The 205718-nt window shown below is 31.8% G+C and overlaps 3 protein-coding genes across 5 annotated transcripts; 1 reads left to right on the forward strand and 2 right to left on the reverse strand.

Annotated features, from left to right (window-relative positions):
* Window positions 1-13515: 13515 nt before the first annotated feature.
* LOC115874496 (piggyBac transposable element-derived protein 3-like) lies at window positions 13516-14121 on the reverse strand. Its single transcript, XM_030889645.1, has one exon. The coding sequence runs from the start codon at window positions 14119-14121 to the stop codon at window positions 13516-13518; it is 606 nt and encodes a 201-aa protein (XP_030745505.1).
* An 11319-nt stretch (window positions 14122-25440) lies between these two features.
* LOC115874830 (proton-coupled amino acid transporter-like protein CG1139) lies at window positions 25441-134528 on the forward strand. 3 transcript variants are annotated; one of them, XM_030890137.1, is made up of 7 exons: window positions 25441-25729; window positions 81946-82089; window positions 102393-102665; window positions 110891-111245; window positions 113361-113539; window positions 115043-115218; window positions 119298-119715. In XM_030890137.1, exons 1-7 carry the CDS (start codon window positions 25653-25655, stop codon window positions 119546-119548), a joined length of 1455 nt encoding a protein of 484 aa, XP_030745997.1. In that variant the 5' UTR covers window positions 25441-25652; the 3' UTR covers window positions 119549-119715. The 3 variants fall into 3 exon arrangements, with proteins under 3 accessions (XP_030745997.1, XP_030745995.1, XP_030745996.1); XM_030890135.1 differs by lacking the exons at window positions 110891-111245; window positions 113361-113539; window positions 115043-115218; window positions 119298-119715 and adding exons at window positions 127372-127732; window positions 130052-130230; window positions 130347-130522; window positions 133834-134528 and having other exon boundaries at window positions 25454-25729; XM_030890136.1 differs by lacking the exons at window positions 25441-25729; window positions 110891-111245; window positions 113361-113539; window positions 115043-115218; window positions 119298-119715 and adding exons at window positions 70729-71064; window positions 127372-127732; window positions 130052-130230; window positions 130347-130522; window positions 133834-134528.
* An 11430-nt stretch (window positions 134529-145958) lies between these two features.
* On the reverse strand, window positions 145959-198273 carry LOC115874832 (proton-coupled amino acid transporter-like protein CG1139). The gene is made up of 8 exons (XM_030890138.1): window positions 198154-198273; window positions 195610-195690; window positions 190315-190465; window positions 179835-179956; window positions 172063-172423; window positions 162444-162622; window positions 153837-154018; window positions 145959-147961 (listed from the first exon to the last, which is right to left on the reverse strand). The coding sequence occupies exons 1-8, from the start codon at window positions 198162-198164 to the stop codon at window positions 147708-147710; spliced, it is 1341 nt and encodes a 446-aa protein (XP_030745998.1). The 5' UTR covers window positions 198165-198273; the 3' UTR covers window positions 145959-147707.
* Window positions 198274-205718: the final 7445 nt, after the last annotated feature.

The raw sequence follows: 205718 nt of genomic DNA on the forward strand, positions 1-205718 counted from the left end.
AAACAGAAGCGAGCCCGAGGGCGATAAAAAACGGACTAGTCTCGAAGTAATGTGCTAAACGGTCCCGAACTAGAGTCCAAGACGTAAAAGGAGGTGTTTTAGTCGGTATTTATTAAAAGAGCCCGACACTTCGTGCGTAAATTGCATTTCATGCTGCCGATGAGTCTCAATAAACTATCTTTCTGGCGCTTATAGATACTCATAAGACTTTTTTGTCGCGCTCATTTAAAATCTGTATACGCGTCAGGCAAGTATTAAAACCCGTTGAATTCGACTGGCAATTAACACATAATTTTTAATATTATCTAATAAACACGCTGTAAAAAATTTAGAATGCCTGAAGTATACTTTCCAGGTATAATAAATTAAACATATTTGAGATGGTCGGGTTACACTTTAAAACCGAAAAAAAAGTCTGGCATACTTATTTCTAGGTTATATAGATGCTAAAATTTAAGAATAAATAAATTTCAAGTTGCCTAAAGTCCGGCTCTGTTTTTTTTTAATATTTAATATATTCATCGTTACAATATTGATAAGCTTTCAAACTTGACAGTGACGTGGACGTCCAATACGGAAAATCAAATGCAATAAAATAATAAAAAATAATATAAATAAAATGTAATATAAACAATCAAATCATTTTCCAAAATGGTAGAGCAGTATAATGACCAGCGAGGTACCTGGACCGTCTGATGACGTCAAGTAATTTGACAGGTCCAAATTTTAGAAAAAAGTGAAATTAACACATCTCGATAGTTACAATAAAGAGTACAAAATGCATTCGAAAATATAAGAAGATCTATTCAAAAGCTATAAATAAAATTGAACGAAAAATAAATTTGTGCAATAGGGAGGGTGGTTCTCTTTCGAACATGTGGACTATGTAAAACATTAGAAACTAGTTTGTAGAAGTTAATTTATTCATAATAACTACGATTAATATTATGCAAATTATTAGATCGTACACTGAGAATTTCAAATTCACAATCAGAAAAGTTAAAAAAAATATCTTTAAATAGTTGATCTGGATATTATTTATTTGAATCTTTCAATTGGCTCAATCTTCCTTATTCAATGTTAATTAGCACTGATCAATATTGTTGCGATGAATATAATCATATTAAATAATTTAAACAACAGAGTCGGACTTGCAATTTTTTTTAATAATAATTAAATAGTTTTGTTGCTGTTAAGGTACCCAAAACAAAAAAAAAGTATAAAGTGTGGCATATCATTGTACTCAGGAGACTGAGTTCTTTCAAAATTTGAAATGAAAAATGCAGGTCCGTATTTAAAAAAATTAAGATGGCCTCTGTATCTCACAAATTATCAGCTAATTTGAAAATCTAAAAATACTCTCAGATAGCCCTAATAAAGTGGCCATGAGAATGTGAAATTAGTCTTTTGATTTTCTAATAACTAACGACAGGAAAAAATAAAATTTGTTTTCAAAAAAATCTGTTTTTTTCCAAAAAACTCAGCAATCCTTGAAATTTATAAAACTTTTTTGATGGCATCTTAGTGAACAGCCCAAGGCGCAACTTTGTCCCAATTTAACCATCTTCGTATCTATTACGGTTTCCAAGATACCAATGCTTGTACCTCGAATTTGTAGCACCCTGTATAACACAGTATATTTGGTAATCCATTACATTTTAGTTAATAGTAACATGTGTAACAAAAACAAGGTCATGTTTTGAGAATTTGTATTTTTCGAAGGTGTTAAAAATGGAAGAAATATGAAAAGTGTATCGACCTTAAATGGAATTATCCAGAGAGATTAAAAATAAATATTGCGAAAGTCTAGCACCTTGATTTTGAACACAGACACTTACTGATTGGCCAACTGTAGTTCATAAACAAACAAAAAATGTTTTTGATGTAAATGATGCATTATATAATATAAACCATTACTAAAAAAAGCGGAGATTATAAAAATTATTTGATTTTCGGGAATGGAAGCAATCAAAGAATAACAATTCCGTTTTCTCTGTACAACTATTTTTTATTTTTTACAGATTTATGTTCTTTTAAGTTAATAATACCTTTTACCAATAATAATAAAATAATTTTTAATATACTTTTGTTTCACATTTATAAGTTAATTTAATTTATGTGTTTTAGCACATATTAACATAGGATGTTATCTGTGATGTTATGTTATAGTCACAAAAACATACTCAACTAAAGAGACAAAACTGTTCATCTTATTTAAGAACTTCTATTAACACTAACAAATTTAAGTTATTGTTTTAGAATTACCAAACTTTTAAATATATAGAGATTTTAGATTTATTGTTTAATTCCCACATTTTGTGTTTACATTAATAATTAAACAACAAATTATATATATATATATATATATATATATATATATATATATATATATATATATATATATATATATATATAATTAGCAGTTCAAGGCAAGAAACTCTTATATAATTTTATTATATATATATATATATATATATATATATATATAAACAAAGGAAGTGTTTTCTCTGGGCCAGGGTGATAGCGGCGAGGTGTGTTGGAACGCCTCCGCGGCGGTTTTGGTAGTAACGCTTCAAATTATATTGTAAGCTACTGCCGGACCAGCTGCAAATGGCGCCTTTGTGCCTCGTTTGCTTCTCCTTTTCTTTGATCGCTAGTTCATCGTTGCTGATTCCTCCCGTATTGATGAAGCCGGAAGGCAGAAACACTGAGTGTCTACGGATGTTTTAGTCATGTATCATGACTAATCTTTCTGTGGACTTGCCCAATAAATTTCTTTCTTCGTATATACATATATATATATATATATATATATATATATATATATATATATATATATATATATATATATATATATATATATATATATATATATATATATATATATATATATATATATATATATATATATATATATAAAACTGTTCATCTTATTTAAGAACTTCTATTAACACTAACAAATTTAAGTTATTGTTTTAGAATTACCAAACTTTTAAATATATAGAGATTTTAGATTTATTGTTTAATTCCCACATTTTGTGTTTACATTAATAATTAAACAATATATAATATATTTTTTTTTTTTTTTAATTAATTTTTAAATTGTTCGTTTGTCTTATTTTCGTATTAATTGTACTTTATTTTACAGTATATTAAATTAAACTTTAGTTTTTCGACTATCATGTAATTTTATATAACTATATATTCCCGTACCTTTTCTTTTATTTTTTTTTAACTTTTACTTCTGTTTTTCTAATTAATTTTTGTAGTGGATTAAAATCCGGGCTTCTCAATATTTTTATTATTTTCCTATTTTTTAAGAAATAAATTTCTATATACTTAGCCACATTTTCGACGACCTGCGATTAGGTCCCTATTGCAAAAACGAATTGAGTTCAAAAAATAATAGGTAACTAACTAATGCTGGAAGTACACACTCGCCGAGGCGACCCGAGGCGCGACAGAAAATTAACAGTTTGTGCATTTTTATCGGTTAGGAGCGTTATTTTTTGTCGTGCCTCGGGTCGCCTCGGCGAGTGTGTACTTCCAGCATAATACGAAAATATAAACAAAAACATCTTCACAATAATTATCACAGGTTTGTTAAAAAATGGTTGCAAAAATAATAAACCTATCTAATGTTTATCAAACAACTTTTTAAGTAATATTTTATTTGCTTTATTCATAACTAAACCTATCCTATAACATAATAGAGAAAAGTAAAAAGTTTTTAAAGATTTGCATGAACATACATTTTCATATAATAATAGAGTCACTGTACAGGGTGGGTCAAATTCGTCGCTTTTAAATGGAAACACCCTTTTCTATAGGATATAGACGAAAACTAATATCGGTGTCTGGAGCTCAATTTTCATCAAAAACATGATGGTGAAAACCACTCATCAATATCTGTTACCGTTTCGGAGTTATGGGATGTTTTTCAAAAATGTGCATTTTTAACAAATCGCTGTAACTTTTTTGATATGAAAAATTTTGTATTTCTATGAAAACATTTCCAAAGCACCTTTTTACGTAGAATTTAATGGTTTAAGTATATATTTTTTTAAATTAATAATTTAAGAGTTATCAACAGAAAAATTGATTTTTTTATTTCGGACACCCTCTATATTTTTAATTAACAGAAAAGAATTTAAAATTACCTTTCCAAAAATATAGCACACTTGATATTTTGTTATAATCCCCTTCGAAATATAGAATTTTTAAAAGTTCGCCACTTTTAACTAGTAGGCTTTGGACCCCTTATTGATATGCCCTTAATGGAACTCGAAAACATTTTTCCAGCAAGACGACGCACCGCCTCTGAACGCTGAAGTTTTCAGCAAATTTTTGGAGCCAATTTCAAGAATAATTGAATAGCTAACCAAAATCCCAGCCGTTGGCCGTCGAGGCTGCCTGACTTAGTGCCCATGGATCTAATCCTATGGATATATTTGCGGAAGAATAAAGGTTCCCTATTCTTCCGTATAATCTAGACAAGAATTAGAAATATTTAGCAGTTATGAGAGGGTATCTTTGACCCCTACTGAGTTAACGAATTCCGCGAGAAATTTTCAAAAACTGCCCCGTCTGTCCATAACAGAAGACGGTCGATATGTCACAACACTTGTAGCAAAATCTCATGTCTTGGTTTGCTATTTATTTTTATTGTTATTAGATATAGTTTAAATGTGTTGATGTTGGTTAAATATATTTTAAATTGTTATAAAATTCTGCATCTCTCATAGCAAATATTATTTTTGTTTTCATTGATGCTCACAGCTAGAATTTTTTTGCATTACAGCCGGTGCCGTTCAAAGCCTACTTATTTAAAGCGGGCGAATTATTATATACTCTATATCTCGAAGAGGAATCGAACAAAATATCAAATGTGTTATATTTTTGGAACGGTAATTTTAAATTCTCTTCAATAAATTAAAAATATACTGCCCATATAAAAAATCAAATTTTCTGTTAATAATTCTTAAATTATTAATTTTAAAAAAATTATACTTAAACCATTAAATTCTACGTAAAAAGGTGCTTTGGAAATGTTTTCATAAAAATACAAAATTTTCCATAGCAAAAAAGTTACAGCGATTTGTTAAAAATGCATATTTTTGAAAAACACCCCGTAACTCCGAAACGGTAACAGATATCGATATGTGGTTTTCACCATCATGTTTTTGACAAAAATTGAGCTCCAGACACCGATATTAGTTTTTGTCTATCTCCTATAGAAAAGGGTGTTTCCATTAAAAAGCGTCGAATTTGACCCACCCTGTACATATAATAACTTTATGGTGCCATCTATATTGTACTAACCGAAGTATATGCAACTCATTAAAGTTTATAGTTCCTGCAATAAGTATATTTTTTTATCTAATAAACGTAAAATAGTATATATTAACTAATTTACTAATCTCAGTAATTCTCTAAAATAAATTAATTGTTATAATACCAGTGGATTTATTGTAAACAATTACAAAATAAAAATTTCTGTAATGATACTTTGGTCAGCTTAGAGTTCGTATTGATAGATGTCGCCAGCCATCCATATTATTAAAACAATATAAAAATAATTAAATATAGTAAATTAAAACCAATTAAAACATAAATAGAATATATTATACAGGATGTACCAGTAACCCTTTCTTAAATTTTTAAAAGATACTCTGTATACAAGGTGACCATCAGTATTCCAAAAAACTCCAAAACATCTTTTTGAGATGTTAACTTCAATATTTAATAAAATATGTGTCTGCGCACATTTTAAAGATATTTTCATAGATATACAGGGTGATTAAAATATAGTTTACACTAAAGTGGCAGTTTTTAAAAATAATTAATTTTGTATTATTTTTTTTTTCCACTCATTGGATTTAACAGAATTTTTCCATTCCAAAAATGCCATTATGGGCATAATGTTTAATATTTTTTAAAATAGTTGAAGTTATAGTATAAAATATTGATAAACAATTTTAATATAAAAAGCTGAAGTCAAATATTTTGTGTCATTAGAAAATTGAAAGACTGCTGACACACCTCTATACATCCATTTAAACATGTTGTATGAAACGGAAATTTTACACAAATTCTTTTTACTAAAAATATGATTCAGACTGTCGTGAATATAATGATTAAACACAGATGGCATATGTTCAGTTTAAATAAACCAAAGACGCCATTACAAAGTAAAACAATATTTTTTACTCATACAGATTTTTGACCAATTTTCAACGCTAAATATTCAGAACTTTGGAAATACATTGTTTTCACATATAAAAGTTAATCTAATTATAGAAGTGTTATTTAGTGGGAAAAACATGCTAAACATCAATAGAAAACAATTCTGTTCGAGTTAGAAATCTATTAGCACCGACATGCTTAAATTAATGTTAGTGTTTTTTCGCTAATATAATTTTAAATATAGATTTATTATAATTTCGTAAGAAAAAAGTTCGGCAGCACCGATTTTGATGAAATTTTATATGTATATTCAGTAGTTCTGAGATTAGGTTGTTATCGATTTTTTTACCCCTAAGTTATGTTAAGGTTGGCTCACCCCAATTTTTTCATTTTTCGGACAAAATTTTTTACTTTTATTTTTTTATGATTTGCTATTAAAAATACATACAACCCTAAATTTTCACCCTTCTACCATCAACCCCTATTTTTTAATATGTGTTGCTTTTATATTTTTTGTTACCGTACCCCTCCGAAAAGGCTTAAGCGATTTTGATGAAATTTTATATGTATATACCCGAGACTAGGTTGTTATTGATTTTGTATACCCCTTAGTGATAAGGGTGGCCTACGCCAATTTTTTTTATTTTTTAAACAAAATTGTTTATTTTTATTTTTTTATGATTTGGCATTAAAAAATACATACAACCCTAAATTTTTACCCTTCTACCATCAACCCACAGTGTTTAATAAGGGTTGTTTTAAAAAAAAAAATTAGTACCTACCGTACTTCTCTGAAACGACTAGAGCGATTTTGATGAAATTTTATGTGTATGTTCAGTAGCCTGAGATTAGGTTTTTATCGATTTTTATTACCCCTAAGTGATAAGGGTAGCCCACCCCAATTTTTTTCCTTAGTTTTTAGAAAAAATTTTTGATTTTTATTTTTAATGATTTGGCATTAAAAATACATGCAACTCTAAATGTTTACCCTTCTACCATCAACCCCTATTTTTAATAGGATTTTTTTATATTTTTTTTTGTTACCGTACTCCTCCGAAACGACTTGAGCGATTTTGATAAAATTTTATTTGAATATTCAGTAGGTCTGAGACTAGGTTGTTATCTATTTTTTATACCCCTAAGAGACAAGGGTGGCCCACCCTAATTTTTTTTGTACAATATTTTTTATTTATTTTTTTATGATTTAGCATTAAAAAATACATACCTACAACCCTAAATTTTCACCCTTCTACCATTATTGTTTTTTTATCGGAATATAGGTACCATTTATTGACTCTTTGGGTGTCACCGGGTGCAAACTTGGGTACCGGTTCCCAAATTTCAATATACCGGGTACTTGCCCATCACTAACACAGCAACGCGTGGTTGGATCTGCTAGTTTAAATTTATTTTTTAAAAATTATATTACAGAGGGTAGGGTAGTCTACTTGTCTTAATGATATGCTAATATTTAAACCGATGATTCTTGAACCTATTCTAAGAAAAAAACTTCATATCAATGTATGTCCTAAACATCTAAACTTTTGAGATACAGGGTAAAAAATTTTCAATACAAAACGTTTTTTCATTATAACTCAAAATGCATTTTTTTCACTCAATGGTCACCGCGTCAGATTTTTAGAGATTTTATCCTGAAGTAAAATATTTTTTTAAGCAAAAACCATGCATCGTACGAAAAAAATGAAGAGATGAAAATTGTTTAAAAATAAATGAAAATTTTTAAAACAATGTTTATTTTAAGAGAAGTCAGTGGCGTACGATTTTTTTCTGGGATGGGACAACCTGTATACGCAGACTAATATTTCTTAAAATATAGATTTTAGAACTTAATCAGTTGCATAATATGTATATAATCTTTTATTTACTAACTTAACATTGGAGATGTTTATATCTAAGTATGTACTTACCAGTAAATGAAATACGCACAGAAACTAATACCGAAAATCTTGATAAAATAACACTATTTGTTCTTAAAAGTCTAACAGTTTATTCAACACTATTATTATAAGTTATAACTATGATCATACCACCCGAATTAACTAAAAAAACACTGTCATGTATACTCTAGAGATTTATAAGAATTTTGCTAAGTCTCGTGCATGCATGTGTCAGTCGAAGTGATTGAAAGGAAGTGGCAGTTTTCATGAGAAACAATTATTCTAATTTACATGGAAGACTTGCATATTCATTATAAATAAATTGACACAATATTTACCTTTTATCTTTAGATAATATATAATTTTACTTTATTGTTCGGCTTTTAGGATAATATCCTCTTAATTACTAATTTAGAAAAATTAAATATACCTAGTCGTTAAGTTTTATATGTACTATACAGTCAAAATATCTTAATAAATAACTAAGTAGTTGTTAAATATTTTCAACAGTTTCTAGGGCATAAAATTATGGAAACTTTAAATCTTTATGATATAATGACTAAATTATATATATTACCATAACAATTTTAAAATAATTTAGTTTTATGTTGCTAGTTGTGATTTTATAGGTATACGTATACAGGATGTTTCAAAAAACATGTGCCATCTCTTATAGGAAGATTCCTCACGTAAAAACAAGATTTATTTTTCATACAACATAGGTCCGATTCTGCTTTGTTTCGTAGCTACATGGTATTAAAGTCACTAAATTCACTTTTTGGATTTATTATAATTTTCTTCCAAGAGCTTTTAGCGAATCGTATGAAATGTTGAGGGTAAAAGTTACTATAAATGCGACATATTTTAATGCTAAAAAAACGTCCACATATTCACCAGGGTTATGCATATCGGTTATCACTGGGATATTTTTCTAAAAAAAGCATGTACGCCACTTTTTTTCTCTTGTTAGCGAAATAGTGTAAAGGTACATTCAGGCTGAGAGCGTCGAGCGTCGCGTCGAGTTTGCGACGCGTCCGCGTGTCGAAATGGAATCAATTCACTTAAATTAGACCGTTCAGGCAGACAGCGTCGCGTTTGGCGTTGCGCTAGCGTCCGCTGAGCGTCAGGGTTCGAGTTCAATAGGGCGGACGCGACGCAAACGCGACGCGATGCTCGACGCTCTCAGCCTGAATGTACCTTTAAGCCGTTTAATGCCATTCCAATAGCAACCTTTAAAAAAATTAATATCAATAACTTACGAAACTTTTAAATAAGTACACATTGATTTCTTATCGAAAAATACAAGAAAAGTTCTTACAAACATGGGTATGGAAATACCAATGGGTAGCTACGAATGAAAACAAAATCGGGCCTATGTTGATATGAAAAATATATCCTATTTTTACGTGAGGAAGGTCCCCATGAAAGATCGCACATGTTTTTTGAAACACCCTGTAGTTTATAACCTTAATACTGGTTGTACAAGAATAGCTTAAGCTCCAGTTCAAGTGAACTCTGAGAAACGCTGGACTCATCAATTTTATTTAGGTATATTTTTCTTGTAGTGCATGATAATAAGATAATTAACAGCCCAGTTTAATTTTTTTATCATCATTAACGTCAATTTTTCAATCACTGAGTTTTAAAATAAAACTGTCGTTTTGATTTAAATGATTTTAATGACTTAGTAAGTCATACATCGAAGTAGAAAAAGAGTTAAGTCGTTAAAAAGTTAAAAATCCTTTATATTCTAGTTTTTCTTTTTAATTGTTCCAACTATTAAATTTAATACCACTAGTGTTTTAAAAATACATGCATGAGTATATATTATTTGACCTTTTGAGAAAAATAGGAAATATACGGAGTATTATAAAATTAAATGAGTAAATACCGGATTTATACACTATCATAATGATAACTGGGCTATATCTTTTTGGAAATATTTCCAGCAAAACTTAATAATAATAACAATTAAAATATAATAATATTTATTAATTAATGTGAAACCCGTTGGAACAATGTGTTTAGGCATTTTCAGCATTTGCCATAAAATAGAGAGCAATTTGTTACAAAACCATATAAATTATACATATATCACTGTAACCATTAAACTTCAATCTATTTCCCTATTGTAACGGAATTTCAAATTATATCTTTATTTTCGAGAAAATTTAGTCCAAACATAAGAAATATTTTGTTCATGTTTGACCATCATAATCTTAAAAATAAAGAAGTTGTCTAAAAATGTGCTACATTACGGATGTAGTATAATCCTTTATCTTTAATTTCCTTCTTCATTTGTGTAAAAATACCTAGCCAGTTTTACATAAAACGTTAAATGCTGAACGCTTATTTTGCTATTTTTCGGACTAGTGAAATGAACTCTTAATCGACATTTTTTTAAATATTTTATGATATTTGTGATTACTCCCAAACGATACTAGTTTTCTTCAGTTTTACCTGACACGAACAACTGACAGCTAAAATATTCAGTGTGGTTATGAGCCTTAGGGGGTGTGTTTTTTAAAAGGAAAGAATTCAAAAAATCAAGTATATTTTATTTTATAGATATTGTGTACCTATCATATGATAAGCTGGCAATATCGGTCATGATCAATCAAACAAAACGATTTGTTTTTTCGAGTGCTCAATATATTCTTGACCCAATATTATAGCATCATCATATCCTTGAATAATCTATACTAATAATAAAATCCTTAAGTGACTGATATACTGATTAATCACGATCCTGCTCAAACCACTCAACGTAAGAAGCTCAATTTTGGCATACAGGTTGATTCTAGGGTGTAGAGGTTCGATAAGAAGGGATTTTTGGAAATTCCAGTTCCAAGGGGGTGAAACCACCTCTCAAATATTACAATATTTTTTATTTAAAAAAACGGTCAAGTTTCCGAAAAAATGCTTAAACACGTATATTTTATTTTGTTTTTTTACATATTTTATTTTTTTTTAAAAAATGTATACAGGGTGTTTCGAAAAGTCTGGTGATTGATTAATCAGGATCCTGCTTAAAGCGCTTGACGTAAAAAGCTGATTTTTGGAAAACGGATTGACTTTAGGGTGTAGAGGTTCGATAAGAAGGGATTTTTCGAAACTCGAATTCTCAGGGGGTGAAACCACCCCTCAAATATTAGAATATTTTTTATTTAAATACCGGTGAGTTTTTCGGAACAACTCTTAAACACGTATATTTTATTTTGTTGTTTTACATATTTTTTAAAAATTTACAGAGGGTGTTTCATAAAATATGACAATTGAGTAATCACGATTCTGCTTAAACTGCTTGACGTTTAAAGCTGATTTTTGTTAAACGGATTTACTGTGGGGTGTAGAGATTCGATAAGGAGGGGTTTCTCGAATTTCAAATTCTAAGAGGGTGAAAACGCAATCCCTCAAATATTACCATATTTGTTATTTAAAAAACGGTTAGTCTTTCGGGAAAACGCTTGAACACCCATAATTTATTTTGTTTTTTACATATTTTGAATTTTTTTAAAAAAATCATACAGGGTGTTTCGAAAAGTCTGGTCATTGATTAATCACGATTCTGCTTAAACTGCTTGAAGTAAAAAGCTTATTTTTGACAAACGGATTTTTCGAAAGTCAAATTCCAACGAGATGAAACTACCCCTCAAATATTACCAAGTTATATAATAATATCGCCATATTGTTTTTTTCTTATGCTGACATAAATGTGAGAAAATTTTATCCAGTTTGTATGTTAATGGAAATTCTTGCTTTGCTTTATCATCACCATTACAAATGATTAATTCGACGCTAATGAAGTCGCGGGTACACGCTAGTAGTATATAAGATGAAGTACTTATTTATTTGTGTACTTCTATACAAATAGCCTCAAAGTCAATTACATTGCATGTTGTCTGTAAAAAATCCAGTCTGTTAAAGCCCCATCTCCACATAACATTTTATCTATCAGTCTTACCGGTTCAGTCAAAACCTATCCAACCTAAGTCAAACCTGTGGTCAAACCTTGTGTGTAGACGAAAAACGGGCCATTTTACTTGAACTAAATTAAGACAAAAGAGCCTCTAGGGAACTGACAGGATCGTTAATTTTACATTAAAATTATCGTTTTGCCTACACTGAAAAAAATATTAGTATTATCAAGTACTTTTAAAAATCTAATATTTTTGCATATAGTTACACAAAATAATGTAATTCTATTCTACATAATTGTTTAGATATATTTAATGATTCATCATTATCATCATCATCATTTTCAATTTATTCAACCATTTCTAATTATGGTGTAGCCTCCCTCACATACTCACTTTGTAGTTAAGTTCATTTTTGTCTATTGTTGGCTATATGGGCCTAAGTTATCCCTATCTCAGGTTTGGTCTCTCTCTAGGTCTCTTAATTCTTCTGTACCATGCTGAAATTGTTGTGGTCCATCTGTTGTCCGTCCTTCTTGCCAGGTGTCCTGTCGATTGTCACTTGAGGAGTTTGACTCTGTGGATGACATCTGGGTTCTTTGTCGTATTCACTGTATTCTTTTACAATCTCCCTTGTTTATTCCCTATTTCGTTCCATTGAGCGTTGTGCGACCTGCAGTTTCCTTATGATGTCCGTTTTAACCCAGATAAGGCCAAAACTATTAATTTTCAAATTAGTTGATATTATGATTTTTTTAGTGCTAAATATAATATACCAACGATGTGGTAGGCGGTTTTTTCAAAAATATTTGCAGGTTTTTTCAAAAACAGGTGTTCTTTTAAAAGGACGATGGACAAATACACAACCTTCTTTAGAAAGCGTTTATTAGAAAAGCAAATGAATATAATAGAACAAAATGTTAAGCTGTATGATAACTCACAAAACAATTTTTAGGATGTAATGCAATTTCACATTTCTGACAGGTGAAATTAAATTTTTTATGACAAATACCACACCTTGTCTGTTTTTCTTGATAAGTAACTAAATGGTCTAGTGGGTCATATCTCGAATGCTGATGTAAATTAGCAGAATTGCGACTAGGGCCTCTTTTCGATGATTTTTTCAAAGTTTCTAAAATAGCGAGAGCAACTGACTGCCTGAAACGTAAATGGTTCTTTTTGCCATTACTTTCTCGATAAAGCTGCCACGCGTTATGTAAAGCCATATCTAGACAGTGGCAAATTAGGGGAAAATACCATTTTTCCCTCTTATTGACGTTCTATATAGACTAATGTTCTGGTCCGCTCTATCAACCTCTCCCATATTCTCGTTATATTTTTTTATAGCATGAGGTTGGGGAATATATACATTTTTCTTCTCTTTCTGAGAAAATCGTTTTACAGGTAAAGTTGGCATAATTTTGGTGGCATTTGAAGCAATCGTGACAATACTATTGTCATGTCATTTGCATAAGATTATTTTGTTATCTGAAGTACAAAATTCAAATAAACCTCTATCTTTTTTTTTTCAAAATGCTAGAATGAGTCAAAATGCACTCTTTGCCTAAACGATTTTCTCTGATAGTTCCAGTTCCCTTCAAACCCATATCTGTCAGTTTTTCCAACAAAGCAAGTGTAGTAAAAAAATTGTCAAAATATAAGTGGAACGGAGTATTGGGAAATCTTTCTTGAAGAACATGAGCAAACTGTAGAATTATACTAGCTCCAAGACCTAATTCTTTATATTCATCCGCAATAATTGTTGTCGAACCCTGGTAGGGCTCAAACCATTCAACATAACCAGTTTTCGTAGTACCGGCCCAAAACTTATAACCCCATCTGATGGACTTTCCTTTGATGAACTGCTTGGTTCCATGGCGTCCAAAATATGGAACCATACTTCCATCTACACTATGATTCTCCTGAAAGGGTGCAAAGTCGATAAATCTTTTATTTAGTGCGTCAATAAGAGGGCGAATCTTAGCAAATTTATCATTAGTATTCAACAAATTATTATTGTCGCAGCAATGTAAATTTTGTATAATATACTTGAACCTATTCCTAGATATGGCTTCACAAACAAGTTGGTTATTTGTATCTTTGGATTTCTTCCAATACATTTCACGCCTAGGATAACCAGAATACCCACTAAGCAAGAGTACCCCTAAAAAACAGCGCATTTCATTGCCAGAAATGTCTCCATTGCGGTTATGAGACGTAGCATATAGATTGCTAGAATGCACCAACATAGCGATGATTTCAGAGTCAAAAAATAAATGAAATGCCTCTAAAGGCATCCTACACGCCTTTTGGCCCATAAATATCATTCCACAAAGAAAAATCTGAATTTATGTCTGTTTGCAACCATTTGTAAGTGCGCTTCTTTTTTTTCGAGCCAGTTTCTTTAGTACGGAAAACGGACAAAGGTAAATCATCTTCACTATCCCAAAGATCGCTCTCTAGTTCCGGAGTTTGAGGTTCCGGAGTTTGAGTACGTTCCTCAAAACTTACTTCTACTTCGGCACGCAGCTGACTTCCAGGTAAGTTGTTCATATTCACGGTCTCTTCATCCCCGGAATCTTCATCTGTGATTTCTTCATTTGCATTCTCAGGAGGCAATATGTAAATATTATTCGGTATTTCTGCATCGAGATTTGCAATTTCCTCCAACAACTCATGGAATTTCAGTGGTCTTTTCCAATACCTAAAAATGTAGTTTTGTTATAGTAGATTTGGCCACTGTCCTTTTAAAAGAACATGCAGATATTTTCAGTTCCAACTGTCGGTACATATTTCACCATAACCAAGCTTTTACATGGGAACATTTTTTAGGTGTTTATTAACAAAAACCAACGTTCTAATTGATTACAAAAATACAGTAACATACATAGGACTTACCTCAAATCATCCATGTCACACACTGAAAAAAGTCGAACTCAATAAAGTGTAATTTTCACACACTAACAAGTGAAAATATAACATGTGGTGGTTAAATTAACGGAATAATATTATCTCTAAACAAATTCATAATGTGCCATCTGCATTCAAGGAGTTAAAGTTGAGTATTACAGAAATCTGTAACTTGGCTTTTAAAAGGACGGTGGCCGTATCTGTTAAATGTCCAGTTTTCGCACGCATAGGTTGCGACTGGTAGTACACATTGGTCGAATGTTTTCTTCTTTAGATAGAGTGGTACTCTATATATTTGAATATGATTGAGTTTCTTCCATAGGTACTCCATGCTAACTTAATTCTTCCGTTGGTTTCTGGTAGTAGAGATCCCGAGCTGTGTATTAGTTGTCCCAAATATATATATTCTTCTACTATTTCCAGTATTGGGTTATTTATTAGAATGTCTTTTCTTTCCACTAGTTCGTTGTACATTACCTACTTTAGTTTTTGCGAAATTCATTTTAAGAGCTACTTTATTGCTGCCTGTATTCAGTTCATTATTATAATTTTTGCTTGTAGTTCTACATGATTAGATATTGGCAGTTAGGACTATGTCATCAGTGAATCTTAAATGGTTAAGATATTCTCCATCTATTTTTAATCCTTTGTTGCTCCAGTCCAGTTGACGGAAGATTTCTTCTAACGTTGCTGTAAACAGCTTTGGGGATATCGCGTCTCCCTGTCGTACTCCTTTGCCAGTTGGGAACTCTGGGGTTGTTTTTTATATTATTACTTTTGCTTTGGCTTCTTTGTATATATTGGCGAGAGTTTCTATATAATACCTGTCAATACCTTGTTTCACTAGGGCGTCTATTATTGCCTTAGGATATATCGAATCAAATTTAGCAGATTGTGACCACTATAATGCAACTGAGTAAGTAGAAATATCAGCAAGCGTTCTTCGCTATGCTGTCAGATACAATAATTCATAAAATTAATAAATTAGCACTTCAAAGAAAGATATTTGAATTAATGTTGAAAGTGGGTAGGGTAGATTTATTTTACATGTGATTCGTGTAAATTTTAATGCTTGTGTAGTATGTAATGATTTTTTTTATATATTTAGGTACTTTATTCGTCAGTTATGATATTTTTGTGCTAAAATATTCTTGATCTTCAAATACAGTGAGTTTATTTTGGCTGTGAATGTTATTAATATATTCTAACCATCTTAGGTTTATTTTATTATTAAAGAATTTAAACAAACGCCTAACACGGCTCGGCATAGTACAGCACAGCACCGGTTAAATTCATAGAATACCCATTATCAAGGTCCGACACGGTTCGGCACTGAAATTACGACAAGAACGTAGGTTTTGGATGTATGATATATTTAAAAAAGGAGTTGATGGTTTTTCCTCCATTTATTAAAAAATGCTGTAATATTTTTTCAAAATTTTCAAATGCCCACTAAAAAAGGCCACCTCCCAGGAATCAGCTGCCGAAGTATGGTCAACTCGCGGGGTGCCTCACTTCGGTAAAAAGTATACAAGTACTGCCAAAATATAATTTTACTACCAAGCGACTGCCAGGACTTCGAAGAAAACTACCTATGACTGCCATGTAATTATTATAGGCGCCGGCCGTAAGACTGCCGATGACTGCCAGCGACGTAAGGAAAATGTACAATGTTCAAATAGTGAGACACCCCTCAACTGTTATATATCTCCCCTATACTGGTATTGTTAGGTTGTGTTAGGTTAGGTTAGGTTTAACATGATCTCCTTCAGTCAAAGATATCTTAGATTTTGTCTCTCAGTGTATATCCTGGCTAGTTAAAGCAATATAACATTAAGATTCTATTAAATGATGAGATTAATGTAAGTTATAATCAAATATTTGTTAAGTACATCATGCATAAAATTAATTAGCAGATAAACTACATTGTAGTAATAATGCATGTATCTCCTGTGAACAAGGATAATTAATTTATAGAAACTATATTAAGTTATCTGCGATAAAAGGTGCTTTTCTATTTTATTTCTTACAAATAGCCGGATTTGTGTCATGTTTTTAATGACTGAAAGTGTCTAAATCCTCCTACACATACCGTTTACCTGTCACTCTGACTTGTTCAGTCATAACGTATCTAGTAAAACCTTGTAGGTATACGAAAAAACGGTTTGTTTTACTTGGATGAAAGACCGTCTGGAGAACCGACGGGGTCATTCATTTTTAAAAAAACTGTCGATTTTCCTACATTGAAAAAAAAATATAATTAAATTTACAAGCAATATGGATATATTCCAATTTCTTTAATAAGTGTTTAATAGAAATCTAATATTTTTGGCCAACTTTACAAAATAAAATATAATGTTACAAAATTGTTTAGAAATATTTCATTTTGAGGATTATTATCAATCGATAAGAATTTCACAATTAGCTTTTTGTGTTTACAAATGCAATTTACTAATTTATTAATACAAAAGTCACTCGTCAGAAAATCAATTAATGGCCAACAGCTAAAATGCGTTGAAACTAAAACAAATTCACACAAACCATGAATTACAACGTACGAGAGAACATCACTCAAACATCTAATGTGTTAACCATAGAAGAACGATGAGACAACATAAAGAATGGCATCACTAATACAGCAACACAAACTCTAATTCATCACAACAAGAGAAAACATCAATGAATGGCGGATGAAATAATTGAGCTAATGAAGAGAAGAAAATTCAAAAACAAAAGTGAAACAGAATATAAAAGGAAACAAATAAAACGAAAAATCAAGGAAGCTAAAGAACTGTGAATGAGCTGCAACAAAAACATGACGAGTTCAACCTACACCGAAATTTGGAAGAAGTCACTGGATTGTACAGGCAAAATAAAATCAGCACTCTTATAAGCAACGAAGGACATATATTTAGTGGAAGAATGGGAGAGGTACATCAAAGACCTATTTATGATAGTAGAGAAGACATGTCAGACTTAAAGACAGAAACAGGTCCATCAATTTTAAAATCTGAAGTGGAAAAAACTATACAATAACATAATCAAGCCAAAAACAATAAAGCAAGTAGATCAGATCAAATATATTGTGAATGGCTAAAATGCTAAAATTGTTAAACAATGAAAACATAAATGAACTTACTGTGTTGTTCAATCAGGTATACGAAACTGATCATATATAGGTTAAGATAGGAAGCAATGCTTCAACTTCGCCTTTTGCAATACTTATGGATTACAATAAAGACTATTTATTATTATTATTATTATATTCGAGCAGACTGGCTAAAATCTGTCTTCATTCCTTTGCCTCAAAAACCAAATACCAAAAAAATGTTCAGACTGTAGACTTACACGTCTAATGAGTCATGTGCACAAGCTACTTCTACCACATTTTCCAAAAAAGAATTAGCAACAAATGCGGGGAAGCTCTGAGTTCAGAGCAATTTGATTTCAGACGATGCATGGGAACCAGGGAAGCACTATTTACGATGGAAACGCTTCTGCAGATGTGTTGGGAAATAACCAGACCTGTATACCTATGCTTTATTGATTTTGAAAAAGCCTTCGATCGTGTCCAGCACAATAAGCTAATATCAAGTCTGCAGAACATCTAGCTAGATGACAAAGATATTAGGCTAATTTCGCATTTGTATTGGAACGAAACAGCTATTACCGTGAATAACAGAGAATCTAGACCTATTAATATTAAACGGGGCGTGAGACAGTGGTGCATACTGTCTCCCACCCTCTTCAACGTTTTTTCATAAAACATATTTAGATAATCCCTAAGTGGCCCAAAAAGGAATTGTAATAGGAGGAGAAATAGTCAATAATATCAGATATGCCGACGATACCGTATATTATTATACGTAATATTATTATTAATATTAATATATAAAAATATTAAATATAATTCCAGCAGACTGGCTAAAATCTGTCTTCATTTCTTTGCATAAAAAACCAAATACCAAAAAAATGTTCAGACTGTAGACTTACCAGTCTAATGAGTCATGTGCACAAGCTACTTCTACCACATTTTCCAAAAAAAGAATTAGCAACAAGTGCGGGGAAGCTCTGAGTTCAGAGCAATTTGATTTCAGACGATGCATGGGAACCAGGGAAGCACTATTTACGATGGAAACGCTTCTGCAGATGTGTTGGGAAGTAACCAGACCTGTATACCTATGCTTTATTGATTTTGAAAAAGCCTTCGATCGTGTCCAGCACAATAAGCTAATATCAAGTCTGCAGAACATCTAGCTAGATGACAAAGATATTAGGCTAATTTCGCATTTGTATTGGAACGAAACAGCTATTACCGTGAATAACAGAGAATCTAGACCTATTAATATTAAACGGGGTGTGAGACAGGGGTGTATACTGTCTCCCACCCTCTTCAACGTTTTTTCATAAAACATATTTAAATAATCCCTAAGTGGCTAAAAAGGAATTGTAATAGGAGGAGAAATAGTCAATAATATCAGATATGCCGACGATACCGTAATTACAGCAAAAAATCTCGAAGATCTATAAGAATTAGTAAATAGAGTCAATAAAGCTTTTAAGAATTGGGGGCTATCTATTAATATAAATAAAACGAAATATATGGTTGTGAGTAAAGTAGATGTCGGCGAGACCTCATTATTGTTGAATGAAGAAACGTTGGAGAGAGTGGCGAAGTTTAAATACCTAGGCTGTTGGATTAATCAACATATCGATCCTTCATGCGAAATCAGATGTATAGAACAAGCAAGAAATGCATTTCAGAAGTTTAAGTCGCTGCTCTCAAATAGTTCACTAAACATCAAAATACGGGAGAAGTTTACAAAGTGTTATGTGTGGTCGATTCTTTTGTATGCATGTGAGACGTGGACACTTAATAAAGAAACGATAAATACAATCGAATCTTTTGAAATGTGGACATACAGAAGAATGCTTAGAATATCTTAGACCACTAGAACCATAAATGAAGAAGTTCTTCGAAGAATGGAGCACGACAACTACTTCTGAATATGATCAAGCGACGAAAACTTGAATACCTTGACCATTTAACCAGGAAACCTCGATATGTAATATAAAATCGAAGGAAAGAAGTGGATTGAGCGCAAGAGGCTTTAGTGGTTGAGGAACTTGCGGCAATGGACAGGCTTGAGCGCGGATGAATTACTCCATATAGCGCCAGAACAAGAGCGATACAGAGATATTGTTAACATGGCAGTCGTCAACGTTCACTAGGAACATGACACTTAAAGAAGAAGAAGAAGAAATACAATTTAAATAATAAATGCTGCAGATAAAACTTCTAGTGTATACGTAAGTTTTTAAACCGTTTTACATGAGGGGTAAAAGATAGATGTGTAACCGGGTATCAGAAGATTGGCGACTGTCTTGAGAACTGCCCGTCAGAGACGGAGCTAAATTTCAAACTCTTATTTTTTGTAAAAAATGTCACATTAAGTCATTAAAACAATAAATTCTCAGCCACAAAAGAGATCTGGAATAGAGCGAATATCCAAATATAATAGTAGAAGAAATGAAAAGAAAGAGTCAGAAGTTTATACCTGTATTTCACATATGAAACGATTCAGTGAATAAAATGAATGTTAGTCAACAATTAACATCTCAAAATTTTAGTACTTCAAATACAATTAATCAAAGTAGTAATGCGATTTTTAGTACACCATTATCACTTTTTCGTAAATAAAAACACCAATAAAGGTCTAATTACTGACGTAAACAAATAGCTAGAATCCCACGGATTAATATAATTATAACACACTTAATAGTATAATTGTTTCTTAGAATTTTTTTCTTAAAATCTTATCTCTAAATTGTATCAGAGATATTTCAGATAACATGATTCAAAGTAAAACCACAGGTAAAACTGTTATCTTGATTGATATATGGCATTTAATATTAGAATATTTGGAATATTTATAACGTATTGTTTATACTATTATATCATACACATTCTTGATAATATATGAATACCATAGTAGACAAAAGTAGTGGATATCTTGGAAAATTCGTGATACATATGCATCACGAATCTGATTTAATAATAATATAAAAATTTCTTTACAATTGCTAATTATTTACACTTCACTGTTTGTTTCTAAGTATTCACTGATTGATTAATTATACAGAATACGGAATTTTTAGATTATGCATACATTTAAATCGAGATGTTTTTTATTAAGTTATACTTATATATTAGGATATTGTTACGGATTCCCTAGGTGCCTAACTTAAAACACACGATAAAACACTTAAACTTTATTTTTTTATATTTATTCTAGAACTATAAACACAATAACTAATTAAAAACCACACCCTAATAACTAAAATAACCCCTTTTTACAATTTTCTAGTTCCTTCTCCAATTAGTCGACAATTCACTTATTTCATATCAAAACCTGTCCCTTTTTTAATTTTCTTCTTTGGTACCAGTAACTTACCTTCTTACAGTACCTTATTACTGTCCTGCCATCCATCTGTGTACCTTGTTACTTTGAATCTGCACATTCGAATTCCATTGAGCCCAGAGAACTTTGAAAATCAGCCCTTTGTCCGCCTGATCCTGCCTCTCACTGCTACTTTCCTTGAGCCTCCACTTGTCATATCCACTATATTTTTTACCGTCTCTCTTGGTTTGGTAATAGATGTCATCCACAGAGTCAAATCCCTCTAATGTCAATGGGCTGGACATCTGGCAAGAAGAATGGACAACAGATGGACCATAAAAATTACAGCATGGTATCCACGAGGAATTAAGAGACCTAGAAGAAGACCGAACCTGAGATGGGACCAATGTATTAGGAAATTAGCAGGGATAACTTGGGTCCGCATCGCCAATAATAGACCACCATATGGGCCCAACTACAAAGGGAGTATTTAAATATGTGAGGAAGGCTTCATCATAAATTGGAAATATGGCCGAATAAGCTGAAAATGATGATGATGATAATCACACTTTATCTTATAAATTACTTCCTGAGAGGGGTAATTGCCGCCATTATTTCTCCCATATATGCACCCCTGGCAAAATATCCAGATTTTTTTTAAGGAAATGAACCCTGCCACATAGTAATTAAAAAGTAGCACATTATCTTTAGTTAACAATCCAAAAACGGATAAATCTACCGTTTTAGTTTAACATAAAATTCGATCTATAATATTTTACCTTCCTGATTTTATTTGGACCAAAAACTGAATACTCAAAACTAATGGGTACCCTACCCCAGCATCCTTCAGGCAGAAATCTACGCTATCGAAAGATGCGTACAATTTATCTAAGATAGGAACTATCGGAAACAAGAAATACTTACCTTATCTATATTGAAGCAGTTTTAAAAGCGATCGACGCAGTATCCATCAATTCGAAGTTGGTCAAGGAATGCCTAGGAAAGCTGAACAAATTAGGCAAATATAATAAAGTACTCCTACTCTAGGTACCAGCCCACCAAGAGGTATAGAAAACAATGAAAAAGGAAACGATCTAGCTAGAAAAAGAGCAAACACTCCACTAACTGGACCAGAACCGTTGTGCTTCCCAAAGTGGAAACTAACTTAAAGCGGAACTCAAAACCCTGGAAGACTCCATCAGACTCCATCAGTAACCTGGAATGGGAATCCTCCAATGGTCTAAGTAAGATTTAAGTAAGATCAATCTTCGGATTGTGATTGTTATGGGGTTTTTAAGAGGACACTGTTTCTAGTAGATAAAATGAATCTTTCTCTAAATTTTATATTAAATATAGCAAATTTTTTGTTTCCAAAACATAGACCTGTGATATTTAACTGTGATAAAAACTCAAACTTTGTTGATTTTAGTCTAGAAGAATTAAAAATAGCGAGTAATGAATTAAAAAATAAAAAGGCCCCAAGACAAATACCGCCTGAAATAATAAAGGCGCTAGTCGAAAAAAAGTCCGCTTACGTACTGTGAATTTCTTCAAGCATATCAAAACGTTTAATAAGTTCATAGTCACTAGGTTCCTCAATATGTTTTTCTCTTGCATGCTTAACTTTTGCTATGACTTCATTATATTGCAAAAATGAAAAACAAGCACTATTACATTCTTGCAAGTGCCTAGTTTACCTTAATTTTTCACAGAAAATTTCTTCCAATAGGGAATATAGTTTTTACAACGATAACAAAACAATTATACATAACTACAAACAAAGCGAATTTACGCCAGATTTTACTATTTAATGTTATCCTTATATTGCCTATAATTGAGTCGCCTAGTTTCAAAACCCGACAAATCCATTTTTCGAGAAAAATGAGTTATATATGTTAATGGATTCGTCTTCTAGTTCTTTACAACCTAACATCATATATACTTTGCAAACTGCGACAAATCTTATCATTTCCTAGCAATAAAATATTGACTTTATATTTACTTTTTAACAACTCTAAAACAGTTTTTTCCAATTTCTCAACATTTGACTTTTGTGGATTTGTCGTGTTTTGAAACTAGGCGACTCAATTCAACTTATCTTTATTTATCCTTATATTTTAGTACATGGGGTAATCGCACGAACTGAATCTTTCAAACTCACTGCTATCGTCCAGGGAATGCTAGCATTCACTAGTAAAAGTTGGTCAAAAATAGCTGTTGAACTTTTACTGGCGTAGCCTTAGCAAATCAGTGAATGTGAGCTTTTACTAGTAATTGTCAACAATCACTGATTTCCAACTTTTACTGTAACATATTCAATTCAATTCAATTCAAAATGTCTTTATTAAGTATATAACCAATTGTATACAGATTAAAATAATAACGATGGCGACGTTCACATTTGTGCTCTTCCACGCAACCATCCAAAAAAAAGTAATAAGAAGGGGTAGTAAAATGAATAATCAACTTATTACAGAGATATGATTATAGACCTACATTATTCAATAATTAATTACAAAATATATATAAAAAAATAAGGTAATATGAAAGAAGTGAGAAAAAAATTGAACATAAGTTTAAATATTAGTCATTCAACATACGCTCTCTCAACACATAGCCCTTCACTATCTTTTTAAAAGACTGAATGCCAGAAGGGTGTCCGATATCGTTGGAAATATCATTGTAAACTCGGACCGCATCAGGGCTCAGTCACTCTTAAGGATATGGACTTAAGGAGCATTAAATTACAAATTGACGATTCGGCCCACTATAGATGGTGCTAATTTACGTCGTGTATATATGGTTGCAGAACAGTTCTTCGTGTATGTATGGTTGCTTCAAACGTTACGATTGGTTCGGTCTTTAAATTCATTTTATGAATTTTGCGATTGATTTCCCTTTTCCGTCCACACAGTACTTCAAATACTCCTTTATTTATGCTTCAAACTATATTTAAGCTGCCTTTATTTTGTTTTTAATACAAAATGTATTTCTCGTGCTTTTTATTGTATTCCGACTCCAACTTTTTCATATTATATTATTCAAAGGTAGTCATATTTCTTAGTGCTTCTTGAATTATACAACTGTGATGAACTGCAACGAGATGAATTTTCAAAGTATAAGCAGCCTCTAGGATAAATTTTACATATCCGTTGTAGCAGGCTGAATTCATAATTTATTACCATAAAGATATAATTCTCGTCAAGATATCTGGTGGTGTAGGGGATAAGGCTCTCGTCTAGCAACACGAAGGTAGCCGGTTCGAATCGTGCCGCCGACACGACTTTTTTATTTAATAAATAATTATTTTGACCTTGAAGCCCTGAGCCGCACTCGGCCCACTATAGATGGCAGCAAAAATTTTGTTCGCTTTTTTATTACATTGACTGATCGTTCTGTAGTTATTCTGTGGACCGCATTATAGGAAAATGAACGCTGGAACAAAGCTGAGACATGCCTTGGAACACTGTACAGCGCGCCTGATCTAGTAGGATAGTTATGCGTTTCGTTTCGCTTAGATAATTTCTCAAATAGATAAATTGGTGTTTAGGATTCATCAATTCTAAAAACCATACAGGCCATATGCACAATAAATATCTCGTCCAAATTAAGCCAGTGAGACTCCCTAAAGCAATTCGATATGTGATCAAATTTAAGTAAGGTATAAGAGTATCTTACACAAGCGTTCTGTAATTTTTGTAATGAATGTCAATCAACTAGACGCAGAGCATATACACCATAGTCGACAAAAAGTCGTGTAAATCTTGGAAAATACATGAAGGGAGTTCTTGTTAACACTTCATTATTCCCCCTATTTACTTTAGAATACATCTTGGGTTGCAGTTGCGAAATATTCTAAATTCGCGTAGGTCGAAGGATTTACACAGATTATAACAAAACCAATCGGAGGTACAAGATACAATTATAGATAATTTAATTTGGTTGATTAGCATCGATCAGCGGAATCGTTCTGTGGGCGCCGGCCAACCAAAGAACAGCAAAAAAAGTTCGTACTGGCAAAAGAGGCGAATTGGAGAGCGATTAGCTAGCAGATTGTAAATTTCCTCGCGGAAAAATACAAAACCATATAATAAAAACGTTATTGTTTATACTGTGTCAAAATAAATCATTCGCTCGTTTGGATTCGTCCAAGTACTGATGGTGGTAGAGTCAGGATAAGGTTTCGCAACGGTAACCGATTTGACTCATGATTTATGGCAGCACATTTAAAAAAGATTAGCATTCTTCTAAAAGTTTTAGTCAGATTAAAGCTTTCGGGTCGATAAGATTGAATTGTATACCGGGCGCGAGTGAAATTATTTCGTGAAACAGGAAACAATATGAAGTCGAAAACGAACAAATCTGGTGATTACGATTCGCTGCCGACATCCGAATCTCAGACGCAGATTGGAAAAAAGTAAGTTTGAAGTATTTTATACGTAATTAAATACTTTTTAAATTTTATAAGATAATCCAGTGTAATTACTTTTAACTATACCCCTATTTGTAGTGTATTATTGTTTTGTTGAATATGAACAAGAAATATCGGTAATCTAATCTACTTTAAATAAAATACCATTCTCATAATTTATTAATCATATAGTGTTCTGCAAAGAAGCTATGATTAATTATACAGGGTGAAATACTTAGAAATAATTGCCGTTTTTCAGTTGGATAAGACCAGATAAGTCCAATATATCCGAGTTATTTGAAAATTGAGAAAAAATTAAAAAAAAGTTTTCTTCAATTTTGAAAACCACTGAATTTTTTTCGTGTTTTTGTTTGGCTGAATTTAATCTACTACCTATGTTGTCAAAATACAATGTGCCATAAATAGAAATTAAAAAAAACTCAAAATAAAAATGAAAAATACCAAATTTACAATTATTTTTTCTCGACAAAAATTCAGAGATGTGTTGTGCAACTGAAATATACCCCTAATAATACATGCACTTACTTAGGACTCATCCTCAATACATTTGTATACTTACTTACTGTATACTAGCATTTTACTCTACTGTTACTCTTTATTATTAGACTACTACCCATTATTACTGTATTATATCGGGTGCGTTTCAAAAATGGCTCACCCCCTATAACTTTTTTATCTTTTCAGATAAAAAAAACGAGATTTGGTATGTTAGTATATGACATAAATTAGGATTGATTGACGTATTTAATTATTGATTTTGGTCACTTCCTATTTCACCGAAAACTTTTGATTTTTAAATGGCACTCTCGGTATTTTTTTTTACTTTATTCGATAGAAAATGTCACTCTGAATACAATGACATATCACATGTCAACTTTTGACATTTTTGCTTTAAAAAAAATCGTATTTTAAATTTCAATCCAGAGTGCCATGCCTGGTGCCATGGCTGTGTTAGAAACACAAATTTTTAATCAAGTAGCCTTGGAAAAATGGATTTGATCGTTTACTGTTTTTGGTGTCTGGTCCTGGCCGGTTAAAAGATGCCCAAATCGTATTTTTAATCATATCTCAATTTTTTCAAATAGAAAGACGGTGGCTTATTAGCATGTTTGGAAAAAGCATTTTTTATGAATAACTTGATACCACACACTTGGTATTTCGAGATGATCCGCATGTTACAAATTCAAATAAACCATATGAGAAGTTGTCAAAAGTTGACATATGATATGTCATTCTACCCAAAGTGTCATTTTTTGTTGAATTAAGTAAAAAAATACCCAAGGTGCGATTTAAAAATCAAAAGTTGTTGTCATTTCCGGTGAAACAGGAAGTAACCAAAAACAATTGAATACGTCAATCCTAATTTATGTTATATATCTACTAAACATATCAAATCTCGTTTTTTTTATCTGAAAAAATAAAAAAATTATAAGGGTGAGCCACTTTTGAGACGGACCCGGTATATTAGCATTTTGACAACCACTGGATTTTTTTGGTTTGTTCATACTATCTACGATGCCATATTATCAAGGTATTATGTTTTTTAACTGAAAATATAAAAACGAAATAAGTACATATAAAAAAATATTTTTTTTGCTAAACATAATCATAGAATCTGTGTTCTTGAAATCGAAAAATACCACCCCTTAAAAATTTGCGCTTATTTAAGATTCACCCTGTATAGCTCTTTTTTAAGCAAACATATTTTTTTAATTATTGTACTTTATTACAACATAAAAAAGAAATATATTTATAATACAAAAATATAGTTCTTGGTGCACAATTTTGACATTTTTAAACTACTTTGAAAAAAAAATTGCTATTAAAATAATTTATAAATTCATCTAGAGCTACTATGCTGGATTTTTAGTAATATTTTAGTAAGAAATAACGATAGTACAGCCATTTTATACATTTTTTCATACAGCCATTTGGATAGTACAAAGATTTTTAAGTTGTTGTATTTAATTTAGTTAAATTATTATTTTGGCACAATGCATTACAATTTGTAGAATGTTTTTTCAAAATTAAATTTTTACTACAATAAAAGAATGACAGATTTGGGGTTGGAATCGAGATTGGAACCTTTCATGTTACAACAGAAAATTATAACAGTAGCTCATCACACCAAAATGCAAACATTTATCATCTGCTGATAATGATAGTGAATCGCGTGTAGTGTGCAGTGTTAAAAATAAAGTGTTTTGTGTGCGTATTGTGGAGAGTTCTTGTTACTTATTTTGAAAAAAAAAACATCAGATATGTTTCTCTGTATGGGAACTATTGTGAATATCACCACTGTTATAAAACACTCAAAAAATATTTGTTTTATTAAACTTGGTTCAGAATTAAGAAGACACATTTGCTTCATGGTCATTTACCTAAACAAAAATGTGCCAAAACACCAAAAAGACCCTTATTGTTTGTTTTAATGGTTTAATTAAAAAAATGGCACAAATAAAATGTAATATCCATGTTATTTTAATTAACCAATAATGGTTTTACATTAAATTTAGGTCGAATGAGAATCAGTTGAAGGAAACTTACTTTATTTAAAGAAACATAGAATGTAGAATGAGTAAGAGGGGGGTTAATCACTACGACCTTAAAGATCTAGTGTGCCCCTCTTCCTTGAGTTATCACACAGTCATACCCCTGTTGTAGAGGGGACAGGGTATTTCCCATCCTGACAACAGTTCTTCCTCCGAGGGTACACACCCTTCCATGCATAGATTTAGGAAGAACAGATATCACATTGTGCATTTTAACCCGATCAAACAATTGGAGGTTGACTACGTACTGTAAAAACCAACTGAGATAGAGAAGGCGACATTGCCACATCTCAAATTTGCGCCTATCTACTTAGTTTGATTTGCAGAAAAGGTGACTTTAAAACCTTCACCGGATATCAATAAATCTCAATTTCTTAATTAAATTAATAGTTTATTTTTAAAGAAGCATGCGTAATAATATGTTATTAACCAGAAGATATATACATTACTATTAAAGGACATGTTTACTGTTTAACGTGCTGAAACATCTAGAACTATTGGCAACGTCGCTGCTAGTCTTCCAGAATGAAAGTGAGCCGTCCGTCCCACCACCCCTCGCGACGGCCCTTGGTCCGTTATAGCGTACTACGTTTAGCTTACGGTGTGTTTGAAGTCGGAATCAAGTCCGAAGTGAACTTTTCAGTGTTTTCAGTAGTTTTTGTTTTTGTTTTTGTTTAACGTACTTTTGAATCTGCGAATTTTCAATATGGTACGACAGTGTCAAGTGTGTGGAAAAATAAGCTCAAATTACCCGAATTTGTCTTTTCACAGGTAGGTACAAATTTCCGTCGTAATTGTACATAGGCGTCCCACAAGGGATATCCTTACAATTAAAATAATTTCTAATTATATTTGTTGAATTTTGATTTACTAAAACAAGAACGTAGTAGCCGGTAATTGAATTATAATTCGTCTCAATTACTACCTAACTGTTGTAGATCATAACAAATTTGAATATAAACGTTGCATTTAAAACTTTATTATAAGCCAGAAAGTGACATTTTTTTTTAAAATTGCGTCATATTTTGGTCATTATATACGATATTCTAAATATCGTAAATAAAGGAATTTTGCTCAACAAATAAACAAAGGTGTTTACCCGACCTTTTTACATTTTACTGCTTTATTATATCTGCCCCTTCGGCCTTGTTTAGACAATTTTACCACCGTACAAATACCTCTTCCTAGAGTTATTTGTACGGTGTGTTTACCTTTTTTTAGAATGGGACGAACTGTAAATAATTTTTTAGGCTACTAGTTTTATACATACCTATGTACAGAGTGACCCAGGCCTCCAAAAAAAAAGCTTTTACCTATGACGTTTTTGGTTTGTGATTTTATTTCAATTTTTTACATAAGATGGGGGCCATTGTAACGCACATTTTCAAAATATTTTTGTCAACATACAGGGTGATTCAAACCGCAAAACATATGCTTAATACAGTTCATAAAGATTGAGACATTTAACTAAAATTTGATTGTCTGATGAAGCTACCTTTAAAAGTAATGGGTTTGTAAATAAACGTAATATTCATTATTATGCGACAGAAATCCCATACTGTAGCACACAGATTTGATACTTTTAATGATAAATGCCTTCTATTGAGAGACTAAAAGGTAATTGCCTCGTATCAGAGCCATCATAATACAAGAAGAAGACCGAAAGTCAAATCAGTTATTAATAATACAAGATTAAATAACTGTTACATTTTACAAGATTTCTGTTATTACAAGTTCATCTTTTAAGTCAAAAAAGTCAAAAGGACAAGTTATTCCAAAAGGACTGTCCTTTTCAAAAAGGACAGGTGCCAACCCTAGGTATTTCTGGAATGGAAATTTAACGGCAAATCTACAACTTTAGTTTGAAAATATGTTCCGGCCACCTATGTTTACAAAAATGTCTAAAATGTGCTTTACCATTGCCTCCATATTCTGAAAAAAAATTGAAAGAAAAGTCACCAACCACAAACCTAATATAGAACTGTTTCGGAAGCCTGAGTCACCCTGTAAGTATTCAAAAGTAACTGAGTGTTTATATAGAAGTAACTGAAAGTTTAAATTGAAAATCGACGTTGGAGCGATTTTCGAAAACTACCTACTAACGTTTCAACATAAGTATATATGGGATATTAATTATATTATTATATTAGACCTTATAGCAAAACTCATCTGACGAAAAAGTGTTAACGTAGTATATTAATATGGAGTAAAAATTTTACTAATTACTTTACATTTACTTTACTAATTAAATTCCTTCCAAAAAACGATACGCCACTGGCCATTAGAACAATCCAAATGCGCCTAGTTGCCGGGGTCGGAAATTTTAGACTTCTCTGTCTCTTCCGTCCTTGTTTGACACATTGGAATGTTTGATACACTTCCAACGAGTATTTATGAATGACATGTTCGGTCTATCTTTATAATGTCTTTGCTTCCATGATTGGTGTTTGGCCCTCCGTGCCGCCTTTCACAGTCGAGGAACTTGCCGCCGGCTGAGGAACGCGTGAGGTGGAGGCTGGAGGATCTGTCTCCATTTTCTCCACCTCTTTAACTTGGTCTCTCCTTAGACCTGATACCGGTGTTGTCCCGTATCTATAATAGAGGATATGTCCCTCTTTCTCTATTGCCTCCTTGGATTTGAGATCAATTTCTATTGTGAGGACCTGACCATGACCCTACTCCCTCGAGTTAATTACTCAACATAACAATCGTTATCAAAATTTTCGTGTGTCTTATATATTATTTTCTACATAATCATGTTTCCGCCCAATAAATCATCAAAATTCATCACAAGTTCATTAAGATTTGGAAAATTAGGATAAAGTTTTGCAACGATATATGATTTACCTGACTTACAATTTATGGCTATGCATATGTTTAAAAGTGATAAGCATTTTCAAAATTTTTTAGTGAAATTACGGCTTTCGAGGGAATAAGATTGATTTTTTCGGGCGCGAGTGAAACAATTTCACGACAAAAGAATGGATCCGAAATCCAATAAAACTTGTGATTACAACTCTTGTGATTCGGATATTGGCAAATGCAAATTTCACACAGAAAAAAAGTAAGTCTCAAATATTTGATCAAGGAATTTTATTAATAAATTGGATTATTTAATTTTATTATTGATATTTGAGAAAAATTCTTCATAAAAATTTTTGCTTTTTTTTTCAAAAAATTAACAAAAGCATGAAAATATGGTTGATTTTTTCAAGTTCTAAAAATTAAAACGCGTTTCTGTGGTAATATAATTTTGAATTTATTCTTTGATAGATGATGGTTATTGTTAATTTTAATTAACGTCATATATTTTTGCTTTGTTAAGTATTTGTTAATGAACTATTTCTTAGTATTACATTTTCTAATAACTATTATCATCACACTTCTCACAACATTTAACTGAAAAAGTTTTGTGTTTCTTTAACATTTTAAAACAACAAAAAATATGACGTTAATTAAAATTCGATAATATCTATCAAAGAATGAAATCGAAACTATATTATCATAGAAACACGTTTTGATTTTTAGGACTTTTTTTAGGTTTTTTCAATTTTCTCCAAAATGGTATATTAATTTTGAAAAGTATAAACGGGATTAAAATTTTTTATAAAAAATGATTTTTTCCCAAAATATTAATAATAAGAAAGTAATAATCCGGGCACTAATATTAGCACTGAATCAAAAAAATATATTAAAACATCCTATTCTTTGTACCGGGTGTCCCACTAAGAATAGCTCTCGGCTGTATCTCGGAAAGTATTAGTCCTAGAGCTTGCGGAAAAAAATATTTATAACTAAAGAGGGCATGAGAAAATGCTGGAAATTATTTTCTGCAACTGCTATTAAAAATAAGAAAATGGAGTTTTACACAATTTTGCCTAAACAGCGGATACTATAAATAATAGATTCATAATCTTATAAATTTTGCATATTTTTTGTTAGAACCATTTCCCCTATCTGCCAAAATAAAGTGGTGGGGGATGGTTAGATCTGTTTTTATTTAAACATTAATAACTTCGGACTGGATTAAGGGTATCTAACAAACGGGGGCTCGTTTGAAAGAGCGTTTCCTACTCTATATTATAACGTATAAACAATAATAATAAGCTTTTAAATGTAGACGCTAGGGGGCGCTGTCTTACAATTTAACAAACATTGCGCGTTTGTTTCAAAAAAATTAAATGCGTTAGTATATATAATTTTAGCTGATAGTGAGGAGTAACAAAAACTTAAAAAGTCAGCGAAAACCGCATCTTGATATTCTCTTTCAAACCGAGGATATTAGCAAAATTATAATATATACGAAAAAATAAGCCCTTAATTACATTATTTTTTTTAACACGGTTACAGTAGCCCTCTTGATTATGACCATTCTAATAAAAAATAAGATAGAAATGATTAGTTTATCCTAAAATCGACAATATACCAATAATACCAGATGTATTAATATCTAATAATTAAGATATCAATGACAGTGAATAAGAAACAACGCCTCAGTGAAGTCATGGTAGGCTTTGGAAAGAAGATGCTTTTGACGTAATAGTATAAACATCAAAGAGTTATTAAATCAACATTTTGATAGTCTTAGCAGCGTTTTTTCTCTTTTGAAAAAAGGCATTTTTAGAAATGCAATCAAAAGATAAAAAACGCTGCTGAGACTATCAAATTGTTGATATAATAATATTTTGAGTTTAACTATCTCTTTAAAAGCAACTTTTTTCCAAAGCCTACCATGAATTCACTGAGGCGTCGTTTCTTAGTCACTTTCATTGATATCTTAATTGTTAGATATTCATACACCTAGTATTATGGTATTCTGGTACATGGTCGACTTTTTGAATGAAATAATCTTTTCTATCTTATTTTTTATTAATGGTCATAATCAAGAGGGCTAGGGATACCGTGTTAGAAAGATAATTTAATTAAAAGCTTATTTTTTCGTATTTATTATAATTTTGCTAATAACTTTGGTTTGAAAAAAGATATCAAGATGCGGTTCTCGCCGATTTTTTAAACTTTTATTACTCTTTAGTATCAGCTAAAATTACATATACTATCGCATTTAACTTTTTCGAAAAAACGCGTAATGTTTGTTAAATTGTAAGACAGTGCCCCCTAGCGCCTACGTTCAAAAGGTTATATTTATTATTAATATAGTATAATATAGAGTAAGAAACGCTCTCTTAAACGAGCCCTCACTTGTTCGATTCCGATTAACCAGTACGGAGTTATTAACATTTAAATAAAAACAGATCTAACCTTCCTCCACCACTTTATTTTAGCAGATAGGGGAAAATGGTTCTAGCAAAAAATATGCAAAAATTACTGAAGATTATGAATTTATTATTTATAGTATCCGTTATCTAGGCAAAATTGTGTAAAAACTCCTTTTTCTTATTTTTAATAGCACTTGCGCCCTCTAGCGGCCGCTCTACAAACTTGAAAATAATTTCCAGCAATTTCTCATACCCTCTTTAGTTATAAATATTTTTTTCCGCAAGCTCTACGACTAATACTTTCCGAGATACAGCCGAGAGCTATTCTTAGTGGGACACCCTGTACAAAACTTTCCTGGGTGTATTGAATTATTATTATTTCTTAATATTCCTGGGTGTATTGAAAACACACATATTCAGATGATTTGTTTTTATTTTTTTTCCAATTAATAATCAACTTTTAAATTTCTTTTTGTCGATAAAACTAAGTGATTACATTATAATTCAAAAAAACCCTTTTCAACAAGTTGGTATAACTTCATATCATAAGTTAGTAATCCAATGTTATTAAACGTTTTATTTATTCCAACTTCCTACAACATATTGTACAATAGAATCACTTTTACTGACAACTTTTTGCTTTTAGTAAGTTTTACTCTTACTAGTTTTACTAACTTACTAGCGACTGACAACTAACAATTACTAGTAAAAGTCCACAAATTTCTATAAAATACGACATTGTTAGGGTTTCCTTTTTAAGCTTCATACAGAACCTCGCAATTAGTGGAATAAATTAGTGGTTTCAATTGGTTAGGTGTAATTTGAATGTAAGCATTCAGAACGTCAAAATTAGTGGTAGAAATTTTCAATTAGGTAGTGGAAAAATTTAACAAACTTTTAACTTTTCCACTAATTATCAAGGGTGGATGGGGAAGTGGAAACCGGCCCGGGAAAAACAGGCAACCGGCCCAAATCCACAAAAACAAAATGACCATAACGAAGAAACATATTTTATTTATTAATATATAAGTAAGGGCGTTTTTCGCTCGTGCGAAAAAGCTCTTTTGTCTCCGGTTTTTTAAAAAAAATTAAATTGTCTTGATCAACATTTTCGTAAAGACCAATATTGGGTCGGACATCTGAATTTTTACTACAAAATGGCTCAGTTTTACAGGATTCTACTATTTTATTTTCATTATCGATAACGGTTTTTGAATAAGCTACGATTTTGAGTCACGATTTTGAAACACTATAAGACTTCCTGATTCATTCGGTTCAGCTGACCCAATCCTCTGTGAAATACATTTAGTTTTTCGGGTATATACTTCTTACACATTGTAGAAAGAAATTCTCTCTTTTCTGCTACAACCGCACCCTCCTCGTGTACACGTGTGAACCTTAACTGAATGAACCGCGGTCGGCATTAAAACTGCAGCATTTTTTAGGTTATTATATAGTACTTATCACGAAACTTTTCCTCTATACTTTTCTACATTTGGCATCTTGTGTGATAATGCCATGACTCAAACGAAAAAAACCTAGACTATACCTAGCCAGTTAAATGTGTTCTCATGTAAGGCCATGTTACAGTCCATAATAAGAATATTTGAGTTTTCGAGACATATTAATATTTTATTATCTAATCTAGTTTAAACCCTATTTAACTATTCTCTGCTGTCTCAGTAATTTTTTACAAATTCATTTTAGCAACATTTTAAACAACAATTTAGACTTGGCTTTTAGTTCTCAGACTTGGCTTTCCAGTCCGTCCCCAATTCAAACCAAGTATAAATATGTTTTCTCCGTCAACCGCAGAGTTCGCGTCAAATTCGTCTACTTTTTTACAAAGGGGAGCTCGAAAAATATTGCACCGAGGCCCCCAGTTGTCAATCTACGCTACCGTATTCTTAGTATACATTTAGACCGAGACTATTTAAATTTACCTAATGCTATTCATTCTTTTTTTGCTGCCAGTCTAGATATTAATAAAAGAATAGTTGGCAAAACTATACAGGGTGAGTCATATATGTAAGTGCAAATATTTTCAGGGGTGGTATATATTTCGACCCCAGGAACTCGTCTATGAGTTTTTTTTACAAAAAAAGATGTTAAAAATCGAGCATTTTTTTTAAATTTTCCTGTATATTTTAGAAAACTTTTTAGAACTTCCTGTTCACCGCAAATTTTCCCACGGTGTAGTTTCTTAATCTCTGATATTACGGCACTAAAAGAGATGCAAATACCGAAAAACTGAGGTGGCTCAAATTGTTTTAAAAATAAATCTATTTTTTTCAAGTTCCAAACTTTAATAACTCGATTAGACTTATTTGAAACTCGATAAAGAGAATATATTATGTTTATTTTTTTTTATTTTTATTTATTAAGATCTACCAGCCCTGAAAATATTTGCACTTATAGACTCACCTTGTATAATAAAAATTTTCAAACCGAACAAACAACAGATGATTATTAAAATTATAAGTGTCCCAGAGAAAGACATTTTACAATAGTTATTTTACAAATTGGTGTTTATATTTAACAGCAATTGCTAATACAATCTTTTTTGAGCTCTGATCGGGACCGGCCCACCGGCCCACCGGGAATTTTCCCGTTTTCCCATATGGCCCATCCACCCCTGCTAATTATACTTCAAAATTTGCGACGAATATTATTTTGGCCTTTGATTATCATCCGTCAAGACAAAATTTGGTTAGACATCAAAAGTTTATTGTTTTATAAGCTAAATAATTAGGCTTAAAGGCATAAATTAGTGGTTTCAATTATACTTTATACTTTTTAGTTTGCGAGCATGCACAATGTCTACTAAACACAATTAAAATTAATAGAATATCCTAGCAACAGCTTTCAGTAATCAGTCGTATCCATAGAGAACGCCTAATATTTAGCTTAAAAAAATTAAACTTTTGATTTCTATCCACATTTTCTCTTGACGGATGATAATCAAATGGCCAAAATGACATTCCTCACAAATTTTGAAGTAGAATTAGTGGAAAAGTTAAAAGTTTGTTACCTTTTTCCACTAATTGAAAATTTCTACCACTAATTTTGACGTTCTGAATGCTTACATTGAAATTACTGGAACATACTTCTACGCTAATTGAAACTACTAATTTATTCTACTAATTGCGAGCTTCTGAATGAAGCTTTAGTGATTGTTACAACTTTTACTGTAGCTTATACAAATTTTATATAATTTCAACTTCAACGTGTTTTAATTTAATGTATACCATTATTTATAACACGCAATTTTAACAAGTAATTAAACTAAAGTTGATAATAAATTTGTGATTAATGATATGTTTAAAATTTTATACCCTATTGATAAGGAAAAATACGAAATTAAAAAATAATATTTCAAGAATAACCGGTTTTTTCCTTGTAAATTATTATGATCAGCATAAAATCAACATCCAGAAATGAGTGAATATTTGAGGGCACATGGATTTACATTGATAATACATTGTTACTTAATTAATATGATTAAAGGTCATTCATATGTTATTAACATTTTTATCATTTATATATTTGGATTTTAAATTATCAAAAAATAGTTAATAATTAATATATAATTAATTTAGAAAATTTATTTACATCATATTATATGTATGAATATTATTTGTATATTATAACAATTACAATTTGTTTGAAGTTAATCTGTCACCTATCTTCATTTTATATATCATAATACATTTGAACATTAATGTAAAATGCAAGAAATTCAAAGATATCAGTTAAAGTATAGTTGTTTCTATATTATAATTTTTTATCATGTTAATATCACTAGATGATTGTTATATTTCAAATGATGGTGTGAACAGAAATACAGATGAAAACCTAGTAAATTAAAAATTAATATCATATTTAAATTTTTATCTATTTTGGTTTCATTTCTCAAACTGATAATTCTAATTAACAAATTTTCAATATTATTTCCATCGAGCTAGACGTTTTAATTGATATATGTATTAATTGCCGTTAAAATTTTCCACACTTCAACTCAATTTAATAACAACAACAGTCAAAATATTCTCTAATTGACAATAAATTGCCAAACAAAATAATTGCATTGATGAAATAAGATCCTTATCACTAACCCAGTATTGCTCAAAACCTGTATAAATTTTTAAAATAAAATTTTAGTTATTTTGAAATGATTTAATTGAATTGCATGAGAATAGGATCTTGATTTCACAGCCATCGCTGACGCCGTTTTTTTTCGATCATATTGTCCTTAACATTGAAAAGTAAAATTTTGATTTTTCAATCAGACTAATATTGTTTAATCCTTTAAAGTTTCATTTGCTTTAAATTAGTTAAAAAAACTTGCAAGTGTCTTGCAGCAAGACCAAAACAAAAAATAGACCCTACAAGATTAAGATTGGAACCTACAAGATATATTCTTTAAACTGTGCTACATCAAAACTGAGACTACTTATGAGACTGCAAAACCAAGATGAGACTGCAAAACCAGCAAAACCAAGCGGGACAAAATTTTACGACCTACATCGACAATGCTTTGAAATAAACTATATCAAGCGATCAAGCAAATCGATCACCGCTTGCTACTTGCCATTCATCACTGCGCATGCAACTTACTGCTTGGCGCTTGGCGTTAACGAGTACTTACAACAAGCGACGGGTGAAAAACCGTATTTTTAAATACGAGTGATATTTCGCTCGAGCGATCACTCGGTTATTGCAGTCGCTTGAAACTCGAGTACTTAATTATTGAAATTAATCGGTGTTTCCCATCACTATTTATTACTTTAGGACAAACAATTATTATTGACGATATGTTTATGTACAGTATTAAACAGTAGGGATATGTAGAATTGTCTATAAAATATATTTTTATATACCTATAAATTTTGTATGTAATTTAATTTATTTAATTATTTTTCCTACTATTTAATTTAAAAAAACAAACATCAGAATTAAAAAAGAAAATTAACAAAATTTAAACAGCTAATTATTACGTACCTGCGAAGTGAATTCTTATTAAATCATTTAGATAGTTTAAAAATAGATTTTTCACTTACCATACCCTATTGTACAGTGTTGTCGTAGTCAGATCCGCAGCTTATTCTCATAGACATTTGTAAATTATAAAAATATTTGCTTTATTCTAGTGTATGTTTCCAATAGAGTTAAGCTACAGTATGATTGAAAAAAAAACGGCGTCCAAGTGGCCAGTGGCGCAACTAGGCACAGACATTTAGGGGAGCTCAAGTCTTTTGGGGGGTCACTATCACCTGTTATCTGGGGGACTAATTGTAGTTGCTTTTGCAGCGCTGCAAAAGTGTGGCATATCATTGTACTCAGGAGACCGAGTTCTTTCAAAACCTGAAATAAAAAATGCAGGTCCGTGATTAAAAAAATTAAGTTGGCCTCTGTATCTGACAAATTATCAGTTAATTTGAAAATCTAAAAATACTATTAGATAGCCCTAATAAAGAGGACATGAGAATGTGCAATTAGTTTTTTGATTTTCTAAAAAGTAACGACAAGAAAAAATAAAATCGATTCAAAAAAAATCAGTTTTTTCAAAAAACTAAGCAATCTTTGAAAATTTTAAAACTTTCTTGATGGCATCTTGGTAAAGATCTCAAAGCGCAACTTTGCCCCAATTTAACCATGTTCGTATCTATTACGGTTACCGAGATACCAATGCTCGTACCTCGAATTTGTAGCACCCTGTATAATACAGATGTTTATAAAATATGAGCTATGATTGGCTCTTATCTGATACTCAAGCAGCCTTAAAAGGGCTCAACTCAGTAACCATCAATTCAAAGTCGGTGAAAGAATAACAAGAGAAGCTAAACCAATTAGGCAAAGAAAATGAAGCCTTTCTAATCTGGGTACCAGCCCACCAGGAGGTGGAAGGTAGTAAAAAAGCCAAACGATCTAGCTAGAAGAGGAACGAATATTCCACTCACCGAAACTGTTCTTGGACGTTCTGGACCAGAACCGTTCCGCTTCCACAATGGAAACTAACTCAAAGCGGAACTCAAGAACTTGGAAGTCTCCATCCGCAACATAGAATGGAAATCTTGCAACGGTCTAAGGCACTCGAAGATGTTTCTCAAGACTTACGACTGAGAAAAATTGAAGATTATTCTTGATTTAAGTAAGAACAATCTTTGGATTGTCACGGGCCTTTTAATAGGACAATGTCACTCCATTGAAGACTTCAATAGATTGAAGCTAAGAAACAAGGCGAATGCAGACTCTGGAGAGAAAATGGGGAAAACCAGAACTCACTGAATGCGCCGAGACGACAAAAATCTGTCAAAGCCCTGAGACTGTATTATGTGTTACAGCTCAAGAAAGGGGGGCACAATAGATCTGTAAGGTTACGGTGATTACCTTCCCCCTCCCCTAAAATCTACATCTACCATTGGTTCTTATGTATTTAAAATCGATAACTCTGATCTCCCTCCAATCATATTAGAAACATAGAAATGTAATATGAAATAATATGACACCCTGTATATGTTGTTAGCAATTACTAGTAAAAGCTCTCATTCACTGATTTGCTAAGACTACGCCAGTAAAAGTTCAACAGCTATTTTTGAAACCAACTTTTACTAGTGAATGCTAGCATTCCCTGGACGATAGCAGTGAGTTTGAAAGATTCAGTTAGCTGTTAGATTCAGTAGGCGCTTGCCACATGTTAAATATAATTAATTTATAAGTTATATAAGAATAAATAAGGATAAGTTGAATAAGAGGCAATAAAAGGATAACATTTAATTGGGCTAAACGTTGGCAACATTGACAGGCATCTGGCCTAAATTCGCTTTCTTTTTTGTGGTTATGTTATCGTTGTAAAAAGTGGTGTGTGGTACAAAAAAAACATTCCTTACGGAAGAAATAGTCTAAGAGCTAGCAACGTTTTCGAGAAAGTATTTTAAGACGTCTGGCTCTTTGATATATCTTTTACTATGCTCTATGGCATAACAGCATGCGGCCCGTTTGGCTGCCGATACCCGTTGCGTTTACTACTGCGCAGCGGAAGAAGATCCTATATTTTTTTATTAATATAGTCCTATAAATTCTAGTATTGAATATAAATCGAACATGTCTCCATAGCGCAGTGCGTAGAGTTTCCGACCACGAACCGAAGATTCATAGTTCAAATCCAGGTCAGGTCAAAGACTTTTTTATTTTATTTTCGTTTATATTCTGATAGTAAAGTATTAAATAATTCTGGTAATTAAAAAAAACAAATATCCGGATCTATGGAGACATGTTCGATTTATATTCAATACTAGAATTTAAAGGACTAATAAAAATATAGGATATTCTTTCAATGCGCAGTAGGGAACGCAACGTTTACCGGCAGCCAGACGTGCCGCATGCTGTTCTAGAGAGCATATAGTAAAAGATGTATCAAAGAGCCAGACGTCTTAAAATACTTGTTTCCCCGATGTTACTAGCTCTCGTACTAAAATGTTCTGTGAAAATTGAGGTAAACTAGGTACTCTCAGGGGGGATGTAATAGTTGTTTTTTTTTTTTGATATTAAGGAAGTATTAAGGACTCTGAATTTATTAAACGTTTTGATATGTTCGAAGTAGCAGGTTTGAAAAAAACAAATAACTCCCGCTGAAGAAAATTCGGGCATACTTTATTTTGTCCACGATGAAGAATTTTATTAAAAAAACCTTGTACCAATAAGTAATCTTATGTTCATGAATCTTTTTTAATTATTTTGTACGCTTTAAAATGTTCATTATGCCTATTTCTTTTTAATATTTAGAAGGTTGTGTCGTTATTTTCTATAATTTTTAATAAATATACTAAAGCAGTAATTTGTAATTTTAAGATATGTTGATGAGCTTGAATAATGAGGTGATCCAATATTCTTAAAAGTTTTATTTGTTCTAACTTCCACCAACATTCTTCCTCACCACACTCGCTCTGTACAATAGAATAACTTTTAATGGCAAACTTTAGTAAATGTTACTTTCACTAGTTAATGTTTGTTAAAGTTAATAATAAAATTACTAGGAAAAGTCAACAAATCTCTTTAGAATACCACGTTTACTGGTCCAGTGCGTAATTGCTAGCATTTCCTAGTGAATGTTAACAATCACTGAATTTCCGACTTTCACTGTAACATATATAATGTATAATAAAATTTATCTTTTCAGTACCTTATTAATTTAAATGCAATCCTTTTTAATAGATTCTCAGAAAAATTAGATAAACTTGACAGACAATAACACGCGTGTCTAGCCAATAAATGATCGAATTATAGGGCGTATATGAAGAGGCCTGACGTTGATTGCGGTTTAGAATAATAAAAGTATTTGCGATGATTTTTCTTCTAACTAATTTGTATTGACGTAGCCGAGAGTCGTACGATGTTTATAAATTTGTTTTACAACCGAGACACCAATTGGTATTTTTATTGTTTATTTCTCAATTCTTATCGGTCATGTTAAATGTGCAAGGAAGCAATGGCAGGATTATTGAAGTTAATCAATTTGACGAGAAGTAATAATAGAGGATCCAGTAGAGGAATAAGAGACTCAGAGACATTTATTGTACTTCATGGTGGTGTAAATATGAGACATTTTTCAAAACTGTTACTTTTTTCTAAGTTAAAAGTCATCATCATCATCATCATCATCATCATTTTCAGCTCATTCAACCATTTCCAATTATGGTGTAGCCTCCCTTACATACTTACTCTCTTTACTTTGTAGTTGGGCCCATTGTTGTGTATTGTAGGCTATGCGGGCCCAAGATAACACTGCTAATTTCTTAATATCATGGTCCCATCTCAGATTCGGTCTTCTTCTAGGTAATTCCTCGTGGGTACCATGCTGTAATTTTTGTGGTTCATCTGTTGTTTGTTCTTCTTTCCAGGTGTCCTGCCCATGGCCATTTGAGGGATTTAACTCTGTGGATGATATCTATTACCTGGGTCTTTTGTCGTATCTATTCTATTCTATTACTGCTTCTCTTGGTTATTCCCAGTATATTTCGTTCCATTGATCGTTGTGTGACCTGCAGTTTCTTTATGACTGGTAATACACATTGATCGAATGTTTTCTTCTTTAGATAGAGTGGCATTCTAGATTTAAATATGATTGAGTCTCTTCCATATGTAGGTACTCCATGCTAACTTAATGCTTCTGTTGATTTCTGGTGGGAGAGATCCCGAACTGTGTATCAGTTGTCCCAAATATATATATTATATATTCTTCAACGATTTCCAGTGTTGTGTCATTTATTAGAATGTCTTTACTTTCCACTAGTTCGTTGTACATTATTTTAGTTTTTGCTAAATTCATTTTGAGACCCACTTTATTGCTGGCTGTATTTAGTTCATTAATCTGTGCTTGTAGTTCTTCAGAACTATTAGCAATTAGGACTATGTCATAAGCGAATCTTAGATGGTTAAGATATTTTCCATTTATTTTTAGTCCTTTGTTGGTCCAGTCTAGTTGACGGAAGATTTCTTCTAATGTTACTGTTTGGGGATATCGCGTCTCCTTTTAGTTCAGTAATATTATGGCTCAAATTGCGATATATCCGACAAAATTCATAAAGTTTTCAAAATTGGTGGAAATAATCAGGACGTCATATGTATTAATAAACTGAAAAGTTCCCACCCGTAAATAGTGTGCGTCATCCTCCAGGACATTGTTTCTACCCCCGTTTTGAGTTTTTTTAGATAATCTCGGCAACGGTGCAATTATCGACAAATATACCTATATAGAAAATTGTTCTTCATAAAATTCTCTATCAAAAAGATAGTTACACTTTTTTTCTAAACTTAATAATAAAGTGGCAAATAGGGTGCAAATATAAAGGTTGGTTAAGACTAGCACTATCTGCAGTTCAATCTAATTTAAAGTTTAATGTTTAACGCTAACAAAAAGCAGTAACCACTAAATTATACTTAGAATTTTAATATTATATATATTCATTCATATATATTCATATTTATATACATTCTTCTCTCACACTCTTCTACCCCTATAAAAAGGGAGATTTGTACTTTTTTCCACTGTCTTTTATCACACTAGATTTAAAATATTTGATGCGTTTTTTTTAAGTGGTATCCCCTGTAGACCTAATCCACTAATTATCAAATGTTAAAGATTTTATTTAAAAGTTTAAAAGTGCGTCGTGCAAATCGTGTAAAGCCGATATCTAGTTTAAGCAATAAAATGAAAATTAATGGCAATGATGATCAATGATCTCAACATTACTATTTCAAAGAATTATTTGTACCGTTCATTCTAGCCTAGAGTTAAAAAAAGTGCTTTAGTTTCGAATTAGCTTCAGTACCTCTTTCTTTTTTCGATGCGAAAGGCCTAATGAGAAAAACTAATAAAGCAGCTTTAAACCAGATTGTCAATAAAGTTCCAGAACGAGACCATATTTTTGAAAACAGCGAGTATGTCATTGATAGAGGATATTTGCTTCGCGGCGTAATATATACAATATACACCTCTAGGGTGATGTGGAAATAATTACAAATCACCCTTTTTATAGGGGTAGAGGAGTGTGAGAGAAGAACGTATATTAAAATTCTAAGTCTAATTTAGTGGTTACTGCTTTCTGTTAGCGTTAAACATTAAACTTTAAATTAGATTGAACTGCAGATAGTGCTAGTCATAACCAACCCTTATATTTGCGCCCTATTTGATACTTTATTATTAACTTTAGAAAAAAAGTGTAATTATCTTTTTGATAGAGAATTTTATGAAGAACAATTTCCTATATAGGTATTTTTGTCGAGAATTGCACCGTTGCCGAGATTATCTAAAAAAACTCAAAATAGGTGTAGAAACGATGTCCTGGGGGATGACCCACACTATTTAGGGGTGGGAACTTTTCGGTTCAGTAATCCTCATGCTATCCCCAACATACCTACCAATTTTCAAAAGTTTCTGAATTTTGTCGGGTTGAAACCGTAATATTACTGGATTATTTGCCAGTTGAAATTTGCTAGATAAAAGTAAAATCATTTAAATATAAAAGTATTTCTTCTATGAAAGTCATTTGGTTGTAAAAACCTATTGCCAAAATAAAAATATACAAAAGTACCCCTCAAAAAAACAGTATGCAGATAAGACTGTCTCATATTTAATTCAGAAAAAGTCTAAAAATGGGACATACATACTAGGTTAAATTTGTATAAGACAGTCACAAAATGCACGTTTAAACTTCCTGCTATAATTTAAATTTAAAGAGGTACAGAATTTTTTTATTAGTCGAACTCTTCTTCTTCAAGTGTCATGTTCCTAGTGAACGTTGACGACTGCCATGTTCACGATATCTCTGTATCGCTCTCGATCTTGAGTTATATGGATTAACTCATCCGCGTTTAAGTTGGTTTGTTTCTGAGCCACGAGAGCCTCTTGCGTCCAATCAAATTTTTCCTTCGATTTTTCTTTTAAGGATCATTCGGAGAAATTCATATCAGGGTCCTCTGGTTATATAGCCAAGGTATTAAAGTTTTCGTCGCTTGATAATATTCAGAAGTAGTCTGTCGGGTTCCATTCTTCAAAGAACTTCTTCATTTCTGGTTCTGATGGTCCAATATATTTTAAGCATTCTTCTGTATGTCTTTCTCTCTCTCTCTCTCTGTGTCTTTTTTGTCTCTGATTCTATTTATAATATCTTGCACTTTGAGCTTCATTTGATAAGTCAAGTAGTTTTGATGCCATATCCGCGTGACTATGAGAAAGGAGACATATGTCATCTGCATAACTGAGATCTTCTAACATGCTAAAGGGACTCCCGATATTCCACGATAATTCTTGGAAATTGTTCTCTTGAGAGGATATTAATATAGTGTTTAATAATGTAGTGCCTCTCCATCTCTGAAATTTTAACATTCCGAGAGGCCACCTTTCTTTGGGATCTTAATTATTAGGCAGTTCTTCCAGTCGTTACTGATATTCTCAGAGGTCCATGAAGGCTATAGAAGAGGATGAAGTAAGTAAGTAAGTAGGCTGATATCAATTTGATACCAAAGTGATATTAACGGCATTGGAAACAGAGGAAAATGTTCCACAATTTTAGGGGTATTTCTTATATTATACCTACTTTATATTATATAGACCTATAGACCTAGAGGAAGACCAAACCTGAGATGAGACCATTATATTAGGAAATTAGCAGGGATAACTTGGAAATTGTTGAATGGTTGGAAATGGTTGAATAAGCGGAAAATTATGATAATGATGGTAGACCTACTTTAATTCCTATTAAAAATTCTATTAAACATTTATTATTTGTCTGTATGTGTCATAATGATATGGTTGAGTATCATTTTATATCAATTATGTTTTTCCATAACGGTTATGTCGCTTATAAATGAATGATATTCAATTATCATTTGTCTGACTGGAATTGTTTTATCAAATCGTTTGTAGGAAATTATCCGGTGCTTCTCTATACACAAGTGCATATTCATATCTATCTGTACGGGGTTTAAAGGTCAATTATGTTGTTTATTATGTAATAAACCTGATTTCCAACTGGTCTCATTGAATAATTTGATAAGCAAATCAGTCTCCGTTATATCTTGTTGTTCTTATCAAAATAAATAGAAAAATTAACCCTGTAAGATCTTCTCCTGCAGTAAAATGAACTTGACACATATTTCGGACTAAAATTATGTGGTATTGTGTATATCAAATGGATACAAGTATTTGTAATCATTATGCACCTTACTATAGAGTTAGGGATGAGCGATACTGTGATTTTTAAATCACGCTGTTAACTGATATCGCGATTTTTAATATCAGTTATTTAAAAGTCAATTTAAAAGTGTGACGTGATCACGACCTTCAATCTGTTAATGTACAGCTTGTTGTGACGTTAACATGATTATTCATTTATTTATTAGTGAGTATAGTATAAAATTATATAAGCTTTGGTATAGTCATTTCTAAAGTGTCAAGGTTTCAGTTGTTATAGGCTTGGTGCATTCTCCGCCGGTGCTGCCACCATCGGAAAATATCGTAAACAACTCATATACAGGGTGGTCCGAATTGTATTCCGGAAACTTCGGCAGCATATTCTGCAGATAAAAATATGTAAAAAAGTTCATATAAATGTATGTGGGTGTACTAAAATGCTTAGTTTCAAAGATACATGGTATAGAATTTTCATTTTTATTCCCATTTTTTCCAAATATTTTGTGAAGTAACATCAATATTTGGATGTAAATTGGTGTCTGAGTTTTTTGATATGAGAAATTTGATTTCGATGTCAATATGACTCCTATTTGAAGAGGGCGCCACCTACACGTATTTTAACTGTTTTGAAGAGTAATAACTTTTTGTCCGTACCTGTATAAAACTACTGAGTAAAAAAATATACTAATTTCCGCGAATTTTTACGTAAAAAATGTCTCTTGGTAAAAATCGCTACGAGCAACTGTTCTCAAGATATTTAGAACGGGAACAGTCAATACATGTCATTATTGACAAAAAATAAACATGATTTGACTAAAATGATAAATTTGGGAACTTTTTATTTTTTTAAGTTAATCATAATTTTTTCTTAAAAAAAAAGATGATAAAACAGTTTCTGTTGAACTTTTGGCACAAAAACATTTCAAATTTATGATTTCAGTCGAATAACTATTTAGTTAACATGTTTAATTTATGTCAATGATGACAGGTATTGATAAACTCGATTCCAAATATCTCGAAAACCATTACTCGTAGCGATTTTTACCAAGAGACTTTTTTTACGTAAAAAACGTTGTAAATGTATATTTTTTTACTCAGTAGTTTTGTACAGGTACGGACGAAAAGTTATTACTCTTCAAACCAGGAAAAAATATGTAGGTGGCGCCACCTACAAGTAGGAGTCCTACTAATATCAAAATCAAATTTCTCATATCAAAAAACTCCTAGACACCAATTTTCATCCAAGTATTGACGTTACTTCATAAATTATTTGGAACAAATCGAAATAAAAATGAAACTTCTACACCCTGTATTTCCGAACCTAAGCATTTTAGGACATACATTTATACGAACTTTTTTACTTATTTTTATCTGCAGAATATGCTGCCGAAGTTTCCGGAAATTCGGACCACGAGAGAAAAACAATATTATATAATTATTTTAAGTGTTAATTTAATTTTAAGGAAGTATAATTGAGAACATTCTAAAAATAAAAAAGTAAATATTTTGATATCTTCAGAAGGTCTAACTTGTGTTATAGGTAATTTATTATTCCACTATAAAAATTATTCCACTTTTTAGATCAGTTCAACTACGGTAGGTAGCATAGTTTTACGCACCGGTTTAACTAGTGGGGTCATAATTGGGGTTATTTCGGCTATAACGATTTTTTTAAAGGTTGTGATACATACATGTATATAATTATAATTTTAAAATATGTTTATAAAACATTTAATCACTAGTTGATTAAAAAAGTATACCATTAATATTGCAAATTATATTTTATCCTTTCATATTAATATCGTAATCGTTTCATATAATAAATATCGTATGCTCGAAAAAAAATGGAGTCCAGTTGGCCTGGAAATGACGATCGATGACATTCCCCATATAATTTTACATATAAAATGACAGCGTTGTTCATTTCATAGCCACCGCTGACGCCGTTTTTTTTTTTGATCGTACAGTATATGGCTATTTAATGTTTTGATTGTGTAACGAGAACTTTGTTTACTTACTTGTTTTGTCGAACTGCTTGAATCCATTTTTGCTTTTGATCATCAAATTTCTCATGTCAAAAAACACCCAGACCCTAATCTTGATCCATTTATCGACATTGGTTCAGAAATTATTTCAAAAAATTAAAATAATCTTCTAATAAAATCTTCGAAACGAAGCATTTTAGAACATACATTTATACAAACTTTTTTATCAATTTTTATCTGCTGAATATGCTGCCAAAGTTTCCCGAATACCGGCTTTTTCAACAGTTTCTCAAGAAACTCTTGAAAAAGGCATAACATGCCCGAAACATAATGTAGAAATAAAATTACTCTCATTAAACTTGAAACATCTAAAAGCTTGTTATGTTAAAATCCCTACTAATATTTCAACGATGTTTCACAAAAAATTAACCACAGATACTCTGTATAATTATGTTATCTTCAATAGTTGTTTTTCTTTTCACATAGCGAAATAAAATAATAAATCACCACACTACACCAAAACACTTTTACTTTTACACTGGACACCATGTTAGTTCAGACGGTGTACAGATGAAGATAAGGGGGATGTTTTATCTCAAGGGCAAGGGTAACCAACTGAAACTTTAACCATAAATTGCAAAAAAGAAATAAGAAACAGTGGCAAATCTTATAATATTAAATTTAAGTCTTCCTGGTTTTCTGATTTTAATTGGCTATGTAGTAGCATTGTTTTACAAAAATTATTTTGTTGGTCATGTTTACTACTTTCTAATAAACATGGCATTTGGAATAAAGAAGAGTTCACTGATTTCGTAAATATAACAAGATCTTTGTATAACACGGGGATTCTGCAGAACATTTAAAATGTCAGTTAATGCTAAGAAATTAAAAAAAAATCAAAATACAATAGCCGATGCTTTAGAAAAAAACGCTAGACTTTATAAGCTTAATTTTAATGAAAATGTTCGTTTAAATATACTTTAATGTGTGTGAATATAATTAATTAATTAAATGACGATATTACTGATAAGTTTGCATCAATAAAGAACAGAAAAATTGAGCTGATCTACAAAAATTAGTAAGGTTAGTAATATAAATAAGTCGAATTTATTTTGGTTAATATTGCTTAGTAAACATTAATATAATAATAATTAATGTAATAATTGAATGGCTCCTCGGTTGTAACCAACAATTTTTTCAATATTGAAATTTCAGTGAAAAAAACGAAGAAAAAACGTTATACCTATGAAAATTACAACCTTATTTCACTGAAATCTCTATTTTGAAAAAAAAAATGTCGGTTACAACGTTTTTCGGGGAAGCCATTCAATAATTACAGTGTTCGCCGTAAAGTTGGATCCATAGTTTTGGTATTAGAGTTTAAAAAAACTTTTTGTGGCAATCAATTCTGCTTTTAAAATCAACTTAAAATGCACCAAGTCAAAGTTGAAGCATAATATTGTTAGTCAACTTTTTTGAAATAATAATAATTTAACCAATTTTTAAAAATTTCTTTTAAATATTTTGTATTTGACAGCTCCCAGATGTTAGCTGTCAACCTTGACTTGGTGCATTTTAAGTTGTTTTCAAAGCAGAAGTGATTGCCACGAAAATATTTTTTAAAACTCTAATATAAAAAAAAACGTCCATATGGATCCAACTTTATGGTGGACACAATGTTTATTATATTTAATTTAAATTTAATTATACTTTCACTGAAATGCAAAACAATGTGTATATCGAAAACTGGCTGTATCTCTTTTTACTTAGTGTGTTTTAGCCCAAACTAAAACGAAACTATTATTTATACAGGGTGGCGCACCTCATTCGCCTCGGTTGATTATACGAAAACGGAAAGATGTAGAAACAAAATATTTTATGGGTATATGAGGGGAGGCAATGGGCACAATTTAAAATTATTTTGAAATATACAGGGTGTCTCAGAACTAAGGTCCATACCAAAGTTATATTTTTTCTTATTGAACACCCGGTATTTTATTTCATTTTTGGATTCTTGGGCCCAAAAAAAGGCATTTATTATAGGTGTTAAATATGTTTAAAATCTTTGGTTTTTGAGATATTTAAAGATATTTAAATATGCACCTAAATTAACACCCTGTACATTACTTTTCAGAATTAATTCTTGTGCTGAGTTTAAAGGTCAATAAATAACCTTTACTGAAAAATGTTATTGCTTGCCTAAATTTATACAGGCCTACCAAAAATTGGTGATCTATTTTAAGCATAGACTTAAAATAAAATATAGACTGAGCATCTCATTCATAAATAGCTGGAACATGCGGTCAGACACTGTCTTGTTATTGTTGTGTTATTGTTTTTGTTATTGTTTCAGGTTATAACGAGTGCGACACGAGCGATAGATAGGTTGTCTCTATCGTAACGGTCGTTCCCTGACGACTCTGCCGAGAAACACAACACTGTCTTTCGTTTCTCAAGTACACCTGAACTCTCCGTATCATAGCCGGGTAATTTTTTTATTTTAATGAAGCTATAATTAAATTAAAAATATATCGTATTTAAACTTTTTTATATTTTATTAAGATTTAGGACAGGTTTTTTAAATAAAACTTTAGAAAAACAATTTAGAGTCCAAAAAGGATAAAAATAATAAAATACACGTTATAGAAGAAATTTTATAATCGAAATTAGGTAATTTTTGAAATTAATAATAAATTATTAATTTTAGTCAAACATTTACAACCCCTAATATTAATCAAAACAGGATCTATTCCACAGATATAATAGAATCGGCGACAGGGAGAGAAAAAAATATGATTGTTGTAATTTTGTTCTGGTTAAGTGATGTCTTATTATGTAAATTAGAGAAAATATAAATCTGTTCCATTAAAGCAAGGAAGGTGATAGGAAGTGGATAAAATAAAAACTACATTTATTTAACTCGGTACTGTCTTTATTATACCGGGTGCGTCTCAAAAGTGGCTCATCTCCATAATTTTTTTATATTTTCAAATAAAAAACAAGATTTAGTATGTTAGTATATGAAATAAATTAGGATTGATTGACGCATTCAATTGTTTTTGGTCACTTCCTGTTTCACCGGAAATGACTATAACTTTTAATTTTTAAACGGCACCCTCGGTAAATTTCTAGTTTTCTAGTTTATTCGATAGAAAATGACACTCTGAATAGAATGACATATCATATGTCAACTTTTGACATTTTCGCATATGGTTTAATTGTAATTGTAACACGCGGTTCATAACGACAATTTGACTCGAAATACCAAGTGTGTGGTATCAATATATTCATAAAAAATGCTTTTTCCAAATATGCTAATGAGTCCCTTGTTCCATTTGAAAAATTGACATGTATGATTAAAAATACGATTTGTACATCTTTTAACCGGCCTAGACAAGACACGAAACCTATTAGACGATCAAAACTATTTTTCCAAGGCTCCTTGATTAAAACTTAGTGTTTTTAATAACACCATGGCACCCTGGATTGAAATTTAAAATAGGATATGTTTTTAAGCGACAATGTCAAAAGTTGACATATGATATGTCATTCTATTCAGAGTGTCATTTTTTATCGAATAAAGTGGCAATATACCGAGGGTGCCTTTAAAAATCAAAAGATGTAATCATTTCGGTGAAACAGGAAGAGACCAAAAACAATTGAATACGTCAATAAATCCTAATTTATGTCATATACCTACTAACATACAAATCTGTTTTTTTTTATCTGAAAAAATAAAAAAGTTATAGGGGGTGAGCCACTTTTGAGACGACCCGGTATATTAAAAAATATTGTTTCATAATGTAATATCATTTTAAATGATACCGGATTTAAATTTTTAAATGATAAACCGGAATATATTTTTAATAAAAACATTATTAATTATTAACAGGGTTATAATTATGATTTTGTTACAATGTAAGTAAGTAAATAATGTAATGTAAGAGAAAAAATTCAGATTTTACATTTTACTAAAATATTATCTAAATAAGCGCCTTTCTACAACAACGCCACTGACTCCCAATGGGTAAATTGAGAGTTGCCTACCGGTCAAAAGTCGTTTCAAGACTTAAAAGGATTATTTAAGTAAAATTTCTTGCAAATTTGGCACTGGCGAACCATATTTTATAGTTTTTGAACAGAAAAAGTCAATAAAATAAACACTTAAGGACTACAAGCTAAGAAAATGCGTTAATACAGCCGGGGAGATAGCGGCAACAAAGCTTTACCGCACACGTGCGACGCGTACTACAAGGTAATAAATGAATGAATAGGCTCCCCTCGCCTCTAATCGGTGTTGTCATATTGTAAAGAACTTATCCTTATTAAACAGTATCCCACTTATAATTTAGTAGTATAAGGACTATTTAATACATCTATGGAATATTAAAACCTACTTTATTAAACTGTAGTATTAATATCTCAATATATGGGTATAACAAGAAAAAAAATATTGATAATATTAAAGACGTGACAACATAGGCTGGATGAGGAAGGCTCGGTCGACTGTACCCAGAAGTAAACATGTGTACAAAAAAGGTTGTTTGTCCGCGTTGAGATGTAAATAGTGTAGTCTATATTTTATTTTAAGTCTATGATTTTAAGGATTTATTTTACATAAAAACTTTGTTATTTCAAATGCAACACCCTGTATTTTTTTAAATCAGTTGAACCAGACTCAAATGCTCTTTCAAATTATATTAGGGTTTCCTATACCTATCTATCTCAGATTTTGAATAAAAAGCGATTTTTAAATAAAATGACAATCAAGATGGCTGGTATCGCCATGGCAATTTTCTAGTGACAGTTAGTTACTATTTTCTAAATCGACATTAGTTTGTGTACATTATTATTTATACAGTATACTAAAATTTACCCACAATAGTTTAATAAGTAAGTATTCTTTATTCTATGAAGAAAAATAAAACAGTGTCTGCTGGCGGCTGGCGGAACGAATGTTACTATTGATTTTATTTTGTTAGGAAAATTATTTTTTGGCCTCAAGAGCTTATGCCAAAGATATCCAAATAGGACTCTTCCTGATAAGCGTTCCTTTGAAAAAAGACTTGTCCTATTTTCTATTTCTGTCGTTGGAAGTGAGGAAATTGAATTTGCCATAATTGGCTCTTTTATAGAAAATCCATATCTCTACAAGTTATCGTAAAATAAAACAAAGAACTACTTCTTCGTTTTTCTTGATAGAATAATAAATACGTATTAAAAAATATTATTTATTAAACTATTGTAGGTAAATTAAATAAAAGTAAAGTGGTATAAATTTAAATAAAGTCTATAAACTAATTTCGATTTTGAAAATAGCTACTAATTGTCACTAGAAACTTGCCCTGACGACACTAGCCCTCTTGGTTGTCATTTTATAGAAAAATCGCTCTTTTTTCAAAATCTGAGCTAGATAGGTATAGGAAACCCTAATATAGTTTGAAAGAGCATTTGAATCTGCTTCGATTTATTTAAAAAAATACAGGGTGTTGTATTTGAAATAACGACGTTTTTATGTAAAATAAATATTTAGAATAGACCAGCAATTTTTGGTACCCCTGTATAAATTTAAGTAAGCAATAACATATTTTAGTAAAGTTTATTTCTTTACCTCTAAACTCAGTACAAGAATTAATTCTGAAAAGTAATGTCACCAATCACCAATTTTTGGTAGGCCTGTATAAATTTAGGCAAGCAATAACATTTTTCAGTAAAGGTTATTTATTTACCTTTAAACTCAGCACAAGAATTAATTCTGAAAAGTAATGTACAGGGTGTTAATAATCAATTCTTTTGTAGCATGCATATTTAAATATCTCAAAAACCAAAGATTTTAAACATATTTAACACTTATAATAAATGTTTTTTTTTTGGGCCCAAGAATCCAAAAATAAAATAAAATACCGGGTGTTCCATAAGAAAAAATATAACTTTGGTATGGATCTTAGTTCTGAAACACCCTGTATATTTCAAAATAATTTTAAATTGTGCACATTGCCTCCCTACATACACCCATAAAATATTTTGTTTCTACATCTTTCCGTTTTCGTATAATCAACCGAGGCGAATGAGGTGCGTCACCCTGTATATATATATATATTATAGGTATTAGTGTATAAATAATAACAAAAAAATGTTGACAAAATGGTGAATGCAGCAAAAGTTTTTCAAATAATATTTTAAAAAATGTTGACAAAATGGTGAATGCGCCGAAAAAAATATCACCAAGGCGCAATTTAAGAGATTATCTCTTCACCTAATTTTATACCCACAAGCCGCCACTGCATGTTAGCATCATCAGCAGATGATTAAAACTAAACTCAGTGAGTTTATTGTGGTGATTTAGTGTTTTATTTTGCTGTTGTCACACCAAAGGTACCAATCCCCAACTGTTATTTTCATAGTATATCTTTGTCATCCCATCTTCTTACTAAGAATCAATTAAAACAGTTTGATACCAAGTAAAATCTATCAAAGTTTCACGAATTCATCATTGGCGTAGCACTCTGACTCCACAAACCAAAATAATTCGTAACACCGGAATTTTTTAAGCCACACTACGGTTTCCACTTTATCGTTACCAAAAATCCTTCTATAAATAACATGTAATTTTTTAAAATATTAACTAATCCATTTGTGTCGATATAAGATGATAACTGGTTCAAACCGATAAAGCACGACATCAGGAGCTATGCTAGTGCAAATATTGCCAGGCAATCGACCAAATCTAAATAGAAACCGGTTAGGTCTAGTCATCTTCGACATTATTGTACTTTATTTAACAAAACGAGACAATATTAACAACTATAAGTGATGAAAAACCGAAATAAATAATATTACAGAGCTATCTGGTTCATTATTGCGGGCTTAGTTGGGGTCAAGTACTTACAAGGTAAACATAGAGACATGTTCGGGTTTTATTAACAAAAAAGGCAAATAAGAGCTTGCATAAAAAATAACATATAAAGGAGATATAAAAAATTGAGTACAGACTGACAGTATATAAAATAGACCTCTAATATTATACGGGGTGCGTCTCAAAAGTGGCCCACCCCTATAAATTTACATTTTTTTAGATAAAAATACGAGAATTGGTATGTTAGTATATGACATAAATTAGGATTGATTGACGTATTCAATTGTGTTTGGTCACTTCCCGTTACATCGGAAATACCTACAATTTTTGATTTTTAAATGTCACCCTCGGTATACGTTTACTTTATTCGATGGAAAATGACACTCTGAATAGAATGACCTATCATATGTCAACTTTTGACATTTTTGCTTAAAACAAAATGACCATGGCTGTGCCACGATTGTGTTAAAAATACTAATTTTTAATCAAGGAGACCTGGAAAACTAGATTTGATTGTCTAATGTTTTTCGTGTCTTGTCCTGGCCGGTTAAAAGATGCCCAAATCGTATTTTTAGTCATATCTCAATTTTTTCAAATGGAATAAGGGTGTCTCCTTAGCATATTTGGAAAAAATATTTTTTGTATGAAGAATTTAAATTTTATATTATATACTAGTTGAAGCCTGGCGCATCCGCCACGACGCGACATCAGGAAAAAAGCACTTTTTATTTTTTTTTAATTAAATGAAATGCTTTTGAGACGCACCCGGTATACAGGGTGGCCTATTAGTGCGGGGAAGTCCAATATCGTTGACGAAGATTTGAAAAAAGTTTTCTACAATTGTTACATAGTGTATATGTTAAAAGTATACTGTTGTATGCAGGAATCCCAAAAAGTAATGATAGAATTGCAAGTGTTTTTTTTTTTAAATTGAAGGGTTGCAATTGGGTTCAATATAATATTCTGCATATAGTTCACTAATTTTAATTTAAGCACTATGCGGCGTTGCTATGCTAATTTCAGAAAATGTCTAATAAAGTATTATAGACAGGTTATTACACTTACTACAGTAGTATTTTTACTCATTGTTCTTAGAAGAATAATAATAATCCTTAAATATCTTATAATAAACTCAATACAAATATGACTTATAAAATTCTATTTTGGTTTCTCAAGGACATAGTAATAATTTAATATCTGTTAAAATTGGTTCAGAAATGGTAAATTTTAGATATACCTATGTTGATATGAAAAATAAGACTTATTTTTCATATCAACATAGGTCCGATTCTGCTTTGTTTCGCAGCTACAGGGTGTTAAAGTCTTAATAATATTTGGATTTATTTTAATTTTCTTTAAATGTTAAAAAAGTGTCGACATATTCACCAGGAACGTGTATATGGGTTATTACTAGAATATTTTTCAAAAAAAAAGCATGTACGCCACTGACTTTTTTTCTCTTGTTATTGAAATAGTGTAAGCAGTTTAATGTCGATTAAAAGTGGTCTCTTGATATTTTGTCGATTTCGGCCTCCTTGATGAGATAAACCCAATTTTTAGTATTAAAAATACTTCTGGCCGCGTTTATATGGGACCCATATTTGAAAAAACGACATGCTAGAGGCGACATGGAGTTCAATAACCTGCCTAATCAACTTGTCAACACGTACGTCGATAGCTGAATAGACCAAGGTCGTCCTAGGGCCGAAATGAGGTCTTATTAGTGTGAGCCAACTATTTTATGGATATGGATGATTAGTCTGGGAAAGCCGATATTATTATAAAAAAGAATATGCGTCAAGGCATGCATGGGTTGTTAGGTACAGTGGGACTATTTTAATCTAACTCTTTCCGTATGAAAAGCAGAGGGCACTTATACGTGAAAGAGCGGAATAACATAAATAATAAATTTAGACTAATGCAATATTTTTTCTTGGCGCGTAGGATAATGCGCACAATGGATGCATTAAAGGGAATGATTAATTAAATCATTAAGTTCCAAAACATATAATAATTCGGGTCTCATCGGATCTGCTGATATATTTTGATAAAATTTAGGCTATTAGGACCTATATTTTTTATATGATACTAATTTTTTTAATTAACAACTTAGGACAAAGAAAAAGCTTGCATGGTTTCCACCGTCAACAGTAAAAACAAATGAATTCAAGGCGGTGCCAAATATTTATTGGGATAAGTTTTTATCGTTTAAATATTGTTGTAAATAATAATTATCATTTAATTAGTGCTAACTTATTAAATTTTACAACATGGCGAAATTTCAACAAAATCAGCCAACAACAAAATCTTTGAGATATTAATAGGTCTATTAGAAAACACCTTGACACCCCTGTATCTTTAAAATTATACATTTCCGGGCACATGTTTATATGAACTTTTTACCTTAAAAACATTCAAAGGATCACCTCCTGAAGTTTGGCCAGATACTTAATTAACATCCTGTATTTAAAAATGGCTATCTAGTGATTTAGTAAGCTTTGTTTATTTTAATAGGCAAAAAATTCATTTCATAAAAAATAAACAAACCCATAATACAAATACTATACACCAATTAATTAATTTTAATTGTATCTAAAGGCACTTTAATAATTGAAAAATGGACAGGAGCACTTAAAAATAACTTCATAGAGTATATCAAATATGCTAAAAATAATAATTCCAATAAAAAAACACAAATGGCACATTAAAATCTGCATTATCTGAAATCAAACTATAGCTAAACGGCTAATAAAATAATAGAGACAAGACGCCGACATCTATAACAAGATGAGCAGTTTTTAATAATTATTCCGAGTTATTATTACATACTTGTTTTACAATTATTGTAATACAATAGCATTCCTTCAAATAAATTTTGATTTAAGTATTGTTAATATAGTCATATTAATGATTATAGCCCGTACGATTTCTAAAATAAATAATCAAGAGTGTTTTTATCAGAATTATTGTATGATTAAGTAGAAATAGTTAATATTTAGTAACTTCGTAAGTGTTATATTTTAATATAATTATGAATTTAATAATTAAATAATTATCTTAAGTTTAAATTGTGGTAAACTTGTATGAGTTTCAATCATTTATATTTAAAATCTTAGGGAAGGCAATATAGATTTTAGGCAGGAGAACTCAAGAGAACGACTGTGCAATTAGTAATTAAGACTACAATTTTTTTTTACTTGCCATTTTCTTCTCGTTCACGTTGCACGTTGACTCTTCGTTGTGTCACACACAATCTGAATTTCGGATATGATGCAGAACTGATAAATTGGACCAAATATATTAATTGCAGGTAATCAAAGACATGTTTTTGTTAACTTTGCAAACATTTAAGGCATGCAATAATTTTAAAAAATTTTGACATGAGATTACTTTATAATTCTTGGAAGTCTTGGATGATAAAGATTTGAATTATTATGGGTCTGTTTTGTTTAAGAAGCTAACAAATAATTTCAAAAACTCAACTATCAAAATATAATGGTAGCAAATTTTTAAAATCATGCATAGGTATAATGTTCTATATTAATTGGGCATACTGAATGTAAACTAGGTATAGTTGCTGTAATCGATAATATATTTTGTTGCTTTTTCATATCACACAACATTTTCATCATAACAAAAAACCGTCAATACCGCTACTCATATTATGGGCACCTATGACTTAAATATCATAATGATGTTTAAAAATACATAGGTATACTTACTATGAGTAGTGGTTGTGACGGGATTTTACTAGGTATGATGAAAAGAAGCTGCAAACTAAATTATCGTCGAACTATATTTTAATTTGCCGCCGAAGTTTCCGGAATACAGTTCGGACCACCCCATATATATATATATATATATATATATATATATATATATATATATATATATATATATATAGTAGCATATATATATATATATATATATATATATATATATATATATATATATATATATATATATATATATATATATATATACACATACCTCACATTTCTATAGTGTCGTGACCGTGATCGTGACCATTCATGAATCCGTACACGTTCATCTCCATCATTAATATTTTTCTTACTAAATTCTTCACTTTTATAAAAAGCCATCACGATAAAAGTCAAATATCAAAATTATTTAACGTTGCGAACGGTTCATTTGTTCACTATACCTATCTGGAATATATTTGCGAATGGCAATTAGCGATACGTTAGACTGCAGGAGTGCTGACGTCACGAATGTCAAATTGCTTTCCAAACAAGCTTTAGTTCTTTTATATTTCTATTGAGGTCTTCCAAATGACGTCATAAGTTAATATAAAATGTAAAAAACAGGTGATTGCTGACCACCGCCGACTTTTGTGTCTGGTATTTTCAATACGCCTATGATGGTTGCGCATGTTGCAAAATCTGTGAATTTTTTAATTTGCCTTGATCATTCAATCATTGAAGTCTAATAGCAACCTTTAAAAAAAATAATATCATTAACTTGCAAAAGTTTTAAATAAGTACTCATTGATTCTTCATCAAAAAATGTAAAAAAAAGTTTCTATAAACATGGTATGGAAATGCATAGTTGTCGAGTTACAGGATGTTAAAACTTTTGAATATTAGGTTTTTTGTAATTATCTTAAATACCATTATTTTTTTATTTAAATTCCTGTACGGTTGGACTATTAGTAATAATAACTAATAGTAATAATATTTAATAATAAATTAGGTAAAATATATAGTTTCCTAATTTTATTTTTATTCTAATTATTTTATTAATTGTGATTAATAAAATTGCGTTTATCTCATCAAGGAGGCCGGATTCAACAAAATATCAAAAGATAACTTTTAATTGGCATTAAACGGCCTACAGAATATTGATATTAAAAGAAAAAAGTCAGTGGCGCACATATTTTTTTTGGAAAAATATTCCAGTGTTACTATTATGATTTATTGACATTTTTATAACATTAAAATATGTAGCACTTATAGTAACTTTTACCCTCAACATTTCATTCGAATCACTAAAAGTACTGGGAAGAAAATTATAATAAATCGAAAAGTTATCTTTAGAAGATTTTAACACCCTGTAGCTACAAAATAAAGCAGAATCGGACCTATGTTGATATGTAAAATAAATCTTATTTTTACGTGAGAAATCTCCCCACGAGAAATGGGGCATGTTTTTTGAAACACCCTGTATATTAATTAATTATGTATTAAAATTTAAACTGAGGTACATATCAATTATAAAATTAGTTAGAGGTACCGTTAATTATATTTATTGACAAATTGGTGACTGAAAATTTAACCAGCAGAAAAATCATGGAATACAGAGATATTTTCAATATTTTAATATTTTGTAAAGCTCTACTTTTGGTCTTCATACTGGATGGACTGCTATATTTAAAAAAAAATATACAAAAAGTTTTATTAGGTTAAAACTTAATATAAATAAGTTTATAAGAAAGTAGTTTTTACACTTATTATTGTCTAGTGATAAGACAAAAATTTTTATGATTTTGTGGAAAATTTTATGTTCACAATTTATTCTTGCACTTTTGTTCACAAAACAATATTGTTTTGAAATAATAATTGTTAAGAATTATAGAAAAAAATAAAGAAATAAATACCGATATAAATGATTGCAAAACCGTATTTGTTTTCATTGTCAAATAAAATCGTTAATATTTATAAGCATTTAAATATATTCAAATTCCTTTTTTAATGGACTAGGTATTTTCTGAGAATATGGTGCCTTTGTTTGCTACCGAGATATTATTTCACCATTCTGTAATATGCAGTGGAAAATTTCGGATAATAACATTCGTTTCAAATAAAAATAATAATGTTTGTTTTTTATTTAACTCCATTATGGGATTATTGTCCATATTGCTATTTTAGATTTGCAAATATAATCAGTTTGCAGAAAAATGAAATCATCAATTATCTCTTAGTAATAAATTATTAATTTAAATAAAATAAGAAAGTCTTTATTAGAAAATAACCAGGAGATACATATCCTTTTCCTTGGATAAATATTACATTTGGGGGTTGGAACTTGCTTTGGTGTTACACAGCAAAATAAAACACTAAATCACCAAAACACTTTTACTTCTACACTGGACGGGCGTTTCGCTAACCATGTTAGCATCATCAGCAGATGATCAAGACTCACAAGTATTGATCGTCTCACAAGTCTTGATCATCTGCTGATGACATCAAAAGAGGCCGCGAGTGTACAGGGTGGGTCAAATTCGACGCTTTTAAATGGAAACACCCTTTTCTATAGGAGATAGACAAAAACTAATATCGGTGTCTGGAGCTCAATGTTTCTCAAAAACATGATGGTGAAAACCGCATATCGATATCTGTTACCGTTTCGGAGTTACGGGGTGTTTTTCAAAAAAATGCATTTTCAATTCATAACAAGTCGCTGTAACTTTTTTGCTATGGAAAATTTTGTATTTTTATGAAAACATTTCCAAAGCACCTTTTTACATTGCAATCGCTTGAAACTCGAGTACTCGATTATTGAATTTAATCGGTTTTTCCCATCACTAGAAAAAAGGAATAAATGTCGAAAAAAACGAAACTCGTTCAATCAATAATATAAGAACGTTCTTAAAATTTTCTAAACAATATGAACTCATCTCAGAAACACTCTAAAACTCATATTTGATAAATAATGATGACGTAACGATGAACGATGGCTGAACGGTCTTTACAACGGAAACTGCTAATGATCAGCAGGAATAAAATGCGAACTACAACCGACCTTTTGACAGGATATATGGCTGTCAAATGCCAGCTGAATAAGCTCAAATTGTATCAAGAATGTCTTTGGTGTAGGCTCTGCGATAAAGATCCTTAAACAGCAGAGCACATAACATGTCACTGCGAGGCTCTGGATCGCAAGCGACATTCTATTGGGAAAAGCAGGGCTAGAATCGGAGGAACTATGCTCCCGTTATATCAAGGACCTGGTGGACACAGGATTGTCACAAGCTACACATTTGCTTCAGTGATTGCACAGCTACACCACAATTTCCTGAGCTACACATTTTGAAAATGTACATATTTCGTATAAAAAATAATAGCAGAACAGTAAATCAGCTAACAAAAGCTGATTTTTTGCTTTTAAGTTATCTAAGTTAGTAGATACATCAAAAGAGGACGCGAGTGTACTTTAAATTTTGAACTGACAAATACCATTTGTGAAAGTGTTTAGTAAAATGTCAGAGTATGAACTGGGTCATGAGTCAAGGACCAATAAACAATAGGCAAATACGGTAAATAGATAAGATTTCTTAATCTCTTAAATAATATATAAACAAGGATAATACATAATACGTACTTTGGCCAAATTTCACTGCTCAATTACGTCACTGTAGATCACAGTCTCACTTCCACTCGTTTGCATACGTGAATATTATTCAATTCCTATTTCACTTCCTCCCATGTCAGGAAGGACTACACTTTCTATGGATAAAGGTTGATTCTCACTATACCTTCCGTTTCCATTTCATATTCGTTCCGTATTTTTATTGTATTGACGCTATACGTAAGCTTCCGTTCCGTATCAGTTCCATATTTTTTATTGTACAATTTATATCATTACGAAAGTTTTATTTAAAAATTTGTATTTTTTGACAAAGGCAATAGATTTAATTAAGAGGCGAAAGAATAAATAAATATCAGCAAAATTTTAACAGAGCTGGTACAAATGCAATAAATTGACAACGCTGTTTCCGATACGCTTCAGTCCGTCCGTCAAAAAATGTATGGAAGGAAAGGATATGGAACGGAAAGGAAACGGAACGGATAGTATGCATTGTCCTATTCATTTACATGATATAATATTTTATGTAAACGGAAGGGAAACTGAAGGGAAACGGAAGGGAGCTGATATGGAAGGTATAGTGAGAATCAACCTTAAACAGTCCTGAATAGTTTACAGTTTTTAAACAGAATTAACTGGTCTAATTTGTCCATAAAATCGTTAGTTTCGCGGCATCAATTTGGACGTCACTGCAATCTTTGCTGGCATGAGCATGGGAGGAAATGAAATGGGAACGTACGTCTTATTGGATAGTTTACAGTTATTGGTCATGGATGGTTACACAATGCTACACATTTTTACGGTCAAGTTCTGCACAATCAATAATTTTCATGGTGGGGCACAGGCACAGGGATAGACTGGGCGAAGACATAAAAAGTGGATAAACCCAATATTCCAGGCATTACAGGTCGCAATGCTTCTGGCATAGAAATTAGACCCTTAAATTTGAGAGAAAAGAACATCCAAATTGTGTTTATAAAAAATAAGAAAATCCTTATTTTCTAATCTATTGAACAAGCGCTATACACACAGCTTTAAGTCTATTATCATACAAATGTAATTAAAAAATATACATTTTTAGTTATTTACTTAATTGTGTTTTAAAGATCAACCGATAGCAAGTTGTCAGTGTTTGATTTAATTGTTTTGATACCTGCAATAACAATCTTAATTCCTCCATAAACAATAAACAAACGAGCATAGTAGCGGCAAAATGATCGTTATCAATTTTACTGTATAGTCGCGGTATTGACGCTAGGATGAAATGTCAACTGAAAATGATTTAGAAAAAAAAACAAAAGAATTAAAATTGAATTATTGCTTTTCATTTTTTTTGGTGTCATTGTAATGGCATTGATTGGAAAAATAGATAGATAAATGACTGTTAAATTGTATTTATGCAATTAGTTGTTAGTTGGTTATCAAACGCAATATATTTTTGAAATGGACATACCTACCATATGATCGAAAAAAAAATGGCGCCAAAGACGGCTGGGGAATAACAATCGATGATAATTTTGGCGAGGTCAATCTGTAGACGTCATTTACTAAAAATTAACATAAAACGTGTCAGATACACAACTAACTCTATTTTTTTAAAAATACGTTTTCTCATAGTTTAAAATACACCATTTAAACATCATTTTTACACAATATAACAATAAATTACAACCTTCTTAAGGCCAGCTGGCAGTAAGCACAATTTAAAAACAAAGAAAAGTACGGGCCAAGTAAATGCCCTCTAAGGCTTGACCTTGCCAGAATTATCATCGATTGTCATTCCCCAGCCCTCTTTGACGCCGTTTTTTTTCGATCGTATAGTATTAACATTATACTAGATATATGTAACTAAATTATATCTAATTAAACTATATATATATATATATATATATATATATATATATATATATATATATATATATATATATATATATATATATATATATATATGATTATGAAGTTAGATATATATATACTATGATTATATAGTTATATATATATATATATATATATATATATATATATATATATATATATATATATATATATATATATATATATATATATATATATATATATATATATATATATATATATATATATATATATATATATATATATATATATATATATATATATATATATATATAGTATTATTTACTATGATTATGAAGTTGGCCATGCTGATACTGAATAAGCTGTGTTGCTTTTACAGGTGTGCATATTTCCATGCAAATTACCATTAAGTCGACAGGCTGGTAATAAATTGACTGATATTTTTTAATGCTGCTGTCAATAGATGGAACTGAAACTTCGATTATCTATTATCTACTAAGATACTATTTGAAACTTGAATTTTAAATTTTGATGTTTATGTTAAATTGACAATTTTAATGCAACTTTTATTTTTATAAAGTTATATAAAATGTATCTATGCATCTTACTGATTGTTGAGTGGAAATTTTAAAGTTAAAGGAAAGCTACTTAGATTTAATTGAGTTTAAATTTAGTATTTATCTGATTCAATATCCTGTATATCTGTACATCCTTTGCCAAGATTTATTTGTATATAAACAGCTGTCAAAAATAAATTAAAAGCGTAAGTTTAAGAGATCTATACATATTAAAATCAAATTTAACTTATGACTTAGTTATTTGGAAACTTGACATGTCTAAAAACTAAACCTGAAGCATAACTGATGTGGTAGTAGCGTTTTTTTTATTTAATTATCAGCTCAGGAAACACTCTCAAAAGGAACATTCCACTTCTCCAACCTCCAGTGAATGACATACCAAGAATATACAACTTTGAGAAACACCTCACTGTAGTATTGAGCAATAAAATGAATTGGAAGAGACCATGCGATTTTTAAATTCATTGTTGCCAACCATGGACATATTCGGCACCGGGATGTTTAACCGTAACCACCGTAATAAAAAGGCCGGACAGCTGTGACGTAAAAATCTCGTGACGTCACCAACTGGAGGCTCAACTCTATTTAGCAGCGTTGATAATTACCCGATGAAAGTTCAAATTGTGGATCTTTTTTCACTCACCAGATATATTTCGAAGTTTTAAAATGTCTTTTTCCGAGTTTTTAAAAATATTATAGTATATAAAAATAGTTTTAATAAAATACGGAAAAAATCATACCAGTAATAAAGGAATATTTTAAGTTAACAATAGTGTATAGTATGAGAAAAATAAAATAAAAAATAGATATTTTTTATAGTATATATTATGTATTTTGTGCCGCGCGGCTTCGCCTGTCGTAGCGCATAGCGGGATGGTATTGCCGCAGTTGACAGTCATCGATATCGGTAGGTGTGCGGAATGGTAATTATAATCGATAATAGAATATAATAGATAATAGATAGTAAGTGGTAATTATAATCGATAATAGAAGGGTAAAAAAAGTTATAAATCTGTAAAAAGAAGTGTTGAAACTATAAAGTGATTATAAATGTGTGCAATTATACAATTTAAAAGATATAATGCCTTATAGTGTTCCGTGCCGCGCTGTAAATTACGGCCTAACCTAAAAAAACACGTTTCAGTTGAGTAACAGGTTGAGTTTGAAGTAATAAAATATTGTTTTAATGAGTAAAATATGGAGGTATGTTTTACTAGAGAACTTGCAAACTGATCCTCTTGAAAGTAGGTTTGGAAAATATAGACAATTAGTTGGGAGTCAGTATAGTATTTGTGTTCGACATTTATATGATGGCGAAAAGAAACTTAAGATTCAGTCATTAATGTCCCTAAAAATAATTTAACATTTTCAGACAGCACTGACATTGAACAAAATTCACTTATAAAAAAACCTTACTAAAGGCAGTCTTGGGTTTCCAAAAGATGAAATAACTAATATAATTTTATTTGAATATATAATTTTTAACAAAGTTTTGCAAAGCCATGAGGAGTTTCTCAAAATTCACAATAAAAAAATATTTTTATCAAAAATATCTTTGGATTACATTAAAAGTAATAACACCATTATTAAAATTTCCGCAATGTACTATTTATAATGCTAAGTTATTGTAAAAATTGTCATAATTTTTATTAGAAATACACGTCTGAAAAACTACTGTTGTTAAAAATAATGATAGACTTAAAAAAGGAAATAAAAGAAACTTAGACACACTTACAGTATAAATAAATACAATGACGATGGATAATGTGAGATGGGATATCAATTTGATGTTTTTTAAATGTTACGTTTAATTATAATTTATTAAAAATTCGGTGCAATTAAAGTTTATATCCATTATATACGTATAAAGTGTATCAAATTCAATCAAAGTTTAGGCCTCCAGTTGATGACGTCACGAATAAGCTGTCCGGCCTTGTTGTTACGGTGGTTACGCCATAAGGCGGTATACTTATTGATCCTTTCAAACCCAAAATAGGAACAGGGATAAGCATATTTGAGCCAAAAACTAAATACTCCGAACCAGTGGGACACTTACCCCAGCATCCTTTAGGTAGAAATTTATACGCTATCGAAAGATGCGGACCACTTATCTCAGAGAGGAGCTATCGGAAACAAGAAATAGCCACCTTATCCGATCGTCAAGCAGTATGAAAAACGATCAGCTCAGTAACTATGAACTGGAATAGAGAAGCAAAATGGGAATCCTTCAACGGTCTAAGACCCTCTCAACAAATGTCTCAGAACTTACGATCGACAAAGATGAAATATTTTCCTTGATTTAAGTAAGAACAATCTTTGGATTATCATGGGTTTTTTAAAAGGACAATGTCCCCTGAATGAACACCTCAGTGGATTGAAGCTGATGCCGGAACCGCACAGGCGGCATTTAGCGAACTCCGAGCGCTCGTCAACTACCGAGCGCTCGTGATCGGGCTTCGCCTTTCCATTCACACATGCGGGCTCTGATAGCAACAACATAGAGACGAGCGCTCGTTCTCGTCGCCGATCGAGTCGCCGAACTCCGACTTCTCCACCCACACACCTAGGAAATCGGCGAAGACCCGATCGGAGATCGCCAAATGCCGCATGTGCGGTTGCGGCATAAGAAACAAAGGCGAATGCAGTGTCTGTAGGGAATATTGCGCAGAGACGACAAACATTCGTGCCATAAATTTTGGTACGACTAATATCGCAGATGGAAAACTAACCTCTGTAATCTCAGATACTGGCTAGATAATCTCAGATACTTGCTTTTATCAAAGCCCTGATGGTCTCAGTATAATGATGACTTACCTGAGACTGTATGATATACCTCAAGAAAGAGGGGCACAATAGATCTATAAGGTTGCGGTGAGTAACTTCCCCCCTCCAATACAAACTACATCTACATCCACATCTACAGACAGATATTTTGGATAAAACTCAGTTTTAAGAGACCTACACATTAAAAAAATATATCTGTTTGTAGATTAGATTTTTGTAGGTTGCTATCGACCTATTCCAGTATGATTTTTAAACTCTATTCGGTCCTCTTCGGTTCTCTATTATTACATTCTCATGTTCTGTTCTGGTCAAAAAGGCTATTTAATAACTTAGAGACTAAATCTTGCATATAGCTTTTTATCAATGGCCTATCATTGCCTAATACATTTGAAAGCATTTATTACTTATTTCTTCAATCAACGCTAATACAAAAAACCAGGAGCGGATACAGGAATTTATTTTAGGGGGGGGGCAAATAAAAAGTAATGTAGAATATGCTTTTTGAGGCGCCATTTTTAACCGAAAAGCTTAATATTTACACAAATTTATAGATTTCAGGGGGGGCCTGGGCCCCATGGACCCGCCACTGCAAAAGAACATATGTCCACACTGCCAGGCTGTCACACTGACAAAATATGTTCTGATGTTGATTTTTCTGATGCTGATTCCTCTTCAGATTGACAAAATCTGCTCATCGCTCCGTTGGTCAATCTCATCAAGCTTTTTTATGCTTATTAAGCTCACAATGTCCTGTTAGTAGACTCAGCACACAGCCACAAGTCTTTTTCTCCACCATTTTAGAGATTTGTTGGTCCTTCACTTAATAGGTACTTACTAGTTGTAATATTTTTTGCAAAGCATCAGGAAATTTTATGTACCAGACTACCAGACTTTAAGATAAACAGATGTAATTAGCGGGGCATATTTGATTAGGTTGGCCATAAGTTGGTTTAATTAACGAGTCAAATAATATAGTGAGCCCAAAGTAATCTATTGACTTATTAATATCTTATTAGTTAGTTAAACAAGACGGTTTTGGCGGTCTAACAAAATATACAAGCGTACTACAATAAAGAGTGATCTAGGATTAGATTTCTTGGTGATGATATTTATACAAGTCTTATATAAACAATACAGCATCACTTTTAATTAAATGACATCGTACTAGATGTTGATAAAGAAATTGATAAAAAAAAGAAAACAGCTTACACTTGTAAAAAACTAAATTCTTCCTCCAGTTTTATCTAAAAAACTCTTCTGCTTTTAAGGGTATACTACTTTAATATAAAAATCGGCGGCCGTCATACAAAAAATGCGCCACAAAAAATCCGAATTTATCGTCGTAAAATACTATAATCGAACATAAGAAGTCTTAGTCATTTTATTCGATGGATATAAACAAGTATATAACTTTTTTCTTTTACGGTCTCTCTTCGAGAGAAACCGTAAAAGAATAAAGTGGATAGGTACGACAAAAGACCCAGGTAATAGATGTCATCCACAGTCAAATCTTTCAAGTGGCAATGGGCAGGACACCTGGCAAGAAGGACAGAAGGATGGACAACAGATGAACCATAAAAATTACGGCATCAAGAGGCCTACAGGAAGACCAAATTTGAGATGGGACCATGATAATAGGAAATTAGCAGGGATAACTTGGGCCCACATGGCCAACAATAGACAACCAATAGGTCCAACTACAAAGAGAGTATCTAAATATTTGAGGGAGTGTAGCCTCCTTAATTGGTAATGGTTCAATAAGCTGAAAGTGATTATAGCTTCTTTCAGTTTGAATATTGAGTGTGAATCTTAACTTGTACAAATTGTAAATTGTACCTGGAATGTACGTACATGCGACGTACATAGTACGTACTTTACCACATCCCAGGGACGTACCGGGGACGTACATAGCGTTGGAAAATGTACGTCCCTAGTACGTACATAGTACGTACCAGGGACCTGACGTTCGTCCCAACATTACGTACCAGGTACGTACATAGTACGTACCGTGCCTGTATGGGTATATAGGTATTTTAAAACTAAAGGGCTTATTGTTCAACGTCTGCCAGTGGGTTTAGGGCAACAAATTCTCTAAGAAGGGCTAAGTCGTCATCTGCTGTAAACCTAAGCCTCTCTATAGGTTCTTTAATATTGGAAGAGGTGGAATCCATATTTTGTGCCATATTTATTTAATTAAAACTAATCCTAACTACTTAAATATCAAATTACCTAATAAAAAGTAATAATTAAAATAATAATAATATATTTAAAGTAATTTATAATAATTATTTAAAGTAATAAAGTAATAATTCAAAACAATTCACAACCTAAAATAAAATATCTCGCCGGCCGGCCCCGGTTGTCAAATACCCGCACATGCCCATTTAAGCAATTTTTAAGCGTTATTTAGAAATAGCGCTTGGTGTAATTGATCCGCAAATTACGTCAGGCGGTAACGTTAATTAGCGGGCGTTACGTTAAAAATTGACTCGCGCATATCGTAACTGTCAAAATAAGGTACGCGTAAATATTGCATTACGCTATTCGGTTTACCGATATCTCCTAACTGTCAAAATAAGGTACGCGTAAATACTGCATGACGCTATTCGGTTTTCCGATATCTCTCTAATAACAGGGCCGGTCAGGCGCTGTGCACAATTTTAGAGGCCATAAGTGGGCGTGCTATGTGCGCAAACTAGTAACCTAACTAGTGCGCGACTCCGAAAATTGGAACCATGAAAAACAATAAAGAAAAAACAAAGTTTATAATCTGTATAATCTGTGACCCAACTGTGTACTACGTCTCACCTCTCCCCTACAGATTAAAAAAACACGCCTCGCCTGTATAACTTTTCATAAATAATGATAAATGCAAAGGCTACCGTGACGCTGTTTTTTTTTCGATCACATAACACAATATGCGCAGCAGATGACGCGGGTCTTCCAGAAAATATTCAGCGGTATCTAGATAACTATTAAATAAGCTGTTTTTAAGTGACTCCAAAATAAAAATCGGTGTCGTCAGACAAAAAATGCGCCACAAAAAATCCCAATTTACCGTCACAAAACACTTCAATCGACCGCTCAATTAAAGCGGCAAACTCGTCATCCAAGCGCCAATACTATATCTACTGTATACTACGTCCCACCTCTCCACTACAGATTAAGAAAAACACACCTCGCCTGTATATATATTTAAATGCCGCTATCAGCCGCGATTTAGACTTGATTTACTGCTTGGTGTCCAGTGGTCGATCCACATCGCTGATAAGTGATAAGGCACCGCTCAAAGTGTCAAAAATTGTTGTCCGTTGTCAATTGTTGTCACATCTGTAGTGTTCGATCGGATTTCAGTACACGAACGTGAATTTTCTGTGAGAATATTAAGAAAATATTTTTTTGGAGTGAAAGAAAATAGAGAAAAAATGACCATAAAGGATAAAAGAATAACAGGCGGCTTGGGACCTGACAATAGAAATGACAGTTTTAACAGGTACATTTATTTAGAAAATTCTATATTTTTTTTGGTAACTATAGTCCGACCAGCGAGAGAATACGTGACGGTTGTGTCTGTCATTTTAATGCAGTGACTAATTGTATTTTCTTGAATGTCGCTTGACAAAATATTGCCTCGTTGCTCAGATTTTAATTTACAACTTGATTTAATTCATACTTCCCTGGTACTACCGCAAATATTGGTACAAATAATATACACTAATAGTATATTGTTTTATTAGGAGTAAAAATGACACTTTCTGCGGCTAGGCTGTACATTTGACATACAGCCGAAGCACAAAAAGACATTTTTACTCCGAATAGAACATACTATTTTTTTTCAAACGCCACAAATAATTTTTTAAACAATAATAACGTTCCAAATATAATATAAAAAGATTTAAAAGTCATACCTGGTATGTAATTATATATCGAGAAATTATGGTTACGCTCGTTGAATTTGACACTTTATGTCAGTTTAATAATATATTTTTGTTCTTTTATGCTTAGGCGTAAAAGTGCTTTACTTTTATGGCTAGGCGTTAAAATGTCTTTTTTATATTGCCAACCACGTCGCAAAAATAATACTTTTATGACGTTTGAAAAAAAAAATGTTTTTTAATATTTTTCAAATTTAGATTTTCTAGTCTACGGGCTATATAATGTTATCATTAAATATAACATGGCAGGATATATTGTATGCATTGAATTATTGTAAAAAAAATAATAGTTATGTTTTTTTAATTTCAACATCTTATGTTTTTGGACTCTTAGGTCTTATTGCAATAACCATATTAAATTTTTATAATAAAAAATAGGACTACAAGCAATCTGTTTCTGAAATTATTATATTATTATTACTAAAAGGCTTTTTGATTTTATAGGTAAAATATATTTTATACAGAGTGAGTCTTAAATAAGTGCAAGTATTTTAAGGGGTAGTATATTTCGACCCCAGAAACACGATTGTGAGGTTTCTTTTGCGAAAAAAAAATTGAAAATTTGGAATTTTTTGAAAAAAAATTGGAATTTTTTTTTAGTTTTTAGTTAAAATCCAGAAAAGATACAATAGTTCTCAAAATTTTAGCAAAAATCATTTTGTTCGAAATATTCAAAGCAAGATAAGTCGTTTTTTTTTTGGAATTATTTGAAAAATGGTAAAGAGAAACTGTGTTTATTTTCTCGAGGCCTACCAGCCCTGAAAATATTTGCACTTATTTAAAGACTCACCTTGTATAATAAACTTATGCATACTAACAGACTTATAAAGAATACGTAATAAAGAACAATAGTAACAGGAGACACAAAAATTCAAACAAAAAATAAACAGAAATGTATTTTTGACACATTTTTTAAACAAGATAATAACTACTTAAATATTATTGTGTCGGTACTGTATTTGTTCATTACTTATGGAAAATCGATTAATATATCAAGAAGAAAATTATATATCATTTTTGGTCTGAAGTAATGAGTTTATTGCGCTTTAAAATTTCGATTATTATTTTTTCATCAATTATTTGACATTACTTATTGTAAATTTAAAAACTTTAAAAATTTAACAATGATATATTATGTTTTTATTTCTAATGGTGAAGCTGTAAAAAATGTCAAAATTACCAATTATATACATATACGATCATAACTGGGTTTATTTTCATATTCATTTATACAGGGTTGTTCACTACATAACACGGAGTATTGTAGCTAAACAATTAGATTTTTACCAGTTTTAAGTTTTGGGCTCGTTGAAGGACTATTAAAGCTACAATTTAAAAATATTTTTACACGATACAGAGTGTCCCAAATAAATAAAAAATATCAAAGTTATATTTTTTTAAATGGAACACCCTGTATATTATTACATTTTTAGTTTCTACGATAAAAATAAAGGTAAATTTGATAAAGGTTTATTACACTTAAACCTTACCGTTTTTGAAATATTTTCAATTTTGTGAAATTGCAGTCAAAATTTTAAGGCTTCATTTCTCCAAGGGCATCAAAGTTTTTAATACTAAATATTTACTGAAGTTTATTTATTGATCAGTTATTGTGTTGCAATAATAAAAATTATACTGCTTTATACAGAGTGTCTAAATATTTATTTTAAATAATTACTAGCTTTAAACGACAATAACTTGTTTAATTTAAATGGAACACCCTGTATATTTCATGAGAATCAGATGTACAGTTTGATTGTCTATCAAATTGTATTATACCATTTTTTACCTATCTCTTCAAGTTTTTGTAGAAAATGCATTTTCTTGTCATTTATCAATATAGACCTCATTTATCAATATACCCATGGAATACATGACATTTTAGATTATTTTTAAAGATGTACCAAATTTTTAAAGAGTACAGAGTACAGATACTAATATTGTCGATATAGTTTGTTTATTTCATAAAAAAAAATCTCTTTAAATATTTGTTAAAGAGGACCAATTAATATGATTCCAGTATTCAAACTACATTAATTGACTGTTTGCGTTGATTAATAATACTTGCTCCAAATACTAAAAAACTGAATTTTGTATGTGTAATAGACATATAGTATTTTGTGACAAATGCTTATTTATAACAACAGAGACATCCATTTTCATAGCTTATTTTTATATTGATTTCTGATTCAAATCCACTTTTATTTATAATAACTTATTAACGAACATAATTAAGTATGTAATTAATTAGTATTTAGGCGGAAATAATGGTGGTATATTTAATTATTAATGGTATACTCTTTTATAAAGATTTAAATAGTTTTCTTTTTGCATACAATTGGGCTAGTAATATTATCATTTTGCTAAAAACGATAATATTACTAGCCTGTACATTTTGTACATTTATTGCTTTAAAAACAATCTAAAATGTTAATATTCCATGGGTATATTGATAAATGAGGTCTAAATTATAAGAAAATGCATTTTCTACGAAAACTTGAAGGGATTGGTAAAAAGTGGCATAATACAATTTGATAGACAATTAAATTGTGCATCTGATTCTCCTGAAATATACAGGGCGTTCCATTTAAATTAAACAAGCTATTGCCGTTTAAAGCTAGAAATAATTTAAAATAAACTTTTAGACACTCTGTATGAGGTAGTATTATTTTTATTATTGCAACACAATAACTGAGCAATAAATAGACTTCAGTAGATATTTAGTATTAAAAACTTTGATACCCTTGGAGAAATGAAGCCTTAAAATGTTTACTGCAATTTCACTAAACTGAAAATATTTCAAAAAAGGTAAGGTTTAAGTGTAATAAACCTTAATCAAATTTACTTTTATTTTAATCGTAGAAACTAAAAATGTAATAATATACAGGGTGCTCCATTTAAAAAAATACAACTTTGATATTTTTTATTTATTTGGGACACTCTGTATCTTGTAAAAATATTTTTAAATTGTATCTCTAATAGTCCTTCAACGAACCCAAAACTTACAATTTGTAAAAATCTAATCGTTTAGCCACAACCCTGTATAAACTCATTAGAATTCATAGATAATAATATGTTCAAATATTTTCAACAATTTTGAATCAAAACAGAGATATTTCAACACAAGTTAAAAAATCAGGTTTGGCACATTTTTCAAACCAGTTCGAACTGAAAATTTTTTCATGGGATCTTTTTTTAAATTTTTCTATTTTTACTCGCTTTTCCTTACGTAAGACCACTGTTCGCCATTTCTCCAAAAAAGCATGTGGGTGATTCCGTATTAGTATTAGTTTAAAAATAAAGAAATTACAAATATTTTGTGTTTGTTTTTTATAAATAACATTGGACATTTTTGGAGTTTGAGTAAAATATGTCAGAATATATTAAAAAATTATTGTCATTTCTAATCATTTTTATTTTTGTATTTACATTTATTTCCTATATACAGGGTGGTCTTATGAAAAAAAAAGGATTTTTTTAGTTTTTAGTTAGAAAAACATTATTTCTTGATAATATGGCAACACAAGTAGTAGATTAATTTTATAAGAAAGGAAACCCAGAAAAGTTCCAGTGGTTCTCAAAATTTAAGCAAAAATATTTTTTTAATAAACATTTTTTTTTAATTTTGAAAATAAAATAACTCGGATATTTTTTACTTATTTGAAAAACGGTAAAGAGAAAATATATTTCTTTTATCGATATCTACAAGCCCTGAAAATATTTGTACTTATTTAGGACTCACCCTGAATAATAGAATATAAATATATCAAAATACATTATGATTAAAAAAACAGGAAATGATAATAACACGCACATGTATTGAATTTTACATGCTTGATCACCATTGAATCATTTATTTTATTTCATACTAATTATTATTATTGTTTATCCTAAATTTTTTGACCATAAATGTTTACTAAAGGTTATCTATTTGACGGTCAACTTTTATTTTGTATTTCGTCAAAATGAATAATTTATTTTACTTAAAATAAAATTAAGATGTTTGAAATATCTTTTACAAAATAGTTATCATGTTACTTCAATCACGTGCTAAAAATCTAAATCAAAACATGATGATCAGTTTTTGAAATAGTTCTATAATATGTTGAAAATATACGCTTAAAAATTAAAACATCTTATACAAATTGTTATAAATATATTCTCTGGTATTAAAATTTTTTGAAAAATCGACACATACATATATAATGAGTAGGATATTATTAAATATTTATATATTTATTTAAATATTCCACATGTATTGTCTAGCGATTAAGTGCTTTGTGTTCACAGCATCTGCAAATAACAATAAAAGCTTATATATACAGCAAGATTGTGAAAAAATATGCATTGTCAGTTTGAAAAGCAGCCGTGCAAACGAAACAGCTGAATTTCAAATTCAAAGTGACAAAATATTATATATGCATTAAAAACAAAGTTTAATAAGAGATATTTTATCACAGTAAAGTAAAGTACCGTATGATTAAAAAAAAACGTCGTCAAGGACGGCTGGAAATGACAATCGATGATAATTTTGGCGAGATCAATCTCTATCCGTTGTTTACTATTACACTAGTTCACACATAACGCTTTAAATTTGAAATTTCAATATATTTTGGCAGGTGCTTATATTTAAAATATGTATTGCTAAAAGTTTTATACAGTGTGAGTCTTAAATAAGTGTAAATATTTTTAGAGGTAGTATATTTCGACCCCAGAAACACGATTATAAGTTTTTTTTTTCGCAAAAATTTTTTTGGGATTTTGTTTAGTTTTTAATTAAAAAAAACATAATACGTCATAATATAACATAAATAGTAGATTAAATTTAAAAGAAAGAAAACCCAGAAAAAATCCAGTGGTTCTCAAAATTTAAGCAAAAAATATTTTTATTAAAAATTATATTTTTTTAGAATTTTTCAAAGTAAAATAAGAAATAAGTCGGTTATTTTGGACTTATTTGAAAAAATGTAACGAGCAAATATGTTTCTTTTATCGAGATCTGCCAGCCCTGAAAATATTTGCACTTATTTAAGACTCGCGCTGTATATCCCTAAACCCAGATTCCTATAAAATTTACTGGATTTTTAAAGTAGAATATTCCAAAAATATTTATAAAAGAAATTAACGACATTTTTGGAATCCTCCATCACATCGATGATAATTTAAAAATACCATGTGAATTGTTTAATCAATACAAAACATTTTTAACACCAACTTGTAATGTATTTCACACGACGCCAATGAGAAGTTTTGAATACGAGGGTGAGATAATAATTACTTTGACAAACAATAACAGTATATCTCATGCTTTTCCAAAATTATTATTTTTTTGGACAAAAACAAAAAAGTTCAATGCACTATATTCATTGATGACCGTATTTTGTTATTATATACAGGGTGGTCCGAATTGTATTCCGGAAACTTCGGCAGCATATTCTGCAGATAAAAATAAGTAAAAAAGTTCGTATAAATGTATGTCCTCAAATGCTTAGTTTTGGAGATACAGGGTGTAGAAGTTTCATTTTTATTTCGATTTTTTCCAAATAATTTCTGAAGTAACGTCAATATTTGGATGAAAATTGCTGTCTGGGAGTTTTTTGACATGAGAAATTTGATTTTGATGTCAATATGACTCCTATTAGTAGAGGGCGCCACCTACATATTTTTAACTGGTTTGAAGAGTAATAACTTTTTGTCCTTACCTGTATAAAACTACTGAGTAAAAAAATATACATTTACGATGCTTTTTACGTGAAAAAGGTCTCTTGGTAAAAATCGCTACGAGTAATGGTTTTCGAGATATTTGGAATCGAACTTATCAATACCTGTCATCATTGACATAAATTAAACATGTTGCCTAAATAGTTATTAGATTGAAATAATAAATTTGAAATGTTTTTGTGTCAAAAGTTCAACAGAAACTGTTTTATCATCATTTTTTTCAGAAAAAATTATGATTAATTTAAAAAAATAAAAATTTCCCAAATTTATTTTTTCAGTGAAATAACTATCTACTCAACGTGTTTATTTTTCAATAATGACATGTATTGACTGTTTCCATTCTAAATATCTTAAAAACGGTTGCCCGTAGCGATTTTTACAAAGAGATATTTTTTACATAAAAAGTGTTGGAAATGTATATTTTTTCGCTCAGTAGTTTTATACAGGTACGGACAAAAGTTATTACGCTTCAAAACAGTTAAAACACATGTAGGTGGCGCCCTCTACTAGTAGGAGTCATATTGACATCAAAATCAAATTTCTCATGCCAAAAAACATCTAGACACCAATTTTCATCCAAGTAATGACGTTATTTCAGAAATTATTTAGAAAAAATCGAAATAAAAATGAAACTTCTACACCCTGTATCACTGCAACTAAGCATTTTAGGGCATACATTTATACGAACTTTTTTACTTATTTTTATCTGCAGAATATGCTGACGAAGTTTCCGGAATACAGTTCGGACCACTCTGTATAATAATAATAGCTCCCGTATATAGCGTTTAACGCCTTGGGAGTAGCAAGGTACAGCTTGCTATGCTAGAGCCGTTCGGTATACAAGGAAGGTATCGTCGCCTAGAATTACGCTTCAACCACCTATTATTACCTCAGGATTGTGAATCCCAATTACTCATTTAAAGCTAAGTCGGCCTAGGTACCCAAAGTATTTTTTTTAATAAAAATAGTCGGCTGATGAAATGCCGGGTGTAGGATTCGAACCCACAACCTTGATATTGGTAGACGAGACCCACAACCTCTACGCCACCGGGCACCTTATTTTACTAAAATTAGTTATAATATATTTTGTTATTATACTATAATAATATATATTCAGAATATTAAAAAAAAATTGAATATTTACCAACATTTTCAAAAGTAATTTGTTTAATTCTTCTATAGGTTTAGAGACGATCTGACATTGTATCAAACTTTTGAACTATTTGCAATATGCAACATTTTGGTTGATTACTGTTTTTTTTTTTAATTTTAATATACCGATGCCATTACTTTCTATTCTAGTCTTTCTTTACTTTTAATATATTAGGCTATCTACCTACCTACTTGGAAAATTACTCTGACATACAGCTTGTGGGTCATCAGTTAAACGCAATATTAAATTATTTTATTTTATCTTTCTATCGTAAAGTATCTTTTCGAAAACACTGTTTTGAAATATCCACTCAATAAAGGTATTGTTTTCATTCTACAACAATGTTAAAACCTTGTAAATATATTAGGTATTTATGCAAATACTTGCAACTTGCAACTACTCTGGAGTCATGTTTTGCTAACCATATCTAACTAAAAGAATTCTAGTTTTAACATCATACTTGAAAAGCTTTATTAATTTAATATACAGGGTGAGTCTTAAATAAGTGCAAATATTTCTAGAGGTAGTATATTTCGACTGCAGAAATACGATTATGAGGTTTTTTTGCTATTTTTTTTTAAATTTGGAATTTTTTGAAAAATTTTTGGATTTGATTTTATTTTTTAGTTAAGAAACATACTTTAATCCAATATAAAGTAAAAAAAAAAAATTAAGTAAATAAATACATAAAATCTTAAAACTTCTAGAGTTATATATTTTCTCATCAGTGCAGTGTTAAAAGTAAATCAATTTTAACATAAGTGTTAAAAGTACGTGTTTGTTACTTTTAACGCCAGTGTCATAAAAATATTTTTAAGTACTGAAAGTATTCATTAAAATGGTACTTTTACGGATATTTGTAGAAAAAGTTCCTTTTTAAACGAACCAAATAATGAAATATAATAGGAGTACAATAATTATCGACAATTATTATCGATATAACCTATTTTATGTTCCCATATACCTATACTTAACGGCACCTTAAAATTTTCAATTATTTTAAAGTTTTATACAGGGTGGCTTATCGAAAACGTTCCGCAAGGCATAACGGCCAGGATATTTTTTTTTTCAAAAAATCCAAAAACCCGTCAATTTTGTTTGTGAGGGGGACAACTTTTGCCCCAAAAATGATTGCAAAATCTTCAACCCTCTAAGCGGGGGTGTCATCCCCCAACTTTTTTCAAAGGGAAGGGGGGTGAAGTGGTACCGCAATAAAAAGGGCTTTTTATTCTCTATACTTTCCCGCTTCGTTTTTGAAAATCGGTCGTCATTGAGAAAATATGAAGGATTGATATTTGAAAAATTTATTTAAACATTTATCAGAGCAAATGATAAGGATAAATTCCTTCGACCAATTTGCTGTTTTTTCTTATTATTTTTAGATGTTTACGCATTTTTTCACTTGCCACAAGGTTAAACGATCAGGTGCGGCAGTTGCTAGATAGCTGTTCTGTGACTTGTGCGTTAAAGTTCTTCTAAATATCGTTAAACTGACCTAAAATAGAATTTCCAAAAATACCAGCCCACATGTTCAATTTCTGAGGGTTTTGTGTGTGCACCTCGCGAAAAACCCCTCAGCCCAGTACCGACAGTTATGCCGGTTAACTACACCGTTCAAAAAGAAAGTACACTCATCCGAAAAACACACATTAAATAGGAAATTAAAAAAGTTAAAAATTAATCACAGTTTCAAAATTGCAAGCGACGATCAAATTCGTCTTCGTTGACCAACTGAATTTTGTACGGGCGGAACTTGTGTTTTTTTAATATCCTTTGGACACTGGTACGATTCACGCCGGCTAATTTTGCATTGGCTAATTTTCTTGTACTCAGCGTACTATCCATGGCAACTTGGCGCAATACGAATACCTCCATAGCTTCATTTACTACAGGGTTTTCCCTCTGCCTCTTTTTATTCATAACGGAACCAGTTTCGCGAAATTTTGCTACTAACTCGCGAACAATTTTGCCATAAAGGTGTTTTTCAGGATGGCATTAATTGAATATCTGCGGAACCCGATTGCTACATTCATTATTTTTAAAATAAAGTTCGATTATTTCCACTTTTTCTGCAAGTGAGTACACCATAATTGTTAAAAAGTTTAACGATATTGAGAAGAACTTCAACGCACACCTGATCGTTCAACCTTGTGGCAAGTGTCCTTTTTTATCCTTATCATTTGCTCTGATAAATGTTTATATAAATTTTTCAAATTTAAGTCCTTCATATTTTCTCAATGACTCGACCGATTTTCAAAAACGAAGCGGGAAAGTATAAAGAATAAAAAGCCCTTTTCATTGCAGTACCACTTGACCCTCCTTCCCATTTGAAAAAAGTTGGGGACGACACCCCCGCTTAGAGGGTTGAAGATTTTGCAATCATTTTTGGGGCAAAAGTTGTCCCCCTCACAAACAAAATTGACGTGTTTTTGAATTTTCTGAAAAAAAATTACCCTGGCCGTTATGCCTTGCGGAACGTTTTCGATGGGCCACCCTGTATAGGGTTCTAGTGGACCGATTTTGATGATTTTTTAAGCAATTTGGAGCGTATTTCTTTCTAAAATAAAACTGAAAGTAGCCATCGATGTCCTGTCAATTATACGAGGGACACCCTCGGAGTACGTTAACAAAGCAAGGAATTTAAAAATCGTTTTATCATCTGGATGTCTCTTTTTTCAATATTTTGTTTTTTGATTCATCTCAATAGCATTATTTTTTTGGAGATTTTGAAGAACACACTAACATTTTTTTGTATTTTTTACGTTAAAACTATGTCTCTGCTTTTGGTTTTAGTTGACAAACCTATATATATATATTGTTTTTGAATCATGTAATGTCACTGTCTATAAAAATCATATTATTACGGTCTATTGTGACTGTGGTTGAGCCCAGAGGGGCCTAGGGCTTTTGTTTTTTTAATAAAACGTTTACATGAATTTCTCTATAAATAAATTTCAGAGACTTGGTTATCAAACCATGTTCCCGTAGATTACTTAAATACCTACAGATTTTCTAAAAAAATAAAAACACATTTTTTGAACACAACAAAATAATATTAACTAAACAAAACTAGAAAATGTCATTTTTACTGCATCACAAGCAAATAAAAATTAATACATAGCCAAGAGTCATAATTCAGGATTTCTCTGGGGGGTGCCCCAGCAGTACCTGGGGGGGGGCGGCACCCCCGGGCACCCCCGGGCACCCCTGTATTTACGCCAATGACTATCGAGAAAAGACGTGCCTAGATGATAAAATGATTTTTAAGTTTCTTGCTTTGTTAACAATATTCCGCAGGGTGTTACAAATTTTCACCAATATATCAACATTTTTTTTCCCTCGTATAATTGACAGATGAAAAATTTTATTTTTAATTTAGAAAGGGATACTAAAAAGGCAAATAATTTAGCTACAAATTGCTTAAAAAATCACCAAAATCTAGTATAAAATATATTAAACTTTAAAATACATCCAATTTTTGGTCAGTGTATTTATTAAGTTACAATAAAAAAATAACAATATTATTGTTGTGTACTATACTTAAACATTATTTCTTTGTTTTCAGTTTTTCTGCGGCTATCAACTCCAGGGAGTTGCTTACTCCAAAGGATAATGCCCATACCTACATTCTAGAATTGAATGAATTGAAAAAGAAAGAAGCTGGAGAATACAATCCACATGAATATGCTGACATCGAACATCCCACCACGTGAGTGCAATTCCTTTATTATCTTTTACTTGAAAATCATATTTTTTTGTAATTATAAACATATCATACGGGCAAGATAAGATAATCATTTTTAATTGAATGTTATCGATAAAATACTCATAAAAATACAGTTAAGCAATGTTGTTTCACTTTCTGAATAATTTAAATTCATGTAGTAATGCAGGCCTAAATAATTATTTAGAAATATGCATAGCTTTGTTGACAATTAATCAAGAAAAATAATATATAATATGCATTGTATATATTGATTAGTGTCGATAGGCTGGAGGCTAGCCCTCATATGAGTAGAATTATTGAAATACTTTTGTTACTTTCTGTGTTGAATAATTATGAAAATTCTAACACATTTTCCTTCTGCGAAAATTTTCGAAATCAGTTTGGTCTATCGGTTTTCCTATTCCATATTAATCAACATCAACAAATATTGAAAAAAATTATTAAATTCAAAAACTGCTTCAAAGTCAAAATTGCTTCAAAGACAGAGAATATATAAAAATAGAGAAGGAAAAATTAGTCAGCGAAGCCCTCAACAATCACACCTACATCAGTACGGTAAGGAATCAGCAAGCGATGAAAACGATCCTAAAAAATAGAAACCAGGAAGTATAGGATGCACGAGGCACCGTTTGCAACCTAGTAGATAGAAAGAAAATGATAAAAAACAAAAGGAGTACCTAAACGGAAGCTTAAGGCCTCTGGGCTGCAAATTGGGGCTGAAATATCTTTAATATATACAAAAATTATGTTTACAAAACATAATTTACCGTTTTCGACATTTTTAGCCAGAGAAAAAAAGTAGTAATTTCTTATGTAAAACATGTCGAAGATGTTTTAGCAAACTTATGAGACACAACCCCTTGAAAACAGAATATTTTGTGGTTGTATTAACTTAATCAGTGATATAAAATGTTACTTTTTGAACGTACCTTATACTTACTTAGTATCATTTATTAATTACAGTTATTATTTATCAGTATTTAACAGAATTTAGTTTTTTAATTTTTCGAGCTAGGACAAAATATAGGGATTTTAGTTTTATTTTTAATATTTATTACCAAAAATGGCATACGCTATAAAATAAAATGGCATATACAACCACAGTTATTGATTTAACCGATATTTTATAATGGGACACCCTCTGGGACACCCTATACCGGGTGCGTCTCAAAAGTGGCTCACCCCTATAACTTTTTTAATTTTTGCAGATAAAAAAACGAGATTGGGTATGTTAGTATATGACATAAATTAGGATTGATTGACGTATTCAGTTCTTTTTGGTCACTTCCTGTTTCACCGGAAATGACTACAACTTTTGATTTTTAAGTGGCATCCCGGGAATATTTTTACTTTAGTCGATAGAAAATGACACTCTGAATAGAATGACATATCATATGTAAACTTTGGACATTTTAGCTTAAAAAAAATCGTAGTTGAAATTTCAATCTAGAGTGCTAACTAGAATACTAGTTCTTAATCAAGGAGCCTTGATAAAATAGATTTGATCGTCTAATGTTTTTCGTGTCTTATCCTGGCCGGTTATAAGACCAAATTGTATTTTTAATCATATCAAAAAAAAAATCTCTATTTTTTGAAATGGAACCAGGGTGGCTCATTAGCATATTTGGAAAAACATTTTTTTACGAATAATTTGGTATTAATTAATTGTTATTGTATTAATTAATTGTTTATTAAGTAATTTGGTAATTTGGTACACACTTTATTTGGACAGTGGTACCACACACCGGTATTTCGTGTCAAATTGTCGTTATGAGCCGTATGTTACAATTTCAAATAAACCATATACGAAAATGTCAAGAGTTGGCATATAATACGTCATTCTCTTCAGAGTGTCATTTTCTAACGAATAAAGTAAAAAAATATCGAGGGTGCCATTTAAAAATCAAAAGTTTTAGTCATTTCCGGTGAAACAGGAAATGACCGAAAATAACTAAATCTCGTTTTATGTCTGAAAAAATAAAAAAGTTACCGTAATATGGGGTGGATAGGGACACTTTTTGAGCTTTTACATATCGCTACTACTAGAGATTATAACTTTTTAGATTTTTTTTTACTGGAAAAGTCCTATCTGGGGGTCTGCACTGTAAGCACACAAAAAATATTTTTTAAGAAAATTCAAACTTCGTTTTTTAAAAAAAAAAACTGTGGTGTCCCTATTTACCCTCCATTCTGTGAAATAGAGACATCCATTTAATTTTCACTTTGTTCCTGCTTAGCATGTCGTTGGACCATTGTCCATGTCCATAGGGACAACTTTAAATAAAAAAAATATGTTTTATATATTTATACTGAAAAAAAACAGCACTGGACACAAAATAAACATTTATTCATTTGAAAATCATACAAATATAGAAAATATACCGAAATACACTTAAACAATTATAAGACAAATAAAAATATATTATACTTATTTTCTGTTATGTACTAGGTATTAGGTAATATGTCCGTATCAATTTAAAGTTTCTCAAATTTTTGTGTGTCAATATTTTCAAAGTTAAATATTCCTCTGCGTTCTAACCATTTGTTTAGTTTTTTAATTATTTGGTGTGAAGTAAAGTCACTTCTGTCTTCAATATTTGGAAAAACGTATATGTTTCCCAGTTTTTCTCTTGCAGAGGGTCTTTTTCGCAAAAATGTTCCCTCAAAATGGATTCCATCTTTTTGGGTAACTTTTCCTATATAAACCCTTTGCTTAATATTTGCATTTTTATTATCTACTGGAAATTTAACTAAAACCCAGTCTCCTACATTAATATCAGTTTGAGATAGCGTATCACTATATTTATAACAGGATGGTGATGGTGATAGTGTTGGTGAAGTATCTTCAGGTTCCTCAAAGTCCATACTCAGATCACTTTCATGCTCATTATATTCGATATTATTAGCTGTTTCGGCATTGTCAATATTACTTGAAGCTGAGTCTGATTCCGAATCAAACTGGATGCTCTTTCCAGGGGCTACATTAAGTTTTGATTTTCGGATCTCTGCTTTTAGGAGTTTGCGTGTAGCGCAACTCCTTCAATAGATCTAATATAGAATTATTTGCTGCTTCGACCTCCACATCTTCAACTTCATTAGGCTCCTCCGGTAAACATCTTAATACTTCTTGCCTATTAAGGGGTACAATGCCACCTTTTTTGAATCCATATAAAATATTTTTCTTGGAATTTGGTTCGATAGCATCAATAAGTCTCTTAAGTAGTGTCGGAAATGTGGACTTCGGTATAGAAGACTTCTTCCTCCCTTCCCCCTTTTTCCATTTCAATAAAATTTCTCTCCATGCTATTTTTAATGGTCTGACAAATCTAGGGGTTGTGCTAAATGCGTCGAATTGGGAGGGAGGAAAATCATATCAATATTATTTTCTTTCAGTTTTTTTATTACATCTACTGAAATGTGAGATGCTAAATTATCGCTCAATAAAACTTTTCTTCCTTCCAGTTTGTTTAAATATGGTAAAGCTACAGTGTTGACCCAGTCTTCGAACGTATTTATATCAAACCAACCCGATTGAGTACGGTTGTACCTAGTTCCACGCGGTCCCCCTATTTCCCAAGATGAGTAAATATGTTGCGCTTTATATACAACATATGCGGGTAAGAGTTTACCATCTCCCGAAGCTGCAAACATTATCGATGTGCTAGATTTTGTTGTGTTCATTATTCTCTCTGGATGTTTGCTACCTCGTCGTGTTATAATTTTCTTTTTTCCTACAAGAAAAAAATCATTTTTGTTATACTGTTTAAACACCATCAAAAACGCCAAAAAGTACCTACTTCGTCACATAAATTCGTTTCATCGTAATTTACGATGTTACATGGAGGAATGCCTTGCAGGCTATCATAGGGTTATCAAAATAATAATTTATAACTTCTCTCGAAACATTTGCTCTAGAGCGTTTTATGTTTTCGCAAAATCTTAGGGACATTTTTTTTTATTTCTTTTTAAAAAACTGTAAACAAAATCCTTCCCGGGTAAATTGTTTTTAAATCTTGGTTCATTCCTCCCCAATTTATCTAGATAATTCTTAACGATTAGACGCAAATCGTAGCAATCAATGGGATATCCCCATTCTGAGCAGATGTTAATTCTTTCAATGAACATGCACTCTTCCTGGGCTGACAGTACCGTTTGTCCGCCTTGTTTCTTCACTTCGCCTTTTGCATGGCGAAATAGAACCGACTTTGGTACTTCGTACTTTAGAGCCGCCTTACGGAAACTCAAAGTACTGTTTCGGATTTCTTCTAAAGCTTGTAAGATATTTTCCTTAGTGTGGTGCTTATAACCTTTGCCGAAAAGCCTTTTATATGTTCTTGGCATGTTGTCCCTATTCTCCCCTATACACAAAAATATGCAGTGTTTAGATAAAAAAAATGTCATCTAGAAAACTCTCCAATTTTTTTCAAAATAATATTAAAATCATTTATAAGAAGAAATTCGCTAACTAACTCCCAAATATGAATAATATTCACTTACTTTTTCTAGGAGAACCACATGAAGTTTTTTAGGACTTATAACTTGACACTTTTGATCAGCTGTTTTGTAACTATTGACAGATGACATGTGAATTTTGACACTAAAACCAGTATTGCCAATAGAACCAATTAGTACTCTAGCAAATATTTCGACATGCCCAGATTCCATTAGTCATTACTGAAAAAGTGCAGTTCCTTTTCAAAGAAATTTCCTAATTTCGTCCCTATTCACCCTCCAGTCCCTATTCACCCCATTTTACGGTATACTTAGAGTTGAGTCACGTTTGAGACGCACCTGGTATATTAGAAGTGTATTAATACCTCTTTCCTAATGTCAAAAATATATCACGCATTCCTTAAATAGTTTTATTGAAATTTGTAATCGAATGGAACTGAGGAATAGCGATATTGAAGCACTCTGTATATTATGTTTCAAATCCATTGCGAAACAATGGGATATCCATGTTGTATCCATGTATGTGTATGTATCCATACCTTTTTCCTTTATATATTTAAATACATAATTTTAATTACTTAAAAATTAAAATTTATCAGTGCTATCATTATTAAAATTTATTAATTCAAAGAATTATAATATTTTTATTTACATCGTTACTTTATAGCTACTTGAAGTCTTATCTTGTTAATTTTTTTATCTCAAGAGATCTTCAAAGAAAATTGTATTTTATTACTACGTAACTTTTTTAATCTAAAACTTTTATGCGAATCATAATTATGGGAACATCTTAAATTTTATAGTTTTATTTCATAAACAATCTCTATGCTATTAACTTGTTTTATAGGAAACTTGTTTGTTTTGAGTAAAGCTATGTTATTAATACGTATGGAAGTAGCGTTGCCTGTATACCCCTATACAGGCTCCTAAATGGCATCTCTTCAATATCTGGTTTATAATTGCATTGGCGAATCACCTTGTGATATATGTAGTGAACCCCAAAGGACGTCTAGTATCTTGTAAGATCTTTTTCAAGTAGCATTAGTGCTTGTAGAAATAATCATACCAAATATTCTTTGTATCTGTGCTCTAATATATCAATAATTATTAATGGTGAGTTATTTTATTTGGCTGGAGGGAATGTAATTGAAGATGTGTATTTTTTCACAAACTAGAGAATATTTCCTTATATTTCACATGGTTAAATATAATCTTACTTCTAAAAAGTTCGCTAAATAATTTATTTTATAGCGAATAATAAGATAAATATATTTTGAAAGTATAGAATTTAGTTTGTAGACAGAAATGTTTACACAGCTGCTGATTTGAGGTACAAGGTAACCCGCAAAGTGAATTGAGTACTAACAGAAGTAGTGATTAAAGAAATTTAAAATAATGGTTTGGAAAATGAGTTTATGGTATTTATTAACAAATTAAAGCTTGATGTGAATTTTTGAAACCGCTTTAAAATTATATTTAAGTATGTATATGATCCCAAATGGAAACTAAAACCGGATCTCAAGAACTCGGAAGACTCCATCCGTAACCTAGAATGGGAATCCCCCAACTGTCTCGAAAGACACTCGGAAACATTTCTCAGGACTTACGACCAAGAAGTATCAAAGATTTTCCTTGATTTAAGTATACTTCATTCTTCGAGTTGTCAGGGGGGTTTTAACAGGACACTGTATCCTCGATGAACAACTCAGTAGATTAAAGCTAAGACAAAAAGGCGAATGCAGATTCTGTGGGGAAAATGGGGAAACACCAGAACACCTCACCACTGAGTGCGCCGGGACGACAACCATGTGTGCTATAAACTTTGGTACGAATGATATTGGAGATGGAGAACTAACCTCTGTAAAACCGTCCCAGATACTGGCTTGTGTCAAAGCCCTGGGACTCTATGTTGAGTTATAACTCATGAAAAGGGGACACTATAGGTAGATCTGTTAGGTCTCGGTGACACACTCATTCTACATTCTCTACATCTATATGAAGATGTTTCAAATATATTTCAGATATTAATAAGTAGGATTTAGGAAACTTATTAGTGGTACGACTTCTGCAACCAGTTTCCTGATTCGTACCATTTGCAAGGCTTTTGAAAAATTGATATTTCTGTTGAAACAATGAACTAATAAAATTCTGAAAAAATATTTATATAAGATATAAAAGAGATCATACTAAATATTTGCAGTAATCACAACAACCCAGTCCAAAAAAGCTGGTAGATTTTTTAACTTTTGTGCAAAGCGGTACGGTTTAGACTAGTCTCCCCTACTTATTCGAATTATGCTTCAAATTGTAATATTATTTTTCCTGAGAAACGGAAGCGGGAATAAATAAGTTTTATGTTTTCGACATATAAATAAAAATACCAGAAATAATTTGATTATAAACAGCACTTGAATCATATACGTAATTTGAAAATTCTAATTCTGTAATTATTTGTATTATTATTTTCAGCACTCTTTCATTATATCATAGTGGTTCCGGTATTTTATGTTAATAATAACAATATTTTTATAGGATTTTTATAAGGCCAGGGAATCATTGATTCTAATGTTAAAACCAGAAACCAGACTACGACAATAATATAACAATATAGCTATTGAATGATGTTTTATGACTCATTAAAATATGTAATTTTCCGCTAAGTTCCTAATTCGTGAATGTTGCCAATTCGTCATTGTCCTAAATTTAGTAAAATATAAGCTACATTGAACATATATACAGTGTGATAGGAAAAGTGAACATCAGTGTCATAACTAGCCAGGGCGGCTGTACTTTAAAAAACGAGTGATTTAGTTAGCATGGTTTAAACTATCTGGGGTTAAATAAAAAAAAACTATATATTTGTTAACATCAGTCATCATGGGTAGTACAGGTAATCTGTCTAAAGAGTAAAGAGGACAGATTTCGACAGGTGACATCCAAAAAATGGCAGAAAACACAAATAGCCTGTGAATTAAAATGGCAGACAGAACTGTGACTATCATGGGCCCTGTCATTATACGAACTATATTTTTGTTTCGCTTTGCAAATTTTATTTTTAACATTCAATTGGTATTATTCCAACATTCATTTTTGAAATAGTACCAAATACAATGATGTAGCGCACCGACCAAAGAAATGTATAATGAGGAATATGTATGCGAAACCTGGACACTTAAAAGAGACATTATAAGGAAACTGCAGATCGCACAATGGCTCAATGGAACGAAATAGGCTGGGAATAATCAAGAGAGACCGTAAAAGAATAGAGTGGATGCGACAAAAGACCCACGTAATAGATGTCATCCACAGAGTCAAATCCCTTAAATAGCAATGGGCAGAACACCTGGCAAGAACAACGGACAACAAATGGACCACAAAAATTACAGCATGCTGCTCACGAGGAATTAAGAAACTTAGAAGAAGACCGAACCTGAGATGGGACCATGATATTAGGAAATTAGCAGGGATAACTTGGGCCCGCATAGCCAACCATAGACAACAATGGGCCCAACTACAAAGAGAGTATCTAAATATGTGAGGGAGGCTACACCATAATTGGAAATGGTTTAATAAGCTGAAAATAATGATGATGATGATGATTTTTATAAGAAGCAATGTGTTGGAGAGATATGGTTCAAAAAGTCCTATGTGTATTCTGCCACTTATTAAGAAAATCTACAAAATAAAATAGTTATTTTTTGTAGACACTGCTGTGTTAATCCAATGGAGACCAACTTACCAGCAGTGATTTACTATAAACAAATCTGCCTAACGGACAAAAAAATTCCTGACGTTTCTGGAAGTATCTCTTCCCATCGTCGGAAGCAAAAAAAAACACAAAGAACAAATAAAAAAACTATTTAAAATATCTGAGTACAACTATTCAAGAACACTTTAGTTTAACAGATAGTATGTCTATAAAAACCGTTGACGTTCTGGTAAAATTAGGTTCATTATATGAAGTTCAACTTATGTTATTTCATTAAAATCAAAGAAGCGACACCCATCATACATTACGATAAATTCTACAGATGCCTGAGCAATTTTTGTATAATTTTCATTTTTCATAATAATTTTTGCGTTGTTTTTTCTTACAGTGCAAGTTGATAATGATGCCAGAAAAACAAAACGTCTCAAGTGATTTTAGACATCACCAAGGGATAAAGCTAAAAAAGTTTATTTGACAATGTTGGTATTTATATTTTTTTTTTTCTAAGTGTCGACACAAATATATAAACCAAAACCGGAAATTACGGTTTCTCCGCCATATATCCTAAAATGACAAAGATTAGTTCAATTCACTTACAGGTAACAGGCAGCTTTGCCCCAATTTAAGATACTCTAAAACTTACCATTTTCGAGATTCCAATGGTGATAGCCGAATTTGATACACCCTGTATGTTTATTTATAATATATCGGCTGCAACGATTTTGCCAAAAATTCCCAGACGATTTTCTGAAAAAAGCTTATCATCCGGTCGCATCGATGTAATCGCATGTCTGTGTCATGGCGTTCAATTGAGGTTAAGAAAGGGCAAGGCCGCCTATTGGTACAACGGAAAGTTACATGTATTTTTGGCTCAAAAGCGGATTCTTTATACTAAGCTCGTAAATCAATTGCCGTAACTATTATAATTATAACTATAGTCACTTTTTTAATAACCGCGAATAGTTTGCTAAAAAGATTGCAACATGGGAATGGCCTTGAGGAAATCATATTTGAGCAATTTTTAGCACGGTTTTAATTGTTCCAGAGTATTGTAAATATGTCAAAATTCTCCGGTAAATATTTTTTAATTCTAAAAATAGACATCAGTCAAAAAGAACTATGTGTATGTACACTACTGTAGATATTTCAGCGAGCTATTGCTATTGACATTTTTTACTACCAAAAATCATGGGGTATTATTTATATTTGTGAAGTTTTGCCGAAACTTTTATTATTACCGGACACATTTGTCATTATTGTCACTAAATTTGCAAGTACAAAAGGCTTGGTTTTTCTGGTTCGTTTGTCAATTATATGTCATTCAATCTCTTTTTTTTCTGGCAAAAAAGACCTGTCTAAACTGACTAATCACTTTAAAGCGTCATACTCACCCTGCGCCTATGCCCTGCGCTGATGCGGCTCGTCGAAGTGGTTGTGCAGTGGCAGCGGTTCAGCGGAATGTCGGTTTTTGGGTTATCAAAAGAAATATGAGGAACACTTGCTTGTTGCAATTTTTTTTGCTTGTTCTAAAATGGTTAATCCCATTTATACTTTTTCATACCGTTTTAGAGAAAATTAAAAAAACATGGAAATATGGTTGAATTCTTTTCTTTTCCTAAGATTTCCTATAGTTCTTAAAATTAAAACGCCTTTCTATGGTAATGTAATTTCGTTTTTATTCTTTGATAGATTGTTATTGATATAATTTTAATTAATTAACGTCATATATTTGCTGCTTGAAATGGCAAAGAAGCACAAAATCTATTTAGTTCAATGCTACAGAAATTAAATAATAGTAAAAAATAATGACGTTAATCAAAATTAATGATAACCATCTATCAAATAATGAAACCAAAAATGTTATATTACCATAGAAACGCCTTTTGATTTTTAGGAGTTAGAAAAAAATCAACCATATTTTTATGTTTTTTTTTTAAATTTCTCTAAAACAGTATGGAAAAGTATAGACAGGATTAACCACTGGAGAACAAGCAAAAATTTTAATGAAAAATACATTTTTCTCAAAATGAAAGTTTAAAAATAAAAAGGTTTTCCTCTTGCAAAGACAATCCGGGGACATATAATCGTAAAAGTTTTGTAATAACAACATTGCAATTTAAAAAACGTCAATAATTTGACATATCTACCACAATATTTTATCAAACTGTTCAGTATTTTACCGATATTTTTAAAGAATCTATACATCCTTACCGTAATTTACCAAGCTTAACCTAGTTTTACAAAGGAACTTTGTAAAACTTTTTACAAAGGAACTTTGTAAAACTTTTTACAAAGGAATGAATGATCTTGAAAAAATCATTATATCATGTCTGTGGTCAAATTAAACTGTATAATATAAACAAACGATTTGTTTAAATTTTCCTTATACAGGGTGCTACAAATTCGGGGTACGAGCATTGGTATCTCGGTTAAACTAGTTTAACATGGTTAAACGGGGGCAAAGTTGCCGCCTTGGGATGTGTTCGCCAATATTCTATCAAAAAAGTTTCAAAAATTTTAAGGATTGCTCGAGTTTTTTGAAAAAAAAAACCGGATTTTTTGGTAAATCGATTTTATATTTTCCTGTCGTCATTTTTCAGAAAAAGAAATTATATGTTGGACCAAAACAATATATGGTTAGTCTATGTTTTATACATATCTACAGGGTTGTTCACCACATACGACACGGAGTATTGTAGCTAAACGATTAGATTTTTACAAATTGTAAGTTTTGGGTTCGTTGAAGGACTATTAGAGCTACAATTTAAAAATATTTTTACAAGATACAGAGTGTCCCAAACAAATAAAAAATATCAAAGTTGTATTTTCTTAAATGGAACACCCTGTATATTATTGCATTTTTAGTTTCTACGATTAAAATAAAGGTAAATTTGATTAAGGTTTATTACACATTTGATTAAGCACACCTCGTTTATTACACTTAAGCCTTACCGTTTTTGAAATATTTTCAATTTTGCAAAATTGCAGTATAAATTTTAAGGCTTCATTTCTCCGAGGATATCAAAGTTTTTAATACTAAATATTTACTGAAGATTATTTATTGATCAGTTATTGTGTTGCAATAATAAAAATTATACTACCTTATACAGAGTGTCTAAAAATTTATTTTAAATAATTACTAGCTTTAAACGGCAATAACTTATTTACTTTAAATAGAACACCCTGTATATTTTATGAGAATCAGATGCACAATTTAACGGTCTATCAAATTGTATTATACCACTTCTTACCTATTCCTTCAAGTTTTCGTAGAAAATGCATTTTCTTATAATTTAGACCTCATTTATCAATATACCCATGGAATATTGACATTTTAGATTTGTTTTAAAACAACAAATGTACAAAATGTACAGAGCTAGTAATATTATCGTTTTTGGTAAAACGATAATATTACTAGGCCATTTGTATGCAAAAAGAAAACTATTTAAATCTTTATAAAAAGTATACCATTAATTAAATAAACCATCAGTATTTCCGCCTAAATACTAATTAACTACATACTTAATTGTATTCGTTAATAAATTTTTCTAAATAAATGTGGATTTGAATCAGAAATCAATATAATAATAAGTTATGAAAATGAACGTATCTGTTGTTATAAATAAGCATTTGTCAAAAAATTAAATATCATTTTTAAGGTGTTACTTTTTACCACACTGTCTAATACACAAACATAATTCAGCTTTTTAGTATTTGAAGCAATTATTATTAATTAATTAAATTGTGCATCTGATTCTCATAAAACATACAGGGTGTTCCATTTAAATCAAACAAGTTATTGCCGTTTAAAGCTAGTAATTATTTAAAATAAATTTTTAGACACTCTGTATAAGGTAGTAAAGTTTTTATTATTGCAACACAATAACTGATCAATAAATAAACTTCAGTAAATATTTAGTATTAAAAACTTTGATACCCTCGGAAAAATGAAGCCTTAAAATGTATACTGCAATTTTACAAAATTGAAAATATTTCAAAAACGGTGGAAAGGTTTAAGTGTAATAAACCTTAATCAAATTTACCTTTATTTTAATCGTAGAAACTAAAAATGTAATAATATATAGGGTGTTCCATTTAAAATAATACAACTTTAATATTTTTTATTTATTTGGGACAGTCTGTATCTTGTAAAAATAATTTTAAATTGTAGCTCTAATAGTCCTTCAACGAACCCAAAACTTACAATTTGTAAAAATCTAGTCGTTTAGCTACAATACTTCGGGTCGTATGTGGTGAACAACCCTGTATATTCGTAGGCAGTATGACAAGATGTACATGTATGAATTTGTAATCTTCTGACGACTTTACCAATTTGGATCCACTTTAAAGTCCAAAGCTACTTGAAGAATTAAAAATTAAACTAGGTATAAGCCTCAAGGATGTTTATATAAAAATAATTTGTGGGTAAATACATAAAAATAATTTAATTTAAACCGACGATAAAATGAAGAAATCCTAATTGGAAAATTTGGCCCCCTTGTTATTCTTATCTTATGTCAACATTATTATACTTAATTTGCAAAATAGGAAGATTTTGATTATACTACTTATTACCATCGTTTTTATAACTTTTGTAAGAAGTGTAAGTGTAAACAGTATCATCAGCGAGCATATACCGGGTGCGTCTCAAAAGTGGCTCACCCCTATAACTTTCTTATTTTTTAGTACCTATGTTAGTATATGACATAAATTAGGATTGATTGACGTATTCAATTGAGGCGTCAAGTTGTAAAACCCGCCTTATCCTCAAAACGTTGTTTCGAGATAATAAGCAAAAACTGTTTTAGCAAATATTTGAAGCGTTATTTAAAAAAAAATCGTGTCCATTAAGTAGAATCATTGTTGTTTTGTATCTGGTTTCTGTAGAAATAAAAATTAATATTTAATTTTTAAAGAGAAAAAACACAAATATAATTCCGATAAGGCGACGCGACACGAGGGACGATCCAAAGAGATTTGATTTAATTTAAAATATCAGAGATATTCTCATAAAAATTAAAATTCAAAATTATCAGGTGCCCATATTAGTCCACGCCGCGCCGTGGTAACCGTGCTTGTTGATTATTTCCATTTTGACTTTGACAACTCAATTATTGATGTTCAATTTTGTGTGAACGTTCCGTTTTAGAAAAAAGCAAAAAATAATATTAATATGGGTGATTCTGATTATGAAAGTGTCCCTTCGGATATTGAAGGCATTGCGTAAAACGTCGATTCCCTACTTCCCGAAAAATCAAGACAAACGTACCTACGAGCAAGCCTATGTAAAACTTGAAGATTGGTGTAGAGGGAAAGGAATCAAGAATAGTAGTAACGAAAAGGTTCTCCTGACATATTTTGAACATCTTTCAAAACATAGGAAGGCTTCATCACTTTGGGTATATTATTCCATGCTACGTTCAGTTATATCAGTGAAGAAAAATACAGATATTAGTAAGTACGTCCATTTAATTGCATTTCTAAAAAGAAAATCGGAAGGATTTCGGTCAAAAAAATCGACAATTTTAAAAAAAGAAGACATAGCTCGTTTTTTGTTGGAAGCCGATGATAAAACTTATTTCTTGACAAAAGTTTCATTGATAGTGGGACTTGCGGGAGCCTGCCGGCGTATCGAGTTGACAAATCTACAGCTGCAAAATGTTAAAGATGAAGGACAATGCATTCATGTCATTATTCCATTTACGAAAACAAAGATATCACGAGATTTTTTTATAACGAAAAGGAATGTTGAAGGAATGAATATGGTGGAAATGGTTCAAAGATATATAGCTATATGCGGCCAAGCAACACAGAGCATATTCGATTTTTTGTGGGGTACAGAAATGGAAAATGTAGCTAAAGCAACCGGTTGGCATTATTACTTTAGGGAAAATGCCGTATAAAATAGCATTGTTCCTAAGTCTTCCAAATCCACAACAATACACTGGCCATTCCGTAAATCGTCTGCGTCGTTGCTTGCAGATTCAGGAGTGGATTTATTAAATGTTAAAAGACATTGTGGTTGGCGCTCTAGCACAGTGGCAGAGAGCTATATAGAAAATTCCAAACAAAATAAGAAAAAAGTGTCATGTAACATTTTGGTTAACATTTCTGGCAATGATGGGTTTTCAACAAGTTCAAGCACTCAGGAAATAAATTTACTTTCTAAAAATTCAACTCACCTGTCATTGTCTGGAATTAATTTAACCAATTGTACTGATATTATAATTAATCTTTACAATAAACGTATTGAGGTACCTTTTTTGCTTGTTTCTTGTTTTAAAATTTGTGTATTATTATGAATTCATAATAGCACTAGTGCTATTATCAAAGCCATAATGACATCCAAATGACAATCTTAAATGTGTCATAATGTCGTAGATTAAAATACATAATGTATCTTTAGGTGGCTCTATCATATTGTTCCATCTTCGTTTGTTACATCCTGGTTAACAGCATTTTGAAATGGTGCAACTCCATGTTTCTGATATTAATTTAATAAATTATTAAACGATTCTCAAAACTGCGATTCTTTAAATCAAACTATTTCAATCATTGTTTACCACGACATAGATGCTACTGTATAATAAGTTTTCTTATAAAACTATATTTTTATGCAACTATATAACATTTCTATAGGATAAAACATAATCGAGTTTATTTGTTAGGCAATACCATTCATTTAAGAGAGTCATTTAACTGGGGGACTTTTGCGTATCACAAATATTTCCATTTGAATCTGCAACTGCCGATTTAGTCTATTAAGTAATTAAATTAGTTTTTTTTTATTGACAATGCAATACTACATTAAACTGGTTGGTAAAGCGTGGCAATTTGCAGCAATCAAGCAATACAACTACATTAAATTAACAGCAGCACACGATGCACATCTAGGATAAAAATTATTTAATTAAAATATATAGGGGAGAGTAGTATAAACCATACACCTCTTGGCACTAAAGTTAAAAAATACCATATTTTTCGGACTGGGTGGTTGTGATTATTGCGAATATTTAATTTGATCTTTTTCACATTTTATATTTTTTTTCAGATTTTTATTAGCATTATTTCAACAGAAATATCAATTTTTCCTTATAAGTGATAGGTATGTTCAGGAAACCAGTCATCGCAGTCGTACCACTATGCTTCCTATACCGTACCTATCATCTGAAATATATCTGAAACATATACAGGGTTGTTCACCACATACGACACGGAGTATTATAGCTAAACTATGAGATTTTTACAAATTGTAAGTTTTGGGTTCGATGAAGGACTATTAGAGGTACAATTTAAAAATAATTTTACAAGATACAGAGTGTTCCAAATAAGTAAAAAATATCAAAGTTGTATTTTTTAAATGGAACACCCTGTATATTATTACATTTTTAGTTTCTACGATTAAAATAAAGGTAAATTTGATTATGGTTTATTATACTTAAACCTTACCGTTTTTGAAATATTTTCAATTTTGTGAAATTGCAGTAAAAATTTTAAGGCGTCATTTCTCCAAGGGTATCAAAGTTTTTATTACTAAATATTTACTGAAGTTTATTTACTGATCAGTTATTGTGTTGCAATAATAAAAATAATACTACCTTATACAGAGTGTCTAAAAATTTATTTTAAATAATTATTAGCTTCAAACGGCAAGAACTTGTTTAATTTAAATGGAACACCCTCTATATTTTACGAGAATCAGATGCACAATTTAATTGTCTATCAAATTATATTATACCATTTTTTACCTATCTCTTTAAGTTTCCGTAGAAAATGCATTTTCTTGTAATTTAGAACTTATTTATCAATATACCCATGGACTATTGACATTTTAGATTAATTTTAAAGATGTACCAAATTTTTAAAGAGTACAGATACTAATATTGTCGATATAGTTCTTGTAGTTCATTAAAAATAAAAAGAACTGTTTAAATATTTGTTAAAGAGGACCAAAATATGATTCCAGTATTGAAACTACATTAATTGACTGTTTGCGTTGATTAATAATAATTGCTCCAAATACTAAAAAACTGAATTTTGTATGGGCATTAGACAGTGTGATAAAAAGTAACACCTTAAAAATGATATTTCATTTTTTAATAAATGCTTATTTATAACAACAGGGACTTTAATTTGATAACTTATTATTAGATTGATTTCTGACTCAAATCCACATTTATTTATAATAATTTATTAACGAACACAATTAAGTATGTAATTAATTAGTATATGGGCGGAAATAATGGTGTTATATTTAATTAATGGTATACTCTTTTATAAAGATTTAAATAGTTTTCTTTTTGCATACAAATGGGCTAGTAATATTATTGTTTTGCTAAAAACGATAATATTACTAGTCTGTACATTTTGTACATTTGTTGCTTTAAAAATAATCTAAAATGTCAATATTCCATGGATATATTGATAAATGAGGTCTAAATTAAAAGAAAATGCATTTTCTACCAAAACTTGAAGGGATAGGTAAAAAATGGTATAATACAATTTGATAGACAATTTAATTGTGCATCTGATTCTCCTAAAATATAAATCCTTCATTAAATATTTAGTATTAAAAACATTGATACCCTTGGAGAAATGAAGCTTTAAAATTTTTACTGCAATTTCACAAAATTGAAAATATTTCAAAAACGGTAAGGTTTAAGTATAATAAACCATAATCAAATTTATCTTTATTTTAATCGTAGAAACTAAAAATGTAATAATATACAGGGTGTTCCATTTAAAAAAATACAACTTTGATATTTTTTATTTATTTGGGACACTCTGTATCTTGTAAAAATATTTTTAAATTGTAGCTCTAATAGTCCTTCAACGAACCCCAAACTTACAATTTGTAAAAATATCATCGTTTAGCCACAATACTCCGTGTCGTATGTGGTGAACAACCCTGTATACATATTCTTAAAACTAAAAGAATTTCAGATTTCCATTGTCTTTATGTATTTTGCTTACACAACGTTTCGGTCAAAAGTATCACTAACCGTTATCGCAATGGCTAACTCATTTTTTGATATTTTTTTCAGAAGAGCGGTTTAAAGTTTTTTTACGACTTTTGTTTTATTACTAACCAAAATATATTGAAGCTACTGTGTTCCTTGTTTGTTAAAGAAACACAGTGACCACAATATATTTTGGTTGGCATTGAGACAAAAGTAGTAAGAAGCTTTAAACCGCTCGGCTCCCGAAAAATATCTAAAAAGCACTTCAAGAAATGAATTAAATCGCTTACTAAACTGATACTGTGAAGAATACCTACATATTCTTACTTAACCATAATTTTAGAGTGGTTTTAAAAAATCACATCAAGCTTTAACCTGTGAATAAATATATCATCATCGACATATCATCTTAAGGCATTTTTTTATCTTTTGAACTATTATTTTTTATTTTTATCTGTTTTGACAACTACTACTTTTACTGCAGACTTCAGACCATCATGTAACCCCAATGAGTAATCGGTGTATACATTTCAGTCTACAGAGCAAATGCATTATCTCCAAAATCAATTTGTAGCATTTATTATACTTATAGGTCTACCGTAAGATTTCTCTACCACTTTACTACATGTTACTTTCCTAAACGGCATCAAAACTACTTAACTTGACAAATGAAACTAGAATTGCAGGTCTTAAGATCAATATTAAAAAAAACAAGTCGATGAGAGTTTGTATCAACAATGTCGCTCCCTTTATCATTAGAACAACACCTATAGAGGAGGTAAATAATTTTACTTACTTGGGTAGTATAATCTCAACCAACGGAGGCACAAAGCAAGATATAATAAATAGAATAACCAATGCCAAAATTACATTTGGAATGGTCAACAATATTGGAAGATCTAGACAGTACTCTCAACTTACCAAACTTAAAATTTTCAATTCGAATGTCAAGTCACTATTGCTGTATCGTGCAGAGACCTTGAAAATTACACCGCCATTAATTAAGAAACTCCAAGTATTCATAAACTGCTGTCTGCGAAAAACTGTAGGAATATTCTGGCCAATTCAGAAATTAGGATTCATGGAGCTTAACTAACCAGAGGAAATGGAAGTGGATTAGTCACACGTCACTCATTAAGGCAAAGCGGCAACAACATCGCTGGCAGAGCTATTGAATCGAACTCACAAGGCAGTAGAAGAACTGATCGTCCAAGACACGCATGGCAAAGGACAATTAGAAAGGACATCGAGTGAGTAAACCGATCATGGTGAGATGTCAAATCAATTGCAAACAACCCAACCCGCTGGGGAGCATTTATTGAAGCCCTATGCTCCACGTAGGAGTAAAGGACAAAATGGATGACTTTCCCAAATAGTAATGGTACAAAATTGAGCAACTATACAGAGGTTCTGTTTCTGTAACGGCATTGAAAATAATATAATAAATTATTTAGCTGCCTTTTTAGAAGTACGGTGATGTTTAACCATGTAGAATGTAAGGAAATTTGGAGAAAACATATATATTTGTTAGTTACATTCTCTCAAGCCATAGAAAATCACTTACCATGGATCATCGAAATATTAAAGCACAAATACAAAGAGTCTTTGATATGTATTTTTCTACAAGCATTCATGCTACTTGTAAAAGATCTTAGGTATTACTGGATGTCTGATTGAGCTATACGCAATTTTAAATGATATATTGAAGAGGTACGACATAGAAGCTGGTACGCTCTATAGGCGACTTTCCTCTAGTACATCTTAATAATTATTGTATTAAGGATGATTCTCAGTACACTGGACCGTGCCCGAGCCGGGCACGTTCCGTGAAGTAGACGCCGAGTCACGTCCGAGCTTTCTGTATATGCAACACCGAGTTGATAACGGGGTTCGTATTAGTTCCGAGTATATTAGAAAACACAGCCCCATAGACACACGAAGATTTAATACGAACAATGCCAAAGTTCTCGAAATTGAAATTGGTACCTATTGCAGTTGATGAATAAAGAACAACACCTGCAGGGGAAACACCTGCTCAAAGGAAAAGATGAAGGACCTATCTTCTTCATTACATCCTTTCATTGTCCAGTTTTACGCCTGTCGTCAAATACTGCTGGAAGATTCACTAATACTTACTACAAAAAAAGTGTACTTTGTTTATATCATGACTGCAGATTGCAGTCGGGGCACCAGAAAAAGTACATTCATGCTTTCCGCAAAGTGGCGGGAACGGAGCGGATCCGAGAAAAAAATGTACGCCGACATTTCTGGGACGGGGCACGGACGAGTTCCGGCGAAGTTCGGATCGTGCTCGGCCTGGCATGAATGTATATGTGTAAAGAACACTTGACAATGTTTGGCCGTGTCTTCACCGACGCACGGCTCGGACCCGTTACGGTGTAGCATGAAGCATCCTTTAGCCATATCTAAAAGGGTATTATTAATTTGGTCACGTTATGTTTAATTTTATTGAAAAACTCCAACATCATTGAGAATAACAGTTAATACAACATCATCATCATCATCATTGTCAACTTATTCAACCATTTCCAATTATGGTGTAGCCTCCCTCACATGTTTATATACTCTCTTTTTAATTGAGCCCATTGTTGTCTGTTGTTGGCTCTGCGGGCCCAAGTTATCCCTACTAATTTCTTTATTGCTGGCTGTATTTAGTTCGATAATTCGTGTTTGTAGTTCTCCAGGACTATTGGCAATTAGGACGTCATTAGCGAATCTTATATTCTCCATCTATTTTTAATCCTTTTTTTTTGGTCCGGTCCAGTTGACGGAAGATTTATTCAAATTTTGCTGTAAACAGCTTTGGGAATATCGCGTTTCCCTGTCGTACTCCTTTGCCAGATGGGAATTTGGAGGCTGTTTTATATACCATTACTCTTGCTTTGGCTTCTTTGTATATATTGGCGATAGTTTCTATATAAGGCCTGTCAATACCGTGTTTCGCTAGGGCCTTTATTATTTCCTTAGGATAGATTGAGTCGAAAGTTCGTATTCTTTTGTTCAGCTGATAGTTTCTCTTAGTGTATGCAGAATCTAGATTTTTAAAATATGTTTATTTATTGTTTCATTATACTGATAATATTCATTAAACTTTAATGGTATGATATTTAAATTCTTTATTACATATTGATATTATTTTACAGATTCTTCGAAACCCTTATCCATCTGCTGAAAAGCAGTTTTGGTACGGGTATCCTTGCAATGCCACTGGCCTTCTCACACTCTGGATGGGTGTTGGGAATCATTGGCACGGCGTTCATAGGTCTACTCTGCACGTACTGCATGCACATGCTGGTCAAAACAGAGTACGACCTGTGCAAGAAAAAACAAGTACCCAGCATGACGTACCCCGCTACTGCGGAAGCTGCCTTAATGGAAGGACCTAGGTTTATGGCTAAAGTAGCACCGTATTCGGGGTAAGAAATGTGATACTTCTATTTATTTTTTTATTTTGTTGCTATATGCTTGGTTACGTATATATAAATGTTTATGTTATAGCACTCACATTTTCATATATTTATTTTAAAAAAAAATCTATTTAATTATTGTATCAAAACTAAGGAATTATTTAACTCTGTAATTAATATAGTCTGTCCTGTAACTGACATGTCTGTGACTCAGACACAGAAGACAGACGACATCCGAAAAATGACAATAAATACAATTTGCCTATGAATTAAAATGACAGACACAACTGTCACTGATGCCGGGGATCCTCCTGTTGGACAGACTATACTAGCGATTTTTCAAGTCCACATATCGTGTGGTTATAAGTTTGTGGGTATAAGTTTTTAACTAAAAACTAAAAAAAAATTCCAAAACATTTTTCAAAAAATTCAGATTTTTTTTTCGCGAAAAAAACCTCATAGGCGTCCAATTCCTCATAAATATAACTTGTTTACTTTTTTCCTCTCGACTTGTGACCCTTGTATTTTTATTAAAGGTTTTTGTATAGCTTTCCAGAAATTTCTTAATTAGGATTCTAATTAAAACTATCTCATTCGCCAAATTTGTCGGGCGTGTCCGTTGACGTAAACAAGTCTGTGACAGCGAGGGGCTCGAAAACTACGCAAAACAAACCTTGCCAGCCAAGTTTTGGACTTATAAGCCACCGGACTTTGATACGCGTGATTTTTGTTTTTCCAATTGATAAATTTTTGCCATGACGTAGACGACATAACGGAGTTAAAAAAGATAAACAAAACATGACGAAAAATATTTTTTTGGGGCTCAGAAAGTGTTTTTCATTCATTTGGCATAGAGTTTGTTTTTTATATATACTTTGTAACAAATTGCTTTTAAGTATCATTAATATTATGGGACAAATTTCTTTCTTATAAGAATTTTTAAGAAATGCTAATATTACCATCGGTTACAAATAAAATATTACTGACTTAAAGAGACTTTCCTAGAAATACAAACACTAGAACATGGTAATAATAGGTGATTAAATTCTAAATGGTACGAAGTTACACTAGTTTTAACTCATCATACAGTCTCAGGGCTTTGACAAAAGCCAATATCTGAGACTACTTACTTTAGTTTCACAGATATTTCTTCTCTATCTTCGATATCAGTCGTATCAAAGTTTATGGTACGAATGGTTGTCGTCTCGGCACACTCAGTGATGAGGTGTTCTGATATTTCCCCATTTTCCCCACAGATCTGCATTCGCCGTTGTTTCTTAGCTTCAATTTCCGAGGTGTTCGTTGAGTGACACTGATGAGATAGAGACTGTATGATGAGTTATAACTCGTTATAGCTCAAGAAAGGGGGACACACAATAGATCTGTAAGGTCGCGGTGATTAACTCCCCTCCCAAATATTCTACATTTCACACTGGTTTTCATTACTGTGCAAATGATGCAAACCAATATATTGAAATTGGTACATTGTTTGCATAGGGTTTGTCTCTTATATAAAGACACTATATAGCGTGTACCCGCGACTTCGTTCGCGTCGAATTAATTATTTGTAATGGTGATGATAAAGCAAAGCAAGAATTTCCATTAACATACAAACTGGATAAAATTTTCTCACATTTATGTCAGCATGAGAAAAAACAATCGAGAAACCCCTCCTTATCGAACCTCTATACCCCACAGTCAATCCGTTTGCCAAAAATCAGCTTTAAACGTCAAGCAGTTTAAGCAGAATCGTGATTACTCAATGGTCATATTTTATGAAACAACCTGTATAAATTTTTAAAAAATCTTAAACTATGTAAAATAACAACATACGTGTTAGAGTTTTTCCGAAAAACTCACCGGTTTTTAAATAAAACATATTCTAATATTTGAGGGGTGGTTTCACCCCCTTAGTTTTTTCAGAAACTTGGCCGTTTTTTAAATAAAAATATTGTAATATTTGAGGGGCGGTTTCGCCCCCTTGGGACTGGAATTTCGAAAAATCCCTTCTTATCGAACCTCTACATCCTAGAATCAACCTGTATGCCAAAAAATTGTCATTTGAAAAAAAAAATTCAGTTTGTCAGCGACTGTCTTCTGAGTGTAAAATAAACAATATCGGAAATTTTCCCCTTGCGGTTTTTGAGCAATAGGGGTGGTTTTTGTACATAGGGACATTCTCTATAAGTTCGCCTAATAATTTTTTTTTAAATTATTATTTCCAGACTTAGCGGCCGTTTCATGAGCCCTTTGGGGTTGTTTTCAAAAAGTTTGTTTTACAGCAAATTGACTCGTATGAAAGTTGTTCATAATAAATGGACAAGTAACTTTTCCTGATGATTTTTTTTGTAGGTTCATTATTTTTGGAGATAGCGTCCAGTTCATGAAGAAATTGGGGTAGTTTCATAATTTTTGTTTAGTTCTACAAATTTACTAACTTAAAGGTGTTCACGAGGGGTGTCTCACTTGGGTAAAAAATGTACATGTACTGCCAAAATATCATGTTACTCGCAAGCGACTGCCAATGACTGCGAAGAAGACTGCCTATGACTGCCATGTAATTATTATAGGCGACTGCCGTAAGACTGCCAATGACTGCCAGCGACTTCCAAGAAAATGTACATGTAATTCCAATAGTGAGACACCCCTCGGGTGTTCATATTAAAATTACATGCAAACTTCCCTATGATATGTATTTATTTCCCCAAAACGAAACATGGAATTCATCAAGTGAATGAATATTGTGTTTTTTCCTGAAAAAAAAGACATTTAAAGCTACCACCACTTGTTCATGATCTGGGCGCTATCTCCAAAAATAATCAAGCTACAAAAAATCATGAGGAAAACTTGCTTGTCCATTTATTATGAAGAACTTTCATACGGGTCAATTTGCTGTAAAACAAACTTTTTGAAAACCACCCCAAAGGGCTCATGAAAGGGCCGCTAAGTCCGCAAATAATAAACTTATAAAAAAATAATTAGGCGAACGTATAGAGAATGTTCTTATGTACAATTTGCGTCTAATTATTTTGTTTCAGTACAGTTTTAAAAAAACCACAACTATTGCTCAAAAACCGCAAAGGGAAAATTTCCGATTTTGTTAATTTTACACTCAGACAGTCGCTGACAAACTCTGAAAAAATCAGCTTGCCCGTAATTTTTTTTTACTCTCTATACAGCGATTCCATTTTACTGGATAATGAATGGTTTGAGCAGGATCGTGATTAATCAGTGAGTCACTTAAGGATTTTATATATTAGTATAGATTAATTTATAAGTCTAAACATTCATATCTTTATAGTTATTTTTTGAAAAATAAGATAGTTTACTCTTTAGTAATGTTGCCATTCCATGATACACTTTAAATTAAAATACCTGTTTTAGTAAAATGATTTCGAGTATTTACACTGCCATCACAACATTTTGACTAGGGTTCAGAACCGGAAAATCGAAAAATCGTCTTGAAAATTTCCGGTTTTCTTGAACCGTCTAAGAACTTCTTGAATATTAAAAATGATATCTATTTATTTTTTGGAATTTGAAAAAATTAAGATATTGCGTTGTTTGTATCTTTTGTAATTTATTACAAAAAATAGATCCTAAAGCCAACCAATTTATTTATAAAATGGAGATGCAAAATCGGAAATTGCGAGCTCATTAGCACCAGACTTGGATTCACGTGATTTTATTTTTCCAATTGAAAGATTTCCGCGATGACGTATGTACGCTGCATGGTGAAATATAAATAGAACAGAAAATATTTATTTATCGTTTGGCAGGCAGTTTGTTTTCACTCTACAGTTTGTCTCAAATATTGCCAATATTCTCTATTGAGAAATTGTCACTTTTTATCAGATGCATATAGGGTGATTCTAACAAGTTCTCTGCTATAAACTATATTTAATTCAAGAATCGAGAAAATGCCAATAACTTACAATATTACACATTTTAATAATTTCAGATCAGATTTTTACTTATCGCAATTGTCGGTTACATCTTTCATAGCCTTCAATAATTTTTGAATTTTTTTAACTTTCCCTGGGTAGCTGATATCGAAGTCATAGTTCCTTTTTTTATAAGTTGTTCCATGGCATCTATGCTGATATCATTTTCTTAAATATCATGTTTTTAATTTTCTTCTTATAGTCTTTCTAAGTTAATTGTGTTATTTCTTTGGGTAACATATTGTATTTTATGGTAGTTTCTGTTGTTAGTTTTTATAAAAGTTTCTTTTGAGTTCTCTTGGCTGTTCTGATGTCTGATTTTTTTTCTAGTTTCATAAGTGTGTATTTGTTTGTTAGCTCTAAAAGTAATATTTGTTTTTATTAATTTGATTTTCTGCAGAAGTAATATGTTATGCTAATTTTTTAATTGTTTTATGTTCAGTTCCTTTGATTTCTAGTATTCTTCTTCTGTTGGTGTTGTAGAGATTAAATGTGTTGTTGTCTAGATTAAATATTATTGTTTGTATTTTATTTTATTGCCTTTGTAACATGTTTAAGTTTTTTTCTGTTGTATTGCTTCACGTATTATTAAATATATATATTCTTAGTTGAGAATATCGCTCGATATATTGGATTCCTAATTTTTGGTGTTATTATGTTTTATAGTTTTAGGAGTGTGGCAATTGTTCTGGCGTTTTCTTTTTTTAAACTGTTTACATATTTGTCCAATTTTAAATTATTATGCATCTGCATTCCTAGATATTTGCTTCAAACTATAACTTCTAATATATTTTTTTTATTTTTTGCTCCTTTAGAGCAAATTCTGTTGTTTGTAGTTTTATGATGAATCCTATACCGGGTGTTGCATCGTCGGACGGGACATAGGAAATAGGCCTGTTCCAAACACCGGAACACCGTTTTAACACCGGTGTTGGGCTGACACCGGTGGCCAAATATAGGCTATCCGGTGCTCCGGTGTCGACACCGACACCGGTGTTGACACCGACACCGATGTTGGTCTGGACACCGGTGTTCATCTCGATACCGGTTTTGACTACGCCACCGGTATTGATACCGACACCGGTGTTGATACCGACACCGGTGTTGACACCGACACCGGTGTTGACACCGACACCGGTGTTCATCACGACACCGGTGATTGGTAGACGGTTTAAAGAAGAAATAATGTTTATTAATAAGTTCAAAATAAACCTGATAATAATAATGTAGTATCGGTGCTTATTTTTATCTTTTATTAAAGCGCACCGAGTTTAACTTAAAGCTTTCAAATTTAAATATAATTTTTTTTGGTAATTAACAAACGGCACCATCGACACCGACACCGACACCGACACCGACACAGGTGTTGATCTCGACACCGGTGTTGAAATAAACATCGATGTTGAGATAAACAGCGGTGTCATAGATGAACACCGGTGTCGCGATAAACACCGGTGTCGGTGTTTACACCGGTACACCGAGTGAAACACCGGTGGTCATCAACACCTAACACCGGTGTTCAAATCACAACACCGAACAGGTCTAATAGGAAATCCCATGAAAATTTTAATGGGGTCAATTATTGGCTTCCCTAATTATTTTAGAGAATAATTCTATTTAGGTTTATTGAAGAGCAATAAAACCCACATTCAAAAGAATAACTTTAGATATTTTTGATTAGCTCTTTTACGAGTTATCGCCGATTTCTTTTTAAATATTTCTCCTTTCTTATGGCCTTATATTTACTTATGAGCACCAATCAAGGTAAAAGATAACTGTCAAATGAAGTTGTCATTTCAGAAATTTACCTATTTAGTGCTTTATTATTATTGAAAACTTATTCCTACATCGGAAATCTTAAAGATGTATTTATAAATACAAATTAATATGAATTAAAGTAAAATAAAGTAATCAATTACAAGGTAAGTTATAGTATTATTACAATATTCAATAACTGTTAATTTAGGTACTATTAAATTGTTGGAACTTTAGGATTTAAGAAGACGTTCAAATATTCCTCCATCGACTGCTAGACAATAACTCAGGCGATCATAAAATTCTCTTCTTACATTCGCTAGCTGGTAAACCGAAATTCTATTGCATTCGGCAGAAATAGCATTTTTTAACTCGTCTAGATATGGGTATTTTTTTATCCTTGTATATCCTGTTTTTTAAATGGCCCCAGAGAAAGAAATTATTTGTCGAAATATCAGGAGACCTTGCTGGCCAATTTACTGTATGATTTAGGCCAATAACGTTTCCGTTAAAACTATTGTCTAAATATTCCCGAACAGCCAGGGTATGTGCCGGGCAGCCATCCATTTGGTACCAAACTTCCTGATTTTCCCTAGCGGCATCATGTAAAGCAGGTAAAATATGATTTTCGAGTAGTTCCATATAATATTTTGCATTCAAATTTCGCGTAAGAAATAATGGCCCGATAATATTGTGTCCAAATATCCCTGCCCAAACATTTACTTTCTGTGGATATTGCATCCTTGTTTCGACAAACCTGGGTTGGTTTTCTTTGTTCCAATATCGATAATTTTGAACACTGGGTTCATTATTTAAGATAAACGTGCATTCGTCAGTGAAACATATGTTTTTTAAAAATTCCCTATCCGTGTTTGCTCTTTCCATCATATCAAAACAAAACGCCTGCCGCCGTATTTCGTCCCCATCTCGTAGCTCTTGGTGCTTTTCATATTTGAAGGAATAGTATTTATGTCGTTTCAAAATTCGAAACGCTGTAGTGTGATCTATTCCTATTTCATCCTCAAGTTTCCTTGTGCTGATCTTTCCATCGTTCTCTTCCACGCACAATAAAACTTCCAAGTCGGTATCATTTCTTGCATCTTCTCTTTGTTCCTGCCTTGCTTCACATCTGCAGTTATTTATTAGGGTACCTTTGGTCTCAAATCTCTGGATATTCCTTGCGATTGTAGATTTTCCAGGTATCGGTCTATTCGGATACAGAGCAGCAAACATGTCCGACACCTTTTGATAACTATTTCCTTGATAATACCATTTAATCATCAATACTTTTTCTTCGGTAGTGTAATTCATGGCTAATATTTTCGATGTAGGTATGAGTTTTTAATAATAATAATAAAGCACTAAATAGGTAAATTTCTGAAATGACAACTTCATTTGACAGTTATCTTTTACCTTGACTGGTGCTCATAAGTAAATACAGGGCCATAAGTAAGGAGAAATATTTAAAAAGAAATCGGCGATAACTCGTAAACGGGCTAATCAAAAATATCTAAAGTTATTCTTTTGAATGTGGGTTTTAGTGCTCTTCAATAAACCTAAATAGAATTATTCTCTAAAATAATTAGGGAAGTCAATAATTGACCCCATTAAAATTTACATGGGATTTCCTATGTAAATCGCTCGACAATGCAACACCCGGTATATTTTGTTTTATATAGATTTATTTATTGTTAATGAATAATTATTAATATTTAAATTAATTAATTAATTAAAATTGCCAACAACTAGATTGATATTTATTAGAAAATAATATTTTCCATCAAGCAGCATTTTTTTTTAATTTGCGCTTTTACTTCACATTGTAATATTACTCATCATGATTTTAGTTGTGGTTTGTGGTCTTTGCTTTAGGTCTCTAAGTTAGTTTCTGCACTGAATTTTTTTTTCATCTTTTATGTACCAAACTGCTTTTATTTGTTTTTCTTTATTTGTACATCATGTACTTCATTTGTACTTCATGTTCTCACATTATACTAGGTATCATATTTTTATATTTTCATTCAAAGCTATAGATGTTTTAAGCAATTCTTAATCGAAACGAGAAACATTCTTCTAACATATTATTTTTATTTCAGCTGCTTTTATTATTACTTTTAATTTACACATCACGTTTCACTTTGTAATATGTACCATGTTTGTTCTTTGCAAAAATTCTTCAAATATTATATTTTAGTAATTCTCATGTATCAAGAAGCTTTCATGTTTTCACTTTTTTATGCTTTCACACATTATACTTTGCATTGTTTAAAATATAAAAAGCGTTGTGCTTCTATATCAGTAGATATCTTGTAGAATTTGCATGAGGTAGGGGGAATATTCTTCCAATGTATTTTTCGATTTTCTATTTTTTTTTCTATATATCTGCTTGTATTTTTTTTTTTTTGTTTTTTTTATAAGTATTCTGCTTTTTAGTTGTATTCATCGCAATACATGTCTCTGGCAATTTCGCAATTGGAAGAGGGAAAAGTTCTTCTAAATATTTCCCAATTTCTCTATATTTTTGTTTATTTTCAGGACAATATCCAACACATTTCTGCTACTGTATCAGCTGGGATCTTGTTGTGTCTATACGGTCTTTATTGGGCAAAACATTTCCAACGTGGTAAACAACTACTACGCTATCGACGAAAGATTGATAATGCTTATGACATTGCTACCACTAATCATGATCTGTTTCGTAAAAAACCTGAAATTTTTAGCTCCGCTAACGATCGTGGCTAATGTAATAACCGCCATCTCGTTTGCTATTATTTATTACTACATATTCAACGAACCGATCAGTTTGGAGGACAGAAATGCAATTGGAGAAGTGAAAAATTATCCGTTGTTTTTTGGAACCGTACTTTTCGCCTTAGAATCTATTGGGATGGTACGTATTTTCTATACTGAAAACTAACTGGGTGTTAGTGTTGTAATTCTATAGAAATAAGTAAACCTAGAGGCACTACCTAGATTGCAATATAGAATGTTCAGCCATCGTTCAACGTCACGTCATATATTGTCGAACTCTTTCAGTCGCTTGACAACCAGATGAAAGAGATTGGTGATATTAATTATTAAGGCTGTATTCCGTTGCAAAACCAGGCGAACCAGACCGGTAAACTACGGTAAAGAGCGGCTCCTGAAAAACATCGCTTTGATACGGAACGCTTTGGTAAAATACTGGAAATGTCGAATGTTGACGTTTTCTAAATTTCAATATCTTTATTATTAAATTTATCTTTTATGCATTTTTAATGTATCTATTCTCTGCTTTTACGTTTGCTTCTTCTTTTCAAAGGAGTTTAATATTGAAAAGTACTTTATTAATGAACTGGTAAACTCGTTAGACAGCTCAAGTGAAGATTTGTAGGTCCAATATTAAAAATAGATCAATAATAAATAAACAAATCTAATCAATATTTACATTTTTATAGCTTACTTGTTGTCTTGTTTCTCATGTTTTCTTTAAATGTTCATGACTTTAAGAAACAATGGCTGCATGATAAGTTTAAATGGTCCTAAAGAGTCATTCTATTTAGTTAATGAAATTTATTTACATTAACTACCTATCTCCATTGCTTTTGGATATAAATACAAAATATTATTACAAATTTTAGAAATTAAATGAGAATTTCGCTCGAACTTCCAATATTTGCTTGATTTCTGTCACATAAATGACATTGATTGACAAACAAAACTAGAAAAACCAGCCTTCTCGCGCTGGTTAGTTTGGTGACAATTATCTACATATATAAAATGCTAATGTTTATCTGTATCGTCTCTACGGAAGTAACCACTTGCTCTAGAAAGTTGCTTTTTTTACTAAAAGATAGCTAATTGGCTCTTCTAAAATCTGTCGTCGCCGGATTTTTTGTTTTTCATTTAATTAAAAAATAAAATTAAAAGTATTTTTTTCCTGATGTCGTGGCGGATGCGCCATGCTTCAACTAGTGATAGATATTTTTCAGGAACCGTGTTCCGTAATAAGAAAACTTTCAGGAAACCGATAGAAACTGAACATAAAACCACAACCAATTTAAGCAACGGAATACACCCTAAGGCATTTCGTAGATTACTGCATATTCTTTTTAGTAATTGTCATTGTCATATGATTTGAGGTTATAATTTTATTGACGGACATCGATCAATGTCAAAATTTCCTTTTGGTAATTGTCATTGTCATTTGATTTGGCGTTATAATTTTATTGGCGGACATCGATCGAAGAGTGGAAATACCAAAGGGGTTAAGTGCCAAAATTAGTTTTTCAAGATAAATGAGTAAAACATAGTAGAACTGAAACTAATACATTTTTAAAATATCTTTTAAAATACATAAAATATACATAAACAACAGACGCTTTCGCTCGACACTTGTAACTTTTGTTAGGACATACAGCATAGTATTTATTACGTTTCTAATGTAATAACTTAACATTGAAAAATTTGGCACTTACCCCCTTACCCCCTTTGGTATTTCCACTCTTCGATCAACGTCAAAATTAAAAAAATGACTGCTGCTGTCAAACAAATTTTTTTTATTGCATAAATGCCTCAAATGTTTAACCAAAATGAACAAGAGCTCATTACTAAGCTTATAAACTATTTTTTTCTCGAGAAAGAGACGCTGGTAGAACACTCCTGGCCCGTGGACACCGTATATGAAGTAAATACATCGCAAAGGTGTAATATTCCTATGTAAAATAAATATTGATGGCGTTTTCCAATAATATAGCGAGTTGCTGATGCTTCAGAAATAGGAATTTCAACAGTCTAAAGGACTAGAACTAAAAGACTGAAGAAGAGTTCAAAAAAAATTAATAAATGGCGAAAAAAAACGGAACTCGCTCAATGAATAATACATAATGAACTGATCTCAGACACATCCTAAAACTCATATTTGATAAAAATGATGACGTCACGTTAAACGATGACTGAATAGTCCCTAGTCAGATGATTAAATCCTCTAGATTTGCTTATTTCTCTAAGGTCTCAAACCTTTTAGATCCTTCCTTTGCAAAACGAAATGAAAGAACCTGAAAAATTTATAACACCATGTGGGGTTTTGAATATTGGAATGGCTTGCGTAACCACCCTGTATATAACCACAGGTTTGTTCGGGTATATAGCTTATGGAGATGATGTAGATGGTTCTATTTCGTATACTATTAACCAAGCAGATATGTAAGCTGTGGTAGTAATAATTTTTGTGCAAAGTAAAAAATTCTTTACATAGTTTGTTCGAAACTCTTCTTTGAATATAACGTAGAAAAAAGATGTAGACATCTAAAAAGACTATATATACAGGATGGCCCATCGAAAACGTTCCGCAAGGCATAACGGCCAGGGTAAATTTTTTTTCAGAAAATCCAAAAACACGTCAATTTTGTTTGTGAGGGGGGCAACTTTTGCCCCAAAAATGATTACAAAATCTTGAACCCTCTAAGCGGGGGAGTCATCCCCCAATTTTTTTCAAATGGGAAGGGGGGTCAAGTGGTACCGCAGTGAAAAGGGCTTTCTACACTGACAAACACCTTTATGGCAAAATTGTTCACGAGTTAGTAGAAAAAAAAATCGCGAAACTGGTTTCGTTATGAATAAAAAGAGGCAGAGGGAAAATCCTGTAGTAAATGAAGCTATGGAAATATTCGTATTGGGCCAAGTTGTTATGGATAGTACGCTGAGTACAAGAAAATTAGCCAATGAGACCGGCCTGAATCGTACAAGTGTCCAAAGGATATTTAAAAAACACAAGTTCCACCCGTACAAAATTCTGTTGGTACAAGAACTCAACGAAGACGATTTTGATCGTTGCATGCAATATTGTGAAACTATGAGTGAACGAGTGGCGAATGATAATAATTTCCTATTTAATGTGTGTTTTTTCGGATGAGTGTACTTTCTTTTTGAACGGTGTCGTTAATCGGCACAACTGTCGGTACTGGGCTGAGGACAACCCCAGGGTTTTTCACGAGGTGCACACACAAAACCCTCAGAAAGTGAACGTGTGGGCTGGTATTTTTGGAAATTCTATTATGGGTCAGTTTAACGATATTGAGAAGAATTTCAACGCACAAGTCACAGAACAGCTACCGCACCTGATCGTTCAGCCTTGTGGCAAGTGAAAAAAAAATGCCTAAACATCTAGAAATAATAAGAAAAAAACCTCGAATTGGTCGAAGGAATTTATCCTTATCACTTACTCTGATAAATGTTTAAATACACTTTTCAAATTTCAATCCTTCATATTTTCTCCATGACTCGACCGATTTTCAAAAGGGAAGCGGGGATTATATAGAGAATAGAAACCTCTTTTCATTGCGGTGCCACTTGACCCCCCTTACCATTTGAAAAAAGTTGGGGGATGACACCCCCGCTTAGAGGGTTGAAGATTTTGCAATCATTTTTGGGGCAAAAGTTGTCCCCCTCACAAACAAAATTGCCTTATTTTTGGATTTTTTGAAAACAAAAATACCCTGGCCGTTATGCCTTGCGGAACGTTTTCGATGGGCCACCCTGTATGTATAATTTACATAAATCCTGTACATTAGTAAGGTACTCATTGAAGAATAATAATTTATATAAACAAAAGTAAAACTTATTTTATGAGTTTGTAAACTACCTGCACGTTTTTTATTATGTTTTTTTTATGAATTCTGAAAGTAAAGTTGACTTATATTTTTTTAGTGCTGCTCAAGTGTGTAAACTTATGTTAGCTTTTGCTATATACACCTCTTACTCACTCTATATGTATGTGTCTATTGATATAGTATGGAGACAAATGTTAAGTAAGAGATTTGAAGAAAGTAATCAAAAAGTATTATGGGAAAACCTGTGTAGGATATTTCTGGTAGTTTTTACCTGTAAGTTAACAAATATTATTATACATCTATACAATACAGTGGTAGCCAATAAAACAATAATCATATAGTTAATTTATCAGCATCTAATATTTCTTTATTAGTTTATACAGGGTGAATCTTAAATCGTCTTAAATAAGTGCACATATTTCAGGGGCGGTGTACTTCGATCCCAGAAGCATGCGTATTTTTTTTTTAATTCAACCCACCACAACCTTTCCTAAGAAGTAAATATTATTAGTAATATTATTAAGTTTCTATTTCATCATTTTCATTATTTAACAACGTTAGAATGAGTACTCCAAAATGTCTTAAATTTTTAGTCTTCATCCACATTTTAAAAACTTGGTTTAAAAAATGTATTTTTAGTTTTAATACATCATGTTAATCTTACCATAAATATATACTATTGACTACCACTTGTATGTACCTATACTCAACAACTACATTTACTACTTACATTACTACTCTTTGATCATATTATGTTAAATATTTTAATATACAATATGAAAATACAGGATGGTCCAGTGTTTCGAAAAATATTTAAAAAACCTACGTCCATTTATGCCGTAACAAAAATACGACATCTAGTCCTGACTCACCCTGTATACCTATATGATGCAATACATTGTAATTTATTATACTTAGTTTTGTAAACGACACTATTATAATATACAGGGTGCTACAAATTCGAGGTACGAGCATTGGCATCTCGGTATCCGTAATAGATACGAACATTGGGGTAAAGTTGCGTATTGGGATGTTCACCAAGATGTCATCAAAAAAGTTTTAAACATTTCAAGAATTGCTGAGTTTTTTGGAAAAAACTGATTTTTTTGAAAATCAATTTTATTTTTTCCTGTTGTTACTTTTTATAAAATCAAAAAACTAATTGCTCATTCTCATAGCCACTTTATTAGGGCTATCTGATTTTATTATATTATTGTATTTTTAGATTTTCAAGTTAGCTGATAATTTGTGAGATACAGAGCCAACTTAATTTTTTTAAATACGGACCTGCAGTTTTTATTTCAAATTTTGAAAGAACTGGGTCTCCTGAGTACAATCATATGCCACACTTAATATTTTTTTGACATTTGAACACAATTTACCTAAACTAAGTCCGACTCTGATTTTTTAAAATATTTAATCTATTCATCGTTACAATATTAATAAGTTTTCAAACTTAAAAATGACGTGGGGTAAAACATTGAATACGGAAAATCAAATGCAATAAAATAATTAATCTAAATATAATATAATATAAACAATCAAATCATTTTCCCGGAAGACGGATTGGAAATGGTAGAGCATTTTTCGAGGTTCCTGGACCTATCGCCAAGGGGCTACATTTCTTGACATCATTTGTAAAAGTGTCAAATCAATTCATCTCAACATTTACAATAAAGAGTACAAAATGCAATCAAATTGCAAAGAGCTATTATATAAAATTGAACAAAAAAAAATTGTACAATAGGGAGGGTGGTAAACCTTTCGAACATGTAGAACATTAGAAACTAGTTTGTAGAAGTTGATTTATTTATAATAACTACGACTAATATTATGCATATTATTAGAACGCACACTGAGATTTCAAATTCACAATAAAAAAAGTTAAAAATAATATCTTTAAATTTCTGCCCTGGATATTATTTATTTGAATCTTCCAATTGGCTCGATTTTCCTTATTCAATGTTAATTAGCGCTGATCAATATTATTGGGATGAATATAATCAGATTAAATAATTTAAGAAACCAGAGTCGGACTTGAAATTATTTTAAATAAAAATTAAAGTTTTGTTGCTGTTAAGGCACCCAAAACAAAAAAAAGTATAAAGTGTGGCATATCATTGTGTTCAGGAGACCGAGTTCTTTCAAAACCTGAAATAAAAAATGCAGGTCCGTATTTAAAAAAATTAAGTCGGCCTCTGTATCTCACAAATTATCAGCTAGTTTGAAAATCTAAAAATGCTATCATATAGCCCTCATAAAGTGGCTATGAGAATGTGCAATTAGTTTTTGGATTTTCTAAAAATTAATGACAGGAAAAAATAAAATTGATTTTTATAAAAATCAGTTTTTTCCAAAAAAACTCATATTCGTATCTATTACGGTTACCGAGATACCAATGCTCGTACCTCAAATTTGTAGCACCCTGTATTTCATAAGCTTTGGGACAGCTTTAAAGGTACAAAACATCTCAAAAACCAGTCAGTATATAGTACTATTCTTTTAAAAGTTCCTCAATATGGCCGACCTAGTTACGAAAATTGGTAATTTTTTTTTAATGAAAAATAAGTTGGCGTTAGCGAATTCAGAAATTGATTTACTCTTTGGTTAACAATAATATTTTTCAGGATTGTCAAGTTGACGTTAAAGTTAGGTTATTAGGTGGTTATCATAAATAAAAACATAGATTATTGAAATTATTTAATAAGAATAAAGGTATTTTACCGCAGATCCGAAGAGATTTTACTTAAAGGTATTTTATAAACTTTCTCAGTGAGAATATTAACTCCTGAACTGTTTCTTATATTTCAGTTAAAGGGACGTAAGAACTATAGGAAGTAAATTTTTGTTTTCATGTTTTGACGATATCTGAGAGTTCCTAGAATTATCAAGATTATTGAATAATTATAGTTGTTTAATAAGTGAAATTAATAGAAGACTTGGAAATAGGATGATGCTTTTCATGTTATAGTTGATAGATCACCCCATTTCTCTTAATTTGTTTTTATTTCAGTACAGTTAATCACAAATTGAATTGATGTGTGCAAAAACGGCTATATATTTTCAAACATCTTATTTAAATAGTTCTTTTATATACTGTTAAACTGTATCAACTACAAAGCATTTAGCAAAAAATTATAAGGTAATAAATTTTGTATATATAATTTACGAAAATTTATAATGTATAAAGATTAGAACACAATCCTCTGAAGGAAAAAGAAATACTCAAAAACTCATTAAATATACTTTATTAAAAATAACAACATACAAAAACATCCATGCAAACTGTAATAATCAGAACATTATCCACATTATACTTTTATTAAATTCGTGTCCACACTCCTGTCAGGAAAGCCAGAAATGTTTGTTTAAATATTAACTTATTTTAAATTGCCAGAAACACATCAGAATATATCACAACCACAACTATAGGTTAATCTGTACTAAATTTGATTTACAACAATCTGTAATGCCCGCGCTGTTTCCTGAAATATAAGTTTTAATCTGTTTATTATCATATAGTACATATTACAAACCTGAAAATTACTGATACGAGGAAACTTCTCAAAATAATTAGAGACCTTTTTACAAACATCTGGGCCAATTTATTTTCACGTATTTGTGAACGAGTCAATGTTTTCTAATACGTTTTTAAGCGTTTTACACATTTTGAATCTCTTCCAGCCTATTCGTCAATTCTTGATCGGTGAAAAGATTATTTATAACTATATAATTAGTACTGCAGGTTGCAGGTTAAATAAAAGAACACAATCAAGTAGAATTTGTGAATAAAAACTAAAAAAATAATGAAAATATTTAGAAAAAGGAACCGTAAACGTCAATGTCAGCCAAGTGTCAGAATTCAATTGGATTTACCACAGATTATCAATTTGAACGATTTGAAGTACAGTCGATTCCAGTTTAGAGATTTTCGTTTTTTAAGCCTCCCATACTGAAGTCCGCCATATTGGGAAGTTTTAAGTCAATACAAGTATAGATTATGACTTCATGATATTTTAAGAGTTTATAGGTATTATTCTTTTTTTCGACTCGTCCAGCTAAACCAACTTTTTGAACTTTTTTTTGAACCAAGTTTCTTTCTGATCGAGCCATTGCCTGCATATTTTATAAAAAAAATTGTAGATAAAATCATCATTAAGAAACATTGGGACACCCTGTATATCATACTTTTTTTTAAATTTGAGTAATTAATTATCAAGCCATTTTTTGTAATTTAATTATTAATAAATACCCGTTTGTCAATTTAAATATGTATATAAAACTGATTGGATAATGTACTATATCGCATATACGTCACTATAATTGACGGCTGTCCTTTTTTTCTATTTCAGTTTCGTTAGCAGTCGCTATTCCGTACATCGACTTGTTTATTTCTTTGGTCGGAGCGTTTTGTATATCTGCCTTGGGACTGGCATTTCCCGCCATTTTCGATTCCTGTTTTCGTTGGCGACAACTCACTGGCTGGAAAAAGATTCTGGTCCATTCCAAGAACACGATCATAACACTGTTTGCCATTTTTGGTCTGGTTATCGGTACATACACCAGTGTTCAAGATATAGTTAAAAAATTTGCGCCTAGCTGATATCTGAACCACAACCAATCTGTGCATACATATAACGTATACGATCAAATAGTTTTATGATCAAGCAAGATTTGAGTTTAGGAGTTCAAAAAGTACATGTTTTTTACACTCAAATGCAAAAAACGCCAAAAAAATGTTGGTTTAGTTTAAAATGTTATATTTTTTTTATTTTTAGTCCTATTTCCTTCATTTTTTTAGCAAACTGTATACAGGGTGCTACAAATTCGAGATACGAGAATTGGTATCTCGGTAACCGTAATAGATACCGTATGATCGAAAAAAAAAACGGCGTCCAGTTGGCTGGGAAATGACGATCGATGACATTTCCCATATAAATTTACATATAAAATGACAGCGATCTTCATTTCATAGCCATCGTTGACGCCGTTTTTTCTCGATCATACGGTACAAACATGGTTAAATTGGGGCAAAGTTGTGTATTGAGATGTTCACCAAGATGCCATCAAAAAGTTTTCAAAATTTCAGGGATTGCTGAGTTTTTTGGAAAAAACTGATTTTTTTGAAAATCAATTTTATTTTTTCCTGTCGTTACTTTTTAAAAAATTAAAAAACTAATTGCACATTCTCATAGCCACTTTATTAGGGCTATCTGATGGTATTTTTATATTTTCAAATTAGTTGATAATTTTTGAGATACAAAGGCGAACTTAATTTTTTTAAATACGGACCTGCATTTTTTATTTCAGATTTTGAAAGAAATCGGTCTCCTGAGTACAACGATATGCCACGCTTAATATTTTTTTTTTGTTTTGGATACCTTAACAGCAACAAAACTATTTATTATTTAAAATAATAAGTCCGACTCTGGTTTCTTAAATTATTTATTATGATTAGATTCATCGAAGCAATAATTATCAGAGCTAATTAATATTGAAGGAAAATCGATCCAATTGGAAGATTCAAATAAATAATATCCAGGGCAGAAATTTAAAGATATTATTTATAACTTTTTTTATTGTGAACTGGAAATCTCAGTGTGCGATCTAATAATATGCATAATATTAATCGTAGTTATTATAAATAAATCAACTTCTACAAACTAGTTTCTAATGTTCTACATGTTCGAAAGGGAAATTTCTTTGAACTTTCTTCTTATACTTCCGAATGCATTTTGTACTCTTATTGTAAATGTTGAGATGAATTAATTTAACTTTTTTACAAATGACGTCAAATAATGTAGCCTCTTGGCGATAGGTCTAGGAATCTCGCTGGACATTATACTGCTCTACCATTTCCAAGCCATCTTTCGGTAAAATGATTTGATTGTTTATATTATTTTATATTTATATTAACTATTTTATATTATTTTATTGCATTTGATTTTCCGTATTCAATGTTTTACGCCACGTCATTGTTAAGTTTGAAAGCCTATCAATGAATGATGAATAGATTTAATATTTGAAAAAAAAACAGAGCCGGACTTGAAATTAGTTTAAATAAATTGTGTTCAAATGTCAAAACAAAAAAAAATATTAAGTGTGGCATATCATTCGAGACCGAGTTCTTTCAAAATCTGAAATTAAAAATGCAGGTCCGTATTTAAAAAAATTAAGTTCGTCTCTGTATCTCAAAAATTATCAACTAATTTGAAAATATAAAAATACTATCAGATAGCCCTAATAAAGTGGCTATGAGAATGTGCAATTAGTTTTTTAATTTTCTAAAAAGTAACGACAGGAAAAAATAAAATTGATCTTCAAAAAAATCAGTTTTTTCCAAAAAACTCAGCAATCCCTGAAATTTTTAAAACTTTTTTGATGGCATCTTGGTGAACATCCCAATACGCAACTTTGCCCCAATTTAACCATGTTCGTATCTATTAGGGTTACCGAGATACCAATGTTCGTACCTCGAATTTGTAGCACCCTGTATATAAATATATCAACATTAATTCGTAAACTCAGTTTATTATAAACTTTAATATTGAATTTATTATACTGTTACGTTTTTCTCGTCGGTTCCGTGTGGATAGAAAGTCACAATTTATTTAAACACAATTTATTCTACACTAAGTAACAAAAACAATTACGATAAAAGACTTAAAGAACTATTTACAAGCTATTTATAACTTATTTATCTAGAAAGAATTTATTTTGAATTTAGCGCGGCAATTGTACTCGTCTATTTGTTGCTCTCCTCCTCAGGCCTCAGGCGTCGGCTTATATACCCACAGCTAAACAGTTCTCGAATAATCCGTTAGACGTTAGATCATTAGGTGCATAGAGAAGGATTAGAATATTCTCGTATGTACTCCTCAGGGTTCGGAAAACTACATGTTACTTTTAAAAACTACATAAACTACATTACATGTAGTTAATGTAGTTTATGTAGAGGGTGTAGTTTATGTAACCTATGTATGTAACTTTCAGATGTCAAAGGTTTGAGGTGAGGTTATAATAAGTTGAAGCTTTAAAAACACATAATGTATTGAAGAAAATAGGAGAAATATGGCTTTAAATATAATATTTACATCATATTATCTCTATTACACCTCATACAAAGGAAAATTATTCAAAATATCAATACATAGTTTATTAACGTAGTTTTCATGTAGTTAACGAACGGGAAAAGACGTAGTTTTTGAAGAGAAACTACACGTAGTTAATCAGGTAAATTACGTCTTAATTAACTACTTCCGAACCCTGGTACTCCTCCATTCCAGCGGAACTCGATTGTTCTCGAACGTTCGAATGACTCATTACGGTGTCTATTCTTTAATGCGATATTAAGATCATATGGGGGCGGGACATATTAGTTAGTTCGGTTAGGCCGAGTCCACACGGGTCCGCAATAATACAGGTTTAATCGAAGAGTTGGTTTTTACCCTATATTTAAAACACTCTGTGCAATAATTTTTAAAACAACAAATGTACAAAATGTACAGGCTAGTAATATTATCGTTTTTAGTAAAACGATAATATTACTAGCCCATTTGTATGCAAAAGAAAACTATTTTAATCTTTATAAAACAGTATACCATTAATTAAATATACCACCAGTATTTCCGCCCAAATACTAATTAATTACATACTTAAATTGCGTTCGTTAATAAATTATTCTAAATAAATGTGGATTTGAATCAGAAATCAATATAATAAGTTATGAAAATGAACGTCTCTGTTGTTATAAATAAGCATTTGTCAAAAAATGAAATATCATTTTTAAGGTGTTAGTTTTTTACCACACTGTCTAATACAGATACATAATTCAGTTTTTTAGTATTTGGAGCAATTATTATTAATCAACGCAAACAGTCAATTAATGTAGTTTAAATACTGGAATCATATTAATTGGTCCTCTTTAACAAATATTTAAAGAGTTTTTTTTTATTTTTTAATCAAAATAAACGAACTATATCGACAATATTAGAATCTGTACTCTTTAAAAATTTGGTACATCTTCAAAAATAACCAGAATAAAATGTCAGTATTCCATGGGTATATTGATAAATGAGTTCTAAATTACAAGAAAATGCAACACAATAACTGATCAATAAATAAACTTCAGTAAATATTTAGTATTAAAAACTTTGATACCCTCGGAGAAATGAAGCCTTAAAATTTATACTGCAATTTCACAAAATTGAAAATATTTCAAAAACGGTAAGGTTTAAGTGTAATAAACCTTAATCAAATTTACCTTTATTTTAATCGTAGAAACTAAAAATGTAATAATATACAGGGTGTTCCATTTAAAAAAATACAACTTCGATATTTTTTATTTATTTGGGACACTCTGTATCTTGTAAAATATTTTTAAATTGTAGCTCTAATAGTCCTTCAACGAACCCAAAACTTCCAATTTGTAGAAATCTAATCCTTTAGCTACAATATTCTGTGTCGTATGTGGTGAACAACCCTGTATACAGTTTGCTAAAAAATTCATGAAAATAGGGCCAACAATAAAAAAATATAAAATTTTAAACTTGACGAAAAAATTATCCGTGGCGTTTTTGCATCCGAATGTATCTGTCATTATAGAAATCACATTTAATCATAAAACTTTCTGATCATATTGTAAATAGTTTGGTTTCGTACTTAAAATAGATTATAATTGAAGTTAGTGATGTGAAATATTTTTTACATGTAATTTGTATTCTTTTATAAATAAATAATATTGTATTTTTGTACCTACTCGGTTTGATTTTTAATACTCAATTTTTTTATTTTAAAGATATATTTTTTAGACCTCTTTGTGATAGAATGATTAGGCATTTTAAGTATATACTTACGTCTTTCAAATTATCCTGATTAATGGTGCCAATTCAATAAGGAATTTTATGAGTAATTTCTTATCATGAATATTTTAATATATTATATTTATATTAGGACTTTTATTCCAATTACAGGTATGTATAAAGTGTCGTGACTGCCATTTTATGTGCTTTCAAATTAAAGTTATTATGAATATCAAGTGTGATTAAAAGAATTCAAAACCTTCGGGCAGTGACAAGTACACCTTGAAACGATAAATGTTATTTCTCATTTTTTTAGATCTCTATTACCTCACACTCATATATCTTACTTTAAAGTTGCCCACAGATTAGCAATTTATCAGTATCTGTCATACAATGTGAACCATTCATTTGTGAGCGCCAATGACTAAAGAATAAAAGGACAAATAACACCCGAAACGAAATTGTTACTATGGCTCCAAACAGTGCCGTAGTCACATAGTTTTCCTAACTAAGCTGCTTGAAGAGATATTTATACTTTTGATAAATGTTTTGACTACGCCTATGGTGTAGGCGGTGGTATCATACTAATTAATTACAAAAAAACGTATTAAAATGTTAACAAAAGGTTCAAAACTGGTATCGACGTATAGCACATATATCAAGTACATATAATATCAGAAAAATAATTATCAATTTCAATAAGAAAACGCTAAGAAGGTGGACTGTTTATTTACGTATGAAACGTAACTCCTGGCTCTTTCTTATCGTTGCGGCTTTTAAACTTGAAAGCCTGAACACCACCACCGTAATAAAGTTTATACAACGTTCACTACATACAACAAACTATTAAAAATCGCTCAAATTGTCGCTGTTGACGAGCTGGTGACATACGTAGATCAAAATGATGGCGTCTAACAGCACAAATTCTGCTCCAGCCCGTATATGGGCGTTACGCGTCCTTGTATTCAGTCATTGGTGAGAGCAGAGTTGGTGATCTCTATTTTCATTTACAGTTTTATTTGTCCAACAAGAATAGAGTTAGATGCTAGACCCCAGACTAGCATACAGGTTTTCATGTATTGTTATTCTGTAGTCTGGTATCTACTTGTGTGTCAAGCTCATATGGAACTCTCATAACTTTATTATTATTCATGTACTATATACAGGGTGTCCCAGAAATAAGTGCAAGTATTTTAACTGGTAGTATAGTTCACCCCCAGAAACACACCTATGAGGTTTTTTTCGCAAAAAATTTTTTTTTGAAAATTCGGAATTTTTTGAAAATTTTTTTGGATTTTTTTTTAGTTTTTATTTAAAAAATAATAATTTCTTGATAATATGGCAACATAGGTAGTAGATTAAATTTACAAGAAAGAAAATCCAGAAAAGATCCAGTGGTTCTCAAAATTTTAGCAAAAAATTATTTTTTTTGGAAATCTTCAAAGTAAAATAACTCCGTTATTTTGGACTTATTTGAAAAACGATAAAGAGAAAATATGTTTCTTTTATCGAGATCTACCACCCCTTAAAATACTTGCACTTATTTCTGGGACACCCTGTATTATACAACATGAATCATCACGCATGTATGCTACGCATGGTCGCTTTGGTGTTACACAGCAAAATAAAACACTAAATCACCACAATACACCAAAACACTTTTACTTTTACCAGGGCCGGACTTAACGAAGTTAAGTCCGGCCCCAGGCCAAAAAAAAATTGCGGCCCCTTAACATTTTTTTTAATTAAAAAAATTACGGATATAAAAAACATTTATTTGAATATAGGACCAACAACAGAACAGACCGACAGAACAGATCAACACAGAACATAAAATAATTATTAAAATATTCATATAAAATGACAACAAACGAACAACAAAACTATAAGGTTTGCTTATATGCCTATAAAGGTTTCCTACGTACTTTTTTGTTCGCCAAATTATCAATTACTTCATCGTAATTGGTAGTTTTTAAAAGGTCGGACTCAATATGTAAAACTGCCAAATGATTTAGACGTTCTAGTGGACCGTAAATAAGTTTTAATACGTTTCAATGCGGAAAACGAGCGTTCAGCAGAACAGTTAGTAATAAAAGTACATGTGAAGATTCTTAATGCTATGAAAGTATTTGGAAACAGGTCTTTAGCATTTTTTTTTTCATAAATTACTTTAAGAAGCTCTCTAGCAGATGGTTTTGCTGACTTAATGCATTTTATAAATTCACGAAAATGTGTTAATTCATTAGGCGTTGACTCATCTAAATCATTTGGATAACAGGTTATTAAATGTCTGGACGTATCGGTAATGTCCCCAATACTTAAAGTAGATAAATCACTAAAGAAACCAAATTTGGCTGAAAAGTCATTGTAGGCACTTTTCCTGTAGGATAAAAAAATTCAAGGATTAATTTATCAATAATAACATTAAATACATTTATCCTAAAATCGTCCCGAGCATTAAATAGAGTTTCATTATCACTGGTTTCATCAAATTGTCGTTTCCGTTTCACTTTTCTCTTTTTATCTGCCGCATATTCTTTCTCACCGAACAATTCTGTGGCCCTTCTTTCATATTCCTCAAATGATTTAGTATTATCTAGATTTCTAATTTCAGAAAAATATTTTTCGAATGAGCTATATAAATCTGCAGCAATTTCTAGATCAATATCCACCATTTGAAGCTTTTTATTGACCGCATCTAATCTATTTAAAACGTCTTTCCAAAATACCACCATAAAACCCATTTCTAGGCTTTTGAATTGTTTAAGGAGACTAGAAGCATATAATTGGGTTTTAGGCTTTTCGGTATCGTCTGCAGAAATTGACTTCAACGTGGATTTTATTTAATTGGACGACAAAGATAGTGATTGGCAAGCTTCATTTCGTGCAGACCAACGTGTTTTTGATAAATTTTTTAATGTTTTTGAATTTATTTTTTTATATTCGAGGTATTTATGTATTTATTAACTGGATGCATGGCACAATGCAGTAAAAAATAACCCAAGCGAATTATACATTTAAACATTAGTAATAGTTAAGTAAATAAATATGTAATCGGCTAAGGCTATATTCGGAAAAAAAAGATAAATATTTGAGTATGCTCAAAATTTGCCGCCCCTAAAAATCTGCCGCCCCAGGCCCGGGCCTAGTTGGCCTAGGCCTAAGTCCGGCACTGACTTTTACACGGAACGCGCGTTTTGCTAACCATGTTAGCATCATCAGCAGATAATTAAAAACTCAAAAAATAACTCATGTTTTTAATGTTTGTTGCACCCGGCTCTTGGACTAAAAGTACGTAATATAATCTGCATGTTGTTAAAAAAACTTTATTTTAAACTATTTTTAAAATGTTAGGCTATAAAACACAACGAACAACTTTAATTCAAAGCCATAACTAACTGAAACTGAGCAATATATTTATCCTAATGGCTTTTTTTAAATTAAGCTGTATTTTTTATTATATATAGGTACCTACATCAGTGTTTATATTACGTAACCAAGCATTAAATTGTATTGAAACAATAGAAATGTCTGACTCATAAATCAGATATGTACGTAGATACCGTATGATCGAAAAATAAACTGCGCCAAGTTGCCGAAACTAATTTTTGTTTTTTATTCACAGGACAATAAGTAATACGTTCCTACTGTTATATCAGCTTGGAACATGCTGCGTCTACACCGTCTTCGTAGCGGAGAACATTCAAAACGTCTGTAATCAGTACTTCGAACATCCAGTCGACGAAAGAATTATTATGCTGATCATCCTCCTTCCTCTGATTTTCATCAACTACATCAGAAACTTGAAGTTCCTAGCGCCATTGACCACCATGGCCAATCTGCTGACATTCGTCTCGTTTGCCATCATATTCTACTACATTTTCAAGACAGAGATCACCTTTGAGAATAGATTAACTTTTGGCAATTATCGAGACTATCCTTTGTACTTCGGTACGGTGCTGTTTGCCCTTGAAGCTATTGGAGTGGTAAGTTTTATCCTTTTTTTTTAAAGAAAAGTATAGAATATCACTGCAATACATGTACAATTCATATCAAATAAACTTTTAATCACGTGATTAAGCCTGACCGGAACAGCGTAGCCCACTTTTACGTATTTTCTTTCAATCAAAATATTTTAGAAAACAAAAATAAATTAATTATAAATATATAAACAGTTATTATTTACATCAACAAAACTCACCTACTTAACAGCACTTAAGGGGCATAAAGCGACCATTTCTACCGGTTTCCCGTTCAAAATATTCTAATAAAGTTACGATCAGTTTTTTACGGCTATTAAGCTATCTTGTCACTTCGCACTAAAGTAGGTTTTAAAAAGAGCAATGTTCCACTGCAAGGTCTGCTAGTAAATATTTTCAAACTTAAACCATCACAATACTATTTATTTAAACCAAAAACTCGTAATATAAAACTAAAATGTCAAAACGAATGACATTTTCAGGAAATAAGTAAATAAATGTGGCAACTTGACACTTTTTACAGTAGAGCTACCACTTGAATATGTCCATGGTTGGCAACAATGAATTTAAAAATTGCGCCCTCGATTACGTAACTAAAAGTTGTAATTGATATGAAATATACAGGGTGTCCCAGAAATAAGTGCAAGTATTTTAACTGGTAGTATAGTTCAACCCTAGAAACACGCCTGATGATGAGGTTTTTTTCGCAAAAAAAGAATTTTGGAATTTTTTTTAGTTTTTAGTTAAAAAACATAATTTCTTGATAATATGGCAACATAGGTATTAGATTAAATTTACAAGAAAGAAAATCCAGAAATGATCCAGTGGTTCTCAAAATTTTAGCAAAAAATCATTTTTTTTAATTTTCAAAGTAAAATAACTCCGTTATTTTGGACTTATTTGAAAAACGATAAAGAGAAAATATGTTTATTTTATCGAGATCTACCACCCCTTAAAATACTTGCACTTATTTCTGGGACACCCTGTATAGTGTCTCATTTGGTTGCAATTGTATATTTTTTGCCTATTAGTAAACAGAGAACCTCCCAGTTTGATAAAGGAACCTGAGCTACTTTTTGTGCTCTATATTTCAAATATGCACTTATATGTGGCATCTACATATAGTTTCCTTGTGTGAAAATATTGCACTTCAAGTCTTTTTATCTTATAAATAAAAATAACGCATCCTTACAAAAATTCTACAAGGAATCCAGTGGCTTAGTCAGTTTTTTTTTGATAGTTCTGTTTTGAATTATTATTAACCAATGTTTAGTTTCTTAAATTGGATACAATGTATACAGGGTCCGGCAATAGTGCGTCGGGCATCTGTAGCTCCTAGAATAAAAAACTTGAGAATTTTGTTTAAGTGCAAACCTAAAGTATGTACCAGGATGTATTTCAGGAAAATATTTTAACTTCTATAGGGTGGCTCAAAAAAGTGTGAGTGGACCTGGATGATTTTTTTTAAATGGAACACCCTGTATATTATTGCATTTTTGGCTTCTTTTCAGACCACTTTACATAACCCTAAGATATGAATAAATATATTTTAATAGTTTCAGGAGATATTAAAAAATAAATCAAAAATATATATTTTTCAGCCCTTCTTAAAAAAATTATTAAAAATACAAGAACTGTTTTGAAATCAAAACTATATTAGGTATATACTTTAGATGGTCTGTTCTTACTTTGCTATAAATATGGTAATCGTAAATCATACAGGATGTTCAATATTCTACGCCAAACTTTCTAAAATATAAAATAAATTTTCTTGTTTTTTTTAAATGGAACACTTTGTATATTATTTTTTTAACAGACGGAGAATTAAAAAATGAACATTTTTTGTATTTAGAGTATTTCAAAATTTTTAATATCTTAGGGTTATGTAAAATGATCTGAAAGGAAGCCAAAAATGCAATAATATACAGGGTGTTCCCTTTAAAAAAAATCATCCAGGTCCACTCACACTTTTTTGAGCCACCCTATAGAAGTTACAAAATTCTCAAGTTTTTTATTTTAGGAGCTACAGATGCCCGACGCACTATTGCCGGACCCTGTATTTGTCAATACTTTAAATTAGCCAAATAACTGAGATAATGTAACTATAACATTTACAATCCTATCCTGTAACATGGAAGCCAAGAGATACCTTTCATACTTTTTAACTAGCGTTTCAAACAGAATATATACTTTTTATACAGTATGTCCCCGAATTGTCTTTACCAGAGGAAAAACTTTTTACTATTTTTAGGTTATTTTTCTAATTAAATTTTTAATTAATTTAAATAAAAAATGTAAATAAACACATTTTTTGTTATTTTTCAGATTATGCCTCTGAAAAATGAAATGAAAAATCCTCAACATTTTGGCAGCGCATGCGGTGTCCTGAATATTGGTATGTTTTCGGTGGTCGCCCTGTATATTCTAACCGGATTTTTCGGTTATCTGGCTTATGGAGCTGAAGTAGGAGGCTCTATCTCCTATACCATCGAACCATCAGACATGTAAGTACCATTATTATTATACAGTCATTTAAAAAATATAGAGTAAATTTTGAAGAGTTTTTTTTATTCTAGTTATTTTTTATTTCTAATTATAATGTTTTTTTTATTTATTTCAGTGCTGCACAAGTCTGCAAACTGATGTTGGCTTTTGCTATTTTCACCACTCACGCATTATCGATGTACGTGGCCATTGATATCGTCTGGACGCAAAATCTCGTCAAGAAATTCGAAAAAAACAATCATCCATTGTTCTGGGAGTACTTCATAAGGACCTGTCTTGTTATTTTAACATGTAAGTAAATATTTTTTATTTTTTGAAGTGATTTTACACTAATAGTCCAAGAAAATAAGCCTTTAAATAAGAAGTTTTGGTAAAAACTTGAATTTTTGAAGTTATGAAGGGGTGAAATCAATAAATAAAATTATATTTTCGAAATGTGGAAGAAATGGTAAGAACTAGAAAAAAAGTTCAAATAAACAGTTGTGGAGCGTCAAATTTTACATAAAAATGATGTCTATACTTTTTTTCTCAGATCAAAATTAACCGAGATAGGGTCGCTAGAATCTAGGGAATGATAGTAGAAATTAAAAAAACGCCTACAACTTTTATTTGACTTTTTTATAGTCCTTACCGTTTCTGCGAAATTTCTAAAAAAATATTCTATTTATTTATTGTAAATTCAAGTTTTTACCAAAACTTCGTATTTGAAGGCCTATTTTCTTGGACTATAAATGATTTAAATCATAATATTTTTTTACATGACTCTACACTAGGGTTTCCATACATGTACAGGGTGTTTCAAAAAATATGTGCCACCTCTTGTGGGGAGATTCCTCACGTAAAAATAAGATTTATTTTTCATATTAACATAGATCCGATTTTCCTTTTTGTTTCGTAGCTACAAAGTCTTAATAATTTTTCTTCCGAGTATTTTTATTGATTCGAACAAAATTTTGAGGGTAAAAGTTACTATAAGTGCTACATATTTTAATGCTAAAAAAGTGTCGATAAAATCATCAGATACGTGCATATGGGTTATCACTGGAATGTTTTTCATTAAAAAAACATGTGCACTGACTTTTCTTTTCGCATCAAAATTGTGTAGGCCGTTTAATGCCAATTAAAAGTTATCTCTTCATATTTTGTCGAATTCGGCCTAAGTATACTATACAAGGTGTCCCAGAAATAAGTGCAAGTATTTTAACTGGTAGTACAGTTGAACCCTAGAAACACGCCTATGAGGTTTTTTTCGCGAAAAAAGAAATTTTAGAATTCGAAATTTTTTGGATTTTTTTTAGTTTTTAGTTAAAAACAATAATTTCTTGATAATATGGCAATATAGGTATTAAACTAAATTTACAAGAAAAAAAATCCAGAAAAAATCCAGTGGTTTTCAAAATTTTAGCAAAAAAAGACATTTTTTTGGAAATTTTCAAAGTAAAATAACTCCGTTATTTTGGACTTATTTGAAAAACGATAAAGAGAAAATATATGTTTCTTTTATCGAGATCTACCATCCCTTAAAATACTTGCACTTATTTCTGGAACTATACCCTGTATAGTTTACCTAATTTATTATTAGCTACTATTACTATTAGTCCAACATACAGCAATTTTAAATAAAAAAATAATGGTATTTAAGATAATTACAAAAAAAACAATTTTAAAAAGTTTTAACATCTTATAACTCTAAAACTATGCATTTCCATACCAATGTTTATAGGAACTTTTTTTAATGAGGTATAAATCAGTACTTATTTAAAGCTTTTGCAAGTTAAAGATATTAATTTTTTTTAAAGATTGCTATTAGACTTGGATCAAGGCAAATTAATAAAATTCCGTTTGGAGTTTAAAAATCGACAAAAGATCAAGCGACAACTTTTAATCGACATTAAACTGTGACAGTATTTCATTAAAGAGAGAAAAAAAGTCAGTGGCGTACCTGCTTTTTGTAGAAAAATATTCCAGTGATAACCCATATGCACGTCTCTGGTGAATATGTCGACACTTTTTACCATTAAAATATGTCGTATTTATGCAACTTTTACCCTCAAATTTCATTCAAAACGCTAAAAGTAGAATCGGACCTATGTTGATATGAAAAATAAATCTTATTTTTACGTGAGGAATCTCCCCACGAGAGATGGCACATGTTTTTTGAAACACCCTGTAGATTGAATCTAACATGTCCGGGTCACAAAATAGAAATCAACTATTTCTATTTTGTGTCCGGGTGTTTAAGGTGTCCGGGGTGGTCCGGGCGAATGTCCGAATTTCAGAGCTCATTTTTCCGGAAGTTACAAAAACTTGTGTGGGAACCAGGGTTGGCATGATTTAAATCAAATGATTTAAATCATGATTTAAATCATGATTTAAATCAAGTGATTTTTTTAATTTTAATCATGTGATTTAAATCAAAAAAAAAAATTTTTTTGAAACTTTATAATAAATCAAAAAATAACTGTAAAAGTTATAAAAATGTGTCCTAGAAAACTACAAAAAATATTACTATAACAGATATAATAGATAATAAATCGAAAAATAATAGTAAACGTTATAAAACTACATATATAAAAATAACTATTCATCAATTTAATTGTTGGATCGATTTTTGAACTAATTTCGTGTGAATTTATTAGACCGCTAAACGCAGGGATTTTAAAATTTATGTATAAGTGACAAAAATTCGCTGTTCAAATATATCTTTTGCAAAGTCTAATGCAGAACTAGATTCTTCTTATATAGAGACTATATCTTCATTCCCGAGAATCTACAATCGTTGTCAGTAAATATGTTGCTATTAATAATAATTCCTACCGACATTTTGATTTGCAGTAAGTACTTTACACTTTGACATTAGATAATACATACTAATTTCATTCTCGACTTAAGACTATTTCCAAACAATAGTGTATTGCTTTAGTTAGGAGTAAAAATTAAAAATTATACTTTTTTTGACGATGCTGTACCTTTGAAGGACCATCCTAAAGCTATTCCGACGTTACAGGGAGGCATAAAAAGTACATTTTTACTCCGAATACAACATACTATTTTTTTAAACATTACAAATATTTTTTAAATCAATTTCAAACATTGCAAATAATGCAAACAGTAATCGAGCAACAATTTGTACACTCGTTGAATTTGATACTTAATATCAGTTTAATAATATATTTTTGTACTTTTGTGCTTACGCGTAACAGTGCTTTACTTTTATGTCTAGGCGTTAAAATGACAAAAATTAATACTTTTGAGACGTTTGAAAAAAAATTCTTTTGATCTGAAGCGAACGACTTTTTTTGCAGAATATATATTGGTGACCGATGTGAAAAAATCACACACCCCGTAGAATTGTTAATGTTATCGGTATCGAGGTATAAGATTTAGCTATTTAGTATAGGACTTTAATTGGAAATAAGTCCTAGTCGTTTGGAAATCCGATTTAAATATTATTTTGAATTAAAATCCAAAAAATCTGATTTAAATCAAAAAAATCTGATTTTTCCAACCCTGGTGGGAACCTTATTCATGTCGAATAAATAAATTTAGTAAATCCAAAATAACTCTAGCTTTGAGTCTTAAATTTATATTATTTTTTTCAGTTTGCTTGGCAGTGGCAGTACCATATATCGATCTATTCATCTCACTCGTGGGAGCTTTCTGCATATCGTCACTAGGTGTCGCCTTTCCCGCCATAATGGACTCCTGCAACAAATGGCAAGAGAGGCGGTCAGCCAAAAGTGTCCTGAACCACGTCAAGAACGTGGCCATAGTGATTTTCGCCTTTTTAGGCCTCATTGTTGGTACAGTGACCAGCGTACAAAAGATCGTAGAGAAATTTGGACCAGAATCCACGTGATTTCCAGAAGTGTGATACTAATTAATTGTTAGAGACAATTATTTATTACATATTATTTTGTAAATAGCACGTAGAATAGGGAAAATATGTGAGGATAAAAGTGTGAGAATATTTTTAGCGTATTTTTAATAATTATAATTATTTTATGATACTAAGCATGTACATATAAAAGACATTGTGATATTATTAGATATAGGTATTCATCAGTGTCTGTACATATTGTTAGATTATATAATTATAGAGTGATATATACAGTAGGTTTACAAAAAATAGTATTTTATAAATGTAAAACCGGTGAGTATTCTTGTGATGTATTAACTGAACAAATTGTTAAATTACCTGATTTGTTATATAGTTACTATGTAGAATAAATAGATCATTTTGTAAGCATTGATAAAAATAAATAAACTTTGTACTAAGTACAAACTTAAAAACGTTTTTTTTAATTTATTTATTTAATAAAAAACTGCAAACAATATACCTATCTTAGAAGGATTTGTTGAATATATGAATATTGAATAAACTTCAATAATATTAATAAGAAATTTAAAATTTCTTTTCAACTAATAGGCTTAGATTTTAATTATGAGTTGTTGATCATCTACATACTACATAAAGCTCATACCCAGGGGTAAATGGGGAAGTGGAAACCGGCCCGGGAAAAACAGGCAACCGGCCCAAATCCACAAAAACAAAATGACCATAACGAAGAAACATATTTTATTTTTTAATATTTAAGTAGGGTGTTTTTCGCTCGTGCAAAAAAGGTCTTTTGACTCCGGTTTCTTAAAAAAAATTAAATTGTCTTGATCAAAATTTTCGTAAAGACCAATGTTTACACTACTACTACTACACCCGGTGTAGAAAAAACAATAACCGTAAAGACTAAGATTGAACGAAGAGAAGAATTTTGAAGTATCTTTAAGTAAAAATTTGTTGTTAAAGTAGCATAAATATGTTTAGTTGTAGGTAAAGTATAGTATTGAAGGAAAGAGAGAGTTATAATAACTATTAGGGGGGGAAGGGGCGCCAGATATGGTACTCGCCCGGTCTAAATATTTTCCTTCCGCCGCCGCCGGCCCTGATTATCGATAACGGTAATTTGATCTTGAATAGGCTACGATTTTGAGTCACGATTTTGAGAAACTTTAAGACTTCCTGATTCATTCAGTTCAGCTGACCCAATCCTCTGTGAAATACATTACTTTTAGCTTTTCGGGTATATACTTTCTTACACATTGTAGAAAGAAATTCTCTCTTTTCTGCTACAGCAGCAGCCTCCTCGTGTACACGTGTTTTTAACTGACTAAACCGCGGTTCTTATTTCTTATCATGAAACTTTTCCTGTATTCTTTTTTATATTTGGCATCTTGTATGATAATGCCATGACTCAAACGAAAAAAATCTAGGCAATACCTAGGCAGTGGATATAAATATGTTCTGATGTAAAGCCATCTTATAGTCTATAATAAGAATATTTGGATTTTCGAGACATATTAATATTTTATTATCTAATTTAGTTTGAACCTTATTTAACTCTTCTCTGCTGTCTTAGTAATTTTTAGCCAATTTTCAACAACAATTTACACTTGGCTTTTAGTTCTCAGACTTAGCTTTTAATCCGTCCCCAATTCATGCCAAGCATAGATATGTTTTCTCCGCCAACCGCAGAATTCGCGTCAAATTCGTCTACCTTTTTACAAAGGGCAGCTCGAAAATATTGCACCGAGGACCCCAGTTGTCAATCTACGCTACCGTACTTTTAGTATACATTTAGATCGAGACTATTTAAATTTACCTAATGCTATTCATTCTTTTTTTTGCTTCCAGTCAGTCATGTTTATTAGTTATTAATAAAAGAATAGTCGGTAAAACTATACAGGGTGAGTCTTAAATAAGTGCAAATATTTTCAGGGGTAGTATATTTTGACCCCAGGAACAAGTCTAAGAGTTTTTTTTACAAAAAAAGATGTTAAAAATCGAGCATTTTCTTATAAATTTTTCTGTATATTTTAAAAAAACTTTTTAGAACTTCCTGTTCACCGCAAATTTTCCCACGGTATAGTTTCTTAATCTCTGATATTACGGCACATAAAGAGATGCAAATACCGAAAAAATGAGGTGGCACAAATTTTTTTTAAAAATAAATATATTTTTTCTTTATTACCAAACTTTAATATCTCCATTGGACTTATTTGAAACTCGATAAAGAGAATAAATATATTACCTATGTTTATTTTATTGAGATCTACGAGTCCTGAAAATATTTGCACTTATAGACTCACCTTGTATAATAAACATTTTCAAACCGAACAAACAACAGATGATTATTAATAGCATCAAATTTAGGGTATCAAAGATTAGGTTGAGAGTGAGTGAGTTTATATATTTATCTTTTTTACATTGAGGGTGGAAGCCATTCACGTTTATGCTCACCATTTGTAATGATATGTTGTCTGGGAACACAATTCCCGATATATTTAGCATTAAGTTTGGCGAACTTAGGCGCATCTTGTTGGTGCATCAGGAGACAAATCTGGTGTGATAGGTTTCATTGTTTTTTTTATTGCACATTTTATAAATTAAATGTTATGTACTTTGTTACTTATTTATTTTATTTATTATTATATATACTTTATTTTATATTATTTTTATGTACTTTTGTAGTACATGTCTAGTTTTAAGTAATTGTAATTGTATTTGTTTTCTTTGGGCCTTTGCATGTAGCTACCTCAATAGGTGTTTGTAATGAGTAAATAAATAAATAAATAAATAAAATTATAAGTGCCCCAAGGCATTTTACAATAGTTATTTTACAAATTGGTGTTTATGTTAAAAAGCAACTGACGATTACACTGATGCAAATTGATTAGTTAGTTATGGATCACTAAGCATCTTATGTCACTTTAGTTAGAAGATTAACAATTTAATTTTTGCTAATCCAATCTTTTTTGAGCTCTGATCGAGACCGGCCCACCGGCCCATCTTTCCACCGGCCCACCGACCGGGAATTTTCCCGTTTTCCCATATGGCCCATCCACCCCTGCTCATACCCCATATATCCAAAATAATTCTAAGAATAATAGAAATATTTGCAACTTAATCAACTTTACTTTGAATGTGGTACACAATGATTCGGTATTAAAACTAAAAGAATTTCGGACTTTCATTGTCTTTATTTCTTGGTTTGATGATTCCGGTTTTGTTTTTGTTTAGACACTTTAGGGCACCTACATAGTGAGGCATCTCGATGCGATGCATCCTACGCGCTCACTCGCCGTTTTAAAACAGAGCCTAAACGTGCGCGTATGATGCATCGCATCGAGGACTTGTAATTGGATATAATATTGTCTAGGTATTTTGCAGAGTAACAATTCTGAAGCAAAGCGGTTTTAATATTACTTAGTTCAGAATTCAGAGATTTTTGGTTACTGCATATTATGTAATGATGCGTTTAGACTTGAGCACGCACGCACTGATCCTCCGCGAATGCTCAAGTGTAAACGGCTGTGCGCGCACGCTCACTCTGAATCTGCCTGTGCGCGAGCAGCCACGAACGCGAGCCGTCTGGTGTCGGTTTTTGGTCCGTGCTCAAAGGAATTTTACGTGTGCGCGAACGCTCAGTTTGCACCGGCAATTTATTTTATCTGCGTTCGTGCGTGCCTGTGTGATTTTTTTTCGTTTTCTTTATTAAAATTATGGAGTGCATCAATGAATCTTCGTTATTATTAATTGAAAAATATGAAAAGTTGCCTATATTATGGGATGTTAAACATTCTTTATATTATTAAAAGATAAAAAAAACGCATGACAAGATCTTGTAAATAAAATTAATATTGAATATGTCGATATTAATGAAATTACTATTCTAAAATTTGTATCTTTTGTTCGTAATTTTTGGTGTTATTAAATTTTGTAAATATTCAAAGTCGGGTCTGGTCATTCTTGTAAAGTTTTTGAACTGATCATAGCCCTCCTCAGACACTAAGTTGTTGCATTAAATTATATCGATTTCTAAAAATTTGGGTTTGCCACCAGCGACGATGTTTTCGATTTTTCTCCTTTTTAATAATTAAGCTGTGCATAACAATGACTGCAGCCTCGACTATTTCTTGGTCGTCCATTATTTTCGCCAACACAACTCTGCTGTGCGCGCACAAATGGATCACTTCATTCGTCGAAAAATAAGTTTTAATTTGAACGGAGCCGAGAGCGCGAACGAATGTCGTGCGCGCACGCTCAGCTCGTGCGCGCTCAAGTCTAAACGCACCATAATGCACTGCATATCTATTAGCACAGATATACATAACATTACATAAAAATTAAAAACAAATTAAAAATAATTATACAGAAAGTTTGAAGTTTTATGGTATTACATGATTAGGTAATAATTGTTATCAGGTAGTAATTGTTAATTTTGAAGTTTAACTTTTGATATAATGTCATTTTAACAGAATGGTTTTTGTAGACGTATCCTGAACGCATCTGTTTAAAAAAACTAAAGTGTTCTCAAATAGTTGCATTTAGATATTTTAAATAGTTTTTTTCTTTGTTTTTTGTGTTTTTTGTTGCTTCCGACGATGGAAAAAGATATACTTTCCGAAACGTTAAGCATTTTTTTCCGTTAGGTAAATTTGTTTGTTAGTAAACCACTGCTGACAATTAGTCTCCGTATATGGTCTCCGTTAGATTAACGCAACAGTATTTACAAAAAATAATTATTTTATTTCGTAGATTTTCTTACAGTGGCATACCCATAGGACTTTTTTGGAGAAACTACCTATGTTGCCAAAATTTCAAGATTATGTTTGGTTTGATCTGCTTTGGTTTGTTTTTTTTTCGAAAAATACCAAATTTTTAAAATTATTGTTTAGGAAAAATATCTCATAGACGTATCCCTAAAAACATTTGCACTTATTTAAGACTGTAATGAAGTTTATAAAATTTCTAGGACACCCTGTATATTGTGTTAATATTATACTAGAATAATAGAGACTTCATTCTCTTTTAATAATGACAGTCAATGTATTTTATTGTTAACTCATTATTGTAATGAACTTCATTAGTGTTCCTATTGTTGAATTAAATAGGTTAAATATTTAATTGCCGTTTTGTAAGAGAGTTTTGATCGGTTTTGGTCGCTATAGTTTAATGCGAAAAACAGAACCGTTTGCGCCGCTCGCCCTACTCTGCTAGTGCAGGCCGAGTGGAGGGGAGCGTCAGTCGAGTACCTTGGCTGCAGCAGCTCCAGGTAGGGAGGTTGTCAGGTGGATGACACTTCTTATGGGAGAACTGGCAGTGGTTGAAAACTTGACTACAAGCGATTTTCTAGGAATCTTCCTTACCGATAAATTATTGACAAGAGTGACAGATAAAACCTTAACGTTCTTTCAGTATTCCAGTTCATCTCTTTTTCTTTCTAAGTGTGCGTTGAAAGGAGACAAAAACAATTTTTGGTGACCCATAATTTGTTATTCGAACACCACTTTTCTCCTTGTCGGGTCGTTGACGTTGACTTGTCGCCATTTTATTTCTTTTGTTTACACGCTGCATTTTGCTTTGCAAATTTAATACATAAATTATATAGGCAAATATAGGTTTTTAATAAAACTCCTCGGACTAACGTGTAGGTAAGTGTTGATAATTTTTTTTTTCATCTTAACATGCTCATTGTCGTTCTCCTGATTTTAGGTGACAGAAAAGGATCATCAAATCAAATTGAATTTTATATTTTCCTTCCTATTTATCCTTCCTAAATATCAACTATAATCTTGTGAGTCATTAGTTTTAGAAACTTGTAATGAAGTTCATAAAATTTCTGGGACACCCTGTATATTGTGTTAATGTTATACTAGAATAATAGAGACTTCATTTTCTTTTAATAATGACAGTCAATGTATTTTATTGTTAACTCATTATTGTAATGAACTTCATTGGTGTTCCTATTGTTGAATTAAATAAGTTAAATATTTAATTACCATTTTGTAAGAGAGTTTTGATCGGTTTTGATCGCTATAGTTTAATGCGAAGAACCGAACCGTTTGCGCCGCTCGCCCTACTCTGCTAGTACAGGCCGAGTGGAGGGGAGCGTCAGTCGAGTACCTTGGCTGCAGCAGCTCCAGTTAGTTAGTTAATGGTCGCACGCGAAATAGTGAGGTTCGAGTCCGGAGTGCCCTGCCAAGTGTCCTGCTGCCAGCCGCCGATTGTCGCCGCACTGTATAAGGTAAGCACCCACCGCCAAAGTGATCGAGAGTAGGTCGTATTATTTTTATTGTTATTAAGCGTTTACTCGACTACCTGGACGCGTTATAGGGATAAAGGAGTTAGTTGACGGGATTGTTGGGATATTAAAAGCGCGGGAGAAAAACCATTGCCGACCAGGCAAAGAGGGACTACGCTATGCTACGGGTAGGTCGTCAGGAATGGTGGCCTTTTCTTTTAAAGGTTCTGTTTGACTAGCTGCTCCTGTTCAGTGTATCTCTAGAAAAAGCTAATTACGGGCTAATAATTAATTCATCTTCTTAAGGGACAGTCATGGTAGTTCAGTAAACGCACGGGTCGCGAATGTTCATGGACCTAGAACAAGATCTCGCCCAAATCCCGAGGCTGGTTTTGTAGCTCCCGTATTTTTCTAGGTGTGTCGTCCGGACGACACCCTGCTTCAGTGACGCTGGACGGGATCTCGCCGAAATCCCGAGGCTGTCCTGACCGGGCGGCGTGTGTGCGGGCTGCGCTCATCCGAACGACGTACAACTCGCCGAGACGTCGCTAACGTCAACGTCGATCCGGGACTCGCGTTTGTATATCCCTCGGGACGCTGTTAACTTCGCGATCGATCCAGGGCTCGCGTTTGTGTATCCCATGGGACGCTGTTAACTTCGCGATCGATCCAGGGCTCGCGTTTGTGTATCCCACGGGACGCTGTTAACTTCGCGATAGATCCGGGACTCGCATTTGTATATCCCACGGAACGCTGTTAACTTCGCGATCGATCCAGGGCTCGCGTGTGTGTATCCCTCGGGACGCTGTTAACTTCGGGATCGATCCAGGACTCGCGTTTATGTATCACGGGACGCTTTTAACTCCGACGCCGATCCGAGGTCCGTGTTTCGCTGTCAAAACGGACGCCGTTCCGATAAATATTTAGCTCTGACCATCGGGACGCCTGTAACGACGTCGCTGCCGTTTAGAGAGTCGCGTCATAGTAGAGTGTGTTGCTCCGGTATCTACGTGTCTATGTTCATTAGGACGCCGCTAAATTCGACGCCGATCAGGAACTCGCGTCGTCTTATTTAAGAGAACGTCATTTCGGGAACGCGTTTTGAATTCGCGGGATAGAATCAGTCAGAGAGTTACGTATCGGGAATAATCGATCAAAACTCTAGAGGTGCACGGTTGTTATTGTAAATTTTACTTTACGGGTCTCTAAATATACATTTTCTTTCACTATTGCTACGCTTCGAGGACCTGAACCTTCCTTGATTACTTCTGTACATAATTAATTAGTTAAATAAAAACCTAGTGTTACGTTATAGTTAATTGTGTGTTTTATTTTCTTTTCATCTCATCACTCCCTGGTATCTCCACTGTATAAAAGCTACCCGTTGGCAACTCTAAGTAATGACCATCGATACATCCACATTTGTATGGAAATTTGCATACCAACCTAGGTATTTGTTTATATTATGTTTTGTCTTCTACACAAGTCGGTAGTCTTGTGTACATGTGTCAATAGCCGCAATAGATGACAATACTCAAAAACAAGCGTGAATTACTAACTGATACTAAATAAGCTGTGCTATTAGAGGAAATGAGGCTAATTCGGAATATTGTTGGTAATTTGGAATACTCACTTATTGAAGCTATGCCTAGCGCTATTTGTTTAAATATGGTATAAACCACTGGTTCGGCTTTGTATTTAGTGGAAAATAGATTTTGTAGTTATTTAAATTTATAGTACAGAGCAAAAATACGTGAACAAATAATTGTGACATGACAAAAACTTTTTTAGTGGAAAGTAAATCGGCAATCATTGTCCTGATTTTTGATTTAAATTAACTTTGATTGGGTCCCCAAGTAACTACTGGTTTATACTTTAATTTGTTAAATGTATTTTTTCGATATGTTAAATAATCCAAATTATATTCATGTTGCTGCTTTTCGATTCTATAATGTATGTAAATTTCTTTGGCACGCACTTCCCTCGGGACGCTGTTAACTTCGCGATCGATCCAGGGCTCGCGTGTGTGTATCCCTCGTGACGCTGTTAACTTCGGGATCGATCCAGGACTCGCGTTTATGTATCACGGGACGCTTTTAACTCCGACGCCGATCCGAGGTCCGTGTTTCGCTGTCAAAACGGACGCCGTTCCGATAAATATTAAGCTGTGACCATCGGGACGCCTGTAACGACGTCGCCGCCGTTTAGAGAGTCGCGTCGTAGTAGAGTGTGTTGCTCCGGTATCTACGTGTCTATGTTCATTAGGACGCCGCTAAATTCGACGCTGATCAGGAACTCGCGTCGTCTTATTTAATAGAACGTCATTTCGGGAACGCGTTTTGAATTCGCGGGATAGAATCAGTCAGAGAGTTACGTATCGGGAATAATCGATCAAAACTCTAGAGGTGCACGGTTGTTATTGTAAATTTTACTTTACGGGTCTCTAAATATACATTTTATTTCACTATTGTTACGATTCGAGGAAGTGAACCTTCCTTGATTACTTCTGTACATAATTAATTAGTTAAATAAAAACCTAGTGTTACGTTATAGTTAATTGTGTGTTTTATTTTCTTTTCATCTCATCACTCCCTGGTATCTCCACTGTATAAAAGCTACCCGTATTGGCACTAGTGGTCTCTCAAACACTTTAAACGTTGGGGGGTGGCGCCCGAGGAACCGAAGCAAGGCAACTCGGCGTCCGTGAGCTTTCTCAAAAACGGGGGAGTCTCACAAGACTCACTCTGTATATTACTTTTCAATAACTTCATATACCTTATGCACGTCAATATCGTTCTTCGACTATATAACAGTCTCCTGTATTAAAATTTACTTTTAAATCGCAATTTGAATTAAGTACCACAAATTTCTAAAGAAAATTATGTAATAAACATTACATATTTTTAAATATGCCTATAAATATAGCTAGTACTATTATTATAAGATAATTAAATAAGGTAGATGTTTGACATTCTTCGTTATACTCAAAAATAAAATAAAACTAAAAATGTTATAAATCACGTAATGTCACCTTTTTTAAATACTAACCAGTGCTACTCATGCCTAAAATATGATACGTGTGATTGAACAAAAACGATGTCATAGTGGGTAGAGAAATATAATTTCAGTTTGATCTTTAGACACTAAGTACCTATACAGCTGAATTATTATATGAAGTATTTGTTAAATATTTTTTTTACAAAGTGTATGATTTACAAATTATGTTAACATTGAACTATGACATTAACTATTAATTCACAAATAGCTGTCACCAAGCTAAGAGATTCAACTATTGACATATACAAAACTCAAATTAAAATGTCGATATCATTTATGTCTTTGGAATCATTTTTATTCAATCACAGAGTATTGTATAATTTTTCAAAAAGAGTGTATGTTCTACATCATATGCAATTTTAAACAAACTAAAAAATATATAACATGTGTATAAGGAAAGTCTAAATATAGTCTTCGTTTCCCTAATCTGTTATATTATTAACATTTTCGCGCGAAAAATTATATTCTACTTTTCTTTCAATTCAAACCTCAAGTGCATTGAAAAAATCCGCAAAATACATATTAAAAAAACACCAATATTTTTGTTCTTCTCGCCATTGAAAGGAGCAGTCCAGAAATTACATCAAACGTTAAAGGTTACTTAAGGCACCCACATATATGCAATATACTGGGTGATATGACAACATTAGCGATCCTGCAGCGGCAATATAGTAATAATAGTAAATGATAAATGTAATATTTTCAGAAAATAAAAATTCTGCTATATTTTCGAAAATAAAAGTCTTACTGTAAGACGTTATTAAAGCCTGTACAGGGTGGTAGGAATTGGTGTGTTTTAATAGAGAAAACCTATTTCCTGACTAGACAGAGCAAAACCGACATAGATGTCATCGGCTTGATTTCTGAGAAACGTTTAATGGGGTAAACCGCTTGTTGATATTTTCACTGCCAACTGAGATACGGGGTCTTTTTGAATTTTTTACCATTTGGAAAATTGCCCATAACTTTTTTATTTCGCAGAATAATAGAATTCTGTAAAAACGTTTTTACGGCACTTTTTTAAGCACAATCCAGTGGCGTAGTCAGTTTTTTTCTATGCTTGCTCTTTTTATCAGAAATAATGAAAAATATATTTTTTTAAATGGAAATCATAGTTGGCTATGAACTTAAAAAAAGTCTGGCGTTTAACCCTTTCCAACGATATAAAGTTATGGGTATCTATTTCTAAGAATGAGAGAAATATTAGGTTTTTTAACATTATGTTGAAGCCTTGATTGAAGCCATTTCGGGCCTTGATTTTGTGTTGACCTATTTGCCTAATTATTTTTTATCACAATTTAATATTCTATACTATTATTTATCTGCATAATTAAAGACTTTTGAAAAGGTAAATTAATATTCTATATTAGTATTAGTAATTACAATTGAAATCGATACAACAAAGAACAAACCTTAAAAAACGTATTTTTTGAGTGACGAACATAGTTTTCTAAAAAAAAGCACCAAAGATGTTCAAACTTTGGTCACCTCCTTGTTCAATATACAATAAATATCTTTTGCGCACAGAGTTACAACGAATTATTAATTTTTAGGCGAACTGGTGTAATAAGTCCAAAAGCTTGCCTATTAGCCTTCTGTAATTCTTCTCTCGTCTCAATGGTTCTTCCCTTATATATAAGGTCTTTTAATTTCCCCCATAAAAAAAGTCGAAAGTAGTTAAATCACAGGACCTAGCAGGCCAAAATATGGGACCCCTTGTTCCAATCCAATTCTCTCTAAATTCTCCATTTAATAGTGCAGTTGTAACCATGGCGTTTTAATTGTAAATGGTAATACTAATATAGAATGTTGATTTACCTTTTCAAAAGTATTTAATTATGCAGATAAATAATAATATAGAATATAAATTGTGATAAAAAGTAACTAGGCAAATAGGTCAACAAAAAATCAAGGCCCGCTTCGATATAAAGATTAAAAACCTAATATTTCTCTCATTCGTAGAAATAGATACCCATAACTTTATATCGTTGGAAAGGGTTAAACGCCACCGTTTTTTAAGTTCATAGCCAACTATGATTTCCATTTAAAAAAATATGTTTTTTATTATTTCTGACAAAAAGAGCAAGTATAGAAAAAACTGACTACGCCAATAGATTGTGCTTAAAAAAGTGTCTTAAGAACGTTTTTACAGAATTTTATTATTCCGCAAAATACAAAAGTTATGGGCAATTTTCCAAATGGTAAAAAATTTAAAAAGACCCCGTATCTCGATTGACAGTGAAAGTATCAACAGGTGGTTTAAAAAAATCGAGCCCATGACATCTATGTCGGTTTTGCTCTATCTAGCCAGGAAATAGGTTTTCTCTGTTCAAACAGATCAATTTCGACCACTCTGTACAACTAATCAGGGAAAATTTCGACAGACGACATCCATAGAATGACCGAAAATACAATATACGCCTGTTAATTAAAATGACAGACACAACTGTTACTGTCAATAGTTCTCTCATTGGAAAGATCTGACGTAAAGATAGTAGAAAGGAACATAGTTTTAACATAAGAGATTTTTTATTTATAATATTTTCTAATAAAGTACAATAATTATTATTTATAAGTTAAAAAAAGTACTATTTAAATTTGTAAACACACACACAGGATTTAATATAATTTCTTTGTTAAATAATAATAATTATTTATTAACACCGTTAAAGTTAACATTTTTTGTGGTTTTATGACACTAGCTCTTTGACTAAGTGCTAAGACACTATAGAAATGGCTATGTATCGATAGGCAAATCTAAGTAATGACCATCGATACATCCACATTTGTATGGAAATTTGCATACCAACCTAGGTATTTGTTTATATTATGTTTTGTCTTCTACACAAGTCGGTAGTCTTGTGTACATGTGTCAATAGCCGCAATAGATGACAATACTCAAAAACAAGCGTGAATTACTAACTGATACTAAATAAGCTGTGCTATTAGAGGAAATGAGGCTAATTCGGAATATTGTTGGTAATTTGGAATACTCACTTATTGAAGCTATGCCTAGCGCTATTTGTTTAAATATGGTATAAACCACTGGTTCGGCTTTGTATTTATTGGAAAATAGATTTTGTAGTTATTTAAATTTATAGTACAGAGCAAAAGTACGTGAACAAATAATTGTGACGTGACAAAAACTTTTTTAGTGGAAAGTAAATCGGCAATCATTGTCCTGATTTTTGATTTAAATTAACTTTGATTGGGTCCTCAAGTAACTACTGGTTTATACTTTAATTTGTTAAATGTATTTTTTCGATATGTTAAATAGTCTAAATTATATTCATGTTGCTGCTTTTCGATTCTATAATGTATGTAAATTTCTTTGGCACGCACTGTAGCTCAACCTGCTTGATGGATTTTAACATATCAGGTGTCCGGTGTCGATAGATTTGTCTGAATCTGATCTTAATTGTAGGAGAGATATAGGCTAACAGGAACAAACATCAGAACACAAGAACAAATATTGAACCTAATGCAAGCTAAATTATTTCGATCTCCGGGATTTGATTTAAATAGAGAGCCGGAAGAGGACTGTAGCTTTGTTCGGGTTCGTGTTATTTCCGATTCTGAACCGTCCTAGAACTCTGCAGCGCACGCCCAAATGAAATACTTTGTTCATATTTCCTTTTGCGCTTGCGTATCACAGTTATAGGACTGTTCCGAATTGGTAATAAGAAAAACCCAAAGTAATATACTTATTATGTTTTTTTTTCAGCAAAGGAAAGGTACAAGGTGACGTCAGTGCCTCACATGCGAATCGTGAGTGCACTCTGTGTTGGATATGACGCCAGAACGTATGTATATGTGTGCAACTACTGTAAATATTCTACTTAATTTTCTCTTGTAATAAATATTTGGATACTTTTTTAACAATGCTTTATGTCCCTTTTTAATATAAACAACATATCTGCTGCTATTTTTGTGGTATTTCAAATTACCTGCATGTTATGTATTTTAAAATTGCCTGTATGTTATGTCGAGATTTTTGTCACTTTTTTCATGAAAAAAAGAGAGAGTGAAAAAATCCATGTAAATTACTTTAAATACTTTGAAACTTTCGTATGTCATAACATAGTTGATCTAAGGCACGTTATTTATTTTATTCAAAATAATCAACATTTAAATTTTTTGATTTTTTTTTTGTAACTAGTATTCCAAAATACCTTCGCTTCTTCTACTATAACACGATTTTATGTGTCATTACTTGGCACAGTGAAAAAGTTGCATAAATATATGATAGTCTACACGTAATGAGATTGTCTAAAATTCTTAAAAATAACATGTGACGTAATTTATGGATAACCCCCTAATAATTTCCCGTTGTTTCCCTCTTAATACTCTCCAGAGGCAAGTTTTTGGGCGATGGCATAGATGGAGCTGTAACTGCCCGACAACAATCCAACAACACCGATAACGATGATCACCATGTCTTTCCAGAAAAGGAAGGTCTTGGGGTTGGATTTTTCCGGCCAATTGGCGCACAGTTCTAAAATGGCAGGAAAGGCGATTCCCAGAGCCGAGAGGCAGAAGGAACCGACGAGAGAGATGAAGAGTCCAAGAAGGGGGACTGTCATGGCCAAAATGACTGAAAAAGAAAAAGTTTATTAATACCCCAGTCAAATTATATAGTTAAAAAAGGCCCATCGGTGAAAAAAAATCCCACAGTTTTGAAAATGACATTAAACTATTCCTCTAGACTTGGACTGATATGTGTTAAAAGTCCCCGAAGATAGACAATGAGCCCGAGGAGGGGACAGAAGATAAATGTTAATTTTACCATTGATTGAAAGAATTGGGAAGATACGCAACCTAATGAGCGAAATCGTTCCAATTAGTCTAAGAGCTGGCTACATAAAAAACCTTATCATCGTTACATGGCTAATTTTTTTTGTGAAGTGTCCTTTTGTGTAGCCATTATGAAATAGTCATGTCTGCCAGCGCGATCCCGGGGCTTAAAGCGGGGGCGGCCTATCGAAAAGATGACATTTTTACATTAAAAATATTATAAGGTACACGAGTATAAGGGTTTTTTCGCAAAAAAAGATGTAGAAAATCGTGCATTATTTTTAAATTTTCCTGTATATTTTAGAAAACTTTTTAGAACTGCCTATTCACCGCAAATTTACCCACGGTATAATTATTTCTTAACCTACCATGCTTACTCTATGGCTACGACACTAAAAGAATAGATGCAAGTACAGAAAAAAACAAGTGGCTCACAAAATTATTAAAAAATAAATCAATTTCTTTTTAAATTCTCAAACTTGAATAACTGGGTTATTTTGGACTTATTTGGAAAACGGTAAAAAGAAAATATGTTTCTTTTATTGAGATCTACCAGGTCTGAAAACATTTGCACTTATTCAAGATTCACCCTGTAGAGTAATATCGCTTTTTTATAACTGTCTACCGCTGATTGAGCCACGATTTTAAATAAATAAACATGACATTCCACCAATCGACATGCATGTATGCGATGTTTTTTTTTGTCAAATTCCATGCCTCTTTAGCGTTGTCCGCCGGTATTTTAGCCACGAGAAAAATGTCTGTCAACAATTTTACACGTTTCTTAATAATTAATAAAAGCTATTTTCGTAATTATAACTCGTGTACCTTATATTATTTTTAGTGTCAAAATTTCACCCTTTCAATTGGCCGCCCCGGCTTTAAGCACCGGGATCGCGCTGGCAGACATGACTATTTCACAATGGCTACACAAAAGGATCCTTCACAAGAAAAATTAGCCATGTAACGATGATAAGGTTTTTTATGTAGCCAGCTCTCCGTCTAAATGTAGATATGATTTCCCATTACGTCTCAAGTGTTGTACGGTAGAGCCTCTGCGGCTAACGCATAAAACGCTTATTTTCTCTAATTCGGCTAGCGAAGGCATATCGAAGACCAAATACGTTTAAATTTCGTATACCGCGGCCTCCCCTTAAGAACAATGAGAGAATTTATGTCCCAGTATTGAAGGAGGACAGAAAATCGAGTCGAATGGTTTCAAGACATAGGTTCATCCTTGTTTAGTCAAACCTCCTACCACACAAGGATAGACTTATGTAGGAAATGCATTGAAATTCTATAGTCATCCTTTAACATCGGGACAGGAATTTAAGCGGTACCATAGACTTAAAATAAAATATAGACTACACTATTTACATCTCAACGCGGACAAACAACCTTTTTTGTACACATGTTTACTTCTGGGTACAGTCGGTGGTACAGTCGACCGAGCCTTCCTCATCCAGCCTATGTTGTCACGTCTTTAATATTATCAATATTTTTTTTCTTGTTATACACATATATTGAGATATTAATACTATAGTTTAATAAAGTAGGTTTTAATACTCCATAGATGTATTAAATAGTCCTTATACTACTAAATTATAAGTCGGATACTGTTTAATAAGGATAAGTTCTTTACAATATGACAACACCGATTAGAGGCGAGGGAGCCTATTCATTCATTTATTACCTTGTAGTACGTGTCGCACGTGTGCGGTAAAGCTTTGTTGCCGCTATCTCCCCGGCCGTATTAACGCATTTTCTTAGCTTGTAGTCCTTAAGTGTTTATTTTATTGACTTTTTCTGTTCAAAAACTATAAAATATGGTTCGCCAGTGCCAAATTTGCAAGAAATTTGACTTAAATAATCCATTTAAGTCTTGAAACGACTTTTGACCGGTAGGCAACTCTCAATTTACCCATTGGCAGTCAGTGGCGTTGTTGTAGAAAGGCGCTTATTTAGATAATATTTTAGTAAAATGTAAAATCTGAGTTTTTTCTTATACATTACATTATTTACTTACTTACATTGTAACAAAATCATAATTATAACCCTGTTAATAATTAATAATGTTTTTATTAAAAATATATTCCGGTTTATTCTAAAATTATCTTCAGAATCTAAAATAACATACAAGAATTTTAAAATGATATTACATTATGAAACAATATTTTTTTAATATACCGGGTCGTCGTCTCAAAGTGGCTCAACCCTATAACTTTTTTATTTTTCAGATAAAAAAACAGATTTGTATGTTAGTAGGTATATGACATAAATTAGGATTTATTGACGTATTCAATTGTTTTGGTCTCTTCCTGTTTCACCGAAATGATTACATCTTTTGATTTTTTAAAGGCACCCTCGGTATATTGCTACTTTATTCGATAAAAATGACACTCTGAATAGAATGACATATCATATGTCAACTTTGACATTGTCGCTTAAAAACATATCCTATTTTAAATTTCAATCCAGTTTTTTCAATCCACTAAGTTTTAATCAAGGAGCCTTGGAAAAATAGTTTTGATCGTCTAATAGGTTTCGTGTCTTGTCTAGGCCGGTTAAAAGATGTACAAATCGTATTTTTAATCATACATATGTCAATTTTTTCAAATGGAACAAGGGTGACTCATTACCATATTTGGAAAAAGCATTTTTTTATGAATATATTGATACCACACACTTGGTATTTCGAGTCAAATTGTCGTTATGAACCGCATGTTACAATTACAATTATACCATATGCGAAAATGTCAAAAGTTGACATATGATATGTCATTCTATTCAGAGTGTCATTTTCTATCGAATAAAGTAGAAATATACCGAGGGTGCCGTTTAAAAATTAAAAGTTATAGTCATTTCCGATGAAACAGGAAGTGACAAAAAACAATTGAATGCGTCAATCAATCCTAATTTATTTCATATAAATCACTCAATCTTGTATTTTTATTTGAAAATATAAAAAAATTATGGGGATGAGCCACTTTTGAGACGCACCCGGTATAATAAAGACAGTACCGAGTTAAATAAATGTAGTTTTTATTTTATTCACTTCCTATCACCTTCCTTGCTTTAATGGAACAGATTTATGTTTTCTCTAATTTATATAATAAGACATCATTTAACCAGAAAAAAAATTACAACAATCATATTTTTTTTATCTCCCTGTCGCCGATTCTATTATATCTGTGGAATAGATCCTGTTTTGATTAATATTAGGGGTTGTAAATGTTTGACTAAAATTAATAATTTATTATTAATTTCAAAAATTACCTAATTTTGATTATAAAATTTCTTCTATAACGTGTATTTTATTATTTTTATCCTTTTTGGACTCTAAATTGTTTTTTCTAAACTTTTATTTAAGAAACCTGTCCTAAATCTTAATAAAATATAAAAAAGTTTAAATACGATATATTTTTAATTTAATTATAGCTTCATTAAAATAAAAAAATTACCCGGCTATGATACGGAGAGTTCAGGTGTACTTGAGAAACGAAAGACAGTGTTGTGTTTCTCGGCAGAGTCGTCAGGGAACGACCGTTACGACAGAGACAACCTATCTATCGCTCGTGTCGCACTCGTTATAACCTAAAACAATAACACAACAATAACAAGACAGTGTCTGACCGCATGTTCCAGCTATTTATGAATGAGATGCTCAGTCTATATTTTATTTTAAGTCTATGAGCGGTACCCTCCGTATAGGTAATTTAAACGTATTTGTCGAAGACGGTGTGGAACTGAAAGTGACAGTGTTGCCATATTAAAATGAGTAATATCTGTAATACGTTTGACGAAAATATTTTTGGATGAAAAATCCGCCTTTATGTATTGCAAATTTATTCGTGTTAAACATAAATTTAACAACAAAAATAAAAATTCATATATAGGTACTGAATATTTCGTATGATCGAAAAAAGTCGTTTAGTTGGCTTGGAAATGACGAACTATTGACATTTACCATAATATTTTACATATGAAGTAACAGCGATCTTCATTTCCAAGTCAACTCTAAAGTTCTTTCTTTCCAAATCAAATTGTTTAATGATAAAAATTCCGTATTATTAAAGTACTGTACCCAAAATCCGTAAATCTACGGATTAATCAGTAGCTCTGGCAACACTGTCTCCGATAACCACTCACTCTGTCAACTGAAAGCAGAACTACGGTCTGCTACGGTGGTACAGTATTCTTTATCCGCTGCACTGTAAATGACTCGCGCACAGCGGGACGGAGCTAAACTAAATCTCGGAACTAATCTCAGACAGGCTGACACTAACGCCAGCTATATCTCGGACAGGTTTTATGCGACAAAATCGCCTATAAGGTTGCGCATCTTCTTATTTCTTCATTTAAGGACTTTATTTCATATATCTCGGAAGCTATGACATCGAAATTTTTTCTACTAGGGTGCGTCTCAAAAGTGGCTCAATCCTATAACTTTTTTATTTTTTCAGATAAAAAACGACACTTAGTATGTTAATATATGACAAAAATTAGGATCAATTATTCAATTCTTTTTGGTCGCTTCCTGTTTCACCGGAAATAACTACAACTTTTGATTTTTAAATGACAACCTCCGTAAATTTTTACTTTATTCGATAGAAAATGACATATTGTTGCGGACCCGTGTGGACTCGACCTAACCTAACTATATGTCCCGCCCTCAGATGACCTTAACATCGCATTAAAGAATAGACACCGTAATGATTCATTCCAACGTTCGAGAAGAATCGAGTTCCACTGGAATGGAGTGGTACATACGAGAACAATCGATACCTTCTCTATGCACCTAACGATCTATGGACTATTCGATAAATCTTTAGCTGTGGGTATAAAAGCCGGCGGCTGGGGCCTAAAGAGGACAGACATAAATAGACGAGTACAGTTGACGCGCTAAAATTCAAAATAAATTCTTTAGTTATAAATCGTTTGTAAATAGTTCTTTAAGTCTTTTATCGTTATTATCTTTGTTAATTAGTGTTAAATAAATAGTGTTTAAATAAATTGTGACTTTCTATCCACACGGAACCGCCGAAAAACGTAACAATATCATATGTCAACTTTTGACATTTTCGAATATGGTTTATTTGAAATTGTAACATGCGGTTCATAACGACAATCTGACTCGAAATACCAAGTGTGTAGTACCAAATTATTCGTAAAAAAATGCTTTTTCCAAATATGCAAATGAACCACCCTTGTTCCGTTTGACAAAATTGAGATATTATTAAAAAATTGAGCATCTTTTAACCGGCCAGAACAAGAGACGAAAAACAATGATCACATCTATTTTTCCAAGGCTCCTTGATTAACAATTAGCGTTTTCAACACAGCCATGGCACTCTAGATTGAAATTTAAAATACAATTTTTTTGTAAGCGAAAATGTCAAAAGTTGACATACGATATGTCATTCTATTCAGAGTATCATTTCCTATCAAATAAAGTAAAAGAATACCGAGGGTGCCATTTAAAAATCAAGTTTTTGTTATTTCCGGTGAGAGCAGGTTTTCTGAAAAAAATAAAAGAGTTATAGGGGTGAGCCACTTTTAAGACGCACCGCTATACCATAATATTCAACAAGAAAATAATAATAATATAAATACAAAGGTTTCGATATAAAGTATGAGTCTTCAGACTTAATAAAAAAAGTGTATCATATACTCACAAGTTGTAAGTACGCAAGATATACGCAAAACGTATTCGTAAAAAGTCTTCTTTTTCTCACTGGCATCCTCTAATCGCTTGACCATATAGTCATGCCAGATGATATGGACGGGAACGTAACCCTGTAAGCCGTACGAGATGAAGATAGCTACTGCGTATGATAGAATAATAATTTGGGCCAACCTGCAAGAGAAAAAAATATATTTTTAAAATTGAAGCTTTTATTAAATACTATTTAGTGGAGTACTTTAAGCCCTTATGGGATACAAACCTCGGAATTCATTTGCTGTGAACAAATTTTTATAAATTATATTATTATTTTTATAATTATAAATCTTTTTGCATTGTATTGTTAATAAGATATATTACAAAGTTTACCCATTTGAATTCGTTGCTTTCACCTTTAGTATTTAAATAAACACACATATACAAATGCATATATACAAGATGGCTCCGTGTTTCAATAAAGCTCTGTGTCAGGATTCTAATTTTGAATTTTCACTCCAAACCTTTCACAAAATATGTGTTTAATGGTAGGTCGCATTTAAAAAATATATTTATAGATATACAGTATAAGTCAAATATATTTTTACACTTATCTGACTTAATTTCTAAAATTTGTAATAATATTTTGTATTTTCGTCCAAAAGCAATGGAGGTAGGCAGTAAAGGTAAATAAATTTCATTAACTAAATAGAATGACTTTTTATGACCATTTAAACTTATCATGCAGCCATTGTTTCTTAAAGTCAAGAACATTTAAAGAAAACATTAACAACAAGACAACAAGTAATCGTAAATGTTTTGTAAGCTATAAAAATATAAATATTGACTAGATTTGTTTATTTATTATTGATCTATTTTAATATTGGACCTGCAAATCTTCACTTGAGCTGTCTAACGAGTTTAACAGTTTATTAATAAAGTACAATACACGGAAAAAAAGCTAAACTTGCTTAAAAATTATTAATCTTGAACCAACGATATGCTAGTTTCCCCATTCCGCAAATCTAGTTATACTTCTTTTCAAGAAAACCTTATCCTTAGAAGCTAAGAAAATTTATCTTTTATTTAAGATTTACCTAGTATTGAAATTAAGATTATAACTACACTCCAGACAATTCGAGATAAAATCTTGTTTGGAGTATTATACTTATTTGTAATTATTTGAGTATTATACTTATTAGTATTTATTATACTTATTTGTAAATTAGCAAATTATTGCATTAAGTATAGAAATTCTTTGTGTACATGTAATAATTACTTTATTCAAGTGTAATATCACCTACTATAAAATAAAGCCTCTTCTTACTTTTAGGTTAGTTACTAGACGGACTAGGTAGTATCAAAGAATATTATAGTTTTAAGAACTCTCGTGTGGAAGCTTTAGTGATTTGTCATACGGTGGCGCTTTTGAACATAATCGAAGCCTGAAAATGCTAATATTTTAAATTTTGAGGACTACGCGCGGCGATATTTCGTACGGTGTTGCCAAACATATTTTATTTCTCGATATTTAAAGAAATATGTATTGATTATATATTTCGTATATTCGATAGTACATGAGGCATCCTAAGGCTATGAAAAAAACGTAGCTATGAGAAATAAAATTTTAGATTTTTAATTTTTTGTACCTTCTAATAAAATTACTTCTATTCAATAAAAATTAACTAGTATGATTATGTGTTATCTGTGCTAGTATTAGGAAAACTGGAGTAAATACGGAGAATATTAATTCTTTCTCTAAGATGAGCACTACTAAGTAATTTTTTACAAATTCGACCCACAAGGGGTGTAATTAGATAAAAGGGATGTAATTATACAAAAAAAAAAATCTGTACCTACTAGGAGTATGAACTTTTGCACAGATGTCAGCGCATTTGAACATTGATAAGCGATTTTGGAAATGTATAGCTAAAGGGTAGAGTGAAAACTGGGGGTGAAATTTTGTACAAAAAGTGTTAGTTCTAGAGGTATGAAATTTTGTACAAGTTTCCTTAAGTGGCGAAAGTGAGTACCTAGAAGCTAATTTTGACATTCATCCCTTAGAAATAAGGGATGAAAATTTCTTACAAAAGGTTAAAATCGGTTTTTAGAAGTATGAATTTTGCAGACGTTCCTTATGTAACAATAATTTAGCATTAGAAGCAATTTTGGAAATTCGCCCTCTAAGGGTGTGAAATGAGGGGTTGAACGTTCTGGAACAATAAATTCTGTTCAGGAATATGAGAAATTTGCACAGAAGGTTCCTTATGTAGTAACTGAATAATTAAGTGATTTTTGGAATTCATTCCTTAAGGGGTAAAACTAGGGGTGAAAAGAATTTGTATAATTTTTTTATGTAAAATCCGTTCTGGGTAGGAGTATGAAATTCTGTTCAGAGGTCCTTAAATGATGAAAGTGAGTACCTAGAAGCGAATTTTAGGCATGCATCCCCCTAAAATAAGGGATGAAAATTTGTACAAAATTTGTTAAATCGGTTGTAGAAGTAACTGAATAATGCAGACGTTGATTATGTAGATTCATTCCTTAGGGGTAGAAACTAGGGGTGAAAATTTGCCCTATAATTTTTTATGTAAAAATCCGTTCTAGGAGTAGGAGTATGAAATTCTGTTCAGAGGTCCTTAAATGATGATTTGCACTAAAAGGTTCCTTATGTAGCGTAATTGAATAATGGGAGAGTGATTTTGGAATTCATTCCTTAGGGGTAAAACTAGGGGTGAAAATTTGTATAATTTTTATGTAAAAATCCGTTCTAGGACTAGGAATTATGAAATTCTGTTCAGAGGTCCCTTAAATGATGAAAGTGAGTACCTAGAAGCAGAATTTACAGGCATGCATCCCTGAAAAATAAGGGATGAAAATTTGTACAAAAATTTGTTAAAATCGGTTGTAGAAGTATGAATTTTGCAGACGTTCCTTATGTAACGTAATTTAGCACTAAGAAGCAATTTTTTGGAAATTCGCCCTCTAAGGGTGTGAAATGAGGTTGAACGTTCTGGAACAATAAATTCTGTTCAAAGGAATATGAGAATTTGCACAGAGGTTCCTTATGTAGCGTAATTGAATAATTAGAGTGATTTTGGAATTCATTCCATAAGGGGTAAAACTAGGGGTGAAATTTGTATAATTTTTTTATGTAAAAATCCGTTCTAGGACTAGGAGTATAAAATTCTGTTCAGAGGGTCTCTTAAATGATGAAAGTGAGTACCTAGAAGCGAATTTTAGGCATGCATCCCCCTGAAAAATAAGGGATGAAAATTTGTACAAAATTTGTTAAAATCAGTTGTAGAAGTATATGAGTTTTGCAGACGTTCCTTATGTAACGTAATTTAGCACTAAGAAGCAATTTTTGGAAATTCGCCCTCTGAAGGTGTGAAATGAAGGGTTGAACGTTCTGGAACAATAAATTCTGTTCGAAAGGAATATGATGATGATTATATGATGATTTGCACAGAGGGTTATTATGTAGCGTAATTGAATAATTAGAGCGATTTTGGAATTCATTCCTTAAGAGGGTAAAACTTAAAGGTAAAAATTTGTATAATTTTTTTATGTAAAATCCGTTCTAGGACTAGGAGTATGCAATTTTGTACAGAGGTCCCTTAAGTGATGAAAGTGTGTACCCAGAAGTAAATTTTGGACATGCACCCCCTAAAAAATAAGCACTCCCTATAAAACAATTAAAATAAAAAATTAGTCTAAAAAATAAAAAAAAAGTTGGGGTGGCCCACTCTTATCACCTAGGGGTATAAAAAATAGATAACAACCTAGGAATAGGTTGTGACCAAACCAAACCAAACCAGACCTACTGAATATACATATAAAATTTTATCAAAATCGGTCTAGCCGTTTCGGGGATGGTAACAAAAAAATAAAAAAAACAACCCCTATTAAAAAATAGGGGATGATGGTGGAACGGTGAAAATTTAGGGTTATTTGTATTTATTAATGCCAACTAAAAAAATAAAAACATTTTTTTCTTTTCAAAAAATAAAAAATGAGGGTGGGCTACCCTTTCGCTACCCTTACCACATAAGGGTATAACAAATAGATAACAACCTATTCTTAGACGTACTGAATATACATATAAAATTTTATCAAAATCGGTCAAGCCGTTTCAGGGATGGTAACAAAAAATTAAAAAAACAACCCCTATTAAAAAATAGGGGGATGATGGTAGAACGGTGAAAATTTTGGGTTCTTTGTATTTTTTAATGCAAAATAAAAAAATAAAAATATATTTTTTTTCAAAATATAAAAAAATGGGAATGGGCTACCCTTATCACTTAAGGGTATAAAAAATAGATAACAAATTATTTTCAGACCTACTCAATATACATAATAAAATTTCATCAAAATCGGCAAAACCGTTTCGGAAATGGTAACAAGAAACTTTAAAAAAAACAACCCCTATTAAAAAATAGGGGATGATGGTAGAACGGTGAAAATTTAGAGTTGTTTGTATTTTTTAAGGCCAAATAAAAAAAATATTTTTTTTTCAAAAATAAAAAAAATGAGGGTAGGCTACCCTCTCGGCTACCCTTATCACTTAAGGGTATAAGAATAGATAACAACCTATTCTTAGACGTACTGAATATACATACATATAAAATTTTATCAAAATCGGTCAATCGGAGATGGTAACAAAAAACTTAAAAAAAACAACCCCTATTAAAAAATAGGGGATGATGGTAGAACGGTGAAAATTTAGGGTTGTTTGTATTTTTTAATGCCAAATAAAAAAAATTAAAATAATTTTTTTTTCAAAAAATAAAAAATGGGGGTGGGCTACCCTTACCACTTAAGGGTATAAAAAATATATAACAACCTATTTTCAGACCTACTCAATATACTTATAAAATTTCATCAAAATCGGCCAAGCCGTTTCGGAGATGGTATCAAAAAAACAACCCCTATTAGAAAATAGGGGATGATGGTAAAACGGTGAAAATTTAGAGTTGTTTGTATTTTCTAAGGCCAAATAAAAAAAATATTTTTTTTTCCAAAAATAAAAAAATGAGGGTGGGCTACCCTCTCGGCTACCCTTATCACTTAAGGGTATAAGAATAGATAACAACCTATTCTGAGACGTACTGAATATACATATAAAATTTTATCAAAATCGGTTAAGCCGTTTCGGAGATGGTAACAAAAAATCTTAAAAAACAACCCCTGTTAAAAAATAGGGGATGATGGTAGAACGGTGAAAATTTAGGGTTGTTTGTATTTTTTAATGACAAATAAAAAAAAAATTAAAATATTTTTTTTTCAAAAATAAAAAAAAATGGGGGTGGGCTACCCTTATCACTTAAGGGTATAAAAACGGATAACAACGTATTCTCAGAGCTACTGAATATACATATAAAATTTCATCAAAATCGATCAAGCCGTTTCGGAGATGGTAACAAAAAATTAAAAAAAAACATCCCCTATTAAAAAATAGGGGATGATGGTAAAACGGTGAAAACTTAGGGTTGTTTGTATTTTTTAATGCCAAATAAAAAAAATAAAAATATTTTTTTTTTTAAATAAAAAAAATGGGGGTGGGCTACCCTTATCACTTAAGGGTATAAAAAATATATAACAACCTGTTTTCAGACCTACTCAATATACTTATAAAATTTCATCAAAATCGGCTAAGCCGTTTCGGAGATGGCAACAAAAAAAATAAAAAAACAACCCCTATTGAAAATAGGGGATGATAGCAGAACGGTGAAAATTTAGGGTTGTTTGTATTTCTTAATGCCAAATAAAAAAATAAAAAACATTTTTTTCTTTTCAAAAACTAAAAAAAAATGAGGGTGGGTTACGCTCTCGGCTACCCTTATCAGTTAAGGGTATAAAAATAGATAACAACTTATTCTTAGACGTACTGAATATACATATAAAATTTTATTAAAATCGGTTAAGCCGTTTCGGAGATGGTAACAAAAAATTATAAAAACAACCCCTATTAAAAAATAGGGGATGAAAGTAGAACGGTGAAAATTTAGTGTTGTTTGTATTTTTTAATGCCAAATAAAAAAAAATTAAAATATTGTTTTTTCACAAAATAAAAAAATGGGGGTGGTCTACCCTTATCATTTAAGGGTATAAAAAATATATAACTACCTATTCTCAGACCTACTGAATATACATATAAAATTTCATCAAAATCGGTTAAGCCGTTTTGGAGGAGTACGGTAACCAAAACTGTAACACGGGAATTATATAAGATAATATTATATGTAAACTGCGGAGTGCGGAGAACGGAAAGACTGATTATAGCAATAGATAAAATTTAAAACTATAATTTAAAACTATTCAAGAAAGTACACACAAAACAAGGCAACGCCGCGTGTCTATTCGTTCAATTCCGAGCAAAATAGCGAGGCTCCACGAAGTTGGGGCCTCGCTCGCCAAAGCGAGGCCCCATCGACAGGTCAGATTTTGATGCCAGACGAGACTTCTAGGGTATTAAGATATTCTTTGGTAGTATAAAATTATAAAGTTTTTTTGTTATCGTTTGTGCTTGTGATATGTGAAAATGGAGGACCTTCTTCAGGCGTGGGAGATGACGATTTGATCCCAAAACTTCAAGGTAAGTTTAGCAATAATCCTACATTACTTGATGACATTGGTTGGAGGTTACGGGGACTCCATTTTAATATGCATTATTTCTTATACACTGGTGGTAAACTAGGTATGTACGCGTTTAGAATGATTCAATTATGTTTTAAGAATTTTTATTACTGTCTCTCTTTTTAATTAGCGATGCCTCTGTCCAATATCTACCTATATTGGGAAATTACACAGTTTTATTGTATTTTCTTATTACGAAATGCATATAATTTGGTAGGTGAGGTTTGGCTAATCTAATTTAAAAAGTTTTAACTATATTCGGGGTTATTCTGGTGATATTTCAAAATTCCATACCTATTGTAAATGGAAATTAAGAAAAGATTTTACCAAAACAAGAGTTTCTAACAAGATCGAACCCGAACCTCCGAAAGCATAGGGAACACGTTACCGAATTTTGTGAGAACTATATAGTTTTTCGATCCCGGTTAATATTCGTCCTAAGAAAAACTAGTTTATCTTAAAATCGGGTTTGCCCAGTAACATACATGAATATAATAGAGTTGGGACATGCTAAAAATTTTAATTTCCATTTCCAATAGGTATGGAATATTGAAATATCACCAGAATAACCCCGAATATGGTTAATACTTTTTAAATTAGATAAGCCAAACATCACCTACCAAATTATATGCTTTTCGTAATAAGAAAATACAATAAAACTGTGTAATTTCCCAATATAGGTAGATATTGAACAGCGGTATCGCTAATTGAAAACGAGAAACGATAATAAAAATTGTTAAAACATAATTGAATCATTCCAAACGCGTACATACCTAGTTTACCACCAATGTATAAAAAATAATGCATATTAAAATGGAGTCCCCCTAACCTCTAACCAATGTCATCAAATAATGTAGAATTATTGCTAAAATTACCTTGAAATTTTGGGATCAAATCCGTCCTCCCCCATACCTGAAGAAGGTCCTCAATTTTAACATATCACAAGCACAAACGATAACAAAAAAACTTTATATAAAGTACCCGGCGCGTCTCGTGTCGCAGAGGAGAAACAGAAACCAAATGAAGATAGGAATCAAGAATAGAAGTGTCTAGCCCTAGCAGTCAACTATTAAGCTTGACCAATCAGGTTGGTTAGCGTGGTTATTTGGAGTGTGTTAATTCATTTGTGTTTGTCAAAAACTCTAACGTGATTGGTCGGGCTTAATAGTTGCCTGCTAGGGCTAGACACAAGTATCAAGAATGCACTGTTGCGTTGTTGCTGTTGGGGATGGTCACTTAATATAAGAATAGTAACTCTTGGAAATGGGGTGTTGTTCTCGCGCCGAGAATAATATGCTTATTTAAAGTCTTAATACACCGATTTCAAGTAAAAGTTTTAAAAAAGTTAAGAATACTACTTATTATTATATAAAAGCATTTATACTTCATTTAATAATAGTTTCTTCGTCGTTAAAGGATTTATTCACTTGATAGTAATATAAGCTTTTCTTAAATATAAATCATTTTATTCTTTTTTTTTTAAATTCAAAATTACTTAAAGTGACTATAACTATATTTAAAAAGCAAGTGTAAAAGTAAAATAGTTCCAAATATTTGTTGTAGGTACTCATGGAAAGAATACTATCCTTAAAGAAAGTGTAAAATGTTAAGTGTATGATTGTTCTTGAATATAGAAATGATTTTTTTCCGTGTATTAAACGACATTGAAAAGAAGAAACAAACGTAAAAGCAAAGAACAGGTACATTAAAAATGCATATAAGATAAATTTTATAATGCAGGTATTGAAATTTAGAAAACGTCAACATTTGACGTTTCTAGTATTTTACCAAAGCGTTCCGTATCAAACAAGGAAAAAATGGAATACAGCCTTAATTAATTTGAACTTTACGTTGAATTTGACTTTAGACTTAAGTAATTTTGATTACAGAAATGACTAAAGGCTTTATGTCTTTTTAAAACTGACTTGTCGCAGCTCTGGTTGTAGGTATGTCAAGGTATTTCAATTACAATGAAATAACTTACAATTCCTTGATTGGAAAGTTCATTGTTATGGTGGATTCTATCAGTTCTCCATACTTCCAATAACCCATCATACCGACACCCACATAAATGATGGTTACCACACACATGCCTATGTTTAGCACTCCGAAAGGCTGGGTCCAGTTTTTAGGAGTGGCCATATTGTTTTCTATAGTTATAACCTATAAATGACAAATGACAAAACATTTATAAATTAGGTAATCGTTTCCGGTGAAACAGGAAGTGCCCCGACTAATTGAATACGTCAGTCAGTCCTGATTAATGTAATTTACTTAGACATGGAATTCCATACACTATATTGGATCGTTTGTTGTTAGGTATTTTACTTTTTAATGGTGTAAATAATAAAATACCTAACAACAAGCGATCCAATATAGTGGATGGAATTGCGAAAAAATATAATATTGGGAAAACAACCCAATATATTTCGAATAGAATTAATGGACACAAATACAACAAAAACGCCCCTACAGCCCTACACAAACATGAATATAACACCAACCACGAGTTCGACTTTAAAAATTTCAAAATATTAGATCAAGAAAGGTATCACAACAAATTAAACAACAAGGAAATGATTCATATAGCGAGAAACAAAAACGCAGTAAACGGATATTCAAAACCTGAGTAAAATATACGTAAACTTTAGGTTTGTTCCATCCCACCAGAGAACTGTCACCGAACGATCACGCTCGTGCGCAGTAATTCAAATGTGTTCCAACCATGGACTTAAAAATAAAATATAGACTGAGCATCTCATTCATAAATAGCTGGAACATGCGGTCAGACAATGTCTTGTTATTGTTGTGTTATTGTTTTAGGTTATAACGAGTGCGACACGAGCGATAGATAGGTTGTTTCTGTCGTAACGGTCGTTCCCTGACGACTCTGCCGAGAAACACAACACTGTCTTTCGTTTCTCAAGTACACCTGAACTCTCCGTATCATAGCCGGGTAATTTTTTTATTTTAATGAAGCTATAATTAAATTAAAAATATATCGTATTTAAACTTTTTTATATTTTATTAAGATTTAGGACAGGTTTTTTAAATAAAAGTTTAGAAAAAACGTCTTAGAGTCCAAAAAGTATAAAAATAATAAAATCCACGTTATAGAAGAAATTTTATAATCGAAATTACGTAATTTTTGAAATTAATAATAAATTATTAATTTTAGTCAAACGTTATTATGTAAATTAGAGAAAACATAAATCTGTTCCATTATAGCAATGAAGGTAATAGGAAGTGGATAAAATGAAAACTACATTTATTTAACTCGGTACTGTCTTTATTATACCGGGTGCGTCCCAAAAGTCGCTCATCCCCATAATTTTTTTATATTTTCAAATTAAAAAACAAGATTTAGTATGTTAGTATATGACATAAATTAGGATTGATTGACGCATTCAATTGTTTTTGGTCACTTCCTGTTTCACCGGAAATGACTATAACTTTTAATTTTTAAACGGCACCCTCGGTATATTTCTACTTTATTCGATAGAAAATGACACTCTGAATAGAATGACATATTATATGTCAACTGTTGACGTTTTCGCATATGGTTTAATTGAATTTGTAACACGCGGTTCATAAAGACAATTCGACTCGAAATACCAAGTGTGTGGTATCAATATCGACGGTTGAAAGGAGAAACTGCTAATACGCCACTTTCGTAACTTTACAGAAGACCTGTTTGTCTGTTTTATTTTGAAACTCTGTCGCTTGGCATTATGTTTCTCATAATTTATTCAAAATTTAAAATGTTTAATGCGCCAAACCATAGGATTATTAGGAAGAAAACCTAAGTAGATCGACCACTGACTCCCAATGGGTAAATTGAGAGTTGCCTACCGGTCGAAAGTCCTTTCAAGACTTAAATGGATTATTTAAGTCAAATTTCTTGCAAATTTGGCACTGGCGAACCATATTTTATAGTTCTTGAACAGAAAAAGTCAATAAAATAAACTCTTAAGGACTACAAGCTAAGAAAATGCGTTAATACAGCCGGGGACATAGCGGCAACTTAGCTTTACCGCACACGTGCGACGCGTAGTACAAGGTAATTAAATGAATGAATAGGCTCCCTCGCCTCTAATCGGTGTTGTCATATTGTAAAGAACTTATTCTTTTTAAACAGTATCCGACTTATAATTTAGTAGTATAAGGACTATTCAATACATCTATGGTATATTAAAACCTACTTTATTAAACTGTAGTATTAATATCTCAATATATGTGTATAACAAGAAAAAAAATATTGATAATATTAAAGACGTGACAACATCGGCTGGATGAGGAAGGCTCGGTCGACTGTACCCAGAAGTAAACATGTGTACAAAAAAGATTGTTTGACCGCGTTGAGATGTAAATAGTGTAGTCTATATTTTATTTTAAGTCTATGGTTCCAACCGAGATTTGACGGTTATCGGACGATCCTATTTGCGTACCAACCTACCTTGGGATCATTTAGTTACAATTTCAGAACGGTAATTTCGGTACATGGTCTAAATTGAGAACTGTTTGGGTTGACTTGCGCATTAAAGCATATTGGCAGGGATTATCGATTTTTAACAGCTGATTCTGGTCCGGTGTCCGGCTGGTGCTTCTGTCTTGGTTATTTTTACGAATTCGAATACGTGTGCGTTATACTTGTGCTTGTGAGTTTGTGTGGAGTAAATCGTTCGGAAATTTTAAATTGTACACTTGTAATAATAATTATCTGTAGATAATAATTAAGGACGAGTGACGATGGTATGACTGATTTCTTTACCTCCACTTCAGATAGTGACAATTTGGAGTTGCTGCCTAGTGAAAGGGTGAAATATGAACAATATTTAGGTAAGCTTTAATCGTATTTTCTTGATTCCTCGAACAAAAACAAAAAAACGATCGATAAGCGCACGCTTGACACTTTTGACAGTCCCGAAAACAATCCACAAAGCGTTTCAACGTTCATACGTTTTGCACCGTCACGAAACTATTCAAAGTCCGCGCATGCCAACAAAGTGCAAGAAAACCGATTCGAGTACGATTTCGAAACGATCCCGAAATGCTGGTTGGAACAAACCTTTTATAAACTAGCGCAACATTCATAAATGCAATATTTTTCAACCGACCTTCATATCGCAATACATAAAGAAACGAATACAGACAAAAAATAAAATATAAAAACACTATACCACGATTAATATAATAATTCAACGGCCGAAACAACATCTGGTACGTGCTCTGCTACAATAATTTATAATAGCTTTTAATTTCAAGTTTTCTCATATTTCCCATATTTATATTGTTAATTTTTAATGTATTGTTTTGTAAGATTTTTTTAACTGACTAATATTTTTTGACTCTATATACACATGTTTGTTATATATTTAAAAAAAATTGTAATCGTATTTTAATGTTTTCTTAAAAATATTGTAGATGCATTAAGACTAAGCAAAAAATTTTCTATAATATTTTTTCAGAAAATTAATATTTTCCTAGTTATTTAGGATTGAAAATATTGATTTTTCATGTAAAACTGTATATTTTTCTGCCATTTTTTATAAATAACTCGAAAATTTTGCCTTTTATTGCAAAACTCATATAAAGCAGAAATGAAGCTTTTAGAATACTTAAACGATTCATTTTTTGCTGATTACCGTAGGTCTAATAATAGCCGAGTTATAACTCGTACGTAAACGTAAATGTGATTTTTTATTTTTCGAAAACTTAATGGCAACCTTTTACTGTAAAATAATGGCGAAAGAATACATTTTTCGAAGAAAATGAATATGGCCGTTTTTAAAGTAACTGAAAAGACCTTTTAAATGTTTTTTTTTAAGTTTGTATCTCAAAAACTCGCATAGTTATGAGAAAAACAAAATGGTCACCTCATTATTTCGGAAAAAAATTAACAACAAAATCTAATAAAAAAGGACTAAAATCATAAAAATAAAAACTAAGCATAATACATGTACAGCTGGTTCCAATAAAATTGAGTACGATTTAAAACATATTTTTATTATTTCGGGCAGTATATTCTATGATACCTCAGATACCTGCCCCCATTTCTCTACTCATGTCATGCTGACGTTCTGAAAAAGTTATTTGCCACTTTGTCAAAAGCAAAGTTGTTTTATACAATGTCACAATAACCTTAACATTATACACATAAATATACACTGCTCAAATATTCGAAAAGAATGTGTAAAGAATCGTATTCATTTTTTTTTGGAACCAGCTGTACAGTTGGGTGTCTTTAGGTATTAACAATGGTCTCTGCAAGTTCGAGCGGTTTAGAATGCCCTCGAGAATGCCTAAATTTGGAAAAAAGTTGAAAATAATAAAAAAATATATTTTTTACTTTTTAAAAAATTTTAATTTTTTTGACTTATCTCAAAAACTAAGCAAGATACGTAAAAATACAACAGAGTAAAATTGAAGGTATTTTTGCTCTACTTCAATTTTTCTGTAGATCTCTTTATTTCGAAGACATTACGTTTTTTTATTTTGATTTGTGTGTATACAGGGTGGTCCGAACTGTATTCCGGAAACTTCGGCAGCCTATTCTGCAGATAAAAATGAGTAAAAATGTTCGTGTAGATATATGTCCAAAAATGCTTAGTTTCGGAGATACAGGGTGTAGAAGTTTCATTTTTATTTCGATTTTTTCCAAATAATTTCTGCAGTAACGTCAATATTTAGATTAAAATTGGTGTCTGGGAGTTCTTTGACATGAGAAATTTGATTTTGATGTCAATATGACTCTTACTAGTAGAGGGCGCCACCTACATATTTTTTAACTGTTTTGAAGAGTAATAACTTTTCGTCCGTACCTATATAAAACTACTGAGTAAAAAAATATACATTTACGACGCTTTTTACGTAAAAAAGGTCTCTTGGTAAAAATCGCTACGAGTAACGGTTTTCGAGATATTTGGAATCGAAATTATCAATACCTGTCATCACTGACATAAATTAAACATGTTGACTAAATAGTTATTAGACTAAGATCATAAATTTGAAATGTTTTTTTGTCAAAAGTTCAACAGAAACTGTTTTATCATTATTTATTTGAAGAAAAAATATGATTAATTTAAAAAAATAAAAATTTCCCAAATTTATTATTTCAGTGAAATAACTATCTAACTCAACATGTTTATTTTTCGTCAATAATGGCATGTGTTGACTATTTCCATTAGTAGTGGGAACTATCGAATGAATACTATCGAAACATTCGATAGTTGCAATTCATTCGAATAATTCGATAGCTAGTAAGAAAACATTCGTTGAAAACTATTCGAATAAAAATTATCGAATAGATGCGTCATCTGCCTTGAAATATTTTATTCTAGTAATTCGGCAGCAAAAACCATTCATTTATAAAATTCATTCATTTATAAAATTCATTCATTTATGAAATTCATTTATTGGTCAGGATCGATTATAATAAAATATTAACTGGATTTTAGTTGTCGCCCGGCGACGTAGGTTTGTTTCCGAGAAACCCGACAGCGGTCGGTGGCAATGCTATGAAAGAAGGCGGCATCTTTGATTTTTTGTGGAGTCAGATAAAGATAAGGACACATTATTTTTTTTATTGAGGTGCTAGTATTTACGCAGAAAATATATTATGAAGGGCGCTGTTGCCATATATTGGTATTAGTTGATATTAGCAAAGAACATTATTGTTTGGCTTTAGTTAGTTAGGGATAGTATGTCTATATATTTTGCATTCTTTTTATTAATATTCTGTTGTTACACTGCAATAATACTTGTTATTTTGGATGTAGGAAAATGATTTTTAATGTTTTTAAGCAAAGACTGGTTTAATAAATAATAATAACAGTAATAATTTGTTATACCTATTAACAACAAAATTTAAAATCATTTAATATAAACATTTTTTAAGTAGTAGCAAAATATAAACAACAAATTAGATGTCAAAATTATTTATATTAGATCCTATTTAAAAATAATATAGTCTCTAAATTTTTTGTGTGGCAACGTTGGTTTATAAATAATAATAATTACAGAACTAATTTGTTATATTAACAACAAATTTTAAAATCATGAAATATCAACATTTATTAATTTTCTAAGCATGCAGTGTAATGGAAGGAAAATATAAATAAAAAATTAGAAATCAAAATTATTTATATTAGGTGCTTTATATTACTATTTAAAAATAATATATTTACTTTTACTGGCATTTACTTTAAAAAATAAATGAAATATTTCTTCGCAAAAAACTACATGTAAGAGAATTAGCATAAACAAAATACAAACATCGTTAACTTTTTTTTTAATTGGCACGTGTAAAACTTTCAATTTAATTTTCTCACCCCATAGTTTGAGTTCGATAATCATTTACTTAACCACATTACTTAAATATGATTATTAAGTTCAACTAATTCATATTATTAAAAATTAAAACATCTAAAATACAAATATGTATTTTTAAAATTAATTGTAAGTTCATCTCATCTCTCTTAAAAATTGCTACTTCTCAAAATTACCCAATAAAAAATAGACCATATACCATATAAAATTAAATAATTGAAAGATCGGGCTACGGAAAATCACACAAATTTTCGGAAAAATTTTGACCACCTCCACACGCACACAATCGTCAATTAAAAAAACTACTATTTTAGTATTTTAAATATTTTAATAAACGCAAAAATAGCACACTATTTATACGTCCTAGTTATAAAAATTTGGAAGAACTAATAATGCACTGACGCACACAAAAATCAAACGAATACTAAATTCTAAATTTCATTTATCAAAAGCATTCGATAGTCGCGGCTCAACGATAACCATTTAGTCGCACGGCGAGGTTGTCACATATGCTTTAGTATACAAATGAATGAATGATTTTATTCGAATAAAACCATTCGATAGTTGAAATCATTCATTCAGTAACCATTCGATAGTCTAATTCATTCGATAGTTCCCATCGCTAATTTCCATTCTAAATATCTTGAGAACGGTTACTCGTAGCGATTTTTACAAAGAGATATTTCTTACGTAAAAAATCACAGAGATGTATATTTTTTTACTCAGTAGTTTTATACAGGTACGGACGAAAAGTTATTAAGCTTCAAAATAGTTAAAACACATTGTGGTGGCGCCCTCTACCAGTAGGAGTCATATTGACATCAAAAGCAAATTTCTCATGTCAAAAAACTCCCAGACACGAATTTTCATCTAAATATTGACGTTATTTCAGAAATTATTTGAAAAAAATCGAAATAAAAATAAAATTTCTACATTAAAGGCACATTAAGCACTTTAAAAACGGTCATATTCATTTTCTTCAAAAAATCTGTTTTTTCGCCATTATTTTACGGTAAAAAGTTACAATTTAGTTTTCGAAAAATAAAAAATCACCTTTACAGAGTGATAACTCGACTATTATTATAACTACGGTAATCAGCAAAAAATGAATCGATTCGTTATTCCAAAAGTTTCATTTTTCCTTTATTTGAAGTTCGCGATAAAACACAAGTTTTTCGAATTATTTATAAAAAAATGGTAGAAAAATATGCAGTTTTTAGATGAAAAATCAACATTTTAAATATTAAATATCTCGGAAAATATTAATTTGCTGAAAAAATATTATAGAACATTTTTTGCTTAGAATTCATCCCTTTATCGATTTTTTTCAATTAAAATGAGTGATTTATTTTTCACCTCCGAGAAAGGGTCGCATTCACCACCAGGGTGAAAGCACACATCGCTACACACATATAACTTTTGTTTCTTACATACAGGGTGAGTTTCCTACGATGTTCTCTCGGAAATTACTGGAGATAGAGAGTCGGTTAAATGGGAAAAGAATTGCAGTTTTGTGGGTTCATAAATATGCGCCTTTCAGATTTTTGAAAAATAAATAAATAAATAAATAAATGCCTTTATTGTCAAAAAATTTTTCAATTTGTAGACAAACGTAAACTAACAAACAAAGTAGAAAAAAAACAAGGTACACAAACAAACAAACAAAAGATAATACAAAACATTATATAAATAATATTGTCAGTCTTATTGTTAAAATAAACATTTATAAATGTTTACAATGTCAAAGAACAAAAAATTTAAAATAATATTCAAAAATATTTAGCCAGTTTATAGCAAAATATCAATGACCTCTAAATAAATTAATTTCGATGTCATTAGTAAATATAGCAATAGCAAACATTAGACCAGTGTGTTCAAGATCAAATTCGATTTTCAATTCAAATATAATTCATTTACGACGTAGAAAGCCTTGTCTAGTAAATAAGAGTTCAATGCTTTGCGAAATGAAAAAAATGATGTTATGGATTTGATTTCAAATGGTAGGTGATTGTGCATTTTTTTCGAGTTGTATAATATTGAACTTTTAGCTAACTCTGAGCGTGGGGTAGGTAGATAAAGATCTTGCTCCGCGTTCCTGAGTGGATAAGTGTAAGATGGCCTTTCTTGAGAAGCTGATACATGTTTACGTATTAGGCAAACGGATTCAAATATAAATAAGGAAGGAAGAGTCAATATTCTTAATTCCTTAAAAAAGTCCCGGCAATGAGTTCTGTTGTTTAGTCCTAGTGAATATCGAACAGCTCTCTTCTGGAGCTTGAAAATACGGTCAAATTGAGTCGCACAACACGTACCCCAGAATGGAAGGGCATACCTGAGGTGCGACTCAAAAAGTGCATAATTCATAGCAATTCATAAAGTTCATGGCTTACTAGATATTTCGAAAAAAACAAATTTTGGCTCTTTTAAAAATTGTCCCTAATTCCATAAGCTATTTTGGAGAAAAAGTTTTCCGATAAAAGTTGTAGATAATCACATCCTTAATGATATTCTCTCCTCCGCTTTTTTCTAAAGCCTGTCATATTTGACATATGATACAAACATATGTTTTTTTAAATGGAAACCATAGTTGGCCTTGGATTCATAAAAAGCCCCATTTTTTAAGCTTTTTAGCCATATAAGCTATAATATGTTTTTTTCGAAAAATTAGTTAGAGTTATAAGTTATAGCCAATTCTTATAATTTTTAAACAATTTCACTTAGTTAGCCAGGAAACAACTTCAATCGCCGTTGCTCTCAGAAATGTGAAGCTGTCACATCTAAACATTGTAAATTAAAATAAACAAAAATTGTAAATATGAATTTTTCCAAAGAAGAAAAGTGTGTAGATACTCGCGCATCAATAGAGTGGTTCCAACATGACTTTCATTATGACACCCCCCCCTCATAATGAAGGAAATTTTAAAAATTATTTATATCATAATTATGCAAAATCAGGGATAGAAAAAAGTGGATGCATGGGCCTCCTCGATCACCATTCTAGATTTTTAGTTAAATTAAATATCTAGTAAGCCATGAACTTTTTCAAAAATCTGAAAGGCGCATATTTACGACCCCACAAAACTGCAATTCTTTCCCCATTTAACCGACTCTCTATCTCCAGTAGGTTCCGAGATACCCATAGAGAACATCGTAGGAAACTCACCCTGTATATCTCTATTCACTGTTAAAATTTCACGTCAACCGGTGCGGGTGTCAAGAATTCGGAGGTAATACCCTATTTTTATCCGCGCTTACTGGCCTATGATTGTACTTACAACTCCAACAGATTGCAGAGAAAACAGCGAAGTCCCGAAATAAAGCGGATAATTCATTATAGAGCCCATAGCCGGCCTGTCGCTGAATTTGGGCAGGCCTTGGAAAATGTACCAGCAAACCACTCCGAACGTGATCAGAGTGATGATGTTGGCCACCACGGAGAACGGCGCCAGCAACTTGAGATTCTTGACGCAGAGGATGAGCAGGAACGGTACGAAGATCATCGTCATGTAGAGGTATAGGCTCCACGGCGACGAGGTGTAGACGTCCCCGACGTACTTCAAGTTCTTGCCAACGAACACGACGTACACGCAACAGGTGCCCACCTGGTAGAAGATGAGGAAGAAGTTGGTCAAGGCCCTGCAAAAAAACAAAATCAAAATTTAAAAGTTTCGCCTCCTGATCCTCTAAAGGACTAAAGTTTAATTTTTGCAGGTGCTAGCAGCGGCGTGTCGTATAGGGGGCCAGGGGGGGGGGTGGATGCCCTCTCCGCCCCTAGGGGCTTAGCGCCTGTGACGCCCTTTAAAAAAAATTAGAAAAACTAAATTTAACGCAGAAACAAACGATGCCCTACCGTGCCCTTTGCTCTTCAAGATAAAAAAATGACGTATATATTTCTCACATTTTATTTTTGTTTTTTAATGTTTATTTATATATGAATAATACGGTAGGCGTATACGTACGAAAGTTTTCATATGGGTTTTGAAACTACGCTACCGCTAGACCATTGTCTATAAATAAAAATACAATGGCTAGACATAACGTTGCGCCGGCGCCGCCAAAGAAGAAGACGAAAGCAGTCGCGATGAAAATAAATTCGGGGAATCACCGACCGAAATATAATCGATTATAATGAAGTGCTGAATAAAATTAATATATTGTCTAATCACTTGCAAAAGGTTAATATCAGCTTATCTACAGCTGCTCATATGATCACTGCGGTAACTAAAGATCTCAAATCATTAAGAGGTGAAAAATATTTTGAAAATGTTAAAAAACAGGCTACTATTTTGGTAAATAAATGCAATACGTCAACATCATTTGCCACAAAAAGACAAAGAAGAATAAAAAAAATGCATGATGAAATCCAGAATGATTACCTACATCAAAATTCTGAAGATACTTTCAAGATATCAGTGTTTTATGGTACTTTAGACATTTTAACTGGTAATCTAGACAATCGGTTTGAAGACTTCCTTAATATATGCCAAAAGTTAATTGTTTTTGGATATGGATGTCAATGATGACAATTTAAAATGTCTTATGGATCTGCAGATATTGTACCAAGCGGATGTTAAACCTTCTTTAGTTGAGGATTCGGTTGAGGAATATAAACATTTTTGCAGTTTATTAGAAGAAATTAATGCTGATGACAACAAACTTGCACCTGACGAATATTTATCATTTTTAATTTCCAATGACCTAGAGTCTTCATATCCATCTTTATGTGCATTACTGAGGATTTTTTACACTATAGCCACCAACAGTGCTGGTGCAGCACGATCTTTCAGTAGATTAGGAAGAATTAATAATTACCAGAGGTGCACCAGCACACAAGATAGAACCAATTACTATATTTATCACTTTTCAGTATTGAAGGTCGGTCAAGTTTGCCCCCCGTATTAGAAGAAATTCAAAAACAAATATACCACTATTTTGCACACATTTTGCACAATTTTGCACACCAGAAATGATATTTTGCACACTTACCTAAGAGAAACCAGGGCCGTTTTTTAAACGGGGGGCAAACTTGACCGTTCCCCCCCATTTGTTACGAAATTGATTTTTTTTATGTACATCGATTCGGCTAATTTTGCACAATTTTGCACACCTTTCTGACGAAAGTTATAAGCGGTTGAAAATTTGAAATCCCCCCCCCCCATCTGTGACTAAATTGAATTTTGTTTATATCAAACGAATCAGCTAATTTTGCACAATTTTGCACACCTGTTTTTGAATTTTGCACATCATCCTGATTAAAGTTATGAAGGTTTGAAAATTTGCAATTTCCCCCTCATCTGTCATGAAATTGAATTTTGTGTATATCAAACGAATCGGCTAATTTTGCACAATTTTGCACAGCTATTTTCAAATTTTGCACACTCTCCTGGCAAAAGTTATAAGACTTTGAATATTTGAAATTTGTCCCATTGTGTGTGAAATGTCCCATTTAAAAATACATAAGTATGAGTCATATTTCGAAAATGATAGATCTCAGCGACGTGAAAAACTGCACGGAACTTAGATTTCACCTTTTCGATAATTTATAGCTTGCATAGAAGAACATTTATGACACTAAAGATTCTACACACAGATTTGTCTTAGCCCTCTTACTTCCTGAAATACTTACCTGGCAAATTTGAAAATTTTGCATTTTTCGAGAACCCTCATATCTCGGTTATCCTATACTTATCGAAAAGTATGGGTTCCGTACAATTTTCCACGTCGCTGAGATCACATCATTTTCAAATATGACTCATACTTATGTTTTTTAAATGGGACAATTCACACACAATGGGACAAATTTCAAATATTCAAACCCTTATAACTTTTATCAGGACAGTGTGCAAAATTCGAATGTAGCTGTGCAAAATTAGCCGATTCGTTTGATATAAACAAAAGTCAATTTCGTAGCAGATGGGGGGAAAATTGCAAATTTTCAAACCCTCATAACTTTCGTCAGGAAGGTGTGCAAAATTCTAAAATAGGTATGCAAAATTGTACAAAATTAGCCGATTCGTTTGATATAAACAAAATTCAATTTCGTAGCAGATGGGAGGGAAATTTCAAATTTTCAAACCCTCATAACTTTGGTCAGGAAGGTGTGCAGAATTCTAAAAGAGGTGTGCAAAATTGTGCAAAATTAGCCGAATCCATGTACATAGAAATAAATCAATTTGGTAACAAATGGGGGAAAGGTCAAGTTTGCCCCCCGTTTAAAAAACGGCTCTAGTTTCCCTTAGGTAAGTGTGCAAAATATCATTTATGGTGTGCAAAATTGTACAAAATGTGTGCAAAATAGTGGTATATTTATTTTTGAATTTCCTCTAGTATGGGGGGCAAACTTGACCGACCTCAGTATTCAAGCAGACACAACCCAGGATCTAAATATAGACGAAATAATTGATTCTTTTAAATCGGTTAAAACAAGACGCTTGCATCTTTGAAATAACTGTTTTGTATACTAACTTTTTCAATAAACAAATTTATAATTAAAAAAAAGTTTTCATGTAGTATTATTATTTCAAAAAAGTTTGTAATTTATTTGATCCTTTAGTGATCATTGCGCCCCTTAAGGTTTTCGCCCCCTCCGCTCTTTTATCCACGACACGCCACTGGGTGCTATTAGTGATGAGCAAATGCAAGACCAAGACCAAGGGAGTTTAAGTACAGGGTGGGCCAAATTGGACGCTTTTAAAGGGAAACATTTTTCTATGAAAACTAATATTAGTGTCTGGAGCTCAATTCACGTAATATTTGACATTTTTCATCGTTTTATCCACATTTGACTATAAGATACCTGAGAAATTGCGATGCTGCCAATATGTGCTCAACGCGTATCCAGGAAACGATTCGCACCGAAACAAGAATACCAAAATCGACTGCTTGGCGTTCCGTTAATCGAATACTTTCGCTTACCGCTTAGAAAGAGTATGTACAGGTACAGGGTGGCGCCTCTCATGCGCCGCGGAGCCTCCAAGGAGAACGACAGTTTGTATTGAAATGAAATTTTGTGAGCATATGTAGGTTAATTCAGAGCTCTTTTTAAAAATGTAGAGAGTTCTACAGGGTGTCCCCAAAAAAAGTTACATATCAAAGTTTTGTTTTTTGTAATGGAACACCCTATATATTAATTGATTTTCGGATTCTGGGAAAAAAATAAAGGTGAGTCTTATATAAGAAGTATATGACTAAAATGTAAGGTTTTTGACAAATTTAATATTTTCTAGAAATAAAGAACAATTTTTAAATCACAATAAAAGCTAATTAAATTGGAATTTACCCGGTATAGCCTAATATATAGTTAAATTTACTATTGTACTTTAAATAAATTAAAACGTGATCCAAAAAGTTATACAGGGACAGACAAAATTAATATTGAACATTGATCACCTTTAAAAGCATGTTACTCTTGTATTTTAAATGGAACACCTAGTATATTATTCCGATATTCAATGGAGAATGCATGTCTCTTGAAAATACTATTAAGGTTGCCTACCCCTCAAACAAAGGTTTTCCTAGATATTTTCATCTAAATGATTTGATCTGATCTCCAACGCTTACGTCGAAGTAGCCCTTAGGGAACGGAAGACGAAATGTCAAGGTATGGGAATACCCATTGGGGACAACACACTATTTACCCCGGGCTTTGCAGACGATCAGGTCGTGATTGCGCAGGACTCATACGATCTAGAGTTCATGACTAAGAGGCTTTATCAAGAATACAACAAATGGGGACTTCAGGTTAGTCCAAAGAAGACCGAATACTTAGCTGTCAATTCTAACGCTTGTTTTGAAGTATTCATTAATGATAACGTCCAGATTCAACAAGTAGACAAATTTAAATACCTGGGTGCTACTATCAACAACGAGGGTTTGGGCAAAGTAGAAATACAAACCCGAATTCAGAAGAGCAAACAAGTTATTGGATGTCATAACAGCCTCTGGTGGGACCGAAACTTGTCTGCAACAACTAAAAAGAGACTTGGAAGAACATTGGTGGAGTCAGTTCTTTGCTATGGTTCAGAGCTATGGACTCTGAGTGCAGACGCGAATTGCAAAATCCAAGTTGTTGAAATGGACTACCTTAGAAGAAGTGCAGGTATATCTAGGATGGAAAAAAAGACAAACATCGAGGTCAGGCGTATCATGAATGCATCGAAGGAAACAGTACTAGATCGAATCGAAAAATCCAGCTTAAAATGGTTTGGACATGTTCTGCGTATGCCGGAGAACAGGTGGCCAAAAAGAGTTTTTCAGTGGGGTCCCCAGGGCAGAAGAAAGAGAGGTAGACCTAGAAAATCCTGGAACGGAACGGTTACGGAAGCAATGGAAGCTCGTAACCTAGAAGCTGATGACGCTCTAAATCGAGATGTGTGGCGTAGGGTGACGGGAAGGCAGCAATAGGCTGTAGTTGGAAATGAGTATTAAATTATAGCAACATAGCTGTCTAATTAGTCCAACTTTAAAAACTAGTTATCATTTTGTGTCAGTTAAAACAAAAAAAATCAGAGATTTGCCGAAAATGCAAACTTATCCTGCATCAGAAAGAATTGATATGATTCTATTAGTTGGTGAATGTAGCGTGTATTCACATTAATATTGTTACGTTTTTCGTCCGAGTTCATACGGGTCCGCAACAATAGAATACTTAAATGCTCCTAATTTTATCTAGTTTGGTTTTTTATTGGGATATTTTAAAGAGTTTTGTCCACAACATTAGAGATTTTATTGTAGCTGCTTTTCTAGGTAGAACTCCATATATGCCTTTTATAATGGAAAGATCCTTTGAAAAATATAATCATTTTATGCAGTTAACAGGAAAGGAAGCATTTTGAGCATTTGATTTCATCTAGCTAATTTTTGTCACATAATTGTAAGTTTATATCTAGTTTTAATTCTGTAATAATGAAAATATGTTTTAAACGTGTATGTTTTTATTACCGTTGAGTATTTTACTCTACAATCTTTAATTTTTGTTAAATTAACAGAAGGTATATCACACAGCCACCCTAGATTTTTTCAAATAATAAAGATCTACTGACGCAAAATCATGAAAATTAAAAAATCTAGGAAAATCTTTGTCTGAGGGGTAGGCAACCTTAATAATATTTTGAAGATATATAAATTCCCCATTGAACACCGAAAAAATATACTGGATGTTACGTTTAAAATAAAAGAGTAACTTGCTTTTAAAAGTGACTAATGTTCAATATTAATTTTGTCTCACCCTGTATAACTTTTCGGGTCAAATTTCAATTTGGTTTAACATACAATGGTTACTGTAATTAAATATTAGGCTATACAAGGTCAACTAAAATTTAGGTAGCTATGATCGAAATTTAAAATTTACTCTTCATTTTCACAAAATGTGAAATATCTCGAAATTCTTACATTTTAGGCATATGCTTCTTTAATAAAACTCACCTTTATTTTTCTCCTACAATCCGAAAATCAATTAATATATAGGGTGTTCCATTAGAAAAAACACAACTTTGATGTGTAACTTTTTTTGGACACCCTGTATAATTCTATATATTTTTATAAAATGCTTTCAGTTACCTACATATGCTGCCAAAATTTCATTTTGATATAAACTACCGTTCTCCTTGGAGCTTCTGCGGCGTATGAGAGACGTCACCCTGTATATAAGTAGTATGTCAAAGTTCCAGAATTTGGGCCCTGGACGTCGCGTTGTGTTGTGACAATTTCAATTTCATTAATAAAATTGCCGAAAAAATGTTAGCATGTAATTACGTAGTTGTTCGGTGCAATACGAGTCAATAACTGAACTTTCCCGGAAATTACACTCTCGAGAATCAACATTTTACAGCCTCACAGCTTCTCACATCGATTTGATCAAAGGCAAAAATGGATTCAAACTCGAAGATACAAGTGAGACAAATGCACGATATGATTCTATACTAATTAAAAAACGTTATTGTTAAGTGCACTGTTTACGTTTACTTAGTAATCGAAATGGTAGATTATTCTTTTATACTTTTGGTGCCGCGCATTTGCCAAGTCATTATTAAATTATTACTGTCTAATATTAGACCTATTGAATAAGAAGACTAAAGGAAGGAGCATAATGCTATCCATGTATTCATGTATGGTGGGCGGAAAAAGCACTCTAGGGTGGGGATCCTTGACAGTTCTGTTTGACGATTCATTTGACATATTTGAATTTGATTTGAAATTTTGTAGATTTGTCAGTCTTTACGGAGCTTATTTTATGTTATTTATTATTTATTCTACTACTGATAGTTGTATAAAAGTAGTAAATCTAGATGGAAATTGTGGCAGAACTTAAATTAACAGTGACACTATCGCGATTTATCGAAAAAGACTCTAAAATAGTTGGTTGTGTAGCGTGCGGTAGATCTCGGCAAAATTGAGTAAAATAGTGGAACAACTTTTCGCTAGTAAGTGACTATATAATATACATACGTGTAGTAAACCGATCATTTATGAAATTCACTTAAATTAACTAAATTATATATTTTTCTTGCATTTTAGCTTTTATTTATTACTTGTCAAAGATTAGATGTCAAAGAATTTAAATACGTTAATTTGACTTTCCTGCTTCAGTAGCGTATCGGATGTTTGTGTTAATAAATACTTATTATAACTTATCTATTTTTATTAGAATTATATATTTTTATAACAATTTTAATAACTACCAACCTTTATTCACAACGTAAAATAAAACGACAAATTATTGAGTCTACCCCACGTCTACCCTACATCATAGTTATACATTTTTTAAATAAAATTAGAACGACAGTGATAAACCGGAATTTAAGTCGGCCCTATTTGAGGCCCATTGCGGTGTACCTAAGATTTTTGATATGCTCCTTCCTTAGTCTTCTTATTCAAAGATTGGTACTAACAATTTATAACAAAATTGTTGAATAGGTGCTTAAAGAGAAACTAAATACAATAAACTGACTTGGTTTTACATGAGATCTCACAATTTTTTATAGTGAAAAAAATTGTGTTGCGAGACATTTTTTTGACATTCTATGTTTTTGATGAGATAAATACTTACGGTGCATAAGGAGCGAAGCATCTAAGGCACTCTGGACCTATTTCGCAAGCTACTTTCATGGATTCTGGATAGGTAAGCAAACCAACCCTCACTTTCTTGCATTCTATATACTGGGATTTTGCCTATAAATTATTTTTAACCATTTAAGACGATTATAAAAATCTATCGAACAATTTAAACATAAATTTACCAAAAAATAATCACAGATATATATCAAATTATAATCGAATTTGATTTGATATAGAAATACGAATAGTTTTTATTGAAAATGATCCCGTTGTATAAGGTACCTATATGTTACGGTTAAGGTACGATGTCCGGTTAATGTCGACATTACCCGGTTAATCTCGACAATAACACACAACAAAACACCTATACACGCTTGACCATATTTGTGACAACCGTGCAGTAAAGACATTTGTGGTATCATCTCTATTTTTGTACGAAATGATACGAACTCGCTGTCCACGACCTAAAAATATAATTTATGTCTATACACTCCACCGTAAGAAAGTTATTGGCATTTATTAATTGTGGAAACCTGTTCCACAAATATTATAATTTTAGAATGTGTATTTGTGCTACCACAAATACCTTGCACCATAAAAGTGTGTAATATAGATACCACAAATATACAAATTTCAACTTCCTGTGAAAAGGACTCCACAACTATTGTCGAATGTGAGTAATTATCAATTAACCTTTTAATATAAAATTTTTAGTAATTTCCGTGTAGCTACGCTGATTCAGAATTAGTGTTTGTAAATGCTACATATTGCTATTTGGAATCAATATTTTCGTTCAAGCAGCTATATTATATTATCACATATTTACCGAAAAAAATCGTAACGTACAATACGATCGAAAAAAAAACGGTGTCAAAGACGGCTGGGGAATGACAATCAATAATTATTATTATGAGCGAGGTCAAGCCCTAGATCTCCATTTACTTGGCCCGTACTATTCTCTATTTTTTCATGGTGCTTACTGCCAATTGACTTTAAAAACGTTGTAATTTATTTTTATATTAGTAAAAATTATTTTTTAATAATGTAATTTAAAATTCGAGAAAAAAATACTTTTTTGGAAGTAGATTTGGGAGTCTGGAAACATTCAATCGTTTTTTAGATGTTAGAAAATTAGTATTAATTTTTGATAAGTTTTATGTCAATTTTTAGGAACTGGCGTCTAGAGATTGACCTCGCCGAAACTAGCAACTATTGTCATTCCCCAGGCGTCTATGACGCCGTTTCTTTTTCGATCAAACGGTATTTCTAACCCATTGTTCACAAATATTTAGCCAATACAACTAACGATATAAAAAAACTTTCACTCAGTGTAAGTAGGATTTCCAATTATTTAAAATCCCGGAATAAGAACCTATAATCTCGGAATCGCGGGGATCAGAATGAGAAATTTAATCTAAAGAAATATTTAATAAAAATGCAGCTACATAATAAATCAAAAAGAAAATGAGGAAAGAGCTTTATTAAAATAGAATAAACAAAGTAATTTTCCATATGTAGTTAGTAAAAAAAATTAAAATCTTGTTGCAAAAAAAATATAGCAAACACGGAAATATAACACTTAGATATTGACGTTCGGCTTACAACGCTTTCAGATGGAGCGGACCGTCCGCGCGGATGTTTTTTCAAGATAGCTCATCCGGACGGAACATATGCGATCCATGTGAAATTATGTTCATTTAAATTCATGGAACTGGTGGACGGTCCGCGCGGACGCTCCGCTCCATCTGAAAGCCCTGTAATGGAACTCGCGGACGGTACGCGCGGACGCTTCGCTCTATCTGAAAACGCTGTAACAGCGCTTTCAGGACTCAGCGCGACCGTAAGCGCAAAGCGTCCGCACGGATATTTTTTCAAGATAAGATAGCCGTCGACGATCTCATCCGGACGGAGCATACGCGCGACCCATGTAAAACTGTTCATTTGAACTAGTGGAACACGCGGACGGTACGCGCGGACGCTCCGCTCCGTCTAAAAGCGCTGTTAGTATAAATAAAATATGATATTTGAAAGACTAACTCGAATCATTTTAGATTGGGCATTAAAATTTTTCGACATTTTCGGAATCCTGGGATTTAATATCGGTATTTCGGGGATAAATATGCACCGGGCACCCGGTTTGGTAACCCTAAGCGACCGACTATCATATCATTTAGAATATGTTCGGGATTTTCCTCTCGGTACATTTTAATATGTTATGGTAATAATATATAACTAATATACAGTATGTCTCCGGATTGTCTTTACAAGAGGAAAAACATATTTATTATTAATATTTTGAGAAAAATGCATTCTTAATAAAAATTTTTGCTTGTTCTAAAATGGTTAATCCCGTTTGAAAATGATAAACATGAAAATATCGTTGATTTTTTCTAAGCCCTAAAAATGAAACCGAGTTTTTATGGTAATATAATTTAGATTTCATTCTTTGATAGATGGGTATTATTAATTTTGGTTAATGACATATGTTTTGCTATTGTTAAGGTATCACATTTTCCGATAACCATTATCATCCTTTCCGTAGCATTCAACTAAATAAATTTTGTGTTTCTTTATCATTTTAAAACGCAAAAAATATGACGTTAATTAAAATTCTATCAATAACAACAAAGAACGAAAACCATAGAAACGCGTTTTGATTTTTAAGACTTTCAAAAAATTCAACCATATTTTCAGTTTTTTTTTTAATTTTCTCTAAAACGGTATGGAAATTTGGAAAAGTATAAACGGGATTAACCATTTTAGAACAAGCAAAAATTTTTATGACGAATGCGTTTTTCTCAAAATATCAATAATAAAAAAGTTTCTCCTCTTGTAAAGACAATCCGGGGACCTACTGTATAATTAACCTTTTAATAATATATTATGATATAAGGGTGTTCCTCAATGAGATTTAGAGGCGACTCTTGAGTTAATTTTCCGCCAAAACGATTCTAGGAACCTTGTCCACTCTGTATCTCAGTTATCAAGTTGATAGGTTTAGGAACTAGTTTCCTGTGAAGTTTTTTTTCTTAAAATTAACCAATAATTTTCCTCGTGAACCCAACTATTTCATTAAGAAACACCCTATATATATTTTTATTAAATATTCTAGGATATATTATGTAGTTTTTTTGGCGCATTTATATTTATACAAAGGAGTACCTGAAAGACAAGATAAAACCGATCAAAATTGAATTGTTTTAAATGGAGAAACTCATAGCAGATATTGATTCTAAAAAAAATTTTTGATTTGATTCTAATCAAATTTTTTTGGAATTTTTCATTTAACGTACCATACACTGATTCAATTACTTTTGAATTATTCATGTTTGAAAATTATATTTTTTTAGTATTTTTTAGATTTGTCTATACCATTAAATATTAACAGCCAAACCAGGTTGTGTCTATGTTCTTATATCATATTTAAAAGTCTTTCATAAGGCACATGAACTGCTTTTCAAAATCTGAAAAAGTCAATTTTCAAATGTAATTAATTAAAAACAGTACAATTATTCATAATATTAAGTTAAATGAATAATACTTATTTTTAATTAAAATCATAATATATCAAAATACGGGGTGCTCCATTTAAAAATGCATTTGTATACAGGATGGCTCCTCTCATACGCCGCGGAAGCTCCAAGGAGAACGGTAGTTTATATCGAAATGAGATTTTGGCATCAAAGTTATGTTTTTTCTAACGGAACACCCTATATAATAATTGATTTTTGGATTCTAGCAAATAAAAAATAAATGTGAGTTTCATTAAAGAATCTAAGGATTTTGACATATTTCACATTTTTTGAAAACGAAGAATTTTAAATTTCGATAACAGCTACCTAAATTTTAGTTGATCTTGTATAGCCTGATATTTTTTACAGTAACTATTGTATGTTAAACCAAATTGAAATTTGACTCGAAAAGTTATACAGTGAAACCAAATTAATATGGAACATTAGCCACTTTTAAAAGCAAGTTACTCCTTTATTTTAAAAGGAACATCCAGCATATTTTTCCGGTGTTCAGTTGGGAATTTGTATATCTTCAAAATATTATTAAGGTTGCCAACCCCTTAGACAAAGATTTTCTTAGATATTTTATTTTTTATGATTTTACGTCAGTAAATCTTTATTATTTGAAGAAATCTAGGGTGGCTGTGTGATACTACCTTTTGTTAATTTAACAAAAATTAAAGATTGTAGAGTAAAATACTCAACGGTAATAAAAAGATACACGTTTAAAACATATTTTAATTATGACAGAATTAAAACTAGACATAAACCTATAATTATGTGACAAAAATGAAATCAAATGCTCAAAATACTTCCTTTCCTGTTTGCATACTACTAACTGCATAAAATAATTGTCTTTTCAAAATGATCTTTTCATTTAAAACGGCATATGTGGAGTTCTGCCTAGAAGAGCAGCTACAATGATTTCTCGACAATAGTTGGTCGAGTTTTGTAAACACTGTCTTTAACATATCCCCATAAAAAAACCAGACTTGATAAAATCAGAAACATTTAAGTATTATATTAATTGGTGAATGCACACTGCAAATACAACCTAACTTAACAACACCAACTAATAGAATGATATCAATTCTCTCTGATGTAGGATAAGTTTGCATTTTCGGCAAATTTCTGAGAAATTGTTTTGTTTTAACTGACACAAAATGATAACTAGTTGTTAAAGTTTGATTAATTAGACAGCTATGTTGAAGTAACGTCAGACATATCAGAGCCACCTAGATTTTATCTAGGTGGCTATTTTACACCTAAATAATAAAGATCTACTTAGATCAAATCATGTAAATGAAAATATCTAGGAAAATTTTTGTTTGAGGGGTAGGCAACCTTAATAGTATTTTGAAGAGACATGAATTCTCCATTGAATATCTGAATAATACATTGGGTGTTCCATTTAAAATAAAAGAGTAACATTCTTTTAAAGGTGACCAGTGTTCAATATTAATTTTGTCTCACCCTGTATAACTTTTTGGATCAAGTTTTAATTTAATTTAAAGTACAATAGTTAATTTAACTATATATTAGGCTATACCGGGTAAATTCCAATTTAGGTAGCGTTTATTGTAATTTAAAAATTGTTCTTTATTTCTAGAAAATGTTAAATATGTCAAAAACCTTATATTTTAGTCATATACTTCTCTTATTCAAACTCACCTTTATTTTTCTCCCAGAATCCGAAAATCGATTAATATATAGGGTACATATATAATACATTACAAAAAATACAACTTTGATATGTAACTTTTTTTGGGGACACCCTGTAGAAGTCTCTATATTTTTAAAAAGTGCTCTGAATTAAACTACATATGCTCACAAAATTTCATTTCAATACAAACTGTCGTTCTCCTTAGAGCCTCCGCGGCGTATGAGAAGCGCCACCCTGTACATTCCCAAATATTTCTTAAAAATTTGGAACGCAACAGAAAACATAAAAGAATAGAAATTAAATATGGTGTGTATTCTGAATCGGTACGTTTCGGGAATGTACGCATCTAAACGCCGGATTTACCACAAATATGAGTGTGTATAAAAATGTAGATGACGCTGCGATACAGGGAAGTTTAGGTTACCACAATTCTGAAAGTGTGTGATACGAATAAATATTATGATTTGTGGAAACTTACACACGTCATTTTTCGGATCTAGCCGACCAGACTAATTTTGACCCGAGGATATCGAATTTGCTATCAGAAAATTGTGGTATACGCGTGTATGTATACCATAATTGAGACGTATGTCACAAATACTACTACTGCACACACAAGGTGTCACAAATATGGTCACACATACACAACCAAAAACATAACCTTAGCCAAACATTAACCTGTTAATGTCGACATTAACCGGACATCGGACTTTAACCGTAACATACGTACTCCCCGGCACAAAATTCCGTCACCCTAAAAATTTTACTAAATTTGATGTTTCAACTTTTTATTTTGTAATCCGATTTTTATGAGATTATGATATCAGTGTGAAGATAAATGTATTGGCATTATTTTTTATTACTTCAATCGCTTATATTCTTCAGTTAAATGAGTTTATATCGGGCTAAATCAAAACATTGTTTTTTGCAATAAATTCAAAACACCCTGTGGAAAAAATGAGACGGGCATTTTGATTAAAAAACACTTTCCTGTAATCTTAGATGTATTCCTAACATTTCATTTTTTAAATTATCCCATTATCTCTTTTATATACACTTTTATCGAATGAATAAGGGTAGTTATTCTTTCTTGATCAAGAAAACCCTTTCCAAGAGCTAAGGCTAGCATTAACGGAATCTCCGTTATCTTGTTAACTACATCGCAAAAATGTGCCACTGGATTGAGGCCGGGACTACAAGGAGGTCATTCCAATATTCGTAGTCCAACTTCATCCACGTAGGTACTTGTTAACTACTCGTACTCCTAACTCGTTAGTCCGCGCAACGTGGGGCCTGGCATTAACACGCATCAGTATAAAGTAATTTCCAATGAAAAGAGCAAATAGAACGACAACTTCTTGGAGGACATCCTCAATATAACGGTGGGCATTGAGAGCTCCATTTTCAACAAATTCAAGATTGTAAAAATAGCAGTACTTTATTTAAAAATGTGTAGCTCGTAAAAGAATAGAGATAATAGGATAATTCAAAAAATGAAATGTTAGGAATACATCTAAGATTACAGGAAAGTGTTTTTTATTCAAAACGTTCGCTCGTCCCATTTTTTCCACAGGGTGTTTTGAATTTATTGCAAGAAAGTGTTGATTTACCCCGGTATAAACCCACCTAACCGAAATATATAAGCCATTAAAATAATAAAAAATAATGGCAACAAATTTATCTACACACTAAAACCATAATCACAAAAATCGGATTACAAATTCAAAAGATATGAAACATCAAACTTAGTCAAAATTTTTGGGTGGCGGAATTTTGTGCCGTTGAGTTTATTTATATCATTGAACTTCTAATGATCTTTTATTATTTTATAGAAATGCTTATAATATATATATAATATTTAATAAGAATATATATAAAAAATAAAATTTATGTTGATTTCGTTTGCCCGACCGCTGTCAAATGCAACATTTTTAAATTCGCCCTGTATATCCGGAACTAGCAGGTCTGGAAAAAATCCGTGTATAGCATCTTTAGTTTCTTAAAAAAGGAAAACACCCTGTACAGAGTACTCCAAATTCAAAAGAAATCAATGGAATTTGAAAAGAAATAAAAAATACAGATACACGACATTAAATTTGTATCATTTGTAATTTAACAATTATTTATTATTGTTATTGTTATTTTGTAAGTTAACAATAGTTATTTATTATTATATATTATACAGGGTTGTTCACCACATACGACACGGAGTTTGTAGCTAAACGATTAGATTTTTGCAAATTGTAAGTTTTGGATTCATTGAAGGACTATCAGAGCTACAATTTAAAAATATTTTTACAAGATACAGAGTGTCCCAAATAAATAAAAAACATCAAAGTTGTATTTTTTTAACTGAAACGCCCTGTATATTATTACATGTTTAGTTTCTACGATTAAAATAAAGGTAAATTTGATAAAGGCTTATCACACTTAAACTTTACCGTTTTTGAAATATTTTGGTTTTTGTCAAAATACAGTGTAATAATTTTAATGCTTCATTCACCTAGGCGTATTTAAGTTTTTAAAACCAAATATTGTACTGAAGTATTTCTGTTTACCAGATTTTGTGTTGAAATAATAAAAAATTATACTACCTTATACAGAGTGTCTAAAAATTTATTTTAAATAATTACTAGCTTTAAACGAAAATAACTTGTTTAATTTAAATAGAACACCCAATATATTTTAGGATAATCAGATGCACAATTTAATTGTCTATCAAATTGTATTATACCGGTTTTTACCTACCTTTTCAAGTTTTCGTAGAAAATTCATTTTCTTATAATTTAGACTTCATTTATCAATATACCCATGTAATATTGACATTTTAGATTATTTTTAAAGATGTAACAAATTTTTAAAGAGTACAGATACTAATATTGTCGACATAGTTAGTCTATTTCCTTAAAAAATAAAAAAACTGTTTAAAAATTTGTTAGAGAGGACTAATTAATATGATTCAAGTATTCAAACTACATTAATTGACTCTTGATTTATTAACTAACCAATTAAGTATGTAATTAATTAATAATTGGGCAGAAATAATGGTGGTATATTTAATTAATGATATATTCTCTTATAATGGTTTAAATCGTTTTCTTTTTGTATTCAAATGGGTTAGTAATATTATCGTTTTTAGCACCTGTACATTTTGTCTATTTGTTGCTTTAAAAACAATCTAAAATGTCAATATTCCATGGGTATATTGATAAATCTAAATTATAAGAAAATGCATTTTCTACGAAAACTTGAAGGGATAGCTAAAAAATGGTATAATACAATTTGATAGACAATTAAATTGTGCATCTGATTCTTGTAAAAAATTCGTAAAATATACAGGGCGTTTCATTTAAATTAAACAAGTTATTGCAGTTTAAAGCAAGAAATTATTTAAAATAAATTTTAGACACTCTGTATAAAGTAGTATTATTTTCATTATTGCAATACAATAACTGATCAATAAATAAACTTCAGGAATTATTTAGTATTAAAAACTTTGATACCCTTGGAGAAAGGAAGCCTTAAAAATTTTACTGCAGTTTCACAAAATTGAAAATATTTGAAAAACGGTAAGGTTTAAGTGTGATAAACCTTAATCAAATTTACCTTTATTTTAATAGTAGAAACTAAAATTGTAATAATATATAGGGTGTTCCATTTTAAAAAAAATACAACTTTGATATTTTTTTATTTATTTGGGAAACTCTGTATCTTGTAAAAATATTTTTAAATTGTAGCTTTCATAGACCTTCAACGAACCCAAAACTTACAATTTGTAAAAATCTAATCGTTTAGTTACAATACTCCGTGTCGTATGTGGTAAACAACCCTGTATAGGTGTTTGTGATATAGAAGCAAACCTGTTTTGTGATATAGATGCAAAAATCAAAATAACATTATAATGTCCCAAGCAGCATTTGGACATCGGGACAACGTTGTGTCACGCGACCAAACGTCGGGGCGCAACGTCGGCACAACCTCGTACCAACCCTAGTCTGCACTAGTTTGGAGAATAATTTTTGGGTCGAAACGACGTTGGATACCGACGTTGGCTAGAAGCCTAATTTAGTACAAACTGCAACGTTGTTTAAAATCCTAATTCACAGAAATACAAAACTAATATGGCGTCTAAGTCGCGTTTTATCCTAAATTGGGATAATTATAGTAAAAATATTATTTTTATGATTTAGTTAGAGACATATGTCAGATGGCAGTGAAGGAAAACAAAACAAAAGTATTTAAGTGTGGAGGATGTTTGAAGATCATAATTATTGAAACACTTTAACCGACTCTGTAACTCATTACCCAAAGGAAAAAAAGTTAAACGCAAACAACTTTATTGATAAATGTATTGTTTCTACTTTGAAAAATACTAATGGGCCTTAAAATTAAAAAAAGTTTTAAAAATTTTCTTGAATTTTTTTTTTAGTAAAATGAGAATAATTTATTCGCAGTCGAAAAAATTGTTTCCGCGTGATATTTAGGGTCAAATATTTCAAGTTAATGTATTCAAAAAGCAGGAATTGCTATTTTAGGAACGAAACATTTTCTTATTTAACAACATGGCGGCTTTCACTTTGTTGTTTTGGGAGATTAAGATGGAGTAGTTCGAATAGTCGCATACTGGACTAATAAAGTCGCAGTTCGGCCTTAACAGGTAGTATACTAGTCGCAAGATTGCCTAATTTAGTCATCCTAGAGTCTAGCTTGTGCCGCCCTCTATAATCTAAATAAACGAGGGAGTGGATAAACATCGGTAATATATGTCGATGTATATTTAAATTTAGTTTTATATGTACCTTTCTTATGCCCCATTTTAATTAAGTTTTTTTTTATAAAAACAAAAACAGCACTGAACAGAACAATGAAGTGAAAATTTAAGATTTAAGGTTATGGTTCAATACAGTTGCAAAAAGGACTCGACGTCCTACCAACGTAAGAATAAAGAAATCTAAACAACGTTGGAATTAGTAAAACAGACGACGTTTACATAACGTTGGAATAGGTCCTGAAACTGACGTCGGAAAACTCTATATTGTTCAACGTTGTAACTACGTTGTCCGAATCACCTAAAGATCACTTAAGCAAAAAAGGTTACAAGACAACGTTTATTCGACGTCGCAGAAGCTTCTACTTTGCTGTAGTACTAGTCCAACGTCGGCACAACGTTATAAAAACGTTTAAATTTATTTTAATACCCAAGGTAGGGAGCTAACTATTTTTTGTAACTAATCCAACGTTGTGTTTAGTAAATATGTGGTCGCAAGTCGTGAAAATGCTACTTGGGGTCGACTTACTAAAATCTGAAAGCAGTAGGTGCAAAGTATTCCTATCAGAAACGTGGAAATTATACCATTTAGCATCCCGGAAAACATGAAAGCTTCTGGCATAGCCAGAATTCCAGTCCCTATACATCCTTTCAGCAGATGAACAAAAGTCTCCATATTCCTGCAATTCAGAAAAAAAATTGTATCAGATTTAACTCTACAAAGTAATAAAAGTATTTACATAAAAACATTACTGAGAAATAATGTAATTTGTAAGTAACTAAGTAATAACTGTAATATTATGCACAAGAATTAACTCTGAAAAGTAATGTACAGGGTGTTTACAAACTTTTTTATTATAGCATGCATATTTTAATATTTTTGAATATCTCAAAAACCAAAGCATTTAAACATATTAAACCCTTATAATAAATGCCCTATTTTATGCCTAAGAATCCAAAAATTAAATAAAATACCAGGTGTTCCATAAGAAAAAATATAACTTTGATATGGATCTTAGTTCTGACACACCCTGTACATTTCAAAATAAGTTCAAATTATGCACATTGCCTCTCTACATATACCCATAAAAAATTTGGAGTCTACATCTTTCCGTTTTCGTATAATCATCCGTGCGAATGAGGTGCGCCACCCTATATAAGTGACCTAAAGCCGCGTATAAATATGCCGAGGCAAGTACGAGACAAACCCGAAACGAGTATGAAACGAGGCTATAGCAAATTCTTTCCAAAAGGCGTATTAATATGCCGGGACGAGGACGAGACAAGTCAACCTCAAGCAGAATTCGTCATATTATAGCCTCGAGCCGGGCGATTTAGCCTCGAGCAGAGTCCCTGCCAAGTCGAACGGCGTTGTCTCGCCGCTATCCATTTTCTGTAGATCTATTGGCGAACCATCAAAATTCTTCATAGGGCTATGCGATAGAGGCAGTATCGATATTTTGGTATCGGCTGTATTGAATATAAAGTATCGATACTTTAAAATATTGATAAATATATTAAAGTATTATTCGATACCATTCAATATTTTAAAAAATTAATTAATAAATTTAAGATCGCTTGTAAATAAAAATAATAAGGTATAAGGCCAGGATATAATCAGGATATTTTCTTATTCGCATTTAACGAAAAAAATCGACGATGGTGGCACTGCTTTATACAAAAAACGACCAGGATCAGAACTAAATCAGTCATTAAACGATCTCAAATTACTAAAAGCACTTGGAAGAAAATTATAATAAATGGAAACAAACTAACACTTAACCTAGGGTTGACAACTTTGAAAATAAAAAATTGGGGCGAGAGGATAAAAAGAGGCACAGGCGAAACATTTTTTGAAACGTCGGTCAAATGTCTAGAATTTGCCAAAAAGTTATATAAACGGTATGCGATAAATATTTAAAACAAACAAAAATATTTATACTCAAAACTTATTAAAATAAAGCAAAGCATTGTCAAACAAAACTTTTTTTCAAGACATAAACTAACAGTAACAGCGTTTTTAGATGGAGAGGACCGTCCGCGACGGAGCGTCCGCTACTTCGAGGAAGTACCATGAGTTTATATGAACAATTTCACATGGGCGCGTATGCTCCGTCCGACGAAGTTCGTCCGACGGCTATCTTGAATAAAACGACGGACGGTCCGTCGCGGACGCTCCGCTCCATCTGAAAGCGCTGTAACAGCGCTTTCACATGCGACGGACCGTCCGCGACGGAGCGTCCGTGACCTCGAATAAGTACCATGAGTTTATATGAACAATTTCACATGGGCGCGTATGCTCCGTCCGACGGAGTTTGTTCGACGGCTATCTTGAAAAAAACACGACGGACGGTCCGTCGCATGTGAAAACGCTGTTAGTAAACATAAAATTACATAAAAGACACAGATGAATAATTCTTTAAAGCATTGTGGCGATAGACAAATATTTTTTAGATTTTGAAGTTGGTATGCAACAAAGTTTTCAATACGTGAGAGAAAAGAGGACAATCAGATCAACAAGAGGACTGTTTCTGAAATAGAGGACGGTTGGGCACCCTATTTTAACCCCCTGTAGCTACGAATCAGTAGCAGAATTGGATTGGTTACTATAAAATATAAATCTTATTTTTACGTGAGGAACTTCCCCACGAGAGATGGAACATGTTTTTTGAAACACCCTGTATATGTATGTTTAATTTCGAAATAGGTAAAAAAAACCAGATAGATAAATTAAAGGTAAATAAAAATTCATGATAAATTTAAATTATATTCGGACTGTTTACATTAAAAAAAAAGGAGAACGCCGACTGAGACACCTGGAGACAACGGCACGGCAGCGGCGGCGGCGGAGCCTTCTACCAGTGCCGTTTTTTTTTGAATCTTTAATTATTTTATTCAATAATATATTTTGTATATGGTTTGTATATCTATAAAATTTTTAAATAGAGTAACAGCGCTTTTAGATGGAGCGGACCGTACGCGCAGAGCGTCCGCGCGGATTTTTTTTCAAGATAGCTCATCCGGACGGAGCATACGCGACCCTTGTGAAATTGTGAATTGTTCATATAAGCTCATGGTACTTGCTCGAAGTACTCCGTTTCATCTGAAAGCGCTGTAAGATAAGACCTAATTCGACTTTATTTATTTAAAAAATTATAAATTTATGTAACTAAGATTTAAATTATTAATTTAAATCTACATTTAAATGCCAATAACTAACATGGAACATATATTGTAAATAATATATCTGCATTTCTTCATTTCTAAAGTTGTATATTTTTCAAGGTATTCAATTCGCCACATTATTATTCTATGGCTTTCAATCATTGCAGGACGCTTATTAATAATTTTTAAATTATTAATATATATATAATTTTAAATCTAATTTCCAGTTTTTAAACCTTCGCCGTAATGTGCTTTCTGAACAGGGTTTTTTAAGCTCGGAGAGAACCTGTTCAATTTTTTTGTTTTTTTTTTAATTATTTCTATGGCAGGAACTTTATTATGTTCATATTTGCCATAAATTAAGTTTCTTAGTAGTTTGGATAGTCCAAATTTCTGTTTTTTTATATCGGATCGTTTCTTTCTTTGTCGATTCCCTTTATTTACGGGAGTACCGTAAGGAACTTCTGTTAGCATGGCCGCCTTTCTCAACACACTCGATTTCTCTCTCTTATCTCCGATGTATCCAATGTATCCTATGTAAAGAAGCTTATTTTACACACTGATAAAAAAGATAGACTTGAACTAAAGTCGTCATCGTTCTTGAAAAAAAAATAGTGGCAAGAGAATTTATTTTAGCGTAAAAGAAAATATTTTGTCTGAAGAAAAACTCTCTTAACTCAAGAAAACTGGTTCTCATGAAAAACTCGAAAATTTCTCTTGAATCTATTTTTATTCAACCAAGTGCAAGTTACTTTGTTTTAAGATAATAAGAAAAATACGCTAGGAAGTACTTCATTCAAGAAACATGGCCATTTTTCCAATTTTTCCTCTTTTGATGAAAAATAATAACGACATGCAAAGACGATGACGAAGGAGGATATATACAATCAGTCGGCATGGCAGGACAGTCCGATCAGTCGTACGTCACATTTCATAGGTCGCACATTATAGTACGCACGGGTTTTGTTACTTGGAATTTTGCATAATTTGCTTTTTAAACGCACATCGTATAACAAATTAGTGATCGTTATTAACATGCATTTGTCATTTTTTATGGACAAATTTTAAGATATATGGATTGTTTAAAGGAGTTTCTGAAAAAATGGAAATTAGAGCATTTATTTGCTATATTTGAAGGTAAGAGACATTTACCTAATGCACCTGTTTAGATAATGCGTGCGTGACTATAGATAGAATAAGAATATAGGTATCGATTTTTTATGCAATTACTTACAAAAATTTTAGAATTTGAAGTCGTCGTATTAAAAAATTCAAAATGTGACCAAAGTTTATAATTTTAATAATTTATTTGCTTTACTTTGATTAATCGTTTTTTTTTGTAATTTGTAGAATGATGAACCACCCCAAAAAATACCAAGGAGTGAAGAAGCAGAAATAACTACTATCGAGGGAAATAATATCACCTTTACTTACTACAGAGCAGGAAAACCTAAATTTATCAGAAAATAATATACCTCGTAATATGCCTGTATATGATGTATAGACTTCTCTTAGATCAAAATAAATTTTAGTTGGGTCAATAGTATTCACTATTGGTTTAAGAAAAGTGTCTCTTTAATCAAGAAATGTTCCTTTTCAATCAAGAATTTTTGCATGAATCAAAGAAACTATAGTTCTTGTAGCAAGAACTTCTTTGCATATTAATTTTGGGTCAAGAGTGAAATACTTTGGACAGATAGATTCTTCTATTCTCTAAAGTAATTTTTTAAAGCTTATGAAAAGATAGTTAATGCTTTGGGCAAAGAAACGTCGTTCTTGGCCCTATTGAAAAGCGCCAATCTTTTCGGTCAAAGTCATATTCATTTCGACTGAGAGATCCTTTTTTTCAGTACATATTTAATTCTTGTTTAGAGCAGAAATAGGCCATAATTTACGTAAGGTATATTCAGGCTGACAGCGTCGAGCGTCGCGTCGCGTTTGCGTCGCGTCCGCCCCATTGAACTCAAACCCCGACGCTCAGCGCAACGCCAAACGCGACGCTGCCTGCCTGAACGGTCTAATTTATGTTAAATGAATTGATTCCACAGATTGATTCCATTTCGACACGCGGACGCGACGCAAACGCGATGCGACGCTCGACGCTCTCAGCCTGAATGTACCTCTTGCCAGTGATAACTCGACGAAAAGTTTATTATGGTTATTCATTTTTCATAGAATTTTCATGTTTTTATAAAAGAAATCACTAATAAATCTTTGTATATGAGATTTACCCACTTTGGCTAACTTACCTATACTATTTTAGAGAAGATAAAATTGTATCTTTCTAGATAGGATGCATAATTAACATTATTGAAAATAAAGGAAAGAATATTTATTTTTATATAAAAATGGGATGTGGAATCCAAGCCCCTTGAGACTCGAGGCGTTTGTTCCGCGGAGCCGCAGTGTATACGCCACTGGTTAATAGACGCCCCAATCCTTTTGATGGTTCGCCAAAGGATCCGGAAAAAACGGAGACAACGCCATCCGACTGGGCATAGGCTCGGCTCGAAGCTCAGACCCCGTCCAAATATGACGAGTCAACCTCAAATCCGTTTGAGGTTGACTCGTCTCGGGCGTCTCTCGCACTCGTCTCGGCATATTTGTACGCAGCTTAAGAGATATAAGCGTAAAATTAGATCAAATTAAATCTACTTACGTTGTCGGTGCTTCGACCACTCTGTAAAGGTGCGGATCATAGTCGTCCTCAGGCGCTACAGGCATTTCTGCCTTCGGATTCCTGAAAATAATATAATTAAGAGGTGAAAGAATGAATAAATATCAGCAAAATGTTAACAAAGCTGGTACAAATGTAAGAACTTGACAACGCTGTTACCGATACGCTTCAGTCCGTCCGCCAAAAAATGTATGGAACGGAAGGGAAACGGAACGTATAGTCAGGGCCGAGCCTAGGGTATCTGCCGCCCGGTTGCAAGAATTAAATTTGCCATCCCCATTAATGTAAAACAATTAGGTTGTCGATAAGGGAAGGAGTTCATAATTTATCATTCTCAATAAAAAATTTTATAGTAAAATAACAAAGTATTTATTAACAAATACATAAAAGAATAAAATAAAAATACATTCAGGAAAAAAAACAAAAATAATTAAACGGATTTAAATACTAAAATCTACTTTTCTCGCTTTTTTAATAGCAAATTCCCTAATCAAGTCGCCTACTTCCAAGTTGTTGGAAATATCTTCTTCAATACTTATAATAATTGCTAAATTTGAAAGCCTGATTTGACTCATATTGAACCTTAAATAGGTCGTGATTTTTAGAAAAATTTTTGCAGTTTGCAAGGTGGCTTTTTTTATTCTTGATAATATGAAAAAAAGATTGATGATGATATTTTGCCGCCCTGTGTTAGTGCCGCCCGGGTACCATGCACCCCTTGCACCCCCGGCACGGCTCTGCGTATAGTGTGCATTGTCGTATTCATTTATATGATATAATATTTTATGTAAACGGATGGGAAATGGAAGGGAGCTGATATGGAAGGTATAGTGAGAATGTATGATACAGTATGATGATGTACAGGGTGATTCCTGTAAGTGGGTCATGCTTTCGAGGAATGATGGAGGACATCGAAATATTAATTTTGATATAGCACACTATGGATCAGAAAATGTTCTATCGAAAGATAAAAAGTGTTAAAGTTATTGAAAAAATAAAGATATTTTTTAAGAGTTTTTTTAATAGTTGAAGGTATGGTTATAAAATTTTATTATGGGAGTCTACCTAACAGAGACACTTTAACTGTAAAGAGAAGAGGTTTTAATTTCAACCAGTGGCGTAGATGTGAAACGCATCGGGTAATTTTTAAAAAAAAATAATACGCGACTGACAAAAATAAACCATTTGGAGTTTTTTTTTATTTACTCGGTTTATTTCCAAGAAAAAATGTCTCTTGCAACTTTTTCCTATCTAACACCATTTTGTCACAATTTAAAAATAAATAATTTTTTCGATTGGGCTTTAAATATGCGAATTATTATAACTACCTTGAAACTAAGAATTTTATTATTAACAACAAAAAAATATTCTAGTTTATATTTATAATTTTTTAAAAATTTATTTTAAGGAGCTAATAGTAAAAAGTACTAAAGTTACCCAAGATGTGTAACTGTAACCTTCGCTTTTATTTAGATTCACATGTAAGTGATGAAGGGAGCTAACAATTCACATGTGTTTCTGCCTTAATTCTCTGTATTTAAGATTATCATTAAAATATTTATTTATTTTTAAATTGTGACAAAATGGTGTTAGATAGGAGAAAGTTGCAAGAGACATTTTTTCGTGGAAATAAACAGAGTAAATAAAAAAAAATTAAAAATTTTATTTTTTTTCAGTGGCGTACTATTTTTTTACCCGATGCGTATCACATCTACGCCACTGGTTAAAACTAAAACCTCTCCTTTCTACATTTAAAGTGTCTCTGTTAGATAGACTCCTATAATAAAATTTTATAACGATATCTTCAACTGTTAAAACACTCATAAAAAATATCTTTAATTTTTTAAAAATTTTAACACCCTGTATCTTGCGTAAGAGACATTTCCGATCCATAGTGTGCTGTATCAAAATTAATATTTCGACGTCCCCTATTATTCCCCGAAAGGATGACCGACTTACAGAAATCACCCTGTATTTACGATACACTTTACAGCGCTTTTAGATGGAGCGGAGCGTCCGCGACGGACCCTCTGTCGTGTTTTTGGTTTGGTTTGGTCGACAGATAGCCGTCGCGTCGGACGGAGCATATGCGGCCATGTGAAATTGTTCATATAACCTCATGGTACTAGCTCGAAGGCGCGGACGCTCCGTCGCGGACGGTCCGCTCCATCTGAAAGCGCTGTTATACTATCAAATAATAATTTAATTTCTAGCATGAAAGTTAGAAGTATACACTTGGTTGTGCCCAATCTCCTTTAAGATTCACGAGACGCCACTGTGTTTATATCTAAAATAATTTTAAGTTGCCAAGTCTTTGCCAAAAAATTTTGTAATTTTTGTTTTAGCTTTTCAGATAGCCAACATTAAAAAATGTTGACAAATTCCTTCACCATGTAGGTATCTAATGTATAAAATAGTTAAATTTAATATAAACCTTGCCTTTGAATTTTCTAAAATATTTTGCTAAAATTTACTAAGCACCTAGCTCGTTACTAAAAACAATTCGTTCAGCCAACAAACACTTACCGTTGAGCCATCGATTATCTGTTATCTAGTTAAAAATAAGCACAATTTTCTTCCAGATAGATTGAATGAACTCTAACAACTTTTTTATATCATTCATGTGAAGTTATACTTGACATCGAGATGACATAAAAATTTAAAATTTATTTATGTCAGAAAGTGTCAGAATAATTATTGATCAATTAGCATAGATAAAGAAAATAAATTTAGATTGGAATGATCAAACAAGCACAGATAACATTTTTTCTTATCAAAGTCAGCATCTTCAAAAATTAAAACAGCCCTTTTAAGCTTAATTTTCATGCATCTATTATCCGTTGATGCAAAGGTTGATACGATAGTTCGACGGTGCTCTGATTGGTCATAGCGTTTCCGTGCCACTTTTCATCCGTAGTAATTTTTTACTCCAGCCCGTCAACGTAGAAAGATCTTACAATAACGGACGATTTGGCATCTTTTTGACAAATTTAATCCACAATTTAATCTAGATTTTTTTTTGGAATTAATGGGAGAGGCTTAATCACTGCGACCTCTCTCTTACAGATTTATTGTGTCCCCCTTTCTTGAGTCATCATACAGTCCCAGGGCTTTGACAAAAGCCAGTATCTGGGACGGTTTTACAGAGGGTAGTTCTCCATCTCCAATATCAGTGGTACCAAAGTTCATGGCACGAATGGTTGTCGTCTCGGCGCACTCAGTGATGAGGTGTTCTGGTGTTTCCCCATTTTCCCCACAGAATCTCCATTCGCCGTTTTTTCTTAGTTTCAATCTACTGAGGTGTTCATTGAGGAGACAGTGTCCTGTTAAAAACCCCGTGACAATCCGAAGATTGTTCTTACTTAATTCCAGGAAGATCTTTGATTTTTCTTAGTCCTCAGCCGTCAGAAACTTCTTCGAGTGTCTTAGACCGTTGCAATATTCCTATTCCAGGTTGTGGATGAAGTCTTCCAAGTTCTTGAGTTCCGCCTTTAGTTGGTTACCACTTGGGAACCAGAACGGTTCTGGTCCAGTTAGTGGAGTGTTCGCTCCTTTTCTAGCTAGATCATTTGCTTTTTCATTGCCTTCTATCCCTTGGTGAGCAGGCACCCAGAGTAGGATGACTTTGTTTTCTTTGCTTAATTTATTCAGCTTCTTTATGCATTCTTTTACTAATTTCGAATTGATTAATACTGAGTTGATCGCTTTTAACGCTGCTTCACTATCAAATAAGATGGCTATTAAGTTGTACGCATCTTTCGATAGCGTAGATTTCTGCCTGTAGGATGCTAGGGTCGGTGCCCATTGGTTCGGAGTTTTTAGTTCTCGACCCAAATACTCCGATCCCTGTTCCCGCATTGGTTTTGGAAGCATCAGCGTACCAAGTTATGGCATGGTCTTTTAACTGCTGAGCAGACGTTTCTCTCTTTCAATCCTTTTTATTGCTCAATACTACATTGAGATGTTTCCCAAAGTTGTACATTCTTGGCATATCTCTCGGCATCCACTGGGGGTTTTATTCTAGGCAATTTAATTTAACCAAAATAAAAATACAGGGTGGCCCATCGAAAACGTTCCGCAAGGCATAACGGCCAGGGTAATTTTTTTTCAGAAAATTCAAAAACACGTCAATTTTTTTTGTGAGGGGACAACTTTTGCCCCAAAAATGATTGCAAAATCTTCAACCCTCTAAGCGGGGATGTCATTCCCCAATTTTTTTCAAATGGGAATGGGGGTCAAGTGGTACCGCAATGAAAAGGGCTTTCTATTCTCTATACTTTCCCGCTTCGTTTTTGAAAATCGGTCGAGTCATTGAGAAAATATGAAGGATTGAAATTTGAAAAGTTTATTTAAACATTTATCAGAGTAAATGATGATAATAAATTCCTTCGACCAATTTGCTGTTTTTTGTTATTATTTCTAGATGTTTTCGCATTTTTTCACTTGCCACAAGGTTGAACGATCAGGTGCGGTAGTTGCTAGATAGCTGTTCTGTGACTTATGCGTTGAAGTTCTTCTCAATATCGTTAAACTTTTTAACAATTATGGTGTACTCACTTGCAGAAAAAGTGGAAATAATGGAACTTTATTTTAAAAATAATGAATGTGGCAATCGTTTTGCACAGATATTCAATGAACGCCATCCTGACAAACACCTTTATGGCAAAATTGTTCGCGAGTTAGTAGCAAAATTTCGCGAAACTGATGGTCCTGTTATGAATAAAAAGAGGCAGAGGGAAAATCCTGTAGTAAATGAAGCTATGGAGGTATGCGTATTGGGCCAAGTTGCCATGGATAGTACGCTGAGTACAAGAAATTAGCCAATGAGACCGGCGTGAATCGTACAAGTGTTCAAAGGATGTTAAAAAAAACACAAGTTCCACCCGTACAAAATTCAGTTGGAACAAGAACTCAACGAAAACGATTTTGATCGTCGATTGCAATTTTGTAAAACTATGAGTGACCGAGTGGCGAATGATAATAATTTCCTATTTAATGTGTGTTTTTCGGATGAGTGTACTTTCTTTTTGAATGGTGTAGTTAATCGGCACAACTGTCGGTACTGGACTAACCTAACCCCAGGATTTTTCACGAGATGATGCACACAGAAAACTCTCACAAATTGAACGTGTGGGCTGGTATTTTTGGAAATTCTATTGTGGGTCAGTTTAACGATATTGAGAAGAACTTCAACGCACAAGTCACAGAACAGCTATCTAGCAACTACCGCACCTGATCGTTCAACCTTGTTGCAAGTGAAAAAATGCGTAAACATCTAGAAATAATAAAAAAAAACTCAAATTGGTCGAAGGAATTTATCCTTATCATTTACTCTAATAAATGTTTAAATAAACTTTTCAAATTTCAATCTTTCATATTTTCTCAATGATTCGACCGATTTTCAAAAACGAGGGAAATATGGAGAATAGAGAGCTCTTTAAATTGCGGCCCCACTTGACCCCCCTTCCCATTTGAAAAAAGTTGGGAGATGACACCCCCGCTTAGAGAGTTGAAGATTTTGCAATCATTTTTAGGGTAAAAGTTGTCCCCCTCACAACTTTTACCCACGTGTTTTTGGATTTTTTGAAAAAAAAACCCTGGCAGTTATGCCTTGCGGAACGTTTTCAATGGGCCACCCTGTATAATAGTACAAGAGCTAGCAACGTCGGGAAACGAGAATTTTAAGAAAGTTTGTTCTTTTGTCTGGCTGCCGGTAGACTTTTGCGGTCCACTACTGGTACATCACATCTGTTCAGGTGGGACACCCTGTACAGTACTTTTCGTGTGTTTTATGGGATTTCTCGTTTATGAGTAGAGATACAATGATGCGATTTTCACATTACTCACGCTACTTTTTTATGAAACTAAATATGCAACACATATTATTATTACACATTATAGTTTTATTTTTATATGCCTCCTTGGTTCCTGAAATACAGGGCGAACTTGTTATGCGCAGTAGCGAAAGCAATATCTACCGGCAGCCAGCTCTAGACTTTAAGTAAAACAGCGAAATCGTTATGGAATTATATAAAATGACATAAAACACAAGCAAATCGTACATCCGATGAACGGTGGCATGAAAATGCAATAAATTTAAAAATTGCGTAATTTTCTAACCAATCGAAGCCTTTAAATTCAACCAATAAAATTAATATCGTATCATCGTATCGTCGGATAACGGATGCGTGAAACTCAAAAATTTGTTTCAAAATTAGTTGTTGGACATTTACTGGCGTAATGTTAGCAAATCGGTAAATGTGAGCTTTAATATTGAGCTTGATGTGAGCTTAATAAATTGACAACATTCACTGCTATCTGACTATTACTGTAACAGATAGAAAATGAAAAATAAAAAATCTGTACATTTTAATATCAAAATTTTATTTAAAAAATCTCTCATCAATATATTTAACATAAATAAAAACACAAGAATTAATATAAATTACTTTTCAATAATTTCATATGTTATACCTAATCGATGGCAATATCGTTCTTAATCTACGTTTATAACAGTCTCCCGTTTTAAAATTTAGTTTTTATAATCTCAATTTCAATTTGATCTAACTTCAAAAACTGGTTTTGTTCAATAAACATTACATACTTTTAAATATACTTATCAATATAAAGTACTAGAATTATAAAATAATTAAATAAGGTAGATAGATGTTTGAAGTTCTTCGTATACTTACTCAAAAAATAAAGTAAAATTAAAAAAGTGATAAACCACATAATGTCATTCCTATTTTTAAATACTAACCAACGCTACTCATGCCTAAAATATGATACTGTGTGATTGAACAAAAACGGTGTCGTAGTAGGCACAGGAATAACTTTTCAGTTCGATCTTTACGACGTTTACAACTATTTTTTTAGAAACCGTATGGTTTACAATAGACTTAATATTGAACAATGACATTAACCATTAATAATTATTCACATATATCTGTCTCTAAGCCAACAGATTTAACTATTAAAATAAGAAAACTCAAATCTAAATGTGATTTTGTAACCGTGATTGTCGATTATATCTCAATATCATTTGACGTCGTTTTCATTCAATCACAAAGTATCGTATAATTCTGCAAAAAAATAAGAGTGTATGTTCTACATCATGTGCTGTTTTTAAAAAACTAAAAAATATATAACATGTGCTTGAGGCAAGCCTAAATATAATAGTCTTCGCTGTTCTAAATCTGTTTTATTCTATTTTTTTCGAAAAATTAAATCCTACACTTCCTTTCATTCGTACCTTAACTGCATTGAAAAAATCCACAAATTATATATAAATTGAAAAAAAATCACCAATCATTTTGTACTTCTAACGATTGAAATGAGCCATCCAGAGATTACGTCAAACGTTCAGAATACTTAAGAGATCATCAGAAATCCACAATATACAGAGTTGGGTGACAAAAGTTGTGAACCTTTAGGGGCAATAATATGATAGTATCTAATAGTAATAAAATAATAATAAGAAATGTGTATTATTATCAGTGAAAATAAATATTCTTCTAAATGAACCTAAAACCTAACCTAACCTTCTAAAAACCTTTCAGATACGGCTGATGAAGTATTCAGAAAAAAAACTTTTCTTTAATATCTGTTATACGATTCTAAACTTCTCTGTAAAATTGATGAATCAACAATTTTTGAACACATTAAAAAATATAGTTGTCATATATTTAGTGACGTATTAAAGTAAAAGTAGTAACTAGTAAAAGCAAGTACACTTACTTGCAAAACATATCGTTTTTTATTTAAAAAAAAATTGTTCTTGAAAATTTTACCTCTCTATGTACCAGAAATTAAGATCTTTATGACATACATTCATATAAACTTCTTTTCATAAAATTAACCAAAAAATCTGCCCCTTAAATATTAGCGATATTAGCAAATAATTAAGCAGCACCCTGTACATAATTAAAAAATAAGTGTTAATTAAATATGCTAACTAGATTTAATATAATTTAATTGTTACAAAATAATAATATTTTAGTAATAGTGTAAAAATTATGGCACTATAACACTAATGGCCAAGATCAGAGAAAAGATGTCTTCATGTGCTTTATAGACTATGAAAAGGCGTTCGATAACGTTAAACATAACCTCCTTATATCATACTTCAGAGATTTGGGACTTGATGGAAAAGATATAAGGCTCATCAGTAATTTGTATTGGAACCAAAAAGCTGAAATTCGTATACATAGCGTGGGAATAACAGAAGGTTTTGAAATAAAAAAGGGGGTAAGGCAAGGGTGTATTCTGTCTCCAATGTTGTTCAATTTATATGTGGAAAGAACATTCACTGACTCAATCTCCGATAGTCCAATTGGTTTGAAAATAAATGGCATTCCAATTAATAATATCCGATATGCGGATGACACAGTGATATTGGCAGACAATGCAAATGATCTCCAAATCCTTCTAAATAAGGTTAACAGTGAAAGTCAAAGACTGGGTTTAAACATAAATACTACAAAAACTAAATTTATGGCTGTCAGCAGAAACAATATTCCTGTTTAGTTCCGGTTTCCTCCTCGTCTAAGCAACTCTTGCGAGGTTGACTGCCAACTGTCTTGCCAACGTTTAGGTGATCGTCCAGTAGGTCTTCTGCCATGGGGTACGTTGTTGCGAATTATTATGGCCATTCTATCGGGGCCCATTCTATTGACATGCTGGTTCCATTCTCTTCTTCTCTGCCTTATCCATCTGACAACGTCGTTTGTTTGGCACTTTTCTCTTATGTCTACATTTCTCTGTCTGTCCCTCAATGTGTATCCAGTTATCATTCTTAAGGTCTTCATTTCAGGAGTTCGTACTACTGAAAACAATATTCCGAACACCAGAATTTACTTAAATGGAGAGGTCATCAAGCAGGTCACACAATTTAAATATTTGGGATGCATGGTTAACGAAACGTGGGATCCGGATCAGGAGATCAAATGCAGGATCGAACAAGCAAGATCTACTTTTCTGAGACTGCGAAGATTTCTCACAGATAGGAATTTGAACTTCGGCCTTAGATACAGAATGGTGAAGTGCTATGTCTGGTCCGTTTTGTTATATGGTGTGAAAGCATGGACACTGAAGGTAGCAACAATAAACCGAATTAAAGCCTTCGAAATGTGGACCCTACAGCGAATGCTAAGAGTGCCCTGGGTCGACCGTGTGAGGAATGAAGACATTCTCAGAAGAGCTGGTCTGGAACAACGTGAACTCTTTGAAATCATCAAGAAGAGGAAAATAGCCTATTTGGGACACATACTACGTGGAGAACGCTATCACTTTCAGCGTCTGATTCTCGAGGGTAAAATAGAGGGGGGCAAAAGAGGAATAGGTCGAAGGAAGCTATCCTGGCTGAGAAATATTCGTCATTGGACAGGCATACAGGACTTCCAAGCACTCCAAGTCGCTGCAGTTAACAGAACAATCTGATGAGGAAGAAAAAGATGAACGCCTACGCAGGAATCTGCACCGCACCTTAAGAAGAACACTAATGGCAATCGACAAAAAATTCTAAGTGACGACCATGTTGGCATGTAAATCTGCTTACCTATATTTGATACCAATTAAACTTTTAGTTACGTAATCGAGGGCGCGATTTTTAAATTCATTGTTGCCAACCATGGATATATTCGGCGCCGAGCTGACTAAATGGAATTTAAATTTCCCGCTGGGATTCAGGTGGTAGCTCTGCTGTAAAAATGTCAAGCTGCCACATTTATTTATTTATTTCCTGACATTGTCATTCGTTTTGAAACTTTAGTTTTGTATTACGAGTTTTTGGTTTAAATAAATAGTGTTGTGATACTTTAAGATTAAAAATGTCTACTAGCAGACCTTTCGATCGAATATTGTTCTTTTTACAACATCTATTAGTGCGAAGTGTACAAGATAGCTTAATAGCCGTAAAAAACTCATCGCAACTTTATTAGAATATTTTGAAAGGAAAAGCGGTAGTAATGGCCATTTATGTCTTAAGTGCTGTTAAATAGGTAAGTTTTGTTTATGTAAATAATAACTGTTATAATTAATTTATTTTTGTTTCCTAAAATATTTTGATTAAAAGAAAATATTTAAAAGTGGGC

This window comes from Sitophilus oryzae, unplaced genomic scaffold (assembly GCF_002938485.1).
Source record: "Sitophilus oryzae breed Bouriz unplaced genomic scaffold, Soryzae_2.0 scaffold_1297_pilon_pilon, whole genome shotgun sequence".
NCBI classification, from domain to species: domain Eukaryota; kingdom Metazoa; phylum Arthropoda; class Insecta; order Coleoptera; family Curculionidae; genus Sitophilus; species Sitophilus oryzae.

Excerpts from the sequence above, each read along its gene's own strand:
- LOC115874496 (XM_030889645.1), bottom strand. The coding sequence starts at position 14,121 with ATGTATTGGAAGAAATCCAAAGATACAAATAACCAACTTGTTTGTGAA.
- LOC115874830 (XM_030890135.1), top strand. The coding sequence starts at position 25,653 with ATGAAGTCGAAAACGAACAAATCTGGTGATTACGATTCGCTGCCGACA. Across the intron at positions 127,733-130,051 it reads CCCTTGAAGCTATTGGAGTG|ATTATGCCTCTGAAAAATGA; the intron begins GTAAGTTTTATC and ends GTTATTTTTCAG. Across the intron at positions 130,523-133,833 it reads CTGTCTTGTTATTTTAACAT|TTTGCTTGGCAGTGGCAGTA; the intron begins GTAAGTAAATAT and ends TATTTTTTTCAG.
- LOC115874832 (XM_030890138.1), bottom strand. Across the intron at positions 179,957-190,314 it reads CCTACTGCTTTCAGATTTTA|GCAAAATCCCAGTATATAGA; the intron begins GTAAGTCGACCC and ends AATAATTTATAG. Across the intron at positions 162,623-172,062 it reads CTCTGCAATCTGTTGGAGTT|GTTATAACTATAGAAAACAA; the intron begins GTAAGTACAATC and ends TGTCATTTATAG.